The sequence below is a fragment of the Aspergillus nidulans genome, chromosome VII (assembly GCF_000011425.1).
Source record: "Aspergillus nidulans FGSC A4 chromosome VII".
Lineage (NCBI taxonomy): Eukaryota > Fungi > Ascomycota > Eurotiomycetes > Eurotiales > Aspergillaceae > Aspergillus > Aspergillus nidulans.
The window spans coordinates 4,063,493-4,292,194 of NC_066263.1; the positions used below are offsets into that span (position 1 = coordinate 4,063,493).

The following is a 228,702-nucleotide window of genomic DNA, read 5'->3' on the forward strand; positions in this document are numbered from 1 at the left end:
CATCGCACCTCGTCACGATAATTGAAGAAAGCTAACGGTCAAAATTTAGATACACCCTTTCCCGCCCAAAACCACAGTCAAAGCGACGAGCTGGCATCCCGGCGCCTGTTTCCTTCGAGAGGAGACCTCAGGCAGCCAGGTAAATTTTAATTCCGTGTGATGCCATGCTATGCCAAACCAGTTGTTGAAGCCTGGCGCCTTTGACCCGACCTCGTAATTTTTGGCGTTCTGAATTGCAATTCTTTTATACATCCATGCATACATATGATACTCATTGAAAGGTCGATACACTATTTGCGTGTTTGCGCTTGCGCCTCTTCTGTTTGATGATGTTGGGGTGCTGGGTTGGATGTTGATGCTGACGTTGATGTTGATGATCTTTGCTCTCCATTAATATTCCGAATTGGTTTATGGAGTTAAAGTTAGGGTTATGGGTCGGTTACTAGGTTAGAGTTTAGGGATATTTATCAAACCAACCAAAACAAGGTATATTGTTTATTTTCGGGCATTTAACAAAAAGGCATTTCTGCTATTACTCGGAGTCTGTTTGAAGGCCACGGCTTTATAACTAGTATTATCATTGTAGGCTGGTTGAAAATAGAGCTGCACAGGCTGTCGTGGGCATGCTACTAGGAACGATGACAGCATCAGGCAGATGGTCGACAATCTAAGTACGCCAAAGCGAACTGACGGCGAAACAAGGACATAAAGTACTATGAACGCAGTGCAATCATTTCGAGGTAGCTAGCTAGCTGGAATGCACAAAAAAGATGGAGTGAAGAGAGGTGAGAAACACATAAGGCCAGCCTCATACCAATTTCCAACCACGAGCTGTCGAACCGAATCAGATATCATCAAACGCCCAACCATCCCTTGATTCAATGCGCTCTTGAAAGCCTGCAAAGAACAGAAGTAAAAGACAAAATGTCATTGCACCGTGTCCACCAGTTTTCCGCCATGCTAGGTATTTGTGATAACAGATTGCGTCGAGATGATAAGTCGCATGTAAGGTACATTCAATGCATTGCTCCAAGGCGAATGGTAGTTCTGTAGAACTGGATACGTAGCGTTCGTACAGTAGCACACCTTAGAAATATCTCGACCGGCATCAACGACGGGATTGATGTCATGAGTGCCGACTGGACGCACTCAACCCGTTTGGTTTTTTCTGTCAACGACAGGTACAAACACGTTATCTGGCAGCGTAGGAAATATAATTTAACGGTTCAGTCATCGGTGACACGTCTCTTTGGTTGAGGCGGTTTGCGCAAGCTCTTCATGCGACTGATGAAACCACCTCCACCTGCGTTCTTGTTTTCATCAACCCCATTAGATCGATCATCAGTATGCCGTCGTTCTAATGAAGAAACCGTTTGCTTAGGACTGCTGGATGAGCGGACCCGGCCAGTTTCCGGAACAGCACGTGGTTCTTCCGAGTTAATGCGAGCACCTTTCTTATCCCAAGCATCATCATAATCCTGAAAGAATGGGTTCTTCTCATTGCGTGGGGAGGTGGAAGCGTGAGGTGACCCGTATGCAGCCTGCGGAGATGTGACCCGAGGGTTGGGGCGGTTGATACCACCACGGATTCTCTGTGCAAGACTCTTTTTCCGCTGCAAGCCGCCCGAGCCATTAAGAGCGTTCTGTTCATTCTGATTCTCACGGATTGCCGCACGACTGGCAGGAGCTCCGTCTAAGAAGGTACTGGTGCCTAAGCCCATCGTCACTGCGCCGTGAATTGGTTCGATGCGCGACGTGGGATCAAATGACCCGCCTTCCGTTTTGCTTCGATCTATGCCAGTAGAAGCAAAGTCATTGTATCCTTCCTCCATTCTGCCATGGAAACGATCAAGATCTATTTTGTCGTTATTCGGACCGGCACCACCGAGAGCCATGTTTGTCGAGTTTTCTGGGAATGCCTGCATAGGGGCAGCGCGCTGGCCTTTGCGGTTGCGGTTGGGGTTACACGCATCGAATGGTCCATCATGATGGAACACTAGAGTCCCTGTCAGTGCCTAAGTTCCAAAAGGAGATAAGTGTTGCGTTCTTACTCCCAGTCCCGTAGATACTAGTGACATCCAGTTTATCAATGATATCGAGCTGGTAGTTGCCCCTTCGCGAACTAGACTTGCCATCCTTATGGCGACCCTCGCGTTCTCGCTCCCGTCGGCGCCTTTCGCGTCGTCGTCGCTCATCATCGTCATCGATTAGCTTTGGCCTCCGTTCCATGATGGATGATTCAGAGTTTCGACGAGGTCGTCTCTCTCTATCTCGAGATCGAGATCCGGATCCACTAGGCTTAGGTCTGGACGGGGGATCTGCGAAGATGTTAAAGGGGTCATCCGATGCGCCTTCAGAGCGTTCCCTCGTGGGGCGGGGTGGCCGACTTTTCAACGGCCCATTTTGCGACGGTTTCTCAGGCCGCGGGGGTGCTGGTCGCATTCCATTGGTTTTCGGAGCCGGGTTCAGCGAAAGGTTCTCCTATTATCCGAGGACAATCGGTCAGGTCTGCTTTGGTTCGGACACCGCGGGGAACTTACGAAAAGGTCGCGCGTATTCTGCGTCATGTCTTGTTGGTCAATCAGGGAATTGCTTGGAGCTGATTGAGGGGAAATAGGTTCTGTATCATCAAGGAAAGGATTTGTCGACTTCGGTCGTTCAGGTCGGCCTCCTGAGGTGATAGAGCTAGAGGGAGACAGAGTACGGGTGCGAAAGGGGTTGTTGGAGCCTAGATTGACAGGAAACTGCTGGCGAGAAGGAGAGGGAGAGGCTAGACAGACGATTAAAGTCAGTATGCCAGAACAAACCCCGACAGACGTGGCGATGGATCCAGCCTAATACACCACAGATGAAAGGGATCAAAGCCGTCGCAACGGCGTGTCAGGACAACACCGCCCCCCGACATGAAACAGATCGCTGGTGGCGATAATGGATAACACTGGATGGTGCAAGATGACAAGAACAAGAAAAAGTAAGTAGATGACGCACCTTGCGGGCCCAGCGAGACGCCCGGTGGATAGTACGAAAGAGTCGTTTGTTGAGGTGCGCTCATTTTGCCAGCAATGCGCAAGGCAGCGACGATTCACAACCGGACTGGGCGGGTTGATTGGAGATGGAGAAGATCTTATCAAGGAAAAAAAACGATAGAAACAAAGGAGGTCGAGAAAGGGCCACCGAATAATAGGAGGTCAACGGGCGATGACAAGAGAGAGCGCAAGACGTCCCGCCTGAAACAGCGATGCCGCGGGAGTCGGTCAGGGGTGATTCGTTTATTGGAGGGGTGCGATTTAAGCACGAATGGCCAGAGTGGGGTTTTAGCTTCGAAGAGTCGAGACCAAGGGAAATTTGCTGCCTTTCTCTTAGAATATCTTCGATGAAGAAAAGAAAGAGAGTGTAGTACGTAGTAAGGAGAGACAGGAGAGACAGGAGTACGGAAGAGAAGAGAAGGAGGGAAAGAGGCGAAGGCGAGAAGAACCGAGAGAGTTCGGAAGATGGATGGAGCAGCCCCTTGAAGATTGACAGAAGAAGCAGTGGCCAGGACGGAGTCCTCTGAGTAGTGATCGTCGGGGATGCGGATTGCCTCGTGATTATTAATTTCAGTGGCAGTTTTAACTTGGGTTAACTTGAGTTAACTTGAGTTAGTTACTAGTAAACTACATATTTCTGAAGACGGTTTTTAGACTCTGTCCTTGAACGTTCCCTGCAGCTTACCTTACTCTTGCAGAATACTAGGCACACCCAGAGTCCCATACCCCTGGGACTCCCGGTGCTGGCCTGGCTATGTGACTACGTCAGCTCTGCCCAGGTACATTCCTCTCACGATGATATCACCCCCCATCAATTCAGGTACGTTTGTATATAGATAAGCAGGCAGGAATGCGAGCACCCATTGACGCAAACATGGCATCCTGAGATATCAGCGACAGTTACGTATCCTGATTCTTGTGCCACCCTCTGCCATCGCCTGTGCTGCCAGGCTCCCGTCATTTGGCCCAGCCCAGTCCAGCCCAGCCATCGATCGGCATCGCCCAAGCCCAATCCAGGGGATTGTCGCTACATTTTTCCACCTTGAAAGATTGTGCTCATCCCCGTACCGCCTTGCGTGGAAGTCCCTCGACAGCTTGATGCTGGCCCAAGGTTTCGTCCGCTCTGGAATGCTGGGCTTCTTGGCGGGTTGCGGCCGGGTTGCGGCGGGTTGTGGGCGACGGTTGTGTTATGATCGAGTATCTCTTTTGACAAGCTATGAAGGTGCAACAAGGTGCTTACGTTACGTCCTTTATTGATAGTGTAGGATGTTACTTCGCTATCTGAGCATGCAGTTGTCCGAAACATTTGTTATCCGATGGCTGTTCGAAAAGGAGAACGAGGTGAGACAATATGAACGTTTGATTGTTACCAATATGTATATTGAAGATAATGTACAGTCCCGACAGTCTGCCAGAAGTAATGCGGTGAATGAAGCATAGTCATGAAACCAGTCGCTATTGCTTGGAATTGCGGTGACCCCCGCCGCCGTTGCTCTTTCCACGCTTGGTCTCAGCCAGGCCCAGGCATTCGGCGATGTTGAAGAAGATGTCGATAGAGTTGATGGTACCGCCGAAGAGCTCCTGGCAAGGGCCACGAGCATAAACGGGGACGTCGGTCAAGGAGTGAACGCCCTGGTCGGCATCGAGAGCAAGCGTTCCGTTAATCAGGAAGCCGCTGACGGCGTCCTTGTAGCTGGCGTAAACAGTGCCGTCACCGCCCTCCTCCGCGGGAGTGCGAGGGCCGTCCTTGTGCACCTTGTAGTTCTCGCGGTGGTCGGGGAAAGCGACGGTGCCTGCGTGGATAGCGTAGCGGGGATCCCAGCGGGCGGGGAAGTGAACGCCTTCTGAGTATCGAAGAGCATTAGAACCACCAATAGTGTACTGCGAAAGGCCGGAATTCTGGTAGACACCGACGGCCCGGCGCTTATCACGGTCATCCTCCTGTTGCTCAAGGTAGACGGTGTCGACGGAGCCAGTGACATCAAATCCATGGCCGTGGTCAGCAGTGACAAGGACGAGGGTGTCTTCAAGAATACCGAGCTTGTCCAGCCTTTCGATGGTAGCGCGGACTGTGTCGTCAAGCTCAAGGAGCTCACCAAGTGAGCGGTCGTAATCGAGACTGTGCATCTGCTTGTCAATGCTGGCGGCTTCAGCCATCAAGAACCAGCCCTCTTTGCTGTGACGGGTGTCCAGAATGTCGATGGCCTTGACGGTCATATCCTTGAGTCCAGGAAGATCCTCGGCATCACGTCCCGAGCCATCGGGATGATTGGCCAGCTCCTTGAGATTGTCCTGGTACACATTGCGGTCAAGCCAAGTGGGCAAGTTAGAGAGAGAGAAAACTCCAAGGGCCCTGTCCTCGTTGGACACAGATTCGAGCGAAGTCTTGTTCAGGCTCAGGCTGTAACCCTTTTCGGTGAATAACTTGTAGTAGTCACGAGGGGCATCCTCACTTGTGAGGAAGTTCTCAGCACCAGCACCGAAGAGAACGTCGGGGCCATCGAACTCAGTCCAAGTGTGGTTGGTAATACCCTCGAGGAAGGTGCTGATAACGTGGTCGTATTCACTACGGAGACGGGTGTGGGACGTCATAGCACCAGGGGTGGCATCAGCAAGGAAAGCAGTAGAGACAATGCCAATACCACCGTTATGCTGGCGACGGAAGATCTCAGGAAGAAGCTCGAACTTGGGATCATCGAAGGGGTCCTCGGACGAGTCCGCATAGACGCCGAGACAATTGACGGTGGTCTTGTGGCCGCCGTACAAAGCAGCGGCGGAGTTTGCAGAGTCGGTGATGAAGGAGTCCATGGAATGGGTCATCTGGTGACCGAGGACAGGGAACTTGTCTAATTGCAGCTTGGTCTGGTATTTGCCGTTAATGCTCTTGTGTGCAATCAGGCGAGCAGCAGTAATCATGTTGGTGGTCATCCCATCGCCAACAAAGAGGACAACGTTCTTAGCGCGGCGCTTCTTCGGGATATCACGAACGAGCCAATTCGCAACGGTCTGTTCCTTGCCATAGTAAGTCAGGATAGCCTCATACTCGCCCGGTTCGTATAAGGCGAGGTTTCTGTAGGCCTTCGAGGTGACGTTGACAACAGAGGGTGTCTCAGCATCCTGAGCAAACAGATCTGCAGTCAATTAGTGCCTGGAACAGCAACAGGCCGTGCGGGAAGCGTGTCCGTACCTTCGTACCAGCTGAACTGCCAGTTCTCAAGCTCAGCATCCTCGATGTCAAAGAACTCGGTTACCGGGACACCTTCTTGACCCTTCTTCCCAACGGTGAACTTGAAGTTGGTGTCGGGAACACCATCGCGTGCCTCAGATCCGTTGACAGGAGAGTGAACCTCCAAACGAATATCGAAGTGTTGCCCCGGGAGGAAATCGGCCCTAAAAGCTCAATTGTCAATGTTGTCGCAATTGCGAAACATGCAGGAGGAGCTCACTGGTCAGGAGGGAAGACACAACCCAGGGAAGGGCAGCCTCCGAGACGCTGGAAGTACTGGCCGAAAGCGCCAGAAGCAAATAAAGCCACACCGGCAAAAGAAGTAGGCTTCATTCTGATCGTGAAGCACTGTCAACAGATTCAGACCGGCAGTGGTGGTACAGATCTCAATCAGGGGGACGGTCTCCTCTATTTATTATGACCGAGCGAACCAAGAGGCGGGCGAGTCCGACAGATTGTGCTCGCATGGCAGCTGCGGGCTGTCTCCTGGAGAGGAAATTTCCATAATTCACCTGCAGGCGCAAGCACTGACAGTGATGACAAACACATCTCCGGACCCTGTCTAGCAGGACTTGGCATTGCGACGCATTGTGAGGTCTGGTCAGGCAACACGAATGAAAAGGGAAGACGACATCCACGTGCGGTAGCTAAAGGTTGCCATGAAGCTTGGGTTGGGGTCACGGTCCGGCGGGCTGCTTGGCGCCAAGTATCCCTGCGCAGGTATACCCCTACACGTGCTTCCATTCCCTGCCTTTGTTCCTCGTACGTCTCTCCAACGCATTTGGAGAATGACTCGGGGCAATCTGCCACGAGTGGAGTCGATACATGGAAGGTTGGATCAGGAATCCTTTGGCACAATACTCGACCTCCAACATCTGATGGAATCTCACATCAGGCGATGCAGCTCATGGTACTCCACCAATCTGGATGGCTTGATTCAGCATGCTCTGTCCAGTCCAGGAGTAACGGGATTTTGGAAATGAAGTCGGTCCTTTGGTAGGATTTATATCCGCTTTGGGCTCACCTTATGGATGCATCATCCTTTACTGGCCATGATTTGGCCGTCTGAAGTCGGTGGCAGTGCGTTGGATATGAGGGATATTCATTGACGGTTATCGCATTTGCTTAGCACACTACTTTGCGCTTTTGATTTAGCTGATGCCAAGCGTCGTAGTAATGCATGCCCTAATTTAATTGTGACTTGCAGAGGTACAGTTGCAGTCGGCATGCTCTCCTGTCTTGACATAGTATCCAGGTGAACGGGCACCCTCCTCACTGGCAACTACTAAAGCTAACGCGAACGCTAGTCTACATTCATATCTCTGAGCTCTGTTCAACTTACCCGAAGTGCAGCAGATATCCCAATTCACCCGCCGAGCAAACATGATTCGGGGATTGGCAGGCTCACTCGGATACTAAGGCATGCGTTCCTGTTCCTTGTCTTCTGCAGTATTTTTCTAGAAGGCTTCTGCATGAACAGCTGCAGAGTCCCCACTCACCCCTGCTGATCCTCCGTATGTTGCTGTGGTGTTCACTTTGGCCTGCCCTCATACTTGAGGAAGAGCTAATGCCATATACTCGGCTCGATTATTTCTATCCCTGGCCCTAAGACAAAACTACAACGTCTGCATTGGAGTACTTGTTCGCCGGATCGAAAGCTTGTTGAACAAGCTTATCTAGCCCCTGTCGATCTCCACAAGGTCCTCGACAGTGTTGTATCCCCAAATTGTTCTGCAGCGCGTACCTTGGGGACAAGGAATTGTTGCAAATATGGCAAGGACAGAACTCGCCATTATGGGCCTGTCTTTGATGACATAATCGCTTTGAGCCCAGGATACCTCTAGATAGGGCCGAGTCAATGCGTACCAATTCCGACAGTGATGTGTGCTATTACAACTACTCCGTCAGAATCATAGTTTGCTGTCTGCAGTGCCTACTGAATTAGCCTGCTTGAGCCTCTGTAGTGCCTTTGGTTTGCGATAAGCCATTCGGGTATTCAATTAGAATAGTCGGCCTTCCATCGCCATACCTCTAGTAAAGTAACAAACTCGAGCGAAGAAAGATAGCTGAACCTTGGGAGAATTCTCGGTTCTAGAGGAACGTTGATTTTCTTAAAATACTGTCTGTAGCAATATATGTCCGGGTGAATAGATTGCTTGACCCAATATCAATTGTGTAGGTGGATAGCTATCGCGGTCCAATATATAACAGAAGTATATCAGTTTTCGGTAACCCTACTACGTAACAGTCACAAACCCGTTTATGCAATATCGAACCTAGACTGACCAATGAACCATAATACTAGTCTTAAACCAGAGGTCGCTTTTAATCTCTTTGCCTTTTGCCCCATAGTCTCAATCCCAAGTTAATCTCCGAGTCAGATCTGGCCCCGGCAAGCTCCGAACTCCAGAAAAAGCAGTTTGGGGCCAAACTCGCAAGGCCGGGTGACTCCTTGGATTCTGGCGGGGTTGATTGATAAGCGATTATCCCCCCAATTCCTATATATATAGCTCCATTGCTTATCGCTAAGGAAGTCTAGAGCTGGGTGAACCTTTCCGACGTTGCAATCCGTTTCTATGCTATCGGCTTGGCAGAAAATTCAGTTTTCGTTGTAGTTAGGTACGATATTGCGCGGGGTCTCTTAACTACGGCTTTTTGAAGCAACACGGCATCATCAATATATTAGCGGCGATTTCAGCATGGCACAAGGTATTATTGAAAACCACCTCTCCAAGAGGAGTGCATTACTCGAGCAGGAAAAGACGAGCAGACATGATTACGCCTTCAAGCAGAGCATGTCGCCGGTCGCGAAAACAGCCGCGAAAGTACTTGCAGACATTCGCAAGAAGGAACTGAAGTCGATCTGGAGTCCTACAACTACGAGCAATGAGAAGCGCGATCTTAAGGATGTCACATTCCCGGGAATGTCCTTTACGCTCTCCAGGGACCGGATGCAGAAGACTGCGCTGTGGAAGATTGTTAGTGCCATGCCGAAGGGTTGCCTGCTGCATGCTCACATGGAAGCTATGATTGATATCGACTGGATGATTGAGCAGGCGATTGAACTGCCTGGGTATTATATCTCGAGTCCAGTGCCGCTGTGTCCGAGAACGGGGTCTGCAGGGAAGTGGTCGGAGCCATTTCAGTTTTCGTACCGGCCCAGACTTGGATCTGGTGCAAATGCGCGGAATGGGAGTGAGCCTGAGATCAGTATCTGGCAGGCGGGATATACTCCGGGTCGACTGGTACCGGTTGCTGCCGCTGCTAAGATGTATCCTGGGGGAGTGGAAGCCTTTAAAGCGTGGGCTGTCTCGAGGATGACTATCAATGAAGAAGAGGCTTTGGAGCATCATCATGGCATTGATGATGTGTGGGATAAATTTCGCTCATGCTTTCTTGCCATCGGTGGGTTGTTCTTTACGGAGCCGATTTTTCGACGGTGTATACCGAGGCTCTTACAGCAGCTTCACGACGACGGCATCAAATATGTTGAGTTGCGTCTAGCTCCCAACCCTTTTTACCGAGAAGGTTCGAACGAGGCCGAGCCCGATTTCTTGTACTTCTTGCAATGCTTCCAGGAAGAAGTGGATGCCTATATGTCTTCTCCGACAGGGAGGGGTTTCTGGGGCGCAAAGATTATCTGGACGGCCATACGAAGTTTCCCTGATGATTTAATCAAAGAGTCCATGATTCATTGCTTGAATTCAAAAAAAGCATACCCCTCTGTCATCACGGGCTTTGACTTTGTCGGACAGGAAGATGCAGGCCGTCCACTGGTTGATCTTCTCCCGCTCTGCAAATGGTTTCAACAACAATGCGCCGATGAACAGCTCCAAATACCCTTCTTCCTCCACGCCGGTGAGTGCCTAGGCGATGGCAATGATACCGACAGCAATCTGGTGGACGCCATATTGCTGAACTCCCGGAGAATTGGGCACGCCTTTTCGCTATACAAACACCCCCTCCTGATCGACCTCGTCAAGGACAAGAACATCCTTATTGAGATGTGCCCCATATCTCATGAAGTACTCCGCCTAACTTCGAATATACTGATGCACCCGATGCCTGCATTACAGGCGCGCGGTGTGGCTGTTTCGCTGAACAACGACGACCCCGCCGTCCTTGGGCACGGGAAGAATGGGCTGAGTCATGACTTCTACCAGGTTACAGCTGCCTTCGAGAACACAGGGCTTGCAGGGCTTGCAACGATGGCAGAGGATAGCATTCGATGGGCAGCCTTTGAGGACGAGACGGATTCTGAGTGGCTCCAGGGAATCGATGGTAAAGGAAATGGTCTGAAGGCTTCTCGGTTAGCTGAATGGAGGACTGCATTTGACGAATGGTGTGCGTGGGTAGTCCAAGAGTTCGGGGCGGAATCCCAAATTTGATATGAGATGCTTAAGAGTATAAAATTATGTCATTCCAGGAATAAAAAACGAATGAACAATATACATCGGCTCCACCTGGGAGGTTCCATAAAATGCATATACTGTATGTAATATGTGGTTGCGGAGCAAAATGCCGAGTTAAGGGAACCTTCGGCCAATTTGGCCATATTCGGTCTTGGCGAGCTAGTGTAGCTCTTCACTGCAGCTTCACATTTCCCCCGCGACAATACCCTATGCTCAGCAACTTGAAGAAGTTCAAAGACCTCCGCTAGCTCACGCCAATCCTTCTCGCTTTTGATAAAGAATAACTCTCCCCAACTTCCTCATGGCTCAACCACAAAACGACCAAGCGCAGCCACCACCGGCGACTCTCACCAATCCTCGATTCACGCTCGAACTTGAATTCGTATCCTCTCTCGCAAACCCGTACTACCTGTCTCATCTTGCAGTGAATTATCCAAGCCTGCTAGGAATTTCCAAATCTGGTAACGAGAACGAAGTCAATGACGACAACTCAGACCCGGACGCCGAGGCGTTTGCAGCGTACCTCGCCTATCTCTACTCTTACTGGAAGACGCCCGAATACTCGCAATTTTTGACACATCCCGGAGCGACCCTCCGCGCGCTACGGCTTCTACAAGAGGAAAAATTTCGTCGTGATATCATCCGTCCGCAGGTGATTGAAAGGTTGGCGGGCGTGGACCTCAACGGCGAGCAGAGCGCTGCGGAAGCAGGAGAACAGAATACGGAGCAAAACAAAGGGGACAGAGGAAATGTTGAGAATCAACATGGAAAGACCTGATTACTTGATTGCACTCGCCATGGCAAGGGCTTGACGGATTCCGCGCTCTCGCTCTATGGCCATTCGGGGCTGCTGGCTGGACTGTGTGGCCGGAGATCGGATGGACTCCCCGCAAGTGGGAGAGATCTATAGGTCCCAGAAAGTGTCGGCCGAGCATGATCTTCTTAGGCTTGAACCATGTACTCCGCATGTTGTGGATATGTGGTGCTTGTCGCAAAGACGATTTTGTGCACTGACACTCCGCTCGGGCTTTTGGTGCATCATGTGTGACCGAGGTATCTCTCCTGTGATCGTCGACGGCGCCGGTAATCTTTGAGGACGTCGAACGCCCAGTCGTCCGCGTACGAGCATGCCCATCAAGCTCCCAGCAATCGCCAAAGTATCAGAGCTCCGAGTCTCCGAGGTGCGCATCTGTGCTTGTTTCCCAATCAAGAAGTGAATAGTGCGGGGGAGCATGGGACGCGGAGGCATATGGCCGTACGCTCCATCCTTGCCCTTGAAAACATATTGACAAACGCACTAGTTGACGGCTAAACATGAGAGTTAGGCAAACGAAAGAAGTGCGAATTGGGAAAATTGCTGTGGGTTTCCATCAGAAATATGTGATTTGTACGCTCTCTGGTAACACCGACCAAACAGAGAAGGAACCAGGGCAGGCGGGGCGGTACATCAATCCACAATGCTTAATAGCATAAATAAGAGTATGCATAGAACCCGAAAGTATTAGCATATATCCTTCCAGGAAGACTGCTTGACAGTCCTTAGATTAAACGGCCTTTTAAGAGACTTGATCGTCACGTTGGTCCGCGGACAAGGTGAAACTGCCGACTCCCCGACCCAACCACGTTAATTTTGGCTGTCCCCCATCGGGCCTCCCTCATCTCCCAAACGACAGGTTGTCGTCTTTCAATAGCGTCGCCCTACGTGCAGATTGACCGCACTTGGGTTTTCGCTGCAGATGGACCTTCTCTCTCTTCTTAAAGATCCCGCAGTATCCGCCTCGACTGCGAACTCCTCTCGCCAAGCAATCTCACCAATCTCCGCTCATCACAGCTGCGAAGTGACATCAAGCTCTCCTGAAGCCCCGATGGTTTAACGACGACCTTATCGAAATCGCCCTCTCGATCTCATTCGTTACGCCTGGATATCTTTGGACTTCAATATTTGATCCATTTGAAATCAGTTATCGTGGAACCGGCACCGTTATCGCTGGAGAAATCGCTACGGACGCCCTCTCAACATGCCGATGGAAACTGTACGCCAGACATGCCGGCCAAAGCACCAGATACTGGTACTCAAGTGTTACCCTCAATATCAAAAAGGAGTTCAAGAGGTCAAGCCGAATTCCAGCGAACTCTCATACCTTCTTTACTACGTGAGCACGCGCCGCAGCAAGCTCCCCAAGGTCAGCGCTTTCCTAGAGAAAAGAGCCGCCCGAGATGTCTGGCGCCGTAAAATCGGGTGAGTTATGGGAGGCCATGATTCAGGAGATGACTACTTGTTGCTATTCTTTGACTGCTGAATTTCGCTGACTCTGACTTTCTTCGTTAGAAATGTCCAAGTCACACTTCAAATACTGAGCGCGCTCATTGAAAAGGTTCCCCGTGATCTACCAATATTCGCGCGGTCTGTCTTGACCATCATCGAAACCGTACTTCGGTCTCGCGATATCTCTATGGTAGAGGATTCGATTGCGACGTTTGAGACCTTCTGCCGACACCAAGACATGGCTGCGCTATCCGCTGAGCAGGATTTTGCGAATCAATACCGGGATGTTATACAGATATACGCTGGCTTTGCTCATGAAGAACAGCAACATCCGTCGAAGATCTCTAGCCTTCCGCAGACGATACGGTGGAAGAATGCAGGACTGCGAGCTATCAAGGGAGCAGTCAGCTCTGAAGCTGGCTTGGCAGCAGATGGCGGTGATTTGCTGCGAATAATACTCCCCGTCATTATGGAAAATCTGTACAATGGGGAAGATTCGTTTATTGAGTCTCTTGAACACAAACTCCATGAAGCGGAGCGGAATGTGCCGGACCCTGCGTCTCGACGGAGGTATAGCGCTGTTACCGTCCAAACCGTTGACACTGCGGAAGGGGATCCGGCATTGGCTGCCCAGAACATTGCGGATGTTGACAGGAAAGCTGAGTTAGACATGAGGCTGCTTGCTCTTCGCTGTCTAGATCAGGTCATTGTCAACGGTAGCAGCCGTGGTCAGATTCGCCTCACTACTAGACTCGTGCTCGATTTCATTTTGCGAAAAGGACAATCGAATAACACATACTTGTCGCTGGATACTGATGAAAACAATTGGGCTACGTCATTGATTGAAGTCGTAGCCAAATGGTGTCCAGTTCAGGCTCGTTTCATTATCTCAAGTGCTGCTATGGAAGTTCTGTTCGAGATCCCACCGAAGGAAGACACACTTGACGAAGCATTCACAGTCATATATATCATTGACTACCTTTTGAAATCCTCAGTGAATATGATCGGACTTAGCGTGATCGATGTTCTGCTGGGATTGATGCGCTATATGGCAATGTTAGTATCACCAGCATCGGCTAAAGGGACTGATGAACAGCCTGACTCCAGCGAGAAGCCAGGCTACGACGACGGCACGAACCTATCTCAGAAGAAGAAGGACCTGCTTGTACTCCTCCAAAAGTGCATCGGTGATCTTACTACGCATATCTACTACGGGGATCAAGTTGTTGATATGCTCAGGGCAATCTTAACTCGAATCAAACCGCCGCATGGTCAAGATCAAGTTTCAGCAGTAATACCTGAACAGCTAGACGGGCATTTATCGGAAGCAAACCCAACATCTTTTTTCTCAACCAGTGCGAAAGTCTGTGCTCTCAGGGCTATCAAAAACATCCTACTAGTGGCTAATTCTCAACGGCCTATGACATCAGCTGGTGTCGAATCGCGAAACCCTGTTGGAATCCACGTCTGGGAAGGAACCCACTGGCTCCTTCAAGATCCGCAGAAGGAGGTCCGATATGCGTACGTTGATGCACTCCTATACTGGCTGAAATTGGAGACGAATAAAAACGACCTAAAGTTGAAGGATCGATCTACCACGACTGCTTTAATATCAGCGAGGCGTGATTTCTCCAATACTTCTGAGAGGGCTGCTAAACGTGCAACGGGAACTCATCATAGAGAGAAGGCCCTGGTCGTGGCTCAGTCTAACTTCCTCCGTCTACTGCATTTGACAATCTATGACGTTGCTCTGCAGAGTTCAACACAAGAGAAGGAGATCAGGATACTCCATTTACTTTTAGCCAGCCTCGTTGAGAACCTCGGCATAAATGCGGCTAGGTTTGGACTGCCAATGATCCTGAAGCTACAAGATGACATGACCACTTTAGAAAATTCAAATACACAAGCAGCTAAAGTTAATATTGGCAGCCTGGTGCATGGATACCTCTGGGTATTGTCCGAGACTTTCGGCCTGGACACCCATAGGGCCGGACAGGAGATCTACACCGAAATTGAGAAGCGCAAATCCCGCAGCATTTGGCTGGATAGCATTGGATTCTCTTTGGAAAGCTTCGAAAGTATCATCAAGGATGATCGACATGCTCTCAGCCATAATACTAGAGAGACGGATAAAATGACTCTTTTCAAAGATGGCGTCGAGGAGTTTGTCCGTCGGATCGAGGAGTCCTACAACCGGACCGTGCCTGCTCATGATCCGCCAACCTCCCCGGGGCGCAATCTGGGGAAGCCGGTAATAGGAGGATATCTACCACCCGCAAACCAACAACTAAGCGACCTTCTTCCACCAGTAGTTAGGGAACAAATGTTGTCCCCCTGGTCCAAACAGAGCGCCTTGGAAGCTGCTGAGCGAGAGAAAGCTGAAGCTCTCTCTCTCAACGGTTCGAGGACAGGGACCTTACCTGTGCGTGGCCATGCGCACGCCAATGGTACCGGCAGTTCCATCTCTACAAACTCACCTTCTACAGCCCATGTTGCCACAGCGGGTCTTCAGACTTCTCGTCGCATGAGTATGCCGGACAAAACGGTGACACCAAACCATAACTCGAGCAGAGACTCTCCTGTTCGCGTGAACGAGCTGAGGCGTGTTCTCTCTGTCCAGGCTCCCGATAGGGACCGCCGACTAAGCCCATTGCGGGGCCGGCTGGATGCCTCTAATGGCAGCATCATCTCTTCTAGTAGTGAGAGTATGGTTAGCGGGTTCTCCAATTCTGAGTTCGAAGGGGATGGTGGGTCAATCCTACTGCCCACGAGGGATGGACAAGAGCCGCTTGATGGCGATGGTATGGAAACACCGAGACCTCTGAGCAATGGGAATAACTACGGGTACCTACAAACCGCGTTTCGGGCTTCGTCCTCCTCCATACCCCCAGTCCCACCAATTCCGCATGGCATATCTATCCCGGGCGGGTTTCCCAACGACTCTCAGCGTTCGCTGCCTACACCTGACCGCCCTTCAACTGCTTCATCACGCAAACAGAGCTTGATCAACGGAAAGTTCGGCATCGCAGCCCCTGCGGATGACAAGACTCTGCATAGGCAGAAATCTCGGACTGGTGTCGGGTTAGTGAACGGCGCCGAAGTTCCTGAGGTAGCGATCAACGGTAAATCCACAGGAACTCACTCGTACGGCTTGCAGGAAGTAGAAGAGACTTCCCAGCGACGCGACGTACAGAAACTCTTAGAAGGAGTTTTATCATCATCAGAACCAGCTTCTACTCTTCAACCGAGAGTTGCTTCCAACTACAGTGGCCGACGTAGTGTGACTGGTGGCATTGGCCGCCCACCTTACTAGTCGACTTGTCTTTACCTTCTCTTTTACATTTCATTCCTTCCAACTGCAGCCTTTAATGGCTCCTGACTACTTCAACCACATCATGTTCTTTTGTTTGGGACGCTTGCACATATTCTACCTGTTTCTCCGTCCTTGCCTATTGGAAGGCTCGGTATCCATTCCTTCTGCACATTGCACCCCTCTAGATTTCCTTTTATACTATATCCCTGTTATATGAGTTCTTTGTCATGGTACATTGTACGGAAATTTATAGTTTGTACGTATATATATATATTTAGCTTGATTCTAATTTTCATGGTCAGTGATGTTAAGGATATGTTCCAGTCTGGTCTGCGTACATGGATTTATTAAACAAGATTGTGCTGTTGAGCTTCGTCCGATTAGAACCCGAAGCTCCCATGTAGCAGTATCGATGCTCTCGGAGTAATGATTCTGGACCTTCAAAATCTGGTTAATGTATACTTCCGTGATTCACTGCTGTGTCAGATCACATGTGGGGACTCGGAAGCTTCTCCGCACTTGTGTCTCCATATCTAACCCAACATTCTTAGGCTCTCTCATTTCCTCACATCTTTTGCTACGTTTTACGCTTTGCTTCACCAACTTCCAATATGAGACCCCTAGCATATACCTCTCTCGTCGCCTTACCTTTACTCACTGCCGCCTTTCCTGCATCCCCGGCCTCCTCCGAATTCACTCCTCTCCCGCTTGTGATCTGGCACGGGCTTGGCGACGACTACACCCGCTCAGGCCTTAGACAAGTTGCATCGCTCGCAGAATCAACCAACCCAGGAACATATGTACATATAATCCATATTGGGGACTCCGCATCTAGTGATCGTCAAGCCACATTTTTAGGGAACGTCACAGAGCAACTATCCACCGTCTGTGCCCAGCTTGCCGCCGAACCAATTCTCTCCACTGCGCCCGCAATCAATGCTTTAGGCTTCTCACAGGGCGGACAGTTTCTACGCGCATACGTCGAGCGATGCAATAACCCTCCAGTCCGCAACCTCGTCACCTTTGGCAGCCAGCATAACGGGATTTTTGAGTTCCAGGCGTGCAGCTGGGGCGACTTTGTCTGCCGGGGAGCCGAGGCCCTTCTGCGTGTCGGACGGTGGTCGAATCTTGTGCAATCGCGCTTCGTCCCGGCGCAGTACTTCCGAGATCCCGCGGAGCTAGGCGAGTACTTGGAGAATAGCAACTTCCTGGCGGATGTGAATAACGAGCGGGTGCTGAAGAATGCGACTTACAAGAAGAACTTGAGCACCTTGAATCGCTTTGCCATGTTCATGTTTGAGGATGATACTATTGTGCATCCAAAGGAGAGCTCCTGGTTTGCCGAGGTGAACACGACTACCGGGGAAGTGACGCCCTTGCGGGAGAGGGACATCTACAAGGAGGATTGGCTGGGGCTGAGAGTGTTGGACGAGAAGGGAGCATTGGATTTCAAGACGCTGTCGGGGGAACATATGCAGTTGGCTGAGGAGGACTTGGTTGAGGTGTTTGAGAAGTATTTTGGGCCCGTGGAGGTCGATCTTCCGCCTGCGCAGTTTCACCTAGTGAACCAGGAGGGGTACTAGATACAGAGATATAGTGCTTCGGTTGGTCTTGATGAGAGCCCATTTCTACATACTTGAACAGATGAGGACTTTCTGTATACTATCAGCGATAGAACGATGAAGTTTACTATAATTTAGCAACTCAGTATAGAACAAAGGCATTTTTTCACTGTTGATCTTAATGATATGGCAAGTCGATAAGACGTTGTGATATACTAAACAGTAATCCCAGCGCCAATTCCTCGCAGTTGATGCTGCTGGGTGGGAATCATTTGGCTCGAACATCAGGATCAATAGTGAGAACACGCCCACTAGGTACGGAGAGTGTCTTGAAGCCTGGGAGATCATCCCTTTGATCGTCGTTGAAGACAGGCTCTGGCGTCAGTGACCGCAGCCAGCGGTTCAAGGATGTTCGGTCTGTTTTTCCAGCACCACGAACACTTTATTTCGCAGTTCGGCTAGTTGCACCAACCGATTTGACATTTTAGAGACATCCAGACAGCTGTTTCTCGATGCTGCAAACCCAGGACGGCACAAACGCAGCTTGAATAGTACAGAAAGAATCGACCGTCTCCAGTGACGGTATTGGGCAACTTCTCCTATTGTGATGCATATCCTATGTGTTTAGTTTCTCATCAGGCTGTTCAATTCATCTACCGGCTCTTTTTTTTTTTTTATACCGGAAATGATGATTTGACTCCCAAGATACCAGCTGCTGGCTGAACTGAACGTCCTGCCTAATAACTTCCAAAGACACAGAGAACTTAGCCACATTTGAGGCTGCATCGGGTGCTATTCTGTGACTAAGCTTATTCACGTGACTCGCTTCCACATTTTCGTCCACAAAATCCACTTTTTGACGCCAAACAACCTTCTTCTCTGTCAATTCTGGTGAGATGTCGACTCAAACGCCAGCTGAAGGTTGAAGCCATCTCATGAGGACAATCCTCGAGGCTGAAGCGTTCCGATCAGCAATTGGCCCTGTCTTAGGCGCCCCGGTTGCATGATTTGCCCAGGGAAGCTGATGGATAAAAGATGAAAGCCAGCTAGCCAACACTGGTCAGCCTTTTGGTTTTCCTCAAATACTGACCTTTTTTCACTCAAGGTAAGCAAACTTTGATTCTCCTTTTTAGCAACGCTTCTTGGATCCATTCCTATTATGATGAGCACCATACCAAAAAGCATAGTTCACCTGAAAAATCATGAACGACAACAGTACCATCACCGTATATATCTGATACTGCTCTTTCGTCTTTATTTTGACCCTGCTTGATGCTTGTCCTATGAGCTGACGAATGAATGCAAGTCTAGGTCTCTCAGATAGTTGTCACTGGTAGAAAATGAAGAATATCATCTTGGTTCCTGAGTCGAAATCTCCGAAATTTTTCAAATTAGTGGTGCTAAGGATGCATTGCTGCCCAACATGTCCGTGCTTCTCTCTTCAGCACTCTCGTAAGTTAATCAGAACGATTAAGTCGATGCATCATCACCTTCAACAACGTACTTTTTGCTCGACTTTGGAACCCCCGGTTTGATGCGTGATGGGCTTGCAGCGCGGGGTCTGCTCTGACACGGTGACATCTTGACCGTGAGATTTCAGCCTGCGCTCCTGCAGTTCCGCGCGTTGACGTGGATGGCCTTTCAACCAGAGGATGAAGGGTATCACAGGGCAGGCGGGGCCGGGGGGACTGCTAGTTGTGCTGCTGACTGGCTCAGGGTTGACCCGGCCGCTTCCCATAGTTTCAAGCTAGCCTCATTTCGCCGTGAGACTGCATCATCCGGTCGGGACTACTCGCCAATGATAGTTAATAGGGGCAAGACTGCTTCACCGCTCCCTCGACCAAGGAAACCGAATCGGGACGTGCCGTTCCCTCTGAACCAGTCATTCTCACTCTCAGGGCCACGTCAAGCCCGCTGGAGAGTCCTGATTGGGGTGAAAAAGGACTGAGAGTGAGGCTGCCTCCACTTCCCTGGTTGCTAATGCTCGCTCTGCCGCTGTGCGTGCCCTCTGTCATCTCATGTGCTCGTCGCTACTATAAGGCTGCCCAACCCCCCCTCACTCTCGACTTTTCCTTTTTACCTCAACTCCCTTTTTAACCAGAACCTGATCGACCATTGTCACCTTACCTTGCCTTCTACTTCCAAGGACTCGATACATTGATACCACTTGATACCTTCCTCTTTCTCGCACCTTTATATATACTCTTCTCTACACAGATTTGTCACAGTCAAATCTTCCACTTGCTCTGCTCTGAAGGACCGTCTTGTTTTCTCGGCAGTCTCGCCCGTGGATATCTTGGACACAGTTAAAGCCTCGGAGATTTTCCCATTGGATTTCAATCCGTGCCCTGGATAGGATTTTGTTTCTGTTTCTTTCATTTTTATCTACTCCCAGGCTTCTTGTCTGAGCAGTTCGACACAACAGGTAGTCCCCTCGATCATTTCTTACTCCCATTGTTTTGTGCTTTTATTTCATTGCAACATGCGCGCCACTCCAATGGACCACCCTGAGGACCATCGTCGACCATACATAGCAACAATTGCCTGGATCTCTTGAACATCTCCTTTTGCCTCTACCTGGATCTTCGGTGCCGCATCGCGGTTACCCAGAATCTTGATGACAATGATGGCCATGACCATTTGTCTGCGGCAGCCGCTGCGAGACTGGACACTACGAGTGTTGTTTAATGTTGGCACACTCGCTTCGACAACTGGACTATCTTTCTACTCTCTGGATTTAATCACCTCTCACTCAAAGCCTGGAGTGGAGGATTTGGACATTGCCTTATATGAACCGCTGGTTGCCTGATCTGTGACTTGATGACCTGATGTGATTACCTGGAATAAACCGAACTCCGGCCGGAGTTGGAGCCACACATGGACCTTGAAAGAACTACAGAATATGAACCAGATTTCTCATTTCCCTGGACTTCAAGCTGCTCTGATTGCCATGGTATCCTTGACCAATCTCGACAGAAGGATTATTCAGCGTGCATCTAATGTTGTTGCACTTCCGTTGACCCAGTCTAAACCGTAAACCGTGGATATCCGGCTGCATGGAAACAGTCTCAGCCTTGGAGTGACCTCAGCTTCCAGGAATGAAAGTCGACGTGTGACCCAGGATTCGATCACAGAACGCAGGCTGTTTCTGTTTCTTTTTATCCTCGCCGATTCGACCAGGATCCCGGATGACTTCGCCCCGTATGGACCAGTGGTGCAATCCTTGTCGACTTAGACGACCTGATGACTTAATAACCTGGCGACCTGAGGATTATCCTTTGTGGCTTCAACCAAATGGTTAGTGTTCCTGCGCCTCTGCCCTGCGGAAGTTGAAACTAATAAACATTTAGGAATCTTGATATGGACCCTGAGCGCTACCTCGGACGCATGATTTCTTGTTCTTTCTGTCGTTTTGCGCTTTTGATGTAGATTTACTGACTCGGCATTCGTTCTAGTCGCTGCATTTCTCCCAGCACACTGGATCACAAACTTACAATGGCCTCAGGCGCCAAGACCGACTCGGAGCACCTTTCTCTATCCCAAACAATGCTTCACATGGACCACTCACAATCAAGGCATATCCAAGGACATTTGGCCTCAAGATCCCAGGATGATGAACTTTTGAGCCAGGATAGCTTCTCCTTGTGTTCAAGTACTGCCCAAAGCGACAAGCCGTGGTCGATGAATGATGTGGACTGCCTTGATAGCAACTCTATTGCGTCAAGCAAACCCGACTCTCCAGCAGTCCAGATGCTTTCTTTTTCATTATCACAACATGCCCTGCTCCACTCCGGGGTAGGCGCCAGCGACATCATGTACTCGGCCGGTTCCGAATTTCATGGTCTGCCTGACGTTGGCGAACAAGCCGAAATGGATTTCTCCAAGCAGGATTTTAACCCTTACAATTCCCTGTTTGATTTTTCTGCCTTTGAGAATGATGTCAACGGCCAGAATGGGACTCATCCATCATGCACTCCTGATCACGGCTCTCCTGCCGGAGACAACTGGAACCCTATTGTCTCGGACAGCCGATATAACCAGGGATCCATGGAACATTTCTCTGGCAATGTTTTTAACATGCCTGTTTCCCCTCCACTGACGGAAGCGAGCAATGATATCGCCGTTACCTCTTCCTGCTCCCAATCTGGATACCCCGCTTTTATGTCGCATGAGGATGCCATGTTGAAAGACATCACGACGACCCCAGTTGGAACCCACGGGATAAACCTAGGAGACCCGATTTTCCCGTTGACACCGCCTCTCAATGAGCAGGACCCCAACAGGTTAGTTACACTCGGCAGCCTAGGTCGTCCAAGCTACATTCTGACCTGCAGCAGGACAATCCGCCCTTCGAAAGGTGCACGCAGGCCAGCACTGCAGGTGTCCCCAACCCGACCACAGGTTAAACAGGATGCCGAGTTTTTCCCACCTCTTCCCGTCAAAGAGCCACTCAGATCGAGGTCCAAGGATGGTAGTGAATCGCGCAACCCGCGTGACCACCCATACTACTCTCTGCCACCGCACTCTGATTCAAAATATTACTGCCCATTTGCCACTGGAGACAAGCCGTGCAATCACCCTCCCACTACTCAGAAGTGTGCTTACCAGTGAGTCAAACATGGCCCGGCATATCTGAATCTAAACTAATATCACCAGCAAATACCTGGATTCCCACTTGAAGCCATATCGTTGCCGGGTCCCCAGCTGCATGGATGCCCAGCTTCACTTCTCCTCAAATGCATGCCTATTCCGTCATGAGCGCGAAGCCCACGGTCTCCATGGCCACGGAGACAACCCCCACCTTTGTCTCTTTGAAGGATGTGACCGTTCCATCCCAGGATATGGATTCCCCCGTCGCTGGAACCTCTTTGACCACATGAGGCGGGTCCACGACTACGCCTCGTCTGAGCGCCCTAGCTCACCGGATGCTTCCCCCACCAACCAGCCCAAGAAGAAGGAATCCACTGGACGCAAACGCAGAGTTCCTGGCGTTAGCGGCGCTCAAACCATGAAGCGCACCCGCTCCACACAGTCCCAGACAAACCCATTGAAGGCTGCTGTCCAGCAGACATCCGTCCACAACGGCCAGAACATCCAGGCCGCTGAACGGAACTACTATAATTGCCACCGGCGTCTCCTTGAGCAACTCAACAACATCACACCCCAGGACTCCGCCATGCATGACAAGGTCAACGCAAGTCTCCAAGAACTCATTACCCTTGGAATTACATACCGCCAGGCCCAAGCCAGCCAGGCCGTTGCTCAAATCGGCAATGGAATTCCCGCTTGAATCAGCATGGCCATGAGCAAAGCAAGATAATTTTTGCATTTGCTGCCAATTTGTTTTCTCCTTCACAAGGATGCCCACTAGATCAGGACTGCTTGGCATATTCCATGGAGCTTGGAGGCGTTTCTAAATCCCAGCTACGGGGGCACTGTGCCTCCTTTTATGAATGCTGAATGAAACGGCCTACAACAAATTATTTTCAGACTGCCAGGAATAATTTGCATTGCACCTGTGTCTAATTCCAAGGGTTCAACCATGACCCAGGTCTGGTAAGAAGCGCACCATGTTCAATCGCGGAAGGACCCCGTTTGGACTGGACGGGCTGGTCTTGTCCTGGCTATCCAGGCAGGCAAAAACCAACTTCATTACAGGTCGAAGTCGAGTTCCGGTGCGGGACTCTAGCGCCCTTGCGCTACCCATTATTCTTTCTCACATTATCTCCGAGAATGCTTTTTATCTTTGCTTCTAGTTTTCGACCCTTCTTTGCGCTATCGCCCAGTTTGCGAAGGCTTGATTCTTTATATCATTTCGTATTCTGCTTTCCTATATTTCTGGTGGATTTTGCAAATTACTTGCTTGCTTCTCTTCCTGAATTTCTCCTCCACCGAGAATCCATTGGGGAAGACGAAAAAAGAATCACAAAAAAAGGGTTGATTCAATTCGGTTCGACTGAGATTTGTATACAGCGACGGACAGCGCAGCGCTTTAGCGACCGACAAAAACAAACAGGACGGAATGGAAGGAACTCATTTCGGGATATTATAGCTTCTATATGCGAGTTTATGTGTTATTTTTAATTGTTTTTGGATTGGTTTTTGTGGAAATACTTCTGATACTTCTTGTGCGATGCAGTCGGGGTGCAGTTGATCTGCACTTCATGAGCTTTCTGTGCTCTTGACGATGGGCCTGCCCTGTCTACTTTCGGGTTATCTATATAGTGATGATTTCGTAAAATCAGGTTTATATAAACTTCACTCTCTTCTAGTAAAAAGGTGTTCTTAACGCTTTCCAAAGTTTGATGCTTCGCTATATGCAGTTTCTCTAGACAAGATAAGCAACCCTATTAAACAGCCCAAATTCGCCAAACAATTCCGACAGGTAATGAACTACTGAACGGGCTTCCTACCGCTCCTCAACCTCATCGGCGAAATCCGCATTCAAAAACCTCACAAACGCATCCCCTATTTCCCCCTCTCTTAACCCACCTCCTCCCTTGACAGCCGCGTGTGGCCCCGCAATGTACGCGCGATTCAGCGAAATCCACTGCCTGCGTAGCCTCTGTAACCGGGGGAGTGCAAGGATCCCGCCCGCGGCGGCGAGATCATCGGTAACGCTGCCCGAGGCGATGTGTGCCGGTACGAATACCGGCGTTGAGGAGTCTGGAACGGGGATGCAGATTCCTTCTTCTTGGCGGGTGAAATCTTCGTTGTCAAGGGCGGAGGCCTGTTGTGTTTTGGAGGAGGCGAGGGCAGCTTTTGCGGAGGGGTTGGCGAGCGTAAAGGAACGGATTGCTTGAACGATTGCTGACGTGCGTTTTTCCATATTGTAGAGGGCTGAGGAGTCCGCTGTTGCGGGGGCGACGGTGGCCTGGTGCGGCTTTATCGCGACGCGCGGTCTACTGGAGAGTCCGCCTCGTGACGCCCCTGGGGTTGTCGTTGTTGTACTGGCGGCGGAGGAAGGGGAGATTGTTGTTGAGGTTAGGGAGGCTGCGAGTTCTGATATTGTGTTTTCTTTCTCCTGTGTTTCTGGGTGCGGGATGCCGGTCAGCGCGGTCCAGATTTCGGCGATTGGTGGCTCAGCGTCGGTGTAGGGGACCGTGAAGAGAGGCTTGTCCCAACGACTGTTCATGGAAGGTTCTTCGTAGCGGAAGATGAGGTTGTTGAGGAGGTCCGGAGGGTAGGGGTCGCTTTCATCTTTGCTTTCTGTGGATGAGGTGGAGTCGGGTGAGGATGAAGGGTTAGTGGCTGGCTTTGGGTTCTCGTCTCTACTCTCTTTCGCGGAGCCGTCCGGTCGGGAGGCGTTCTTTTTCCGCAGTCGCGCTTCGTTGATCGCAATACATTGATCAACCGGCGTCCCAACGTGGACCTAGCAAGAAGCCGTCAGCACTTTGACCAACCTCATATCGAAATTGGGAAAAGCGGGAGCATACAACACAGCACGTTGTACCCAACGCCTTTGCCTCACACCAAAGTTGGTATCGGTACCCCTTGATATAGTTCATTCCATCTAGAATCACAAAACTATCTCTTCCCAACATGCGTTTAGCCTTTGTATATGCAACTCCGCGCGCCTCCTTCTCTGTGCGCGCGGTGTCGTATACTGTCCGCGGGTAGTTGACATTATCGTGCGTTGAGACAATGTGGATCTTGTATTTCGATTTCGAAGGAGGGATTATGCCGTTGGCGACTAGTTGGGATTGGATTTCTTCAAGGCGCGTTGCAAGTTGTTGGGCGCGGTAGCTGAGGCCCGAGCAGGGGTAGCCGGTTAAAACTATGAGCTGAGAAAAAAAGGCACTTTGTTAGTATTGATGAGTGTGGATCTTATTGGGTTGCGACGTACTGGCATGATTGCTGATGAATATTTTGAATGAGGGGCTGGGATATTTTGCTGTAACTTTTGAGCGGGGATGGCGGAGTTTTGATGTTTGACCGCCTTCCGTGTGATTTATAGAGGCTCTTGGACTTTGCCAACTGAACTGGCAGAGATTTGAATAATATGAGGTCATTCCTTCTATCTATCTGATGTCTAATCTGCGCACGTGGTTTATCCGTGACATATTTAACGACACTTCGAAATGGTCAAGTCAGACGGGAGGGAATATTTATGTAATTGACGATGTCTATCCAGCCAAGCGAATCTAAGGTATCATGTCTATCGTAATTCATCCTTCCATCGAAGCTCGTAACCAAAGACTGTTCTTCGCAATCTCTCATCCTTCAGCCTGTTAGCAATATGCTCTTTCAATAGTCAATAGACACATACCCCAGGATCATTCTCAAACAAGAGCTTCTCCGTCAGCTTCTCAAACACCTTCGTCACCGTGAATCCACCCTGCTCAGCGAGAGGAAAGAACCTCTCGGTCTGCGGCAGCAGCCAAGGCTCATACGGCGTGAAAATGACCAGTGCAACAGCGTCCTTTTGTCGCTTCAGTGTCTCCTGCATCGTTTTTACCAAATTCCCGTGTTCGCGATGGCTGTACACGACGTCCGCCATGATGAGCACATCAAACCCATCGGCCCTCGACTCCTCAGGTAAATACGCTTTGAGCGGCTCAACATCACTGCCCCATTTGTAACCTGTGACGTGAAGCGACGACGGCGGGTCGGTAGGTATCATCGACGCCGAGGCATCGGCGTTCTGGCGCATGTTATCGACGAGATCCGGATCGGGGTAGTCGGTCATCACAGTGGTCCGGGCGCCCATAATTGCGCTGACAATGCTGGGCACTCCCGCCGCAGCGCCGATTTCGAGGACGTCCTTTCCAGCGATGAGTGTGGGGGCGTGCGTCTCGATATATTCTGAACTTATGCGGCCGGCATTCCAGAGCATATTTCCCTCCATAGAGATGTTAGTGCCAAAAACCATGAGCCAATTCGGGAATAGCTACATATAGAGGATGGCTGCCAACCAGGCGCACGCGGACTACCTGGCCTGAGAGCATCCTGTGCTCTGCAAAAGTAGGTTCTTTTTCAGGCGGATAGAAGCCCTCTGGGTCCTTGAACATATCCCCTGTATCAAAGTCGTCTGCCATTGTGTCTGATATTATCTTTATCGGCAGACAACAATTTGATATACCAAGTGACTGATGCAAATGAATTCGATATGTATCAACCTCAAATCGAAATCAGCTGAATTCTCCTCATGGTGGGGCTGCCCCTCGTTCATCACGTACAGATCGGGCTTGGTGTCCGTCTGCAGGCACATGATATCACGTGGCTTTTCCCCAGATCCGACCCGGAGTCAGCGCCGAGATTTGTCCGTTCCGATGGAAACACGGAGTCAGATTGACAACCGCTTGTCCTTATCCATGTTCCGGATAAAAAGAAAATGGAGGTTTGTTCACTCAAGGCTCGAGAAGATCCAGGAAGCTTAGTACCAGGTCGCGAGAGTGGGATTGCATGTATAAGAGCCCCGCAGGTGAAGAAGCCAGTGAACACCTGGGTAACTGGGTTAAGGTAGAGAGCGCCGGTCGAATGGGCTCCGAATACCGGAATTTATCCGGCGTTCAACGCGGTTGAATGGTAACGTCAAGCCCCAAAATTGCGCAAGGTTCCGAGTCTTGAACCGCTCTTCGATGAAGTGCAGCCGAGCACGAACCCTTGGGCATCCTCGGATTGGAGGAAAATCAGAAGTCGTCGATCAGTGCAGCGCTTAGAATCTCACCGTCTCACGAGCCAAACCCCTAATCTTGCATCAACGCCGCGGCAAATCACCCTATCCAAAGTACTGTCTAGTTCGGGGTTTGCACAAAAGGCTGAACTCCATAGTAACTCTTCACCTTATCATCATTATCACATTGACCACTGGGCTCGGCGAAAACTGGCCAGAGTGCCGAACGTCATACCGCGGTATACCCGAGTGCGCCCCACGTGGAGCCCATCGAGTCTCTGATCAACCATCAACCCACCCTCACTTTTCTCTTCTTTCGCTGCTCTGTTTCCGACGCCTCATTTGAACTTCACGCTCAGCGTCCAAATCATCCTCCACAACTCCCTCCTCCTCTCCGCACTCACGTCTCAGCCTAGCTTACAGCGTACAACTGTACTCCGCCTAGTTCTGGCCTACGAACAGTTTCAACACAAGGAACCCCCGCCTCAGTCTTCGCATCCCAAGCCCCGCACCAACACCATGAACAACCCAGCAGGTGCAACCCTCACATTTTCCTCAAATCCCCAGCCCTCGACTTCGAACACCCTAGGCACGCCCGCGGCCATGCAAATGCAAATGCAAGCTCAGAGCCAGTCCCAACCGGTGACCAGCCAGCAGCCGCAACAAGTTCCAGTCCATCAGGACACGCAGACATCACACCCGGCGCAATATCCGCACCAAATTCATGGAAATGGCGGGCCTACTGCCACAGCACCCTTCCTGCGAGACTTTAGTTTAGTCGCCGAGGCTGCGAAACGGGCGCAGATAGCCATTGTGACCAGAGACCTCGAGGGAGTTTCATTATAAGCACTCGCCTTATCGAAAGACCTACAATGGTCCAGTTAACGAGCAGCTTTCACTTTCATGAATGAGGGGGTCGATATAACGAATCTCTGCGGAGTCGTACAGAGTGCACCTGCAGCAACACTGTCCATGTCCTTACACTGCGGGGTTGGGTTCGGCTGGCTGGCTAGCTGACTAGCTGACTTGTTGGACAGTCGTGTCTTCCTCTTCGCCTCCACATCGATCTTCCCAGCCCATGGGGAGGGAGTTCGGAGTTTTACGATAGAAACGTCTTATTATACCTATTAGCATTTCATTTACCAGTCTATCGCGTTGTCGTCGACATCATGATTTATTTCGGGCAAGTCACAAATATCTAGTTTACAGGGTGTTTAGAGCAGCAACCTAGACACGAGCAGGGAATATCAGGCGCACGAATACAAGAAAGGAACCACTATAAATCGATCTAATACACATACATACTTGAGGTCCTATAATTTTATTCTAATATATCTCGATTGTTCTTTGAAGCAATCCTTGCCTTGTAACCGGTCGACGTATCGGAACGTGTGTATGAGATGCGATAGGATAGGGTAGGCTAAGGTAGATCGATCGATATCAAGAGGGAGAAACCGGGGAGAGAAAGATTGGAACCCGTCCGTCTCGACCGGTTTCTGGCGACTTTCAACTCCGCTCCGGCGGATGAGACATTATTGTATATCCAAATCATCTGGGTAGACTGGTATTGTTATGATATACTAAAAAAAAATTCGCGCAGTATATCGGGTCCACCGTACAGACGGGACTAATTTTTGGGGAAGGATTCATATATGGGTCTGATACTCGCGCCCAGCATGTTGCTACTGTACGCTCAGAAGACTATTGATAATTAGGCCGCAAGGTTTCCAAGCGTGATCCATATGTAGATACTTGACCGTCAAGGTTAAGAAGTACACCAGGTGGCCCGAGCCCCGAACGAAGTCCGCAAGGCTCCACTATAAGCCAGCGCGCGGTTTACCCTAGTCAGGGAGATCAGTTATATCAAGTGTTAGAACCATGGAATGTTTGATTTCGAGGTACCATCAGACTGTCGAATATCAATGTCATTGACCAGAACGAAAACATGACCTCTAGATGATAATGTAAACCCAACTGTACATATAAACTAGAAGCGAGAACAGATACATCCATGCCTCGAGAGCAAGGTTGGTTAGTTGAAATATACAAAGATAGAGGCTAACCAAGAGCGGTCATTACTGGTGCTGTTGGATGACAGCACAGGACGGATAGTATGAAAGAATATTGTCGGACACTGGAGGAAGATATGGACGAGCGAACAATATCCAACTGAAGGAGTGAGTAGGTTCTTGGAGGAAAGAGCCAAAAGAAAGCCGAAGATGCCAACGCCAGAGATGCAGCTAAATCGCAAGTAAAGAAATGGCTGGAGCAAGGACAAGAGTAGGAAATGTACTCCACGCTGAGGACTGAGTACCGAATTTTGAGTGAAATGCAGTTCTTTTGATGACGGATAGATGCAAATGGATGAGTACTGAAAATTGTCAAGAGCGCAAGGACTGGAGTTAGGGGTCCAAATGGAGAAAGAGATATTAAGGTGGCGCGCGCTCTCGCCGAGGATTATCGGTAAGTGGTGAAGTGGTTGTGGAAGTGGTTGGGTTGCGTCGAGAGAAGACATGATCCGTCAATTCTATGTATATCTTAGAGAACGGACGGCTGGGTTTGAGCATTATTGTTTTGGTAGTCGGCTTGACTCCACGGATGTAAGGGGAGTCAGCACCCCTGCATAAGTCAGGTCAGGTCCGCAGTGGGAGGCTTGGGGCGAGCTGGGCGCTAGAGCTGGTTACTGCTCCCGATCAGATTTGGCTGGGAGATGCTGGCACTCCCAGCGCGGTAGCTGGCCCTGCGTTGAGAAAAGCTCAGGCGCGAAAGCCGGCGGCTTAGCCGCCTCCCTAGGGTCGGACGCTGTGTCGAGCTCTCGGGGATTGGCGGCGGCGGCGGAAACGGCCGAGCACCTGCAGAGCTAGCACTGTCACTATCCGGGCTGATCGAGCCGGCTCCCGACGCAACGCTAGCGCCCGACGAATGGAAAACGCTTGCCGAAGCGGACGCTGGACCGACGCTGCTCAGTGTAGGGTTTGAATTGTTGTCGAAAAAGAAGGACGAGAACGTAGACTGACGGCGGGCGCGGATGGCCTCGGCGGTGTTACGCGGGTTCGGTTGCGAGGTGAAATCTTCTTTGATATCGTCGAGGGCGCGGGAGAAGCGGAGGAAGCGGCGAGGCCGTTCGGCAATCGAGGGCTCGCGTTCTTCGAGGCCGTAGATATTCAGCGGTGTTGAGTCGGGGTGGTCTTGGTCTAGCGGCGTTGAGTAGAAGCGTGGGAATTTGGGCAGCTCTCTGCGGCGTGGCATGGACGGGACGGGAGCCGGGAACCAGGCATGTTGCTGAGGCGGATACTGGCTGATGGGGCTGTCGAAAGAGGACTGCGACGAGTTCGATGAGGCCGAGGGCAGCATTTTCTGTTATAACGACATGTAGGATCGGCAGTAGAAGGAGTAGAGTAGAGCAGTAGAAGAAGTATAGTAGAGTAGAGCAGCAGAGTAGAGAGTAAAAATCAAGAAAGTCAGAGAAGTCAGAGTAGGAGTCAGGAACAGTATGTTTCAAAAAGTGGTAATGTAAGGTCAACGCGCAGCACTGACGGAAAAGCAGAACAGTAGGGGATCGCCGGGGGGGGATACAAAATAATTATAGCATTCGACGAGGGAAAGAAAGGAAAACAGGACCAAGGGGAGGGTGTGGAACTTGCGATTCCATCCAGCCCACAGTTCTCACTGGCGGGCCTGCCCAGTGCCCTCCCTCACTTGCTCAGGATCTCGGTTCGCCTTGCATGGATACGGAGAAGTGGTACAAAAGATCGGATCCTGCTCGTCGCTGCATCATTCTATCATTCCTCTACTCTACAGCGGGATCCCAACCAGCAGGCCCGCCACCAGCCGCCCATAACACCTGAATCGATGATATCCATCTTAATCATCAAGCGCGTCACGGTTGACCTGATGCAGAGTTTGCCTCAAAACCCGTTGGATGACATTGTCTCAGCGGTACTCGGAATGTGTCTGGCAGTGTCTGAGTCTGACTCGGATCGAAATAGCAGCATAGCAGCAATGCCACAATGAAAACGTTGACATTACGCGGCTGAGCATCAGGCTACCAGCTAGCCGGCGTCGTGGTTGATGGTCACTGCGTCTCAACCTCAGACGTCGTCGACATAAGACCGTAGCTAAACGTAGCTAAAGCACGGCATACGTACTCGGTATGTACCGGCGTAGACTCATTACTCCGTACCCGTCCAAAAGCCGTCCAAACCATCGAGAAAACTACTCTTGACTATCCAGAGACTGCGAGCGTGGAACCACGGCGGACCCGGCGGAGTCGCTAACAATAACATGCCCAGCAGATGGTGATCATCAGCATTCCAGTCCACTTGGCAGTATCATTTTGCGTCGTCCAAATTCTTCTTCTAGCAAACAACCTTTTCGAACAAAACGAAGCGCGTATCCCTGTCTGATCCCAAAAAAGAAATTAGGAAATCCATTTAACCATTCACCACCGCCAAGTGCTGCCAGCACGCCAGCGCCAATGCCAATAGGCATGGCGTGGCGCTCCCAGCAGAGATTTAGACTGTGGGGAGTCGTCCTAGAGCTGCTGCCTATAAAACGCGTTGAATCTCTGACACCCCCACCCGCAGCTCATCTCCCGTCATTTTTCTCACAATCGGCTCATCTCCTCTCGGGTTTCCGGAATGCGATTGATTGCGATGGAGTGCGTGCTCGGAAAACGCCCCTTATTGGCTCATTGGCTCATTTTTCGGCAACAATAGTGTAATAGTGTCCGAGTCTGAGATTCAGCGCTGAGACCACGTCGCCTACATGTTCCGACCCGGGAGGCCACTGAAACATGACGGTCGTCAGTGAAACGGCGGCTCCTATCGGGACCTACTGTGACTTGGAGACGGGAGACTGGAGACTGGAGACTGGAGACTGGAGGCTGGAGCTAGTATACGGGGTACATAACCGCACAGTGCACCTGGTGTTTGATCGCCATATACCGGAGCATTACCTCAACAGTTCCCCTCTCGGTCTGTTCGCATTGCAGATATGCGCTGTCCGTGCTACGTGCTTTGTCTGTATTTTGAATCAGGCTGGTTCTCCGAGTCGGCATCGCCGTACCACTGCAGGTGAATGAACAAGACTCGAGATCGCATGACATGGCCGCAATGCCACCTCATGAACTCTGTGGTCTCGCCGTGGTTCGCCGTGGCCGTGTTGTGGCCTTGCCGTGGCCTCGCCGTTGCCTCGTCGAGTGTCGGTGCTCGGTGGATTTGGCCATGTCTTTTCAGCATTCTGAATCCCTTGTCCATTGGGGAACCCCGTATTCTCCATGCTACAAGTCAAAGGCAGTCAAGATCGACCGATCATCGGTACCTCCTTGATCTGACGTCACAATCAAGTGTTATGGCATTTGAATGTCGATATTCTGACGAGTGTGTAGCCGGCGACTACCTGTGCAAAAGCTATGTGCAGTTTTTGGTTATTTTTTATTTTTATTTTTTTATTTACCTTTTCCTTGCATGATCCCTGGGTCGCTGTTGTGTATCTCCGTGGTTCCAGCCAGTTCACCAACGGGTTTGGCTGCAAATGGCTGCGCCTGCAAGGCCGGATCGAGATCACCGACTAGATCCAGACTCTTCCACGAATCTCGGTCGGCGTTCCATGGATGAGTTGTGTTATTTCTAGAAGGGCTCGTGAGCGAATCATGCTCGCCTGAGAAAATGAAGAAACGGGCATTGGGATCGAGGCAAACGAGTTATGGATGTATATGACCGCGTTCAAGAGCGGTGTACCTGCGACAGTGATGCTAAACCAGGATCGGATATAAGATCCGTTAACTGGATGCCGGCTATTTTTATCTTGCATCGACTTTCCTAGGCACATCTAAAGCTTATTCTCGATCTAAAGGACTAGGATATGTCTTATGGAATGGCCCTGAATCACCCCCTCAGGACGCGCAATTACACACGTATTCTCGAATATTCGAGGTCAAGTGAAACCCGACGCATCCAGAGTCCCATTTGAGAGATCCAGGTCCAAGCCTAGCCACCGCTCGAGGCCACGCTAACCACACCCGTCCTTTACCGCACTTACATCACGAACAATAAATTGGTATCTAACAGAATCGTTGGATTAGATGTGGAGTCTCCTCGTCGGAACCCAGCATGGGAACTTACCTAACGGATGACTGCAACTCAATTGCGGCTTCTGCGTATACTTCCCTTCCAGCTCCGCTCGGATCAGATTCAGCAGTTGCACATAGCTCAGGTGCGGATGCCGCTGCAGCACCTTGATAAATGCCCAGCTTAAGGCCCCCCGTGCTTCGCCGTCCTGGAATGTGTCGGCACTGTACAATGTCAGCATTTGCTACCGTTGTCTCTTCCGTCTGAATATTGATAGATGACGGACGGACGTACGATGTCTGTGAGTCCTTCGACCCTGAAAACATGACTACATCGGCCGGTGAGGTCTTTGTGCGCACAGTCCGGCGCCGCGCCGAGTCACCTATCGCGGCCTTCTTGAAGAACCCAATGGCGGTTTGCGCGACGCCGCTCAAGTCACCGCGGCCGTAGGAGGTGATCGCGGAGAACAGGTCGGATGCAGCTTCTTTGGCGAGGTTCGGCTCTTTGAGGATGCCCTGCCGTACGCTTGTCAGTGATGCTATCTTGCGAATTGGCGAGGAGGAATGGAAGACAGACCTGGGTGGAGTAGACGTAGGGGAGGTCGAGGGCTGTTCCGGAGTGGCAGGAGTCGAAGACCGCCGTCAGGCGGACTCCAGGCTGAAGGGGCCGAACCCTGCTGGCATTAGTAGATGGTAGTTGTGAACGTAAAAAGAGTGGACGAACATAATATCGTGCATTTCATCGTCAACGATGTGCCCGGCCACCCGGTAGTCCACCGGGTAGATCACGTCGTCGAAGCCTAGACACCCATGTCAAAGTCTGGTCCGCTTTGCCACTGACAGCCATGTCGTGACAATACAGTAAAGAGAATACGGAGTACGACTAACCATCATCCTCATCCCCATCAAGATCGGGTGTCCGACCACCATGTCCTGAGTCCGTTAAATTGAATTCCACACGACTGAACGCGGCGGCTAAACATACCAGAAAAATGGATAAAAAGACTGTCGTTCGCAACGGCCCCGTTAACAAGCCACTGCATCGCGCGAAGGATATTTGCTTTCGTTGGCAAACTCTTCGGGTTCTGCTGGTCGTCTGTGAGGATCACCATGTCCTCTCGCCGATACCCATACCGCTCCGCTAGGAATGTCGAGACGTTCGTCACGTCGTTGATACATCCCTGCAATTGGTTCGGCTGGCCAAAGTAGTTTATCCCAATTAAGAGGGCGCGCCGCCGGCCGGTACAGCTGGAGTACTGGAAGTGGTAGTTTGATGGCGCGCCATGGCCAAAGGGTTGGAAACCTGAGGGGGGCCGGGGTGGGAGCGGTTGACCCCCGGAGGGCGGGGACGCTGGTAGAGTTAGAAAGAGGGTAGACGAATGGATGGGGGTTTGGCAAAGGTGGCGCACTTGGGTACGAGCGTAAGCTAGGCGAGTGAGACTGAGATTCCGAGGATGGGCGGGGTGGAAGCGGCGGTGTGCCGTAGGGTGAAGGTGAGTATCGAGGGTCCCTGGGTGCATAGGGTGCTGAAGCTGGAGGGTAATTTGGTGGCGGATATCGGTAGGAACTTGGCGGGGGGTATGGCGGGGGTGCATATTGGGGACTGTCCAGCATGGTCAACATGTATAGATATATGGTGTGGGAGGGAAAAAGGTACCTGTATGGCTGCGGAGGGCCCCATTGCTGGCCGTGGCCGTTCCAACTCGACGGGCGAGGCGGCGTTGGGGGAGGGGGGTGGTGATAGTACATATATTCGTCTGGAGTCGTAAGAAGCAGTTGATGGCGTGGTATATGTTATATTGGTGTCGGAATCAATTCATAGGTGCACTTGAGCCTCGTGGATTATAACGCTGCTTACTGTTCTCGGGGATTCCTCGGCTAGGCGCAACAAGGTCAAACACTGTAATCCAGCGCACCTCCAATGACTGTAAAGACAAGAGGTTAGGAATACTGCAGGAGGAAAGAAACTCGAGTCACTAAGATCGCTCACCGTTCGAACTTGGAGATCAACGGGGCGTTGGACAGGGCTGGCTGATGCCTACACCAAGCGGGGCAGTGATTCGCTGGACTGTTCCTGGGCGGGGACGTCTTTGTCGGTCAACCACTCCATTGGAGAGCAGCTCGCTGAGTCTCCATCCGTAGGGCAGAACACATGGCTTGTTCCATGATTTGAAGATGCATGGTAGGCAGTAGCATTGACTATCTCGGAAGTCGGCATCAATTCGGATTTCAGTCACCGTTGAGAACGCATGTTGTTGGGCACGGGATGTGGGACATTCTCGGATAGTCTTTCTAAATGAGGATGCCGTGAGCCGACGACAACATCATTTAGGTCAGCTTAAGGCCACCACCGAAATCTATCATCAATGGGAAAAATACCAAGAAATGGGAGAGCTGTCGGTGATTTTGCTTGCGGCTGAAACATTGGGCTCAGGGTTCATTGCCGTTCAGTCCTATCGGTATCATCGTGCAAAGTGGTTAAGGCGATCTCGATAAGGTCAGCTCTGCAATGCAATAGACATCTGGTGCCTTTTGTACTTGGAGGGTATGTCATGTTCACCCGAGCCAGTTTGGGGGAGTTAAGTAAGCGAAGTGTTCAAGAGGGTGATGGGCTTGAAACTACGACATAGTTATGTCCTGTCATTAATGTAGTATTTATGCACCTGAATAAGCATGCACAAGATTGCTGGATCAACAATAGTAACTTCTTGACAGCGGAGTCTCGAAACAATCATCCTTCTCACTGGCGCCGCTTTGATCATCTACAGGATTATCGCTTTGACCTCAAAAGCGTGATTGAAGCTCATCGTCATCAGCGAGAAGCTGCATTTTGAACCCGCGCTGGAGTGATTTAGTACACCTCTGGTAGCTGTGTTCCGCCATGTGCTTCCTCCCATGAGCTTGACCAACCCGGGTGCTGCTGTGAAGATGCGTGCCATGCCACTGCAGTCGTCAGTCACGGTCAATTGAGCCGCGAGGAGGCACTCAGGGGACATACTGTCCGTTATGGCCAGCGCAAAGCCACTGCCCCGGCAGCCCGGGCAACTCTCCTACCCACGGCACTCCGTCGGCGCTCTATCCATCGATTAGCTTCTTGCTACATATAAAGTGAGGAATATATTCCCTAGCAATGATGCCACTCCAGCTGTCATTGTTGAACTCGGCCTTCCACCCGATGATCTGGGACTGGGCGAAGGCTCGGACGGCTTCGGTCACGGGCCTGAACCCCTGCAAGCTATCGTCTATCCCCCTTTCCGGGTGAGCTTCGAGCCATCGTTCGAACGCAGGCTGACCGGGGTTGCTGCCTCCGATGAAAGCCGAACCTTCTGTCGTATTCCGCGGGTTGATACTGAACAGATCCCCATTTGCGAGAAGGACACCGTACGAGTTGGTGAGCGCCTCGGATTCTTCAAATGCCACTGGGGGGATAATGCGGTCGCACATGTGAGGCTGGGGATATATGAGGCCGCGCAGAGATGGCGCCAGGGCAGAGCTATACGCGTTTGTTGCATGAATGGCCTGGGAGCACTCAATGTCGCCGCGGTCGCTCTTCACGATCCAATTTCCTAGTACTTTTGAAGACTTAACAACCCGGGTTACTTTGGTGCGAGTCTGAAGATTGACTCCTTTCTGTAAATTGTCGCGCATGATATGAGCGGTGAGTTTCCAGGGGCAAAGCGTTGACGCTGACCAGGAATAGCACGCCTGGGCATCTTTGATGCGTGATATCTATATGTGCCGTTAGCGATGCTTTGTGGCTAAGATGCTACAAACCTTGAATGCTTCCATGGGATCATGGGTGACTTTGATATGGTCAACTTTGCCACCAGCGGCCTGGAAATGCTCGAAATTCCTCCTTGCAATAGCTGCGACGTCTGGGGTCGTTGGGACATCCAGGGTGTCACCAACCCATAGATCGCAGTCGACATTATTCTGCCGTACATATTCCACCAGTGCTAACCACGTCTGCTGCTCGTTATCGAGAATCTGATGAGGCGTCAACGGAACTTATTTTGGCCAGGTATCTCATGTTCGCCCACCTTAAGAGCCTGTTCAGTCCCAAACTTCTTCTCATATTCGCTAAACCCGCGCCATTGGTCTGGCTTACAGTGTCCGGCATTCCGACCAGTAGCACCTGAGCAGAACTTACGGGCTTCAAGAACAACGATGCTTTTCTCGGCCCATGCTCCTTTGCAGTGTTTGGCTGCTAGTGTTCCGGTTATCTCTCACGCTCATTTTAGCACCGGTCATAAAAGCATGATTGCGACTGGCTGGGCACCTACACCAGACCCGATTATCACGATATCAGCCGATGTGGGCAGGTCGGGCGTCGTTCGATGATTCAGCAGAGGGTCTCCTTGTACGCCTTGGAGCCAGTACGATAGTGAATAGCGGCCCGATTTCGGGAAGCCGAAACGCGTAGATCGTGCCGCATTTCCTGGAGGGGATTCTTTGACGCTCGAGATTGTTGGCCTTGCAATAGCTTTCCAAGCTGGCCTACGGCATTCTGTAGGCTTCTGCGACAACATGACAGTGACGATATATCTCCTTTGCTTACCACAACCCAACTCAGACTAAGGTGGCATCGTGTGCGAAGTGCATGGTCGGCAGACAATCGGCGGCTCTGTCAAAGGCCCCTCAAGCAACTTGTGATTTGTAGACCATCCGAAGCAGGTAGAGCAGAATCTATGAGCCCAAACGCAGCCTATGATGTTATGTCGTTTATGTCGTTTCAGCTATTTTCACCCACTTGAATCCTACGGATAGGGCTTTCTTTAGCTTGGAGAGAGATCTGTATTTGGTTGTTGTTTGCTGTTGAGCTGGCTCTTTAATGTTAGCGTTATCGCAGTGGAAAGTCTGACTGTTCCGCGCAGAGGATGGATTCTTATAGGGAGTTGACTTCCCCAGCATAGTTGCTACAGAGCACTTGAAAAATTCATATAGCAACAGGAAATTAATGAGTTAGAACTTGAGCTTTGCCCGCCAGGTGTAGTTCTCGCCCACAAGACCCTCCAGCGCCGCATTTACTATCGTGCTTCACCCTGGGAGGATGCAGTGTCTCGAACATGCTACTGCCGCAGTAAAGCTTATTGCGTGCGAGGGCTCCGTCCGGGTTTCACATTTAATACGCCGCAGGAAGATGTCAGGGAGCGTAGGCGGAGAGGTACTGGGGGTTTACTGGAGGCAGCACTGGGAAGCTTAGGGATTCCTAGATAGTAGTAAGCTACCAGTATAGTCCTCTTAATGGAAAACAGCAAGACGCCGAACCTCAGCTGGAATCAATTACGGGTGGAACAAAGGACTGGTTGAATCTCAGTTGAAGAACATACCCAAGAAGAGAAATCTAAGGTGAACGATAAAGCCCCTATATGGTATAGTCTCTCAATCATCCTCAATACCTTCTCTTGCTGCTTAAATGCTGGGCAGTTATCTATCAGAGTACGTTCCATGATATAAGATATAAGCACTTGCAAGATATGGATCAGTCTTATTCACCTCAACCAACTCAAAATAGACTTCTCTCTGTTACGACCGTCAATCTAATATAAGTATAAATGTGCATAGCAATATACAGTACCATATGCAGTTTTCATATGCCAGTCTTACTATCTGTGCCGGGCGTGATGCTGCCGCGATACAGCGAAATCCACATACTAAGAACAACATTCTATTAGAATCGGCTATAGGACTAGTGATACTCGCGAACAGTAAACCCATCATTTTTGTAAGCCACTTGAATAAGTAGAGGATTGTCACAAATAGAAATACCTGTTGAGTAGCGTTGGCTGTAAGAATAAGAGTAATGCAAGTAAGTCCTACAGACACCACTGTATTTGATAACTGCTCCGTGCCTGGAGGCATCCTAGTAATCTTGAAGGATTTGTCTTACCCAGATTTATAATTACCCACCTAAAACCGGAAGAATCATCGACGGCAGTGCTCATTGAGAGCCAGGCGGCATCCAGTCAATCACCCAATTGGAGAGGGAAACGACCCTGCATTTTTGTGCAGACTTGAGATTTCAAGACCTGCAAGGGAAGTCTGTCCAGGCCAGAGGGAGTACAAAGTCTTTTTCTCAGAGGAGTTTTGTCAATGATGGGAGACTTCTTGTTATCGAAAATTTGTAAATCTTCCCAGCTGCTAGTGAATACGGCATGCATAAGATTTGGTTCAGAGTAGCCTATTTGCTTGTTAATTGGTAACAACGCAGGGGGTTGCTTGAGCTTACAATAAGTAGGCATAGAGGTTGCACAGTTGTTATTGATCCAGTTACTGATCATACCATCTTTTATCCAGGAGTGGTAACGGCCCCCCTCCTGGAAACGTGATATATGTTCATGGACCCGATCCTCCTCTTAGAAAGTTCAACTGCCCACTTCTTTTCTGGAATCCAAAAATCAACTCGACCTTCTTTTGTCCTTGACCATTCCGAACAGGTCGGAACCCCTCTGCCGGCGACTACGTTGAAACAGCGGTAAACCCCATCTTGATACGCTGCTTCAAGAGGCTTATGTAGAGCCGCGCTAGTGAGAATCTTTCCAGTAGCGTGTGACGCAGAGTGGCAGCAGAAAATGCTTTCAAGATGTCCACACATAATCATCGTAAGCTGTTGTACTTCGGATCCAAGCATATATTCTGCTTGTTGAGGATCCATTCAACCCACCTGGAATAGATTAGCATGATACACCCAAAATATTTAGTGGATACTTAGGGAGACTTGCTTCTCGTGCAGACGTGCAGACGAGGTGGAAATGTATATATCTCCTTGCGTGCTTTGTCCATAGGTACCAAGGTTTGTGTAACCATCCTCTACATAACACGTTTCCTTAGTCTCTTCCAGATCCGTATTGCTATCATCAGCCACAGTGATATCATCCTGCTTGTCAACAGGTATACTCCCTTGCTCTAGGACATGACGAAGAACCTTTGCAACTCGAATACTCAGTGAAGGACCTGTTGCAAATGAACGATAACTGGTGTAGTCTCTAGAAACCTCCAAACTCGTTCATCATCTTGCAAGCTGTCGATAACATGAGATTTTGTGATTGGTGATATCTTGCCGTGCTTGATTGTATCCCGGTAATGCTAATATATTGTCAGCTAATCGAGCTTATCTAGAGAGATGCAATTTAGCTCAAGAGGTAGAAAAACGGACATAATAGAACTAGTTTAATAACGACTTGACACCGCCAGGGTGGCCACTTGTCAAGGAAAACAGATAGTCTCCGGCATCAGTATCGAGCATAAAACCTGCCTCAAACTTCGTATATGCGCAAATTTGCTGAACGGCGTCCTTGAACTCATCTGCTGTGAAAAAAAGCCCTACTGATGGTAGGGAAGAAGGTTCAATTGGTGGTGATGATGATGATTCTGGGGTGAATGCAACGCGCTGACATGGTTTCAAGATAGCTGGAGTAAACGTGTCAGTTTGCCCGTCGACACCAGTCAATGGACTGCCAAACGAGCAAAAAAGACAGAATCTGATATCTTTACCCTGGCTGTAGATCGGTTCCTTGATCACGAGACTCCAGAATTCCGTATCCAAGTAGGTCCTTTTGGCTTCGTCTACGATGATGACAGCTCCTGGAGATAGCTTTCGAGCACGGCCTAAGTTTGAAGCGACTGCAGATAGTCTGTGTCAACTTCTGCCATGGCTCGCCCTCGCCTTCAGTGGGGTAATCCTCGAGATTCTTCCAAATGCTGATGAAATAAACGACCCTCTTCTGCTCTCTATAATACTGCTGAAGGAGACGGGCAAGTGTTGTTTTGCCGCATGCCGGAGATCCCCGCACATAGACAACATTTTCGCGGTCAACAAGCTCAGCGAGTAGTCTTACTGTGTCTGTGCGATGACTGACGAAACAAAGCTCGTGGACTGTTTGCCATTATGTATCATTCCATTGTAGATCATATATGCCATGAAGCAATTGAGCGAAACCTAACCTTTCTCTTTGTGGTACGCCGTTTCCTGGGCAATTTCTGTACCAGCACCGTGTTCAGTCGCGAGAGGTGAAGACACCTCTCCTTGATCAGAGGATGGATGATGGCAACGAGAGCTTTCAGTACTTGGAAGCTTTTCTGCGGTAGTTCTCGAAATAGAGCATCAAATCCCGTACAAGTGCAAAAGAGAAAGCCGCAACTCCATGCGCATTTGCCTGCTATGATGCGGAGGTTGGGATTTCAGCTGGACGGACACGAACCGCTGCCAGCGTAATAGCGCTGGAATGCCCAGTAACCATGTTTAATCTCACATTGATGATCAACCTGAAGAGACGTTAAACAAACACGGGGAAACTAAGACGGGAAAGGCGAATCACAGCGGTCTGTAGAGAGCAATCTGTCCGCATCGAGACCAATTCCTATTCAGTCCGCCAGTCCCGGGGAAGAGATTTAAGCGTTTAGATGCATCTTGCCCTCATGCAAGAGCATGCACGAAGTTTGCTTTGAGTGGAATCACCCTGCCGGCGAACCATCATCCACCTGCATTGTCTGTTATTCTCTCCGCCGTGTAAGAGCTGTTTTCCCGCCAATATTTACTTATCTTAGACTATTATACTATGTACCTCAGGGTAGGAAAATGTTTCCGAGACCCAGCGCTACTGTGGTGTAAGGGGCAATAATTCGTGTATACTAGCTATAGCCAGACCTACAGAGAAACCAATTCGGTCTGTGCTGAGATATGTATACTTATAATTCGAAGCTCGTAAAGAAACAGATCAAATGACCTCTACTGCTGAGCTTGATCATTCATATACTTTATTCAGCTATTCCAGAAGAGCAGACAACAACTATAACTCCTGTATCTGGAAGGCTTCTTCTATGTATTCCGAGGATATATCTGTCACAGCCGTTAATAAGGATCCAAAGCATGAAATTGTAAGTAGCTGCACCTAAAAAGTGAAACACGAGCTTTTCTGTCATAGTTTGAACGAAGGCTAAATCGTCTCTCTCCAGACTGCGAGATGACATCTCAGAATCCTGTCAGGGCAGCATTATCTTGAACGTAGCTAAACCCTTGCCACATCAATTTACCACTCATTTCAACTGCCAGACGGAAGGTATGTGGTTTCTGTTCGAGTTGTCACTTAGCTGGGAATAATGGACACTATCACTAGTGTCGGCCGCATGTATCATTCGTATGAGGCCGAGGATCGGTCCATCGGCACTCTATTCAGACACTGTGTCTTCTCAACCAGGAGGATCATCGGATCCTCAACATCTCTATGGGAGTTTCCTGGATCGAGTATTGCCTGTGAGTAAGCGCTTGATGCGCCCTCACAATCTAAATAAGTGAGGGAGTGGGTGAGGGGTTATTGATCTAGTCAATATCAACACATAGCCCTGTCCTAGTCAGCCGAGAAGCAACGAACGAGGACTGAGACTTTGAACCGAATACAATCCCCACAAATCTCTTTGGAGCAAGCTTCCCTCTCTGTTCGAGTAATCCTCGCTTCTAGTACAGCCGCAGGAAGATAAATAACATCGAATCCCCACCGCCGCAAAATCACCATATCCAAATTACGGAGACACATTTACTCAGGATCCGCCCACGGTTTCAGACGCAATAAGATAGAACAGTCACTTACCTACCGTTCTCTGGAAGGATCATATTATTTTTCACCAAGGATATGAGGAGCAACGATTTTCAAGGGCTACAGCGTTGAACTTCCAGATAACTACTTTGCAACAATACCTTCTAATTCCCATAAATTTCGAGCCGGTACGCAAGAGTTCCAGTCAGAATTGATCAAGGGACATCAAAGTTTCTTTCGAGGTTGATTTGATTGCGAATTCCATGTCGACGTGAAAAGATATCTCACCTCGCCTATCTATTCACTTTACTTATCATAATGTGCTTCACTACTCATCTGCCTAAACACCGTTGTGTTATGCTCTATTATCAGTGATCAGTTACCAGTTCAATGCTTGATAAATTTAATAGGAGTCGTCAATCCCAAACTCAGATCAGACGCACCAATACGTGCCAGACCTACATTTCTCCCTAAGCAATTATGCACCGCGACGTCTATACCATCAGGACCTCGAAGAGCTAGAGCTTGGGACCGGGCACGACGAGCTGCCGGTTCCATACAGAGACAGAGAAATCCCACACCCATCCCGCGTCTACCGTCCTGAACCAAAGCTAGCAGGCGCCGTACACCGGCCGGTCGGTATATGTATGCATTGATTACATCAATCGTATTTCGCTGCCATACTATGTCATGCTATCTATATCCATGACCAACCCCAAGACGAACCAATGTCTTAAAGACAGATTATTGTGAAGGCCTTCTTCTTTTCCTTGCCTTTCTTTTTCCGATTTTTCTCTTCTTTTCTTTATTTTCTAAACACGGTATAGATAGGAGATATTGTATAGCACATTGAATAGCAGAAACCAGAGATACAACTAAGGGTTAGCTCTGTCCTCTATATATTGAATCTCTGACGGTGTAGCGATGCAACAGGCGAGTAGACGATCGTATTTGCTCTACTGACGCCACCCCCACGTTCTTTGCTGCGGTCTGCAGTGTCCATGTCATCAGACATTACTTTGGGATAGCACTGTTGCGCCGCCGGCCAGGAAATGAAGGCTTGACCTTGTTCGATTATACTAGCGGTTGCGGCGGCAGAGGCGCGAACTCATACCGTTTGACCACGTTCATGAACCTAGATCTCGTTGGTGAACTCTATCGCGCAGCATCTTCACCTCTTACGAACCTAGGAAGGTCTTATTATGGTTTTGGGTCCCCGGTGAGAGAAGAGTCGCGAAACAGACAGGGAGGTCGGTGGCTTGAGATTCGTGGCAAAGCAGTGTAGTAAAATGTTGGAATGATCGACGCTTGCATCAAAATGCCGACATTCTGACCTACATGAGTCGAAGCTTGTTTTGGAATGTATATGCTTAATAAGGGGTGTTTGAACCCTCGCGTATACGGGCCGGTCGCCGATACCGCCAGCAGGTTCCTACCTAAAAGGCTGCGACATTCCCAAGAGATCTGCGGCTTCTAGAAGGAAGATTTTATTCTAGAATATTTCTCGAACTATTCCCGAATCCTTCTAGAATCGTTCTCGAACACTTCCATGCTGAGCATTGCTCATGGGGTCGAAATTCCGGGGGGAAAAAATCCAGAAACGAACCCAATACAGAAGAGGGGAAGCAATTCACCCGGGTTAAAGCTAATGCATGAGCTGTGGGCAACGGGCGGTTGATGAAAGTACCCAGGACAATCCTGGCGGTTAGAATAGCCAGCTAATAGTAAGTCGGGCTCCTCACATTACAACTGTGCGTTGCTCTGCCAATCTTCCGCGCCAAGTCACACAACGGCAAGGCTGTGAAGCATATACCCCTCTTGCTTAACGGCATGGGCCAATCTAGAAGGAAGAGATGCCTGCGCTGCCTGCGCTGCCTGCGCGGCCTGCACATGCCACCATGTTTGGTGGTCCTAGTCTTCGGTCTCGTCTAGAATTGCGCCGAGTATTTTCGTCTCTGGGTGAAGCAAACAAGGAAAACCTCATGCGATCGTACTAGAGCCTGCGAACACATGTAGAAGCAGCAAGGATGATCGAAGAGTCTTTGCAAGCCCCGCATGGACATCTTCTTTAAACCTTCTCTAGGGTCATGCGGTCTAACAGATCACGGTAACTGAAGTTATTCATCACTGATAATCACTGATGATCACTGATGATCACTGATGAGTGATGATTACTGTTGTTGCAGTCAATGTTTGAGCTATATTACGTTATCTTGTGTGATTGGCTGCGGGGCGGCAGGTAGATGCTGTTTCCTGGAAAACCGAATGCAAATGTAGACTATCCAGAAAAGGAAAGGTATCTGCAGGTTTCTTTATACATAGATAAGAGCAAGGACTTGTGATACCAAATGCAGGCCTTTCTCTTCAAACCTTGTCAAACCTTGTAAAACCAGCACTGCCCCATGAGCATTGAGAAACACGACCGTGCCACCGTAAGCAATCGTCACAAGACCGCGGCCTACGGCCGCCAGCAGACAGATGGCAAAGTAAACTTTTTGAATTCCAAATCGGAAACAAGATGCAGCTAAGGTACAGAGCAGCGATCAGAAAGTCGCGCAAGTGTACAGATGTCGTCAGGCACACAGCCTGTTTTGGGATGCCAACCTGGACGCCAGCCTGGACGCCAGCCTGGGATCCTTCTTTGAGCAGGCTTGAAGTGCAGAGACCATAGCTGAGGTTATGTAGGTCGAAAATAGCAACAGCAGTGACGATGTTTGCCATCGATGCGATGGTGGTGGCCTGAGGCCAGCATCATTCCAGCGGCAATCGCCACCGATGTACTGGTGGCTGGGATATGGCAGCTGGGGAATTCATACCGTAAGCTGGTAATAAAGATGGGGGATAAAAAGTGCGGCTCTAAGAAAGGAGGAGAATTGGAACGAATTGGAAGCAAAATGGGAAACCTTCAGTCGAGAAGATCGGTAATTTAATATATTTAGACAAGGCTGAAGACAATGACGAGAATGTATGCTGGGCTGACAGGAGAGAAGGGGGGAGGCCAAGCGCGGATTCGGCTAGGAAATTGAGGCTCTGTGTCTCATTTTCTCAATGCGAAAATCACATTCGGTGTGGAGCCAGGAGTTTGCCAACTCTAGATGATTCATTTTCTTGTTAGCCGATCCTGTTGAGCCTCAATTTAGTGACTTAAAGGCTCATGCACACGGCGCATACTCATTCTCCACAACACCGGCCTGGGACAGTGTTACTCCAATGTCTGACGCGCCCTGACGGCTCCGGTACGTCTCTCCCTTAGCTCGTAGGCCGTCTCGTCCGCTTTTTTGGTCAGAGAAAATGACCAGGAACCTGGACTCCATCCCCTACGATGTCTTCTATCAAGTGGCCTCCAAGCTTGATTGTCATGACTTCATCCATCTCAGCAGAGTCAATCGCGCACTCCATGAGTTGACAAATAGCGACTCTATTGCTCGGAACACAGTTAGAGTATGCCACATTGGCCCCCGTTTCCTCTGGCAAAATACTGATTCGATAGTAGAGCGATCTACTTCATACAAGAGAAGGGAAAGAGGCCGACCGGGCCAAAGCTGGTTACCGCAAAGCCATCGGGCGTCTGTACGACGTCAAGGAATCCTTTGCCACTGCTCAACCCTACTCGGCATCGATTCTGGCATACGGGAGCTCGTTCCTCTACGCGGGCGGCTCGCTTTGTTATATCTATAATGACGAGATTCGCGCTCTGGACGTGCGTGGTGCCAGCCGCGTGGAACAAGTCCTGAATCTCCCCAATGTCCTACGCCGTGCAGTCCCTGAGTGCAATCCGGAGACTGGGATGGCCCATATCTCCCTCTTGAACTATAGCAACTGGGTCGTTGCATTCTTGGTGGCGACCCCCGAGATTCCGGGAGGCTGGATCCTCGCGGTCGACCTCCAGCGCCGGTCGACGTATGGAAAGAGCGGTCGTCTCAGGCTGAAAGTACATATTGAGTCAACAAACCGGCTGTTTATACGACATAACAGGTCGTATCTCTACTATGGGACTCATTCGGCAATGGGGACTCGCGGGTACAATCAATGGGAAGTGAATTGTGCAGACCTCAATACGGGCAAAGTCGCAAAGCCAAACATGATCGTTTTGGATAACTTTGCTGGTAACGAAATTGGCCAGACGGTATGCTTTGAAGTCTATCAGGATCATCTATACGCCATTTCCACGTTGGTGGATTTTGAAGAGGAGGAAGTGGATTGGACCTCATACTACGTCTGGATCTGCCTGGACCCTAGCCTCAAGTTATCCAAGGAAGGTATCAAGACTCATCGAACTTGGCGTCGGCAGCATCGTGAAGGTCCAATCAATGATACCTGGTCGGATCTCTCGCTCAGGGAAGACGAAGCAACGGGGCAACTTATGATCCTTGAATGCCGCCGGGAATGGCGAGACGGTGGCAGCGAGAATTGTAGGACATACTACGTCCAGCCTCTACCTGCCCCGGCCGACGTGGACAAACAACAGCCGCCAGCAGATTATTACTTGAAAACGCCTCTACCTGACGAGCCCCTCACCAAAACTCTGGACCCGTCATCCAAGCCTAACTATGAGCCTCCACGGAAACGACTCCGCAGACACTATCACTCAGAGTACGACGGAGGTGTTGAACCGAAACCGAGGCGCGATTTCATACTAGCCAAAACGAAATTCCGTTCATACAATATCTCCGCATCCAGCTATATTGACCTCGTAAATGACCCGCTCCCCAGAAGCGTTGGCGGCGGCGGCCTTGTACCTCGGGATCGAATAAGGGTACGCGTGGTATCTCGGAAGCGAAAGTGTCCCATCGACGAGGAAGGTCTTGAGGAGAAACCGGGGCTCCTGTTCAAGCGTGAACTCAGCGAACCAGACGGACGCTTAGTAGAGAACAGCGAAGAGCGCTTTGAAACTCGAGGCATCCATCTCTGGCCCCCGGATGACGCTCCACAAGAGCTGAACCACTTACTCTGTCCTTCGAAACGGACCGGCCAGGTTCACGCCTATGCTGACGATCGTTCAATTGTATATTCTGTCAACCAGGATGATCGCAATTCCACTGACCAAGCGATTGTCCTCATCAACTTTGACCCTACCCTGCGGCTCCCGGGCCTCAAGCGGTTGAATCTTGGCAGGCAATCTGACACCCCTGAAAAGGCGGAGGCAGTTGGTATGGAAAGGCCTCAGGCCAGCGATATCGGACAGCAAGACCGGGCATCCATGCACACACCTATTGCGGGAAAGCGAGCGAGCCAAACCTTGCCAGCTGTCCGAGAAGAGCGAGCGATGTACCTTGAAATTGCCCGTGGTTTCTGGCTCCGTTAGACTACCAGGCCTGCACTTGCGGACAGAGCCGCTGGCCGCAGGGAGTGAAGACTTGGAAGTGGAAATGCACAGCCACCAGGCAGCAGGATTGGACTACGGTACGAGTAGCGTATAGCAGATGGTAATCCTAACTAAATTAAGTACAGGCGTACGAGCCACATCAGTTTACATCAGTTTCCTTCATACAGTCAATGACACGCAATGAAACGCATATGCCCTTCCTAGTCGATGCAGAACACCAGCCAATGCCAGCCAGGCAAACAAAGCCAAAGTACACAAATCACCTCCTCGCCCAGCCAAGTTATCCGTCTGAATAATATCCTGCGTACAGATGGTGTGGGTAGCGGGTCCTGACGGACTGGACTCAGCCTCGTTTAGAGGCTAAGTCTAATAAGGTAAGCCTATTCGGAGTGAATATGGCAGAATGCACCTTTTGGCTCATAGACGGGTTCGTGACTGACCATATAATTTTACTCGGGCCCATTTGCCGTATCCATCGAACAGTCATATGCAACGACTGTAACGGCACTGCAGAGCAGACAAATGCAGATCGAAGGCCTCTTGGTTGAAGGTCTATCCCTTCAATCAGCGGCGGCCTGGCACAGACTTCAGTCTCAGCGTGGCGAACTCCAGTCACGCCACAAATAGGAATACTTTTGTGGCACCGACCTCGCTCTCTTACGGCCACCCTGCATATCACGCCGATAGTTGCCGTTCTGGTTTTCGAGATAGGAGTGTTGACGTTCGGAGCTGCACAAATGTCATCAACTCCACTTTTAATTTACACAACATGCGCCATCGGTCTACTCTGAGTATATACGGCCTTCCGTCAGCGAATCCCCGAACCTCGCCGCTGCCACTTGAGCCGCTTCTCCAAGTCCCAACCACCGATTGAACTCTCATCTTCGCCTTATAAAAGTTGGCGCTAGCAGTTGAGGCTGAGACTCAGACTCAGAACCAGGACAAGACCAGACGAACCATTGGGGCACTTGAGTCTTGTCTTGTCAGTGACTGTCATCAAGCATCTTCCGTAAGCAGACGCCAACGCAGAGAAGAATCAAAACAGGCGGTCAGGGTATGATCATGTGCGGTGTATGTAGACCCCATCCTACAGAAAATAACGCAATCTATGTGAGAACGCGCAGTCCTCTACCTCTGCTTTGTATCAGTGATGAGCAAATCCCAGAGATTTCTCGTTTTCTTCCCCGCTTCGACGGCATCTTCAGCATGGCTAACGAATACGAGCCCTGGCGGCCCTATGGAGAAGGTTACGTGGAGTATCGGCCATGCTACCGGCTTAGGCTCCTTCATGCAAGCCAGTTACGGTCCTACACTTGAACGGGCAAGCTAGCCTTCCAAAAGATCCAGTGAGTTGCTTGCTATGGTTAAGCCTAGACCGAATCTTTGGCTTAGGCTCGGGCATGGCTCGTACACTGTCCCGTTTGGCTCCATCACGGGAGAGCCTCAGTGAGGCTACTGATCGTTCGACATACTATGATTGGCTGATTTCAACGGGATGCCAACGTCAATGCACATCTTGAGGATTCCATACCAGTCTGTTCCGTCTTGGTCAATCTCGGCTGCGGACTGTAGTGGATTGGCTAACCCAACGAGGCTTATCGACGTCTTAACCATGCCAAATCGTCAGGTTTCACCGCTGACACACCAAGTATTGTGGCGTTCGAGTTCTTGCCCGACTATAAACAGATTTCCGGCTGAAGTGGATAACGAGCTTTACCAGTGCCGCTGGTCAGATTAGGTAGTTGGATGCATATCGACGTAGATCTTTCGCACTCCAAGGAAAATGCTCACCTGTCGTGTCAGAAACTGCACTTGATCAAATTAGAATGTTTCACATCAATGGTCCCTCGGTTCAGCGTCTGTGCCTTTTGGGCCCCCAACTATGTGCTTCCATTGCACTGCTGAGGCGTGATATGAAACATAACACAAAACAGTTAATTGACCAGTCACTTGTTACAAGATGTTGTTTGTTCAAAGTTGTGAGACGAATTTTTGCTAGCCTCTCTGCATTTGAAAAGGATGGCAAGATGCAGCGAAGAGCAGATCTGTCACATCACTTTCAGAGCACGATACTGAGGAAACCGCATGCATCTTACAAGCCACTGCTGCGCATACATTCTGAAGTCTGTTGCGTACCAATCGGACTAGTCCTTCATACGGCATTCTCTTGGTTATCAGGATTTTTGATGGTCCGGACCCTCAACTGTACGAAGTACAAAAGCCTCAAATCCACGACGGTCCCCAAGAGACTCATGAATGACCCTCAGAATCCTTTTGGCTCTCGAGAAACCAGTATCTACAGATCCTATTGGTATGGCCGTCCAGCACGGACCCGACATCTGGCGTCAGAGTGGGCATGGTAATACGATACTACACTCTGGAATGTTAGATTTGATTATCCTTATTCCCGAGCATCTACTTTCATTGAATAATACAGTTTACCTTCTCATGCACATATCTTTAGGTGCAGGACCTTATGACTCGGATTATCTGCACTTTGACCTCATACCACGCAGAGCACAGACAGAGACACCTAGACAGAGTTAATCAATCCGACGGATCTCTGCCATACCACTTGATAGACATCCACAAACTGGACTCAAGTAACCCGAAAGAGAGTCTAGACCAGGAATTTCATGGCATGACACGGCACGACCTGCCACAAAAAGTAATCTAGCTGGTACCAAACCCTTTGGAAGGGTTCAGGACAGGCTCAAGCTCAAAATAGATGAAGAACTTGACCCGTTTGGACTAGCCTAACAGATTTACCAAGTTACTCCTTGATTAACGACAGATATAACCTACCATAACAAACGTGATAGGTAGGTACAGTAGCAGCAGCAATAGTGGTAATGGATGGAATGAATACGTAGGGTTAAGGATTATATTACACTATCAAGTTGAATAGGAGAGTCCACCCTCGCTTCGACGCTCCTCACGCCCGTTCGGTATTGCTTCCTTCAGCTTACGTGGCCATAAAGGTTTCGGCAAGATTCCAGCAGGCTGTATCTACAATTATCCCAGTGCGGTTGACGTCGAGTTCCCCCTTCACCTTCAACCTTCCGTCAAACAGCCAGAAACATCTTCAATTGTCCAGTGATATGGTAAGAAAAGTCTATCACAGCTATCTGTACAGGTAAACTCGGAGAGCGCTCTTAGCGACTCGTGTCATAGTACTTGAGGCGCGGCTTTGCATTTCTCGTCCATGCTATGTTGCCAACGGAGCCAGTTGCGTTCCAGCAGCTCAACGGCTGGTGGGAAGTGGTATGCCTAGCCAGCAGGGAATGGGGGCGAGTGGAGAGACAGCCGGATACGAGACTTTAGCTGAAGCTTCCTGTTGTTTCTTGTATCTGCTATTGCTGCTCTATTCTAGAGCGTGGCCATTAAGATGGGCTGAACAATTCGAGAACGGACTTGGCTCCTATTTCCTGAGTGAAGATGGGTGGTTTGTCTATAGTACAAGAAGGTCAGGTAAGGAGTATACCAGTTCCTTACTCGGTTTTTTACTGAGCATGTGTTTCTTGCAGAGCGATATTTGGAAGGAGACGGGGGTTTTCTACTTACAATAATTGCTTCTTATGCTGCCATAGCCTCCAACAGTCTCGTCACTACCAGCACGAAGGATGGTGGAAGTCCACTGTTTCTGAGCCACCAGACGGCCCCTGAGAGGCACCTTTGGCTAAGACTTTGCGAGCTTTTCTTCTTGCACGCGCATGATTGTTGATTGGGAATAAAGGCAAGTCCAGACTGTGGACCTGAAAGAGAAAGTGGGTGAGTAGCGAGAAGGGAGATGAAAGAATCGTGTTAAAGAGGAGGAATAAAAAAAAAAAGAGGATGAGAAGGCGCCAAAGAGAGGATAAAGTTGAGTGGATAACACAATGATAGCATGTTTTTCAATGACTTTGACACAAGAAAGGTCCAAAACTACCACGCATACACCATCGCAATTAGGATAGTCGACGTTTGGAACTGGGTCACAATTGCTTGCATGTTCAATTCGCTTCTATAGTTTGTAATCAGGACCGTTGTCAATATCGAATGGGGATGCTCCTTGCCGTTTGGTCTACTGCAACCCATGAGCATCAATTTCTTCCTTGACCACTGTGACCGTCATTTCTTATGGAGCTTTTACCGACCAACAGTACGGACACGAGTTGATCCGCCAGCGCGTTTATATATATGTCGGCCTGTTACGAAAGCAAAGTTCCTTTCTAGACAGTCGTGCCGGCTCTCGGAAGAGTGCATAGGCCTTCTTACTTCTATTCGTACGATGATCAAGCTTAAGTTGCTAGCAATACTGCAGGAACATACGAAAGGCCTATACATTGTACCACGAGACCTCCTGCCGTGAGGACATGCGCCGCATTACCAACCTCAACATCCAGCAGCTTCGACTGCCATTCTTTAAACTTGCTGTCATTCAAGTTTTTCGTATGTTTTCTTAATCGACTGGAAAAGAACGAAAGAGACGAAGGACCTGTACAGACTTTTGGAGTATTTCCCGGCAGACACCTCGTTGAATTGCGGCCTTTTAAGCACGATTCTAAGAGAGCCACAAGGAGATTTGAAAAAATACCCGGGAGACAGATGGCAGAAGATTGCGATTCTCCCTGCAAGTTGAACCCTCGCAACGAACGGGTCTAATGGCTGCACAAAGAAGACCTTCAGTTCAAAAGTGTGCTCTAGTTATTGAAGAATGCAGGTTGAATCATGATCCGGCTGGTTCATAGTATGCTAATGCGAAAATAACATACAGAGTATTCTATCCAAATGATTCTTGTGTTTCCTGCAGATTGCTTCAGCTCAGCCAAATAGGACGAGTGCGTCAGACAATGCAGCTCGGCCGGGAGCAACTAGCTGTCCTTGAATGTCTTGTTGAGATACGGCAGGAAGCCGTACGCTTTCCCCTAAAGCCATCTCCGTTCTCTCTTGATCAGGACCTTCTTTTGGCTTGTCCAAAACGCGAAACGTCTTCGAGAGACTAAATGACTCCGGATTGATTCCTCCTCAATTACCAGTTCCATGAGGTAGCCAGCCTCGACGCTCCAATAACTGCGCCTCATGTCCACATGCGTACCCCGGAAAACATCGCTGCTTTCATGTATCAGACGGCCGTAGACATCTCAACGTGTCGAGTCTCTTGTCGGCTGGCGAGTGGCCTGGCCCCGCCCAACTCTCTGTATGGCTTGATGTTGTGGATGTGCGGATCGCAGATGGGCATGTAAGTTCTTGTCAGTTGGTAAATGGTCTTCCATTATATGGTGCTCCAATGCCGATATGGAGTGTTTAATGGCCCCAGAGCTGATATACGAAGCATAGGCTCATTATCGAGCGGTTCAATCTACGCCAATATGCTCCCACTATGGAGAAAACCAAGAGGTTTCTGTACCGCATTCCCTGCAAGGAGATGCTACAGACATTCGTGGCACGCTCTGAGAGGCCAATTGTGTTCGCAATATTGCAGTTCTATTACTTGGATTGTAAAAGCGTCAAATGGCCTTCCTAATCCGTATCGGAAACGCCTGCCCCATCTGACAGTGACAGGGTTCAAAATGCTGATAAGCGAATCCTCCATTTCGATATTACACTGAAGCTGCAAATTCCGCTTACTCTAGAAAGACAAAAGGCACGTTTGAATATTTATCTCTATAATGCGGGTTTTTCTGTGAGTTCGCCAGCAATATTGTTCTACTACCCGGCCCTGACTGGTGCAGTCTTGGCGCTACAGGCTATATTGGAGGCGAAGTCCTTCACGCACTAGACAATACTCACCCCGAGTATGAAATCGCAGCGTTGATCCGAAACACGGAGAAGGCGAGTAAGGTCGTCGCAGCTTATCCTCGAGTCAAGGTGATCAGTGGCAACCTGGACGATACTTCTGTCATCGAGGAAGAAGCCAAGAAGAGTGACATTGTTATTCGTGCGTTTGTGCTTTGCTTTACACGTCTTGCTGTGATTCTGACAAGCAAGTTAGATGCCGCAAGTAATAAGCACATTGCTAGTGTGGAGGCCATTGCCAGAGCGTTGAAAGACCGACGTGACGGTAAGCCTCTGCTTTTACTCCTTCCCACAACGAATAGCTAAAGAATAAATGCAGCATACTACGTCCAGGTCACAGGTGCCAGTGTCCTTGGAGGCCCCGAGATCGACTCCAATGCCTATGGCGAGCTATCAGACAGAGTCTACGATGACCTCGGCGGAATCCAAGCCGTCCGCGACTTGATTCGCATATACCCGGACCGCCGTGCTGTCGACAACTTCATCCTTGGTCTTGCCGGAAGCGGTCCCAGAACGGCAATAATATTCCCGCCGATTATCTTCGGCACCGGCAGTGGACCGGTGAACCAGCGGAGCATTCAAGTTCCTTCAATAGCTAAAAACGCGCTACAGGAAAAGCAAGCTGTTTATGTTGGCCAGGGTCTGAGCCGGTGGGGCGCAATCCATATCGCGGACCTTGCACAGCTGTTTGTAAAACTTGTTGAGAAGGCTGTTAACGGTGGAAATGATGATTTCTGGGATGAAAACGGACTATACTTTGCCGAGTCTGGGGAAGAGGTATGCTCTCATGTACAGGCATCGGTTCCAACCGTACGCTGACCACCAATAGGCTTTCAAAAATATAGCTGGCCTTGTCGCTGAGGAAATCTACAAGCTGGGATACACCGACAAGCCGTGCTCAGTTCGCTCTATCACACCGCAGGAGTGCGACAGTTTGTTCTTTGCCCATGGGGCTGTGGTCCTAGGTACCAATGCGCGTGGCAGAGCTCTACGTGCTCGGAAGCTGTTGGGATGGGAGCCAGTCAAGGGGACATTAGGAGACTATATTGCTGAGACTGTTGCTGCTGAAGCCAGGACACTTTAATATGAAGATTTTTAGCAGTTCTACGATATAGCATATAGACCAGATGATGTTTCGGAGTTCCACTATTTTTTTTATCCTGGTATGGCTGGTACATGTCGAGATACGTATCTTATTGACAATCGGGTGTCTTGCTAGCTCAATTTGGACTCTTTCGCTAGAAAAATAAGTAACGAGCCACTACTGAGTAAGGCGGCGTCAAGCGCTGAGAGTCTAGGTAGTTGAATCCCAGTTTACTGAGTCAGTGGTTGCGTGAACGTTGGAGTCGTATCTTCCCGTCTTGTCAAACAGGAAAGCGAGTCCGATGCCCAGGCGCCCGCTGACCCGCCAATTCTAGGGCTATTAACATATGTCTCTGAAATTTCATATAAGGATGCTTGTTGGGTACATTTTACTAGAGAAGGAGACATCCTGTTGCAGGGCTAGCTATGTCAAGACGTGCATGGCAAGACGTGCAAGGATACTCCCTAGCCTGACGAACCCTAAGCGCACTATGTATATATATTCCATAAAACGGAATAAACCTATATACATTATGACAGGCAAAGAATCAGCCGTCTACTATAATAATACTTCAACTTGAACTTTAAAAATAATTCAAGTATCTCTGGTCAGACTAGGAATACTGTCCAGCAAATATTCCAGAGCCGTCTAGATCACTCTTCCCCCAACCCTTCTCAGGTGGTCCCATATTAAGCCCTTAATACTGATAATAGCCCTTGGGCAGGTTAGCTAGGGTTTTAGGACATAACTTTACTAGGTAGCTGGCGAGGGCTGATGGGATTATAGAGATGATTTCGTTCCCTTGAGTGAAACATACCGGAGAGGATGGTTTGGGCTTGCTTTTCTCAAACAGAACGTCTATGCTATCTTCAGAACAGGCGGTCATTCCTACCTCTTTGACAGAGTTTTTGGTGTCGTCGTTCCCGCCACTCATGTATTGTTTGTGTCGTTGCTTGTTTCTATCCGCGCCAGTATCTGCCGTGAAAGCTGTAGCATTGTGCGCGCTGTTGCTTCTGCTGTTACTCGTCGCATACTTCATATCACTGCTTACATTTTTGTTTGTAGCATTGTTCATAGCTTCATCAGTCTGTTGTTGCCAGTGCCGGGATTTTCACCATTATCTGTGCTGTTAGTAATGTTGGTCTGCTGGGAGTCCGGAGCCTCTTCTGCAGTCTCTAAGCCTCTTAAGCTCGTATAGCTCCCGCCGGGTTTCTGAAAGTTCCTGTTCGAGCCTCATCTTTTCGATTGCGAGGTTTCGTGATTCTGGAAGCTGCCCAGGCTGTAGTGGGACCCTCGCTCGACCGCTAAGCCAGCCAAGCTCTACATGACGAGCCTGGATCTGGATATCAAGTTCGAACCTGTGCAGTGGCAGCAGGCTAGCAACATTTCTCTCGGAAACTGGCATTGATGGCGGTGCGTTTTCCTCTCCCTTGTCCTTCTCGGCAATTACCGCATAGACCTGGAATGCTTTTGGGTCATGCTGCTGTTTGCTACTAACAAGCTTCCAAAGGTTGTTGTAAGTAACTGGTGGCTTGTCGTCGTCAAGAAATGCCCACCGTCCGGTGCCGATTTCTCTCACGCCGACGGTATAATGTCCGGCTGTCAGGCTAGGACCTTGGTGGAAGATGACTGCCTTCACATTGTACTTGATCGAAGCCTGACCCTCTGGTAACACGGAAGAGAGAACTTCAAACTCGTCCTCGAGCTTGAATGCACGGAGTGACTTCTGATTCTGGACCGTTCGCTCAATTTGGAACATGAGCACCTCGGGGGCAAGTTCCAATCGTCGTTTGCGGACGGCTCTCTTTTCCAGATCACCGCATTCGCAGAAGTTGTCAGATATGATATCCTGATTCCAGGCCCAATTAATCATGTCTTGGAACTTGGGCACGAATGTAGTCCTAGGTGGTAGCGGCAAACCGACATACATGTAGTAATCCGCGGCACCCAAGTTCCTATATCTGGGGCAGTTTTTGCATTGCTCGAGGTCTTGTATCCTGCTGACAAAGAGACCCATGGGTTGCCCCATGTCGGGGCCCGCAATAGGGTGCGCTGGCAGATGCTGTACCAACCTGTGAAGGGCCTTGATCAGTCTCTCCAGCAGCTCAAAGACATCCTGCTGAGACCCCGATGTTGCCCAGTTCCCGTCTCTCGTCTTCCGGTATCGTCGCCAAAGAGCGTCCATTGCCCAGTTGTGGAAGCCTTTCACTGTCACCGACGTGCCCTCAACCTGCTTATAAATATAGCAATCCTTATCACGGTTGCCAGAATGGTACCAAGTAAACAGCGTATAAATATTGCAAAGAAGACATCCACTCTTGTTCTCGTTGGGAGACAGCACTTCATCCAGTGGGATCGTGGGACCTTTGCAAGTTGGGTGGTGAGGATATAGGGGGTTATAGCGTAGATGAGTTCCCATGGCCCATGTTCTGAAGGCTGGCGTATGAAGGAGCGCAAGGAGGGCGGCGTTTCGATAGCAGAGATTGTCGCCTCTTGGATTTGCGAACCCCTCGCTTATATTCTGCTTACGCTGCGGAAGCGGAGGAGCTGGGGCAACAGGGTAAACAGCAGGGAATGTATCTGGAGCAAAACTAGTGCCAGCACCAATTGCGGCAAGAAGATCGGGCGTTGCGGCATCAAAAGCAACAGGAGCTAAGTCGAGGCCAGGGCCAGATTGACCGTTGGGATCCTGGTTTACACTCTGTTGATATTAGCCACAAAATACCTCACACCTGTCTTAGTAAAGAATATCTTACCATGTTGAATACTACAGCTTATCAGACACTCAGATTTCGGAATAGCAAATGTATGGAAGCTCGTCGAGCAAGTCGAACGCAAACTCGGCATATCTTTATCTCGTTTGTAGTTTACATTAATTACTGGGTTGAGAGGGAGCTAGCTATATTAATACTAACTGTTATTTCTCGTTATTCTTTGACGAGGACCTTTGAAACCTTGAAGTTATTGGAGATAATGACTGATCGTAGCGGATATTACCATTATTCGATCGAAGATGTACAGCCCTAATTTTAGGTGAGGCGGAGGGAACAAAGGCTTTTCAATGTGACCAACAACACTCTGGTGATTTCGTAGACATTACTGGTTCTATACCTTCTATCATTCTTGTTTACTGGTCATATGCAAATAGATGAGACCAAATTTGTTTCAGCAATAGGGATAATGGACTTTCGGGATGTCTATCAGAGCACCTACTGCAGTCACCAAATTGGTCTTTACTAAATACCTATGTGCAGATATTTCCTACCCTTCTAACAGCTGTCACGACTTAAGGCTTGCCATATTCAGTGCTGTGAAGGAGTGTAATGGTCTACTTATCCGCTCTGTATGATCTAATGTCAGGATACCTAACCACCTCGGGATAATAGGGCATGAGCGAGTTAAAATTGCTAGGACTTTGACTGTAGGTGCATCTAGCCATGTTTTTGAATAAATATACGCATTGAGACTATCCGAGTTTTTGGGCTCTGTTGCTTTACCAATCTGCTTAAAATGCTCTGATCCTATCGTATTGTCTTGTTGCATTACTGTCGCTCCATTGCCACGTTTCAAAGTCAGTCCTCGAAAACTGAATGAGCACCGAATAATCCATTTTCGCTTATAGAGAGGATAGCGGTACAGGGGACTACGCAGCAAAGAGGATTTTCTTGTAAACCCTGTGTCCAGACTGCGATGGCATGATTTCGCCAATTATCTTTTTACCTCTACAAAGAATGTCATTGTTTTTCATCGGCACGTGGATGAGATATAAAGAGTAGGCTCCGCTAGAGTCCCATGTCCCTCTAAAGCCTCGGCAAGATCGAGGACGGGCATCACTGAGAGTTTCGTGGGGTATATCGAAATATGGCCAGGTCTTAATAATCATTTGCAGTTCTCCTTAGGTGTTCATTCATGTCGTCGAGAAATACCTGATTTCTGAGTGCACTTAGAGAACTAGAATAGACTTGTGGCTTATCGGCGCCTATATGTTAGGTGCTGATCAAACACGAGCCATACGTACGTCTTAAATATTTTTTATGTCCATGTTCGGACTCTGTGCTCATTTACTTCAAGGCAGTGATGAAATCGGTCCAGAAATGGTGTCTGTTTCATAAGGGTCAGGATGTAAGAGAGTAGCAAATCCGTGGCTCAACCCAGTCCACTACCTGTCAAAACGACCTCTATATAATGCCCATATAGCGACCAAATATAAGATACAAATTTACATGCCGACGTTAGACCTTAGATATAGATGAAGTGAGGTGAAATGGGAATGCCAGAGATTGGGCTATACTGGAAGTCCGGGGTTCGGGGTCGGGGTCGGACATACTGATCGGGGGTAGCGGCTTGGCATGATATAACCGCCGAGAGCGTTCCCGACTTTTTTCCCACGTCACAGTCAGCGCCTCTTGCCTTCTCACACTCCTCCTCACACCTTGCTGACTCTTTTATGTGGAGGCTATAAACTGCTTTCCATCATGTCTAGTGTGGCTCCTTTTGCCTTGAAACAGGCCTCAAGAGCCTATGCCCGCCGGCTGACGGCGGCACAGCACGCCCTTCCCTGGAGGGCGCTCGCCACCCCTAGCTATAGGACCTTCGTCTCGGAGACCAAGGCTGGAAATGCCCAAGTCTCAGTCGACACGGCCATCAAGCAGGAACAGAAGGATTTTTTGAAGCAGACTGGCGTCCAGCCGCAAAATGCTGAACTTCCCGCCTCCGGTATTACGGGCGATACCGCTATGAGCCCGGCTGCCGGCATCCTCAAGCAGGCTACGATCATGGACCAAGGAACACGACCGATCTATCTTGATGCGCAAGCTACCACCCCGACCGACCCCCGCGTTCTCGACGCTATGCTTCCGTACCTCACCGGTATCTACGGCAACCCGCATTCACGGACGCACGCATACGGATGGGAGTCTGAAAAGGCCGTGGAGCAGGCCCGTGGATATGTTGCGAACTTGATTGGGGCTGATGCGAAGGAAATCATCTTCACGAGTGGTGCGACCGAGAGCAACAACATGAGTATCAAGGGTGTGGCGCGGTTCTTTGGCCGATCCGGAAAGAAGAAGCATATCATCACCAGTCAGACTGAGCACAAATGTGTTCTTGACAGCTGCCGACACCTTCAGGATGAGGGCTTCGATGTGACCTACCTTCCTGTTCAAAGTAACGGTCTGATTAAGCTTGAAGATCTGGAGGCTGCCATGCGTCCGGACACTGCTCTTGTCAGTATCATGGCTGTCAACAATGAGATTGGCGTTGTTCAACCGCTAGAGGAGATCGGAAAGCTTTGCCGCTCCAAGAAGATCTTCTTCCACACCGATGCCGCTCAGGCCGTGGGCAAGATTCCGATCGATGTTAACAAGATGAACATCGATCTCCTGTCCGTCTCTAGCCACAAGATTTACGGCCCGAAGGGAATCGGCGCTTGTTACGTTCGTCGTCGACCCAGGGTTCGTCTCGAACCGATCATCTCCGGTGGTGGACAGGAACGAGGTCTGCGCAGCGGTACTCTGGCTCCCCACCTGGTAGTTGGATTCGGTGAGGCTTGTCGTGTGGCCGCTCAGGATATGGAGGTAAGCTGCCCTGAGCGATAGTTGCATTTGACGATGATTATTTGCTTTTGATTTTGGTCTCAAGAAGTCATGGGGGTAGCTACACGCTCCGCGTGTCCCTTGACGGATGAAGAATACAGCAGGGGTGATGAGTCGTATTTTTGCGGATTTTGATTACACATTTGATTTGAGCGTGGCTGACGAGACGTTTAGTATGACTCCAAGTACATTTCGCGGCTATCCAAGCGCCTGACAGACGGTCTCTTGGCCATGGAGCACACCTCTCTCAACGGTGACCCCGAACGCCGCTACCCCGGATGTGTCAACGTCTCGTTTGCCTACGTTGAGGGAGAGTCCCTGCTGATGGCCCTGAAAGACATTGCACTGTCCTCCGGTAGCGCATGTACCTCAGCGTCCTTAGAGCCTAGCTACGTCCTTCGGGCGCTTGGCAGCAGCGACGAGAGCGCCCACAGCAGTATCCGATTCGGAATCGGGCGGTTCACGACAGAGGCTGAGATCGACTATGTGCTGAAGGCGGTGCAGGAGCGGGTGCACTTCTTGCGGGAATTGAGTCCGTTGTGGGAGCTGGTGCAAGAGGGGATTGATCTGAACACAATTGAGTGGAGTGGACATTGATATCAAAACCAGCCGGTTGTCTTTTAGTATATGGCGTTGGATGTAACATATTGTACAGAATGATTCCAATGATACGATCATTAATCCGTTTGAAATTAGGCTGTCTGATCGCTTAACTGCTTTACCGGTTGTTAGTCCATGACTTGTGAATCCATCCATGTCCACTTGGGTAGATTCCAGACTCCCTTAGCCACCTCGTCACGTGAACGGCCGTAGATCAGGAACTCCGGATTTCCACTGCAGACCCGATCCAACCATGGCTAGTGTGAGGCGACCTCCACCTGGCCGAGCTCACCGCAGGCCGCAACGGGGTGGCGTGGGTGGCAGCGAGACGGGCTAGCGCTCGCTTAAGGCTCGGTAGACGAATTCTGCACCCACAGCGCGCCTTCCGGTTCATTCTCTAGCACTTACGCTACCACTCAATCTAAGTTGACCCCTTTCGCTTCCACCCAACGCCTTGCTGGTGCCTCATGCATCTTGACGGACTATATCTATAACGGGCTCTGGAGAAGCTTCGTCTGGAGTAGCTATACAACTATACAACTGGGAACCAGCAAACTTGACTTCCATCTTCCAATTCATCAACAACTTGCTTCTGATTTCCATTCTCGCCCACCTTCCAGACGCTCTTACCCTGGACAAGGCATTCCGTTCAGTAGCCGTCACCCCTCTAAAACTACTCTGTACCATGGAGGCAAATATAATGATCCCGTGCTCGCCTTCCTACTTGGCCCACATGGTTCTCGCAACTGTTCCGACCTGAACCATTCCCTCAGCTATTAACCGCACTTATTAATCACTTCTGATCTTTCTGATGCCGCTCTTTTATCCCGGGACGCCCGAGGTTTCTTTTTCTGTACTCATCTTCACTCTTTCTCCTGGGTTCTGGGACTCCCTTCTCTTCCTCTCAGCCAGGAGCTCGCAGCGTTGACTTAACCTTGAGCTTATCATCGTGCATCGCTCCGTCTTTCTAGGAACAGCCTCTTGTCGTACTCTGTCCTACCTTGTTCTGCATCTGCATCGGGGATATTTCCACGTCCCCGAGGTCCCCCTCAGTCTGGCGGATCTACCCCCGTTGACACCCGGGCTTGACAAATCAGGCCATACGCGTCATATTCCCTCCAGTCTGGACTGGCAGGATTCTTGATTTAACCTCCGGCCACTCGCTACTGTGGTCGTCTTTGCATCGCTTGGCTCTCTTCATTGTCTTACCTCCAGCTGCCAGACTCCTTCCGATGAGCCGTTTATGGTAATTTTGGTAGCTTTGACCTGCTGAGACTATTGTCTACGACTTGTGTTCATGAGTTCCTGGCCCAATTTGTCTACTGCAAGTTGAGGTCTCACCTTCAACGAACACGTGAACTTTCTGTCCTCTGTCCATATTTATACCCCGATTGCTCGCTTCCACCCACTCAAACTCCGCATCCACTACTTTTCGCCATGCTTCCTCCGATTCCCATCCCGGCAGAGTATGGTATCTCGCCAGACACCGGCTTCCTTCCTTCGGAGCCCCCTCTGGAGCATTTACCTGATCCATATTACGCCAAATGGGAATGGATTGTGGCAAACATTCAGGCCCTCCTGCTCAGCAGGAGAATGAGGAGAGTAGTTGACAACATGCCAATTCTATCAACCTCATATCTTCAAGCTGAGCCCGAATGGAGGAGGGCCTATTCGATTTTAGGGTTTATCCTTCATGGCTATGTATGGGGGGGATCTACGCCGGCGGAAGTAAGTGGCCCAACCCCGATGATGATCCATGCTTGGCATTGGCAGTCCCTGCTTGACGGTCCGTGCTAACCATACCAGAGGATACCACCTCAGTTGACTGTTCCTCTCTTCGAAGTATGCGACCATCTTGACCTACCTCCAGTCGCCACTTACGCTGGCTTGGTTCTTTGGAACTTTAAGCCGATTTTTTCTGACGAGCCTATGGATGACCTGGATAACCTCGCCTGTATCAACACCATAACCGGGACCCTGGACGAACAATGGTTCTACCTCGTGTCCGTCGCCATCGAAGCCCGCGGTGGCCCGGCGATATCACTCGTACTCCAAGCCATTGCCGCTGCGCGGGTCGGAAACACCGCCGTCGTTATAGAATACTTGCAAGCTCTTGCAGAGATGATTGATGAGATCGGAGCCGTACTGGAAAGGATGTATGAGCATAACGACCCTTACGTTTTCTACAATAAGATCAGGCCTTACTTGGCAGGAAGTAAGAACATGGCCGATGCGGGCTTGCCGAATGGCCTACTCTATGATGATGGCAAGAAGCCGGAGTACCGTCAGTACGGAGGAGGGAGTAATGCTCAGAGTTCGTTGATTCAGTTCCTCGACATTGCTCTAGGAATCGAACATCGACCCACTGGAGAGACTCGCCCTAGCTCGTCAGAGAATGGTGGCGTCGCTGCAGGCCCACGTCACGGTTTCATCCAGGAGATGCGTTCCTACATGCCAGGTCCTCATCGGAAGTTCCTAGAACACATGGGCGCGGTCGCCAACATCCGAGAGTACGTGGAGGCCCGGCGCTCCAATAAACCTCTCAGCCTTGCCTACGACGCATGTTTGTCAATGCTGCAATCAATGCGGACTAAGCACATCCAAATGGTGTCGCGATACATCATCACTCCGTCGCAAAAGGCACGCGAGAAGCCCTCGCGCCCGGCGAGCTTGAATCTTGCCACCGCTCGCCACAGCGAGAAGCCCGATGGCAGCAAACTACGGGGCACAGGCGGCACTGCATTGATCCCGTTCCTCAAGCAGGCTCGAAACGAGACGGGCGAGCCGATGATTGACTCCTGGGCACGACGTCTGCTGACAACCGGCTCCGTGGAACCCAGCTGGGCCTCGCTGAGCAAACTTGGTGAGCAACCTGATGGAGACCTGAAAGTAGTGGGCCTGGCTGGTACATGGACTGCGGCTGACAGTGAAGGGGGGATTTGCCATTGGTAGACTTAGACTCAACGATACCCGAGCGCGATGCCAGATTTGTTTTCACTTTCACCTTGACTTCACTTTGGGCGTTTTTTGTATGGTTTGTACGTATTATTACATATTCTGCAGTTTAATCGTGAGCGTGTTTGACAAGTTCGAGAGCCTTCTGCCTTGGCTGGGCTCCACGCCTTGTGCGCCATGGGGTACAGCTCATCAGCTGCGGACTAGTAATCAGAGCTCCTCCAACAATCAATCGCATCTAGTCCTGCAATCCCGGTCAAAACTTCCGAAGTTATCCTGTCCCCGCAGAAGGAACTGGGTTGACATTCGAAAAAGCAATGAGAGTCATCCGACCGACTAGTCCCTACTCCGGAGCCGATATTATGTATAAGGATCCTCTAGTTTGCTTGCCCTACATAACCGACCCTTCACGGCCCCTGCCGCTTCGGCACAATATTCCTGGGCCCCGTCCTATATCTGAGGCTAGCCTTCCTGTTTGGACGCCAGGTCGCTCGCGCGATTGCCTCCAATTCCTGTTCCAAGTGTCGTCACAGATAACTCGTGAGCCCCAGACATCAGGATTCAAGTTTGGGACGTTCGCCCAGCTTACCCTCCCAACCCGTCAGACTCCAGACGCACCATGAGTATGCAGATGTAGGTTCGTGTGCAAGTGCAGCCTTGCCACCTGGCGCATGCATCTTCTATTTCTGCACACGTCAAATTCTTGCTTGGCTCTTGCCTATGTCACTCCTATCCTTGCTTCCATACTCTTCTTCGCCTCGCGTTGCTCCGCTTGAGGGATTCCAAACAAGCCCAATTAAGCAGGACCATTGAATTGGTTTTTCTTTTTTCTTTTTTTCTTTTTCGGTAAATCTTATTGTTCGGTATTTCCAGAGCAGTGGCCTGCACGATGCTGGAAAAGTATGTTAGAGCGGGCAATTAGATAATGGCTGATAGACAATAGACAATAGACAATAGACTGGACAATCGACAATGGATAATCGACTAGACAATAGACACCGAGTCATGGAGCTAGCCCAGTGAATCCATGATCCTTGTTACTGTGTCTCCACACAAGCTTTAGAAAGAAACGAAAAGGGCACGGACGCGTGTCTGACCTGGGCATTCTAGGCTGACCTATTGTGCCAGGGTCTAGGGTAGGAACCAGGCAGGTACAACTCATATGTATGCATTGTCCCCCTCAACCTGGTATTTCCACGGCCTTCTGTGTGAGGCTAGGTCAGACCCGTACCCGATCTACCTCCCTGCTAAAGTAGGCCAAGCCCAGGGTAGACCTTCTACTTTTGAATTTGTGTGCAACTACCGCTGTGAAATTCTTCACGGCACCCAGAGTGCATGAATAAACCTAAATAAAGAAGAGGAGACTATGATCAAATGAAGTATGGCCATCTTGAACGAGGCTTGAACGTCAACTTTCCACTACCCATGGAGAGCTACACCCCGTTATAAGGTGCGATAGCGCGCGTTCCAGTGCTGAACAAGATAGTGCTCTTGTTCAAACACGAGGGTTATCTGAGTGCGTACTTTTCGTGACGCAAACGATCTCCGTGGCCGATGTCGGGCTAGAGGGACAAAGTTCAATAGTTCTGTTGCTGTTTGCGATCCTGCGAGGTGACAATTGTGGTCGTAGGAATCCTCCTTCAGCACGGTTGGGGACAGAGACACATCTTCAAATTCAAGCTGACATCAACCATTTGCACGAAGCTGATGGTTTCACCCGCCCCTTGAGGCTGGTTAAGCTGAACCTCCATGAAGACTCACGGCTCACCTCGGTAAATGAAGCAGAGCCACCCGTATCACGCACAGGTGCCAGGCTACAATTGATATATTAGCTAAATGTGGCGCTGATGAAATCAGCGCCAAGGTAGCTGAATAGATAGATCAAGATAGATTCAAAGATTGGGCGAGATCTCATCATGAAGCAGCAGCTCGGTTTCCTATTCGTTGATGGCAGTTGTATAACTGTTGTTGATAGCTACGTCCCAGCAAGAATGGCATTTGGAGTACAGTGGATGCAGACCGTAACTTAGGGCTGAACTCGAAGAAGTGATTGACTCGCAAACAGCCTGGATTCGGCTACTGCTTTTTCTGAAAATTATGTTTTTCCTAGATTATTGATTCATCCATTTCCTTAAAAAAAAATACGCCAAGTATGTTTTTAAGTTATTATATAAATTCTTAATATTTATATAGTTACCTAAGGATTTCCTCGAGTTTATGAACACCAGAGGCTATAGGAAGCCTTGACTTTTTAAACATATTTGAGTGATAACTACATCCCAAAACAAGATACTACACGGTTATGTTTCTCTCTAGCTTTCAGAGTTGATACTGGTCTAGTGGCGCGAAGATCCAACAACTAGGACATCTATAATGTTGGACAAGATCACGTAGATGTTAGTGGGCGTATCTGGGATTTGAAGAAGCAGATGTATAGAGAAAAGGAGTACTATATAACCGATAGCCTCCGTTTGCAGTAGCAGTTGCTTATATCACAGGCTGGCGAACAGGCGGCAACTAAAATGGTATAACTAGCACAGTACCGTAGTGGAGTCCATGGACGGGAACCAATCGGTAGATCATTAGCTGGATTTAACCTCCAAAACAACCTTCCTTCAACCAGCTCAACAGACAATCCCAGCATCAGAATAACAATGCAGATGCCTAACCACCTCATAATTGTCTGCTGCCACGCAATTTACCTCGGTGGGCCGAGTAAAGGTCGCGACGAGGAGGAATGGTCAGTACCGGACCATAATTGGACGGACGCCCATTTTGCAGATGAACAGGCAATCTACGGGAAACGCGTATAGCTAACAAGTCATCGTCAGGCTAATCGAGCGGTTTCAACATGGGGAAACACCGACATTCACAGAGCATGTCAAGGCTGGGATTCGGCTTTTGGCAGGGGATGAGGGGGCGTTGCTTGTTTTTTCTGGGTATGTCTAAGTTACTATCAGGTTTCATTCATTTGTTAGGCCAAATGATTCTTTGTTAAGCACTGCGGCAAGGCTGAAGGTGAAAACGAGAAAGCTGACAATATGCATGGGTGTAGAGGCGCAACGAAACGGCCTGCGACTGAACTGGCGGAAGGGGAGTCGTATTTGGTATGATCGCCCAGCTGAGAAATCTTATAAGCCGGGATGCTACGATGAGAAACGTGAATTCAACTGATCGGTCGCAGAACCTCGCAAGAGATAATGAATTTTTTGGTTACGCATCAAGTATAGACTCAAGCAGGGTAGCAGTTGAAATGCACGCCACGGATTCGTACCAGAACGTGCTCTTCTCGATTCTCCGCTTCCGCCTACACACGGGCAGATACCCAGACCAGGTAACAGTAGTGACGCACGAGTTCAAGCGGGAGCGGTTTATGAGTTGCCATTTTCCTGCTGTGGGGCTGGACAAGCCCGGGAGTGGGAATGTTATTGGGATTAACCCGCCGGAGGAGGTAACACCATTGAAAGAGCTGCTGGACGGGGAGGAAAAAAGAGGACTTGGGTTGTGGAAGCGTGATACGTATGGTGTTGGGGCTGAGTTGAAGGAAAAGAGGATGAAGCGGGGGTGGGTTGACGGCTTGGAGAAGGGGCTGTGGGTTGGTGTAGGGTTGGAGCCCGTGGTGGAGGAGTTGGTCCATTGGAATGGGGGAAGTACAGGGAACGAGTTGTTTCCTAATATAATGGAATTGCCATGGTGCAGAAACATGAAGTACTGATGATAAGTCATTATGCATGAGACAAAGATCTGTCATATACCCGTAAATAGCGTAGAGAATGATAAGAAAAACTCCAAACTCCTGTCTTGATACCATGCCACATCTAATCAGCTAGGCGGTAGCTGACCATGGTTTCCACACGATGGTTATTTGTGCTGAAACTCCTGAGCTGGACTTTCTCAGGGTTCTTGATGTCTTTGGCGTCACTGTCACCCCATTCAACAGGAACATCGGAGTCTGCATCCGCATAAACCAAGACGTTAAATGTGCAGTCTCCATCCAAGACAGGAAGGAACGTGACGGAAGCAGTGATTTGGCGGAAAATGGCTTGGATCTCTTCTTGAATCTGCTTTTCGGTTTTCTCCACTGTTTCGGGCTGGCCGACATCCCTTAAAAAAGAGGTCAGCGAGTGTATCAATTGCGTATCTGATACGACCTACCCCGGCGTATCGTTCTCTTTATCGCCCGACTTCCGGGTTGATTGACTCTTTTGCTTCCCGAATATTTGCACATCAAACTGCCACCGTTCCACATGCTCCCCAGTTTCCTTGTCTGTAATAACCACAACCAACTTGGAAATTTTGCCGCCCAGCATCCACTTGTTCAATTGAGACATAATCTTCTTGATGTACGCTTTCACCTGGTCATCGGCGGTAACTAGACCGGTCAATGAGTGTTCTTGGAACAGGGAGGTCGACTAACCGAGCATGTTCAATCCATATTTCTTGACACTGCGAGAAGTTAGCACAAGTACCGAGTCAAGCGCAAGGACTTACGTTGTGAAATCCTCAGGAGGATACACCCCTCGTTGGAAACTGGAATTGAAGGTCAACACTTGATCGGCGTCGAAATTGCTGAATTGAGCTTACAGAATTGAGTTGATCGAGTATTCAAACTAAAAGACTTAGCATTCATCATGGTACTAGCAGTGTTGCACTCACGAATTCAGCCACAAGCTTCGAAGATCCTATTGCTGGTGAGTTTTTGAAAATGCGGGGACAGAAGAACACTCACCTTTGATGGAGAGCTTGTGGACCTTGTCCTTGGATTTGTCTTTTGAGGTTGACATTTTGTTCGTATATGCTGGATGAGATTAAACACAATATGGGCGTCTGCGTTTCTGTTGCTGAAGGAAGATGAATGAAAGAAGTTGCAGCTTTGTTTACTCGTGATAGTCACCGCAGCAATCTAGCCGACCGCCCGCCCAAGTTGACTGATCATCTCTCCGCAGTCAACTTTTTTGCCGATCAATCTCCGGCTGCGTCTCCTGTCACGATTCACGACCCATCCCACTCTTGTCAAGCTTGGAAGTCATTCCCATGCTACTGCAGCAATCCCAATGCGAGGATGCCTGCAATTAGCCAGATGGCTGAGCGCGGCTCCAAATTGGCCTGCGTCCAGCCTTCTTAAGGCGCCCGGATCTTCCTTCGCGACTCGTCTTTTCACCACCACTTCCTCCTACAAAGCAAAGGGACCGTCAAAGGTGCCAATGACAGATCTTGAAGCAAGGATATCTGCGATTCCGATTGAACGATACCGCAACTTCTGTATTGTCGCGCACGTTGATCATGGAAAGAGCACGCTCTCCGACCGACTTTTGGAGCTCACCGGCACGATTAAACCGGGCATGAACAAGCAGGTTTTGGACAAGCTCGATGTCGAACGCGAACGAGGTATTACAGTAAAGGCACAGACATGTACCATGATATACAACCATAAGGGGGAGGACTATCTCCTGCATCTTGTTGATACCCCGGGCCACGTCGACTTCCGCGCGGAGGTGTCGCGAAGTTATGCAAGCTGTGGTGGAGCGCTGCTTCTGGTCGATGCTAGTCAAGGTATTCAAGCGCAGACTGTTGCAAACTTCTACCTCGCCTTTTCGCAAGGCCTGGAATTGATTCCCGTCATCAACAAGGTGGATCTCCCGTCAGCCGAACCGGAACGGGCTCTAGAACAATTGGAACAGTCCTTTGAACTTGACACAGAGGATGCAGTTCTGGTCTCAGCCAAGACTGGTTTGAATGTTGAACAGCTGCTTCCTACGGTGGTAGAGAAGATTCCCGCGTATGTCTTGGGTTCCTTAGAGGTCCGTTTTGAAATACTGACAACTGAGTAGGCCGATCGGCGACTGTAAGAGACCTCTCCGTATGCTACTCGTTGATTCTTGGTATGATTCCTACAAAGGCGTGATATGTTTGGTCCGTGTCTTCGACGGTGAGGTTCGGGCTGGCCAGCAAGTCGTTTCTTTCGCAACTGGCATTAAGTACTACGTTGGCGAAGTTGGTATCCAATATCCGCTTGAAACGCCGCAAACAGTTCTCCGTGCTGGCCAAGTTGGATACATCTTCTTTAATCCGGGTATGAAACGAAGCAAAGAGGCCAAGATTGGTGATACTTTCACAACAGTCGGGTCCGAGAAGGCCGTGCAGCCGCTGCCTGGTTTCGAGGAGCCGAAGGCAATGGTCTTTGTCGCTGCATATCCCGTAGATGCGGACCATTTCGAACACTTGGAGGACAGTATTAATCAACTTGTTCTCAATGACCGGAGTATCACCGTGCAGAAAGAGTCTTCGGAAGCGCTCGGAGCCGGTTTCAGACTGGGATTCTTGGGTACTTTGCACTGCTCGGTGTTCGAGGACCGTCTTCGTCAGGAGCATGGGGCCAGTATTATCATAACCCCACCGTCAGTTCCGGTCAAGGTTGTTTGGAAGGACGGGAAGGAAGACATTATCACAAACCCCAATCGCTTCCCCGACGAGGACGACGTGCGCATGAAGGTTGCGGAACTGCAAGAGCCGTACGTTATGGCCACCCTGACCTTCCCGGATGAATATCTGGGAACAGTCATCGAACTTTGCGAAGCGAACCGCGGAGAGCAGAAAAGCCTTGAATACTTCACCCCGACGCAAGTCATTCTCAAGTATGAACTGCCTTTAGCGCAGTTAGTCGACGATTTCTTTGGCAAGCTCAAGGGAGGGACGAAAGGATACGCATCTCTGGACTACGAGGAGTCCGGCTGGAAGCCTAGTAACATCGTCAAGCTGCAACTCCTTGTCAACAAAGCTCCGGTTGATGCTGTCGCCCGGCTCGTACATTACAGCCAGACCGACAGACTGGGAAGGCAATGGGTGACCAAGTTCAAAGAGCACGTCGACCGACAGCTGTTTGAGATTATCATCCAGGCTGCAGTGGGCAAAAAAATCGTTGCGCGTGAGACTGTCAAGCCGTACCGAAAAGACGTGTTGGCGAAACTCCATGCCAGCGATGTCAGTAGACGAAGAAAGTTGCTGGAGAAGCAAAAAGAAGGTCGCAAGAGGCTTCGAGCCGTCGGAAATGTGGTGATTGAGCATAAGGCTTTCCAAGCGTTCTTAGCAAAGTAGCGGCTTTAGCAGTGTACAATATATAGAGACCCCAAATACAATAATTATGAATTTCGTATAGCAATTTAACATTATGACCATGCAATCTACTTAGAACCGAAGGCTGGTATAGTTACGCTGTCGCTGATTGGCTAGATTGGAGTGAGCTCTCCTCGCCGCGAAAAAAGTTTCGTCGCCAACCCCGCCGTTAAACTGGACTTGCAGCCTCCCCTCTTTCACCTTTTCGGCATTCACGGTCCGCTCTCAGGGATTCGCAAGGCTTCTCAACGGCACTACTGGCCTGTAGACAGATCTAAACTATTCTGTCGTTCGCGTCGTCTTCGAAGCGACTTCGAGCCTCCAGTCCCCAACCCGTTGAGTCATTCCGCCTTGCCATGGTCATTCCTTGATAGCGCGATGCAGCCTCTGGAGGGTGTGCAGGCGGACCTGGGCAAGGCCCAGGTCATCGACCGTGTCCCCAAAGTGATCAAGGAACTCAAATTTGGTGTACTGTGAGTGCCCGCTTGACAGAAGTTTTCTCCGAAGCCGCCAGCGACAGGCTAACGCTTCGGCTTCTCCGCAGGTCCAACGACGACATTGTCAGCCAAGGCGTAGTCGAAGTGTCCGACAGGAAATTCTTCAACCTCGAAAATGACCGTTCTATTGTTCCAAATGGCCCGCTCGACGCGCGCATGGGTATCTCGAATAAGACTTCAACCTGCCAGACATGCGGCGGCGCACTGCAGGTTTGCAACGGCCACTTCGGTCATGTGCGGCTTGTTTTGCCCGCTTTTCATGTGGGTTATTTCAAGCGTGTGATTAGTATTCTGCAGGAAATTTGCAAGGAGTGCTCCCATATTCTGCTCCCCGAAGCAGAACGCCGCGCCTTTCTCCGTGAGATGCGCCGCCCGCGACTGGATAACCTGCGACGGATGCAGATCGCCAAACGAGTCAACGACCGCTGCCGCAAGACCCGAACCTGCGAAAACTGTGGTGCTGTTAATGGGGTGGTGAAGAAGACAGGTACTAGCTCTCTTAAGATCACGCATGACAAATTCCGTGCGTTTAATGCCTCGACATCGGCAAAGAAGATCCCGCCACCTAGCAAGATCGTCTTCGATAGGTCACTAGAGGAAGCTAGAAGTTCTAATCCGGAGGTCGAGAAACATCACAAAAAAGCTCAGGACGATTTGAATGCGCTGCGGGTGTTGAATCTGTTCAAGCGCATCTCGGACAGTGATTGTGAATTATTAGGACTGGACCCTAAGGAAGCAAGGCCGGAGATGTTCCTCTGGCAGTTTATCCCTGCGCCGCCAGTGTGTATTCGTCCGTCCGTCGGTCAAGATGCTTCATCGACTGAGGATGATCTGACGGCTAAGCTGGGAGATATCGTCCAGAGTAACATCAACCTCAAAAATGCTTTGCTAAAAGGAGCTCCAGTGCAGACGATCATGGAGTGCTGGGACTATATGCAGCTTCAGATTGCCGTCTACATCAACAGCGATGTCCCCGGTCTGAACAAGGCAGACCTCGGGAAGCCTATTCGAGGTTTCGTGCAGCGTCTGAAGGGTAAACAGGGTCGATTCCGTGGTAACCTGTCTGGAAAGCGTGTTGATTTCTCTGGTCGAACTGTTATCTCGCCCGATCCCAACCTTCGCGTCGATGAGGTTGCTGTCCCGGAATTGGTGGCAAAGAACATGACATATCCCGAAGTGGTCAACAGGTACAATAAAGAAAAGCTACAGCAATGCGTTCGAAATGGACAGAAGAAGTGGCCGGGTGCCAACTATATCATCAAAAAGGGCAACCCCCTAAAGACCATGCTTAAGTATGGTAATCTGAAATTTATTGCCGATCAGCTGCAGGAAGGAGATATCGTCGAGCGTCATATCGAAGACGGTGATATCGTCCTCTTCAACCGTCAGCCTTCTCTCCACAAACTCAGTATCCTTTCCCATTTTGCCAAAGTTCGCCCTCACCGGACATTCCGACTAAATGAGTGTGTATGTAACCCATACAATGCGGATTTCGACGGAGACGAAATGAATCTTCACGTTCCTCAGACGGAGGAGGCGAGAGCTGAAGCCATGGAGTTGATGGGTGTGAAAAACAACCTGGCGACACCCAAGAACGGAGAGCCTATCATTGGAGCCATTCAAGATTTCATTAGTGCTGCCTATTTGCTTAGCAGCAAGGATAATTTCTTCGACCGGCGTAGTTTTACCCAGATCTGCTTATACATGCTTGGTCCGCAAACGCGTTTCGATCTTCCGCCACCCGCAGTGTTTAAGCCACAGATGCTCTGGACGGGAAAGCAGGTCTTCAATATTCTGATGCGGCCTAATAAGGATGACCCGGTTTTGGTCAATCTCGACGCCGCGTGCAAACAGTTTAAGCCGCCAAAGGGGAATCAACCAAGAGACCTGGACCCCAACGATTCGTGGCTCGTCGTTCGAAATTCCGAGGTCATGTGTGGTGTGATGGACAAATCTACTGTCGGTTCCGGAAAGAAGGACAATGTCTTCTATATCATGCTTCGTGATTTTGGCCCTGCTGCTGCTGCTGAGGGAATGAACCGTTTGTCGAAACTGTCAGCCCGTTGGTTCTCAAACATGGGCTTTTCTATCGGTATCACAGATGTCTATCCAAGCGATAGACTAGTACAATCGAAAAACGACCTCGTTGAAGCAGCGTACGCACAGTGTGATGAAGTTATTGCCAAGTACAAAGCTGGAACCCTTGAAAAGTATCCTGGATGTGACGAACTGCAGACAATGGAAAACCAACTATCTGGTATTCTAAGTAAAGTCCGTCAGCAGGCCGGTGACGAATGTATTGCTCAGCTGAGCAAATACAACTCCCCCCTGATTATGGCTACGTCCGGATCGAAAGGTTCTAGTATCAACGTGTCTCAGATGGTCGCTCTCGTCGGTCAACAAATTATTGGTGGTCAGCGTGTGCAGGACGGTTTCCAGGACCGGACTCTACCTCATTTCCCCAAAAACGCCCGACAGCCCCCTTCCAAGGGTTTCGTGCGGAACAGTTTCTTTTCGGGTCTCCTTCCTTACGAATTCATCTTCCACGCCATGTCCGGTCGTGAAGGTTTGGTCGATACTGCGGTCAAAACTGCTGAAACCGGATACATGTCGCGTCGTCTGATGAAATCTTTAGAAGATCTTTCTACTGGTTATGATGACACTGTTCGAAATTCTTCTCAGGGCATCGTCCAATTCCAGTACGGTGACGATAAATTAGACCCCGTCGATATGGAGGGCAAAGCCAAGCCGGTCCACTTCGATCGAACTTTCATCCACGCTGAAACGACAACGTATAAGAACGAGGAACGAAGCTTGTCCCCTGCCGAGATCATGGAAGTATGTGAGGAGATGCTCTCAAAAGAACGCGCCAAGCTAGCGCGATATGATCTAATGGGTGCTGAACTCGACTATATGGATCGAAGCGACCATGGAGTTGACCAGTTCGAGAGCGCTCGGGATTTCCTTGATTCAATTCAACAATACGTCCAAACCAAGGCGGACAAACTGATCTCTCGAGGTGGTGACAGCGACCCATCTGACGAGAGGACCATCAAGGGTCTAAACCATACTGGAAAGCTGACGGAGAGGACGCTTCGGACGTTCATTGCTGAGTGTTTGATGAAGTATAAGAAAGCTCAAGTTGAGCCAGGACACGCTGTGGGTGCCGTTGGTGCGCAGTCCATTGGAGAGCCGGGTACGCAAATGACACTGAAGACTTTCCACTTTGCTGGTGTCGCCGGTATGAGTATCACACAGGGTGTTCCCCGTATCAAGGAAATCATCAACGCCTCCAAGGAGATCAGTACTCCTGTTATTTCCTGCGAGCTTGTCGAGAAGCGCAACATCGTCGCGGCTCGCATGGCGAAGGGACGCATCGAAAAGACCTTCCTACGCGATATCATCCACTACGTTCGCGAAACTTGGACTGGAAAAGAGGCATACCTGACAGTTAAAATTAACTGGGACACAATCAGCGCCCTTGAACTCGATCTGACGGTGGGAAAAATACGTCAGGCCATTGAGAACCACCGACGATTCAAGTCAGAAGACTTGAAGCTGCGGTCAACCCGCTCCCACATTCACATCCATATTGACCTGGATCCCGCCAGCAAAGAGAAGCTGTCAAAGACTGAAATTGCCGCTACCAGCTCAGACCCCTTCCTCCGCCTCAAGGCTCTTAAACGCCTGCTTCCAGACATCCAAGTTCTCGGCCACCCGCAAGCTAACCGTGCCATCATTCGTACCGACGACAAATCGGATACTAACACCCTCCTCGTCGAAGGTTACGGTCTCCGCCAGTGCATGAACACAGTCGGTATCGACGGCCTACGCACCAGATCCAACAACGTCATGGAAACTCGTGAGGTACTGGGTATTGAGGCAGCGCGGTCAACAATCATTCAGGAAATCAGCGAGGTCATGAAGGACATGGACATCGATCCGCGTCATATGCAGCTCCTTGCCGACGTCATGACTTACAAGGGTGAAGTTCTCGGTATCACGCGATTTGGTCTCGCAAAAATGCGGGATTCTGTTCTGCAACTTGCTTCTTTCGAGAAGACTGCGGACCACCTCTTCGATGCTGGTGGAGCTGGCCGCACCGATCTTATCGAGGGCGTCTCGGAGTGTATCATCATGGGGAAGACGGTGTCGCTTGGTACCGGTGCGATGGAGGTAGTCCGCAAGATGAACTTCTTCGAGGGCCAGATCGGGCCGAAGAAGACGATCTTTGAGGATGCATGGAATGATGTCCATGGCGAGCGAAAGACGAAAAAGAGGAAGATGTAGATCTATTCTCTGTTAGAAAAGTACAGTAGCATTATGGGCGTTTAGCGTTGCTTTGTACGATTGATGGATGGTTTATACGGTGGTTATATCATTTGATTTCCCGTCAGAATAGATATATACAATGAAATTCTATAATGACGAAAACTGTTGCCAACCGAATCTCAAGTCCTTCATAGATATGGGATATGGTGGTCTTAAGATAAAGTTCCCCACCACAAATTTATCTGAATCCGAGCTTCTTCCCCTCCTCTCTTCTTCTCTCTTCACTTACCTCACTATCACCGCTCTCTCAAACAAACTGCTCTCTTTTCTTCGAGGAGAAACGAACTCTTGCCTTAATTCAAGCTGAAATCTACGAGATCACACAGCTCAAAATAGACCAGATCAGCCCCCGCGACCACAATGCCACCAACGAACCGCCCCCCACCATTTTCCACCATTCTTTCTTCCGCGTCCCTTCCTTCTTACTCTTCAACAGATGAATTAACACCAATATATCAAGGCGCTGAAGCGCACCTCTACAAAACTACGTTCCTCTCACCGTCCCAGCCCGCCGCGCTCAAAATCCGCCCGTCAAAACCCTACCGGCACCCGATCCTCGATCGCCGCCTAACCCGCGCCCGCATATTACAAGAAGCGCGTTGTCTCCAGAAGTTAGTGAAAGAGGGTGTATCGGTCCCCGCATTATTGGGTGTGGATTGGGAGCCGAGTGCTGGAGATGGGAGCTCTTGGCTTGTTATGGAATGGATTGAGGGTGAGCCTGTCAGGGTTATTCTGGAGGAATGGGAGGCATATTTGAAAGGCATTGAGAGGGAAAAGAGGCTGGGCTTGGGAGAGGGTGTGCAAGGGAGCGAGGAGGAGAAGGTTCGCGGGCTTATGCGGAGGATTGGGAGGGCTGTTGGGGGGTTGCATAGAGCGGGTGTTATACATGGGGACTTGACAACGAGCAATCTTATGCTGCGCCCTTTGGGCTCTGCAGATACGACTGAAACCATAGAGGAGAGGGATCAGTCACCCTCTATGGCAGGTGAAGTTGTCATGATTGACTTCGGACTCGCGATGCAGAGCTCCCAGGATGAGGACCGCGCGGTGGATCTCTATGTCCTAGAACGGGCTTTTGGGAGCTCGCATCCACGAACGGAAAGGTTTTTCGAGGAAGTTCTTGTTGGGTATAGAGAAAGTTATAAGGGTGCGGTCTCGGCTCTGAAGAGACTGGAAGATGTGAGGATGAGAGGAAGGAAGAGGAGCATGATTGGGTAGTTACCTATATAACAGGTATCGAATGGTTGCATTGAATGACAGGACAAATGACAACGCCGCGCTCTTAGATGCAAAAGAAAAGGAATATTCTTAATCAGAAATAGGCCAGGCAGCCCAGTCAAGCCTCAACGCAGCTCCCAACATCCGCAAGCGCAAAGTAGCCCTTGTTCTCAACAACCCCTCGGTCCTTCACCACAGCCGTATACTTAACCACCCATTGCGTCTCAATATCCCCCTTGACCAAACCACCATCCTTGCCATCCAACTCCGGCGTTGGAGCCAGGATCCCGGCCCCCCGCTCCCCAGGCCCCAGCAACTCCCTAATCGTCCCCTTGGGCAAGATATCGTTACAATCATTATGCGTTAACAAATCGATCTTCTGCTCCTTCGCATACAGAATCAAACTCTTCGGAACAACACAGCAGTCCTTCAAATTGATCTGGTTTACTGCGGGCTTAACGCGCGTGTGCTCCAGAAATCGGGCTAACCGCTCGCTTCCAAATTCCGCAACGCCAAGCTGCAGTATCTTCCCCTGCTCATGTAAGGATTCAAGACATTTCCACGTCTGCACGAGGCTATCGAAGTCGTCTTCATGTTCGAAGCTGCTCCCGCCGTCAACCGAGATACTTTCTTCTTCCTCACTGTCGTCTTCCGCATCAAAATGGATCCCCGGAAATGATACAATAAGTAAATCAATCGAGTCGACGTGTAGCTCTTTCAGGACAAGATCGATCGCTTGCTTTGTGTGTGCACAACGTCGCGAAACGGGGATCCCCGGGAGGTAGAATAGTTTGACAGTGATGTCGTACTGTGAGCGTTCTTCGGCGAGCCCACGCTGGGAGAAATCTACAGCGGGAATGTAGAGCGTATCGTCTTCTTGTTTTGTCCAGGCGGCGCTGTCTGCTGTGCTGGGTTCGGAAGGGATGGATTGCTGTGCGGCTTGGAAATTTGCGCGAAGTGAGTTGATTAGTTCGACATTTGACTTGAATGTTGACGGCTGCCGGATTACGGACGGACCTCCGGAGGTCATTATATTCCTGTTGAGAGGGAGAACAATGAGTTTGGATAGATTCGGCTTGGAGGTTTGAGCTGAGGGGTTTAAAGATGGGATGGCGGGGTAGGAACGTACGAGGTCGAGAGTACCAACTTCATTGTGCTTGGGTAGGCTGTATTTGAGGGAGGATTGTTGTTGTATGGTAGTCTAATTGCCTGTTCACAGCACGCAGGTCTGGGTGAGTTGCGCCTTGAAGGAGTGAGCGTGGTGGGGTTGGACTTTGAAGATCCAAAATGATCGATTGCTAAGCAGCGGGACCGATCTACTGTTCTTATCGAGTAATCAATTTGATTACCTCCCACTATACGTATACACTACATCTCTCAACTAATCATAATCAAGAGTAGGATCCCAGTCTGTTGGCGAATACTCCCCTGTATGCAAGGACTTCATATCCTCCTCGTCCAATTCAAAGTCGAACACCTCGGTATTTTCCTGGATGCGACTAGGAGTGACTGACTTGGGAAGAGGAACAAAGCCCTGGAACAGTCAGTATCAAGACAGTCTTCTATGGAGCTAAACGAATTCGAGAGCAGAGGACACTAACCTTCTGCAATCCCCATCGAATCATAATCTGCGCTGGCGATTTTCCATACTTGTACCCCAACTTCTTCAACAATGGCTCTCGCATCCTCGTCCCATGCGCTAGCGGTGAATAAGCCTGGACAATAATATTTCTTTTCTGCAACCACTCGACAATTTCCGACCGATCGAGCCATGGATGTAACTCATACTGCCCAACATCAATCTTACTTTCTCTCACACCGTCATCGCCACTGGACTGGATGTATGCTTCAAGCTCGTCGAGATGGTGGATACCATAGTTAGACACACCAATTGACTTTGTCTTTCCGGCTCTCTGGGCCTCAACAAGCGCTTTCCATGAGCCCCGTCGGGCTTCTTTGCCGCCGTAAGGGGCGTGAAGGAGGATTCTACATGCCTATTAGCTGAGGGGATTCTTTGAGTTAGGTCGGCGCAACCCACAGGTCGAAGTATTCCTGCTCTGCAGTCCGTAGACTCGAGTCGATAGCCCGTTTCGTGGCATTATACCCCATCGAGTCTGGCGGAATCTTGGTAGTGAAAAATATCTGTGAGCGATCAATCCCCGAGGCAGCAATTGCGCGCCCACAGGCTTTCTCATTGCCGTACATGATGGCCGAGTCGACCTGTATTGCTGGTTAGACATTTGCATCGAGCAGGCTGAAGAATGGACTGTTGTACATGGCGGTATCCTACGCGCAATGCTTCCCGGGTTGTCTGTTCGGTTTTGGACGGCGGGCTGGAGCATGTGAGCTTAGTGTTTGTTTATGAGTGATGGCGAAGGGTTATGTACATTAGATAGACCTAGGTTTTGTTAATGGCCTATCGGGTATTATTGGTGGAATAGATGTTACTCACGCCGTAACCTAGGACCGGGATCTCATGCCCCGAGTTCATGCGATATGTGGAACGCAGACTCTGAAGGGCGGCCATGGTTGCTCGGGGTGCTAGGAATTGAGATGGTGTGCCTGAGGGGATGGGGGAGTTGGGGTATTTATAAACATGAGATCATCGACTGTTGGTAGTGGGGCTGCTATCAATCTTAAGCCTCACTCAGTCACGGATGATAAACCGATATTATTGACGGATAATCTAGAATTAGATATCTTGGCACGAGTCCAAGCTATTTGTTCATCTTTGTACACAACGTCAAGAACATTCGAGGATAGGTATCAGGTCAAGAATCAACGCCGCTGGCAAAGCACAGCAGCTCGTGAATCATTGCTCGAACCCCAAGGTATATATATACACGGCGACAGTTAATGCCACCTGGACACAGCAGTGCAGAGCGATGAACGAGTAACAATTCTTTATGCGAGTAAAGCCTGATGAGACTCCAAGCGAACATATAATTTGCAGAGAATAGAATTAAAGCCGCTAAGATATCACTGATCCTCACTAATTCAACTGGACGTAGTTCGCTGTGAGACATTAGCATAGTCCAGAGACATCCTCTGGGCATTGCTTACCTGGAAACTGCCCTTCTCGTCCGTCAACACGGCCTGTCCACCACTCGTTTTGGTTATCGGTCCTTTGCACAATCTCGATGACGTCTCCGGCCGAGAAGCTCAAATCACCGTGGGCCTGTGCTTCGTAATCATACAACGCCGTAACTGTCTCGACGGGCGCACGGAACTGCGATGGCTTGGGCTTTGGAGGTGGGGGTGCCGGCTTTTTGGCTGCGGCTGCTGCGAGGGCGCTTCCACTGGCGCCAGGAGAGTACGGAGGCGGCGGGTTTTCGACAACATCGGGGTCACTGGGCCGTGATCCGAAGCGGCCTTTGTGCTCCGCAGCTAGTTTATCTTTGCCAGTGAGCTTTGAGCCCGGCCGACGACCACCTGTGGTCTTGAAGTGAACAATGGTGAGTTCTTCAGCGCGCTCTTTGACGTCCCCGCGCTTCTCCTCATACGCTTCTTCGATGTCGCGTGTCAGATCAAAGTAACCAATGTTGATGCCTTGCATCTTCTCGTGCAATGTGTAAAAGACATTCAGCTGCATGTAATAGAAGGATTGGAAAAGCGGCCGGATGAATTCTGCTTCGAGGGCGAAGAGTTTCGGCAGCTCATCCTTCAGCAAATCATTGTATAGGTTGTACTCCTGAGTAGCCTGTTCTACGTCCCCCTCGGCTTTGTAAAGGGCCTTCTCATCCTTCAGCGACTTGTCCTTCTTATCTTGGAGCTTCTTCAGAGTGTTCCTGTGGCGGTCGTAGTCGAGCTTCTTGTGGTCTCGCTTCACAGCAACCTTGCGGATGGCCTTAATCACCTCTAAGAGCTGTTGCGCGGGGCTGACGACACGAGAATCAATCATCTCAAGCTCCGGTGCTAGTGCTTCCTTCAGATCCTGCACAATCACTTCATACTCCTCACAAGCCCGAATGCCTTCGGGGTTTCCTTCAATCGTATAAGTGCTCGGGTCGGAGGCACGGCCGGAAATTGGTTTATAAAGCTCTGTCATAGCCTTGGAGAACTCAATCTGGTGATCCAGCATCCCTAAGCGGGGTATTAGCCGGAGTGGAGACGGAAGGTGTCCGGACGAAACCTACCATTAACGGCGTCGAAGTACTTCTTAGACTCATCGTGGAGTTTCTTTGTCTCTTTTTCGAGTTCCTGAAATCGGCGCTCGGCATCAGTGTAGACAGGATCCTTGGTGTTGTCGCCAATGTTGAACCTGGCCTTGAACGTTTGCGGGGCGCGGACAATGCTCTTCTGGAAGCCCTTTAAACTCATCTCGCACCTTCTGGCTCGGAGGCGGCGGAACTCTCAAATACGAGTGAAGCAGTCGTAGGAATAACCGGGGATAATGGTGTCTAGGGCTTAGGAGGAAAGGGGAGAGGAAAGTGTGTTGGAGGAAGTAAGTGGGGAGAGAGTAAGAATCGCCCAGTTTGCTGGTGCCTTGACTACTCTAAGAACCCAAAGTCCAAGCCCAAGAACCGCTGACGCTCAGTTAGCCTTGCTGTGGCTTGGCCTACCGGGTATGACATAAGAAGGTCACAGTGTGGCTGTGCCATGGCCCGTGACTGGCCGATGATGGCCTGCCAAGCACTTGCGTTCCCATCAAACAAATGCTCTTTTACTCTGCCGGAGTGGGATATCTTTGTTGATGCACATAGCGGGTCTGCTTCTAATCATTCTGTTGCCATCCGATACTTCTGAGTACATTTCCCCCTCTTGATACTATTGATCCTAATCTATTCTGTACTTTGAAACCTTGTGAGGGCCAAAACAGAGCACGCATACTGACTTTACCCATAGTGGTACAGATGCGAATTCCATATGATGTGAGATGGAACTGTCTTCTCATACTTACCTAGTGCTCCTGCAAGGGTTAGCATATTTCCACCTGAAATATGACCAGCAAATTGAGTCGGGTTCAAAACAAACCAACCGTGGCATCTTTGAAATATTCGAGCTTGACTACTGCCCAGTTACCTAGTACTTAGCTACATCCAATACATACATGGCGGCGGAAGGAGCGGACGAAAACAACAACATTTAGTCTCAGCAAGATATCTACCCTGTCTTACTAAATGCCTAATGTACAATGCTCGCTCTGCCGAAATATACGGCTGGCCGGCTGAGGCCGGATGCAAGGAACAGAAACAGGATATGGCGCCGGATGGCCGCTGTAAATACTGAGCATGCATGTTCCACCCACAAAATCAGATAGATCACAGCCCGAACTCCACAGAGGAAACCAATAATGCCGGTGATGTATGATGGAAAATATGCTGGTGAAATAAAGATGCTAGAATGTAAAAAGAAAAAGCGTAAGAAGCGAGTCACAACGCCGAACACCGTCAGAGTAACTGAATCTAGTCCGGTTAAGGGACCAATAGTTGTAAGTATAGACGTGATGCAAAGTGCATAGGCAGACAGAAGAGAACGAAACAATGCGACGGGGTATCAAAGGGCTTTGTCAGGAGTACAATGTTATCACGGAAAGTCATGGTGAAAGTGGATCGTGGCGAAATGTACAATCCTGGCCCTTGAGGCATCTTCCCTCGGCCCAGTATCGGCATGGGACGGATCCGGCTTTGGGATGTTTTTTGTTTGGAGCATTCATTTTGTTCCGCTTCCATTTATCATCGTCATCATAGCCTCCGGTTTCGCGCATGCGTTTACGATCCGGGTTCTCGTAATGGCCTGAGGTCTGAGGGGCCTCAGTAGCTGCCGGCTGCTGATTCTGCGTTTGATTCTGATTACCAAACTGAGCTATAATTGCAGCGAGGTATGGTGGAATGACGCCAGGCTGATTCTGGGCCGGTGGCTGGGCCTGTGCCTGCGGTTGCAGTTGGGTCTGCGGTTGTTGACCGTAGAGAATAGCCAAAAGCCGCTGATCAATCGCTGGTGGTTGAGGAATTTGAGGAACCTGAGGCACTTGTGGTTGCGGCTGTGGGTTTTGCTGGCGGAGCATGTTGATAGTTTGCTCCAGGTTGAAGGCGGGAGCTTGAGCTGACTGAGTAACTTGAGGAGGGGGCGTCGACTGTTGCTGGCCTGGATTCTGTATCGACTTAAGCAGATTGAAGACGAATTGGTTATTCTGTGTACTAGGCTGGCTCTGGGGCGGTTGCTGGGGCGGTTGCTGGGGCCTAATCATCGCATAATACCGCTCTTGTCGATCCTGAATTTACCATTAGACCATATTTTGTACCAAGACAAATACACAACATACCTTGACGTGGTCCGGCGGCTCTCCGAATGACAGGACTTCCGGTGCCGCTTCGCTGCTGTCTGGTGGGGGTGGCTCCTTAGCTGATGGTGGCACGTCCGCAGGTGAAGTATGGAAAACCATAAGCGTGGTAGCCTCTCGCTGTTCTTGAGCCTTCGCCTCGGGGCTGATAGGCTGCTGTGCGCCCCCTCGTTTGAAATAGTTCGCAGCTCGAGTTTCAGCTGAAGTTTCACTATCGTCGATTTCTATGCAAGTTAGACTAAGAACACCAAAAATGGACAATAAAAGGGTCCTTACGAGAGGGAGCATAATAGTCGAAAAGCTGCTCTTCACGCACACTACTGTCGTCATCCTCCTCCAATTCGTCAAGGTTTTTATGAAGTTTGAGGACACTCCCTTCACCTTTCACATCGCCTACTTGTCGTGTACGATCACCCGGACCAAGTTCCTCGTCAGGGTCGTGAGTGAAGTAACGAATGTCAGTTAGCGAATCGTCAGGCTTCCAAGTAACGCGCAACTTCTTTCGCGCCTCCTTGCGGAGCCTCTTTGTCCGCTCCTCTTCCGTTTCTGGAGTTTTACTCTCCGACGATTCCTGTGGGGAAGGTTCCTTCTGCTTGTTGAGGTCTGCCATTATATCTCCAAAAGAGAATGCTGGTCGCGGTGCTTCTTTCTTTTCGGAACTGCTATCATGTCAGCACAAAAGATCAACAAACTGTTCAGCAGGTGGGTCTTATTACCTCGTCTTGGCGGCAGCAGCGGCAGCAGCTCTCTCTGCATTCGAAGTTCCTGGCTTCTTGGACGCTGAGGTCAAAGTTCCAAAAAGATTCGTGGGTTTGGGAGCGATGATGTTGGCCTTCGGGCGTGATGCAGCCGACGCGGTACTTCCTGTGGGCTTGCTCTCTTGACCAGTCTCTTGCGTGCGTTTGACGGAGCCATTGGTAGAGGCGCCGCTGGGTTTCGGACCGGGTTTAGGATTGGACGTCACTACTACTTTCCTTGGAGCCGTCTGTCCGTTGGCCTCTCCATCTCGTGGTCGTTTAGAGCCAGAGGTATCCCTACGAGCCCCATTTACGACTGCGGCACCTGACACCGGAGGTTTAGCTGGCGAGCCTTCTTTTGAGCCCGGCTTCCCGTTCTCCTGCTTGCGCTTGGTGGATGCAGCGGCGTTGGCCTGTATAGTTTGTGCGAGGGCTTTTACTTCCGCACTTCCCTTTTTCGCGAACCTTGGAAGCACCTTGGCGACATTTGTTTTAGTGAGGGTGTCGTCATCCATGGTGACGAACCGAGCAAGTAGCTTGAGATTATAATTAGCTAAAGTTGTGAATCGGCGAAAAAAGATGCGACTACTTACCTTCAATATGTTCACAGTTAAGGATCCGTTGAAATCTAGAGCTTGATGCCGATCCAGAAGAAACGAATAAATGGCTGCGACTGCCATCGGATGCTCACCGAGCCTAGGATTTCCGTCAGCTTCCAATTTAATTCGAAATAGCATTGGCAGCAAAACGGCGTTATATAGAATCCAGAGATTTGAATGAACAAGCCTTTGTTCTGCTGGTAACTTTGCCATTTATCTGTGGCAGCCACCGCTGTTTCTCGAGGGAGAAGCAGGAAGAGACACCACATCTCATTCTTTGCTCCTCTCTTCTATACAGCTACCGAGGACAGTAGTCGCTCAGCGCAAAGTCAAGCTCACTCTTCCTCTATAAGATTCTTTAAGACATGATGGCAACCATATTAGGGAGATTACGTGAGAGATTCTCTCAATTCGTTTCTGACTTCTATGGCCATGGCGACAATATGCCAGGTACGCAAAACCAAGGAGAAGGGGAATAACATACTTTTCGACAATCATGGGGTGGCCCTTCTCAAGGGTCGCAATCACAGCCACCTCCATAAGACGTCGTTGATGAGCAACTTGTTTTCTTAGTTGAGCCGTATCGCTGGATTCACCCTTATTTTCCGCCGCTTTTAGAGCTTGAGCAGTCTCTTTCCACGAATCCCTAAGGTTTTTAACAACGTCTTTGAATGCAACTAATGCAGCCTTAACCTTGTCGACCTTGGGCCGTCTATTACGCGGAGACCACACAGCCTGTAGGACATCGTACTGTGCGGCAGCTTCGGGCTCAGCAGGACGAGTAGGAGGCAGAGGTGATGGCTCCTCTGGTTCCTGAATTTCAAGATCCGAGTCAGACTCGTAGCTATCTGAGCTGGAAGAGGCCGAGCCCTTCCCATCTGCCTTTTTGGCAGGTGCTTTCTTAGTCACAGGCTGCTTCTTGATCCCCGCTTGTTTTGTTTTTGAAGGCGCCGGTTTAGCCGGCGCAATTGCTGGTACGGATTTGATACCTGCCCTGGTTAATAGCTTACGGGGTGAGGATTGGCAAAGACATACCATTAATGGCAGGACTTCCAACCGTCGAAATATGATCAGAAGCGAGGGAATTATTCACTTCAGGTTGGGGTAAAATCGGCTGCAGATGTACATTATCCGGGAAATAACTGAACATTCTAGGGGAACCCATCAGTTTGAGGCTCAGAAAGTAAGTAACTAGGGAAAGCGCGCACTTTGGATCCTCAGCAGGATTTACGTAAACAAACTGGTTTTGGTTGTTGAGCGAGGAGCTCTGATTCATGGGCTGCGGGGTACTGATGAACTGTGGGTTGATTGTCTGCTCCGGAGCACGTTGAGGCTGTGTAAATTCATTTGGAAAGCTGAGCGAGGGATGCTGAAACTGTCAGTAAAAAAAAATAATAATAAAAAGAAGAGAAAATCAAGAACTGATGTAGCCTGGATGATGCTTACTGTGGGGTCGTCAGGGAATCCGGGGGTGATCGTATATTGCGATAACGAGTTCTGATGGAGCTGCTGTGGCTGATATGAAGCAGGTCGAGACGACTGCTGAGAGGGCTGTGGTGAGTGTGTTTGTGGGAATGCATCCGGGATAGGTATGTGTTGTGGAGTATAGAAGTTGGGGGAGAACGAGTAGGACTGATAGTGAGCATTATCCGGCGCGGCGACCGCCCGGGAGTCAAAAGTCACTTGTCCCTGAGCATATTGCGGAACCTGGCGATACTGAGAAGATATCCCAAGGTCCTGCGGTGTTGGGGGGACCATGGGTTGGTGATGCAACGGATTCTGCTGCCATGACTGCGGTGTTGCTGACTGATACAGTCCATGGGCCGAATCACGGTGAGAAGATTGCGAATGCAGAGCAGGATGGTCCCAACTAATTCCCAGGGGCTGATGTTGTGGTTGTTGGGGTGTCGACTGTTGCTGAGGAGGATGTGAATGATGGTGTTGGGAAGAATCTGGGTTCGTATACGGATCCAAACTGCTCCAGAACTCAGGCGGCAACGAGGCCGGGTTTACTGGGTCCATGATGTCGCCGCTTCTTCGCTCCTCCGCCAGCCCAGATTGGCTTAGAAGGGTAATTTGTAGTGAAATCCAAGTTAAGATACTATCTAGTCCGTGATGTAGTTGAAGTCTGAAGGATAACCTGGATCACAGTTGAATGTATCGTGCTGCTGTTCCCAGTTAGGAAAGGACCCAGTGCCGCGTTAAGCGGCTGGAAGATCGGAAGGCTTTGCGCGATTTGATTGGCCACAACCGGAAGACGGCGGCAGCAGCAGCAGCAACGGTGGTGCAGGCTGCAGAGCTCAGCTGGTTCCAAGGACTGGGGGCGAGTTGATTTTCCTGTGCGGAAGGGGGGGGACTTCAAAGGCTCAGATGGTGTGATTCAATCCTTAAGGTACGAATCGAAAATACCTGTCCGTGAACTGTGGACGACTGGTAGAATCCTGCGAGTCACGTTTCACGAAGGTGCTGCACCCTTTCCTTCCCCTTTTTCTTATTTAATAGAAAAACCAGAACAAAAAGGGCTCTTCGTGATGCACAAGCTGGAAGTACTGTCCGTCCAAGTAGATAGACGTATGATAATTCGATAATTCTGGTCCCGTTCCTCTGGGACTGTCTCTTTCTCCTTCAGTTCTTCGCTTCCAAAAATACCCTTAAATTTGGCCTCTCACTCTCAGCCTTGACTCCTTTTTCTCTGCTCGTACGACTCACTCGTAGCCACTCTTATTTTTGATGTTTCCTTAGAAAGTGGAAAGAAATGGTCCCGGTCACAAGAACCGCTCCGAGCTGCAGTTAAACAACATAATTTTGTGCTTTACGGGGATTGTTGATGAGTTAGGGGAGGGATAGGGGAGGGGGAGTGGTGACGATGGGATGGCTGGAAGAGACTGGGACGGAGGAACCTTGCCAGCAGAACAGGACAAAAAAGCACGTGATGGTTTGTCCTGTTTGTCGCCTCTCAGAAAATGGCTTAGCCTCCCAATTATGTCAGCAGCTTTTTCCCGCGGCCCTCAGAGTGAGGCCAGGTGGAGTGTAGATGTACTCCGTAGATTAGTCCTATCTAGATCTTTCGATTCCCTCGGCTGGAGTCCTCATTTACTATCTGATCTCTTGCGCTTCAAGCTCGTGGCTGCGATCACGTTGCGGTGTTTTACTCTCCCCTTGGTTGCTTGTTCTAGCGGCATCGGTAACTTCATGCCATGAGCGTTAGAGCTACATAAACAGTTAGAACGCGCAATGGCATCACAACCAATGTCTCTCCGAGACCGTCAGGTCGGTAGGTCTCATAATCTATCGAATATATTTATTCGCTTATAATTGACAATATTTAGCTTCTATTCAAAAGATCCTCAATTTAAACCACGACCCGCGCCCCGCAGAGGATGCCACCCATGAGGCTTCGGCGCAAGGCCTCATCTCGACCCCTATACTTAACGAGGATGGCGACCCGATCTGGAAAATCTTGGTGTTTGACAACCTCGGTCGGGACGTTATCAGCAGCGTGCTACGGGTCAATGATCTTAGAGCTTGGGGGGTCACCATCCATCTGTACACGCCTCTCTCCTTTCGACGTCACCGCAGCTGACCAAGTCTCCATAGGAATATCAATTCTACTAGATACCCTATCCCCGATGTTCCCGTTGTCTACCTCGTCGAGCCCACTGCTTCCAATATTCAGTTAATCGCGAATGATCTCCAGCGCGGCCTTTACTCCCCAGCCTACGTCAATTTCCTATCCTCCATCCCTCGGCCTCTCCTCGAAGACTTCGCATCCCAAATAGCAACCACTGGAACCGCAGAACATATCGCCCAGGTATACGATCAGTATTTGAATTTCATTGTCGCCGAACCAGATCTGTTTAGCCTAGGTCTCGGAAATGATGCCTACTGGAGGATCAACAGCGCAAAGACCAGCGACGCCGATCTAGATGAAATTGTCGATAAGATTGTCAGTGGTTTATTCAGCGTCAGCGTTACAATGGGTGCGTAATTACTGAATGGCTGGGTGACATTCTTACTGATTGGACCAGGTGCCATACCGATCATACGCTGTCCAAAAGGAGGTGCAGCTGAGCTTATCGCGACAAAGCTAGATCGTAAATTACGCGATCACATTCTCAATTCCAAAGACAACTTATTCTCAGCTAACAAAAAGTCCACCCCCGGTGTTCCTTCATCACGGCCGGTTCTCATCATCGTTGACCGCAACGTTGATTTGGTTCCCATGCTCTCACACTCGTGGACCTATCAATCGCTTGTGCAAGATGTGCTGCAGATGCGACTCAACCGTATCACGGTAGAAACACCTGTGGATGAGTCAAATCCTGCCGCTGGCACAACAAAGAAGGCCTATGATCTCGGCAGTAATGACTTCTTCTGGAAGCGTAACGCCGGTGCCCCGTTCCCGCACGTGGCAGAGGATATCGACGCCGAGTTAACACGATATAAAGAGGATGCGACCGAAATCACTAGGAAGACCGGAGCCTCCTCGATCGAGGACCTTCAAGCAGATACGAGTGCCTCTGCGCAGCACCTCAAAGCCGCCATTACTCTTCTACCCGAGCTACGAGAGCGGAAATCGATTCTCGACATGCACATGAACATCGCCACCGCTCTGCTTAAGGGTATCAAAGACCGCCAACTAGATAACTTCTTCGAGCTTGAAGAGAATATCACCAAACAATCTAAAGCACAGATTCTCGAGTTAATTAGTGACCCTACCAAGGGCACTAACCCCACAGACAAACTCCGGATATTCCTCATCTGGTTCCTGAGCACAGAAACTGAACTCTCCCGTGCAGACATCAGCCAATTCGAAGAAGCTCTTACCCGCACGGGAGTCCAGGACATCAGCCCCATCGCTTACGTCAAGCAAGTCCGCGAGCTCACCCGCATGACAATGATGACGACGGCCACTGCAGCTCCACAGCAGCAATCCTCGGACCTCTTCCGCGGCTTCTCCTCCCTCTCCAATCGCCTCACAGACCGCATCACTTCCGCGCCCTAGGCGCAAACTTCGACTCCCTCATCTCTGGAGTCAAGAACTTCCTTCCCGCCAACAAAGACCTCACCCTCACTAAAATTACCGAATCAATCATGGACCCCGCCTCCGCGTCTAGCTCTGCAATTGCCCTTTAGAGCACACTGCTAGCGGACTCCCCGGATACCGAAAATGCACGCGGAACCATCCCTCCTGCATCTGCTGCCCGCAACACTCAGCAAGGCGCATCATCAAGCGGCTCAGGTATACAGGCTAGCTTTGGGCAGCGCCGCCAGGCCTTTAATGAAGCGATTGTCTTCACTGTTGGCGGTGGCAGCATGGACGAGTACGGCAATTTGCAGGACTGGGTGCAACGCACGAGCGGGCAGCAGGGCCATGAGGGGGCAGGTAACGGCCGCACTGGGCATGAACCTCTTGGTGGTCCGAGACGGCGGGTTGTCTACGGTAGTACTGACTTGATGAACGCCAATGAATTCTTGACCGAGTCGTTAGCGAAATTAGGGAGGGAAGGTTAGCTCTTAAGTTGTTCTTTTCTTTCTCCCTACTAAAAATCGTTAATAACTCTTTGTTCTTCCTAAACCTCTGTTAATTAATACCTAGATAGGCTAGCCTTATGAAAAGGATGGGCTAAACTTTACCCTTCTGCTTGTCACATTAGTTTAGAGCCAACCTTTTTTTTTCTTTGGAATGATGTAGCGTAAAGAAGGCATTGACTTCATATATGATGTATCTGTCTGGGCTAGTACCGCCTAGGGACGAATGAGAACAACCATTGCAAGTTGGGAACCACCTGCCTAAGAAGGACTAGATAACAGAAAGATAATAACCTCGAGCAAAGAGGTCGGGGAATCTGAAACAGTTAGAGAATGAAGGGAGTGACGGAAAAAAAAACAGAAGATGAAGCAGTTCAAAGGCCAATGGTCTCGCTATGCATAATGCATCCATGACTACCTGCCCAGTGTTCACCTATACTATGTAGGCAATCGCCCGGTGTGGTAGGTCACTAACGGTTGATCCAGGAATAAATATGTTCATGACGATGGGCTGTAATTTGATATGTATGTATCTTTGAAGAAAAAGAGAACCGAAAGAAATGAGAACGAAAAAAAGAGGCCTAGCATATCAGACGTCAAAAGATTCCCTTCTCGCACTGCGAACCGAGATGTCATGTTCAACGGCAATCCCATACTGCGACGAAGACTTTGAAGATGTGTCATTGTTTCTCCCGCTTTCCTTCTCCGTCAACAGCCGCGACTCGGAATAGCAGTGGGTGCATTGCTTCGCGTTGGTTGTGGCCGTGGTTGTCGTGGCAATGTAGGTCGACTGCTTAGGCCTGTATCCTGAGAAAGAGAGAATCTGCCACAGATTGCGAACGTTTGAGTGGGTTACGGGTTTGTCGATAGTTGTGCCAGCCCAGATAGAGGAAAGCGGGAGGGAGAGGGCAACGATGGTCAAGACGTTAGTTTGGAGCTCTGGGACATCGCTAACGTAGTGGGTGATCGAGACAATGACTGGTGGAATTAATGAGCTGAGTGTTCGTTTTCCTGCAGTCTGAGTAGAAAGGTAGCATAGCAGGACATACCTGGAATGACCAGGGTCTGGCAGCCCATAATGAAGACAACTTTCATCGGGCCGAGCTCGCTCAAACCGAGTTTGCGGCGCAGTCGAATGGCAAATCCGAGCTTGGTCACGAAGATTACGCAGAAATAGCAGATGCTTATAGTGAGGGCCACGGTGGCTAAGCTTTCCAGCCAGTTGTAGGTCGTCGGGTCGCTGAATTCGAGAATGGCCCGTATGTTCACGGCCAACAGCGAGTATCGAATGGCGATGGTTGCCGTTGCAACAACAGCTGATACACAAAGAAGAGCTCGTCGGTAGATACGTCTGAGATTTGAACAGACAACTTGTACTTGAAGGACTAGCGAGATCTCGATCGTTGTCAAGAGTAGAGCTGTCATTATAGCACCCACGATGGAGGTTGCAAGATCGGACGCGGTGACCCGGGATTCGTCTGCGGAGATGAGCGTGTAAATTCTTACGAAGTTGCCCGTAAAGAAGAGCACGTCACATAGCAGTCTGGCAAAGTTAAGGAGTAGTGCTAGGCTGTTAAGCCAGAATAAGCAAGAAGCACGTTTTTCGGCTCTAGTTAGAAGAACCAGTATGACGAAGAGGATAACAGACGCTCCGAGCTGCGCAGCATAGTTGACACAGGCTCGAATAGAATACTGGAGAATCCCATCGAGATAGTCAACACTGATATCGAATGGAGTCCCGTCCTCGAGACGGAAGGTAATAGTCTGATTCCAGGGATCAAAATTCGAAGCCATGATAGTCAACGTAGAGTGAAGATGATATGAAGCGGGTTCGGCGGTCGGTTCTTCCACGGCCCTGTATTTCTTTCTAAAGCAGAGACTTATCGGAAGAATTTTGCAGGTTGAGGTTTGGCATCGAAAGGAAGGTCCGTAGAAGAACTTTAAGCACACATATCACCCCTTACTGTGTGGTGAATACCTCTGGATATGACCATTGACACTGGTCGCTGATTTGGTTATGTGTGGCCATGGCTGCTCGTTCTCGTGTAACGCCCGAGACAAACAATATGAAGAACAGACCAGATAGAGATCCAACAATGCCAGGTTTTGCTGCAGGCCAAGCTAAGCCGTGACGATCATGATTGCCAACCCAATCCATTGTCTGGACTGATTGTTGTCGGGAGCGGAGTTCGAGACAGACAATAGCAGCCCCGTTTGCCAGAACAATATGTAACAACGCCTCAATCATCCAACAGTCGCAGTCATGACGCAGTCAGTATAAGTGTCTCCCATGGTCCATCCTGATTGTAACTCTTTCAGATCGTCTCTCTGGGAGGCCAGTCAGTAATGAAGACCCCCAACACAACCTAAAAGCTGGATCCGCCACATTCCAGCACGCCCGTCTCATTCTGAAGAGATAACAGTGTCTCGAGGTCTAAATTATCGGTTTCAACTTCCTTTTGGGAGCGCGGTTTGTCCAAAGAGTTGTTGTCGCAGACTTCTCGGTTTGGGGGCGGTTTCTGTGGCCTGGAGGGGAATAAGAACGGTCCTGACAAGAACATGCAGCTTGCCCACACCTCAACTATTCCCTACCCTTGCAAAAGGCCTCATATTTGAATAGCAGTTTTCGAGCCTTCTCCAGTCGCCAGTGTATTCACAACGGTCTAATGCATAGAGACTGCAAGCACCCTCGTCAAGGCAGCCACTGTAGACTATTTTTCGCTCATCTGGCCTGCGTAAGATGGTCATAGTGGCAAGCAAAGCCGGCTGGTCTGTGTAATGCCCCATCAGAAAAAACTTGCGTGCTCGCAATGTTGATTGTACTCGAATTGCATTGGAATAGTCAATCATTTGGAAATGTAGATAGAAAGGTTGGTTGACTCCATAGCTATGGGTGGAGAGCACTGACTAATGGCCAAGACTGCGGGGATGCGATGCTCTGCCTTCGTGCTGCGGTATCGCTGTCGGACTCATTCTCCCCTACTTCTACTCCAGAGCTCCCTCGATATGGCGTCAGTCCCACAGAGGACGCTGAACTGGCTGTACAGCGTTCTGATCAGGGTGAGATTTCGGAATTGTCATTTGCGGATATTCGTGCTAACTTTACCAGGATCACTACGACCCCAAGCAAACATATCAGGACCCCAACCGGACTTACTACGACGTAGCAAATGTCCTGGCCAAATTTCCCACACTTGCCCCTGAAACCGCAGTCTACAGTGAGTGCTGGTTATCCTGGGATCTCTCAAGCTGGCCACTGACGTATCGCATTTCTAGCCTACGAGAACGGATTCTCTGCGTTGCTCCTGCAACTCTCGGGCACATTACCCGTCACTTTTCGCGGGACAGTGTACAAATTCCCTATCGCGTTATGGATTCCCAACACATACCCTCGTGAACCTCCCATCGTCTACGTGAAACCCACTCAGGATATGGTCGTTCGGGTAGGCCAGCATGTGACCTTGGAAGGGAGGGTTTACCACCATTATCTGGCGCATTGGGGCGGGGCTTGGGAGGTGAGTACAATTGCGAACAGCCGGGTTATATCGCTTACCGACTTCTGACTCTCCTGTACAGCGCTCTTCCCTCCTTGACCTTCTGTCGATTCTTCAAGACGTATTCGCGAAAGAACCTCCCGTCAAGTACAAACAACAGCATCCTGTACCGCAACAAGCGCAACCTGTTCAGACACCTCCCCCTCGTCCCCCATTACCCCCGGAACTCTCCAATACATTTAGCTACACACCTTCACCTCAGTTATCCTCACTTCGCCCTCCTCAGCCCGCATCGCGGACTCCTCCACCACCTCCTCCCAAGCCTGGCCAGTTATCGAGCCCTACAGGGCTGCAGCAACAGATTGCTCCAGCACAGCACAACACTCCGCCACCGCTACCTCCATTACCACCGAAGGAGCAGAGTTCTCGACAGCACATATCTCCAGCACAAGCCTCTATAAGCAATAACAAACCAGAGATCCTCACTGTTTACCTCATCATATTCCTGGGGGCGCATATCCTCCGCCACAACAGCTCCCACAGCAGCGCAACGGTCCTCATCCAGGGCCCGCATTCGCTCCAGCACCACCTGCTCACTATCAGGCTGCGAATGAGACTCATGGTATACCTCTACAACACCAGCCCCCTCAATTCCAGGGTCCAACACATGCGGCTCCTCACCCAGCATATCACCGACAACCTCCACCAGCTCAAGTGCATCTCCAATTACCACATCACGGACCAACTCAAGCTGCTCCAACCAGCCAACCGCCAGCCCCGCGACCAAAGCCCGAAACCGAAGATCTACTCACATCCCCCTTCGAGCTCGAGCTCCCGTCTTTCACACCCACGGGCCCCGCGCCTCCAATCCCGCCAAACCCTGAAAAAGATGCCCTTCTCCAGGCCGTCTCCAAAGCTCTCACCGAAACACTTCATGCAAACAATGCCCACTCCGAGTCCGCTGCGCACTCTCTAGCATCCCAGTCCCACTCCCTCCACGCCACCATTGCAACGCTGCAAGCCGAAATATCCTCTCTGAAAAACTTGAACTCAACTCTCGAATCCAACACCTCAATCCTCACGCAATCTCTCCACCGCGCTGACGCCGTCATTGCAGACGCTCAATCCCGTGTCTCAACCGCTCAGTCATCCTCCAGCTCAGATTCCTCATCCTCCTCAGGCCTTCCACCCATCGACGACATTCTTGTCGCGCCCACAGTCGTTGGCAAACAACTCTACGACCTTGTCGCCGAAGAACGCGGCATTCAACAAGCTCTCTATGCTCTCCAGGCTGCCCTCGTTAAAGGTGTTATCGGCGTCGATACTTGGTCTCGTCATACACGCGGTCTAGCACGCGAGGCTTTCTTGAAGCGTGCCCTGATCCGGAAGATAGGCAAGGGTATGGGCCTAGAGGAATACTAGCCGTGCTTTTGTTCGCATTGATCTATAGACTTTACTTACGGCGATATGAAAGCGTATATACTTCTCTTGTAGCCATTCTCAAGTTATTTCTTTCTCTATAGACCTTCTCGAAGGAAAAGCCGGGCTACTTCCCCGCTAGAATTAGTAGTGGTAGCTGATCACAGCTAGATCATGATCATGATATTACAGCAAGCAAGACATTAACGAATCGTCTCTTTGGGTCGACGCCATACATAATCTTAATATCTGAACGAGCTTCCGGAAATCCAGCGCGAGAAAATAGCCCTGTCATCTGCGTAAGCACCAGTTGGAAGCTGAGCATATACCGTTTAGCTCTCGCTGAATCACTTTCACAGCTCGACAAGTTCACTTTAGACTACGGAACAGTGTATAACTAAGAGGCTACGGTGCCCTCCATTACAACTCAGCAGTAGGAATAATGAGCGGGTTGGTAAAGAGGAAGAGAGAGAAAAGAAGGATAGATTTGCTCACAGCCCACAAAAGGCCGGGCCTTGATATGCAAAAGAAAAAGGAGGCGTAGCCGATCATATACAAGAAGGGTGGCAAACTATATGCCAAAAAAAAAAAATGGTAAAGGGCAACATCGCATCTATAGTTGATAAAAATGTTCAAAAGATGAGTATATTGTGAAACCTCCACCCTCGTGCGCCACGCCAAACAAAAATGTGATGAACAACCCAGAGAAATCACAAACCAAAAATCAGACGTCGTGATTGGGGGAAAAGAGAACGGGGTGATTTATGAGCCTATTAAAGCTCGTTTGAATCTGCGAAGGGGCTCTCGACTCGTGGAGGCGGCGCACCGCTGTGTCGCTTTGAGCTTATACTAGCCCCTTCTAAGAATGCTGAGTTGCGCCTGTCTGTTTCCACTTCTGTTGGTGTTTGGTCGCTGAAGGGGCTCTGGACGATTGCTGGTGAGTCTTCAATCACCGTCGGGGCTTGAGATCTCCTGGCTGATATTGGTGTCTCAGCGGGTGTGGATGTGCGATTGTTGGCGGCAGCGGGGGCATCGTTTCCGTCGTTCGACGAGATGCTGGGAGCTTTGGCGGGCTCTTGGCTGGGAGCTGAGGGCTCGGCATTGGATTCTGGCTGCTCCGCTATAGGCTGGACGGGAGATTTGGCCGTGTTGTTCTTCTTCCCAATAGTCTTCACCATCACAGGTTTCGCGGTGACGGTACGAGCCACAATTGAGCTGTTGTTGTTTGCGTCAGTGACACCCGCCTTGGCGAGCTGCGAAGGAGTGATAGCCGGGACAGCCGGTGTGTCAGGGCTCAGGTGCTGTGAGGATGACGGGGTGTTTGGTCCATTGTGAATACTGACTACAGCAGCACGGGTGCGAGTCACCTGCTGTGCCGGCATGGGGCTGACAATGGCATCGTTCCGGTAAATAGTTGTAGCGACACTGCTACGTAGAGTGTTGGCCATGGAACGTCGGTCCGACATGTCAGACCAAGATGAATCGCGTAGATCTCCAGGCATGAAGAAATGTTGGTCGGCTGAGGCACCAGGAAGAGGTGGAACTGGCGGGACGAGGGGGGTGTCTGGTGGGGATCGGTTCGTTACGCCAGGAATATAAGCGATTTGGATGACATTTGAGGCGCGAGTCAAGACAGTCGATGCAATGGAGTGGGTAGATTTCCTCGATTGTGCAGCGCTGGAAGCCGGGGCCCGAGCGGCGTACGAGCTGGCTTTTTCCGATTCTTCTGCTCGCTGCTGGTTGCGCTTCTTACGAATGACAAACCACCAGATGAGGAAGACGATGATTCCTACCGCCGCAAGTCCTCCGATAACTCCACCCGCTATAGCGCCCGCGTTGGTTCCTCCACCACCCGACGAACTGTCCTCTGAATCTGACGAGCTGCTAGTGGATGTTTTGACACATTGTATAGTTGCACATTCGGTGCAGGATTGGGCGGTCATCACACATTTCGTACCCGACGGGCAGTCGCATGAAGGCGATTCTTGCGGACATTGTTTACACTCGGCGCGAGCGAACAAGGCTGCGTTTTGTTAGTTTCGCTTGTAGTAAGCGGTTGATGGACAATCAGTACGCACCGTGCGGGGAGAGTGGGTCGAGATTGTGAGGCGACATGTTTGAATGTTATAAACAGAGATGGATGAAGAACAAAAGCAATTGTCGTGACAAGGATAAGGCTTCGATGGGTATGAGATAAACAAGTTAAAGGATAAAAGAGCGGCTGCCGATCAACGGCGTAGAGAGCGTGATCTTAGTGGTATAAACGAGTGTGATAATACTCCAGACGTCAAGTCGTGAGTTATAATCGGTTCATGAAGCAGTCAATGTTCAGTGGCAGGAAATGAGCGTATATCTCGAGGGCTGGCAGACTAGAGCAGGAGACTATAAGCAGCGATAGTCATAGTGCGGCGTCTATTGGATGCGGGATATTCAATATATCGAGATTCGAGGCCGGACCCTCCCACTTAAAGCGTTTTGTTGCGTGATACGGCCTTGAGGATCGCCGTCAAGAGGTTGACGTCGTGGACACGCGTTACGGTAGTTAAGTACGAGCGCAAGTTATGGATCAGGGGAAATAGAGCGGCCTATGAAAAATAACCCCCCTGGATGCGAAGAATGGAGGACGAAGAAATTGAGCAAGTCGGAGGGTTGGAAGGGAGAAATGAAGGAAAGAATAATGGCAATAATATGAGGCAGAGAAGGAGGTGAAAGAGAAAAGGTCCAGTGTCTTTCAACTGGGGGGTTGGCGGTTGGGTGGAGTTGAGAGGAGATAGTAATCAAAGGCACCTGGCACAGCCCAAAGGTTGCGCATTATGCCCACCCACTTCGACTATCGCCACGGACGCTCCACAAACGTATCACAAATGTACTCTGAGTATGTACTTACATTTCCAACGAATATGTCGTGATTTCCTTGAGTTTATCTTCTACACTAAGTATTGAAGCTGAGAACTGGAAGCTGAGAACCGTCCTTGACAGAATTCAAATGGCTACAAAATTCATTGTCAACTGGGGAGAGAAACCTTGAACCGTACGAAGCCAACTTGAAATAGTATAGAGCCAACACTGACAATGATTTTCCCCTAGCTTCTCTATAGTGAGTTCAATGTGCTACAACATTTCTAGCATGAGCGAGAGACGATCACACAACGCAATAGCCATTTCGCCCCGTCCAGGCAAATCCAGGCCCCTAGCATGATGTTTCGCCAGCCCGTTGTCTCATCCGTCTGTTGTCCTTACTGATTCCGGCTGGGAAAGCCGTGTGCGAGAAGACATCGAGGCCGTGTCCGAAGGCTGGTTCAAGTGGTTCTGGACCATCCCACGTTCCCTCCGGCAGCTTAGGGAGATTACACGGAGACGCCTGGTCGAATCAGATCGTCTCTTAGCCTCAGGCACGGACGGCAAGTAATCAAAGAAGGCGGCGGCGCTCACGCCAACGTTTTCAGTCATCTCCGATCTTTCCTCCTTCTGTCTTGTGGCAGCCGCGGGAAAAGAAATCCAGATCATGGTGGTGGAGTTGGAGGCCGATTGATCAAGGACTCTTCAACTCCTTCGTTTCACTCGCTTTGCTTCCTACCTCAGTGCAGAGGGTTTGTCCAGTCCAGAACAAAAGCTCCTAGGGTTAAACGAATCCGCATCCTGTCGCCTTTCCAAGGGTCGCCTTCGGGGCGTAATAGACTTCTGTCGCTCATGGTTAGTCAGTGTTGGCTTGGATCTGGTTGTGGGAGGTAGGCTGAGCATACACGTTTCCCTGCATTTGTAGTCAGCAGTGCGAGAGATGAATGCACGGGTGAAGGCTCGTCATGCACGATGCCATCATGGCATTGAGTACCGGGTCTGGCCAATATATGCAGGGCTGTTGCCCAGCATCAGGCGTCCAGCTCGATCTGTCAAAGCGTCCGGAATAATACATGAATGTAACCCAGTGGGGCTTCTGCTCTGATCCTTAGTTGTTGGCTGTTGACTGGGAAAGAGAAGTTGCTCCGTGCAGTGTGAGTTGTAAGATAAATATCTCCACATTCGCCGGCCCTCAAAAGCTAAGTACGTTGGATTGCACCATATCTAATATTGTATATATATATATCTTCCGTAAACAAACGCATCTGTCTCTCGAAAAAAAAGATCAGTTATTCTGCCTTGCAAAAAGGCCTTTCGGCTAGAGAATAGATGCATCGATCAATTATCTTAGTACTTGGAGTGCCGAATATGTGAAGCCTCGAAACTCAGTAGGCTACATCTCGTTGTTTACTAGGTCTACATATTCGCAGATCTGGACCTCGCTTTCAGATGCCACGACTGCACTTGCATTAGGTAATAGACAATCCGTGGAAGAAGCACAAATAGGTGGATGTACATACGCTATAAAATCACGTGTATCAGTGCTGAGGTTAGGAATCAAGACAGTGACCCGCTACATACGGGGACAAAAAGCTTGCTTTGATCTTCTCTGCTGGAGAACAACGACCAGTTGAAATACATATATGATGTCCTGCCAGAATTGTGCGTTGTGCCCTAGCTCGCTGTGGCCAACGACCAAAGTACATCATAGACAAACATTCCTTGACGAGGAAATGTGCCCTGGAGTAAAACCCTAGTTATTCCAGGTATCCAGCAAGCATTGAGTAATTATATGGAGTCGTATTTCTAGGGACTATCGTGATAACTAAAAGGATACCTAAGTCTCCGGAATACTGTGCATTCATAGATAAAATGTAGTAAAACAGGGCAACATAACTTGAGACTTCAGCCCAAGGCTACCGGGATTTCAGCTCCCCTTCAGCTCCAATTTCCGAAGGTAAAGGTGCGGGCTGTTCCGGGGGATGCTACCCTGACATTCAGTAGTCGACTAACCACAGTAGATCCAGGGCAGCCGCTCCTTCGGAGAACCCGTAGTTGCAGACACTGTTGTTAGAGATTAGTACATAGTTCATGATGGTAGTAGAGATATATCTCAGCTTCAGCAGTCAAAGCTGCGGCTCTGCAGTATAGAACTGTCCTGATTCAGGATTGTGATGCCTGCTTATCCAATTTTGAGCAATGCTCGCGCTAAATTTTCTAAGAATAGGAACAAAGACCGCTAGAAGACGGTTAGGCCGGCTGCTCAGCCACTGGTGGAATCTGAGAGCGTACCAGGGAAACGACACGTATGCAAATTTCAGATAATACCGTATAGAGGAAATTAAGTGGTGGGTGCCTCAGCCCAACACCTGGTGTTTTGAAACGGAGGTGGGACAATCCAAAGTCCACTAAGCCAGGCAGATCCTTTTAAGAGCTCCGCCACAAAATGCCACGATTTCTCTGATTGGAGAAATAAGATCTTTAGGGATCATGATAGCGTCTCATTTGTGGCACTCTGATATGTATTGACCAATAGCAGAGAAACACAATTGAGTCTGTCAATGGCCACAGCTATATTTGGTTGCCAGTGGGATCTAAGCCTTTTCAGGAGCGTCGGATGACCCCGCCCCCTGAAATATTTCTCTGTTTGTCCTCGTACTGTAACCTCAAACTGACAGTACAAGTACAGGTCAACTCACACTACTATGGGAAACACCGAAGCTTCACAATATACCAATGAGTGTGCACTCCAAGGGAAGACCTAACTTATGACGGAGGCCAGCAAGGTAGCATTTGAGAATGGCATGCCTGCCACATACTTGGTTTTGTCGGAAGTGCAGCCCGGTCAACGATGCTGGCTAGGGATAGGAATGCAGCCTCTCAGGAAGACCAAGAGAACCAAGACAGTTCAACATTTGCTGGCTGCAGAATTTCGTATGAAGTAGATGGATGGCATATCCCCAAATCGTAATAATGGAGTCAATGGGCAAAGGCAGCTCAGGGGTCAACAAATGAGAAGAGCGCGCAGAGTTTTATACTCCCTAAGAACAACGGTGAGTGAAAGTCGGAAGGCATGAGCTCTCTGAGCGGGACTCGGGTGGCAGAACGGGAAAGAACTAAATTACCGCCAGGCCGCTTGGTGCTCAATAAGATTGGCTGGGGGGAAGTGGGCTCTGAAATTTTGCACCTCAGTTTTTGTACCCCTGGCGGTGAGGCAGCCAATTTTTGTCTGTATACTCTGTACAGGTATAGTGTAGGGAGCATCGATTTCAGGATTCAGGAATCAAAATTCAGGAACAGTTGTAGATGAGGAATGAATTGGCGAAGTGTGTTGAATTAGATAGACCTGATGATAGATTTGATAGATTTGAAAAAAAAGGACAACCTCAGATGATGAGTGAAAAGCCAAAAAGACGAGTCTTCACGGAGTTTGCAGTAGTCTACCAGTAAGCTGTAGCCAGGCCAGGCCAGTGGTAAGGAATCCTGGCCATCCCTCTTCAGTCCTCCCTCCTCACCAAGTCACCACCAAAAGAACTTGGTTTTTGGTAAAAAAAAAAAGGGTGGCACTTTTCTTGACTTCACCTAAACCCCGGTTTCTTTTCTCTCCTCTCTCATCCTGCGCCTCCGCTCCCTCTTAACCACGGATAAAGACTGCACTTAGTCGCACCTAAAGATACTGGAGCCACTTCTCTAGTTCAAGTTCAACGGTGTCTCACCTGCTGTTTTTGCGAATTCGGGGCCGCTCCTCCCTCAGCCCTGGCGGCTTTTTCCACGTTCCTGCTCGACCTGCGCCTCTCCCTCTTCAGCTTTGGACCCTCACGCTTCCTCCCGCTGGTTTTTATTTCTGATTGCTTTCTCTCGCTTTCATCTCGCCTTTTCATCACTTCACTTTAGCCCATCTTTATTTTTTTATTTTCCTGACCGTGCCGCGTGGTCCTATAACGCGTGCTCAGGTGTTTGACCTTCCTAAGTCGGGACAAAACCTCGTTCTCGTTTCTTTGATACCCCTTCCTTCACGTCCTTGCGTTCTGCTTCCAGTTGTATTTGCTTGACCTCCGACCAAGCCCAGTTCGCAGATACTGCCGTCTATTCGCACATACTACCAGTTTAACCATGGCCTACCACGGCTCTGGTCCCCAGTCGCCTGGCGAGCATACTTATGATGACGGCCATCAGCTCCGCGACCTCTCACACTCTAATACCTCTGTGGGATTTCCTCGCAGTTCCTGTTCGTTAGATTCTAGCTAACGTGATGCTCGCTTGTTAGTACGAAGAAGAAGCCTCTCATGGATTGTTATCCAGCCAACAAAGCCCTTTCGCTGGCCCCTTCGATGACCCCCATCAGCAGCGTGGCCTTACCGCTTCACCCGTACAGCGTCCGACGTCTGGATACAGTTTGACTGAGTCTTACGCTCCCGACGCCGCATACCATGATCCGTACAGCGCCAACCAATCGGTCTACTCCGGCCACTCAGAGAACCCTGCAGCCGCTTTTGGCGTTCCTGGACGTGTAGCATCGCCTTACGCTCGTAGTGAAACTTCGTCTACAGAAGCGTGGCGGCAGCGACAGGCCGGCGCTGCCGGCGGTGGAAACGGGCTTCGTCGTTATGCCACAAGGAAGGTTAAGCTGGTTCAGGGCTCTGTCCTGAGTGTGGACTACCCAGTTCCTAGCGCCATTCAAAATGCAATTCAAGCCAAGTATCGGAATGACCTTGAGGGCGGAAGTGAGGAATTTACGCATATGCGATGTAAGCTCATCCTCCAACGGCCTTGGCAGCTGGAATCGAAACTAAAAGCATTTGACTAGATACGGCGGCGACTTGTGATCCCAACGAGTTTACGCTCCACAACGGTTACAACTTGCGTCCAGCAATGTATAACAGACATACTGAGTTATTGATCGCCATCACGTATTACAACGAAGATAAAACGCTTACCGCTCGTACCCTGCACGGTGTTATGCAAAACATTCGCGATATTGTCAACCTGAAGAAGTCGGAATTTTGGAACAAGGGTGGCCCTGCCTGGCAGAAGATCGTCGTCTGTCTAGTCTTTGACGGCATCGACCCTTGCGACAAGGACACATTGGATGTTCTCGCCACCGTTGGTATCTATCAAGACGGTGTCATGAAGCGTGACGTTGATGGAAAGGAAACCGTGGCTCATATCGTATGCACATTTTTGCGACCGTTTCCCCCTGAAGCCCCCAGCTAATAATCATTAGTTCGAGTATACCACCCAACTTTCTGTCACTCCAAACCAGCAACTCATTCGGCCGACGGATGACGGACCTAGCACCCTTCCTCCCGTGCAGATGATGTTCTGTTTAAAGCAGAAAAATAGTAAGAAGATCAATTCCCATCGATGGCTGTTCAACGCTTTCGGTCGTATCCTTAATCCCGAGGTCTGCATTCTCCTCGATGCTGGTACCAAGCCTGGGCCTAAGTCTCTGCTTTACCTGTGGGAGGCTTTCTACAACGACAAGGATCTCGGAGGTGCTTGTGGTGAAATCCACGCCATGTTGGGCAAGGGCTGGAAGAAATTGCTCAATCCCTTGGTTGCCGCGCAGAACTTCGAGTACAAGATTAGTAACATTCTTGACAAGCCTTTGGAGAGTTCCTTTGGATATGTCAGTGTGTTGCCTGGTGCCTTCTCGGCTTACCGATTCCGTGCCATCATGGGCCGTCCTTTGGAGCAATATTTCCATGGTGATCACACTCTTTCAAAGCAGCTGGGCAAGAAAGGTATCGAGGGCATGAACATTTTCAAGAAGAACATGTTCTTGGCCGAAGATCGTATCCTTTGTTTCGAGCTTGTCGCCAAAGCGGGTTCTAAATGGCATCTTTCGTACGTCAAGGCCTCGAAGGGTGAAACTGATGTGCCGGAAGGTGCTCCTGAATTCATCTCCCAACGTCGTCGTTGGCTGAACGGTTCGTTTGCCGCCGGTATCTATTCGCTCATGCACTTCGGTCGTATGTATAAGAGCGGACACAACATCGTCCGCATGTTCTTCCTCCATCTCCAAATGTTGTACAACTGGTTCTCGACTTTCCTAACTTGGTTTTCTCTTGGTAAGTCATGCAGCTGCCTACTCACTTGTTGCGAAATTCTGACATTGGCTACAGCGTCTTACTGGCTTACGACTTCGGTCATCATGGATCTGGTAGGAACTCCCAGTTCCAGCAACGGTTACACTGCTTTCCCATTCGGTAAAACGGCGACTCCAATCATCAATACCTTGGTGAAATACATCTACCTTGCGTTCCTGCTCTTGCAGTTTATCCTTGCGCTCGGAAACCGTCCCAAGGGATCCAAGTTGTCATACCTCGCATCTTTCGTCGCCTTTGGTATTATCCAGCTTTATGTAGTCGTCGATGCTCTGTATCTCGTCGTCCGCGCTTTCACTGGAGGGGCTCCCATGGATTTCAATACTGATGATGGTATCGGTGCGTTCCTGAGCTCATTCTTCGGATCTAGTGGAGCTGGTATCATTATCATTGCTCTTGCTGCAACATTCGGTCTTTACTTTGTTGCGTCATTCATGTATCTTGATCCTTGGCACATGTTCACGTCTTTCCCCGCATACATGGCCGTCCAGTCGTCTTACATCAACATCTTGAACGTTTACGCCTTCAGCAACTGGCATGATGTGTCATGGGGTACCAAAGGTTCTGACAAGGCGGATGCCCTTCCTTCTGCCAAGACTACAGGAGGCAAAGGAGAAGAAGCTGTTATCGAGGAAATTGATAAGCCGCAGGCTGATATCGATAGTCAATTTGAGGCAACGGTCAAGCGAGCCCTGACTCCGTATGTGCCACCCGAGGAGAAGGAAGAGAAGAGTCTGGACGACTCGTACAAGAGTTTCCGTACGAGACTGGTTACGCTCTGGCTCTTCAGTAACGGTCTTCTCGCTGTCTGCATTACTAGTGAGGGTTTGGATAAGTTCGGATTTACGGTATGTTTTGGCTGCGCCCTATCTATTATTCGAAGTGAAACTGACAGGATTCAACAGAACACCTCTACTGAGCGTACTTCACGTTTCTTCCAAGCCCTTTTGTGGTCTAATGCGGTTGTCGCTCTTATTCGCTTTATCGGAGCCACATGGTTCCTTGGAAAGACAGGTCTTCTCTGCTGCTTCGCCCGTCGGTAAGAGCATGCTTTGCCTAATGGAAAGTCAAGCACGGGAGGCCTTGCAATTGTATGTATTGCATGGGTCCGAGGAGTTATTCTTGGCACATTTTGTTTTGATATTGTACTCTACATATGATGCTCAAACTCTGTTTCTTCGTTAGCCAGTACGCCCGCTCAAATCCTTAGGATAGGGGCACAATTCTCGCTATTATGTAGACTTTTGTAGTTAGATTCAATGGGACCTGAAGCGTGATCGCACCTGCATAGCAATTTAGTATCTCCCTTTACTCTAATCCCGTACTGTAGAGGCGATGGCTTGTGTACAAGGAGTCAGGCTACGGCTCCAACTATTTGCTCAGCTATGTCCGTATGCAAGGTCCAGGGTGCTTTTATATTTGTGGCTTTGCGTTTCATCTACTTTCTTAAATCCTGAACTCACTCCTGCCAGCGAAGGTCTTCGTTGTCAAAGGTGATTGTTGACCCAGCCTTAAGTGGCAAGGAAACTAGTAATCGCGCCGAACCCCACCCAACCTTCACTTCCCCTCGTAGAGCCTCAGCATCCAACTTCTCCTCCGCAGCAACCCCAGTTTTCTCTCTTGATTTCGGTCCTGGTGGCAGCACCTTCGTCGGTCAATATTCACCATGCTAAAAATCTGGTCTATGGTATGCACTCTCCCCTTCTGCAACCTAGACTGGATGCCAGTCAACCCAGCAAACGACGTCTAACCGCTTCGCCTCGCAACAGAAACAACAGCAGCAGCAAGCTGAAAATGCTGAAGGCGCTGCAGGAAAGAAGAAGAAGAAGGTTACAGCTGCTCAGCTGCGTGTTCAGCGAGGTATGTCTGCATCTGCACCTGCATGCGCTTCTATCCTGTCCACCCCGCAAGTGCTTACACGACTTTACCACGCCTAGACCTTCAAGAACTCACCCTCGGAAGCACAATGAAAATGGCGTTTCCAAACCCTGACGACATCTTGAATTTCACACTGACCATTGAGCCGGACGAGGGCATGTACAAGGGTGGCTCATTCATCTTCACCTTCGCCGTCAACCAGAACTTCCCGCATGACCCGCCGAAAGTCAAGTGCACGCAAAAGATTTACCATCCAAATATTGACCTGGAGGGGAATGTTTGTCTGAATATTCTGCGTGAAGACTGGAAACCCGTGCTGAATCTGAATGCAGTCATCGTGGGCATGCAGGTTAGTTAACGTCCTCCATGACTTTCGTCTTCTACGCGGCGCTTGGCTGCTTGGGAAGCTTACTTTAATCATGATACTGACATACTTTGGATGGCCGGCAGTTCCTTTTCCTTGAGCCGAACGCTTCCGATCCGTTAAATAAAGAGGCTGCTGAGGACCTGCGACAGAACCGCGACCTATTTAAGCGCAACGTCCGCAATTCAATGGCTGGTGGAAACGTTCGTGGTGTTACATTTGATAGGGTTCTACGATGATGCGGCGGGTGTGCGGCAGCCATATAAGAAAACGCTGTCTTGCCGGCTCTTCCTCTCTTCTAGGCCGGATGGAGATAAGTCTGGGACTCTGTGATGTGAGAAAGGATTAACATCGACTAAGACCTGCAAGTCAACAGCCTGTGGTATTGGCACTGGTGGCGGTGATGCAGTATGATTTTGAAGAGCAACACCATGATTAAAAATCTAAGCCACGTATGGAACGAACACTGGAAGAGGGCCGACTTGATTTTGTTTTCGTGACACGGACTCTCTATGACTACCTGATGAACTACTTTTAGCGACTGGATAGATTCCCTGATGAATATGAACTCTTTGACTTCTTTAAGTTATTGTTTTCTGATCCGATGATCCATCACTTCTCTATTGAGTATACGTTTCACCCTACGCCATGACCATCGAACTCTTCTTTTCTACGCTATGGGTTCTAAGACGGAAGCATACAACCCCTTAGGTTCTTAGCACAAGTATATATACAACGCGCAAACGGAGAACAAAAGTGAAAGATAGATGAATAGATAAATAGTCTAGCATTCTTTCTTTCTCTCAAGCCCGTCATATCACAATGTATCAATCTTTCTCTCTCAGACGGCCGCCCTCTGTTGGAAACATTTGTGAAAAGAGAAAAATTGAAAGACAACAGAGGAGGACGGATGGATCCGGGTATATGTCCTAGCATCTGCTCCCTTTGCTCCTTCTGGGCAGGGCTCATTGACTTTCAGAGGATGTAGAAATGGGATCTGAAAACGTGTATGGATATCTGCATCGGGGAAAGTGTCGACCGGCTAATCGAGAGATTGATTATTGCGAAAAGAGCCGCTTACGCCTGGCCGGCGGCGCGCTCTTGCTCGAGGCGGTTGTAGTACTCATCACGAGCGCGGACGCGAGGGAGGTGGTAGCCTGATTCACGATATTATATTAGTAACACATTTTCAAAACGCTACGTAATTCAACTAATTTTAACTTACCGTACCACCAGAGGTAGCCAAAGGTGGTGCCGAAACCTATAAACGGAAGAGCGATTAGTCGCAGTCAAGCTTTGCTAGCAGGTCGCGGAGGTCGGAATTTTCGAGGATGAAGCAATTGATCAAGCACATATGATGCATGGATAATGCAGCTTGGAACACGGGCAATCCGGCATCCTATAATCCCAATACAAGATTTCTTTCCCACAGGCGGTGCCGAGTTTCGTTTCGAGTGGGCTGATGCGAAGGGGTCGAGAGACTCACCAAAAGCGGTGCTCAGGTCAAGAACGAGACCACGGCGGAGCATCTATATGCAAACAAGTAAGCTAAGTGATCAAGCGACTTCCCCTATGTCAAGGGTGAATGCGGAAGTGCCGTAGGAAAGGAAGTCCAGTGGGGAGAGTAACTTACGCCGGTGATAGGAGCGATAGCGGTAGCCATTGCGACGAGTTCTTTATAGAGGTTAGGAGAAGATTCTATCCTAAAGAAAACAGCAGAGAAATACCTGCTTTGGTTGGTGGTGGTGAGGTAAGAGTGGAGGGAGAAGTGAGTGGTGATGTTGGACGTTGAGCCGAGTGAAGCTTTCCGTTCCGGCGCGGTACAGTAAGCGACCGCTCTCAGTGGCCTGATGCGCTGCGACTCCAAGAACTACACCCAGTGATCTTCATGACACTTCAACAAAGCATTGGGCAACTATTTAGATAGTGCTCACGTATAATATCATGAACCAAATCATCTTGGGTGTTTATTTGCCTGTATTGAGATAATATACTCCGAGACAGTCGTTTCGTGATGCCTCAGGCATAGATCACGTGCTGTAAGGATCCTGCTGCTCGGCTTCTTCATCGCAACCGCCTTGAAAAGCCACTCACTCTTTCCTTATTAGACTCCGCTATGGCGCCCTCTTCGCCGGCCGTCAAACGGTCGCTTTCATCATTCTCTGAACAGCAGACTGTTCCCGACACTAAGCGAATCAAGCGCCATTACCATCACCACCATCGTCTACGTGAACCGGTTACCCCATGCTTGCCGGAGCCTGCTATCGCCGATGATGCCTACGTCGACCGGGCCATGGGACGCGTTATAGGGCAATCGCTACGAAACTGCGGGTTCGACATCGCTGACCCACTGGCGGTGGAGAGTTTCCGCGATGCAGCGGAGGAGTGTATGCTATACGTTGGATATTGTTAAGGAGCCTTATTGACATACTTTGTTAGATCTTCTGCGGCTTGCCTCATATGTGCGCACATCTATGCTTTCAAGCAGACGCCTCCAACCTATCCCTCACGACTTCGAATATGCTCTGAAACGTCACCATTTGCCTGTCGGCTCCCTTATCCCGCACCTACAGCCTACCCCAAAAGTCGAACCCACCCCTACCCTACTACCTAGCCCTCCGCCAGAAGAGGATGACTTCAAGATCTTACCTTCTCTCGAACCAGAGTTAAGTGGTGAGGACGACCGCGCCAGGAGCACATACATCCCGAAACACTTTCCCGAGTTCCCGAGCAAACATACCTACCGTCACACACCAGTCTATACCGAGCGAGAACGAGATCCTCGTAAGATCCGTGAGCGAGCAGCCGACGATGGTCGGCATGGAGAGGAAGCGTTGCGAAAGCTCGCTCGAGCGGCGTTCAAAGACAATCAGGCCGGATCTGGTGGTCGTGCTAAGAAACGGTGGGGTGGGAAGACGGAGAGCTTCGAGAGCATGTTTGACAAGACGGTCAAGGGGTTAACCAAAAAGGTGACAAATAATGAAGCCGCAGGCCCCACAGGCAGTTCAAACGCGATGGAAATCGATTCCGGCATCACCCCGGTCACTGAACGAAAGCCCGCCGTATTTAAAGGCTTAACTAGCATTGAATTACCACCCATCATAAATTGCGAACGGGGCTTTTGGCGGCGAACCGCGGCGCCAGGGAGACAAAGGCCGGAGGAGAATCCAAGCGCAAAGCATAATCCAGAACTGTCAAGAGTTGAGAGTTGGGTAAGCACATAAGAGACGCGGGCAGTTGTGGGAGCGAGAAGCATCGTAGCGGCGTCGGGCGTTTCGCATTTGTCCTTTTTTATAGCATTATTCGAAGATACCCATGTGAATTATATTTGTAATTGCCACGAGAATCGCTATCCTGCACTGTACCGGCGTATAATGCAAAATCCAACTAAACTCCGTAAATGCGACATTGTATTCCGTGCTCTTGCTGATATCAAGCCTTTGATTTATTCCGAGCCTCGCTTTCTCGCGTCGTATCTCGTTCCGCTTGTCGCAAAGGTTCCCACGAGGTCGTCTCAACGGTCAACCCATCCGCACATCTATTACAGAGCCAAGTCAGCTTATTCGCACGCCATTGCACATCAATCCGTCAACCGCTTACTTTCTGAAAAGCCGCACAACTTGATTGCAGACAACAACCCCCGGCCCAGGAGGTTTTGGCGGAGGATTGCACGAGTATTGTACCATTTCCATAAGCTTGCATTTCTCAAGGTCCACTGCGCCGCCCTTGCGCCGCTTTTCTTGATGGAAGTTCTTGGTTACAATGTTGACGTGTTCCGGGAGCTTTTCCACGTCGAAAAGGGGGACGAGGGGTGCCATTGATGCCGTTCGAAGTTTGTGAAGTTGATATACAGTGTCAGCGTGGTACAGAGCTGAGTGGTGTCTTTTGTAGAGAAAAGCATAGGGGAAGTTGATGAAGTGGGTGTCCGGGTGCGGAATCAAAACCGTCGGAGTTAGATGGACTATTACATCCGCCGATGCTGTATCATCAACCGATCGCCTCTCACCTTCCAGACTACACGCTCCTTATTCGCAACTGTCTTTGAGTCAATTGAGTATAGCTATCATTGAATGAATTGCCACATGCTGCTGAGTTGACATGTAGTTAATGATATCTGAATACTAAACTTCTTCCAAATGTCCGCCAGTTTCGGAGAAAAACTGCTCCAAGAAGTTCATGAAGAAAGTTTAGAAGAGGTACTTCTTTTCTCTCTTGCTTCAAGTTAGTTTAAAGTTAAAGTGATGGTACATCAGCTGTGCTAACCTTGACTCAGTTGCTACATGACTTGAAAGTGCTACATCGAGAGCATTCGGGGACCACCAAAACCCGCCTTGGTGTCTCGCCCATTGATGAGCTTCTAGAGCTTTTTGGGACGTATTCTCAGCCACTGCATGGCCTACCCGGGACAAGGGAGGATATTGTTGCTGATCCGGATGGCGATACCGTCGCTGGAGAAAACCACGAGCCGGCACATCTTGAAGTGCCCGTTCATCCGGCATTTCCTAGTCGGCCTTATACCATCCTAGAGATATCTAGCACATGCTCTGCGGCTGGCAAGTCCCAGGTATTATATTATCTAGCTGCTCTGGCAGTGCTACCGTCCAGATTCAACGGAATCCCGCTCAATGGATCCAATTCCGCCGTAGTCTTTATTGACACTGACGGCCGTTTCGATGCTGAGCGTCTACGCACTGTCGCCCGCGGGATTGTTCTGGACAAACTTGAAAACACAAGTGATGCTGATACTGAAAACCACGGAGCTGTTGAAGCTATGACTTTTGCGTCTCTACAGCACATCCACGTTTTTCGGCCGCAGTCGTCTTTGGCATTACTCGCTACATTGCAATCCCTGGACGCATATCTGCTTGACCTTTCCCGTCATGCTTCAGGTAACCGGGCCCTTCGGGCTATAATGATCGACAGTGCAACTGCCTTCCTCTGGCAAGACAAGCTGCAAGATGAGATCGCGCGCACTGAGGATATTGGCCGGTCAGCGGCGGAAATAGAACGCGAGCGTCTCCAGAGAGAGAAATTTTACCTCGCAGATATATACGCGGACTTGGTCACAAGTTTGAAACAGCTGCAGAGCACATTTGATTGCGATGTCATATATACTGCTACCTCTTTTGGTGGTAGATCAACGGAGAATCCATCTATGCCGTATGGCTCGTATAACCCGCTAGATACTGCACTCCAGACACCGTCTTTTCGTTCTCCGTTACCCTCTCCTTGGGGATTGTTTCCTACACTCCGGCTGGTGCTGCAACGAAAAGTGCTTCGTCCGTTCCCACCCGGTGCGACTGTCCAAGAGGCGGAGAGGGATGCGCCTATGCGGCAGAAGGTGGCTATGCGAGGGGAGTTCTTGGGGTTTGTGAATGGGTGGGGACGAGAGGATTGGCCACGAAGGAGATTGGAAGAGCTGAAGAGGCGAGGAGCACAGTTCACGTTCAATGTTGGGCAAAACAGCGTCACATTGAACTGAGCTGCCGTCTACCGAAAATCCCATCAATAAGTGCTATTTTCCGGTTCCTAGAGTAATCCTGAGAAGCGGAAGGGGTTATATTATGTAGGCATTTAATATGCTGTATATCTGGATATTTCAGCTACGCTGCTAGAATGACTGTATGTTCAATCGTATATACCGCAGTTCGTTCTCAGACCAAATCAACCAAACAATTTCCCAATCGCCTCAACCGTCGTATTCCCACCACTAAACACAATTCCTACATCCCAGCCGGCTGGCGCCTCGCGTTCGACAAGCCGTCGAAACTCCTCATTATACAGACAAACAGCCAATCCCACAACAGCGCTTGGTTCAACAACCACCTTCATTCGTTCCAGAACAAGCCTCATTGCAGCCTTGATCTGCTCCTCAGTGACGGAAAACACACCCGCCACTTTGCTCTTGTCTGAAATAACCTCCCAATTCAACACGCCCACCGGCGTTCTTAACCCATCCGCAATCGTCAGAGTCTTCACGCTCTCAACCCTCTGTCCAGCGTCAAGCCCACGCCGACAATCGTCCGCGCCCTCGAAGCTCGGTTCCGCGCCAAAGACTTTCGTCGTCTTATCCGAGAAGAAAGTTGCAACCCCGGAATTGAGACCGCCTCCTCCAATCGGCGTAATCACCGCATCTAGACCTTCCCTAGCGGACGGAGACTCGGACTCATGTACACTCAACTCAGGCTTCTCGCGCACAGCATCAAGATACTGTGCATGCATCTCTAGTCCCGTCGTCCCCTGGCCGCAAATAATATGGTAATCGTCATACGGTGGGACAAGAATCGCCCCTGTGCGCGCTTGGACGTCCGCAACTACCGCTTCCCGCTCTACACTCGTTGAGCCGCTGAAAATCACTTCTGCGCCGTGAGACTGCGTCCCTGCGATCTTGGAGGGAGTGCTGATTTTCGGCATGACAATATACGCGGGAATCCCGAGAGTTGAGGAGGCGAGCGCAAGGGCCTGTGCATGATTTCCTAGTAGAAGAACAGTCAGCTCTTATCCATTCACCACCCGTAAGACGGTAGTTAGAAGGGGCCAAACCAGAACTATGCGTAACTACCCCCCTCCTTCGCACATTCTCCTCGCCCTCACGCTCAATCAGCCTCAGCAGCGCGTGAAATGCGCCGCGGGCCTTGAACGCGCCGATGCGTTGAAAGTTCTCGCATTTGAAGAAGAAGTTTATCTTGGGGTGCGCTGGGGTCGAGCCTTCGAAAGGTGTTCCGCGTAGCGCATCGGGTGACTGCCGGGCTGAAGCAATGGCGTTGAGGGTGCGATTTGTAAGGAGCGGGGTGCGGTGGATGTACGGGGTTATGAGGGTGTAAGCTTCTTGTATAGAATTTGGGGTCGGGAGTTGAGGAGCCATTTTGGGTCTGTCTGGATATATTGAGTTTTTCTGTTAAGTTTGAACAGGTAATAGAGGGGAAGTGAGCCCTGGTGGGGTTATGCGGAGTTGGAGAGTGATCTATTTGGAGTCGCGAGCCATCCCGGCGGAATATTGCGAAGTCGGAATATGTGAGTCATGGGCGCTTCGAGATTTGCTGAGTTTACGATTCTAGAACAATGACGAAAGAAATCAATTGAACTTGGTAACCAGTCAATGCTTTAGTGGTATTATTATAAGAACAAAAAATGAAGTCATGGTACATTCGTAACTTTTCCCAACCCAGGTTTATACATCGCATTAAGTTATTTCTGGTTCTCGGGACGGAGGGAGCGGACGGCCTTTCCGGCGCGCCAGATCTCGAGATCACGGATCTCCTGCATCTCCTTCTCGTACTTCTCGCGGTAGTCCTTCTGGGAGTTGTAGTCCAGAGAGCGCTGGGTCTCTGTGCCGTCGCGAACGCTATCGTAGAGCTCGTTGAAGAGGGGCTTCAGGTTGTCCTTGAAGCGGCTGGACCAGTCGATGGCACCACGGCGGGCGGTCGTGGAGCAAGCGGCGTACATCCAGTCCATACCGTTGGCGCCGATCAGAGGGTACAGAGACTGGGTAGCCTCCTCGACGGTCTCGTTGAAAGCCTCGGAGGGGCTGTGACCACGCTCACGGAGGACTTCGTACTGAGCAAGGAACATACCGTGGATACCGCCCATGAGGCAGCCACGCTCACCGTAGAGGTCAGAGTAGACCTCCTTCTCAAAGGTAGTCTCGTAGAGGTAGCCGGAACCGACAGCAACACCCATGGCGATAGCCTTCTCCTTAGCATTGCCAGTAACATCCTGGAAGACGGCAATGGAGGAGTTGATACCACGGCCCTCACGGAAGAGAGTGCGAACGGTACGGCCGGAACCCTTGGGGGCGACGAGGATGACATCGACGTCAGAGGGAACATCGACCTTGGTCTTCTCCTTGAAAACGGGGGAGAAACCATGGGAGAAGTAGAGAGTCTTGCCCTTGGTGATGAGGGGCTTGAGAGTGGGCCAGGTCTCAGACTGAGCAGCATCGGAGAGGAGGTTCATGACAATGGTACCCTTCTGGACAGCCTCGGTAACCTCGAACAGGTTCTTGCCGGGAACCCAGCCGTCCTGGATGGCCTCCTTCCAGGAAGCACCATCCTTGCGGACACCAACAATGACGTTAAGACCCTGGTCACGCAGGTTCAGACCCTGGCCGTGACCCTGAGAACCGTAACCGATCAGGGCAAGAGTGTCGTTCTTGAAGTATTCCTGCAGCTTCTCACGGGGCCAGTCGGCACGCTCGTAGACGGTCTCCTGGGAGTCGGCAAAGGAGATGGTCTTGACACCACGGACGGGGACGACGGGAGCGGCCACACGGGGGACGGCATTGGCAGCAATCTTAGCGAGAGAGGGCCGGGGAAGGGCGGCGGAAACGACTGATCGGGGGGCGGCGACACGAGCCACACGGAGGGCACGGGGAAGACCACGGGAAGCCATTGTGTGAGGATTGAGGAAGAGGAGGGGAGATTGAAGGGATTGAGGAGTAATGAAGATGGGAAAGATGATAGGAGAGAAAAAAAAGAGTCACTGAGGACGGGCAAGCCACAGCTTATAAAGTGGTTGCTGGGGGAGAGGCAAATTCCTGGGGCCGCACGTGATCCGGAGTCGAGCTTATCCTCCCCGGCGAATGGGGCAGATCGTCCCGATGTCGGTCCGCCTTTTCGGAGTCATCGTCCACATCCGACGAGGCCGGAGCATCATTATTCACAGGCCAGGACCAGATCCAGGGACCTCGATGTTCTTTATCGAGTGAGGATTAACCTCGCATGTTTCTCTCCATGGCCGCTCCGCATTCTGTGTGTTTTAAAGTTTAGACACCCTGTGCTAATACAAGCAAGTTGCTAGCGGACGCTCCGTAGGAGCTCCGACTAGCGGCACCCCGCGTTGTGGATGCCTGATGCGTGCTTTTAATGCCTGTGGCTAGTGCCTGAGATTCAAGGTGTCGATTCGATAAAGTACTCTGGGACTGCGTATTACTCTGCATATCATGATCAGGGCGTCAAAAGTACGCCTTCAAGTGTACGTTTCAGGTATGTGTCGCGATTAGCTTGCGTCTCACAGAATGTTCTACTGGCGGTTGTCTTGGGAGTTCACTATTTTGCAGCTTCGCCTGTCTCCCCTCGCAATCTTTTTCCGACAGCTAATCCACCTCAACTCGAGCCGCTTGGGCTAGCTCACCAGTATATTCTTTATTCGTATTTCCCTCTGTGTGTGTCTTCCTCTGGCCATGTGCAGCTAAGATGAATTTTCTTTCCGCCCTCGGGAATCTGCCAACCCGACAAGCACTCCTCCTTCTCGACTTCCAAAACGACTTTGTTCGTCCAAATGGAGCTCTTCATGTGCCGAATACGGCAGATATTATCGAGATTATTCCACCACTTGCCAATGCATTCCGTCGCACGGGCTATGTTGTCTGGGGCCGCTCGTATCATGAGTCACGCCAACCGCTGCTCAACGCTGACGGCCAAGATCTGGTAGTTATAAGCCGCGCCGAGGACTCGGTCAAAAAACGAACAGCAGACTTTGAGCTGAAAGGCCCTCTTCATGAAGAGGCCTTTCTTTCGACCGAAACTCCTCAGTGCTGTCTTCCTCAAAGCGCTGGAGCCCAATTCCCCGCCCCGCTACTCGCGGCTATCGATTCCGAGTCCGATATCCTAATAGAGAAATCAGAGTATTCTGCTTTGTCTCCGGCGCTTGTTCTTTCCCTGCGCACTCGTTTTGTGACCGAAATCTATCTCTGCGGTTCCCTCTCCAACGCCTCGGTCTACGCGACTGCGCTTGACGCCGTCCGTCACGGGTTCTCGCTTTTCTTAATCGAGGACTGTCTAGGTTACCGGAGTTTTTCTCGCCACGAGGAGACTATGCGACGCATGGCCGATGTTCTTGGAGCAAACGGCATTACCTCTCAGGAGCTCCTAGAACAGCTGGACCGCGAAGAGACCGATCAGATCGCACGCAGTGCGCCCCGCCTGGCACGGCCTTTACCCCCGGCTGGCATTGAAGGTGATCTGGAGGATCTGGACGTAAAGCTCAACACCACAAACACCAAAGAAGATAGCCCTGAGCCTCCTTTGAGACGCCGGAGGCTAGAAGATATCTTGGCTGAAATGTCTGATGACGAGCATGGCCATCTCCGGGAACTGGCAGAACTGAGTCGTGGGCAGGTCCGCTCTTATCGCGTTGAGCGAGACGGACAATCTCATGGACCAGAGTCAGTAGATAATTCGGCGAGAAACACCCGCCGAAAGCGACCCGACCAAAGCGAGTCTCGCTCCTCTCGAACTGAACGTCACCGAGTCAGGAGATTGAAGCCAGCAACGAACGTCTGTCGCCCAGGGGATGTTATCGGAGAGGGTGATTCCCGGATTGTCTATGAACTTGATTTGCCAGAGAATGCTTTTGAACGCATCCGTGACGAAGTGGCTTGGCAGAAGATGTACCACATGTCCGGACAGGTACCCCGTCTCGTTGCTGTTCAAGGGAAGCGCTCGTCGGATGGTTCCATACCGATCTACCGTCATCCTGCAGACGAATCACCTCCACTTGAACCATTTTCCCCTACTGTCGACCAGGTACGTGTCCTTGTGGAACGTATTCTAGGACACCCTCTGAATCATGTCCTCATCCAACTCTATCGTGACGGGCAAGACCGAATCTCTGAGCATTCAGATAAGACCCTCGACATTGTCCGTGGTTCTTCTATCTGCAATGTCAGCCTTGGCGCCCAACGAGTCATGATACTCCGGCAGAAGGGCTCGACGAACGAGGAAGGCACAGCTAGAGTCACACAACGAATACCGATGCCCCACGAGTCTCTCTTCGTATTGGGCGAAAGGACAAATGCAGCCTGGGTTCATGGCATTAAGGCCGATAAGCGGCAAGAGTCCGAGAAATCGGTGGAGGAGCGCGCTTACGGAGGTCAAAGGATCTCGCTTACTTTCCGACATATTGGCACCTTCTTAGACCCTATCATTGACACTATCTGGGGTCAAGGTGCCGTCGCTAAATGCCAGGGTGAAGCGCGCCCCGTAATCCATGCCAACGCAGAAGAAACCGAGCGGCTGGTGCGCGCTTTTGGAGAAGAAAACAGGTCTATTGATTTTGACTGGGACGCCGCTTATGGCGAAGGCTTCGATGTTGTCAATTTTGTCACAGCCACCAGTACCAAACTGGTCCTTGGTGAGGACGAGGTAGTCAACTTGCGGGTTCAACTTGGCCTAGGCGAGAATAGTATTAGATATGACACCACCCCGCATCAGACCTTACAAGCAGGTAGTGAGGCCAAGCTGCCCTTGTACATCGACTCGGACGGTACGAAGGTCGCTGGTGATCAGGCGATACTGAGATACCTAGCGCAGCGCGCTCCCGATCCAGAACGACAAGGCGTGGAGGTGTTGCGCGGTGGCGATAAGTTATCCGACATCGACGGCCTTCTCGCGAAATGGCGAGAATCCTACAATAGCAGCGAGCCAGATTTTGATACATTGACCCCGTGGGAACAAGTTTTAACCGGGCAGCACTACCTTGGCGGGAACACTTTGGCAATTGATGACTGCGCATTTTGGCCAGTTCTAAGGGAGTTTGTCCAAAAGACCGGACCGCTCTCAGACAAGGCGTATCCTAATTTAGCCCAGTACTATACACGAGTTGGCAAACGTGGCATTGTCAGGGCAGTCCTCGAAGAAATGAAATGATTGCGGCGTCAACACCTGGCTGGACTAGATTCCTGCCTACGACGGAATGAGATTTACGATCATCTTGTGTCATAGACAAACTTAACGACCTTCTAAGTTAACTGTGTAGCTTCTGTTTCAGTCGTAACCATATACGACATACTTGTTGTTGCAACGTTGTTTGTTATTTTGTTGCCCAGATACGGGCCACTATACCCATCAATTGATTACAAGCATTCACCGTCGAAATCAGTTCTTGTCAAGACATCGTTCAACGCAACCCCGCTGCACACAACGGCCTTGAGGAAAGCATCAGCAACAACACTGGAGCCCTCGGCGTTAGTATGCGTATGGTCATTCGGGTAGAACGAGTTGACCGTGTCTGCGCCGAGCGCCTCAAAGATGCTCGCTGTATAAGCTCCATGATCCACATAGTCTACTCCTGCCCTTTGAGCCGCCAACTCGGCATACCCGACAAATCGGTTCGGCGTGTAGGAGAATGTTCCGCTCTCCCATGGGTTGTTGGGCGTCTGGCTGGAGATCAGGACGTTGGCACCCTTCTCCAGAAACAGCAGCGCCGCATTTTCGATGTACGCTGGGAAGGTGAGGACAGTTTCGGCCACCCCGTTGTACACGGTCTCACAGGTCTCATCGCCATCGCCAGGGCAGTCAGTACGGCCGTTATCGTTGGAGAGAGAGCCGCCGTCGTTGTGTCCAAACTCGATAACAACATAGTCGCCTGCTTGAAGGACGTCGGCGATGGCCTGGAAGCGGCCCTCGCGGGTGTAGGAGCGCGCGCTACGACCACCAATGGCCTGGTTAGAGATTTCAACCGAGACGCTGTCGGCAATGTAGTCACCCCATCCTAGTAAAGTCAGCCAGTCAGCATGATGCTCTTAAGGTCAATCAAAAGCCACACTTACCAGGAGTACTGGACGCCATGGTGGAGTCACCAGCCAAGTAAATTGTCTGCGCCAGCGCGGACGGGAGGAGAGAAAGAGAGGTAAGAGCGATGGATTTCATTTTTGCAGTAGACGATTGCGTCTTGGTTCGAGACTTTGGCTTGCTTCTGTTGAATGTAGATACAAACCTACCGCCAACGAACCTATGCCTCTTTTATATACCCGCCAACCTCTAGCTCCTTAGACAGCCCTCAATCCAGACACCACCAGTTTCCTTCAGCACGGTAGAACGTCCTATACGTGGAACATGTTGGCAGCCTCGGCGTTTGAGCCCCCGACGCAGGGTTTACCTGTCAAACTGTCGAATATTTTCCCGATCCCCACATCAACTCCGGGGGAGGAAGTGTGAAACTCGGCCCAGCGGAGACCTGTTTCATGACGTCTGTCATGACTAGTAGGATAGCTCCAGAGTTGCAACAGTCAGCCTTGTCGTTTTGGGGCCAGAACTCTTCGAATTGCTCCGTGTCGGTTTCGTATGCGGTCTCCTCTCCTTCACAACGGGTAAGCCTCGGTCAAGCAGGATACCAAAACCTTTGCTCTGTTAGAACCAGTAGATTGTCAGTACATCAACCTACAAGATGAACAGAACGAGGGAAAGGAAGAGGTAGGCCTCGCACAGACCGCTCAGCAGCAACAGCGAAACGCCGAGCACGACATAAGGGTCTCATACTCTGTGGACTGCACGTCATGCAGAATTTGTCAGCCGCCTGTTCCCCGCGTCGAATCTATCCAGCTGAAGAAGATCGGCCGACCCGGTGAAACCACCAAGACCCTTTCTCCACCTATCAGAAACCCCGTCCACTATACGTTATTCACTGTGGGTGCATGAGGATGAGCGGAGCACCCCGTTTGCTATTCTGCATGACTCTTCAATAAGGCTATAGTTCGGAGGAGTACCCATGTGCAGGTTGGTTTCGGGTTATAGACAAGCGAAGTGATCATGCCGGGAAAGGAAAGATCAATTTCTTGTTTGTTGCTTGCATTCTTGGAAGACTCGCTCCTTGTGGAGTTGTCCTTGGTACCATATTAGGATATCTCTGAGTGAGGTTTCCCTGTGATTAGTAGAGAGTGCGTTGTAGTACTGACTAGTGGGAGTGGGGATGCTCGCGTGGTTGGAAATAGCTCCTCAGACATCATTCTTCAGACAATAGCGTCAAACGATAGCATTCGGTGTCAATAGTATAAAGTATTTTTCAAACTCATGTAACATACAATTCACCGCCTAGTAAAGTAATTTGGCAGGATGGCCGAGCGGTTAAGGCGTTAGATTAGAAATCTAATCCCTTCGGGGTCCAGAGTTCGAATCTCTGTCCTGTCGAACTTTTTTGTTGTTGATATTCTCACTCCCCATCTACTTGTTGACATCTACCTATCAATCATTACTCTATATAAAGTGATAATTTACCAGCATAATCGTTCCTTCCGCTTTTGTATTCTCAATTTCTCAACGCTTTACCATGCTGACTTTGAGAGCTTCTGAATCGCGAATGGCACTGTTGTTGCCTGATTTGCGGTGTAGGTGACCGCCATCTGAACAAGGCAAAGTAGGCCTAATGAATATGTTACCCTGCCTCTGTATCTATGGCGCATTCCAATTACTGACCATAAGCTTGCTGGATGGGAACCTGCTTGCTATCTGCAGCCGAGGCACGTGAAGCCGATGACCGAAATAGTTTCAGCTCCCCACATGCTGCTCCCATCTCCGCATGTTGTGATTATACTCTGGCCTGGCTGTTAATGCGATCAAATATTATTCTCGTGCTATATTTAGGGTTCTATTGCGAGCGAGATATAGTCTAACCCATTTCCTATCTGATATAAAGAACAACTGGCCTGCTTAATCATCGCTCCGCGTTGCATTCAATTTTAGCCGAGGTTGTGCAACTAGCCCTTTTGGATATATATTGAGACCACTTGCATATCACATCGAAGGCCCAGCAACACAACAGCCACACATAGCGAGCATAAAATACACACCATGGCCTCAAACTACTCGCCCAAATACTTTAATATCAATTTCCCACAAGAATATGTCGCCCACGTCGAGATCAACCGGCCGAACCAGCTAAATGCGTTCTTCGAGGCGTATGTCCGCAATACAAGCTACCCCTCCCGTCCCTCATAACCTTACGGAGCAACGATGAGCTAACGTTTATATGAGTTTGTAGCATGTGGCTCGAACTCGGCCAACTCTTCGCCCAGCTCTCTACTGACCCCGCCGTTCGCGCAATAGTCATCTCCGGCGCTGGCACTAAAGCATTCACAGCCGGCCTCGATGTAAAAGCCGCGTCGCAGGGCCTCCTATCATCAGACTCCAAGGCCAGTGACCCCGCGCGCAAGGCTGTGCACCTCCGCCGCGAAGTCGGCTCGTTCCAAGATTGCGTCTCATCCATTGAGAAATGCGAGAAGCCCGTCATCGTCGCCATGCATGGTTTCTCACTCGGTCTGGCGATTGACCTCTCCTCTGCTGCGGATGTGCGCTTCTGTGCGAAAGATACGCGCTTCGCGGTTAAAGAAGTGGATATTGGGCTTGCGGCGGACGTGGGTACACTAAGCCGACTGCCCAAGATCGTGGGTAACTATGGCTGGGTAAAGGATGTTGCGCTGTCAGCGAGGTTGTTCGGGGCAGAGGAGGCACTGAGCGTTGGCTTTGTTAGTCGTGTATTTGAAACGAAGGAGGAGGCTGTTAAGGGGGCGATTGAGCTTGCGGCTCTTATTGCAAGTAAGAGCCCTGTGGCGGTGCAAGGGACGAAAGAGCTGTTGAATTGGTCGAGGGATCATACGGTGCAGGATGGTAAGTTCAGATTCCCGTCTTCTCCTCCTCCTCCGGAGCGTTCGCTAGGGGTTAAAGAGGATGCCATTCGATACCAAGTTCTCAGTTCGTACTGATAGCCACATTTCAGGTCTCCGATACACAGCGGTATGGAACAGTGCCGCGCTGCAGACCAGCGACGTCCAATCGGCATTACTGTCGGGTATCCAAAAACGGAAGCCAACTTTTGAGAAACTGTAGTTTCGAACATGACAATCATCTGAAAAACTGTCTATTACACATATATAATACTAGCTGGATCTAAGGCCAATATATATTTGAGAAAAAATTGAAAAAAATAGGTATAATATAGAAAAAGGGGAAAAAATAATCGACAGGACAGAGATTCGAACTCTGGACCCCGAAGGGATTAGATTTCTAATCTAACGCCTTAACCGCTCGGCCATCCTGCCGGATTGATGAAGTAGATTTACTTTAAACAACCTATATGCTAAAAGACCAAAAATATATTATATGCGGAGGTAATTGCTTAATGCATTCAACAAATTCCTTACCTCTGCTCTTAGTTATCCTTTTCTTATTTCTTTTTTCTTTCTTGTTTTCTTTCCTTTTCTTCCCTCTTCGTCTTTTATCTTGTTTACGCTGTCTTACCTCCCATGTTTCACGTTTTATTGATGTAATGGGACGTATTTAGGTGGATCTTCCTATCTAGACGTGCCGTACGTACAAGAAGGAGTCGCTGGAAAGGAGAAAGGAAAAAGGGATTGCTGTCATGAGGAAGTCTTACAGGTGACTCTCCGCCTTCAAGACAACGTAGGCCTTGGCCGAGTCACTAAGGTCTAAGGTCCTTGTATGGGTAAGGACCCATAACAATCGACTACGATTTCAAGCTGTACTAGCGGATAGAAAGTTGAAAAAAAATATTATAGTTGTATTTCTTTATCATTCATTATTGTACTAATGTACACAAGGTAGGGACAGTGCAGATATTAGAGACTTCAGCACAGTAGAGACAGAAAGGTAAAAGTTCGAACAGCAAATCCCCATGAACTATGCTATCATTGCAACTCAGTGAAAGTTGGAAAGTTGGATTGTTGAATGTTCGGAATAGCCTAGACATCCAGATCGAAAGGCGAAAAAAGGTCGGCGAAAAAGTCGGAAAGTCGTAACGTCGTATCAGACAATCGTGTTGATTGTTCAGCTCAGGACGGCCTGTGGTCGGCTCGTGCTGCATTCAAACCACCTTACTGAATGGTGATCTTTTTAGCAGTCGGAGGCACAGCCTTGGGCACCACAAGAGAAAGAATACCGTCCTTTAAGCTGGCCTTCACATCGTCCTGATTGACACGAGTTGGGAAGGTGAAGGTGCGCTGGAATTCGCCGACAGAGCGCTCGCTGACCCAGTAGCGAGACTTGTTGGCAGCCTTCTTGGTGGATACCTGCTTCTCGCCGGTCTTTGCAACTTCGCTGCTTTCACCCCGGGCCTGGTTCTCTGTATCGGCCTGATCATTTTTGTTGTCGTCGCTGGAGGAGTGGTACTCGCGCTCGGAGCGGCCCTTGATCACCAGGGTCTGTGGGTCGGTGAACTCAATGTCGATATTGCTCTGAGGAATACCAGGGAGTTCGCCGTCAAGATGGTAGGCCTCGTTGGATTCGCGGACGTCGAAGCGAGGCGCAAAAGACTGCACTGAGGCGTGACCGCGGGCGGAGCGGTGGTTGTCGTAGTCATCCAGGAGACGGAAGAGAGGAGCAAAGTCTCCGGGGGTAGGAATGGTTCTGAACAGAGACATTGTGATAGTATTAAGAAGTGAAGTGTTTGTGTTGTGGTTCCGGATTGTTGGCTTTGTTATGTTCTTGAGTTGATACTTAGATGATTGCTTGCTCTGCTTGATGATGGTCGAGCTAGATGAGGAGTCCAGGGGCAATTTATGTCCTCGGGTGGCATAAGAGACGTCTTGATGACGCCAGATATCGTTGTTCTCGATATAGGGCGATACTTCTGGATGGACCGTGATGTTTCAAGAAGCGCCAAGACGCCTATAGATAAAGCCTCTCGGAAGCTCCCGATAATTCTGGGTCCTTCGACCAATCACGTGACAACAAAGAAGCTCGCCACAACAGAGCTGATCGAAGGATAGGGAAAGGATGAGGAAAATGAACACTGATCTCCTCATTGATGATTAAACAAATGATTACTTCAATGTTTTTCTGACATTTGGGCACATGCATGGAAAAGCATGAACATTTCCAGGCAAGCAGGTTCTGGCTGAGCACCAGCTCCAAGTGCATATCCGTAGATGAAGACGCCTACTCAGCCAGTAGCAGAGACTTCTAAACTGGTCTATCGCTCGAAAAACCAGAAATCTATAGCCTGATCCAGGCGTGCTGATGCCACAAGCCGGCCTGCAGTAGAGATTCTTGATGTAACTACATCAGCCAGGCCTGGGCTCGCCAGTCGTTTTGAATGTCACCATCAGGTGGCCTCAAACCTGTTTCCCTCCGCATCTCCTCCAGTAGGCTGTACATGTCCAGCCAGTTGTTCAATAATCGTATGCGGCAAGGAGTCATCCGGAAGCGAAGGCTTGAATTCGAGTAAGGAGAACCCAGTAGTGGAGCGTATGTGGTGTATGGATGATTTACTCCGAATCCTCTTCCTCAGGTTGCATAACTTTCTCGTCAAGTTCCTGGTGAGTAACACCCGTTAGCGACCGCAATCCCATTATGACGATGCAACCCTCCTCACCCTTCCTAGGCGCAATTTTAGATTCTGCAGTTGACTCTCCTTGATGACAAGATGGCGGTCATCGTCCAGATCCTCGACAATGTAATCATGTCGCTCTTCATCGTACTTTAGAATGATGGCTTTTACTGACGGATCGCATTCGATGAGGACTCCTGCTCAGCTGTTAGTGCGATCGGCCGGGCAGAGACGGGGTTATGGTACCTCGGACAGCGCGTGGCATATCGAGTATGTGTTCTTATAAACTTTGATATGCGAATATGGTGTAGAAAAGTTCGACAATGTTGTAAACCAAGCTTGGTAGGTTTTGTTGAAAGTCAAGACATACAGAAGCGATTAACGCTACCTGGACTGATCACGTGTCACAACTTCCGCTCACAACCTGAAGATTAAGGCGTGAAATTTCGGGTAATTAAGTTAATACTTCAATCCCTGGATCTCGAGTACGACATCACATTGTGTTCCGGTGACCTCTTAGCCGTATCAGCCAGTAAACGTGATGTACCTTTCGAGATTCTGGTTAAAACAATAACAGTTCCCATATACTGCAGTGACAAGTGGTCTGAAGACTGCTTAATTTTGTGTAGGGGCCAAGGCTGAACACCTAGCTCGCAAATGGATACTTCTTAACAAGGCTAAGAAAGGGGCAATATTGTTCCTATAACAGATTTGGCTTTTAAACTAGCATACTGATTGCTATAATTTTAGGCTTCCGTTCCAGGTTGTCTCCGCAAGCGCGGATTCTGCCAAGAGGATGCGAATTCTTTACTGTATAATTGTAATACCACGTGACAGAATAAAAATAATTCTGAATCCACATAGTATCTGAATGACGCTATATTTTTAGCAAATTGGCAGGATGGCCGAGCGGTTAAGGCGTTAGATTAGAAATCTAATCCCTTCGGGGTCCAGAGTTCGAATCTCTGTCCTGTCGAATCTTTTTTTTTTGTGTATTTTTTTTTTGCTGTATAGCCATGCGTATATACATGGTTTCGCTTTTTGGCCGTTGCTGTAAGGGTGTGCAAGTTTTTGCAGCTGTAGATAGATTGTACTAAGCGCGAATGTGCGCGGCGAGCACGTTAGCACAGTACCCATGAATCCATTTAGAGAAAGATTAAACTATGAAATCTATGTCGGTCTTTCTGTTTAACATTTCTTGCCATCAACCAGATGTAAACGCTCTAGTCCCTATTCGAATTATCTACCCCCAACGCACTGGGTTCTTCGGACAATGATGGAGCCGGCGCCGTCCGGCCCGTCCCTGCTTGAGCAATTGACGCAACAATCATGATACCGAAGCCACCCAGAAGAAGCATCTTGATGGCGTATTCGTAGCTCTGCATGGCAACTTCCTTCTCTGCACCAGTGAGTGACCCAACTAGCGCGGGGCTGCCGAGAAGCTTGTGAATCAGCCCCTCCTCCCCGGACAACCCGTGCCTCGCAAACCCATCTTCCAGCCCTGCCTTGAGTTCACGCTGGAAAAATCCTCCCCCCATCGCTGAGCCGAAACTGCCAGCGAAGCCGCGGGACATTCCCACGAGAGCGGTTACGATGTAGTGGACTTCTGGCTTGGTCAAGTACAGGATGTGGGCGAAGGTGTAGTTCATGGATGCGCCGATTGCGAAGCCGTCGACGAACATGGCGATTATGTACACGGCTGTGTGAGAGGTTTGGGTGGAGAGGCTGTAGAGAAGAAGGTTTGCGACGGCGAAACACAGATATACAATGATGTTTGACCTGCGTTGTTGTTAATGAGAGCGCGGGAGACAGCCATACGGTAACCTCACCAGTAGTAACTCTCTCCATGGCGAATATGCAGCCATCCCACCAATAATCCTCCAAAACCAAAACCTATGTTCGTAGGCGTTAAAATCAGTCCTGCCGAGGCTGGAGACCAGCCTCGAACCACCATTGCGTATACGGGGGTGTAAAATAGGACTGCCCAGCGGGCAGTCATGGCTAACAATGCAGCCAGGCATGTGAGTGAGACGCTGCGCGCCTTTAGTACTTCCGTTGGAACAATGGGTTCAGCCGCGAATCTCGACTCGATGATCCAAAATGCAGCGAAGACAACGAAGGACAAAATGATCGGTGTAACCGGTATTTTAGGGGAAGCGAGACTGAATAATAGAAGGAAGATAGACACTGCCTAAGAGTAGTTAATAGCCACCCGCATTTTGAGGTGCAGATGCTCAGGGCTTACCAAGGTCAATCCCCCCGCATAATCTATATTCTTTAGCCTCTGCACTAAAGATGCTGATTTTGTTTTTCCAGATCCGACTTCTGGATGTGACGGAATGGCGAAAAACAAGATAAGACCTAGCACCAAGCCCGTTGGCGCCTGGACCCAGAATATAACTCGCTGAATGGCACTATGTTAGGCTCGGGCCTCAATTGTAAAGTGCGAAAAGCTTACCCATCCAAGTTTCGGGACTATTAACCCGGCGAGGACTGCTCCCAAAGAGACTCCAATAGTCATTCCAAAGTTAACTATGCCAATGAATACGCCGCGTCGCTTCTTGTTCACCAGATCCAATGTCAATATGATGCCGGTGACCATAAGACCACCTGCGCCGGTACCACTAACAGCCCGGCCCAAGAGAAAGACGGATAGCTTCGGCGCTGCAGCAGTGATAAATAGACCAATCGCTAGTAGAACGCAAGAGAAGAGAACGTAGTTGCGGGGTGTGAATATCTGCGCCAGGCGTCCAGCGACTGGAGTCATACTTGACGCGGCGATCTTGAAACGGTCAGGACTTAAAGATCACTGAATTGTGGAGCTGATCAAATACCATAAACGCCGAATTGAACCAGGTTGTGTCCGCGAAAGCATTCAGATCCGTCGCGATCTCGGATTGCGCCGTCGTCATCATCGTCATATTCATGGCTAGGCCATATTTCAGTTCTTGGTGACTTTTGCATGAATTCCTCAATCAAATACCCTGAATGAATATCAATGCTCCCATGGCGAGACATATCAACAAGCCTCGTTTGTGCGATACCGAGTACGGCGGTGCCGCTGACCTTTCGGAATCGCGTTCGAGTAGAGGCGTCTGCTCATCGTGTGCAGCCTCCTCGGAAACAGGCTCGGCCTCGAAATCATGGCGTGCAGTCATTGCGGACGTATGAATTTTCAAATATTCAATAATCTGGAGAAATCGCCCATTGGACGAATGGACGTTGACGCCGGAGATTTTTTCTTTTGAAGGATTGAGAAGGAAAGGAGGTCTGAGCTGGCACTTAAGACTGTAAGCAACAGTCTGTGTTCTTGGCTGACTCGCTGGCCGATTGGGATTTCTAAGCAACCGTAGTTGGGTTCATTCCTTGGATTCATCAGATAAGCCCGACTTGACGCGACCAATGACTTGGAGAATTTCATACATTGTTCAAGTTTCCATGCAACGAACCGACAACCTAGACTGCTTATGTGCCGCCGATGCCGTCATCATCACCAACCGGCCCCTCGACTCTGGCCTTGGATTCGCTCATCCACGGCTTGGGAGTGACAGCATAACACGAAATAATCCGCACTTCCGTGAAGCCTAATGGCAGCATTAGGCTTTATGTTATCTCATACGGGGACCAAATTGTAGCAAAAGAGATTGTACTCCATTGATGATGATTGAATCTGAGGACAATAGCTCTGAGCGTGTCAGATATATATAAATGGAGGCGGGCGTGAAATCGGGCGGTCTGGAAATTCGCTGCAGTAATCGACGAGTCGTACCATTGTAGGTAAGAGACAGACATTAAACTCCGTACAACGTACATATATTCCTAGATCATACGAGGGTCTTCAGCCTATCTTCCTTCCCACCGAATAAATTTTACGTGGTTTGGAGTCTTTCTAGTCTTCCTCAACGATGGTTTCGACTTTGTCTTGAATGATACCTCACAAAGGTTCCCAAGTTCGTTATCGAGCGGCGATAGCTTATCAGCACTAAATTATCAATATCGATGGGCTGATATAGCCATGAGCTTTAAACTGTATCCAGCAAGTCCAGCCGACTTCTGAAGCTCCCCTCAAGCTTTAGTGCGGAGCTCGGAAAGTTCCGCGTGTATTCCGAGCATTCCGAGAGGGGTCGGATGGGCCGTTGCCAAAGTACCTGAATGATTTACTACAAAGCGACTGCTTCCCTCGTTGTAGATTCTTTCAATAATTCTTTTCACAACTGAAACTATGGCCCCTCAACCCCATCCCCTCGCCATCCTCTCTGAGGATGAAATTAACCTTGCTCGCGACATCGTGATTGCGCAGCACCCCAACACCGTTATCGACTTCCGTGAGATCTACCTTCAGGAACCCCCAAAAGGCCAGCTGCTTGAGTTCCTTGCTCTTGAACATGCCGGTCGTCTGAGCCCAACAACGCCTCGTCCTCCGCGGTTGGCTCTGTGCCAGTACGATGTTATCGGAGCGGATCGAGTGCCCTCGTACGAAGAGTCACTCGTAGATGTTGTGGCATCCAAGTGTGTTAAGCATACGGTCGTTGGAAAACAGCATCATGCTGCTCTGACTCTGTAAGCCAATCCTCCAGGGACATGTGACCTGCCCCGCTAACAGGTTCATAGGAGCGAATTCGATGTGCTTGTGGAACGTTGTTTTGCTTCGCCACTGTTTAAGGAAGCCCTCGCCGAGTTCGACCTACCGCCGGGCTTCGAGGTCGTTATTGAACCCTGGCCGTACGGTGGCCTGGATCTAGCTGAGCCAAACAGACGGTTCTTCCAAGGATTGTGCTTCGCCCAAGATGCTACGAAGAAGAACCCCGACGCCAACTTCTACTCCTACCCTCTACCGCTCATTCCCGTCATGGACGCGCATACACAAGAGATCATCCGAGTCGACCGTCCGGCTACGGGTGGTAAAGGAGACGGGTTGCGGGAACAGACCTTCAAACGTGACATTATCGGACATTGCAAGGGGTCGGACTATGTGCCTGAACTGCTTCCTGAAGGCACTCGGAAGGATCTCAAGCCACTGAACGTCGTTCAGCCCGAGGGTCCCTCATTCCGCATCACAGATGAGTCGCTAGTCGAGTGGCAGAAGTGGCGTTTCCGCGTTGCCTTCAATCCTAGGGAAGGCGCGACTATCCATGACGTGTGGTACGACGGCCGCAGTGTGATGCACCGCTTGAGTATTAGTGAGATGGTGAGTCGCTTCGACAGACCATAAGAACGAGCTAATTGCTCGGTTGCCTAGACTGTTCCATATGCCGATCCTCGGCCCCCCTACCACCGTAAGCAGGCTTTCGACTTCGGTGACGGCGGCGGCGGTAACATGGCAAACAATTTGTCTATCGGGTGTGACTGTCTTGGAGTCATCAAGTATTTCGACGCCATCATCACAGGTGCCGACGGTACTGCCAAGAAACTCCCTAATGCCATTTGTCTGCACGAGCAAGATAATGGCATTGGCTGGAAGCATTCTAACTGGAGGACGGGTCGTGCCGTGGTTACAAGACATCGTGAGTTGGTGGTTCAGTTTATCATTACTCTTGCAAACTACGAGTACGTATTCGCCTACAAGTTCGACCAGTCCGCCGGCATCACCGTGGAGGCGCGCGCGACGGGAATTTTGAACGTCGTCAACATTGACGCTGGGAAGGTCAGCGACTACGGTAATGTGGTCAGTGGAGGTGTCCTGGCCCAGAACCACCAGCACATCTTCTGTGTTCGCATAGACCCGGCCATTGATGGAGCGAAGAACTCGGTCCAGATTGAAGAATCGCACCCAGTCCCGATGAATGAGGCTACTAATCCCAACGGAAACTTTTACAAAGTCGACACCAAGACCGTGGAAAGAGCGTGCTACTTTGATGCCGCTCCAGATCTGAACCGAACCGTCAAGATGATCAACCCTCACAAGATTAACCCTATCAGCCAGAAGCCTATTGGGTACAAGTTCATCCCTCTGGCCACTCAGAAGCTGTTGGCAGACCCCAATTCCACCCAGGCCAAACGAGCGCAATTCGCGCAGCACCACGTCTGGGTGACGCAGCACCGGGATGGCGAGCTGTATGCAGGCGGTCGCTACACGCTTCAGAGTCAGAGCGAGGTTGATGGTGTATCAGACGCCGTCAAGCGTGGTGATGTGGTCGTCGACACGGATGTAGTCGTCTGGAGTACGTTTGGCATAACTCACAACCCTCGCATCGAGGATTGGCCCGTCATGTAAGCATTCCCCTTCTAGTACGGAGTTCAGCGCTGACAATAGGTTAGGCCTGTGGAAATCTTCCAGCTCATGATCAAACCGGCTGACTTCTTCACGGCGAATCCGTCATTGGATGTGCCCTCATTGAAGAACGAGGCGTCAAGGACTGTAGGTAAATCCGAGTGCTGTCGAACTGCCCAACTTTAAGGCGGATTAAAGTAGATATCTTGTTGTATGATAACGATGCGATGTATATGCATGAATCAAAATATAGTAGTGCTCTTTTCTGAAAACTCTATCCTAGATTTATGCACATGACGATGAATGCATAAGCATCCTTGTAATTCCGCACTAACCGTGGGTCTCGGAATGCAAACCGACCTCTTCTGTTCAATTTCCGAACACCAGCCATGGTAGACACTTCCCGCCCTGAGGTCTTAAGGATCATACTCATATGAAGGTGGGGATAGCTTCTAGAAATAGCGGTTGCCTGGGCTCGCTTTCCATCGCATGATGGAGAGCTCATCCAAAAGATCGAGCCCTTCGGAACTGCCTCGGAGCAGAAAACGAGCCAAGTACACGCAGCTGGCCTGGTACGTTCCTCCTCACAGCAACTTGTTGTGCTTTCCTAACTGCCGAAAGTAACGAGTGTAAACGGCGCAAGCTAAAGTGCGACGGTTTACCAGTATGCTCGCGATGTGTTCGCCAGAAAGCTCAATGCATCTACACCCCTAGCAGCCACGCCTCGACTAATATCCCCACAACGCCGACGGTTGAGAATGGAAATGGCGGGTGAGTTAATCCATTTGGAATCGTATCATACAATCTCTGACAGGCTAAGCTCACGTTCATTGGGTGACATTAGACTCTCGAATAAGTTTAGGACAGTCGATCAGCAGATCCAGTCCCTGCGCCGTGAGATGCAGGCCATGTCCGCGCGAATGCGTGAGCTGGAATCGGCATCCGCCATGCCGAGCGCCAGTCACAATGCTTCTGTCTCATCGTCTTCGGTCAGCACTGGGCTACAGCGGCTCATGAACCGGCCGGGCTCTCCAGACTACGTGGGCCCTACGAGTGCGGAGTTTGGAATCACCCCGCGGCAGAGGCCTGTGGCCACAGCGGATGAGAGTGATGTTGAGGAATCTGATTCAACATCTGCAACAAGCCCTGCTGTTATGTCGGACGTCGAGGCGATGTCTAATGATCCTCTTGGGTGTCTAGGGAAGGAAGAAGCGCTCCGGCTGGTCACGGTGTACGAGAACAATGTGGGTGTGATGTACCCGTGTATCGACCTTGATAGCGTGCGGAGTTATGTGCATGATTACTATAAAGATGGAAAAGGACTAGGGCCGACGCCGCCGGTGATAACGGACCAAGAGTGGTTCTTCGCTAGAGATGTGGAGGTGCTGAAGATACTGCTGGCCACGGCGCTGCTGGCTGAATCCCATGGCCGGAGTGAACGGGCTGCGTTCCTGGCTGATAGTGTAGAGGACCGATTCGCGACGCGTGTGAAAATACCAGAAGTTGATATGAAGGAACTTCTCATCCTGACCCTGCTGGTATGTTTCTCCGTATCATACAGATTTTGGCATACTAATATTAACATGCAGTCTATCTTCCACTCCTACCGCGACGACGAAGTCATTTCCTGGCGCCTCATCGGGATGGCAGTGCGAGGCTCCATGCAACTTGGCCTACATCGACAAGAAACTTGGCTCCGAACAGGGGGCGTCTTCCCCGGCGAACTGCAATGGACTTTCGCTAGCCGCCTCTTCTGGTGTATCTACGTGCTCGACCGTAAATGGTCATTCGGGACAGGCCTCCCCTTTGCAATCCAAGACTCAGATATGGACACAAACCTTCCTGAACCCGGCACCACAACCCCATACCTCACCTGCATGATCAACTACGCTCGACTGAGCACAAAAATTTGGAGTCTCGTCATGGGATGGCGCAGCAGACCCAAGGCCGCAACGTCCGATTACTGCTCTTACCTCGACTTTCAAGTTCAGCAATGGATCCAATCTATCCCCAGTCAACTGCGCTTCAGCCCAGACCCTCCTACTACTCCTGGAACGGGGGAGAATACAGACACAGCACACTCAGACTCAACTGGCCGTACCAACAACACCATGCTACAAGTCCTCCTCGCCCTGCAAGCAAACCAACTCCGTATCCTGGTCTACCGTCAAAACCTCCTGTCTACAGAAAGCATAGAAATGAACGCCTCCGGTGCACTGATCGCAGTCGAAGCCGCAAAGTCAACCGTCCACATGCTTGACTACTTCTCTCGTGTCTCAGACATCTACTTCCAGCGGCCAGAACCATTCAATTATTTTCTTCTCTCTGCCTTGGCAGCATTATTCCTCGCGGTCCTACATGCCCCCGCGCGGTTTAGCCAGGCCTGCAGGAACGAGTTCTATGCGGCTGTTGATATGGTCAGACGCTCGAGTACCAGGGCACGTACGAGTCGTCGGCTGCAGAAAATAATTCGGAGTCTAAAACTCATCCGATTGGGGCTGGATGTACCGGCGAGGAGATCGCAGCAGCAGACACCCAGGCCTTCTCGCGTTGGTCCCCGCTCAGGGAGCCCTGAGATCGAACATCGCTCCGGGTCGGTTCCCAAAACCCGGAATGGCAGCGTAGCTACGCCTGCTATTAATAACACTACCCCTTATGCTCTTTCCGGCCATGCTCAGTGCCATGGCGGCTATTCCCGCCAGTACCAACGTCATCCATACTCAACGCCAACTATACTCACGCCGCAGCCTGCAAACTCTTACTCACACTCCAACTCATTCTGGCCCCTATCGTCGCCCCAGACATCCACCTGGACAGACGAAAATAGCTGCGAGGACCTAACAAGTTTCTTCGAGATGGCTGGCGGGCTCTATTTCGATCCGAGAATTGAGCCAACGCTCGATGCCCGGACTGATTCTGCGACTACGACTGGTGATGGAAATGAGAGGCTCTCGCAGGGTGCGCTCACCGATGCACTTGGGGCGTTCGAGGCGGAGGATGAAGCGCTGACGAGGGTCATGGCGGGGTTGTTATGAAGTTTGCATTGTGGACTTATTTTACTATATTTTACGAAATAGTGATACGACTATGCGCGACTTGATAGATATCTCGGAATGGATTCGCCAGTTCTAGCGGTCTGTATCGCGCAGTATTTTGTATAGTTGTCTTTCGCTGCGACAGAAGTACAACATAAGCTAAGTAAGCTAAGCAGGCTCTCCCGACGGACCCTCCAACACTGTACCAAGTGCAAGAGCCACGCCGAGATTTGGAGTTCCGTCTTCATTCCAATCAACCCGCTGCGCCGCTGTGTACCGGTTCCCATCGCATGCGCCTTCCGCAATCGCAGTGGCGTGATAGATATTCCAAATCTCCGTACCGTCAGGGCTGGTGAAGAAGCTGTGCTTGGTTAGTGCCGCCATTCAAGTTTATACTCAGTCGATAGATGGTGAAAGGAAGAGCGTACCCGTTGTGTCCCGTCCCATAGTTTCCATCCGCAGAGACAAACACTGGACCATCCGACTTCGTCCAAGACGCTTGATCTAGCGGATCTCCAGACCCATCGTACGCAAGCAGTGCAAGCGAGTAGTTCGCCGTCCAGCAGTAGCTGGCCGAGTACGCAACCCAGATCTTTCCGTCGTGGTAGAGCGGCGCCGGGCCCTCGTTCACAGGTGCGCCTACAGTTTCCCAGTCCTCGAGGGGTTGGGAAAGTATGTGCGTCTCGCCGATCGTCGAGGGGGTATTGAGGGTTGCAATGCAGTTGCTTTGGATGCTGTTGGCGATGCAGGACCAGATGAGGTAGTTCTGGTCGTTGACGGTCAGAACTGTTGCGTCAATGCCCCATTCGGGTGTTATCTGGGCGAGATAGGTGTATGAGTCCCAGGGAGAAGAGCCGCCTAGATATACCAAGTTAACGGTGAATAGTGGTCGTCAAGAGGTCACTGGCTATGGTGATGGTAGCCTACCCTGGAGAACATGCACGTGCTGGTTATCGACACTGTCACCGCTCGTACCGGCAGTATAGTACAAGTACCACCTAACACAAATCAGTATCAACACTCGCTATATCTACGAGGAGTTACACATACGTGCCGTCAATCTGGTGGAATTCTGGCGCCCACATGTGGCAGCATCGGCTGGATTCACTGTCACTCCAAACAACCTTGGACTCTCCCGTCTTTAATCCCTCTAACGTCGTGGCCCGGGTGAGCTGGACGTCCGACCAGGTGGTCGTCGTCAGGTAGTAGTATCCATCCACGTACACCATATATGGGTCACTGCCATTGGGGTCTTTGAGCGGATTGGAAAAAGAGGCAGCATTGGCCCCAAGAACAAGAAGGCCGCTTCCGAGGAAGCGGAGGACGTTGTGAAGAGAGGGTATCATCTTGTCCTAGATGGATTTACTGTTCGTCTACCGCTGAGTCTTGAAAGGTCAAGGGGTAATGTCCGGTACATGGTTGCTCTTATACTCTCAAATTGCCGCCGCAACGATCTGTCGATGGCACGATTGGTGGAAATGAAGCCTGCAGTGGCAGGTAGATGTCATTCCTCATCAGGCTCGATTCCGCAAAGCCAAGACGTCCTGTTGACTATGCAAAATCTTGGATGTACTTGCTACGTCCATCTTCCGGCGGTTTCTGCCTCGGTTAAGTGGTGAGTGGTGTGACTGATGCTGCCTAATTAACCGACGCTCTCCATCTGGTGCCTTCTTCAGCACCCCGCATTTTCTCCGCGATCGACGCGGTGGCGGTCGATTCGGCACTTATCCCTGCTCCAGCTGGCTTCAGGTGGGAGGAAGCTATCCTCCGAATCTCGATTATAGAGCAATGGATGCGGTCACCCGTTCGTAATCCAGCCAAGGAGTTCTGGATATCCGGGTGGAGATGAGTGAGCGACGTGAAACACCCGCCGTCGGCATGTCTTATACCAAGAATCCAGACTCACGAGGGTCTCGCTGAAAGGAGATTAACGCAGGTTTCAGGAGTGGCGTTGTCAGCCGGCTCTCCTGAAGCGAAGCGTATTACCTCTCATGCTCAGGAGTCTTGGGTGTCAGGTACACAACTAGGCCCACCGGAGTTGTTCTCGGTATGGAGCGGAGATCCGCTTCGCCATTATCTTCAAGCTGTTATTGTTTGACTACGCAAGAAATGATCCTGTGGGGGCTTCTTCCACAAATAGCTTCACCCCTGGGCTTGCTGGGTTGCGTATAAAACCAGTGTTCTGCTGCGAGAATGGGGATTGTATGACCCTTATCTAAGTCGCAGTGAAAGCCTCGTCGACCCTCATCCGGAATTCTTGTCGCTATGTATCTGCCCACTCTTGCAGCTTCGGCGTCTCTCCTCGTAGGCGTGGCGCATGGCTATGCGTCGCCCGGGGCGTGCTCGGGTGCGTGCAACATTCACGACCCGGCTTTGATCCGCCGTGAGTCTGATGGCAAGTATTTCCGCTTCTCAACCGGTAACAAGATCTCTTATGCGTCTGCTTCCTCCATTGAGGGCCCATGGACAGCGATTGGGTCCGTCTTGCCGGGCGGTTCGTCGATCGATCTGGATGGAAATGACGATCTCTGGGTAAGTACCGGAGGATCGGCAGTTCGGCCTATTTGGGCGAAATAAGTGCTAATGCATACTCTCGCAGGCTCCCGATGTCCAGCTCGTCAATGGCGTATACTATGTTCTCTATTCAGTTTCGACCTTTGGGTCCCAGAATTCCGCGATTGGGCTCGCGACTTCTGACACGATGGACCTCAACACCTGGACGGACCACGGCTCGACGGGCATCCGGTCTGACTCCTCCAAGCCATACAATGCCATTGATGGCAACCTTTTCCAGGATGATAGCGGGACCTGGTACATGAACTTTGGGTCGTTCTGGAATGACATCTACCAAGCACAGATGAAATCTCCTCCCACAGCCGTCGCATCGTCCTCGTACCAGATCGCATACCAGCCGGCTGGCGAGCACGCGGTTGAGGGCGCGTACTTGTACAAGTACGGCAACTACTACTACCTCTTCTTCTCCGAGGGCAAATGCTGCGGCTATGACTCTTCTAGGCCGGCTACTGGGGAAGAATACAAGATCAAAGTGTGCCGTTCGACCACGGCCACTGGTAACTTTGTAAGCTCTCCGCCTCGATAATGGATCGTGTTTTGGACCCGCCTAATTAGCCCAGGTTGATGCAAATGGTGTTTCCTGCACTTCCGGCGGTGGAACAATCGTCTTGGAAAGCCACGACAATGTCTACGGACCTGGAGGACAGTATGCCTCCCCAATCCCACGAACTTTGGCAGAAATGACTAATGTAAAACAGGGGTGTCTTCACCGACCCGACGCTCGGCCCTGTGCTGTACTACCACTATGTTGATACCACTATTGGCTACGCTGATAGCCAGAAGCTCTTTGGATGGAACGTTCTTGACTTCTCCAGCGGGTGGCCTGTTGTGTAAGACTCGATCGAGTATGCTCGAATCGCGGCGAAACTGTGTGTATTTAGTGGCTATGAAGGTAACTGCAGGTGTCCTATGATCCTGACTCAGCGTCCGCCAAGTAGACGATCGTTCTCTATGTACGTGGTTGTAAGTGCTGCTCTGGCGTGTGTGATGAGACCACTGTAGACGGACACGGTATAATGGGCACTGGGAGTCGTATAAAGTTTGTGTCTGCAAACCCTAATATAGCCCCTGGTTACAGCGCGGCCAGAAGAAAAGAGAAAATAGGTTTGCTCGCTGCTCTGTAGGTGATTATGGTAAGCGTGACCATTAGGGCAGGGGCAACGGTGATGTCACCGTTCTAATGCTCTTTGCCCCGGCCACTCCGGCTTTATTTGTTGACTAGGACAATCGCTGTGTATGACCTGTCTTGAGAACGGATGTCCGCTTTTTCAAGGTTGCGAGAATAGTGACAATATCACATTGCTGGCATGTCCCGTCTAGGGCTGTCGGAGTCGATTACACGGATTGATTGTAGCGCTTTCGAAGTCTTGTGTCTTTACCGCTACTGACAATATATTACTGAAAAGTCGTATCGAAGAAGATTACCTTTTTCAAGCTTGCGGCAATGGATATATTATGATCAGTCTATCTAGAATTTTGCTTGGAGAGAATAGTGCTGATTTGCAATCGATGACTTTGGTTTGAGACAAGCACAATATGACCATGATACAAGCCGGCCAACTGATCCTCTACAGAAAAATGACGATCAAGAAAAACAGTAGAGTTACTAGGTAGGTCGAAAGGGGACGTTGACGAGACGTATCAACGACAGGGTGACACGGCTGCGGCCGCTGTAGGTGACTCTATCGAAAAACGCAATTACCTATCAAAAACTAGTTCTCTATGGTTTGATGCTGGAATTACCTATCAAAAACTAGTTTACTATTATTTGATACTGGAAAGGGAACCGTATTTCAGTTATGTAGAGAAGAGACAGACGTGGAGAAACGGGAGGAACTTGCTTGAAGAGATGAAGAGTTCAGAAGCGCTCAAAGAGGAAGGATCAAATACTGGCCGCACCTGATCATCAATAGACATAGTCAATCTAGGTAGAGTCATAGGATTGCTCTGTGTAGTGTATTGGATAAAGAAAGACCGTACTACGCATTAATTACAAGATGTCTAGTGCAGTCATGCACCAGGGAATACATCATATAAGAGGTCATATCACATCACTTCAAGATTTTCAGTTTAATGAGCTCCGGGCAGATTATGCCTGGTATGAGTTAGCAGACTGCTTCTCAGCATTCAAACATATCGACATACCCAGTCATGTCATGAAATTTGCCCTTGACCTTGTCGCCGATCTTCTTGTTGACAGGCTTCACCTTTTCGGCATCGTAGTACTTGCCACCATATTTCTGCTCGGCATCGTTGAGACCTGCGTTCATTAGCCAGCGGCCTTTGATATTAGTCTGTGACCAGATACCTTTGTCGAGATAGTCTGTCTGGCCAGCGGACCCAGTCCTGCCGCCGCTGGCGCCGGTCTGCTGGCCCTGATGTTGGTCAGAGAGGTGGGAGCCGAACTGTGCGAAGTTGTTCATCTTGATAGATATTTCTCAAATTTGTTGATCAAATATGGTGAATTCAAATACTTTCGAGTCCGATATAGTTCACAGGCCTGTCTTATAAGACGGCTTTGAGCGGGTTAGTCATCCGCACACACTGCCAGTGACGCAACGTAATAGTTGGCGATAGCATGATGTCACGGCCATCATCGACCGGAGGTGCCTTTATGGGCAGTCTGATTCGACAAGATTTGTTCAATAATGACTTCCATGGTTCTACCAATGGCTTTCTTCGGTATGTTAAAATTTGGTAGGTAATAGTTCCCGATCAGAGTGATGTGCAACCAGATGGGACAACGAACGGTGTTCCCTCTCTCAGAGCTTGGGAAGGATAACAACGCTAACCTTGAGCCGATTCAACTACTTTGACCGAGTAAACTGTTTCAATTTATTCTCTCTTGATGCTGAGGTTTCAGGGGCATCGTGAGCCCTATAGGGCGAAGCAATGCTGACATGGCTTAGCCCCGCCAATGTCTACGCAAAGTATGCATGACGTGCCTCCGTTGCTTGGTATATTGAATTCTCTCCGATCGCACATTGACTGACGCGAGTAGAAACGACCATCAACCGCGCGAGATAACGAAATAACGAGGATAATCTGTGAACAATCCGTGAAGAGACAGTGGAAGCTAAGATATTTTTGTTAACGGCCATTTCCGTCAAGACAGCTCAAGGCTAGTCCAGGCTACCTAGCCTTGGTCTAGCCTTGGTCTAGCCTTGGTGATCCTATCTCCTTCAACTTCACGATCAGCATGGAATGCGGCTAAGACAGGGCGGTGCTTCATTCGTTCATCCTGCGCCTTCCCTACGGCCCAGGGGTCCACAGAGGGTGTCAATGATTGTGTGGCAGTGTCGCTGGAGCCTGAGTGGAGGAAGGCAAGCGTACCAGACTCCTCGATGCACTTTGACCGTCCGTACCTTATGATCCACAAATCCAGGGACCGTTTCTCTCGGCTCGGGTCTCCTTCCAATCCGAGCATCAATCATCTGCGACAACTCAGTCGCCCGGCGCTAGACTTGATTGACTACCCCCGCATATGGGCGGCCGACCGTCATTTCCCAGAAGCTAGGGTTATACCGCACACCGTGACGGACTCCAATGGGCCCGAAGATATATTGCAGTGCGCTGTCGCGATCATTGCGCTGGCGCAGAACCGCGCAGAGCTCACGCCGTCGAATCGTTTCAGCTTCGTTCCAGGGGCCATCGTGCCTCTCATATCCGTCCCGACGTCGCGGCTGAACTAGCCCCCAACTTGGCGCTGAATAGATTTGCGCCTCTAGACATGATCGGTTCCGTCGATCGTAATGGGGTTTGTCTGGATGCCTCTCTGGATTCGTTGGTTATCATTCGATCTCCGCAACACAGCCGAGAAAGGGTTGCAGCATTGACTCGAAGCGTCTGAACCGGGAGACAATGCTCCAGTTGCTCCAGGGCCTCAGCCACTCAAACTCCGAAGTTTACTGTTAGCTCGAGCCCCCTTTGAGCCTCGAATGACTCGTTCATTTAAAATTGAGTCCCTTACGGCAGAGACCGAGTCTATATAATAGTCTCTCTCCCCTTCACTTTCACTTCTCAACATCAAGTCCAATAACTCCTACATCTTTACTATTCTCATCAAGCCCAAGAACTTCTCTACCATCCGCATTCTCAACCGCCGGATATCCACAAAATGCGCTTCCTTGTCCCGCTTGCTCTCCTCGGTGCCACTGCCACCACTGTGGTAGCCGAAACCCCTCAGGACCTGATTCAAAACTCGATTCCCGCATGCATGCAATCCTGCTTTACCGACGCGATTGAGAAACTGACCGGCTGCGACTTGTCTGACACGGACTGTGTCTGCAAAGCCGGCATACCGGACTCGGAGACTATCAGTACATCCAGAGACAGCTTGACCTCGTGTGTTAAGGACTCTAACTGCACCGCTTCCGAGGCTCAGCAGATCGCTGACCTGGACGTCAATTCACTTATGAGCCAGAGCAGCGACGTTTGCAGTAAGTTTTCGCAACAGTTGATTTGAAAGAGTGTTTCCTGACAGTGCAATAGGTGGTGCGGTCACCGTTTCTGCTAATGTCGTTCTCGCTGCTGGTGCGATGGCGTTCGCCTTTCTCTTCTAAAACAGTGCGCTTCAACCAATGACGATGACTGACGGAGCAGCTTTCTCTTGCTCTTCTTTCTGTTATCCTTATTCTGGCTTTATAATGTTGTGGATTTTTTTTTTACATAATACCAACGCATACTGTACATATACTCAGAGTACATAAAGATAACAGATGCTACTTACCGCGTCACTACTGAAATAGCGTGAGTTGCGCAAAGTCTGGGGACGATGGCGAATCGGCTGTCTTAGAAGCTCTTAATTAGCAGTTGATCGATTTCTGGCCCCGCTAAACACCACACGATTCTTGTTTCTCAACTTTCAACTTCCATCCTCATCCCATAGAAATTATCATCAATATGGCCAAAATGACCAACCAATCCGATTCCTTCACGGTGATCCCTGTCCTGGACTATTCGCTGTCGATGTCCAGCAAATCAGCCTTCCTGGCCGACCTCCGCTACGCGCTGGTCAACGTGGGGTTCTTTTATCTCGTGAACGCTCCCATCAAACCGCAAATCAGACAAGACCTCGTGAAAAAGTGCAGGGCAATCTTTGACCTTCCTCTGGAGAAGAAGCTCGAGATCGAAATGGTTAACAGCAAGCACTTTCTCGGCTACTCTCGACTTGGGGCCGAAATCACTGCACGGAAGCAGGACTACCGAGAACAGTTCGATGTGCGCATATCCACAAGATCTCCCCGTATAAGATCCAAAATCAGGCGATATACTGATTGCGATATAGTTTGCGACGGAGTTACCTGCTCCTGCACCGGACGAGCCCCTATATAGGAACATTAGGGGCCCCAACCAGGTACTGGATTCCCACCCCGCATTATACTTTGGCCTTAATCTGATCTTAATTAGTGGCCCGATGAGAATGCAATCCCAGGCTTCCGCCAATCCGTCGAAGCATACCTGGCGGAACTGAGCCCGGTGGCGGAGAATTTCCAGGTCCTCATCGCCGAGGCCCTGGATCTGCCCCCAAACGCGCTGAAACAATTCTTTGATAAGCCGGTGCAGCAGAAGATGAAACTAATCAAATACCCTCCGCCACCCAGCGACGCCGAATCCCAAGGTGTTGGACCCCATAAAGACTCGGAGTTCTTGACATTCCTCCTGCAAGCTACTCCGCATCACGGACTCGAAGTGCAGAATAAATCCGGGGTTTGGATCTCGGCTCCACCAATCGAGGGGTCGCTGGTCGTTAATATCGGGCGCGCCTTGGAAGCAATCACCGGTGGTGTGTGTACGGCAACGACACACCGCGTGAGTCTTGCGCCATCGAATTATGTCGATGCGGAGGGGACGCCGCTGGGGCCCCGGTTCTCAATACCGGTCTTTCAGGGGATGAGTCTGGATCTGTCGGCTGAGGATATCTCGTTGGAGTTTCCGGACCATATCAAGATGTTGGCTGGCGATGAGAAGGCACGGTCGGATGCTGAGGCTACCTTTAATAAGATATTTCGCGGCCGCACTGGCGAAGGAACGCTCATCCACCGGATCATCAGTCACCAGGATGTCGGCCGGAGATGGTACCCTGAGCTGCTTGCGCGAGCGCTGGGGGAGTATGAGAAACAGGGTCGGGGCCTTAATTCTTCACAGTGAGCCAAGATGATGATTGACGTGCGAGCCTAAATCAAAATGAAACGCTGGCGGCCCTTGCAGGCTTGGCCGAGCACGAATATCCCGCGTAATCAAGCTGATTTTCCCAACAATGGGAGACAATGCCGTGTGTCTTTTCAGGCATAAGTATCGGACTCATCCCAAAACAAGTCCTCAAGCCCACAGGTCCATCGCATCATGATGGGGAAATCGGTCTGGGTCTTTGCCGCTTTGTTTCCCGCAGTTCTTGCGGCGGACATATATGTTTCACCTGATGGCTCGGACGATGCTGCCGGTACGATCGATGCACCGCTCCAGTCCATCCAGCTAGCTGTCGACCAAGCTACTGCGGGATCTACGATTTACTTGCGCGGCGGAACATACACCCCGACAAGTAATATCCAGATCACCAAAAGCGGCACGGCCTCGGCACCATACGTTCTCCGCGCGTATGAAGGAGAGTCGGTAATTATCGACGGCGAAGAGCTACCAGGGTGAGTACAGAGACCTAGATAATGGAGCGCTGCTGATCAATTCAGGACCCCCGCCGACCTAGATGCGTCGCTCGACAATGCGGATCGAGGTATCCTCCATATCCAGGATGCAGAATACTGGGAGTTCTACGACCTCGAACTGATCAACGGACCGTATGGTGTCTATGCGCGCGATGCGTCGAACAATCACTACGAGCGCATCACTACACGGAACAACTACGAAACAGGTCCGTACACTCCTGTTTATAGCCTCACGTACTGATTGGTACAGGCTTCCAGCTTCAGGGCGAGTCGTCAAACAACGTCGTCCTGTATCTCGACTCATATGGGAACCGTGACCCGCGAAAGAACGGCGAGAGCGCCGATGGATTCGCGTGCAAGGAGGGGTCAGGCGAGGGCAACATCCTCCGCGGTGCACGGCTGTGGAATAACGTCGACGATGGATTGGACCTTTGGTATGCCGTAAACCCAGTCCATCCCCGTATCTCCGCTAACACAAGCAGGGAATTCAAATCTGCCGTGACGATTGAAGACACAATCGCGTGGGGTAACGGCTTTAACCGGTAAGCCCTGGCCCGTTTTCTGTTCTTACCAACTCACCTCTGACAATATTATAGATGGGACTTCACCCCGTTCGAAGGCGACGGCAACGGCTTCAAACTTGGCGGCGGCGACGATACCGATATCGGCCCAGCCGACCACATTATCACCAACTGCATCGCCTTCTCTAACGCAAAGGACGGGTTCACCGATAACTCGCAGCCAGGAAACTTCGTCCTCACAAGAAACACAGCATGGGATAATACGGCAGTAGGCTTTAAATTCGGTACGGCCGTCGCGACTCTGACAGGGAATATTGCGGCGTCAAATGGGGAGGCTCCCACCTCATTGAGCGATGAGCAGATCTCGGATGGGAACTCGTGGGATGGGGATGAGGATTGGGATGATGGGAGTTTTGTGAGTGTTGATGTGTCTCTGGTGCAAGGAGAGCGTAACGCAGATGGCACGATCGAGCCGAGTGGATTTTTGTTGCCGGCTGATGGGGAGGAGATTGGCGCGACAACGGATTGGAGTGCTTAGGACTGTAGGACATCTCCTGGGCTGCGTTAGATTGCTATTTTTTTTTTTCTCTCCAAGTCCCAAACGCGTTGTTATTACTTGTCTATATAGAGTTCAGTCCCCGCTGCGGGTTCGGTTACTCAGGAGAAATCCTGCAGTCATTATAGCTACCACATGCGAGCCGTGGGAAAGGAAGGCTCAAAGCGACATCGTTATGCCTTATAAACTTCACCTAGCGGCGATTTGAGAACAGTGTCACCGCATGCACATCTTCATCGGACTCTGTTGGTACTCGAGCTTATACCTATGGAGTAAGTTAGTCCTCCGCGACCACCACATCTGACTCTGACACGTTCCTCACAAGTACGCGGTAGTGTGAGTGCCAAATTTATTGGTCTTAGCCTCTTTCAGATTAACCGTGGCCGGGACCCATGGTTCGCTTCTTGTTGGGTTCAGGTCGGTGTATACGAGCCAGCGCTGATCCCTCGTATACAGACCTACCCTATGTTCGTCAACAATTCCGAATGCGTTCAGGTCACTGCAGACCCTTGCCTTGAACCTGATGTCAGAAACACCTTTGTCACATCTATGATTATAGCTCCAGGAATATCTGTGGCGGCCTCACATTTGCGCTAGTGTGCAGAATCCTCACGGATGGCTGATCAAGCCCTCGTCCATGAATTTGCACCTGAGCGTCGGTGAGGTGGATTGCAGCGCACGTTCTTCTCTCAGCTGCGATGATCCTTCCGATCCTGAGTACCCGTTGCTTTCCGCTATACGAGGTTGTACCCTGCCCTGAACAACGCATCGGGTTCGGAGCTGATCACTTGAACCCTAGACTGAAAGGCCGATCTAGAGATCTCCGTTTAGGCTGCTGGAAGGTGATGTTCGCTTGCTCGTCACCTGCCAAAACTGATCGGGCTCGCGGGCTGGAGGTACAGACGGGTGGTTGTGCTATCGCTCAACTGCAGTCTGCCCGTTCCTGGTTGCCAGCTGAATGGATCCCAGGAAACCTGGCGCTTGGGGAAATGACAGGAACATTGTGGCGCACATTTGACCTGCAGGAGTTATGCCAGGTCATGGAGCAGAGGCAAGAGGCTATTCAAGATCCTGAATGTCTCGGAAATTATGGAAAGGCTGGAAGATGCACACAGTGACCCAGCCTTGTCCCCAAAACAAAGGTTGAATACGATGGCAAAGCCACTAGCAAGTAAAAACTGGTCACGCTGCTTCTGATTGCTCGGCGTGTAGTGTTGATAATGAAACGACCATAAATACACCTCGTATTGCTGTGCTGGAGCCGCAATATCGTCGTCTTTGACCAACCACAGACGAGAGATCGTCGCGAAAAAATGCTGGGATACGAGGACCCTCGCTGAGGCTTGCATGCGCTGAGAGTTTACCAGAGGCCCCCTTGAGGGTACAAATGGGGGTTCTCAATGTACCAGAGTCATTCAGTCCCTTTTGTCCCTCTTGACTGCGTTTTGCTTGCCGTTTCTTCGCTGCCATCGCTGTCTCTGAAGTAGCCCACCATGTCCTCCTTTTCGCTGGACGACTACCTCGACGACCTGTCGGACTACGGCTTCGATTACTCCGACTTTGGTCTTGACGATGAGGACTTCGACTACTCCGACTACCTGAACGATGATGACTTCGACTACTCCGACTATGGCCTCGACGACGAAGACTTTGATTTTGACTACTCCGACTATCTCCCCTCATCGACCAGCTCGGCTTCATACCCTACCTCGACCAGCTACGATTGGCTGTCCGGTGGTGACAGCGGTGATGATGGCGACATCACGACCCCCAGCTCATCTGACTACGACATGAACCTGGACGGGACCCCTCCTAACGGAGAGGGCAGCACCAACGGCCTGCCCTCAAGCTTGGGCGGCGCGTTCGGGTCTGACTTCTCCAACCAGCAGGTCAGCGACTCGTGCGTCTCGGAGGTCGCATTCAAGACCACAGCGCCAAAGGTAGATCTCGCATTTGACGTGATCTTCCTTGTTCTCTTTATCGCACTCGCTGTCTTTACTGTAATCCGCCTCTTCAAGATCAAGAGGAACGGTGGCGGCATGGTGAATTGGGTTCTGTTTCCGATCTCTCTATTCTTCACTATCCTGTAAGGCCCTATTTCAGAGTCAAAAAGAGGAACATGACTGATTTATACGGTATAGGTACCTCTTCCTCGACACGATAACTCTCATCCTCTCAGAATGCGTCATGATGCGCGGCGACAAATACTGGGATGCCCAAACAGCTGTTCAGTGGTTCAGCAGGCTCGCCATCTTCCTGCTGATTGTCATCATCATGCTCCCCATCTGCCGCAAGCTCCAACAAGGAGGCGGCATATTCGCCACTCTGACCCTGGTTCTTCACTCTCTCTGGATAGCCCTCACAGGCATCTTCCTCATCGTCAGCCTAGCACTCACCACCCGCGTCCGTGTCGGCGACCGAGACGGCTTCAAATTGGAAAAGGCCTCCAATGGCGTGACAATGGCGTACTCCGTTTTCTTGTTTATTGCTGCGTTGCTGGCCCTGGTGAACATGGGCATTGCGCTAGTGAAGAAGGCGAATCTTCGGAAGGGAGTATGTTTCCTCCCCTCTTTTGGACAATAAACCATAGTACATGAGCTAATCCGCTTCGCGCTACAGCTTACCCTCATTACCATTCCAGTTCTCGCCCTCTCAACCTTGATCCTTACCCTGATTCTGATGGGCGGGTTCGCGGACAATGTCTACGGTAGTAAGAACCGCTCCGCCAAATACTTCCAACAATCTGGTGATGCACAGACCTTCCTCGCGAGACTTTTCTATGCCGTTTCTTTCGTCAGTGCACTTTTCGTTGCCGGTGCGAATACCGCAAATGATGACGCTGCCCAATCGGCGCCTTCTATGACCCAGACCCCCAAGCCAGCAGAGTATTATCAGCCTCAGCCTCAACCTGTAACGACCGCTCCGGTGCCAGCACCGGCACAGCACTAGAAACACCTGCTTTAATCCTGGACAATACGCATCGCCCGCGGTGGCATAATTGACGGGAATGACAGCGCCAGACTTCTCCAGTCATCACTCACACTCATTGACCTATTCATACAATACACTCACCGAGTCTATTTCCTTTTTATTCTAATCAGCGCTTCCCTTGGGAATAAAGTCGAGTCGAGTTCACTTAGCTCGAGACTCAAAGCTCAAGGAAGACTACCCGTGACTTTCTCTTTCTGTTCTTTCAAATTCCATTCTGCCCCCTATGATTGGGTCTTTTCCCTATCTTACTGCGTCTCTTTGAATTCACCATTTATGTATACCCATTTACTCTCCAAGTATAATATTACCAATACCAGGTCTAATTCCAGTCCAACCTGGGTCTGTCTCGGTAGAAACAATAAGGAGCGCATTCCCAAGCTCTCCAGATAGTTCTTCCCATCTACGCTGGGTATCGAGCTCTGAGCCTTGCTGCTTACTTCCATATTTCATAATCACAGAGAGGGCCTCGTCAGATGGATATCATGCAATCAGGTGTCTAAGGACTGCTATATACTTCGCATATATGCAAATACTCACTCTTGCAGGCCCAAACAGGTTCCATTCACCCTCGCCATACTCTCCCATGTCGGCCTATAAAGTTACAGCTGCCTCACTCTCAACCGCATCCGCCATCTCCCCCAAAGTCTCAAACTTCCAGTCAAAGACATTCTCCTCCACATTCCCCATAATAGCACCAGGCCTCACAATCCAGACACTCTTAATCCCAACCTTCTTCGCCGGTTGATGGTCATGGAACTGGCTCTGCGCCGTTTGCAGCACTTGATCCTTCTCAACTCCAAACTTCTTCTTTACAGCCGACAGCATGTACTCGAAGTTCCTGAGATCTGGCTTATAAGATCCGATATCCTGCGCCGTGAGAACCAGATCGAACTCGAACCCTTCCAGACTTCCGGCGTTCGTCTTCGCAAAGGACTCCTTGTCTACATTGCTCAAAACAACGAGCTTGTATTTCTTCTTGAGGCGGCGTAGTGCGGCAACGGTGTCTGGGAAGGCGGGCCAGAAGCCGATTGACTCGCCAAAGGCTTTTGATTCCTGTTCCGTTGGAGGTGGAAGGTCAAGATCTCTGCAGAGGGGTGCATGAATCGTAGCCAGGACCTCGTGGTACAGCATAGAAGGTGTCTTGGACTGCTGGTCTTTCTCGAGGACGTGGTAGGCATGAAGGATCTGTGAGCGCGTGGGGTTGTTGGCGGGGTTCTTTTGCAGGGAGGGTTGGAGAGCTGCGATGATGCCGGACTCCCAGTCGACGAGGGTGCCGTAGACGTCGAAGGTTAGGAGGCGATATGAGCTTAATGACATTTTGAGAGCCGAATCTATTCAATTGTTTGTGGTGTTGTTGACAGGAGAGCAGAGTGTGGAGTTGGAGATGAATTGGGGAAGCGATGTGAGATGAGGGGCACAAGATAAGAGGCGGGACGCCTTCTGACAACATCAACAACGCCTTCTCAAGACATTCACTGCGCCCTGCGACATTTCTGGTGCGATATAGATAACGATATCCTGCCATTTTGATTTCATAAATCTCCAATCCTGCTGATATTCTCGCTAAAGGTCAGTCAAGGTTGCTTGGAGTGGATCGTGTCTGGTGACCTATACCTGTTAGAGCTGTTGTTGACCATACCTAAGCAGTAAACATAAGGCCCACAGCCATTCTCTGACGGTCCCCAGGTGCATCGTCACAGATCTACAAAGAAGTATCATCATACTAGCCCAGATGATGTCGCAATACGCCAGGAACCCTGGTGGAAACGCGACGGGGACCTTGGGGCTGCATGTCTCCTTCAAGATGGCCGCTTTCCGCATCGAGAGTCTCAAAATCCTAGAAACTGCATGACCCTTCAGAAGTCAGAGAGATTTGCCGATAATTGTGCTGTCTCTTCCATTGTCGTGGAGCTCTGGTCTGCACCAATACGATATACCAGGAACTTGCGTTGGTGGCACTGACCTCGAAAGGCGGCCACGGAATCTCAAACCCTTGACCGTTGATTGATCATAGGCAAGAAGCCGAGGAGTTTATAAGCGAGACTAGCCCTGGAGCCAGTGGATGTGCATGTTCTGGGGTAGCAAATCATTCGCATTCCATATATCAGGGTACGTTGCGAGCCCAACCAAGTATGCTGCTCAGAACTAGAACTAAAGCCGAAATGATCTCAGATTGATGAGAGATCAAAGACGAATATAGTCTGATAGCCTGGACGCCGCAATGGCGCTCAACACGGTCCCAGAAGAGATCCTAGCCCTAATCCTTCAAAACTGCTCCTCCTTCTCCGAACTCCACGCCCTGATCCTCACATCAAAGACCCTCTACACCGTTTGGCGAAACAACCAACGGACAATTCTCTGGCACGTCGGCCAGTCGGCCATACCCGGATTCAGCGACGCCCTTATCGCGGTATGTCTCTCCCGAAGAGTAAGCATATGCGTCTCTTACTGACAGCTGCAGGTTCGCGCAACAGACCTAGCTAAAGCGTCCGTCCTCCGCGGCGAGCTCCCACCAACGCCCTTCCCAATCAAAACGCTAAGCGGCGACGACGTAAAGCCGACCCTATCTGAAACACAACGGGTTCTGTCCTTTGCCTGCATAGCCAGGTACCTCGAAACGCGCACGCGCAGTGCCAAAGACAAAAGGAAAGACTTCCTCCCGCACAGGTGGTATTTTGATAGCCTTGCCTGGTCACAACAAATATGGGATCTCTGGCGTGAGGGATACCATAGAGCGGTATATCGCTATTTTACTGCGGGTGCAGTCCTATGTCGAGCTTACTATGAGCCGCTTGTCTGTGAGAAGAGGCCAGCGGGCTTTCTTTCTTCTCTGCTCTCGATATTAGAGGGGAAGCTGCCTCGCAGCGCTAACAGTAGAGACTCATTTCCGGGGTGGTTCAATGAGGAGGAGAAGAGGTATATATCCAAGATCCCGTTGTATGATAGCCAGAGATATGAAGAGTGGGAAGAAGCGTTCAAGCCGCTCGAAATGATCTTCTTGCAGGAGAGCAGGAAGCACTCGATCCCTTTCTCATCAGACCGAGAAAAGCGACCAGCACCACACTCGCCAGAGGCAGAGAATTCAGATCGTTCTCTGTGCCGCACATTCGGCACCCAGTCCAAGAACCTGCACTCCCTCGACAATACCCATCATCAAACACTCTTTGCCCACCTCCTCCACTTCCTCTACTTAGTCGACGGCGATATTCGCTACTTCATCTCCTTGCCCGGCGACACGCCAGCCGAAAGCCTTGACGACCCAATAGCCCACTCTGTTCCGGGTGTGTTTCTCTTCGGCTCATTCACGCTCATGGATATCAACATCCGACGGAAAGCAGAGGGTTCATGCGTGGCCTACGCAAATACCGTCCTGCCGAAACTCACTAGCGAGATTATCCTCTCCACACCAAATCCCCATGCGAAAACGTACCTTGGTCTTCCGAACATGCACAACTATCTCAAGAAGATCTGGGACATTTCCGGGATCCCAAACTGCTACGATCAGAACCCTGTGCGCAAGACGCTTCCACTGGTGAGCTTCTTTGTGGAGTACATGCTGCGGCGGTTCTTTGGGTTAAGGTTCTCGAGTAGGATGTTTGATGCAACCCTCGAGGTGAGGTGTGCGTGGTGTGCATTTCATCAGTTCGGGGGTGTCTTCACAGGGTCAACGCCCGGTCAGGAGAGATACGTAGGCAGGGATCTGTTAGAAAGTGTCGAAGACGAGCGGCCAGTTGTCGTGTTTGATGAGTACGCGTGGTACTATTAACATTTCTCTCTCTTTGTAAATAGACGTACGCAAGCGATTTACTTAGTGATTATCAAGTATCACTTTCTCTGTCTAGTGTCCCCTACTTGAAAACAACCACCAAAACCGCCACCCCCCAGGGTGGCATATGCACCGTATACCCCTCCTTCCCAGCTCTAATGTTTCTCGAGACCGGCACAATCTTGATATCCCCCGGCAGATTACTCGCATCCTTAGGACCAGAGATCATCTCCAGCACTCCCCTCCCCACGCCGGGAACCCGGATATTGACGGTCTGGTTTGCGGCGCCGTAGTTGGCCAATTTGACCTGATAGGCAGTCTCGTTGGACGTGGCGACCCAGTATAGAGGCCCAAACCCGGCTGTTGAGTGCACCTTGTGCACGGTCGAGCCTTGATTCGTGCTGAACATGCGGTTGACGTAGTAGCTTGTTGACAGGGTTAGGCTGTTGGGGCGCGATTCAAAGCCGAATAGTGTTGGCTGTTCCTCACCACGATCAGCAGGGTGTATCCCTAGATAGGCTAGGGAGGCAGAGGGAGTACACACCGACCACTGTGTATATCCGAAATGCTGCAGTAAGGGCGCATAAGCAGCCATCATAACAACATCGCTGTTCCTTTCCAGCCCAATCATATGCACCGCCTCTGCACAAGACCCTTGCATGAAGCTCCAAAACACGCCGTCGGGGTTGCTGTCATTGCGACACCCGTACTCACCCACCAATACTCTGTCCCCGCGGTCGTGGTTATCCCAGTAATTGAACATGGCGACGAGGTCGTCAGCAGACCGGTAGTAGTGGTAGTCGTGCCAGAGTCCCGGCAGAGGGATCTCTGGTAGACAGTTCTCGTCCATGTTGTTTGCGATTAAGGTGAGGTTTGGGTACGACGCGTGGATCGTGTCGTAGATCTGGACGAGACGGTCTGGGTAGGTGTCACAACCACCGCTGTAGTCGTCTTCGTTGCCAATCTCAATATACTGGATCGGCCAGGGGTCTGGGTGGCCGTTGCGTGCCCGCAAGGCGCCGAAGGGCGTTGATGGGGGCCCGAGGAGGTACTGCTCATTAGTATTGGGGGTTAGATAGGCTCGGAGAGGGTGAGAAAGAAGAGTAAGGGGAAGGGTTACCTCGAGTTCGTCCTTTATATCATCGAGATAAGGCTGCAGCTCCTCGCCTGAGACGATCCCCCCGTAAGACTTGCCGTCCCAGACGCTCAGCACGGGAACCATATCCATGTCTTCGCACCACCAGAGATACTCGTCCAGACCGAGGGCGTCGGTGTTTGGGTAGTGCCAGTCGCCTGGCCGGTCAGCTTGTCTGGTTCTCACAGGAGACCAAGGATTGGGTCATATACTGACTCTCTCGTCCTGGCCGGTTGATCAGTGGCCCTATGGTCTCGTTCCACTTCCAGCGTGAGTCGATATCGAGTCCCTCACTGCATCATTAGCCTGATCCATACGTTCTTAACAGACTCGCCGCGCACATATTATTGCCTCCCGGAAAGCGTAAGAACTTTGGCTTGAGGTCTGCGATTGGCCGCGCAATGTCGTTTCGCAGTCCGTTAGTCCTAGTTTAGATCATATCAGTTATCCCTATTTTGCATTCTTCATTCCTAGAGAAATGAACCAACCTGTTCTTATACGTCGGCGGAAACAACTGCACGAGCCCAAAATGCAAAGGATGTCCCTTTGCAGTGGCCGCATCAAACAGCAACTGCCACTCATTCTCCGCGACATAGCTTTCGTTTGCCTCGAAGGTCGTCTCATACTGCGTCCATTTCCCACCGGTACTTTTCACCGAGAGATTCCGACTCCCGTACACAGTTCCGCTGTCTGTCCCCGTAAGCCTCAGTAAAACGGTCCCGCTGTACTCGCCCTTCATGTAGAAACTGGTCCAGTACGTCTGCTTCAGCACGGTGATCCCGTTGTACCCAGTGTTTGCGAACCCGACGAGCCCCTTTGCGTCCGCACGCACGGAGACAGACAGAGACGACTTTATCGCCGCCGACAAGGGCATGCTAGGGCTTTGTTTGATTTGGACACTCCCAATGGCTTTATAGCCAGTCAGCCCCGGGTCGTCGCCTTGAAAACCGTTGTTTATAAGGAGGTTTCCATGGAGGCCGCCGTCGCCTGTTGGCCGTCACTATCATGCCGAGTCCGGGCAGCTAAAAGAAAGGTGGCATATCAGAAGACAGGTGGATGGGTGCCAAACCTGAATGGTCCATTTCCTGGTGTCCAGCGTAAGTCAAAGCTACGTCTACAGCCTGCAGAGCTCTCACGGGGTGTAACAATTGTCGGTGGGGGTAGGTACCTCGAACATGATCCCATGTAGTAGCGGACTCGACTTATTCCCGCCATCGCGCAAGATAGTCAGGTTGACTGGGACGAGCGGCGGCGGTCCAGGCTGAGCCTGTTTCCAGTTCCCCAACCAGGTGAGACTGGGAAAGCTTGCGAGGATCCGGGTTGCAACGTTGATCTTCATCCTCTAGGCTCGCGTCTTTGGTGTCTGCCGGCCGAGTGTTGACCACGACATCTCCCAAGAAGGTCTCCATGGGTTAAAAACTAACTTGAGCCGTTCAATTGTCAAAATACAGAATGAGACGCTGACATCATACAGTCACCCGTCAGGGCCGGTGATGGCCGTGTTCGCTGCATTGGGAAGGTTGGCGTGATGTCATTCAGAGGCTTGGAAGTTATCCCCGGGAACGGCTTAAGGTTGAGTTTGCGGTGGACCCAAGCAGGTACAGTGGTTTATCTCATTCATAGCCATTCATAGCCAAGCGAGTACAGCTGCTGGCTGTAATCGCGCATTGATTTTTTATGCATTGATCTATCTTGTCGGTCGCGGAAGCGGGATGCAGATTTTGGGATACTATGCTCGAGAAAGAGACACCAGGGGGAGGCCCACAGAAAATCAGGATCATGGTAGGACAGAGAGTACTGATATAAGAGGGAATGGCAAGCTCTCCGGTGACTGGATGGTGATAGAGATGGCCGCCGTCCATGAGACAGGACCAGCAGAGTGAAGGATTCGGCAAGCAATCGCTGCTCTCCCAACATTGCCAAATTTGCAGAGGATCTATTGATAAGATTATATTAGTTTATACATTAGACAAGACTTATCTTATGTCCCAGTGTTGCTCCAAACATTGGGCATCTCGCTCAAGGGAAGGTTAGGGGGCAGGGGGAGGGGAAACCACAAAGGAAGAATCGAACTCTATGCTCGTCACTGCTGTCACAGTCCACTGACTGAGAGGAGCAGAAAGCCATTCAAGAGGTGTGGGTAGAAGCTAGCGCACAGGACTGCTGAAGTAGGGTTATGCGTTCCTAGTCTGTCACTGGCCACTGCGCTTGGTCACTCTTCGAGACCGAGCCGTGGTTTCGCCCTAACCAATATCGAAAACGAAACTGTCAGCTGTTGGTTTCTGCCTAGTACTTTGTAGTCTTTGAGCTGTGTGATAGAAGGGAAGGACTTTAGCGCCAGTTCAAAATGTAAGGCAAATTCCTTGTCCTGGATTATGGGATCAGGATTCTGTAGGGGATGCTGTCTCCATTAAGTCTATGGTGCGGGCCTGTTTCTAGGCTGTATACTATGGTTCTGAATGGGATTGTCGTCTAGTCGGATACGCATGGTCTGGGCTCGGCAGGTATAAGGCGATAGCGAGGCGTCGTAGAGCAATCTGTACAGTGACCTTCAGTACAAGCACCAACATTACAGAAAATCAGCTGCGAATGGGTATCACATATGAAAGTTGCCCCCTCTCTAAGTATTCAACGATATATAATCTGGCCATGTGCATTATATCCGTCCTGATCGACCGAATCGGAATCTTATATTCTCAACAAAATTCACCTTAATGATCCCAGCTACAACCCTTTGCCGTCTTTGCAACGACCATCAAGTGCACCCTATAACGGTGGATAGCCCAGGCCATTATTGTCTAAGGACCTTTACAATAATTGGTGCGATTATCAAGCAGCTGGCCCGACTGGACCAAGTACTAAGGATGTAGTGACGGAAAATTTTCAAAGCTGCAATCAATGCGAGATCTGTACCGTCTGCTCTTATGCCGATCTTAAGAATTGCACTTACCTGGCATCTCATACCTACTATTGCTGTATACAAGTGAATAGATGAGTCAGTGAGGTCGAGGGCCGTTTACTGGTTAAGGGGTTGTGTTGTTGAGGCGAGGAACCGGACAGATTGGCTAGCAGAGCAAAGCAGTCGTAGCAGTCGAGAAGCTCAAAATGGATGAACATGAACAGATCCCAGCTTTTCCACGTCCCCTAACTCATTCTCTTTGCATCTTTTGCATAGGAGGCTAATGCGTGTAGAGTATACTGCACGATAACGGCTAAAGTGTAGACTGCGACTGCGGGATGAAACGGAACGATCATGATTTACGTTTGTCTGACATTCGCAACACCGGGATAATTACTGAAGTATTCTTTGAAACTGGTCCTCATACTTTGAGCAAGACGAGGTCACTGAGATGCTGTCCCGTGTAGTATGTTCCAAGGACATCATTGGTGGCACACAAAGCGTTCTCGACGGGCGAGAATCACCTCCTCGAATAAGTTCCGTATAGGCCTGGGCCCGATACATGACTCGAGGCGTGGTCTGGCCTGACTTGGACCGGATCTGTACTATGGAGCGACCGGTTAGAGATTGATGGAGCTGTGAGTTTTTGATATTTTGATCGGCATCCGTGTCGGCTTCACTTCGGAGTTTTACAGAGGACAAGCTTAACTTTTTTACGCCTGCGGTCAACGACTTGATATCTTCTTCTATCTCAGATATGTATGTTCGCATTCTGGAAGTCATGTCTGAGTCTCAAATAGACAGCACGGCACTTAACTCTAATACAGCAGAAGTTAGGGTTGGCCGGACCGCTGACGTGGGGAGTGACGATTAGCCCCAGGAAGCCTGGACTAAACTGACTGATAACGCAATCCCCCAAGCTATTAGACACAGATTAAAGCACCTGATTTGTTGCCGTAGTCGAGGCCAATCTACTGGAGACAGAACCCTGCCGGCACAGCCACGGGGAAGGCCCACAACGGCTCATGCTCATATTCAGGGTCTTTGCCCTCATTCCGCACGATACGAAGTATCCTCGTATCTCTAAGATCGAGCTGATTGTCCTATGTACCATTTAGAATAGAGCAGAACTACGCACGAGTCTTTGTCAGATACCTTCACAAGCCAGTAAAGCCCTGCTGCTCGAGTCTCGCTTCTCGAGTCCTGTTTCTCAAGTCCTGCTTCTCTTCGTGGTAGATTTGCGTATCACTGCAGCTGTTCAGAATAGATAGTCCGTCGAGACAGACGATATCGTTCTCCACGCGGCAAGGATCAGACAATCTAGTCCATCCGAACCGAGACAACCGACCAGTCTAGTTGTGGGCCGTACGCCGAAAATGGATAGCAACACGACTATCAAGCAAACGGATGGTGCCAAGAGGGCTTGGTGTTTGATACTGACTTCCACCCTTCCAAGCTTTTCCTGCCAAGCCGATTAGCAGGGGAAGCGAAGGGAAGATTGGGGTGGAAGCACACTACGAATCATGGCACAACGTGCTCCAGAACGCGCTCCAGTTCCTGCTAATCTGTTTCAACACGATTAATGCGGGAAATGCATTGAAACCGCCAAGCATTTGCTAGACTTTAGACTCTGGGAAGAGGGAGCAGGTATAAAAGAGGGAGCATTGAACCTCGAGATGTGGAAGGCCAGCATCAAACTCAGCCTATACACTCGTTGGTCCGGTATCAACACCTCCTTTCCTTTCGCACACACACTCTTTCCAGTTCGTTATCTGTACAATAAACTACAATGTTTTTTAAGCAGCTTGCCGTCCTCTCTTTTGCCACCAGCGCGCTGGCCGCGCATGGCGTCCGCAATCCCGGCACCAACAGCCTCAACTTCAACCGCATCGACAAGCGCTTCACCTTCCCGATCCCCGAGTCGCAGGGCAGCCAGACCTTTGAGGCGACCTACACGATCTCTGGCAACGAGACCTTTGACGGCGGCATGAAGACCTATGGTCGGGGTGTCGACTGCTCCGGCCAGGCCGAGGGAGGCGACTCGGATGCCGTGTTCATAGTGAAGGACGGTGGCACTCTTAAAAACGCCATCATCGGTGCTGATCAGATTGAGGGTGTCCACTGCGAGGGATCCTGCACGATCGAGAATGTCTGGTGGGAGGCCGTCTGCGAGGACGCTCTGTCTCTCAAGACCGGTGATGGCCCTTTCACCGTCATCGGCGGTGGTGCGCAGAACGCCGACGACAAGGTACCTACCTCTCCTGCTGAGGTCTCGAGTAAGTGAAATGCTGGTGCTAAAAGAGGAGAATAGGTCATCCAGCACAACGGCGGCGGCACGGTCAGCATCTCCGGCTTCACGGCCTACAACTTCGGCAAGCTGTACCGGTCGTGCGGCAACTGCGACGAGATGTACGAGCGCCATGTTACGCTGGAGTCGGTCACTGCTGTGTCTGGCTCTGCGTCGCTGGTTGGTATCAACAGCAACTACGGCGACACTGCGACCATCAAGAGCGACACTTGCGTGACCGACGTGGACACTGTCTGCACGGAGTACGAGGGCACTGACAACAACGACGAGGAGGTACGTATCTCCAAGTGAGGCGTGATGAAAGTGCAGTATGCTAACGATATGCGATGCGGACAGCCCCAGGAGATCAGCACCGGCCCCAGCAACGCTTGCCAGTACACCGACCCCCTTCCTTCGTGCTAAATTGCCTCTGGTATCGGGCAGTGCTCTAGTCTGAGTCTAGGGGCCATGGATGGCAATTGATTGTTGGATTCTAGTGCCCATAGCCGTGGCTGTGTGAACGTCTAGAACAGCTGCAGCCAATAAACCGTTTTGATGCTCGAATCAGGCCCTGTAGCTTGCCCTGTAGCCTGCCCACTAGAGTAAAGAAGTAGTGATAACAGGAATAGTAGCAGAGTATCGTTCAGTCCCCTTCCGTTCACCTCAGCTCCTGGCTCTCTTGCTCAGCCCTCCCTAATAAACTACCATTCAGACACTACTAGATAGTATTCATTATCGAAGACGCCAGGAAAATTTACCTACTGGACGTCCCTTAGAGTTAGAACTGGGCTCAATGTCTGGAAGATCTCGAATTCAGCATCTGCTTCATTGCCGTCATGACTAAAGACGCCTTCTCTAGCCTTCCTCACCCTAACCCTCGGCACCATCATCTCAAATGTCTCAGTCATGTTGGTGCCCTCCGAGTCCTTGATGAAATCTGCAATCAAGGCCATTGGCCAGCTGAAACGGACCACATCCCGACGTGGCAGCAGCCTCTTCGAGCCCCTCCTCGCTGACGGTGCCGGCTCGGACACTTCTTTCCTGGCTCGTCTGCTATAGAGGCCGGAATCTGGTATACATAGGTGCAGAAGTGACATAGCTCCTACCTGCCCTCCGCAAACTACATACTCGACCTCCATGTTAGAACGGTCGATGCAGCGACTGTGAGTACGTGGCAGACGGGGCAGTTAGCTCCGCTTGCGACATTGCACCTAACAGAAGCTACATCTCCAGCTCAGCCGGCATGCCTAACGATGCAAATCTCCGCCGATATTGACAGCTGCGGGTGCTCTGGGCCGCTTGCCCCCGGAAGAATCTGGCCCCTCGATCCATCAATTAGGAAGAAGACTGTTGAGCTTTATAAGATGAGTGTGTTTCAGCTATTTCGATGCAAATGAGCAGGGGATTTCGGCGGGAGGAGTAATGGGATGAAGGGGAAGAGTTTCACATATGAGTTGGCTATTTCACGTATGAGTCGGCTAGATGGCATCAGACGATCAGAAGGTATTGTGCATCACAGGTCCGCAATTCCAAGTAGCCAACTGAATCGGGAGAAAGGTCTATTTTTGCACTCAAACTACACACTTTTTAGTTACGGGTTAGAAGTTCCACGGCTTCATTCCCGTCCAGCTTCCATAACCATATATTACCAATCAACAACATAGCCATGGCTGGTTTACTCAGTTCCAACTGCTGTCTGAGGCTGATAATCTGCCTTGAGTGGATATATTACCTCCTGAGACCCCAAGTTCCCCTTTGTTCCCACCATGTGTCTGAACCACTCACGACACGTATATATCACGCTTCGTCCCTCTTTCGAGAATTAAAGGCAACGCACCTTGACGCTTGCTTGATCTAAGCAAAGTCAAGTCAAGAGGAAGCGTGATTTTTATTCTCGGGGTGAGGGTCGGGCGCGTGATATGGTTTCTAGTGACAGGGACGTAGAACAACGCAAATGCAGACAGATAGCTTGTGCTTTCAATTCAACCGGCCGACAACATAAGAAATTAACACTCCCGTCTTCTCTTTGACGAAGTCTAGCGATTCGATACCCCTGTCGCATCATGGTTCAGAGCTCCAGCTTTTGGAGGAGGACATCGTGGGTATAGGTTTGTGCTGTTCGCGTTACAAGAATAGGGCTAGGCACCGGTCTGAATAGAAATTCTACCTTATTCATAGCCACTTTCTGTGACTCTGGTACTCGGCTACATTATTAAACGGCCATATATAGCTATAGTCTTCATATGGCTTCACGTCTCTGCCTGCAATTTGAGATTCAAGCAGATAGCCGGTAATTGCCCGCAAGAAGCACTCTTTTGACAGCTTAAGCAAACACATAACGACCCTGCGTTAGTGGATGCTTCAACCTATTACTGGCTGTCTATATTATATTCTGCTTTATTTTTCTTTTCTCATCACCGAATGGTGTCAGGGCTAGCATGTTTGCCGGTTCTGACGCACTCCTTTCAATACCTTGTGCAGCTGTTCAGTTACCAGTGTGGTGGTTGATGAGCATTACATTGCTACCTCAGCTTGTAAAATATGAAAAACACAGATAGACATTCCAACCCTAACAACCTGGCAAAGTCGCTAATGAGCGGCTACTGACCGACATACTGAATATTCGGGCTCGCAGGAGTCTCCATATCATGCCCGAGAAAGTAGTCAATGCTGTGCGACTGCATGTATCCCTTCAGCGTCATCGAGTTGCGGTAGGCTGGGTTATGCGCCAGAGTGTACAGCCGCACATCAGTATACTGGTCCGTCGTAAAGATGATCAGCTCCGAATGATCCCCATTCACCGTGATAATCTCCTCCCGCCAGTCCCCCATGATATCGCCCAGGAAGGCCGGGTTATAGTTATTGGGATTTTGAGCGCCATAGTTGCCAATCGTCAGGATCCGAGGCAGACTCCTGCTGTCAGTGGGATTCTCCCAGTCCCATTTCTCCAGCTTGCCGTCGTTGTACAGCTCCGTCAGAGTGTCGTTGTCCCACCAGATGCTCATCTGTGGCCAGGGGGCTAGTGAGGTGTCGGATGTTGTTGTTTCGTTCGTGGCGGCGTTGTAGATCCCCTGGAAGGACCAGACCTCGTACCCTGCGTAGGTTGGGTCGATATCTGCTGCTAGGCCGCGTCCGACGTCGCCGACTTCACTGCCATAGTGCGTCCAAAGGAATGAGCCGTCCGCGGCGTCGTAGTAATATTCCATCAGCAGCTCCTCGTTGTCCTGCTGGATCCCGTAGCCCTGCAGTCCCTCTCGCTCGGGATCAAACTTGCCGATGTAGTACCTGTCCCCATGTACGATGGGTTCGGGCATACTGTAAAGCAACGAGCCGTCCTCGCCATTCAGCACGAAGCCAATCTCCACGACATCGTCCTTCCCGTCGCCGTTCACATCCAAGATGCGCGTGTTGTGTCCGTCTGCGCCAACGAGAGCATCGCCAAGTGAGATCCATTCTTCAATCAAGTCCGTTCCATCGAACGTCCAAGCGCCAATCACCCGATTGAAGTCGCCCCCATCCTGTCTGTTCTTCATGAACGCAACCAGATGAGGCCTCTTCCCGTCGAGATAGCCGACCCCGAACCGCGCAGCCAGCGGCCCGTCCTCGATAAAGTCTGTCGGCAGCTTACTGCTCCCCTTAAGAGCGCCGGTCTGCCCATCTACAATGCCAACCCACTGCTCATCGTCAGAGGTGCCCTCACTGAATTCCTCCCCATCGCCAAAGACGACCCCGTTCGCCAGCCTCACTGCCACATCTGCAAGCCCATCTCCGTCAAAGTCATACACCGTCACGCCGTCCCAGTTTCCTACACTGATCGCTGTGCTCCCCGGTTCGATGTTATTCTGGTTCTCACTGTTGGGGCCCAGACTGATCTCCCAGAGAAATGTTCCGTTGCGCGTGTACGCTTCGATACTCTGTTGCGTGTTGGTGCGGTCCAGGACAAAATCATATTCGCCGTCGCCTGTGAGATCGCCGACCCAGACGTACTTGATCTGCCCACTTTCACGGATCGGGATCCGAATGAGCGGTTCGACCTCATTGTCACCAGGAAGGGTAAAACTGCCACTAGCGTCCCCTTCTTCCCTGTCGAGAACAGGACGGACAAAGTAGGTGTTGTCGTCTGCGGGATCGGCAGTTGTGTCTAGGAAGTTCGTGCCTGTATCTGCGCCCAGGACCTCGTCGTTCAGTTTCTCGGCCTCTCCGGAGCCGACAGCGCGGTAGACGTTGAATCCTATATCGGAATTGTCGAGGCCCAGCAGGCGCCAGGTGACGAGGACGGAGTCTGTGCTTGCGCGCACGGCGACGACGCCGCGGCCGAGGTTCTCCATAGGCCGGGGGTCTTGTGCTGATGCCCCCTCACACAAGAAGGACGAGAAATATGCGGCCGCTGCCGCTTGGACTAGGGTCTTCATAAGCCTCATATTGTTTGTTTGTCGCTACGAGGCGTCGGCTGTAGAATTGCAATGGATGTTAGTTTTGAAGACGGGATGTTCTTGGTCTTAAATACCAGTCTCATTACGGATAGAACCATCTACTCGAGATCATTTCGCCGAGTAGGGAAATCCCAGTATAGTTTACCCGTGAGAAAATCCGTTTGAAGAAACTGATCGTCACTTGGGTACCCCCAGAAACGTCGGGGTCGGGCTCGGTCTCTCGGGGCATGGAGTGTCTGCCCTAACTGCTTGGCGCAGTCTGGGGTTGAGAGAACGACCAAGCACATAAAATAACAGATCCAAGCATTATGGTGTCAAGACATTCTATATATCACCATCATTTCCCATGGCTGTCAGATACAACACAGTTTACTTCCTCCCAGAACCGGTGTCTGTGCCATACTGTGCGGAGAAAGCAGCCAGTCGGACTGACAACAGCGCGAAGCCCGCTTGAACTCCGCCGAGAGCCGGCTTCAAGATACTGTAAAGACAGTCGATAAACACATTCAGACGTAATCTGCGCCTCGTGGTTTCACCGATCTAATATGCCGATGACTAACTAGACAGAAACGGGGCGGAAATGTCCTTACATCATTAGTGCTTGGGATTATGCTTGGTTTCACCAGAAAAGAGACTGTCTTATAAGATATTGCGAGAGAAGCGTTGCGGTTCCAGCGGTGTAAAGCTGCAGAGTGAGAGGAGGGGTGTGAGATAGGACGGTCTTGGAATTAGGGCAGGCTCTCAACGATGTTTACCCTTGTCTCCTGGTCAATTGTCACCATCCAATGAAGCATCCACGAGTTCTGTTATAATACCTTGGAGTATTCTTCCCTAAGCTGTAGCTTCTGTATGCAGCAGCGAACTCGGATACTGGAAGATCAAGCGCAGAAGGATTCACCCAAGACTCCTTTATTGTTTCAGACGTGTGTCCGTTCAAATTAGTAGGGATGTGGCTGAGAGTCTGGAGTTTATTCGACAGCCAGGGTTTCATTACGTACACAGAGTGTGCCAGAGGGCCCTAGGGATATTGCGTGAAAGCATCCGTCAATGAAGGTCAGAGAGAATGATATCTACTCTGCAAATCCCATCTATAAGGACCATGTACCAGCGGGTTTACGCCACGAGCATCATGGCTTTAGGCCCGGCCTTTGTTGTCTCATTGCGCTGCATATTCCTTATTCACGATTATTCTTACAATTGCCCTTCTTGCGATTTCAGCCTTTTGGTTGGATAGACACGCTCATCGAGGCGCCTTGAAGATCAATATATTCCGGATTTCAGCACTTTAGAGTCGATGTTTGTCTTGGGCCTGTCCGTCGAAAGGAATTGAAGCAGACACTAAGCAGTGGCTTCTACTCTGGACAGTGTTCAATCCTTCAAATACCTAAATACCTAACGACGCCAGAAATTCAAAGATATTACCATATCGAAGCAGCGCCGCCGGCCTTAATAAGTCACCAATCTTGCATCAGTATAACCAGTATCTAACGTCAGCCTATAGCTTCCGCATAAAGGGAGTCTAGTCCGGCATTGATGCTAAGATACGCATGATGCTGCCATATCATATTTAACAAGAGACAGACCTAGGAAGTTGTAGCGGGGTTCGATTGAAGTAAATGATTTTTGCCGGGCCTGTATTGGCAATTTCAATTCGACAAAGAAGAGTGCTTGGGCAGTACGAGGATTTGTTTCATACTATTTCTGTGATATCGAACTCGTAATATCCTTCCTATGTGCCTCCGCTTGAACGGCGCGAATAGTGATGGCATCAAGCAGTCCTTATGCAGCTGTATTTGAGCGATATCTGAATACCAGTGGGAAAAACTGCGGATGCTTCAATTGTCTGTGTAGATTGTGCCAGCGCACCGTGTTTACTTGTCCAGCATCAATTGTGCGCCTGCGACTAACAGCAAGCCTAAGGCGACTGCAGGCGATGAGCATTCTGTGGCTGAATTGACAGGCTGTTCACCAGATAAACTGATATCTCTTTATTCAGATAATAATTGATTGCTTTGGATTGGTTTATACCTGGCCTCGCTTCTGCTTGTGTAGAGCTCAGAGTCCATTCCTTCTGGAAATATATTCTGCGGAGTGTAGATCTCACACTCCCTTACAGTCTTCTTGGGACTGTACAGAATCCATTGGTCATTTCAGCTCCTGACCCTAATTGCAGCCCGTGAGAGATCACAGATTTCTCGAACATTGACTCACGTATTCTAACCATTACCAGCTTTCTCTTCTTCTTTTCTTTTCTTCTCGTCTGTTCAATAATGGTTGATAGCTACCCCACAACTCCATACCGTAAGCCTTGCCTTGGCCTATTTCTTATCCCTGCCAATATCACCAAGACATAAGACGTTTTGCCCTAGCGCAGAGCCGCAGGACGCAGTCCAGCTCGTCAAGAGCTGCGGGTACTTTTTGCGACCACTAGACGCGACGGAGCTGAATCAGTTTGCAGCCTTATTGGGAAAGAATCTTGAACGTGTTTACTAGCGTGCATAACAGTCTTGCCCACGCCAAATATACCCATATACGTACAGTACCATGCATCAGAACCGGCCAGTAGCCGCCTTCCATAGGTGATATCCTACCCAAATTGCCCTTGACTCCTCCATCCATATACCCTATCCTTTTACTATCCCCTGCCGACGACCCCTCAATGGCGGCTAGAGTCTGTCTCTTTGACGTCATCGAAAGACCCCTACCTAGACGATTTTACTTTACCTCGGGCAAAAATACGAATGCCGACCCTGCTTTGCACGTATCACCAATAGGTGAGTCTGTCTACTACGGCTTGAGCATTCTGGGGCGGCTTTAGGCGCAGCTATCGTGGCCATACACTGCATCTCTGATAGTAGCTAAACGCCGATCATAACTATCATCTCCGCCATGTCTTCAGAGCCCTCAGATCTCCACCGACCTCGTCAGAGCCATGCGCTTCAGCATGGCTCTGTCAGGTGATGCGAGGACGAAAGGCGTAACCCTACCCCCTGCCCCCGCCCGTTGGAGTACGTGTAGATGCGTAGATCAAGGGCGATCCTGGCGTATCTGGAGCTTCCCCGCATTTCATCAAGGTTTAATCCCCCCGCTCCTGCTTTTGCTCTACAGCCGAGGGCCGTGCTATTCCATAGGGGATGCAGGTCTGCACAGATAAGCGTTCGGTTTGGCTCTGGGGAAATATGCGGGGTAGACAAGAGATGGGCCCGAGTAGCCGGGGCTGGACGAAGATCAAGTAAGTACGTCACGCATGTATCTATATCTGAGATGCCCTATAAACGATTGACGAGCCTTTAATATTGGCTGGCTTTGCCTTTAATCTCCAAGGTACACAACTGTGCATCCGCAATCCAGCCGCTACAACGACCATCACCATGCCCATCCTCCCTCACCTCACGGTGAACACCTACAACCTCACCGTTGTAATCCTCGTGGCCATAGGCACAATCTCGACAGCGTATGGCCTCGCCGTCATTGGGTCCACCGTCGGCCAACCGAATTTCTACACCTTCTTCGACCTAGAGGCCGACACCACCGATCCCGACTACAAGCACACGACGAATATGATCGGCGCCTTGAATGGCGTCAACTCCGCCGGCGCCTTCATGGGTTGTATCCTGCAAGCCTGGAGCTCTGACGCATATGGGCGCAAGACCACCATCCGCTTGGGCGCGGCGGTGCTGATTGTAGGTGGCGCGCTGTGCGCTGGGGCCGTGCATATGGCCATGTTTCTGGTCGGCCGATTTGTCGCTGGTCTAGGAGCTGGCATTCTAGCGTGTAGTGTGCCGATCTATCAGGCAGAAGTGTCGACGGCAGAGACGAGGGGTGCCATGGTCTGCGTGACGGGCGTCATGTATGCGGTCGGCTATAGCCTTGCCGGATGGTTAGGGTACGCCTGCTGGTTCATGGAGGCGACGAGCCCAGCGGCGCAGTTTGCATGGCGGTTTCCGCTGGCCTTCCAGGTGCTTTTCCCGCTGTGCGTGCTCGTCGGTGCGCCGTTTATTCCAGAGTCACCGCGGTGGCTGTTGGCAAAAGGTAAAGGGGTTGAAGCTCTAAGCGTGCTGCAGAAACTGCACTCGACCAACGGGCATAGCAACGGCGACAACACCAAAGCGCGGGAAGAGTTCAGCCTGATGGAGAAACAGCTCGAACTCGACCAGTCGCGTATCGTGAAATCCAGGTGGCCAGCGCTAGCACTCTTCTCTACGCCCGCAAACCGTAAACGCTCACTCATTGCGACGATTCTCATGATCGGAAACCAGTTCCTGGGCACCTTCGTGCTGACCAACTACGGAGTCCTTATCTACGCCTCCCTTGGTCTAACAGGGTCTATCCCGTTGCTTCTGAATGCCTGCTGGACATCATTCACGCTTATCGGAAACACCTGGACAGCACTGTACATCGACCGCTTCGGGCGCCGTCGTTTCCTGCTCGCCGGCGCAACAGGCTGCACACTGTGCATGGTCTTCTTGTGCGCACTGACGGCATCTTTCCTGAATACAGACAACACCCCCGGACTGCGGGCTGCCGTCTTCTTCATCTTCTTCTATATCTTCTGGTGGTGTTTCTTCGTGGACGCGACGCAGTTTGCCTACATTGCTGAGATCTTCCCCAACCATCTACGCAGTCAGGGAGTTGCGCTGGGACTGGGCTGGTTTTATCTCTCAAGTGAAGTGACCCTTGTTGCAGCGCCGGTAGGGTTGGATCGTGTTGGGTGGAGGTTCTATCTTGTGCTTATTGTGCCGAGTGTGCTGTATGTCGGGTGCATTTATTTCTTGTTTCCCGAGACGAAAGGGCGAACACTAGAGGAGATGGGGCGGGTCTTTGGAGAGGAGCACATTTACAGGCAGGAGGCTGAGAGCGATACTGTGACTGAGAAGGGGGTAGAGACACAAAGAATTGAGGATGTTTCCACGGTATAACGGGGGCCTGCTTCTACAGGGGTTTGGTTGATGTATTTAAAGTGGACACCGTTGGGGAAATATTGACATTGTTAATAAACAAGCAAACAATATAGCTACTGCGGAACAGATAAAACGAAAAACATGAAAAGTACAGAAATCAGACACCAGACAGACTAAGGCCTCGGTCAACAACTTCATCAACAGTTACTTCATGACCTCTCTTCTGGAGTTCAAAGGCAACAAGACTGGCATCAACCAGATCGCCTTCAAACTTTGGAGCTTCATTCACTCCTTGAGCATTTAGCTCAGACACACAATCAACAGTAGGTAGCTCAGCATCCAGAGCCCCGTTCATAAACGCATCAACAGTCTCGCACAGTTGACTGAGTAGCTTCTCCGCAACCTCGACAGTAACCCCATCTTCGAGGTAAGCCATGGCAATCTCAACATAGTCTGTACTAGCAGTCGATGTAACCGACACATCAGAGACATCACCCGCACCTTCAGTCTTCGCAACAGAGACATTGTATTTCCCATCATCAAGGTCAAGCGTCCACTCGGATGCTTGGTCCAGATGGTTCAGGAGCGAGGTGAAGACTGTACCAACTGGCATATCCGTACAGTTGCGCATCAAGTCGCGGAATCCGAGGGATTCGTGCGGCAGGCGGGAAACAAGCTGTTGCTGCACAGATCTGAGGAGGTCATGTGTGGTCCAGGCTGGGTGGATAGTAGCGCGCACAGGAACGAGATTTGCGCAGCATCCGGCTGCTCTTTCGGCAATGGGGTCGCCGTTGCGGCCTGAGACGACCTCCCCAAAGAGTACGTCTGGGTTCCCTACGTGTTGGCCTAGGGTCAGAGCCCACGCCGATCGCACGATCGTTGAGAGAGTGATGCCTGCTGGAAGGGTTTTGAAACTAACACGGCGAGAATCGTGGTAGACCTGTCTAGATGGTAGACGTCTGGGTTGCGAGGATGAGCTGATGGCCGGCATTGTACAGCCTTTGAGGAGCGAGCGCCAGTACTCACGACTAGACCAGGTGTCCTGGTTCGCGAGGCTGGAAATATACTGGGGGAAGCCAACGTACTCCGTGGTGGACTGGCGCTGGTAGATCTCTCTCAATGAGTTGACAAAGTACGATAATGATATCGCATCGTACTCGGCGTGGCTTAGTCGGAAAAGGACGCGATGCCGGTTGGCGACGGGAGAGCAGATGATGGCAAACTCAAGGAAGGGGTAACCCAGTTGGGGTGGTCGATGCATGTCATGCGCGATGAACTCTTTGGTGAATTCTTCGATAGACTGATCTGTCTGATAGTGGGTTACAGCAGGGGCGTAATCTCGAAGAACAACCTGAAGGAGTTGATTTTTGTACACGACATAAGCCGTTCGAAGGATATCGTGCTTCTTGACTACCTCCAAGCAAGACGCTCTCCATCGGGCAAAATTAGGGCTGCCAATTCCATCAATACTAACGTACGCCATTAGGTCACGAGAGGGTCGCAACGATGTGGCAATCGAAAGAGACTGGAGGTCCGTGGTAGGCGCAACGTCAATTATCTCGCTGGGTACTGAGAGGAGAGGCTTGATGGAGTCGCGGATGGCATAATCATCAGTCATTGTAGAGAACGGGCAATATGCTGGCTTTGTCACAGTTGTTTTTCGATCTATCAGTGTGGCCATGTCGGATAGTATTGGATGACGGAAGACATCCGCCACCTTCAACGAAATATGAGCGTCCTCACGGGCGCTGGCAACAAGTCGCATAGCCGAGATAGAGTCTCCACCAGAGCGGAAAAAGTCGTCTTTTGCGCCTATGGAAGAGGCAGGAACCTTGAGGACCGTCGCCCATAGACTTTGCAAAAGGCGTTCGGTGACAGTAGCGGGCTCTGCCTTAATATCATCCACCAGGAAATACTGCGACCATGACCCGCAACTGTGAATCATTTCCCACGTTGCTCGACGATTGAGTTTGCCGGAATCTGTAAGTGGTAGTTTGGCGAATGGCAGGTATAGTTGGGGGACCATGTACGAAGGTACAACAGTAAGGAGGTTGCGGCGGAGTTCGCCAAATGCTTCGCGAAGTTCGTCGGACAGTGATAGCAAGCCGGACGATTCAACAGAGCTTGATGGCACTTCCATCGCAACAGCCAGGAGGGGCTCATCCTCTTCGTAAATAGGTTTAAACAGGCCTGCCACAACTTCACGTACATCTGGGAGTTTGTTCTTCACCCAGAACTCAATTTCTCCAATCTCAACACGTTGCCCATGAATCTTGACTTGGGTATCCCGTCTACCAATGTAAATGAAAGAGCCGTCCAACTTCTGCTGAACAAGATCTCCAGTCCTGTAGAATCTTCTCCCGGAAACGGGGCCTAGATCGTATTGCTGTAGCCAGGCTGGGTCGGTCACAAACGCCTCGGCAGTTTTCTTCGCATCCCCAAGATATTCCCGAGCTAACAGAGGTCCTTCGATAAGCAGCTCGCCGACCATGCCAACGGGAAGCAGATTGTGGTAATTGGACGGATCAACGACGAACAGGTTACTATGTGCCAAGGGAAAGCCGATATTGGGTGCTTGAACTGGGTCCCTAATGCGCTGGCTGAAAGTCGTCAGGATGCTTGACTCTGCAGGCCCATACGCGTTGTGAAGTTCGACGTGACTGGAGCTCCATGGCTCAGCAACTTCAGGGCGAAGAGCTTCGCCCACAAGTAGCAATCTTCTGAGAGAAGGCACCTGTTCAGGTTTGAGAAGACTAGCAACTGTAGGTGTGAGGATGGCGAAGTTGACAGCAGCCTCCTCCATTGCCTCCGCGAGGCGACTGACACGATCATCTTCTGAAATAACGCATACACAGCCACCAAAGGAAAGAGTCGTGAATATCTCGGCGATACTGATATCGAAGTTCAAGGCGGAGAACTGTATCGCTCGAGTGTCGGGGCTTGCGTAGAGTGAGCCGTGGCCTTGTACCATGCTCGAAACAATGGCACCGTGTTGAAGCACCACGGCTTTGCTGGTCCCTGTCGAACCAGAAGTGAAAATGATAAAGGCGGAGTCTGTAGCTTGTACAACTGGGTGAGGGTTGTCGGAATCAGGAAGCTGCGTGAAAAAGTCTTGATCGACCTTTAGAACAGGACCAGTGACAAGACCTTGGAGGCGTCCAGGGTCTTGTGAGGTCAAGATGACTCGAGTACCGATGCTCTGCACCAAAGCCTGCATACGCTGCTTGGGATGCTGATGATTGACTGGCACTATTGTTCCTCCTGCTTTTAGTACGGCCAAGTAGGTGACCACCACCCATTTGGTTTTTTCGAAAATAGTAGCGACCGGCACTTGGGGACCTACGCCTAGACCTTCAAGATGGTAGGCAAGTCGGGTGGCAAGACGATGGAGTTCTCGGTATGTCAAATGTCCGTCGAAGGCATGGACAGCCTGCGCATCGGGGCAAGAAAGTAGTTGGTGATGAACGAGATCGTGGATACAGCCATCAGCCATGGTCATTCTTTCATCGAAATGGTTCCATTTCTGGATCCGACCCAGGTCCTCCGGCGTCATGAAGATAACGTCGCTTACCAGGACCTCGCATGTCGCTTCATTTGCAGCGCTCTGGAGCTGTCCAAATACGTGGGTAAAGCGTTCCAAGATCGTTGTTGCCTTCTCCACAGAGAGGACAGCAGGGTCGAATTGAAGTTGCAAATCAACAGCACTGTCAGTATCGGTCATGTTAGTGCTGCACTCTATTACAAGAGGATAATTGTGGAATCCATATGTCTCAAACGGCACAGGCGTAAGTCCTTGGAAGCCGGAGTTTGCCTGGTCGAGACGGTCAACTGCGGGCTGGACGACAAAAAGATGCTGGAAGTTGAGAGGCAACGACGTCATCCGGCTAATGTTGTGAAGACCAGCATGCTCAAACGGTAGCATTTCTGTGGCTTGTTGCTGGATTGAGGCCAAGTACGCCGAGAGGCTCTGGGCAGGGTCAACAGAAACGCGAATAGGCACAGTGGTAATGGTAGGCCCCAAGACGTCCAGAATCCCATCCACTGGAGCAGTGCGACCTGAAAGCGCTGTTGGGAAGCCTACGATTTGGCTTCCAGTTTCCTGGGACAGGATTAGTGCCCATGTAGCTCTCAGGAGCGTGGAGAGAGTAAAGTCATTGCTGTTATTGGCGGGAATGCGGCAACTTTGAATTCTGAGCTTCCTGGGAGAACCGTTCTTCGGAGACCCGGGGAAGCTAGGGCCTATGCCACCCTCGAGTTGAGACTTCCAGTAGTCGCGGGTCTCCTCGGCAGAGTTTGACTGCAGATACTGCACAAAGCGAGTGAATGGATGGAAAGACGGCGCGGGATTATTGGAGTAGAGTGCAAAAGCAGCCTCCATCAACTTTCGGGCTGTCCATCCGTCATACGTGCTATGGTGGGCAGTCCAAACGAAGAATCGCGCCTGTCTGCTGGTTACAACTGCCAAACGCACCAACGGATCTCCGAAGCCCATGGGCTTTGCAGAGTCCTCTGCGATATAAGACGGCAGCTCGGACAGGACGTTATTCCATGTTATTTGCTGCTGAAGAACCACTTGCATTCCACCAGCCTTGGGATCTTGTATAATGCGAGTACGTAAAATTGGATTAAGTTCAACCAACGTTCTCCAAGCTTGGCAAAAGCGAGACTCATCGATGGTGTCTTCCAAACGGAAGACCCACCGACTGATATATGCCTGAGGGTGTTGAGCTGTGATTGCCATGAGACCTTGCTGCAAAGGTGTGCACGGGTAAGCATCTTCAATGACGTCGACTTCAACTTTGCACTGCGAGGCAATCTCCTGGAGACGTGCCTGTCTCTCATGTTGAGGGTAGGGCAACAGCAAAAACGGTGGCACATCGTTGTCATATTGACAGTTCTCAGTGGATTCTGAATTAGCAATTGTATTGGCCATGTCCGAGAGAACGGGATGCTTGAATACGTCACTGACAGATAACAGGATAGGAGGCTGTGCGGTTCGAGCTAAAGCGACTAGGCGCATAGCAGTGACCGAGTCACCACCAACGCGGAAGAAATGAGCGTTGGCGCCGAATTCTTTTGAGGTGTTGAGAGCGGCTACCCAGACTCTGGCCAAACGGCGTTCGGTCTCAGTCGAAAGCGCGACATTGCCACCATCAGCCAGGCTGTACTGTGCAAGCTGCTCCTCTTTTAGGCCCCCTATCAAGGTTCGAAGTGCTCTTCTGTCTAGCTTACCAGAGGCTGTATTTGGCATGTTCTTGATGGGAATGTACTTCGAGGGTACCATGTATGAGGGTAATGCTTTGAGAAGGGCCGCCTGCAGCTGTAGGAATGATTCTCTGAGCTGATGGTTGACGTCCAGGAAGACACATTCGTTGCTGGAACGATCCTTGCGCAACTCGATAGCAGCCACTAAGGCTACGTCGCCTGTGCTTGCACCAATAACGTCAACAGCGACAGTTTGGGTGTCGAAGTGTTGCCGAAGCCAGTACTCAATCTCACCGACCTCGACACGTTGACCGCGTATCTTGATCTGACCATCCGCTCGGCCGACAAACATGATTGAACCATCAGTCGGATCTTGCCTGACCAGATCACCAGTCTTGTAGATTCGCTTTCCAGCCCAGGAATGGAAGCCGTATTTAGAAACAAAGGCAGGATCCGTGATGAAGGATTGTGAAGTTCGCTCGGTGTCATTTAGATAGCCACGTGCAACTAGCGGCCCTGAGATGAGAAGCTCACCAACTACGCCCAATGGAACGAGACGGTTGTGATCTTGTGTGTCAACCACCCAGATAGCGCCAGCAAGGGCCGTGCCAACACTAGAAGCTTGCTCTTTCTCAATAATCGGGCCGTTGGTAGTCGCAAGAATGGTAGATTCTGCTGGTCCATACCCATTAAAGAGGGTGACATGACTTGCCCAGGTTTCGACGGCGCTGTGTGGAACAACTTCTCCGGCTAAAACTAAGGTCGACAGCGTCGGTACTGTCCGAGGGTCAATAAGACTGGCGACTGTGGGCGTGAGGACTGCAAAGTTCACGGCCATAGCCTCCATCTTTGTAGTAAGACTGTTGGTATCAACACGATCTTCCTCCGAGACGACGCAGACACAACCGCCGAAGCGAAGAGTAGACAGGATATCGAGAAGGCTGAGGTCGAAAACATAAGCGGAGTATTGTAATGCTCTAGTATTTGGACCCATTTGAAGTTTTGGCCCATGGCTTTCTATACTTGTGCAGATTGTCCCATGTGTGAGGACAACACCCTTGGGTGTACCGGTTGAACCTGAGGTGTATATGACCACAGCCGCACTTTCAGATGTCAGACTACTCTCGCTGGGGGGATGACAAGGGTTGGGTAGTGTTGCTATAAATCCACCATCAATAGTTAGGACGTTGGCAGAGGTAATATCCCTGAGTTTGGAGGCATGTTTGTCCATGGTCAGAACAACTGGGGCTGTGATCTCGTTCAGGATATGCTGCAGACGCTGGACAGGCATCTGAACCCCAAGAGGCACAATTACACCACCAGATTTGAGAACAGCGATCATGGACACAATGGTCCACATGGACTTATCAAAACAAAGCCCCACCATCACTTCCTCACGCACCCCTAAGTTTCGTAAGTGATGAGCAAGCCGGTCGGACATGCCTGTAAGCTCAGCGTAAGTCAGCTCCCCGTCCCAGCCGCACACTGCCTGGGCCCCTGGCTGAGAAAGAGCCTGCTCATGAATCTTGTCGTGTATACTGCCGGGAACAGTCTCTCCGACGGTTGAGTTCCAGATATGAAGCACTTCAACGTCACCAGTTGGTATCACATCAATCTCATCGATGTTTGCGTCGGGGTTTGCGGCAATAGAAGATAATGCGCGGCCGAAGCTACCCAACAGGCGTCGGGCTGACGGTTCGTCGATAAAAGTGGTGGCGTATTCAAGGTCTAGTGATAGACTTTTATCGTCACTCACAATTTTAACCTGTACATCATATTCGGTAGGATCTTCGCCGGCGAGGCTTTCAATCACCAGACTTCGCTTTTCGTGAGTATCCATCATCGGCTTGGGCTTGTAGATCATGGTTGTATTGAAGAGGCCGCGCTCAGATAGATGAAGAGCGTGCTGGATATCGCTAAGAGAGGTTCGCTGGTGATTGAAGGCATCTAAGAAATTGTGCTGAACCTGCTTCGCGGCTTCAGCCACGGTAGTGCCGGGGTGTGCGAGTTGAACTCTAGACACCATTAAGTTAATCATGGGCCCGCACATCTCGTGTATCCCGTCGATTGGAGCATCCCTGCCATTTGAAATATAGCCAAAGCTGACATCGCGGGAACCAAGATACCGAGATAAAACCGTGGCCCAGGCGAGCTGTGTGATGTTTGCAATCGTAACTCCATGCGTGTCTCTGAAATCTTGCAGAGGTTTTATGTTATCTACTTCGAGAGAAACCGTTCTCAAGGAGCGCTTTCCGGAGTCTAGATTAGAAGAGGCAGGAAGGCATGACGGCTCTGCACCAGCAAGGTGATTCGTCCAGTAGTTCAGGGAGTCGAAAGCGAAGGTCTGTTGCAGGAACGAGACATAGATGCCATATGATGGAGCAGGCGAGTCTGGAAGCATATTATCATATGCCAGAATGAGATCATTGAGAATTAGATCCATGGATGAGGCGTCCATTAGAACGTGGTTGACATCAACCTGGGCGTAAACTTGCCCTGTAGAAGCTTGGGCTAGGGTGAGCTGGTAAGGCGGCTGCCCGGGGGCGTACTCCGGACGTTCGAGTCCTTCGAATTGAGCAAGGAAATCATCACTACTGCAAGACTGCAGCACTGGTATTGTTGGAGTGTATCTTTTGAGTACAACTTGATAGAAGAGTTCCCGTCCCGATGGACTAGGGACAAAGAATGTACGTAGAATAGCATGTCGCTGCACAACCAACTGCCACGCGCGTAGGAGTCGGTTCATGTCGACCGGTGAAGAATCAGCGGCACGAATCTCTCCGGCCTGGCGCACTTGATATGTTGTGTGGTCCTTGATCTGGCTCATCAAGATGCCTTGTTGGATAGGGGAGCAATAGTAAATGCTCTCAATTGCAGAAAGGTTCTCGACGCCGGTCCGCGGAAGCACGTCGGTCTCAAGCTTAGACAAGTCGCTGGCGTTGATATCAAAGGCCGTTGGTGCGCTTGTAGCGGCTGGAGCTTGATCGATTGAAGAGGTAGAGAGCTGAGTGTCAGTGTTGGGACTCGTGGTCTTAATCACAGCCTTCTTCGCCAGTTGAGAGATTGATTCGCATTGCAGCACATCGCGAACAGTAACATAGATGGAATATTGGCTGCGACACTTTGACACGACTTGCATAGCAGTAACTGAGTCACCACCCACAGCCAAGAACGGGCGACTCATAGGGACCTTTCCAATCGAAGCGTGGAGTACATCGGCCCAGACAGCTTGGATGTTTTTTTCTTCGGATGTGCTTGGAGTTGTCGTACCCTCCGTGTAGCTTTGCGTGAGGATTTTAAAATGTTCCACCTCCATGGTCTCCAGCCATTGCGTGAGTCGGCGACGATCAATCTTGTCGGAACTGTTGTGCGGCATTGCTGCAAGTGATATCCAGGAGTTGGGAACCATATACTCGGGAATACAAGAGTGTAGGTGATCACGGACGGATGAAGCTTGCTGCAGGGCATGGGGAAGCTGGTCGAGGGGCGTGGTTTGGATTCCCTCATCTGCGTCAGAAGAAATGAATCCATGCAATGTCAATATCCCAACGAGCTGCAACTGGGCTGGGCCACAGTGAGGGTAAACTATCACATTCTCTACCACAGAAGGATGCTCGGTGACATGGTGCTCAATTTCCCCGATTTCGACTCGTTGGCCGCGAATTTTGACTTGACCATCGCGTCGTCCGACATAGATAAGTGATCCGTCTTCCATCTGACGTACCAGATCACCAGTGCGATACATGCGCCGCTCGCGGCGCTGTGAACAATGGTCGTGTTCAGAGTACCGGGAGATCCAGGCAGGATTGCAAATAAATGCATTGGCTGTCTTAATAGGGTCGTTCAAGTAGCCTCGAGCGAGTAGAGGACCCTCGATCAGAAGCTCACCCACTGCCCCAAGAGGTAGAAGTCGGTTGTAGTTGTTCTCATCCACCACCCAGAGGCCACCTGCTATCGCACGGCCGATATTCGGCACATCCGCTTTATTGGCAACCTCATTGCAGGTGGCGGCGATACTACATTCCGCGGGGCCGTAGGCATTGAATACACGAACACCATTTAGCCAGGGTTCCAGGTATTCTGGTTGCACCGCTTCACCACCTACCACTAAGGTCTTGAGGCCCGGCACGTCAGACGGCTTGATGGTATGTATAACACGTGGAGGAAGGAACGAGTAGTTAACTCCCATACGATTCATTGCATCGGCCATGTTATTTACTCGCTCTCTTTCTGATGGCATGCAAACACAGCCGCCGAATTGCAGCGTTGATATAATGTCATGGAGCGAGATGTCGAACGTAAAGTGGGCGAAATTGAAGGCGCGGGTCTCTGAGTTCATGCCGAACTTCTTGCCATGTGCCTGCATGCTGGTTGACATAGCGCCATGCTCAACGACGACACCCTTGGGGTTTCCAGTCGACCCGGAAGTGAAGATGACGAACGCAGCATTGGAAGGTGTAACGGTTGAGATGGGCTGCGTGACAGGGCTTGGGAGCGACTGGATCAGATCATCGCCTATAGTTATTACATTAGGCACTAAACCTTCAAGCGCCGAGGCAAAGCCCTCAGAGGCGAGGATCGTTGTAATGCCAGTCTGTTGCAAGATGTTTTGCACACGCTGAATGGGATCAGCTCGAATAGGGACAACCGCGCCCCCAGCCTTCAAAACAGCGAGGTTTGCGACCAAAGCCCATTTTGATTTTTCAAAACAAAGAGCAACCATGGTCTCTGGTATTACCCCAAGCGTAGTGAGGTATAGAGCTAGCTTGTTTGCTAGGCGGTCTAGCTCTTCACGCGTAAGATCACCATCCCAAGCACATACCGCAGGGGCATAAGGGTTGGTTGAAACATGCTGAGAAACTAGTTCATGAACCAAAGCTTGCTTGACCGGGGGAATACCTTGGTTGAACTGGAAGAGTCGTCTGGCCTCGTCCTTGCTCAATAAATCAAGATACTTTAGTTGCGTTTGATCTCTGCCGTTAGTAACAAGCTGAGTGACAATGTGACTAAAGCGGCTGAGCAGATCATTCGTCTGGGAAGCTGAAATCATTCTTTCATCAAAGTGCGCCTCAATCGTAACTGGGATATCGGATATATCACTAGTAACGCACTCGACGGTAAGGGCATAACCGTCGAGGTTGAGCTCTGGAACATGACCATGCTCGTACGCTAGGAGCTTACCATGTACAGAACTCTCACGTTCTTGCGCTGGTTGCACGGCGAAAAGATGTGGAAGATCGATCTGGCCAACGAAGCGGCGAATGTTCTGCAAGCCTGTGTGCTCGAACGGTATCATGTCGACGCTTTGCTTGTGAACCATGGTGAGATATTGATTGATCGTTTGTTCCGGGTTGATATGCACATGAACTGGGACAGTTGTAATTGTTGGTGCCGCCATGTCCAGAATGCCGGGAACTGGCGCAGAGCGCCCAGAGAGTGCAACTCCAAACAAGACATCATTGCCACCGTAGGCGGAGATTGCCAGTGCCCAAGCAGCCCTTAGAGAAGAAGCTAGCGTATTGGGCCCTCCAACTGGGCGAATTTCGACGCTCGAGCTCAACTTCTGAGTAGGCTGTGGCCGGTACGAAAGCTTGTGAAGAGAGGGGAACGGTGCCCCAACTTTTCTCTTGATCTGAGACTGCCAGAACGACTTAGCGGCCTTTAGATCTTGTTGACCTATGTACGAGATGAATCTTGAGAATGCAGGAGTTGGAGCGAGCTCTTTTCCATCATAGAGGAGTGCCACCGCGTCAAACAGCTTTCTTAAACTGTACCCGTCGTATACACTGTGGTGAGCTGTGAGTACGAAGTATCGCTTGTTGCCGCTGTAAATTAAGGCTTGTCGCACCAAGGGCTGGCCGTAACCGAAAGATTGTTGTAGGTCTTTATCCAAGTACTGCTTGAGGTTCAGGTCTCCACCCCACGCGACAGACTCACGGACTACCACTTGAAGTCCACCTGACTGACTGGGCGCAATGCGCGTACGCAGGATTGGTGCCTTTTGGGTCAGTGATGACCATGCCCGTTTAAATGCGTTAGTATCAACAGCTTCTTGGATTCGGAAAACCCAGCGGCCAATATAAGACCCTGGTTGCTGAGTGGTGATAGCCATGAGACCTTCTTGGAGGGGTGTACATGGATACACATCCTCAATATCGTGGACTGCAACATCACATAACTTTGCAACACGGAGAAGTTCCCTCTCACTGACAGAAGCCTCTGTCTGTTGGGCTTCCTTCCAAAGCCCAAACCGAGGAATATCCTGTACGTCCCGGCGGCGCCCCATCTGAGCTTCAAGATGAGCGGCCATCTCCTGCAACTTAGGATACCGGAAGACGTCGGCAACGCTTATCGGGATGTCTTTGGCATTTGCCAGGGAAACGAGGCGCATCGCGGTGAATGAGTCGCCCCCGCAGTGAAGGAAGTGGTCTTGGACACCTACATGGTCCTGGTCTACGTTAAGCACAGTGGCCCATAGCGACTGTAACTTCTTCTCCATAAAGGTGGATGGTGCAACACTCAAACTGGTTGAAAGGGAGTACTGGAAGAGGACATCACCCGGCAGGTTCTCCAGCATCTGCTTGATCGTGCGACGGTCGAGTTTGCTAGACGTTGTCTGAGGGAGGTGCACTACCGGAACGAAAAGCCGTGGCACCATGTACGAGGGTAGGACCTCTAGTAGAGAGGCATGAAGCTGAGAAAATGCATCTCGCAGGTGAGGGGCGTTGGGGAGGAATATTTCGTGAAATGGGGCGGATAACAAATGCCTCTGAAGGAAATCATCGCTGAGTTCCATCGCAACAGAAATCATTATGTTGGGGGAATTGCCACCAGGGGTGATAAGGCTTGCCACAAGACTCTTCACAGCTGGCAATAACTTCTTAACGCGGTACTCAATCTCCCCTATTTCAACGCGCTGGCCACGGACCTTAACCTGGGAGTCCTTTCGAGCTTGGTAGATCAAGTCGCCGTTTGGAGACTGACGAACGAGATCGCCGGTGTTATAGAATCGATGACCTTCAAGTCTGATTGCCTTCGCCCACTTAGGGTTCGTGACAAAAGCTGCCTTCGTCTTCTTCGGATCGTTGTGATACCCGCGAGCCAGTAACGGGCCTTCAACCCAGAGTTCGCCGACAGCGCCAATGGGACAAATGGATTCGCCGTTGGCAATTACCCAGACGCTCCCCACAAGCGGTCGGCCGATGTTGAGTGCCTGTTTCTTTTGGACGAGAGCTGCACTGCAGGTCGTGTAAATCGAGCACTCACTCGGACCATATCCGTTCAAAACCTTGACTCTTCCCGCTGCCTTGGCGTGCTCCTCAATCATGGCCTCCCTGACGGCCTCTCCCCCGAGAATTAGTGTGGTAAGACACTTGATGTTCGCAATATCCAGCAAGCTAGCCACAGTTGGAGTAACCTGTGCGTGAGTAGCACCATAAGCCTCAATAACGCCCTGAAGGTTGTTCATGCGCTCCTCTTCTGATATGACACAGACGCACCCCCCATGCGACATAGTGCCCCAGATATCACTAATGCTGGCATCGAACGTGTAGGCAGCGAATTGGAGTGAACGAGTACTGGGAGACATTTCGTAAATCTTGCCATGAGCGCGGAAGCTGGAACATAGAGAAAGATGGGTTAAAATGACACCTTTTGGCATACCGGTACTGCCACTTGTGTAGATAATGAAGGCAGCGTTGTTGGGGGTAACATTCGTACTTGGAGGCTGGGGTTGTGAAGAAAGGGCAGAAAATAGTGTCTCGTCCATGTGCAGAATATGCGGGACAAGGTTCCTGAACTGAGATGAATACTGATGCGACGTCAGCATCACCTTTGCGTTTATATCTTTGAGGACGAGTTCCAGGCGCTGCGTTGGGTGCTTTGGATTGATTGACACAACGACGCCAGCTGCCTTGAGGACACTGAGCTGAGCAATGATGGCGAATTTAGATTTATCCAGACACAGCGCTACCATTACTTCGGGACCAATTCCCAAGGTCACTAGGTGGTGAGCCAGCGCATTGCTCATCTCGTCCAGTTGTTGGTATGTTAAGTCGCCATCCCAGGCACAGACGGCTGTTGCGTTAGGTCGGAGTAGCCGCTGTTCATTGAATAAGTCATGGATAAGACAATATCCATCAACGGCAGGAATCTTGTCATTCCAAGCACGGACTTGCAGGATATCCTTCGGCGTTACGGTGTTTAGCTGTCCGACATGGGTATCTCCGTTAGTAACGAGGGATTGGATTCCCTGCCGGACACAGCCGAGCAACCTGTTCGCGCTATCGTAGGAAAGAAAATCTGGCGAGTACTGCAGAGAAGCGGATATCTTTTCTGGCGATGCGAACACACTGACCGTCACATCATACTCTGTGGGATCCTCACCGGTGATCTGCTCTAGCGCGAGACTGAGCTGATGTTTTTCTGCTGAAACAATATGGCGATAGGAAAGCGCTGTGTTGAACAAGCTTCTGCCCTGGAGCTGAAGGGCGTGCCAAATCTCAACCAAGGGTGCTCTCTGGTAGTTGAAGCTCTCAAAGAAGTTCTCTTGTATTTGCTTGAGTGTGTTCTGAGCACTGGCCTCCATGTCTAGTTTGATATGAGTGACCATCATGTTAATTAGGGGGCCTACCATGGTCTCAACATCTTTGACAGGGACGTCGCGACCACTTGATAGATAGCCAAAGGACACATTAGGCGAGCCGGTGTACTGGGCTAAAACCATGGCCCAGACGAGCTGGAACACGTTGGCAATTGTGACACCATAGGTTTCGGTGAAGCTATGTAGCTTTTCAATGCAGTTGATGTCAATTGATACTGTTTGCATGGGCCTCCTTGGTGTGGAGTCATCAGCAGTAGCTGGCTGCATTCCATCCTCTGTCATGCCTCGAAGGTAGCATGGCTCTGCGTCAGCAAGGCGCTTGGCCCAGTAATCCAACGCCTGATCCGCGGGTATCTTCTGCAGATGCGAAATATATTCGCTATAAGCAGCGCCGATGGTGTCAGGCGCCAGCTTGCCATCATATGCCTGGGCAAGCTCGGCCTGTATGATCATGAGAGATGAGGCGTCTACGAGTGCGTGGCTGATAATGATATTGCCGAACGTCCGGTTGGAAGAGGTCGAATAAATCGTAAGCTTATGACCGATGCGCTTGTCAATATGTCGTTCATCTAGAGTAGCTTTGACGGCAAGGTTTCTGAAAAGATCGTCGTCTGTGCACTCGACATGCTCAGCTTCGGCCTTGCACGACTTGAGGACCACCTGATCAAACAAACGCTCGCTTGATCCGGATGCCGAACGGACGAATCGTGTTCGAAGCATGGGGTGGCGGTTTATCAAGACCTGCCAGGCAGCAAGAAGACGAGTATGGTCAAGTTTGCCAGAGGAAGTGGTCGGTATGATCTCAAAAGATTGCTGGATATAATATTCGGATGGTGATTTCACTTGGCTGATAAGTATGCCTTGTTGGATTGGAGAACATGGGTAGATGTCTTCAACATCAGAGCAGTTCAAGCCGGCGTCAGGCAAAATTTCATCTTGAAGAACCCTGAGGCTCTCAGATGTTAAATGCAGCAGTGGGAAATCAGTCACAGTTAGAGTCGGCGACGCTCCTGACAACTCAGTACCAAGGGCACTGATGGCATTGGCATAGGAGTCAGCCCAATCCCGGATCTTCTCCTGGTACTTCATGTTGCGATTGAACTTGAAGCGAATACGCAACTTATCGGGGTACGCAATGACGTTGACATTAAACACACATCCACGACGGGTACTCTTGCCAACTGGAGATGTCCCAGGTCCAGTGAGATCTACTGTCTCGAAAATAGTTTCGCTTGCGAGTCCTTCGGAATATTGAAAGAGCACTTCAACCCATCGGTCAGTGAAAGCTTGTTGACCGTCCGATAGAACCCTTCCGAAGGCGCTGCGTCTTGCGTCCTTAGTCTGTCTTACAATATCCAAGCCGTTGTGTGGCTCATCGAGAAAGATGTGTATAGGTGTCATACATTCGAAGTTGCCAACTGTGTTTGAGAAGTCAAGTCCACTATCACCTACGTTTCGGCCATCGTTAATTTCAAAAACGGCTGGGAGTCGGCGATTTGGGAAAGTTTTCTGGAAGGACTTCAACAGTGCAGCAAGAAGAATCTCCACACGTTCTGTACGTAAGGCTCTGTTTGCGTCCCTAAAGTATGCATTCGTGTCGTGGCTGTTGAAGATCACTTCTTCGACCGTTTCGTCCTCGTAGGTATTGCCATCGTTCAAGCCCCAGTACTTAAAGTCAGCAGGTGGCAGATCAGATCTGAAAACTATTCCCTCAAGGTTCTGGCTCCGTTGGGCTTGTAGTTTGATCCAGGTCTGGAATGATAGCGGGTTAGAAGTTGGAAACTGCTGTCCTTCCAGAAGCACACTTATATCTCGGCGAATGATGTCCCAGGACACTTCGTCGACTACCAGGCGATGGGCTGTCATGAATAGAAGATCTGTATTTCGAGCGTCTTCCACTTGGATATACTCAACGAAGAATACGGGACCTTGCTCTAGGTCTAAACTGCCCTGAGCCTCCACAATAAGGGCCTCCGCCTCCTCGCTGGTAGATACAGTGTAATGCCTCAACGCAAACGGTTGATCACCATCACTGTGTAGACTCTGTTGCCACCCAGCGACGTTATGACGCTGAAATCTGGAACGTAAAATAGGATGTCTGTCGACAAGCGCACCCACGGCTTGAGCTAGTTCTGAATATTCAAAAAGTTTGCGAGGTACCAAGCAGATATTGGAATTGTATCTGTGGGCACCACTGGACTTCAGAGGCAACTCAGGATCGGCAATGGACTCGAAATACCACTTCTGCATAGGCGACAGAAGAGATTGGTGGCCTTCCGTCTTCTCATCCTTTACTTCTGCGGTTTGCGCCAACTGAGCCACGGACTTGCTTTCAAGCACATCTCGCACCGCTACCGTAATCCCCCGCACCCGCAGCCAGGACACGACATGCATGGCAGTGATGGAGTCTCCCCCAACACTTAGGAATGACTTGTGCTCTATAGGAATTTGAGTAGGCGGCAAACGCAACACATCGGCCCATGCTTGTTGGACTTGGCGTTCTAGAAGCGTTTCGGGCTCTCGACTCTCAGAGCCAGCGTCAGAAGACTTGGTGAGAGCTTCCAGGAACGCTGTATCAATAGCCTCAAGCCACACCCCCAATTTTTTGCGGTCCAATTTTGATGAGTCGTTTTGTGGCATCATGCTTTCCAAAGGAATCCAGATCTTTGGGACCATATGCTCAGGAACATGATTTGAGAGCTCTTCCGATGCAGCAGCCAGTTGACTTTTTGTGTGAGAAAGTTTTCCACTTGGTATAGGTATTATGTCTTGTCCTGGACGTTTTCCGCAAAAGAAATCGCGCAAGGTGAGAAGGCCGACCAATCGATCTTTGCAGGGTCCTTGTTTAGGGTAGATTATCGCTGCATCGAGAACTGCGTCTTGTTGTAGGAGGTGGTGCTCGATCTCACCAACCTCAACCCGTTGTCCCCTCACTTTAATCTGTGTATCACGGCGGCCAATGTACGTGATGGAACCATCTGGGTTCTGCTGTACGAGGTCTCCAGTCCGGTAGAGGCGTCGGCCGGATCCAAACCCGTTCTTTATCATCCATGCCGCGTCTACGACGAACGCTGCTGCGGTTTTCTCGGGAGAGTTGAGATACCCACGAGCTTGCAATGGCCCTTCAATGAGTAATTCTCCTGGTGCTCCGATTGGGACAAGGCGATTGTAGTCATTGGGGTCAACAACCCAAAGAGCCCCCGCAAACGCCCAGCCGATGTTTAGTGCATTGCAACCAGGTGTCAATCGGTTGATACTGGCTTGCATCGAACATTCTGACGGCCCATACGCGTTGTAGACCTCTACGTGACCAATCCATTGATCTACGACCGCTTGCTTGACGGCTTCCCCGAGTAGGACCAACTTCTTCAGGGTTGGCACATCTTGCGGGAATATCGTTCCAGCCACCGTTGAAGTTAGCCCCGCACAATTAACCTGATATTTCACCATTTCCGGTGCTAGATTGCTGATACGATCCTCTTCTGAGAGAATGATCAGGCAGCCGCCGTAGTGCCACGTGGTATATATATCTTGAATGGAAATATCAAAGGTATATGCCGAAAACTGCACTGTGCGAGTATCTGGACTAAGCTTGAATCTAGCACCCATATGCTCAAGACTCGTACAGAGACTTGCATGAGGGAGCACAACACCCTTCGGAACACCAGTGGATCCACTGGTATAGATGATAAAGGCGGCGTTATCGACTGTTGCAAGGCAGGGGACCATTTCGGAAGGTGGTAGTTCGGCCATGAACGCTTCATCAATGACCACTGTATGGGTCACGAGGTCCATGAAGCGGGAGGCAAATTTCCCTGACGTTAGGATGATTGTGGCTTGTAGGTCCTTTAGGATTAGCCTGGTTCTCGATGCTGGTTGTGTCGTTCCAAGAGGAACAACGCATCCACCAGCCTTGAGGATCGCTAGTTGTGATATCACTGCCCATTTCGATTTTTCGAAGCAGATTGGGATCTTAGTCTCGGGCTGCACGCCTAAGCGAATGAGGTAGGATGCCAGCTGGTTAGCCGTGTCGTCCAGCTGCTGATATGTTAAGTCGCCGTCCCAGCCCTGAACAGCCCAAGCATCGGGTCGGCGGAGTCGCTGTTCATACACTTTGTCGTGGATACGATAGTCTGCCTTTGGTGGGATCTCCTTGGCCCATTCACGAAGCTGATTGATTTCTTGAGTGGTACTAATATCAATCTCTCCCAGCACGGCATCTTCTTCTTTGACGATGTTCAGGAGCGCCTGCCGGAAGGATTGTGCCACACTCTCCACCGTGCGCTGGCCAATCCGTGAGTTCCAGTAATCAATCATTACTTCCAATCCCTCATGCCCTACTTGGATGTTTATGGACATGTCATACTTGCGCACTTGTTAGCGTCGAATGGACTGTAAGGGATATAATCACTACTTACTTCATTGGGGTTGGCAGCATCAACAAGCTCAAAAGCAAGCCCAGATCCCGCTAATTCAGTTGCAGCTTTTCGTTGGCATGACATTAATGTGTTGCTCTTGAAACGGGCAAAGTCCCCAGATTGCGCATCATCCAAGGCTAAGTAGTACTGATGTGAGAGGCTTTCCACGAAGTCGTTCCTAGCTTTCACCAAAGCCTGCGGAACTGTTGCAGTAGGCGGCAGCTTGATGCGACAGACCACTGCGTTTAGGAAGGCTCCAACCGTATTGTTGATTCCTTTAAGAGGAACATCCCGCCCCGACGTTGCATACGAGAAACACACATCTTCCAACCCGGTGTAGGACCTGAGCACTAGTGCCCATGCTACCTGGCAAATATTAGCAGGCGTGATGTTGAACTTACCACAGAATTCCCCTAGGACATCAGAGCCCAGCTGAATGTTTGATCTGACGGTACGAAGGTCTTCGCGACTCAACTGGTCTCCGTACAATGGGAAATGGGATGGCTGGGCTCCTGCAAGGTAGTTGGACCAGTAAGTCATGGATTCTTGCATAGGCAGCCGTGATTGGTAGTTGACAAAGTCTTGGTAGGCCATGACACGACTGGCCAGCTTCTGTTTGCTATAGAGTTGAAAAAGGTCCCGCATCAGGACCAGAGCGGAAAGCCCATCAACAACGGCGTGTGACATATCAAGACGGAGGTAGACAGAGGATGGTGAGATTCTGCAAAATGTCACTTGATGAGTTTGGCCGTAGCTCTTGAAAGTTACTGGACGGCGACACGCGAGACGGCGAGCTGCCTCTTCACCCTCGTTCTCTAAGAAAGTGATGGAGCTAATGCCCTGCTTCATTACCACCTGGTCGAAGTGCCCTTGGCGATTTGGGCTTTCAATGAACACGGTCCGAAGAGCTGGATGGCGTGCCACGAGGCGAACCCAGGCGTCTCGAAGACGCCCGCAGTCTAGTTCGACATTCAGATCCTCGGAGCTCAATTTAATTACAAAGGAACACTGGTACAGATCGGGGTAAACAGCTTGAGCCACCAAGAAGGCTTCCTGTCGCGGCCCACAGGGGAATACTGCTTCCACGTCGCGGAAAGGGTCGCCCGTTACAGCCTTGAGCCGAGATGAAACAAGGTTGTCCAGCTCTGAGTATGTCAGTTTGAGGAAAGGAAAGTCGCTTAGTGTTCCTTGCACTTCGCTCATCTCACACTCAGCAATCAGTTCCTTCAGGGCAGCGCGAAACAAGCCAGCAAGCTGACCTAGTTTTTCCCGCCCTAGCTCTGCAGACCTGGACCGAAGACGAAGCTTTAGCTGCTGTTGCTCCAAGAAAGGTTCAACAAATGCTAGGCACCCGTGAGGAAGTATGGAGAAGTCATCCTGGTGGAAAAGCTCATGGAGGGTATCAGCTATTGGCGCTGTCGTTCTCCCCAGTTGCCCCATATGTAACAGAACATATCGACTGCGATCCTCGACTCCTGATATGCGAGAGACATTAAAGAAGCCCATCCGTGTATCCTTGACTTTCCGTAGGAATCCAAGTCCACCGTCCTCTTCTGCTCTTTCCACGGACCGGCGGATGATATTGTCGAAGCACCCTACTGTAGCTGACAGCTTAGGACCGCCACTGTGCCTGCCGTTTGAGATTATACCAAAGCTCAACGTCTCCTCCGACCTGGTTACTCCTTTAAGTGCGATATGTAGTGCGGCAACGATAAAATCCTCTGGCTGAGTGCGAAGCACAGAGTGGATGCTTTCATCCTCCAGCTTCGCCAGACCAGCTGCATCTGTTTCCAGGATAACCACATCAGCCAACTCGATTTTGCCATCATTTTGGTGTCTATTGTGTTGTCTTTCATTTGTGTTCCGCTCATCGTTTGTGCTTTCGACCGGCGTCGAGCGTCTGAATGTAAAGTCGCTTAGGTTGTGAGTGGAAGCCCAGGAGTCAAACGAAGTCTCTGGATACCCGCGAGCAAGCGGCTTTCCGAGTACTGCATGGTCCAAATCGCGCTGAAGGATATCCCAAGACGAGACATCGATGATGGCCCGGTGAAAGTCGAGCCGAAGATAGCGGGCGAGGCACGTGCCGTGGTCACGGTCTTTTTGCACAAATACCGTGGCGGCGAAGAGTCCATCCTCTCTCTTCCCGTCCGCTTCCCAGCCCACGGTCAGGTATCCCTGCTCTGCTTGCGTTGAGATCGTCGGAATCTCGATTCTTCGATGGGCGAAGGCGTCGATCGTATCATTGTATGTGAGTCCCAAGTCATTATTTTCAAGTGTTGTAAAGTTCGCTCGGAGGATGGGGTGGTGGCTGACGAGCAATTTCAGTGCCGCATAAAGCGTCGATTCTGCGATTCCACCTTCTAACTTGAAAACTTTGGCATCCCAAGCCTTCGTCGAGGCATACAACTTCTGTGCCTCTGTTAATGGCTTCGTCCGTATCTCGGCAGGCTGCGCAGGCCCGTCCAGCACCGGGCCTGAGCTGAGCTTCCCTGGCGCGCTGCTCCCCTCTGCTAGTTTTACAGACTGGCATAACTCTCGGATACTCGTCGCTTGGAGCATATCGTTGATGGTGATTGTATACCCCGCCTCCCCGCAGCGCGCCATCAGCTTGATTGCGAGCAAAGAGTCCCCTCCTTGCGCGATGAAGGACTTGTCCAACTTGATCTTTCCCACCGGGCGGCGCAGCACCTCTGCGCAAATCTCCCTGATGTCCTTCTCAACAACCTCATTATTCGTAACTGTTCGGTTTGGCGAACCGGCTGTCGCAAACGTACTTTGCTCCATTGCAAACGATTATTATGATTATGATTAGAGGCCGCTATCAAAGGCGAAGAAGAAAGTTACTGCCGTTCCAAGCTGGTCTCAGTCTCCGCGAAGATAAAGCCAGCAACAACGTGATTATCGCAGAACGATATATCCAGGAGTATTACTGAGCTGAGTCAAAGTATGAAAGCCGTGAGCGGTACATACGCTTTGGACCTACGCGAAGACAGCTGATCAACAATGCCGCTACTCCAGACCACCGTATACTCCAATTCGCCGAAGTTCTAGCTCCGTATCCTTCGTCCTTATCCACCAAAGTGTCGATCACGCTGTTCCACACCTCTCGAACGAGATCTGTGCCTTCGGCCCACTTGACCTTCCTCGTCTTGGCACGACATTTCTGGTATCCGCAGCAAAGCGGGCCGGGTTTGGAAAAGTTGGAATTAAGAGGAACCTTAAAGGAAGCTGATGCCGCTTTCATGATCCAAGTACCCGTACGTATTGAACCTTTCAGGCAATATCCACGAATTCGATCCGGAGTCTGAACTGAATAAAGAAAATGCTCGTGACGTATCATTTTCCCAGCGCAGGGAGCAGGAAACCATGTTCCTCGTGAGGTTCATAGGAGTCAAGTGGGATTCGATAGTCGGAAACCTTCACCTCCCGACCATCTACATACTTGCTTTTCCCTTAGGAAAATCGGGTATGACTACAGCGGCTTCATCATCACTATGTCAAAAGCAAAGCACACTCTGGCTTACATCGATTTTGTTTTTTACATCGACATTGTTCGCAATCATACTCAAGGTATACTTAACGTACGATTGGTGGATATATTCCATTGGTGCTCAACAACAACCACAAGAAGCATTGAATCCAATCATGCTGATCATGAGAGACGCCCTCCGATACTGGTTCGCACGCGAGCGATCCCGCGAGCTAGTACATTAAGCTCGGGACAGCCCTTGACCATTCAATCATTTTCGCTCTGATATTCAAGAGTTTTCTCAGTCTGAACCGGACTGATGGAAACCGATCTAATCGGCGGACGTGCCCCTGATGCAATAATGACTTTTGCTTTTGCTTCTTATCCAGGTCTATTTTATGTATCTTACGTATTAGTTTTTATCCTTTTTTATTTGCGTTTTCCTTTTTTGTCTTTTTTTTTTTTTTTTTCAAACCGAGAAGGACGGGACGCCTAGATCATTTGGCAGGTACCAGAACCACATTATTCATGATGCGACGAGTCCAATATTGTCGGAGCAGCGACGATCAACAAGGCAGGGCTGGCAAAGATCAGGATCCCGACTTTAAGCCTGCTAGCTGCTGGTGGCGGGGAGAGGCAGAGCTGCAAGTTCCAGAAGCGAGATACTCCGAGGGCTTGTTTACTTTTTTTCCCCGATTGCGTCAACTCCTGCACAAGAACAAGCCGGACCAATGGTCTATTCCCACGCATGGCCGTGGCACTATCGACCCTAAATGCAGTGGCTCTAATGGTGTGCCGACGTGTCCAAAGTACAGATCCCTGGGCCTCAGGTACCCAGTCGCGAATCTGAGCCTCGTTCGCAAGCTTGTATTGATCGTCGAATCCAAGACATACTGGTTCCACTGAGCTGCTATCCGGTCGCTAGCACCCCCAAACGCCACCAGTATTCAAATATATTTTCTCATCGGACACTGCACGGTAAATTACAGCGCTGTGGGCCAGATTGATGGGGAAGTCTTCTGCCATGCTGAGTCTATGATTCAACTCAGCTGAGCCATGTTTGGTGTCGCGTTGACTTGGCTCGCCGCGATTGTTGGCAGCTTCGTATCCGAATGCTACTCTCCTAGATCACTGTAATCAGCTCGAGAGTCAGACGCAGTCTGCGTGCCTGTCCCAGTCACAGTGTTCCGCTGCAACACTTCTCCTGTGCCTCCGTGCCGCTTCGCCGAGTTTCTTGGTCTTGCTCTCTCGTACCTTCTCCTGGATGTTTCTACGTTCACCACTTGCATTCTCAAACGCTGGTAAATCACCTCTAGATCATTCTGTCGAAATCTAGCCTTGAAACGCGACACTCGGTTTCTTTCTGTTCGCGCTGAGCTTTGCGTCAATAATGGCGACCTTCGACAACCCATTTTATAGTTTTCCCACCTCGCCTTTCACAGAAACATTCTGGACGAGTTGGAACTTGGATGATTTCCCCGTTTTACCCCAGAATGACGAATTGAAGACAGATGCAAGCTGGCAGTCTGCCATCTCGATGCCGGATTATTCTTGTCTGCCCCTCAATAACTTCTCAAGCTTGGTCCCTACTGGCGATTCAATCTATATCCCACAAATTCCAGATAGCCAATTTGATCCCCCAGGTTGGGTACCGCCAGCCGACACTTTTGGGGCTCCAGTGTTACCAGCGGCTTCCACAGCTTTTCCATGCGCCCATAATTTCACAACCGACTGCAATCCGTTCCAAGACTCGTCGCACCCGCCGTCCGGCGTATCAACCCCAACCGATCGCTCCTCTCCATCTGAGTCTAGCAGCAGCCGTCCCTCGCCCACGCCCTCTGCCGTTACCAGGACCAAGCCTAACCGCGACATAAAAGGCCCTATCCGATGCTGGGAGCACAGCTGCGGCGGTCGGGCTTTCTCTTCTCTTGGAAACTATGAGCGACACCTACGCGAGAAAAGTGGACGAGCTAAGAGCTTTACCTGCGAGCAGTGCGGCCAGCGCTTCACCCGATCGACTGCGAAGAACAAACACATAAAGCACGGCCGGTGCCGAGCGCAACAGGCCTGATAAACTACCAACCAAGGACATCATCACTTACACTTTATACCCGATTTCTTTTGCGAATGCACATATATACATATATTGAGCTGGGATTTGGAGCGACGGCAAAAATTTTTCTTTTACCCTTGGAATGAGATAGGAGTTGATACAGCACGCAAGCGCTGTGGCTGGCATGGACTGGCAGGATACTAATTGGACCACAAGCATCTGTAGGGTATTCCACCTAAATAAGTAAATATGTAAATAATGCAACCTGTTGCGATATTGTTGCTGCGATTTGGTACAGTTTAATTTAAGGGGCTCGACTAAATTAAGCTTACTTCAGCGGTGCGAACATGGTTCGGATAGCCGATGCTAGTTCCGATCTCATGAACGCCCTAAAGGTGACGCTATTTAAACTACCCTTATTGCAACAGATAATTTTCTCCAGATAGGAGAGGCAGAGCTATATAGATCTAAAGCATATAGGATACCAGTAGCATTGAAGGTGATTACTTCAGACATGGGCACGTTCGATTCGAAAGTGCGCTCAATGATATTAAGATCGTCCAATTTCCCCATAGCGTGAATATAAGGTCGCTGACTGCTGATAACAGATATCCTGGAGAAAGAAATAGCACCCTTGATTTATTAGGCTCTAACACTCTACGAAGAATAGCAAGCTTGCTAAGATGTTCTTGATTTCAAGACTCCACAAACTGATGTACTATATTGAGGATTCGAGGTATGGAGCTGTGCTATGCTAGTACCTGGTCAGTCACTTATGCGCTTTTCCTATAACCTACCGCAGCCGAATCCATCATTTTGAAAGAACACATGTGTGAGCATCCAAGAGATAAACATTAATATCTAAGAATAGTAGTTATATATAAACGCGTAGACACATTAGAGGTAGCACAGGATATATCCCGAAGAATATTGTCGCAAATTAGTCTGTCACAAAGTGTATCAAGAGAACACAAAATGTGGTTAGATTTAACCATCTTGATCAATTAATCAATGAAAAAAAGACATATTGAGTTAATATGAGCAAGATTAGAGCTTGACAACCCTCGACTCCTTCGCCACAATTGCCGCCAGTTGCGAGATGCTCCCTGTCCCGCGAATAACCATAAGCTGGACATTCGCATGCAAGTACGCCCCGATCCAGTTTCGCAATTCAACAGCAACAAGCGAGTCGACGCCGTAACTGTCAAGACTCTGCGCAGGTGAAAGCATCTCCACAGGCGTGACTATAAGCTTGCTTAGCTGGTTGAGAATCGCGTTTGTGACGATATGGACAGCTTCGTCGAGTTGTGTTGCCGCTGATAGGAGAGTGATTGCGTCGAGAGCCTCACCGGCGCTCTTCTGCTTACTGCCGTTGTGCTTGACGAGTTGAGAAAAGCGACGGTCCGTCATGAGGAAATCGCGTCCGTTCTCGGATTCGTCGTCGGAGGCGATGAGCCCGATTGATGCAACGCAGGTGCTTGGGTTGGCACCGCGAGCGTTCAAGATGGCGTGGTTCAGAACGATGAGGACGTCAGACACACCGATTGACCCGAGCCCGTTGCGGCGGAGGGCCTCTGCGACTTCCGGGTTCTCCGAGACATATCCGACGTCGCGGATGGGGCCGATATTGATGGAGAATGCGGGCTCGCCTTGCTGTACCATGTGGCGGACAAACGTGTCCTGGAAGCTGCACGCCGCGCTGTAATTTGACTGGCCGTAGTTGCCGCGCACAGCGACGATAGAAGACATCATGACGAAGAAGTCAAGCGATTTAAATGTTGTGTGCAGATTCTGCGATCCGCGAACCTTGGAGGCGAGAGCAGTGCGCCAGTCGTCTTCTGTCATGTTGTCGAAGAGAGTGTCGCGGAGGACCATGGCCGAATTGATAACTCCGCGCACAGGCGGTAATTCTGAGCGCTTCAGCTCTTGAGCCAACGCAACCACGGCGTCAGCGCAGACGACGTCACAAGGTGGTGCAATCAGATTTACTCCGCGGCCACGGATGTTACTGATGAATGTGCGGCTGTCTGCATCCTTTGCACCCGAGCGTGAGAGGGCGACAATGTGCTTTGCGCCATGATCAGCTAACCAGGTGGTAAGCCAGCGTCCTAGACCACCCAAGCCACCGACAACTATGTACGATGCATCTTCGTGAAGCCTGGCCTGCTTTGGCATAGACGGGACAGCCTAGACAGATGAGCAAGTTATATTCACGTGTAGGAAGTATTTGGGACTTACCGGTACTTCTTGGTTCTCTTCCACCGTGAGGACAATCTTCCCAGTATGCTTGCCAGCCTGGATTTGACGGAAGGCGATCTCAATATCAGAAATCGGCATTGTGGTCAGAGTCACTGGTCGAATAGAACCAGATGCTGCAAGATCCGCAATGTCATGGAGCAACCTTCTCGCCAAGGGTTTCCTTTGCTCAATAATAGCCGTCAAGTCAACATAAGAAAAAGTGATGTTGCGTAGGAGGAACTCCATTGGCATCAAAGCATCATCCATTAGATCCTTACGCCCAATCTCAACGAAACGACCGAAGGAGGCCATCAAATTGCATGATTCGCGGAACATTTCGCCGCTCAGAGAGTTCAGAACAACATCCACACCATAACCGCCTGTGGATTTCATGATCTCCCCGTAGAAAGCTGTCGTACGGCTCGAGAAGATATGGTCGTAGGGAACACCGTATTTAGCGTGAAGAAGATCGCGCTTTGCCTCGCTTCCAACTGTGGCGAAGACCTCGGCTCCGAGATGCTGGGCAAGCATGATCGCGGCTTGTCCAACAGCACCTGCGGCGGAATGGATAAGAATCTTCTCACCCTTGGACAGGGAGCCCTTATCAACAAGTCCATAGTAGACCGTAGCCCAAACAATCGGAAGCGATGCGCCCTCTGCGAAGGACAGAGAGTCGGGTATGACCTGACAGCAGTCTCCGTGAACAAGAGGATAGTTGGTGTAGGAGCGGGAATAAAGTGCGCAGACCCGATCTCCGGGCTTGAAGCGGTGCTTCATGTTTTCGCCCACTTCGACGACGACACCGCTGCAGTCGTTTCTCATCTCCGTGATGCCCTCAAGCTGGCCAGCAGCGATAAGAACATCTTTGAAGTTGATACTAGCTCCACGTAGTTCGAAGCGAACATCATCAGGTCCGAGAGGTGGGCATTCAATATCGTCCTTCCAGCGAATGGTCTCAAGTAGACCCGGAACTCCTAGCTCAGCAGTCAAAATTCTGCCCGTACTGACGAATGGAACCGGTTCTGAAGCTGCTTGTCGACTAGTCAAATCCACATCTCTACTGATATCAGGTCTGTATGCGTAGCGTGATACAAACAGCTGCCCATCCTTTTCCGTGAACTCATTCTCAACTTCACTACTGAGACAGTCAAGGTCAAAGCTCGAACTGTTAAGGATTATCGGGAGAACTTCTTTAAGTTTGCTCATGACTGGCACGTTGGGAGTCTGGATGTCCAATACAACCTGGCGCAGATTTGGATATTCCAGACGCATTGTTCGGGCGAAGCCAGCCCACAAGCCGGTTTCTGCATGAGAAGAATCCGCCATGGTGCAGTTGCTGACCAAGAGCACGGCCCGCGATTTCAAGATCCAGTTTTTGAAAGAATTCCAGACATTCACATCTGGTTCAGCGCATAACAGCTTGGCAATTTCTGGAAGCAAGATGGCAACTCCCCCATGCTGACATGGATGAGTAATGGGCAATAGAGCTACCGACGTCTGACAGGCCTGCTGAATCTCTTGCGCCTGCTCTTCTGTGGCGTTGGATGCATTTGAATCTGTGAGGAGATGGATCGGAAGCGATTCATTCCTCCTCGGGAAAGGCGCAGTAGATATGAAGACGCTGAGACTGCCGCCATTTTCATGGGGGTAATCAACAAAGGCCTTTTCAATATGAGCAAAGCCAGCCTTTTCCAATCGCTGACACCACTCAGAGTCCGTAAGAAGGGGGGAGCGCGTGCGACCTTCATCATAGCCAAGCCACCAACCTTCAAATAGGCCAAAAACTATGTTAAAATAAAGGGTATAACGAGAGATCTCCATTAGCATAAACTTGCCTCCGGGCTTCAACAAGGGTCTGATGTTGCGGAGGGTCTCATCAATCCGCGGCGTCGCGTGGATGACGTTGCATGCGACGATGAGGTCGTATGCGCCTTCCTCAAATCCCTGCTCTTGGGCATTGCGCCCCGCATCCAAGACGCGAAACTCGACCACGTTGGCAAGATCACCTAGCCGCTCCTTAGCAGGCTCGAAGAAGCCGGGTGAGATATCTGTGAAATCATAACGCTGGATAAATCGGCCGCTGCAATCGTTCAGGGCCTTCAGAATCGGCAGTGTGGCTGAACCAGTACCGGCGCCAATCTCAAGAACCTTCAGTTGCGGGTTGAAACGACCTAGCTCGTGACAATACGCGCTCATCTGCGGGTATAGTCTTGATGAGCACCATTCAGTATAGACACGGGACAACAAGTTGTTTTTCGTCAATAATGACAACGCAGACGTCTTGCCCTTGAGGATATCCACTAGATGCGGTCCCAGAATAGCTATTGCCTCACCGATAACTCCAAGGTCTTCGGGTTTGTTCTCGAGTAGTATATTGTCGTAAGTTTCGTCTGCAAGAGTACCCATCCACTGGAAATAGCGCTGGAGATGGGTTTCCTGAATGTCATTCAGCGAGATTTCACGTATAGCGTTTTGCGCAAAGTGGATGGTTATTGCATCCAGGGCACGGTTGGTCTCCATTAGAGAGCCTAACTCAATTGTAGCCCTGCAGACCTGATCTCGATGTTCTGTTGTCCAAGCATCAACATATGGAACAAGCGTCTGAGTGTGGCACGCCTCCCTTTTCGAGACTCCTGCTGCAACGTCACCTCCCAAGCTAGTGACACGGATACCCTGCGCGACAACAGCCATTTGGTTAATCTCATCCTTGGTGTGAAGGTCAAAGACTAATGGCTCATTCCGGCGAATCGTGGAGCAAGTCAAATAGCTCCCTGGAGCCACATGACGATTCGCAACCCAAAGCTGTTTTATGAAGGTGGGCACGTATGCGGATGAGCGGCCATCTTCCAAGTAGATCACAGTAGACAGACCGTGGAAGAGGGCAGAGTCAAGCACGGCCGGGTGGAGCAAATCCTCCATTCCGCCTGATGGCATCTCGTACTCGGGAACGCGAGCAGTGGCAACGCACGAATGCTTGCTGCTACGAATTTGGTGCAAGTTGTTGAAAGGGTGCTGCCAATCAAGGCCGTTTCGTTTGCCAACGGCATAGAACTTTTGTGGTATGGTGCCATGAGTGCACTCTGAGTCGATACGAGAAATATCAGCAGGCGTGAATATACTCCTGAAACCTTCAACAGAGTCAACCTCTGCCTGGACGAGACCGCGACAGTGCTCCGTCCATTTCTGGTCGGGTGTCACGGTGAAGATACGGAACTCGTTCCAGATACCTGATGACTCGCGAGCGGTTCTCGCTTGTGGACGCAGAGATAGCGAGATCTCGACTTCGGCGTTCTCATCAGGTAGCACGAGGCCTTTCCCAAAGCTAACATCACGGAGACGAATAAATTGAATTGTAGAAGCTGGATTGGCTGTGTGCATATGCTGGCGAATGGCCTGGATTGCCATTGTGATATAACCTGCCGCAGGGAATGTGATGAGCCCTTGTATAATGTGGTTACGGAGCCAAGGGGTTTCCTTGAGGCTGACGAACCGCCGCCAGCGGGGCTCTAGTTTGTTAACATCTGCAGAAAGGGTTCCAAGGAGTTCATGCGGGAGATGTTCTCGGTGTCTATAGTCCCTAGACAGGCGGGTTTCGTGCCAAAAGCTACGGTCATGGTCGAAGGAGTAAGGCGGCAAATCAGCCAGTGGCTGGATGTCGCTATCCTTGGAATCCTTGTTGAGATCACAGAGACGAACCGAGCCGTTCTTGATGGCCAAAAATCCCAGGCATCGGAGAAGAGCGGTTTCTGCGTCATCGCCACGCTTCAACGTGTTGGTGTAGGAGGCTTGGCCATGGGGCCCTGGAATTGTCTTGAGGATCTGGTTCACTGGACCACTGAGTTGAGAATGTGGGCCAACCTCGATGAGCGTGTCAATGGGCAAACCATTGTAGTCCTGCTCACACATGGTTCGTAGTGCCTGCGAGAAGAGGACTGGACTGACCAGGTTCTGCGCCCAGTATCCACCGTCAAGAACAGTCGATTCGTCCAGCTCCTTGCTTGTGACGGAACTAAACATGCGGATAGATGAACTAACGGGCTTGGCTTTCAGACCCTTGAGCGCTGCAATGTACTTGTCCTCTATTAATTTCATTTGGTGAGAGTGATAGGCAGCACCGTGGGTAATCAGCTTGCGATTGAAAAGCCCTTCCGTATCCAAAACCTCCTTTATACGGTCAATAGCCGCTACGTCACCTGATACAGTGACACTGGATGGGCTATTGAAGCAAGCAATGCGCATGCGTCCAACATCAGTACCTAGCTTGTTGATATGCTGCTCGGCAATATCGGGCGGTGCACCAACGGCTATCATAGCTCCTGGGGATTGGTTCTCAGCAAGGAGTTCACTGGCCAGCTTCCCACGGTAGTATGATACACTTATGGCATCTCTGAAGGAAAGAGCGCCTGCAGCATATGCTGCCCCGATTTCGCCGCTAGAATGGCCTAGTACAGCCGAAGGCGATACCCCAAATTCGTTCAGAAGGTCGACCAGGGCCAGTTGGATAGCCGTGCACATTGGCTGAGAGAAAGCTGGCTCGTTCACCCGAGAGTCCGCTTTGGGCCGGCAGAGTTCGCTGAGAAGATCCCACGTACAGCCCAGCCTTGACAGCTGTTGACGTGCACGCTCAAGAGAGCGAACGAAAGAGGGATAGCTTTTGAGTAGATCGCGGCCCATCTCGGCATATTGCGCGCCCTGACCGCTAAATATAAGGGCAATGCGATGTTGCCCGAATTTCTCTCGTCTAGTAATAGTAGAATGTGAGGCAGTGATTAGCTGTTTGATTAATTCGTCAAGTTCTGATGCGACAAAAATGACGCGATAAGCATGAATAGACTGTTTAGCTAGGGTATGGGCTAGACGAGCGAGCAGGGCATCAGGGTTAATGGAGTTTCGGTGATTGACGACAAGATACCTAGCCAGCCTGGCACACACCCTCTGGCAAGCTTTTTCGCTTGCGCCGCTCACCATGAAGACTCGCGGTTTCTCGGAGTGATACGATAACTGCAGGTGTCTGCTTAAAGACAACCGCCCAAATGCAGAGATGGCCTCATGAGCTGCATCTATAATTACGTGGGCATTTGTCCCGCCATATCCAAAACTATTCGCCGTTAGTACATTTTGAGTAGTTAACTCTGAATCGCTAGCATACCTATTAAGAGAGATGCGACGCAGTGTTTGCCTCTCAAGTTTTGTGGGGATCTGGTAGAGTCAGTGTTGTCATGTTTTCGACAGAATTCTTACGTACTCGTAAATTCCACTCCTCCAGATGGATGTCAGGGTTCGTTGTCTCATAGTTCACCTGAGGCGGAATCATACCGTTCTCAAGCATAAGAACGGACTTGATCAGCCCAGCGAGACCGGCGGCACTTTCCGTGTGGCCAATATTTCCCTTGATGGATCCAATGGGCAGAGGCCGGGAAGGCGACCTCCTTTGCGTTAGGGCCGCTGCAATAGCGCTCGTCTCGATTGGATCGCCAACCTTGGTTCCGGTGCCATGGGCTTCCACATAGTCAGCATACAAATCCAGCTTTGCCTGTCTGTAGGCCCTTATGATGGCTTCTTTCTGGGCAACAGCGCTCGGCACACTGATACCAGGTGTCCGGCCGTCCTGGTTCAGGACAGAGTTTCTAATAACAGCCCGAACAGGGTCACCATCTCGCAGGGCAACTGATAATGGTTTGAGAACAACACCCGTGACACCTTCACCTCGTCCATATCCATTAGCACGAGCATCAAATGGAAAAGATCGACCGTCTTTAGAAAACATTTTAAGCCGGCTCTGGTAGTGAAAGCGTTGTGGGTCAAGAAGTAGGTTAACGCCTCCAACAAAGCACTGCGTGGTTTCCCGGTTCCGCAAGCTGAGGACCGCTTGATGTAACGCCACTAAACTTGACGAACATCCAGTATCCACTGTGAAGCTGGGCCCGCGCAAATTGAAGACATATGAGACCCGATTGCTTGTGATTGCAGGCCCGGTGCCTGTCACAAGGTATAGAGGTGGTCTCTCAATATCACGAGTAGCTATCTCGTGGTAATCCGAAGCCCACTGACCGACGTATACACCGGTATTGGATCCCCACAATGCATCCATCGTGATACCGGCGTTTTCAAAGGCTTCGTAGGCTACTTCGAGCATCAGGCGTTGCTGGGGATCCATTGCCTAATTGCAGAGGCGAAGCGTTAGAATCGCATTCGATCGCTAATTTGAGACAAAGGCCTGCGCCATGCATATTTTATACATACCTGTGCCTCGACAGGGTTGATCCCGAAAAATGTAGCATCAAACTTTGATATATCTTCTCGAATGAAGTGTCCTCCTGTGGCATTTGTCTGAAAAGAAATGAATCAATTTAGCACATACTCTTCTTGAACCATCAAGCGCCGCTTACTGTTCCAGACCTGGTCCCTGTCGGGTCTTGGAAGGCCTTCATGTTGAACCGTGTCCCAGGCCCTGGTGTCCATCCCGAGCGACCAGATTTCAGCATATCCCAAAGCCCAGAAACGTCTGTTGCGCTTCCTGATAGTCGACATCCTATACCAATAACTGCGATTGGCTCCAGTGAGCCGGGGCCAGCCCTTGTGCTGCGCTCATCAGATGTATTGCTATCATTGTCGCTGAGTATAGACCACGGCGAGGAAGAAAGCCTCTCACTGTCTGACTCGCTATCAGCGATCTCAACACGGGACCTGGATGCAGGACTCATGGCTGTAGAAATTAGGAGGTACGGCTAATCGTTGACCGTCTGAATAGCATGGGGTATCGTGATCAAGATACGGGATGTTTGAAGAAAGATACAAGGCCAGCGTTAAGTACAGCACGCAATACCAGGGAACGAATCCTCGGTTCTAATCCGTCATGTCAGGTCCACCCAGGGCATGCCCAGAAATCGAGTTACCATTTTCATTACGTGCCATGATCGGGGTCGTTGCTAGGGCTTTTCCACCAAGGGAACTATTCTCCCTCCACGGAATCACTGACGGACAGATTATCTCGGTGGCGAAACTTTCATTTCCTGCAGCGCCCGAAGTATGCTATATCCGAGATACCCTTGGACGTGTTCGTTGCAGAGTGGTCATGGGGAATCACGGGCCAATCACTACCGAAGAGAACAGGGTTAGCCCACTATGACGAGACGAAGGAAATAAAAGGAAGGTAGGTTACTCCGTAACTCCAGAAGAGTCAAGACAGATCTGCGATGCCCAGGCCATAGGACCGGCCGAACTACTTGCAGACGATCGACCCGCCATTTGACGCGAAGGAATCACAGATCGACAGGCCTAATCTAGGCGAAGGAAAGCAGAGTGGGCTCTGCTGCCATGCGATCCTATTCCCAAGAATGGTTGAGCGCTAAGCTGCTGGATCTGCATTGATACTCGGTTACGTAGGATGTTGTCAGTATGTGACTGTAGGGGTGTAGTGGAGAGAAGAGGAACCTGAGAGGAACCTGGGAGAATCGATATTTGGCGATTAGGCTTGGCGTTGCATTAGGCCGGAACAGTGCGTCGCGTTATGTCCTGCTCCAAGCTTCGCGCTCCATATATGCTCTTGTTTACCTATACAACTCTTTTTTTGCAATGCAAAGAACCCGGTCAATCAAGCATCTATACAAGCTCTATCTTGACTTTGGGACTGTGACCAAATCTCAGGGTTTTACTCACAATGGAAGAAACAAACGTCAAGCTCAGCGTACCTCTAAGCGAGGACGTGATCAAGCTCTCGGCTCTAGATCAACAGATAATGCGATTCTATGCAAAGGCCGTCTTTATCTTTGAGCGCGATTCCTCAAAAACCTCGATTGACATTGTTCACCACCTGAAGCAAGGCCTCGCCGTGACCTTGAGCGAGATACCTGACCTCGCCGCGACCATTGCTCCAGTCCCGAATTCTCACCGCAAGGACCTGGAGCTACGCATCGGGCCCAATTCGGGCGTCCCTTTCAAGGTCGTGGATCAAACAAAGCAGGAATCTTGGGTATATGGCACCTACCCTGATCTGGCTGCGAAACACTTCCCCACCAGTGATATTCCTCACGATATCCTCTTCATCCCACAGCCGCAACCAAGCGCGGACGGACTGCCTGCTGCGTTTCTGCAGGTCAATATTATTGATGGCGGAGTTATCATCGCGATCTCATGGCACCATTCAGTATGTGATGCGAGAGGCATCAGTATCCTGATCGATGCCTGGGCCAGGCATACAGCGACGTCGCTAGCAAACGGCAAACCCGATCTGCCTGCGACACCAGCAGAGGGCAGCCGTGATCGGTGGCGATTAGATCACGGCCTGCGAGAGGTTACTATTGACCAACTTCCCGAATACACGATTGATAGCTCTGCCCGCGAAGACCCAAGCGGTTCCTACCTGCTCGACCGCGAAAACCCCGTCACAGTACCTTATTCTGTAAGCACCTGGTATTTCAGCGCATCATCGCTCAAAGCCCTCCGCGATGCTCTCGCACAAGTCGAAAACGACGAATCCACCCAGTTCACTAAAGTCGAGGCCGTCTCAGCCCTCGTTTGGAAACACATGAGCATCGCGCGCCAACTGGACAGATCCAACCCGGACGGTTCCTCGCTCTTCACCACACGCCTGGACTTCCGCGCAAGAACAAAGCCACCCTTTCCTGATACCTTCATTGGAAACATCAACGAGCCCACAGCCCGCGTACGCTTGCCCATAGCTGAGATCTGCCGCGCCTCCACCCCAGAATCCCTGACGACCCTAGCTGAAGCTGTGCGCGCCGCCACCGAAAACACTACCGAGCAAAGCATGCGCACGCTCATCGGTCTAGTCAACGACGCGCCTGCGGTCACCGATGTTGCTTGGAAATATAACTACTTTCCCGGCCCTGACCTGGGTGTAACTGATATCTCGAATATCGATGCCATGAAGAAGAACTGGGGCGCTGGCTTGGGAACCCCAACTTGTGTTAGGTCTTATTCTAGAGAAACGGGTCTACTTTACCTGTTTCCGCAGGATGATGATGGAGGCTTTGAAATTCAGGTTCAGTGTGAGGTGGAGGCTGTGGAGAGACTGAAGGCTGATGAGACTTTCACAAGATATTGTGAGTTCAAGAGGGCTTCCGCGTATAATGCGTGAATTGGTACAACTGTAAAGATAGGCTCTTTTTTTATATTTTCTTTCGATATTTATTTTTTATTTCGGACTTTGATATACATTTTATCGTTAGTAAATTATGAGCTTTAATTGAAACTAATGTTGAGTAATCAAAATATATATATTCTTACTGCATGTTGCGAGCATAGGGCATTGACCTTAGGAAATGGACCTGTATGTGCATCAAAGCGACCCTGCAAACATCACTTGGAGGTAGATAACCTAGTCCACTAGCAAACAGGTAAGTCCATATCGTGCTCTCATCTACTTGACATATACTCTTAGCACTATGTAAACTACGAACAGTGAACAACCGCTATCGGCGGAGATTCTGAGCTAGCCGAAGTTAACCAGTTCAGCATTCCACTAGGCTACGCTGGCTCCATAAAAGCTGTACCATAGAGCACGACAGGCAGTCCTTAGATATAATCTTTATCATTCATTTAGTGAGCATGTATCTACCCAATTAAGATTAAAAAGTATAGATATTCCTCCTACGGGATGGGTTTAGTTCATGGCCTTCAAATCCTTCTTCAACACTTTCCCACTCTCACTCTTTGGCAACTTCTCCAGGAACACAATTCGATCGTGAAGCCAGTGCGATTCATGCAGCTTTCCCTGCACAAATTCGTCAATCTCGTCAGCCAGATCATCCTCGTCCAGATCTTCCATCACGGTCTTCGAGCGCACGATGTACGCTTTCGCACGCTCGCCAGAGAGCTCGTCCGGAACGCCGATAACAGCTGCATCGATTACGGCTGGGTGCGAAAGAAGGACGGACTCGATGTCCCGTGGGAGGACTTGTTCGCCCTGTTTTGTATTCATTAAGTTGACCTTGCTCATATATTTAAAATTCCATTCAAGAAACGACGTACCTTGACTTTGATCATATCCTTGATGCGTTCGAGAATGAACAGGTGAGCGTGTCCGTTAGGCGATTTGCGAAAAACACCGATGTCTCCGGACTTAAGCCACCCCTTTTCGTCGAAGGTGTTCTTGTTGGACTCGTCGTCGCCGACGTACCCGAGGAAACAACTGGGGGAGTTGAAGTGGACTTCGCCGGGCTCGTCGAGGCCCTCTGCGTCTGTACCGTCGGGCTTGACGAGTCGGATCTCGAAACTTGGAAGGAGGGAACCAGAGGAGCCGTGCCAGACATCGTGTGGGCTTGTGAGAGTTGCTACCACACCGGTTTCGGTGAGGCCTATTTGTCTCATATTAGCCGTTAGCTAGCGCTAGGGTTATTGACAATACCGTATGCATGGTTGATTTTCCACGTGGGTCGCAGTTTATTCAGTTTCGCGGCGATACTACGATCGAGTGCTGCAGCACCAGTGACGGTCGCTTGGACGGATGAGAGGTCGTGGAGGTCAAGAAGGAAGGGGTTCGCTGCTAATGCCGCAAGGATTGGGGGAACCTGCGCAATTAGTTTGGCTTGCATTCCTAGGCCTGAGAATACAAACCACGTATAGTCTTTCGACGCGGAAACGCTCAATTGTCTTGAGCATCAACTGCATATCGAACCGGGGGCAGATAACGTAGGTGTCTCCGCGGTAGACCATGATGTGCCCAATGTTCAGTCCATATCCATGGGTCAACGGAATCGCGCCGAATGCGATCTCGTTACGGCCATTCTTAGCATAGCTCTCGTGCATGCACACTTGCATGACATTGGCAATGAAGTTGTAGTGTGTGATTTTGGCCAGTTTCTACAATTGCCCGTCAGCCATCATCTCCATTCCCGAGAAGAGCCACCGACCTGCTTCCCTGATGTTCCACTGGTAGCGCAGTAGTATGCGACCTGTATTTTTGCGCGGCCTTTCTCCCACTGTAATGGTGGAAGTCGCTGCAACTTCTCACCCTCAGCAATCAGTTGATCTACCGACTTGAACTGGTCAATCGGCTCGGGATTCTGAAGATACGCTTCGGGTAATGCCGTGGTATAGATCTTGTCTCCGGGAATAGACAGCTCCCTGGCAGCTTCCAAAGTGTTTGCAACAAGAGACTGACAGGTGAATATGACTCTACATTTTGCTCTTTTCATGTGCGCTACGACCTCGGGGACGATACTAAACGGATGGAGCGGGAGACAGATCCCATTGAGACGATGGACGGCCCAGCAGAGAGCAAAAAAGTCAAGCTATTTTTTTTTCTTCATCAGCTTATAGCAAAGGAAGAGCAATGCAAACGAGTGTCACCGACCGTATTCCAGCTGTAGATACCGACAACTTTATCCTCCGGCTCCCCCTCGTTCGGCGACCATCCCAGCTCTTGCGCAAGTGACCGCGACAAGAACTCTACTCGATCAACCAGTACCTTAGTCGAGTATGACTTTCCGGTAATTGCGCAGACAAACGGAGGCCGTCCGCCGCATTGCGGGGGAAGACTGGTGTTTCCTTCCAACGCAAACTGGCCTACAGGAATAGAGTCTGGGATTTCGCAGGGGATCCGTGGCACCCAGGAGGGAGAAGAGAAGACCATAATGATAGAATGTAAACAAGGGACTTTGACAAAGAACGTAGAAGTTAACTCTCTCGATGGCTGCCGTGGTGTTCTAGAATGAGAACCGCCCTGAGATGATCAACACTATCGCCGACCGGTGCGTTCAGTGAGAATTCATTGATTGCCGAACGGTTCCATAGCCGAAGGAAGCCAGCTTGAAGCTAGCTCTGGCTCCGCGATACGTCACATCTGACTAGATTGAAAGAGTATGAGTTGGAGCTGTGATCTGCAAGGCGAGTTGTAGAAGGGGAACGTACCGTCTGCTGACTGAGCGCGGATAGGGGCGTGCCCGTAAGGCCTTGGCTTTGGCCATAACAAGCTTTCATTGTAGTCAGCCACGTCAAGGAGATATTATCCGTAACACTTTGTGGGCCTTGCCTACCAGCCACATCTTACAGGTTCGGTCTTCCAGACTCTGCGCGCTTCAACCCTATCGGCTTTTCTACGTGTCATACTGAGCTGCTCTCTAGCTTAGAGCCGAATCCAAGTCATTAGGGGACAAAGGTTAGTTGTTTTCAGGTACATAGACCAATGAAGTGAGGAAGCAGCATGGTTAAGTTTCCAGACTGACATTTGACGGTCAATAGTGTCCGTGAGAACTCCAAAAACTTCTTGGTTCGGCAATAAGCATCCCATAAGAAAGTGTTTCTCTTTACCGCCGTATTTCAATATGACAATATTACAATACCATCGTCCCGGTTTGAAGAACATTGGCTTTGCTGCGCCAATCGATCGTCGGGCGGCTCGCCGCGTCGGAAACCCCAGCAAGCCCAGTTCCGATTCGTAACCGAAGCTAACGGATCTCGCCTGATCGACTTCAGCTCTCTACAGAATTACCTGTCCTGTAAACACTTGCGAGGCGCATCTACTCCGTACCTACAGCGGGATGGCTGAAGCCACAACGCCAAATCACAACTAGCAGGAAGGTGCATAGTGCATGCAGCAGCAGTGGAATCAGCAGGACTAGAACGCCAGGCAGTCTTCGGATTCCGCCAGCCGTGACCTCCCGTGAGGCGTCTCTGACGAACCATGCACGCCAATTGTTGGAACCGGTTCGTTTGCGCGTGAAATAAATCCTGATGCCAAGGGTGGACTCTAGTGCCTGTGCGCTGGAACAATATGAACCAGTCGAGATTGCAAGCAAGGGATGTTTCCGACGTGGAGACCGACTGCTGCCCAGTGTAGCACCCACTTATCCGGTTTAAAGAGCTGAGACCACACTGCTGAGTATATGGTCAAGCTCCACGGTGTGATTGTGGACTCTATTGTGGATTAACCAGCCTCCCGGCACAGATGATCCAGTTTCCCGTGCGGGCTCTGGGCTACCTTGCCCACACATTATGTGCGATCTTTGCCTGATAACCGGGCCTGATCTACTCCTGAATGGTGCCTGTCCTGACCCAAAAGCTGAAAAATGGACCGTCCCACACCGGCTAGATCTGGGTCTGTGCCGGGGCCCACAGTTTCCAGGCTAGCGTTTGATGTCACGGTGACGTGAACCTTAATTCTGGATATGATCTTGGTCGCTTATTTTCCCTTTACGGGAATTGCGAGACTGCCTATCGAGGATATACCCCCGCTGTGTTACTGTGATCCTCTTGATGTGTCGATCTCGCCCCATAAGTTTGGCGGGAGTGAATCTCACCATGAATCGAAGCAGCCCGCATGCTTGTTTAGGAAAAGCTGGAGGAAATGGATGAAGTTATGTCGAGATAGCATCATGGGATGGAGCGGGATGTGCCGTGCTGCTAGAACTGACGAAAGGTCATCGAAGCCTTACAAGCTGAAATCCCCGAAATTTAGCCAAAATAGCAGAATGAGCGACGGAATAATTTGGACGGAGTAATTTTGGAGGACTAGGTAAGTGAGCACCGAGCCTGCCCGAGTAGAGACTTCGATGTTCCGACTAGGTACGCCAGGCTTCGCTATACAGTGTAGCCATCTAGCTTCCAGTAAAGCGGCACTTCTCTGAATCTTGATTGCCGATATCAGTTCCAGGTTCGAGCTAGCCCGGCAATAAACCTTGTCATAGTAGTGTCAATCTTCAAATATGGTTAGCCAGTATTGTCCAGCAGTCTGGGAGACTTCAATATTGACAGCCAGAATGACTGAGGGTCATGGTATATCATACACAAGTCATTGATCTTATATTATAAATCAAATTAAGAAATATTATTGCTCTCTGGGGCTTTTCACCTGCGCATTTGCCTTCTGGTAGAGGTCTGCTTCGATGCATTGGGAGTACAAAGCATCTAGATGTCTTGCTTCGTAGTTAAAGACAATCCACCAGCCGAAGAGTAATCTGATATCAAGCACTTCACAGGCGAGGACGGTACTAAATATCATTTAAACGGACAATATCTGCTTCGGGCCACTGGATGTACATTCGCCTGGTTTATGTCCCTTGGAGTTAGGGTTACCAGTTCAAAAATAATATTTGTGCGTACTCTTCATAGGTATGCTGCAAGGACGACCTCATGCTTTATATGTTCATCAGCCATCAGCTATCTACCAGAGTAACATTATTTATGTGCGAATGAAGCCACCCATACCGTATCCACGATAGGGTAGCTGGTACTAGTACGTGGATACATGTGCAACATGCTCTCCCCTAACAGCACGTCCTTATGTACGGCGGCCACAGAATGCTATGCGGGTATGCTGGGTCCTACCGTACCGTCAGCTCCGTTATCAAATCTCCGGATCCCGTTTAGAGTCCAGGAGCCCGTCTATCAAGCGTCGGGTATGGAACCATATGTGCAGAGGTGATCCGCACTGAGGACGTTCCGAGTATGCAAGATAGGCGTTATCGGTGCTAGTTATTGATACTTCTGACATAATTGTATATCCAATCGGAGGATTCCTGCAGTGGAGATCTCTGAGAAGTAGAAGATGTTGTGGTTGACTGGGCAGAACTCGGCAAGGGCTGAGGAGAAAATGGGTTTGTCTGGACTCTTAAGGGCGAGGACTTCGTAACATCATCGCTATTCTATCAGCTTTGGAACGGTATAAGTCTTTCAGCGTTATGTGACTTGAGAGCAGTGATTGAGTCTAATAATAGTGTGGTAGATCAAACTTTGATGAAATAAGGGTTGCACTTGCGCTTGCTGAGCCCTAAAACACGCCCCAGGATGAGAATTGAGTCATAACCTTTAAAGAAGGAAAGTCCAAAAGACTATTGGGTAGCATAATATAATCTGTAGGTTTCTTTCCTCTCACTGTGCAGCTTAGGAGGTCCTGCAGTCGTTGTGCTAGTGAGTATTCCCACGAAAATGGCTACCGGGATGAGCCCTATCATTCGTAATAAGATGATAGCTTCAATCCATAGTACACATACCTATCTGAAACCTCCTAAACATCCGCAGTTGCATGATATTGGGCATGCAGCAGTCTCCGTGAGTTGTCGACCCTTTAATAACGCTGGGGTTATTATTTCTGTATGTAAGCAATAATGCAGTCTTAGAGTCTGTATTTGCTACGCCCCGAGAGTCTCAAACAATCTTAATGATAATGTACAGGACATCAGTGGTGAGATTATACTTCCCATCGTCTTACTAGTTCCGGATGATGGTGTCTCGCTCGCCATCAGCGTCAAATCGCAGCTGCTTCAGAGGCTTCCTGAGAGATTGCTTCAAGGTAACATTGATGACCGGCCACCTAATCTCCGCGCAATCTTCGCAGTGTCATCGTCAAGGCTGTGTATGTCTTGCATTAAAATCCCCACATGCAATCCAACTAGGCCAAGTTTAATTGTATTTACCAAGCCACAGGTTGGCACTATTTTCATGCAGCAGTCCTAGAAGGTAGGGGTTTGGCAGCCAAACAGAACAGGCCAAGGCATTACAAAGGTGGGTAGAGCAGAGATATCGACGCCGCTGGCGGTGCAGACCAGGAGCTGCGGTGATATTGAACAGATGATTTTCCACAGTCACGAATTAGCGAATGTAAAGTTGCAAGTTCGCAGATGGTTACCGTTCAGATCTTCGGGGAAGACCCGAACAATACTCTACTCCATAAAACAAGTGGAGATGTAGGCAACCTTACATAGTCTGATGGTAAGCCCTGCCATATATACGCACCCCAGAACTCCAGTGACATCGTACAGAGACTGGGACAGAAATCAAGCGTGGTCGCTCGAGTTATGGGCAACCAAGCTTACTCACTTGCAAATAGACCTCTGCATTCTCCGTGACGTCATCTATCTGGTTCTGTATTAGATGTAGAACATGTCTTGATGACCATGGATGTGCAGTCTGAAAATGAATATTACTAGGGGTGCTGGTGAAAGTTGAAGAAACATCTAAGTCGTGGTCTGCTAGTTCTTGGAGTAAAGCACAAGATAGCCACTTGGTCAAACCTATCGATATACAGAAGGTGTTAGGCCGGCTTTTTTTTTTTTTTTTTTAAAAAAAGCTGTTCGTCGAGACATCTATCCGATCGCCGGTCATTAACTATTGCAAACCTATAACTTCCAACGCTATCCGGTACAAGAGTATATAGACGTCAATCCAGTTGAGGGATAACACGCTGCTATATAGAATATCGAAAGTAACAGGTAAGAGGAACTTGGAATAGCATAACAGACAGCAAAAGACGTGAAAGATAGCAACAACATCAGAAACAAAGTACGCCAAAACAAACCAAAGCAGACTAGCAAAATACAGTGGGACTTCAATGCCTACCAATGCCGGCATCATCATGAGATTAAAGGAGGAATTTTTTAGGTAGGCTAAGAGACGATAGTAGTAGTGGCAACCGAACCGGAGCGTTGGGTAGGGAGCTCTTATCTCCTCCTAAAACGGTTGGGTTACTGATGCTTTTGATAATATTAAACTCACCTTTGGTAAAGGTATTCCGCATGTCTTTATGCAGAGCTGTACATTAGAACCGACGCATTTCGGTGGAAGACGGTTTGAAGAGTAAGCTTTTTTCACGATACTCATCCTGTGTAGATGCGCCTCGTAGCCGTTCCTTCGCTGCAGCCAATTGCAGGCTTGCTAGTAAGAGGCCTGGATCAAAGGGCGTGTCGAAGACATCGAGAACCAGACAGGCTTGAAAACTCTGATAACGACAAGTTTCGAAATCTTCTAGCGTTTCGAGATCAACCGGGTGAGACCGTGTCAACTGAAACGGACGAAAACGGTCATGTCAATATTCTATAGTGAGGGAAAGATTAAGAGCCAGGAATAGCTCAAGCACCTTTAGCATCAAAGCAAGTTACAATGACTTGAGGGCTTCGGTCTCCAGGTGGGCAACGGATACTATTAAGATGAAACACATTAAATGCCATGTATGTGGCTCTCGGTTGCATCACCCGGGGGTATTATTGCCCCTTTGAGTGGTAGAGGTGCATATGCAGGTGTGTTTCGTCTCTTCCAGGCTTTACGCTGTGCTGTGAATTTCCTGAGAAATAGCGGCCTAGAAGTGGGCGCTTGAAAATACGTCTGATATGGATTGAATATCCGTTCTAAGATGCCTTAGATGGTCATGAACGTTAAATATAGACCAGCCATTATTAAAGTATCAACTTGAAAGATTCCTCATCTGGTGATGGCTCTCGCAACGCAATGACAGGGGATGGTTATTTTTGGAATCATGATCTGAATGGGTGAATGGACCCAGGTAATTGATGAAACTAAAAGGAATAGATTGAAATGTCCAATCAAAGCTTGACTCATCGTCGCTGAAGACCTGTCTACTACCATGGCGTGCAGAGTCAGCCCTGTTCCGTTCCACAGAAGAGAACAAAGGGGAGCGGCCCTTTCATCCTGATGGTAAACTTCACCACACATACTCATACTTAACTAGCTCATGATTTTCTCGTTTCCTTTTCTTCTTCAGCCCAGTTGTTTTGCGATCATTCACGTTCATCCTTTATATCCCGCAAACCTTCTTCACAACCCGAGCTTTGGTAGACATGTCACCTCTGGAGTGCGTTGAGCCTGCCATCCAGCGCTCCTCCATTGCTGACTCACCTAGAGATCGTTTAGAACAGTCTCATAGAGAGCCTTCAGAAGCTTTCAGTAACCAGGAGGAAGCAGAGGCTGGTTCATACAGCGGAGAATCCGAGCCCTCAGGAGTCCGACATGTTGGCCCCTGTCACTTGGGACTAGCGCTCAATGGGCTTCTAGAGAGGCATACCGAAGGCCCGTGGGAGTACCTACCGGGAGGCCATCACCCAGTGCACTTGGGCGATCGTATTGGCGACTATAAACAATTCAAGGTCATCCACAAGCTTGGTAGCGGAGGGTTTGGCATCGTCTGGCTCTGTAGCTGGGTTGGCACCGACCCAACGATATACGTGGCAATCAAGATCCTCAAAGCAGAGTGGTCCGGGGAGGATTGCAGGGAGCAGGAGAATATCCGCTGGCTGCAGGGAATAGCGGACCGTGATCCTGACGTCGAGGAATGGTGTCTTCTCCCCTGGCAAGAGTTTACGCTTGACGGTCCGAACGGCACCCACCAATGTTTTGTCTACGAAGTAGCCGCATCAGGGCTGGGAAATATATCTCATGTGGTTGATGATGTCGATGTGTTTTTGCGGAAACTCACGCGCCAGGCAGCTGAGGCTATGTCTGTGCTGCATCGGCATAATATCTGTCATGGTGGTGAGTCTGTCGCAGACACTGCTTTCCTGAAACCTGCTAACTGTAAGCTAGACTTCAGACCTTCAAACATTCTTCTCAGAGTCAACGGTCTGGATGGTAAGTCAGAGAGAGAAGTCATCGACATCTTAGGCGAGCCCGAGGGAGCAGCTGTCGTCGTGTACAAAAACGCTCCTCCGAATGCACATCCCCCGCGCTATATTCTCAACCCAGTCTCGTGGAGGTCAACTTCATCAACACAAGTATGCTGTCACCAGATCCGTATCGCTGATTTTGGGGAGTCCTTTATAGCCGGCAACCCGCCGCCACATGGATCTGGGATTCCCTTCCAGTATGCGGCTCCCGAGGTTGCTCTGGACGAGAAGGCCGGCAAAGAATCCGATATTTTTGCTCTAGCAGCAACAATGTACGAAATCCGCTTTGGCAACAGACTATTCCGCATCCAGGAAGACGGCGTTGAGGCCTATGTCCACTTTATGGTGAAATACTGTGGCAGATTGCCAGAACCCTGGTGGTCTCGATGGAAGGAAACATGGAAAAAGGTGACCGAGCCTGCAAACGAAGATGAACTGCAGGATGAATCGACGGTCAAACTGTGGCATATCCGAAAGGCAGTTTGTGAGCCCATTGGACACCGCGTCAGCACTCCCGAGAGCTGGGCGTATCCTCACAAGTTGCTGGGGAGAAACGGCGTCATCGGTTGCGATGAACTGATACCGGTAAAGGAGAAGATATATCTCGCGGACCTACTTTATCGAATGACTGCACTTGACCCCAGGGAACGAATCACGATCGATGAGGTTCTTGAGCATCGCTGGTTTCGCTACGAAGCCGAGAACGCGGAGCCCGCTCGCCATGACAAATTTGAAGAGCGTAAGGATGACCTGTCTCGAACAGAGAATTCTGATCCTGATGCATCAGGCAACCAAGCGATTGTTGATGAGCTACCGCAAGCCGTTAATCCTGAAAAGCCTCAAAAGGTTGCAGACTACAATTTGCCTCAACTCAAGACTAATCATACCGGTATTCACAATAATTCCCCAACAGCCGAGGCTGAGACGGCCGAAGGATTTGCTATTCAGCCAGCGTTAGTAGAGACCGACAAATCTATGAATATTGACAGGCCTAAACAGTCTGAGCCTGCTGAACATAAGACTCTCCCATCGACCGGAGCCTCTGAACTCCAACTACCAGACGAACAAAAGGCCGAAGTCCTCTCCCTAAATATTCCCCTGACACCTGCTGCCGCCGCGATCAGGCTCCCAGAGTCGGGCAAGCCACAATATGCCGCCGCCGTAACACTGCAGCCAGTGGAAGACGCCAAGCTCATTTACATTCCCACCAACCTATCTCCTGTGCACGAAGTAAGTGAGTCGACGTCAAGTGCAGCGGAAAGCTTCCGCTCTGTAAAGGCTATCAAGTCTATTCCAACTCCTACTGACTCCGCTCAGACGGAACAAGACAGCACCGCTCGATCTGCGGTGGTCGACGGACCGCAACAGGTGGATGAGAAGCCCTTACTAAAAGACAAACAGCGAAGACGGCAGTCCAGGCTGCGTTCAGTCTCGGTGTGGCTTCGTTCTGTTGGCCGCGCGGCGCGGGCCCTATTTGCATAGATACCGGTTGCAATCCGCATTACTTACAGTTTCCTTTATACCTTGCTCTATTTGTTGGACTTATAGCTCCATATATGATACTACTAGAGCCATATAGATTGATGGTATGTCATGACGTGACCACTCACCCATACAAAACAAATAGAGCACATGTCTGCCGCGACACCACGCATAGCATGCTGCCGAGTAGAAGTGGGAATGACACAACAGCATCAAGCGAGACCACTGAGAATTGCCTGCTCAAAAGAGGGTGAAAGGTTTATTAAGCCAGTGTAGCCAGACGTCCGAATGCTCAATACTTGCTGCAAGCACATGCCTCTCTGCTAGGGCTGCAGTCCTGCCTGCCTGAACACCTGAGGCCTCCAACTCCGTACAGTTCCTGGCAGATGATTCACGTGACTAGGACTGTCAGTAAACACTGACGACGACAAACCGTTGCTCCATCCTCCATCCTTGTCCTTAGCCACCTGCATCTACTCGGTCACGACGGTCTCATCTTCCACCTATGTGATAATGAAAATTTATTGAAATGGAGTCTTCATTGCGAGATTCCAGCCCGATGGCCGAGGATAGCCACGAACACGCGGTCCTCCTTCCTCGCGAGCTCCCGGATACCGATCGGGACGAATATGACGGGTTCTCCCGCCAGCGCCGTCACTTAGGCCTGTTATCAACGACCTTTTTAATGTAAGCGTCTAACAAAAAGGAACTAGGGAAGCACATCCTAATGGACTTGTAGAACTAACCGTATGATTGGCACTGCTATCTTCTCTACGCCGTCTGCCATTGCCGCCAGTGTCGGGAGCGCAGGCGCTGCGTTGGCCCTCTGGGTAGTTGGCCTGATTCTAGCATACTGCGGTCTATTTATCTGGATCGAACTGGGATCTCTCATGCCGCGCAGTGGTGGTGAGAAGGTGTACTTGGAGGCTGCGTATCCGAACCCGCCGATGCTTGTAACGACGGTGTTTGCAGTACATATTATCTTTCTTGGGTTTACAGGTCAACATCTATTTATCCGGTATCGCGAATACTACAGCGACTGATATGGACTAGGCATTGGCAGCGTGGTTGTAGCTGAAAATATTTTGCTCGCTTTGAACGGATCCGCAACTGATTGGGTAAAGAGAGGATTGGCGATTGCTGTCCTCGCGATCATTGCCACGATACATATCAGGTTCAGTGCACTGGGGGTGAAGATCATGGTGAGTCATCCTGCAAAAACAGAGAGTTCATCCTGACAATAATAGAATGTGCTCGCTTCGGTCAAGATACTTATCCTGTTTTTGATCATTGTTGCCGGTCTGCGTGCTCTTCGAGGCGATCTCCCCCAGATCCCTGACCCGGCTAGTAGCCTGAAGTCGCCCTTTACAGGCTCTTCATCTTCTGTATCCCGTTACACCAATGCCTTGTTCAAAATCCTGGCCACCTACCAAGGCTGGTCAAATGCCGCATACGTTCTTGACGAGGTGAAGGACCCTCGCAAGGTTCTAAAGATAGCTGGCGTCGTGGGCGTGGGATTGGTAGGGATACTCTATACCCTCACCAATATTTCCTACTTTATTGTCGCTACTCCAGACGAGATCAGCAAGACTGGAGTCACAGTTGTCGCACTCCTGATCGGTAAAGTATTTGGAGATACTATGCTCTGGTTGACAGCTACCCTGGCGGCCTTATCGTCATTCGGGAACCTGATGACAGCATCTTTTACAATGTCGAGAGTAGTTCGGGAATTCGCTAGGGAGGGGATAGTCCCCTATTCTCGGTTCTTTGCCGCTACGACGTCCTCCGGCTCGCCTTCAGCAGCGTTTCTTCTTGTATTCTTGTCATCAGCAGTTATGATTCTATTTATTCCATTTGGTCAGTTTTTATCTCTCCTTGGCCTCAGCGTACTGAAACTGAAATTCTTTTGATAGGGGAAGTATATAATTTCCTCCTAGATGTCAGCCAGTACGCCATCGCCCTAGTCAACGTCCTTGTCGTCATCGCACTTTTCATCATTCGTCGGAAACAACCCCACAGGCGCACTTTCCGAGCTTGGACTCCCGTCATCTATTTATTTCTTGCGTCCCAAGTGTTTTTGCTCGTCACGCCGTTCATTCCTGCAGCGCTAGACACGGGCAGAGCTCTGCCGCCTTGGCTGTACTCCGTGGTTGCGCTTCTAGTCTTTTTCGGCTCTGGAGTCTACTGGTTTATGTCATGGGAAGTTCTTCCCAGGCGCGGCCAGTTTGTTTGGACTGCGCGGGAGTCAGTCCTCGCAGATGGATCTTCAGTTGTCTTGTGGGACAAGGTGAAGATTAACTAAAACATGCCTTCGCGGTGAATAACCTTCTGTATCCCCAAAGGACGCCTAATGTCTTTCCCCTTCCGCTGTTTCGACCATAAACCGTGCTCTCTGGTTCCCATGAGAGTGGAACCAGGTTTCAGCCAGAAAACCTTATGACAGGCCATACTCCAAGACGGAGCTGGTCTAGCCCCGTCATGGTTGAACCTATGGCCACTTACTTGGTTGCATTGACTTCCTCTTCAGCGGATTCATGGGCTCTGGCACCATGCTGGAATAGAATTTCTGGACAGCTGTACGAAGTCGATTCCTCTGCAGGCGTTCTGATATTTCCCAGCTACCCATTAAAGTCAGCCTTATTGCCTTATGAGTATCTCAAACGCCATGTATCTCCTGAAGCCTTGTAGGTGAGAGAGGCTGCGTACTATCTTAGCTGGGAGAGAAAGGTTTCTCCTGGAAGTTGTGTGTGCAGAGCTGCGGATTCGGTATAACCGCAGTCTACGTATTCTCCTCGAAATATACGAACGCATAACTAACGATCTCCATTGTAAAGTGATGTGCCAATTGATAATGAATTCGTCGCTCTCCAAAGCTACTCAGATGGAATTTCCGATTAAATGAGTCAGTCAATGAGCTGTTTTAAGCGTCAGTTGTGGGAACTAGGGTTGTAGGCCTATGGTCCCCCGCATTGGGCATATAAAGCCAGCTGTACCTTATCCCTCCCAAAGGAAGGTAAGCTCAAGAACAACTCGAAGCCAGGTTCGGATCTCGTAGGCGAAAGAGCTGACGACTGCCTATTTCTTCCATGGTCAATCATGGATGTTTTCTAGGCAGTGGTGCTCACCATGGCTTGCCGGGATAGTGAGATAGCCGCCGGGCCGGACCGGGACAGCACTGAGAAGACTTCCGATTCGAAATTCAAGAGCAATGGCTATGTTCCTTTGACCCCTCTGCAAGTGGGGTTGGGTTTCTCCAACGGGCTGCGGGACAGTTGAGGGGTTGATCTGCGCGATTGCGAGGGGGTAACTCAAGTTTTGTATAAATAGAACGGCATAGTGACGCCTGGGATTGACTCAAGGCCAGCAACGGTCCGATTACTGCTCCAGCTTTCCCATCAACGTTCTCCGGGTCTGTATGAGTACCAGGGCCCTTATTAACACTCCCGGCTTCGACTAATATTCAGGCCATTATGGAAAACCCCATTTTTGTATTCATACCGGGCGCATGGCACACTCCGGACACCTTTGATCGCCTGCGTAGCCTCATGGCCGACCAAGGGCTCGAATCAATAGCCATTGCCAACCATTCCCTCAGCACGCAGCATTCGAACAGCGCCCACCCGATCAGCGGTCTCCATCTCGATATCAAGCACACAAAGGCCGCCCTTCAGAAGTTGGTCAACCACGGGCGAGAAGTGGTAGTCGTCATGCATTCCTACGGTGGAGCCGTCGGCGCGAGTGCCATGGAAGGATTGGGGTATGCGCAGCGATTAAAGGCCGGGCTTCGAGGTGGTGTAATAATGGCCGTGTGGATGACAGCCTTCGTCGCGCGCAAGGGACAGTCGATGCTGGATCTTCTCGGAGGGAATTGGGAGTCCTGGATGCGATTCAAGAACGACGACGGCTATGTTTATACCTCGAACGAATCAACCGTGTTCTACAGCGACCTGACTCTGGAAGAACAACAGAAATGCATTGCTTTGCTCAAGCCACAGCCGATGGCGTCCTTCACGGAGCCGGCGCTATATGAGCCTTGGCATGATATTCCTTGCATGTATCTTTTCTGCGACAAGGACCTAGGAATTCCGCTGGCGGCTCAGAAATCGTTTGCAGAAAAACTAGGGACTCCAGTGACTTTTCATATCGATGCCTCCCACTCACCATTCCTGAGTCAGCCTGGCAAGGTGATCGAGGGAATCAGGCTGGCACTGAAGGCCGGTAGAGAGCAGAGTGGATTCGCAAATTGAGGTGGCTTGTGAAATGATAGGGATATTCCATCACACGCTTGCCTTTCATCTTGTGCGGTTGAAGATATTCGTGATTATAGGTGTTCCTGCTAGGTCCCTTGGGATAACGCTGCTGTAAGCTAATGGCAATGGCCATTAACGTCATATTCTCCCGTCGTTCCATTGGGGGATGGGCGGTTTGAACCTCAACATGTGTGATTGCTTTGGAATCTCGCTTATAGAAAGTAAGTATCTCCTCCCAAATGGTACCCTAGGGAACCCCACACGTGATGGCATGTACTTCATTAGGCGCAATACGGAGATATTTCCGCCTCTGGAGCGTAGTTCGTAGACCAAAGTCCACAGTACAGATAGCCAATTCCGCCACCCCGCATGAAAACCTCATATATCGGAATTGAAGAACTTGATTTCGCGGGCTAGAACCAAAAGAACCCCTGGTGTTGGTGGAATTGAGGTCATCACGGATACAGCCGAGGTCTAAACTAATCTGCGAAAACCTCCTCGTAAAGTTGCATCCCCCGCACTTCTAAGGATTTCGTTATAAGATGTGATTAGCTGTAGCCGATTGTCTCATTGAGAGCACCGGGCAGTGTGATCCGTGTCTATTTAGAATGCAAGCGCCTCGACAGCTACTTTCTCCTGCCAAGCACCTTCGTCCCATCCCTGTTAAGGTAAACTATGCGACCCGGCGCCAGCCTGCATAAAAAGATCCCTCGTAAGCAGAGTTAGCCCGTTATATCAGGTTTGAAAGGTATTTGACTACTGACAGCACCTGGATGAATGGTATGCCAAATGATCAGAGTTATGGCTCGCAGAAGAAGAGCGAACGGTATATCTTTGAAGATCCCCAGCCCTACGCAAATCCGTTCTTGAATCCGGTAGGAATCGACATACAATTAGGATTAGACTCTTTGTGAGCCAGAGTAAGTGGACTGATCGTCCACCCCGCCCTTGATCTTCAGTGTAGGGCTCAGCGATACGATATTGCGGGGTATCCCGTGTGGGGAACAGCATCTTATGGTCTGTGATGTGTGATCGGCTGCCCAATAATGGCGCAGCGCCGAGGCCTTCAGGGGTATTGTCCTGGTCGACCATGTATGGTATCGACCACCAACAGTCATGGTGGCGCGCTAGGATTGTGAAGAATGCAAGCCACAGTGCTCATTTTGCGGGGAAATGGACTCGGTGACGATTATAGAAGCATTGGGCCATCTGCATGGCGCAATATTGCCTCACTTCGTCCTACCAACACATGCTCTTCAGCCTCGCTGGTTACATCGAGGTCCTGGAATGTGATTCCGAGGTTGCACTGTTCATAAGGCAGAGATACATTGTCCAGGATGATAAATAGCGGACATGGTCCTCAGTTCTGCGACTCTTCAACCCACAAAGACCGAAAAGACAAGCTCTTCAGATTCTCCAATTATCCAAGCCAATAGCCATCAATACTCGCTGTCTGTCCAATTGTCCACCATGAAGTTCACCACCGGTTTCTTCACTCTCGCCCTGGCTTACAGCGCCTTTGCTGAGCCCATCCCCAAGGCGAAGCGCGCGCTATCCGACTACACCGGTGTCTTCGACGCTATCGGCGCCCAAGTCGCCACTGTTTCATCCACCGTGGCCTCCTACGTGGCGGGCTCGACCTCCGGTTCGGCCGTGCAAGATGCGTCAACCGAGCTTGTGACGATTATCAACGACGGCGCGGCCAGCGTCGCCGGTTTTGACTCTCTGACTTCCCTCGAGGCCCTTCAACTAGTCGCTCCCATCCAGGATCTGACGGGCGACATCAGCGACCTTATTGATGCTGTGATCGCGGCTGAGCCCAACTTCGTGGCAGATGGTCTTGATGGCGATGTTCTTACCTCGCTTCAGGATCAGAAGGCGGCCGCTGAGGGTCTGCGGGATGCGATCACGCCCAAGGTTCCGGCCGCTTTGGAGGATATCGCCAATGAATTGTCCGAGGGGATTGTCGCTGAGATTGACCGGGGCATTGCGGCTTACTCTGACTAAGTCGATGCTTTAACGTGATGATGATTTGGATGACGGGGAAATGGTACTGATGAGGGGACGGAAGACTGTTCGCCCAGGCGACATCGAGCTAGTTCTGTTTGATGAGTGTTGTTAAGAGATGGATCTGCCGACTCTTAAGGCTTTGGTGTTTCTCTGTCAAGTAGCCACCTTTAGAGTAGTGAATGCATGATCAAGTATATCCCCAGTACAGATTTGTAAACGCTGATCCTAGCCTTAGTAATTGCGGCTAAATATTTCCACGTAGACAGAGTCCAGGACAAAGAGAGATTTCCTTTGATAGGCCGCCTGCGTGGTGATTATATCTTCGGCTAACAAGATATGGCAGTAAGTGCTAGCTCAGTCCAATGACCCTGTAAACTCCCAGTCAGGGGACCAACCTCTAAATCCAGCATGTCCTGCCAAGTACTCTGTTGGCGCTGTCCATAAATTTGAGACAAAAGACGGTGGCTTGATGTCGAATCTAGTCTTCCACCTTGTAAATGCTCCTGGGTTGAGGGTGGATTGCTTATCCAGCATGAGGGCAAGTACTAAGCACCATTAACGCTTCACCAAACATAGGGAAGCGTGCCACACTGGTGCTGATTTTTCATTGCTGTGATATCAGGGTTAGATTATAGAATCGGGGGGATGGATATAGGGGCAGGTGCGTACGAGTTGAAGAGAAGATGAGTTCTACTCTAGAATGATCTTGAACGACCTTTGAAGTAGCTGTGTACACCGTAACAAACAGTCAGATATACACATTTTCTCTCATTGGCCTGTTATTAAGCAAAAGTAAAGCGTGACATACCAAAGGACACAGAGTCACTGTTGAATCCAGGCTTAGATCATGCTACTTATAAAAACGCTTCATTTACTGCAATTCACTAGACAGATGATATGACGGCACCGGAAAATATGTATTCCCGAAATTTCTCGATACGGAGAGAGCGCAGCGTCGGGCGTGCCACTATTCTTGCTTCGTCCACACCCCGCTGAAGCTCAACGACGACCTAAATGCAGACTCTGACCACAGAAACCCGGGTTGCTAAGCGACGTCGGCGGCGGATCCCTCTGTCCTGCGAATCCTGCCGCGTCAGGAAGTCTAGATACCCCTAAACCCCATAGAACACGTCAGGTGCTGACAAAACCAGATTGAAATGTAATAGAGAGAAGCCGTGTCAAAATTGTACTGCTCGGGGAGAGGAGTCAGCATGTATCTTTCAGAGATCGACACATGGAGCTCTGTCATCTTCTAGTATAGAACAGAATGGCCACTCGATGCGCGAACGGATTGACCGCTTGGAGGAGATGGTCAAGCGACTTATCAGCTGCAACCAGAGTGACCCGTCAACCGTTGCTCCATCTTCCAATGGCTTCTCCAGTGGCTCTTCAGCACTGAGAGGTGTAGATGCTCGTAGTTCAACTAGCGTAGGCAGGACCTTCTTGGACGGAGAACATTCTGTGTATAAACCAGCGGACGACTGGCAAGATGTGCTGCGAGAAGTTCGTTAACCCGTGCCTCTTGGTTGCCACACTAACTAGCCCAGATTAGCGCACTGAAGGCGGCATGGGATGAGCCCCCGAACGAATCAGTTGTCTCGCATACCTTGACGAACTCGGTTGATGGGACCAGTCTGCTTTTCGGCCATGTTCAGCGGGTAGATATCCTAGAGATCCTGTCGTCCCTGCCGCCGAGAAATGAAATGAGTAAACTCATCCAGTGGTTCTTCGATAGAAAGAACTTTCCCATATCCGTTCCTCGTGAGTTCTTCGCATATTGTTGACAGAACGAGCTCATTGTTTCGTAGCCATCATACATGAACCAACCTTTATTCGGGAGGTATGGCTGCCCTCCACTATTGTGGTACGAATCTGACGTCGTAGTATAACACCCACCTGAACAATCCGTCTCAAAGCAATGTCATCTGGATCGGATTGCTTTTCTCCATCCTTGGAATTATAACTCTCGCCATGCAGCTTGGGGAACAAGGATACCAAAAAGAGGCTGAGGAACGATTCCATCTGTACCGACTACGAACATCACAGTGTCTATTACTTGGTGATATTGCCAAATGCTTGCCATATACGGTCGAGACATTGCGTTTCAATGCGACCGCCGAACTTAACAGGAAGGACGATAATAGCCGGGGCTTGTGGATTATGACAGGAGTTATTGTAAGGGCGGCAGTAAATATGGGGTACCACCGCGACCCTGAACATACTCCTGCTTTCTCGACCATCGAAGGTGAATATAGACGACGGATATGGCTTTCTGTCAAGAGCATGGATGAAGTGGCGTCGTTTCTGTCTGGGTTCCCGCGGATGACTCCAGCAATTAACTCGGACGCAAAGGAACCGCTTAATGTTCACGACTGGGAACTAGGAGAAGATATTAAAAGCCTCCCGCCCCCAAGGCCACTGTCCGAACCAACGGCAGCCTCGTATCTGATTATCAAGGGACGCGTGTTTCACGCTCTGGGCGAGGTTATTGACTTCATTAACGGCCCCTGCCCGGACGACTATACCAAGGTGATTGAGATCGATCAGTTGTTGACCAAGGTGTGGTCGGATGTTCCGATTCATATGAGAGTGGATGCGAATGACGCAAAATACAGCTCACCCCGGACTCCGGCCGACTATTCAAAGTTACAGCTGGCATGCATGTACCACCATGGCATCTGTACCCTGCATCGAAGGTTCATCCGAAAACGTGCAACCTACCAGCCGGGCGACATATCCCGCTCTCGCTGCCTCACATCGTCTCTGGCATTGCTAGAGTACCAAAGACTACTACAGCCGTCCTGGTACGCCTACTCTCGAACACGACAAATGCTGGCGCCTGCGGCCATGACCATCGCTCTTGAATTGGCGATAAGACGAAGAGAGTCGGGTGAGTTTTCAGCAGTCGAATCTGACACTCTGATCCAGGCACTGGAGGTCTCCGTTTCTCTTTGGAAGAACGCATCGGATTCTGGTGATGAAACTTCAAGAGTATACCAAATATTGGACGACATGCTCCGGAGCTACCAAGCTGGCGGTGAACAGGGAGCCACAAAACCAGAGACTTATCACTCTTCCGACCGCGGCGGAAGTTGTGGGTATGACTATGGCCTATTTGATGAATCTGGCATCGACTGGGTGAGTCGTCTTTTCTGTTCTAAGTAGCTTTGTACTGACATAGTGTAGGCCTGGTGGGATGAATGGGCCAAAGATTCTGGGCTGTGGGAAGACCAAGCCATCCTCTTTTGATCAGGATATCAATCAAGGTAAACGCATTAAGGGAATTCACATGTAACTCGCGTTTAAATATTATACACAGTTTTGTTAGATTGATCAGTATAGATTACTTGCCGAGCCTTCATCCCTGCGATTTAGTCATGTTGCTGCCTTATACGTCATAGGTACAGCTGAGGCGGGGTTGGATGCCTGCAGCCTCCTCAATACGCAATAGCACGTTCAAGGACTCGGCTCAATGCGCCGCTTTCAAGTGACATTTCCTCATATCAACATGTCAGAATACCCGCAGTATTACAGCAACGATCTTCAGTTGCCCCATATCGAGAAGGCAACTCTACGCCGGACACTTCAGGTCCTCAGCAGTGCGGTTTGCAACGGCGTCAATGTCATTGAATCTACTGCTCCAGCGAGTAACGAGTATGATGGCCGCGGGGTGTATACCGGAGACCTAGGTATCTTTCCCTTCATTTAAATTTTTAAGGAGCATGGCCTTCAATAGCATAGCAGCCTTTTCATATTTGGTGTCCTAATCGCATTTTATAGGAATTGCTGATGCATACCTTCGTCTAGCACAACAAAAGCGTGTCCTAGAAGATAATGCTAGCTCCCTGCCAGACTTCTTAAGTCTAGCCAGAGCGCGAATCCCAACTCGTGGTCCAGATATTCCTCTGCGGATTGGAGGTCTCTCACCTCTGGCATCTAGATCGCCAATCGCTGCTGTTGTACTGAGGATCCTCCATAAATGCGCCACTGGGAGGGTTGAAACTATCTCCGCTCACGATATTGAGTGCCTTGATAATGCGGTACATTTGGCACTAAGTCATGGTTCCACTGCCTTCTACCATGGCCACGACCTGGGCGCGGATGAGATTCTCTTCGGCCGTGCTGGGCTGCTGTGGGCGCTTCTGAATATCAGGGCAGCGGCGACTGACCTTCCACATGCGCAAATGGAAGTTTTCCAACCAATAATTAGCCAAATTCCTGAAATTGTCCGTTCAATCATTGATGCTGGCAGAGAAGGGGCTGCAAAGTATAAGAGGAGCCATGGCAAAGTCGACGCCCTTCCATTAATGTGGCCATGGAAGCCTGGGTACTATGGAGTTGGATGGTAAGTAGCACGCCGGAAGGGTTAGCCCTCGCTAACAGTGCAATTCTGCAGGGCTCATGGATTGTGTAAGTACTTTTGAGACCTTCGGACTTCAGTTACTGACTGAAGCAGGCGGGATAATACCGGTTCTTCTTGCTTGCAACTTGGACGAACTGGATGACTGTCTGCCGGAGATCGGAGGAACGATCAGCGCGCTATGCAGGATTTGTATCGCGCACAATGGCCATCTACCAACCAAGATCCCACTCCGCTCTTCATCTCGCCAGTCACTGCTGGTCCAGATGTGTCATGGGGCGCCGGCCATCCTGGGCCTTCTTGGTTGCGCCTTGAAGCACACGGAGCTGGTTCTAGAGCACTGGGAACCGAACTGGAACCGCGCCGTATGTCTTGCCACGGATCGCGTGTGGGAGCAGGGTCTTCTCTCGAAAGGCGGAGGTTTGTGTCATGGCATTGCGGGAAATGCATGGCCTCTGCTCCTTCTACATGACGTCTTTGAGGATAGCAGCGCCGTCCTAGACAGAGCCAGACTAAACTACACCACGCGAAAATCAGATCTGGCTGCAACTGAGGGTCTTCTCTCCGGAGACTTTTTTCTCTCTCGGGCAATTGCAATGATGCTCTATGCACGAGAGACCCCACCGTACAACGCGTCTCTGGAGACTGCATCCAATAATTATCGAATGCCTGACAATCCATTTTCTCTCTTCGAGGGCCTGTCGGGCACTGTATGCGCCTGGGCTGAAGCCAGCATCGTAGTCAAAGCACGGCTTCGCAAACTCGAAGTTGGTGATGAGGATATCGACCAAGATCCCATGTTCAGGAGGTGTAGACAGAAGCAATTAGGGTTTCCTTGCTTAGGTGGGAATGGTGCGACTGGGGTTCTTTGATGAGATAGTAGCGGAGGTCAACAATCCTTATAACCTTTCTGCGAAGATTCGTCTCTTGCCAGGTCAATTCCCGTGATGCCAGTACTCGTTGGGTCTCTATTCTTTTGTTTCTCCAACTCCTTTTACCGTAAACCGGGCTCCAGGAAAAAGTGAGCTCTTGTAGTCTCTTGTTAAGCTTATAAAAGCAGTTCCTCAATTCCCATAATCTCAGCCCCCAGCCTTACAGGAAGACTTCCAATAACTACTGGTGTTGAAGGCAGAATAATCTCAACGGTGCGTAGTACGTACCCAGGGGATGTGTATAGAATGAATCTCCGACTAATTTTGCGATGCCCGTCACCACACGATATACAAATGGTGCAGAAGCGTGTCCTCTAGATGTTCTCTAGAGGTTTTTCTTCCCCCACAAGCAATATGTCAAGAATATGCAAGTACGTAATCGGATATCACGCGGCTTAATAAAACTCCCGTGGTTATTTTTTTGTGTACTTATTGCATTTGAGACCTAACACCAGATGATGGTCGTAAAAGATATTCTGCCTCGCTCAGTGCTGTTTCTCTGGCTATCACCTTGAACGCCACGTCTTTCCTCTCAACGTTACCTCGAACGGACAAACATATGTACTCCTGTCCTATTGGTGCAGAATCTTTGAATCGATACAGAAAGGGTGGCTATCATCCAATATTGCTAGGAAGCTCCTTGTCAGACGGGAGATACAAGATAGTCCATAAGCCAGCATAGGGAGGTTACTCAACTATCTGGGCTGCAAGAGATCGAAGGTCACAATCCACTAATTCATCTAGGTTGAATTATGCTAACTCAATTGAGGGAAGGGACTTATATTGCTGTTAAGATCTGCGTTTAAATTCGTAAGCATAGAGGCAAATGTAGAATGACCCCCTGCTCGCAAATATAAATGTTTAGCTCTTCTAGGAAGTGGAACAAGGATTATCCATGACATATGAACAGACTTGGCCCCCGCCATTCCCACAATAATGCAAAACTCTTCTAAGAAAGTTTTGAGAATGAAGGATTTTGCTAACCATGTTAAGTATAGGCTAGGAAAGGTCCTGCAACGGGCATAAGGTGAGCGATTTGATATTGTTGGACACATGGAATTGCAATAAGATGACAGGGAGACCACCCCTTCGCCTAAAAATATCCACTTATCGTGCTGCACTCACCTATATAGGAATTCAAAATGGAAACATAAACAAAGAACTCGAAATATGATACAAATAGATATTCTGTAAATCCGAGTGCGTCCTTGGCTTTTGCTTAGCTCTCTTTTCTGCCCAACTTTCATGCTTCAGTACATCAGGCACTTCACTCTGTTACAGTCCCTGATATTCTTTAACCGTGAACAACCATCTTACCAGAGTATAGCTGCGGTCTAGTGTCTAGTTTCCAAGAACTTCAATCATAAGAGGGCCACATTTCGTGATTGTCCTCCTTATTTGGCAGTGCTGCCATGCGCTGAATATGTAACCATTGAGGCATACCCCTTGACTGTTTGTTTACAACAAACTAGCATGCTTTGACACCGTGAGTTCTTTGCCCAATATCATACTAGAGATTACCTCCATAGTAAACAAAGGACGTCGTGCCATCATGTTGGTTATCTACAATAGGATCATTTGGCAAGGTTAGAGATCGACTAAGCCTCAAGAAACCCCTGCCATTTACCATATAGGGATATTTGTATATCTTACAATACACAACTCAATAAATCAAAGATCTGTGACGAAAGAGGCCCTGAGCTGTCTTGGCATAGGGTCCAGAGACAAATACTCGGAAGAACATCGCTTACAACCAACTCTACCGAGACAGACAGACTCTACAACTTCTCGACCCTCCCCAGCAACCACTCCAGATGCCGATACGCCACGCGCGGCTGATACTCCGGCGTCATATGCCCACTCTGATACGTCTCAGCCCACATGAGCCCGCGCTCATAATGCTGGACTCCCATCGTCCCTTGCGGCTGGTTAACATCCAGCCCGTTTTCTGCGCGGACCTCTGCCCACTCAAGATCCGGCAGGTCCGCACCAAGGTAGATCGGCTCGCTTGGCCGTTCCTGAAAGCCGAGCTTCCCGTTCCAAGTCATGTTCTGGATCGAGAGCAGTGTGCCGTTCGTGATGATGATCATGTCGTAGTCACCGTTGCCGATAAGCACGCGGTTCGTCGCTTCGATCACTTGCGGAAGGACGTGCTCGATCGGATTGGCCGAGATGTCGCCTTCCGACTCGGGGCCAGCATCTCCGCCCATGAAAACGGCGTGGTTTGAGCAGATAGACCATTCGACTGACTGCGGTGCGTGCATGGCCCGCTTCACATCGGGCCGGTCGAAGTAGACCGTCGGCGCCCCGTCGGGCTGGTACGTAAGCTCTGTTGGGAAAGCAAGTACGTCCCATTGCAGGGGACACATGAGATTGACCTCGTAGATGTCGAAGCAGGTATTCGCCGCGAAGGCTTCGTTATTGATCAGGTCGAAGACGTCGCAGGCAAGGTCCGCCTCCGAGCTATAGTTGAAGTACTTAGGTGGTTGGACGCCGGATGGCGGGAAAACGAGGTACTGGTCGATGAAATCAGCGTAGCCGCATGTCTGGTGCATTTCTTCGATCTGCGCCATGAAGGAGCTGTTGAAATTGAAGAGGTTGGCATTCGCTTGGACGAAGGGAACGGCGGGGATCTGCTCTTGCACGACATCGTGCTGCCCGATACAGGGGTCATAGACGAGGGCGCCTGCATTCGTTTCAGCATAATTTCTTCTTTCTGCCTTTTTCAACTGTACAGATGGTGAGACTGACCAGCTAGATCGTAATATTCGGTGTCATTCTGATCGAGCATAGCAGCGCTCACGTAGGGTACGTATCGCCCCGCGTAGCTCTCGCCGGTGACGTAGATCTTGAAATTCTTGATCCCAAACGTCTGTTGGAAGTTCTTGAAGAATTTGACGAAATCCTCAGCGGTCTCCTCCTGTGAAATGGCTGTCGGTTTACCGACCGAGAAGCCCGTCCCGACGGGCTGGTCGACCCTATAACAGCATTCAACATCTTAGCCCTATACTATAATTCTCCAGAACATACACTTGCACGTGAATCCAGGGACAAAAGAGGTGCGTACCACAAAACATTCGTCAGATTCACCCACGAATACGGATTCTCCACCGGCTGGTAGGTGCCCGGCAGCCACAAGAAGCGGCCGTTCTCCTGAAAGAAGCCTTCAAGCGAACTACACCCCGGCCCGCCGTTTAGCCAGATGGTGACTTCGTCAACGGGATCGCCGAGTTTCGGCTGGAAGGCGAAGAACAGAGCGCGCGAATCGTTGCCCTTCTCGATAGGAATCAGCCCCGAATAGAGTTCACCCACGTCGAAGTGCACGTCGGGAAGATGGTCGACGAGAAAGGCTTTGGCATACGTTTAGCACAAAAGTAGTTTTGGAATATTTAGAGGAGACTTATACGTACGCGATGTCTTGTCCGTCAGGAACCGAAAGTCCGATTTAGGGAGTTTTCCAGAGGCAGTAGCATTATGGAGGTGAGAAGCACGCTTCGCCAGATTGACCGAGTCGCGAGCACGCTGGCCAAACCGGCCATGAGGCGATGATGCTGCAACGTAGTCTGTGCATAAAGACACAGCTACAGCAGCAGCATATAGCACATTACCGACCCCCATTGCGAAACCTGTCTTTCGGTCTCGAGCGGAACGAGCGGAAAGAGCGGAAAGTTAATTCTTATTCCTTCCCATCACCAGATCAAGGGGAACAGTCGTTTATAAGCGGTGCAACAGTGGAGAAACGCATGGTAGAAGAGAGCCGGTGACCTATGATCAGCGGTGGACAGATTGAGGTTACCTCCGTGTCCCCGTTCAAGACAGGAACGGGCATGATCTCCAACGGCGATCAGGAGATGAAGCCCAGATGCCAATCATTGCTTCAGGAAGAAGAGAGGTGGGGAGAGGGGGAGATAAGCAATGCTACCTCGCTAGGACAAGGCTTGTCCGCCACTAAGCTTTTGCTTAACCTATACCTACCTAGGTAGGTGAATGAGAGATATCGCCGAGGACCTGCCTGCTTTGTACTAGTCTCATCCATCATCTGCATTATTATCATGGCGACACGATTTCATGCCGAGATTTAGACAAATAAGTCGTCGTTCTTACCCTAGCTTGAGGTCGAGTATATGTATTGCATGCCATTGTACCCGTATACCATTGTTATGCCCTTGATGGATTGCATTGATACACTTGTCAATAGGATTGGAGAAAATCTCAGAACAAACAGAAAAAAAAAAAATAAATATAAAGGAGAAATAAAAAAGGCGTGCTTCGAGAATAATGACCTAATTAACGGTATCAGATACGTCTTAGCGGACCGCAGGGTAGATCAACTTGACACTAATGGCATACCAAGATTTGCCTAAATTAAAGATGATGCCATTGCGCAGCCACGCAATATATAAAGATAGGGTTATATGCCAGGATCGCAGTCTTCTATGTGACGGCTAGTCCGTAAGGTACAGGACAGGATACGTAGCAAACCCGCTCGACATTTGACACTCTGAACCTAATACAAATACCCTA

General features: G+C 50.3%; 74 protein-coding genes across 74 annotated transcripts in view, besides 2 other annotated features; 40 read left to right on the forward strand and 34 right to left on the reverse strand.

Annotated features, from left to right (window-relative positions):
- ANIA_02491 (MCM DNA helicase complex subunit MCM2) overlaps positions 1-497 on the forward strand; it is a 3,318-nt gene extending 2,821 nt beyond the window's left edge. The window contains exon 5 of the mRNA XM_655003.2: positions 50-497. Within this exon, the coding sequence (XP_660095.2) occupies positions 50-143 (94 nt within the window). The 3' untranslated portion in view covers positions 144-497. The remainder of the gene's footprint in view (positions 1-49) is intronic.
- Positions 1-90,308: part of a sequence feature (contig 1.42 328..99573(1)) that runs on past the window's edge.
- On the reverse strand, positions 714-3,404 carry ANIA_02492 (Pal1 family protein). Its single transcript, XM_655004.2, has 4 exons — positions 2,989-3,404; positions 2,541-2,770; positions 2,052-2,481; positions 714-1,996 (listed from the first exon to the last, which is right to left on the reverse strand). The coding sequence occupies exons 1-4, from the start codon at positions 3,050-3,052 to the stop codon at positions 1,227-1,229; spliced, it is 1,494 nt and encodes a 497-aa protein (XP_660096.1). The 5' UTR covers positions 3,053-3,404; the 3' UTR covers positions 714-1,226.
- On the reverse strand, positions 4,482-6,585 carry ANIA_02493 (alkaline phosphatase; the record flags this gene model as incomplete). The annotated part of the gene is made up of 3 exons (XM_655005.1): positions 4,482-6,157; positions 6,214-6,416; positions 6,473-6,585. 3 exons carry the CDS (start codon positions 6,583-6,585, stop codon positions 4,482-4,484), a joined length of 1,992 nt encoding a protein of 663 aa, XP_660097.1.
- Positions 8,952-10,640, forward strand: ANIA_02494 (uncharacterized protein; the record flags this gene model as incomplete). The annotated part of the gene is made up of 1 exon (XM_655006.1): positions 8,952-10,640. One exon carries the CDS (start codon positions 8,952-8,954, stop codon positions 10,638-10,640), a length of 1,689 nt encoding a protein of 562 aa, XP_660098.1.
- Positions 10,966-11,442, forward strand: ANIA_02495 (protein soh1; the record flags this gene model as incomplete). The annotated part of the gene is made up of 1 exon (XM_655007.1): positions 10,966-11,442. The coding sequence occupies one exon, from the start codon at positions 10,966-10,968 to the stop codon at positions 11,440-11,442; it is 477 nt and encodes a 158-aa protein (XP_660099.1).
- On the forward strand, positions 12,683-16,453 carry ANIA_02496 (protein efr3; the record flags this gene model as incomplete). The annotated part of the gene is made up of 2 exons (XM_655008.2): positions 12,683-12,903; positions 12,994-16,453. 2 exons carry the CDS (start codon positions 12,683-12,685, stop codon positions 16,241-16,243), a joined length of 3,471 nt encoding a protein of 1,156 aa, XP_660100.1. The 3' UTR covers positions 16,244-16,453.
- Positions 16,855-17,826, forward strand: ANIA_02497 (palmitoyl-protein thioesterase family protein; the record flags this gene model as incomplete). Its single annotated transcript, XM_655009.1, has 1 exon — positions 16,855-17,826. One exon carries the CDS (start codon positions 16,855-16,857, stop codon positions 17,824-17,826), a length of 972 nt encoding a protein of 323 aa, XP_660101.1.
- On the reverse strand, positions 18,074-18,288 carry ANIA_11345 (uncharacterized protein; the record flags this gene model as incomplete). Its single annotated transcript, XM_050613070.1, has 2 exons — positions 18,074-18,245; positions 18,278-18,288. The coding sequence occupies 2 exons, from the start codon at positions 18,286-18,288 to the stop codon at positions 18,074-18,076; spliced, it is 183 nt and encodes a 60-aa protein (XP_050468912.1).
- Positions 18,906-19,543, reverse strand: ANIA_11346 (uncharacterized protein; the record flags this gene model as incomplete). Its single annotated transcript, XM_050613071.1, has 2 exons — positions 18,906-18,959; positions 19,310-19,543. 2 exons carry the CDS (start codon positions 19,541-19,543, stop codon positions 18,906-18,908), a joined length of 288 nt encoding a protein of 95 aa, XP_050468913.1.
- Positions 21,301-23,095, forward strand: ANIA_02498 (putative C2H2 finger domain protein; the record flags this gene model as incomplete). The annotated part of the gene is made up of 3 exons (XM_655010.1): positions 21,301-22,088; positions 22,143-22,412; positions 22,462-23,095. The coding sequence occupies 3 exons, from the start codon at positions 21,301-21,303 to the stop codon at positions 23,093-23,095; spliced, it is 1,692 nt and encodes a 563-aa protein (XP_660102.1).
- On the reverse strand, positions 23,886-25,657 carry ANIA_02499 (putative RNA polymerase II Elongator complex associated protein Kti12; the record flags this gene model as incomplete). The annotated part of the gene is made up of 4 exons (XM_655011.1): positions 23,886-24,022; positions 24,298-25,177; positions 25,209-25,589; positions 25,652-25,657. 4 exons carry the CDS (start codon positions 25,655-25,657, stop codon positions 23,886-23,888), a joined length of 1,404 nt encoding a protein of 467 aa, XP_660103.1.
- efm7 (S-adenosylmethionine-dependent methyltransferase efm7) lies at positions 25,964-26,843 on the reverse strand (the record flags this gene model as incomplete). The annotated part of the gene is made up of 3 exons (XM_655012.1): positions 25,964-26,026; positions 26,075-26,695; positions 26,739-26,843. 3 exons carry the CDS (start codon positions 26,841-26,843, stop codon positions 25,964-25,966), a joined length of 789 nt encoding a protein of 262 aa, XP_660104.1.
- On the forward strand, positions 27,941-28,267 carry ANIA_02501 (uncharacterized protein; the record flags this gene model as incomplete). Its single annotated transcript, XM_655013.1, has 1 exon — positions 27,941-28,267. One exon carries the CDS (start codon positions 27,941-27,943, stop codon positions 28,265-28,267), a length of 327 nt encoding a protein of 108 aa, XP_660105.1.
- On the reverse strand, positions 30,092-30,948 carry ANIA_02502 (uncharacterized protein; the record flags this gene model as incomplete). The annotated part of the gene is made up of 1 exon (XM_655014.2): positions 30,092-30,948. Exon 1 carries the CDS (start codon positions 30,773-30,775, stop codon positions 30,092-30,094), a length of 684 nt encoding a protein of 227 aa, XP_660106.1. The 5' UTR covers positions 30,776-30,948.
- On the reverse strand, positions 33,503-35,086 carry ANIA_02503 (caspase family protein; the record flags this gene model as incomplete). The annotated part of the gene is made up of 6 exons (XM_655015.2): positions 33,503-33,716; positions 33,787-34,007; positions 34,069-34,165; positions 34,216-34,291; positions 34,380-34,424; positions 34,477-35,086. The coding sequence occupies 6 exons, from the start codon at positions 35,084-35,086 to the stop codon at positions 33,503-33,505; spliced, it is 1,263 nt and encodes a 420-aa protein (XP_660107.2).
- On the reverse strand, positions 36,567-38,020 carry ANIA_02504 (NAD(P)/FAD-dependent oxidoreductase; the record flags this gene model as incomplete). Its single annotated transcript, XM_655016.1, has 4 exons — positions 36,567-37,220; positions 37,266-37,478; positions 37,532-37,714; positions 37,775-38,020. 4 exons carry the CDS (start codon positions 38,018-38,020, stop codon positions 36,567-36,569), a joined length of 1,296 nt encoding a protein of 431 aa, XP_660108.1.
- On the forward strand, positions 46,316-48,329 carry fbx15 (the record flags this gene model as incomplete). Its single annotated transcript, XM_655017.1, has 4 exons — positions 46,316-46,465; positions 46,518-46,955; positions 47,000-47,044; positions 47,172-48,329. The coding sequence occupies 4 exons, from the start codon at positions 46,316-46,318 to the stop codon at positions 48,327-48,329; spliced, it is 1,791 nt and encodes a 596-aa protein (XP_660109.1).
- On the forward strand, positions 53,420-55,212 carry ANIA_02506 (uncharacterized protein; the record flags this gene model as incomplete). The annotated part of the gene is made up of 5 exons (XM_655018.1): positions 53,420-53,571; positions 53,670-53,830; positions 54,079-54,393; positions 54,469-54,905; positions 54,958-55,212. The coding sequence occupies 5 exons, from the start codon at positions 53,420-53,422 to the stop codon at positions 55,210-55,212; spliced, it is 1,320 nt and encodes a 439-aa protein (XP_660110.1).
- Positions 56,342-57,971, reverse strand: ANIA_02507 (ubiquitin carboxyl-terminal hydrolase; the record flags this gene model as incomplete). The annotated part of the gene is made up of 2 exons (XM_655019.1): positions 56,342-57,913; positions 57,969-57,971. 2 exons carry the CDS (start codon positions 57,969-57,971, stop codon positions 56,342-56,344), a joined length of 1,575 nt encoding a protein of 524 aa, XP_660111.1.
- ANIA_02508 (cysteine desulfurase) lies at positions 59,616-61,494 on the forward strand. Its single transcript, XM_655020.2, has 2 exons — positions 59,616-60,788; positions 60,981-61,494. Exons 1-2 carry the CDS (start codon positions 59,688-59,690, stop codon positions 61,401-61,403), a joined length of 1,524 nt encoding a protein of 507 aa, XP_660112.1. The 5' UTR covers positions 59,616-59,687; the 3' UTR covers positions 61,404-61,494.
- ANIA_02509 (indoleamine 2,3-dioxygenase) lies at positions 62,844-64,984 on the forward strand (the record flags this gene model as incomplete). The annotated part of the gene is made up of 4 exons (XM_655021.1): positions 62,844-63,134; positions 63,213-64,354; positions 64,470-64,476; positions 64,604-64,984. The coding sequence occupies 4 exons, from the start codon at positions 62,844-62,846 to the stop codon at positions 64,982-64,984; spliced, it is 1,821 nt and encodes a 606-aa protein (XP_660113.1).
- On the forward strand, positions 67,016-68,076 carry ANIA_02510 (DUF218 domain protein; the record flags this gene model as incomplete). Its single annotated transcript, XM_655022.1, has 4 exons — positions 67,016-67,101; positions 67,193-67,300; positions 67,417-67,468; positions 67,546-68,076. The coding sequence occupies 4 exons, from the start codon at positions 67,016-67,018 to the stop codon at positions 68,074-68,076; spliced, it is 777 nt and encodes a 258-aa protein (XP_660114.1).
- On the reverse strand, positions 68,180-69,199 carry ANIA_02511 (spindle checkpoint protein MAD2; the record flags this gene model as incomplete). Its single annotated transcript, XM_655023.2, has 7 exons — positions 69,091-69,199; positions 69,018-69,043; positions 68,946-68,971; positions 68,853-68,891; positions 68,779-68,807; positions 68,517-68,733; positions 68,180-68,465 (listed from the first exon to the last, which is right to left on the reverse strand). Exons 1-7 carry the CDS (start codon positions 69,143-69,145, stop codon positions 68,180-68,182), a joined length of 678 nt encoding a protein of 225 aa, XP_660115.1. The 5' UTR covers positions 69,146-69,199.
- ANIA_10315 (GTPase GUF1) lies at positions 69,343-71,491 on the forward strand. Its single transcript, XM_655024.2, has 2 exons — positions 69,343-70,140; positions 70,193-71,491. Exons 1-2 carry the CDS (start codon positions 69,416-69,418, stop codon positions 71,454-71,456), a joined length of 1,989 nt encoding a protein of 662 aa, XP_660116.2. The 5' UTR covers positions 69,343-69,415; the 3' UTR covers positions 71,457-71,491.
- ANIA_10316 (DNA-directed RNA polymerase III core subunit RPO31) lies at positions 71,853-76,261 on the forward strand (the record flags this gene model as incomplete). The annotated part of the gene is made up of 2 exons (XM_050613072.1): positions 71,853-71,947; positions 72,019-76,261. The coding sequence occupies 2 exons, from the start codon at positions 71,853-71,855 to the stop codon at positions 76,259-76,261; spliced, it is 4,338 nt and encodes a 1,445-aa protein (XP_050468914.1).
- bud32 (serine/threonine protein kinase BUD32) lies at positions 76,664-77,521 on the forward strand (the record flags this gene model as incomplete). The annotated part of the gene is made up of 1 exon (XM_655025.1): positions 76,664-77,521. The coding sequence occupies one exon, from the start codon at positions 76,664-76,666 to the stop codon at positions 77,519-77,521; it is 858 nt and encodes a 285-aa protein (XP_660117.1).
- ANIA_02514 (putative gamma-cysteine synthetase regulatory subunit) lies at positions 77,640-78,673 on the reverse strand (the record flags this gene model as incomplete). Its single annotated transcript, XM_655026.1, has 2 exons — positions 77,640-78,558; positions 78,651-78,673. The coding sequence occupies 2 exons, from the start codon at positions 78,671-78,673 to the stop codon at positions 77,640-77,642; spliced, it is 942 nt and encodes a 313-aa protein (XP_660118.1).
- ANIA_02515 (aldo/keto reductase family protein) lies at positions 78,903-80,048 on the reverse strand (the record flags this gene model as incomplete). Its single annotated transcript, XM_655027.1, has 4 exons — positions 78,903-79,055; positions 79,123-79,507; positions 79,560-79,741; positions 79,974-80,048. The coding sequence occupies 4 exons, from the start codon at positions 80,046-80,048 to the stop codon at positions 78,903-78,905; spliced, it is 795 nt and encodes a 264-aa protein (XP_660119.1).
- On the reverse strand, positions 80,217-81,841 carry ANIA_02516 (amphiphysin; the record flags this gene model as incomplete). Its single annotated transcript, XM_655028.2, has 3 exons — positions 80,217-80,536; positions 80,585-81,604; positions 81,658-81,841. The coding sequence occupies 3 exons, from the start codon at positions 81,839-81,841 to the stop codon at positions 80,514-80,516; spliced, it is 1,227 nt and encodes a 408-aa protein (XP_660120.1). The 3' UTR covers positions 80,217-80,513.
- Positions 85,459-87,074, reverse strand: ANIA_02517 (uncharacterized protein; the record flags this gene model as incomplete). The annotated part of the gene is made up of 4 exons (XM_655029.2): positions 86,587-87,074; positions 86,349-86,509; positions 86,176-86,291; positions 85,459-86,129 (listed from the first exon to the last, which is right to left on the reverse strand). The coding sequence occupies exons 1-4, from the start codon at positions 86,896-86,898 to the stop codon at positions 85,459-85,461; spliced, it is 1,260 nt and encodes a 419-aa protein (XP_660121.1). The 5' UTR covers positions 86,899-87,074.
- Positions 88,390-90,145, forward strand: sly1 (syntaxin-binding protein; the record flags this gene model as incomplete). The annotated part of the gene is made up of 4 exons (XM_655030.1): positions 88,390-88,414; positions 88,470-88,686; positions 88,756-89,120; positions 89,169-90,145. The coding sequence occupies 4 exons, from the start codon at positions 88,390-88,392 to the stop codon at positions 90,143-90,145; spliced, it is 1,584 nt and encodes a 527-aa protein (XP_660122.1).
- Positions 90,309-228,702: part of a sequence feature (contig 1.43 127..338545(1)) that runs on past the window's edge.
- Positions 91,262-92,701, reverse strand: preB (alpha-factor pheromone receptor STE2; the record flags this gene model as incomplete). The annotated part of the gene is made up of 3 exons (XM_655032.1): positions 91,262-91,683; positions 91,722-92,527; positions 92,637-92,701. The coding sequence occupies 3 exons, from the start codon at positions 92,699-92,701 to the stop codon at positions 91,262-91,264; spliced, it is 1,293 nt and encodes a 430-aa protein (XP_660124.1).
- On the forward strand, positions 93,679-95,986 carry ANIA_02521 (ubiquitin-binding ESCRT-I subunit protein STP22; the record flags this gene model as incomplete). Its single annotated transcript, XM_655033.1, has 7 exons — positions 93,679-93,732; positions 93,782-93,890; positions 93,949-94,187; positions 94,249-94,719; positions 94,809-95,565; positions 95,859-95,884; positions 95,945-95,986. 7 exons carry the CDS (start codon positions 93,679-93,681, stop codon positions 95,984-95,986), a joined length of 1,698 nt encoding a protein of 565 aa, XP_660125.1.
- Positions 96,065-98,267, reverse strand: ANIA_02522 (uncharacterized protein). Its single transcript, XM_655034.2, has 2 exons — positions 97,664-98,267; positions 96,065-97,608 (listed from the first exon to the last, which is right to left on the reverse strand). Exons 1-2 carry the CDS (start codon positions 97,698-97,700, stop codon positions 96,359-96,361), a joined length of 1,287 nt encoding a protein of 428 aa, XP_660126.1. The 5' UTR covers positions 97,701-98,267; the 3' UTR covers positions 96,065-96,358.
- On the forward strand, positions 102,323-105,813 carry chsG (chitin synthase class III). The gene is made up of 6 exons (XM_655035.2): positions 102,323-102,629; positions 102,691-103,171; positions 103,231-103,592; positions 103,648-104,494; positions 104,549-105,378; positions 105,436-105,813. Exons 1-6 carry the CDS (start codon positions 102,537-102,539, stop codon positions 105,571-105,573), a joined length of 2,751 nt encoding a protein of 916 aa, XP_660127.1. The 5' UTR covers positions 102,323-102,536; the 3' UTR covers positions 105,574-105,813.
- ANIA_10324 (NEDD8-conjugating protein UBC12) lies at positions 106,149-107,096 on the forward strand. The gene is made up of 4 exons (XM_050613073.1): positions 106,149-106,217; positions 106,300-106,390; positions 106,468-106,757; positions 106,859-107,096. Exons 1-4 carry the CDS (start codon positions 106,197-106,199, stop codon positions 107,009-107,011), a joined length of 555 nt encoding a protein of 184 aa, XP_050468915.1. The 5' UTR covers positions 106,149-106,196; the 3' UTR covers positions 107,012-107,096.
- On the reverse strand, positions 107,530-108,559 carry ANIA_11347 (cytochrome c oxidase subunit VIIa). Its single transcript, XM_050613074.1, has 5 exons — positions 108,500-108,559; positions 108,406-108,446; positions 108,259-108,301; positions 107,998-108,033; positions 107,530-107,929 (listed from the first exon to the last, which is right to left on the reverse strand). The coding sequence occupies exons 2-5, from the start codon at positions 108,433-108,435 to the stop codon at positions 107,850-107,852; spliced, it is 189 nt and encodes a 62-aa protein (XP_050468916.1). The 5' UTR covers positions 108,436-108,446; positions 108,500-108,559; the 3' UTR covers positions 107,530-107,849.
- ANIA_10317 (TBP-associated factor 8 family protein) lies at positions 108,889-110,116 on the forward strand (the record flags this gene model as incomplete). The annotated part of the gene is made up of 2 exons (XM_655036.2): positions 108,889-109,159; positions 109,212-110,116. 2 exons carry the CDS (start codon positions 108,889-108,891, stop codon positions 109,994-109,996), a joined length of 1,056 nt encoding a protein of 351 aa, XP_660128.2. The 3' UTR covers positions 109,997-110,116.
- On the forward strand, positions 110,909-112,254 carry ANIA_10322 (putative Rad51 family DNA repair protein; the record flags this gene model as incomplete). The annotated part of the gene is made up of 2 exons (XM_050613075.1): positions 110,909-110,968; positions 111,046-112,254. 2 exons carry the CDS (start codon positions 110,909-110,911, stop codon positions 112,252-112,254), a joined length of 1,269 nt encoding a protein of 422 aa, XP_050468917.1.
- ANIA_02525 (threo-3-hydroxy-L-aspartate ammonia-lyase SRY1) lies at positions 112,437-113,637 on the reverse strand (the record flags this gene model as incomplete). The annotated part of the gene is made up of 2 exons (XM_655037.1): positions 112,437-113,234; positions 113,350-113,637. 2 exons carry the CDS (start codon positions 113,635-113,637, stop codon positions 112,437-112,439), a joined length of 1,086 nt encoding a protein of 361 aa, XP_660129.1.
- On the reverse strand, positions 113,856-115,219 carry ANIA_02526 (ketol-acid reductoisomerase). Its single transcript, XM_655038.2, has one exon. The coding sequence runs from the start codon at positions 115,161-115,163 to the stop codon at positions 113,961-113,963; it is 1,203 nt and encodes a 400-aa protein (XP_660130.1). The 5' UTR covers positions 115,164-115,219; the 3' UTR covers positions 113,856-113,960.
- ANIA_02527 (isochorismatase family protein family) lies at positions 115,799-118,420 on the forward strand (the record flags this gene model as incomplete). Its single annotated transcript, XM_655039.2, has 1 exon — positions 115,799-118,420. Exon 1 carries the CDS (start codon positions 115,967-115,969, stop codon positions 118,418-118,420), a length of 2,454 nt encoding a protein of 817 aa, XP_660131.1. The 5' UTR covers positions 115,799-115,966.
- ANIA_02528 (rhamnogalacturonan acetylesterase RgaE) lies at positions 118,627-119,422 on the reverse strand (the record flags this gene model as incomplete). Its single annotated transcript, XM_655040.1, has 2 exons — positions 118,627-119,264; positions 119,323-119,422. 2 exons carry the CDS (start codon positions 119,420-119,422, stop codon positions 118,627-118,629), a joined length of 738 nt encoding a protein of 245 aa, XP_660132.1.
- On the forward strand, positions 121,340-122,374 carry ANIA_02529 (enoyl-CoA hydratase/isomerase family protein; the record flags this gene model as incomplete). Its single annotated transcript, XM_655041.1, has 3 exons — positions 121,340-121,446; positions 121,530-122,155; positions 122,265-122,374. 3 exons carry the CDS (start codon positions 121,340-121,342, stop codon positions 122,372-122,374), a joined length of 843 nt encoding a protein of 280 aa, XP_660133.1.
- On the reverse strand, positions 123,051-124,016 carry ANIA_02530 (small heat-shock protein). The gene has a single exon (XM_655042.2). The coding sequence runs from the start codon at positions 123,922-123,924 to the stop codon at positions 123,379-123,381; it is 546 nt and encodes a 181-aa protein (XP_660134.1). The 5' UTR covers positions 123,925-124,016; the 3' UTR covers positions 123,051-123,378.
- On the reverse strand, positions 126,009-127,990 carry ANIA_02531 (putative MFS multidrug transporter; the record flags this gene model as incomplete). The annotated part of the gene is made up of 6 exons (XM_050613076.1): positions 126,009-126,557; positions 126,662-127,023; positions 127,078-127,236; positions 127,291-127,496; positions 127,667-127,761; positions 127,899-127,990. 6 exons carry the CDS (start codon positions 127,988-127,990, stop codon positions 126,056-126,058), a joined length of 1,416 nt encoding a protein of 471 aa, XP_050468918.1. The 3' UTR covers positions 126,009-126,055.
- Positions 129,055-131,287, forward strand: ANIA_02532 (copper amine oxidase; the record flags this gene model as incomplete). The annotated part of the gene is made up of 4 exons (XM_050613077.1): positions 129,055-129,392; positions 129,444-130,020; positions 130,072-131,042; positions 131,091-131,287. 4 exons carry the CDS (start codon positions 129,055-129,057, stop codon positions 131,227-131,229), a joined length of 2,025 nt encoding a protein of 674 aa, XP_050468919.1. The 3' UTR covers positions 131,230-131,287.
- ANIA_02533 (glycoside hydrolase family 43 protein) lies at positions 134,247-135,444 on the reverse strand (the record flags this gene model as incomplete). Its single annotated transcript, XM_655045.2, has 4 exons — positions 135,129-135,444; positions 135,006-135,076; positions 134,507-134,936; positions 134,247-134,439 (listed from the first exon to the last, which is right to left on the reverse strand). Exons 1-4 carry the CDS (start codon positions 135,422-135,424, stop codon positions 134,247-134,249), a joined length of 990 nt encoding a protein of 329 aa, XP_660137.1. The 5' UTR covers positions 135,425-135,444.
- On the forward strand, positions 136,344-137,874 carry ANIA_02534 (protein abnA; the record flags this gene model as incomplete). The annotated part of the gene is made up of 7 exons (XM_655046.1): positions 136,344-136,610; positions 136,678-137,157; positions 137,213-137,298; positions 137,351-137,482; positions 137,555-137,605; positions 137,718-137,772; positions 137,803-137,874. 7 exons carry the CDS (start codon positions 136,344-136,346, stop codon positions 137,872-137,874), a joined length of 1,143 nt encoding a protein of 380 aa, XP_660138.1.
- Positions 138,597-139,079, reverse strand: ANIA_02535 (uncharacterized protein). Its single transcript, XM_050613078.1, has 3 exons — positions 138,961-139,079; positions 138,798-138,912; positions 138,597-138,747 (listed from the first exon to the last, which is right to left on the reverse strand). Exons 1-3 carry the CDS (start codon positions 139,073-139,075, stop codon positions 138,723-138,725), a joined length of 255 nt encoding a protein of 84 aa, XP_050468920.1. The 5' UTR covers positions 139,076-139,079; the 3' UTR covers positions 138,597-138,722.
- ANIA_10318 (CFEM domain-containing protein) lies at positions 140,695-141,450 on the forward strand. Its single transcript, XM_050613079.1, has 2 exons — positions 140,695-141,091; positions 141,144-141,450. The coding sequence occupies exons 1-2, from the start codon at positions 140,770-140,772 to the stop codon at positions 141,212-141,214; spliced, it is 393 nt and encodes a 130-aa protein (XP_050468921.1). The 5' UTR covers positions 140,695-140,769; the 3' UTR covers positions 141,215-141,450.
- Positions 141,555-142,802, forward strand: ANIA_10323 (isopenicillin N synthase family dioxygenase; the record flags this gene model as incomplete). The annotated part of the gene is made up of 3 exons (XM_655048.2): positions 141,555-141,872; positions 141,940-142,008; positions 142,062-142,802. 3 exons carry the CDS (start codon positions 141,555-141,557, stop codon positions 142,800-142,802), a joined length of 1,128 nt encoding a protein of 375 aa, XP_660140.2.
- Positions 142,998-144,373, forward strand: ANIA_02537 (putative pectate lyase; the record flags this gene model as incomplete). The annotated part of the gene is made up of 4 exons (XM_655049.1): positions 142,998-143,293; positions 143,339-143,520; positions 143,565-143,856; positions 143,911-144,373. The coding sequence occupies 4 exons, from the start codon at positions 142,998-143,000 to the stop codon at positions 144,371-144,373; spliced, it is 1,233 nt and encodes a 410-aa protein (XP_660141.1).
- On the forward strand, positions 145,885-147,340 carry ANIA_02538 (uncharacterized protein; the record flags this gene model as incomplete). The annotated part of the gene is made up of 3 exons (XM_655050.1): positions 145,885-146,477; positions 146,533-146,944; positions 147,011-147,340. 3 exons carry the CDS (start codon positions 145,885-145,887, stop codon positions 147,338-147,340), a joined length of 1,335 nt encoding a protein of 444 aa, XP_660142.1.
- On the reverse strand, positions 147,668-148,699 carry ANIA_02539 (uncharacterized protein; the record flags this gene model as incomplete). The annotated part of the gene is made up of 2 exons (XM_655051.1): positions 147,668-147,847; positions 147,986-148,699. 2 exons carry the CDS (start codon positions 148,697-148,699, stop codon positions 147,668-147,670), a joined length of 894 nt encoding a protein of 297 aa, XP_660143.1.
- On the reverse strand, positions 147,871-148,699 carry ANIA_09518 (uncharacterized protein; the record flags this gene model as incomplete). The annotated part of the gene is made up of 2 exons (XM_863807.1): positions 147,871-147,888; positions 147,986-148,699. 2 exons carry the CDS (start codon positions 148,697-148,699, stop codon positions 147,871-147,873), a joined length of 732 nt encoding a protein of 243 aa, XP_868900.1.
- Positions 149,604-151,148, forward strand: ANIA_02540 (uncharacterized protein; the record flags this gene model as incomplete). The annotated part of the gene is made up of 2 exons (XM_655052.1): positions 149,604-149,792; positions 149,844-151,148. 2 exons carry the CDS (start codon positions 149,604-149,606, stop codon positions 151,146-151,148), a joined length of 1,494 nt encoding a protein of 497 aa, XP_660144.1.
- Positions 151,231-153,157, reverse strand: ANIA_02541 (alpha-L-arabinofuranosidase A; the record flags this gene model as incomplete). Its single annotated transcript, XM_655053.1, has 3 exons — positions 151,231-152,458; positions 152,625-152,708; positions 152,772-153,157. The coding sequence occupies 3 exons, from the start codon at positions 153,155-153,157 to the stop codon at positions 151,231-151,233; spliced, it is 1,698 nt and encodes a 565-aa protein (XP_660145.1).
- ANIA_02542 (protein plyD) lies at positions 156,972-157,892 on the forward strand (the record flags this gene model as incomplete). The annotated part of the gene is made up of 3 exons (XM_655054.1): positions 156,972-157,430; positions 157,494-157,763; positions 157,827-157,892. The coding sequence occupies 3 exons, from the start codon at positions 156,972-156,974 to the stop codon at positions 157,890-157,892; spliced, it is 795 nt and encodes a 264-aa protein (XP_660146.1).
- ANIA_02543 (uncharacterized protein) lies at positions 159,935-161,890 on the reverse strand (the record flags this gene model as incomplete). The annotated part of the gene is made up of 2 exons (XM_655055.1): positions 159,935-159,950; positions 160,086-161,890. The coding sequence occupies 2 exons, from the start codon at positions 161,888-161,890 to the stop codon at positions 159,935-159,937; spliced, it is 1,821 nt and encodes a 606-aa protein (XP_660147.1).
- ANIA_02544 (uncharacterized protein) lies at positions 164,847-166,821 on the forward strand (the record flags this gene model as incomplete). The annotated part of the gene is made up of 2 exons (XM_655056.1): positions 164,847-164,910; positions 165,227-166,821. 2 exons carry the CDS (start codon positions 164,847-164,849, stop codon positions 166,819-166,821), a joined length of 1,659 nt encoding a protein of 552 aa, XP_660148.1.
- Positions 166,961-187,848, reverse strand: ANIA_02545 (protein easA; the record flags this gene model as incomplete). The annotated part of the gene is made up of 3 exons (XM_655057.2): positions 185,430-187,848; positions 185,029-185,390; positions 166,961-184,975 (listed from the first exon to the last, which is right to left on the reverse strand). Exons 1-3 carry the CDS (start codon positions 187,810-187,812, stop codon positions 166,961-166,963), a joined length of 20,760 nt encoding a protein of 6,919 aa, XP_660149.2. The 5' UTR covers positions 187,813-187,848.
- Positions 190,100-190,899, reverse strand: ANIA_02546 (uncharacterized protein; the record flags this gene model as incomplete). The annotated part of the gene is made up of 4 exons (XM_655058.1): positions 190,100-190,356; positions 190,481-190,515; positions 190,600-190,785; positions 190,883-190,899. 4 exons carry the CDS (start codon positions 190,897-190,899, stop codon positions 190,100-190,102), a joined length of 495 nt encoding a protein of 164 aa, XP_660150.1.
- On the reverse strand, positions 191,598-199,492 carry ANIA_02547 (protein easB; the record flags this gene model as incomplete). The annotated part of the gene is made up of 6 exons (XM_655059.1): positions 191,598-192,737; positions 192,789-197,886; positions 197,938-197,987; positions 198,034-198,948; positions 199,032-199,118; positions 199,178-199,492. 6 exons carry the CDS (start codon positions 199,490-199,492, stop codon positions 191,598-191,600), a joined length of 7,605 nt encoding a protein of 2,534 aa, XP_660151.1.
- Positions 200,449-201,941, forward strand: ANIA_02548 (protein easC; the record flags this gene model as incomplete). The annotated part of the gene is made up of 1 exon (XM_655060.2): positions 200,449-201,941. One exon carries the CDS (start codon positions 200,449-200,451, stop codon positions 201,886-201,888), a length of 1,440 nt encoding a protein of 479 aa, XP_660152.2. The 3' UTR covers positions 201,889-201,941.
- Positions 202,414-204,384, reverse strand: ANIA_02549 (protein easD; the record flags this gene model as incomplete). Its single annotated transcript, XM_655061.1, has 6 exons — positions 202,414-202,716; positions 202,782-203,107; positions 203,158-203,320; positions 203,367-203,612; positions 203,663-204,043; positions 204,106-204,384. 6 exons carry the CDS (start codon positions 204,382-204,384, stop codon positions 202,414-202,416), a joined length of 1,698 nt encoding a protein of 565 aa, XP_660153.1.
- On the forward strand, positions 207,678-208,678 carry ANIA_02550 (uncharacterized protein; the record flags this gene model as incomplete). The annotated part of the gene is made up of 4 exons (XM_655062.1): positions 207,678-207,800; positions 207,924-208,104; positions 208,176-208,253; positions 208,623-208,678. The coding sequence occupies 4 exons, from the start codon at positions 207,678-207,680 to the stop codon at positions 208,676-208,678; spliced, it is 438 nt and encodes a 145-aa protein (XP_660154.1).
- Positions 210,323-212,626, forward strand: ANIA_10325 (putative protein kinase; the record flags this gene model as incomplete). The annotated part of the gene is made up of 2 exons (XM_050613080.1): positions 210,323-211,013; positions 211,065-212,626. 2 exons carry the CDS (start codon positions 210,323-210,325, stop codon positions 212,624-212,626), a joined length of 2,253 nt encoding a protein of 750 aa, XP_050468922.1.
- ANIA_10319 (APC family permease) lies at positions 213,156-214,928 on the forward strand (the record flags this gene model as incomplete). The annotated part of the gene is made up of 5 exons (XM_050613081.1): positions 213,156-213,313; positions 213,366-213,625; positions 213,680-213,828; positions 213,895-214,483; positions 214,540-214,928. 5 exons carry the CDS (start codon positions 213,156-213,158, stop codon positions 214,926-214,928), a joined length of 1,545 nt encoding a protein of 514 aa, XP_050468923.1.
- ANIA_10320 (alpha/beta hydrolase) lies at positions 216,097-216,873 on the forward strand (the record flags this gene model as incomplete). The annotated part of the gene is made up of 1 exon (XM_655064.2): positions 216,097-216,873. The coding sequence occupies one exon, from the start codon at positions 216,097-216,099 to the stop codon at positions 216,871-216,873; it is 777 nt and encodes a 258-aa protein (XP_660156.2).
- ANIA_10326 (cell wall mannoprotein 1 family protein) lies at positions 218,347-218,883 on the forward strand (the record flags this gene model as incomplete). Its single annotated transcript, XM_050613082.1, has 1 exon — positions 218,347-218,883. One exon carries the CDS (start codon positions 218,347-218,349, stop codon positions 218,881-218,883), a length of 537 nt encoding a protein of 178 aa, XP_050468924.1.
- Positions 219,901-222,135, forward strand: ANIA_02553 (Zn(II)2Cys6 transcription factor; the record flags this gene model as incomplete). Its single annotated transcript, XM_050613083.1, has 6 exons — positions 219,901-219,986; positions 220,038-220,314; positions 220,434-220,647; positions 220,695-220,726; positions 220,771-222,024; positions 222,073-222,135. 6 exons carry the CDS (start codon positions 219,901-219,903, stop codon positions 222,133-222,135), a joined length of 1,926 nt encoding a protein of 641 aa, XP_050468925.1.
- On the forward strand, positions 222,395-224,118 carry ANIA_02554 (lanthionine synthetase C family protein; the record flags this gene model as incomplete). Its single annotated transcript, XM_655066.1, has 4 exons — positions 222,395-222,575; positions 222,694-223,231; positions 223,283-223,296; positions 223,343-224,118. The coding sequence occupies 4 exons, from the start codon at positions 222,395-222,397 to the stop codon at positions 224,116-224,118; spliced, it is 1,509 nt and encodes a 502-aa protein (XP_660158.1).
- sxa2 (putative pheromone processing carboxypeptidase (Sxa2)) lies at positions 225,957-227,796 on the reverse strand (the record flags this gene model as incomplete). Its single annotated transcript, XM_655067.1, has 4 exons — positions 225,957-226,864; positions 226,930-227,156; positions 227,246-227,528; positions 227,589-227,796. 4 exons carry the CDS (start codon positions 227,794-227,796, stop codon positions 225,957-225,959), a joined length of 1,626 nt encoding a protein of 541 aa, XP_660159.1.

What these genes read in the sequence shown, in the direction of transcription:
- ANIA_02492 (XM_655004.2), bottom strand. Translation starts at nt 3,052, where the DNA reads ATGAGCGCACCTCAACAAACGACTCTTTCGTACTATCCACCGGGCGTC. An exon ending in AGAATACGCGCGACCTTTTC is followed by an intron (nt 2,482 to 2,540) that starts GTAAGTTCCCCG and finishes CTCGGATAATAG; the next exon opens with GAGAACCTTTCGCTGAACCC. An exon ending in TAGTATCTACGGGACTGGGA is followed by an intron (nt 1,997 to 2,051) that starts GTAAGAACGCAA and finishes CAGGGACTCTAG; the next exon opens with TGTTCCATCATGATGGACCA.
- ANIA_02508 (XM_655020.2), top strand. Translation starts at nt 59,688, where the DNA reads ATGTCTAGTGTGGCTCCTTTTGCCTTGAAACAGGCCTCAAGAGCCTAT. An exon ending in TGGCCGCTCAGGATATGGAG is followed by an intron (nt 60,789 to 60,980) that starts GTAAGCTGCCCT and finishes CGAGACGTTTAG; the next exon opens with TATGACTCCAAGTACATTTC.
- ANIA_10315 (XM_655024.2), top strand. Translation starts at nt 69,416, where the DNA reads ATGCGAGGATGCCTGCAATTAGCCAGATGGCTGAGCGCGGCTCCAAAT. An exon ending in GTGGTAGAGAAGATTCCCGC is followed by an intron (nt 70,141 to 70,192) that starts GTATGTCTTGGG and finishes ACAACTGAGTAG; the next exon opens with GCCGATCGGCGACTGTAAGA.
- ANIA_02522 (XM_655034.2), bottom strand. Translation starts at nt 97,700, where the DNA reads ATGTCGCCTCACAATCTCGACCCACTCTCCCCGCACG. An exon ending in CGACCCACTCTCCCCGCACG is followed by an intron (nt 97,609 to 97,663) that starts GTGCGTACTGAT and finishes AACAAAACGCAG; the next exon opens with CCTTGTTCGCTCGCGCCGAG.
- chsG (XM_655035.2), top strand. Translation starts at nt 102,537, where the DNA reads ATGGCCTACCACGGCTCTGGTCCCCAGTCGCCTGGCGAGCATACTTAT. An exon ending in CCTAACTTGGTTTTCTCTTG is followed by an intron (nt 104,495 to 104,548) that starts GTAAGTCATGCA and finishes CATTGGCTACAG; the next exon opens with CGTCTTACTGGCTTACGACT. An exon ending in TGGATAAGTTCGGATTTACG is followed by an intron (nt 105,379 to 105,435) that starts GTATGTTTTGGC and finishes AGGATTCAACAG; the next exon opens with AACACCTCTACTGAGCGTAC.
- ANIA_10324 (XM_050613073.1), top strand. Translation starts at nt 106,197, where the DNA reads ATGCTAAAAATCTGGTCTATG. An exon ending in TCAGCTGCGTGTTCAGCGAG is followed by an intron (nt 106,391 to 106,467) that starts GTATGTCTGCAT and finishes TACCACGCCTAG; the next exon opens with ACCTTCAAGAACTCACCCTC. An exon ending in CAGTCATCGTGGGCATGCAG is followed by an intron (nt 106,758 to 106,858) that starts GTTAGTTAACGT and finishes GATGGCCGGCAG; the next exon opens with TTCCTTTTCCTTGAGCCGAA.
- ANIA_11347 (XM_050613074.1), bottom strand. Translation starts at nt 108,435, where the DNA reads ATGGCTACCGCTATCGCTCCTATCACCGGC. An exon ending in TGACCTGAGCACCGCTTTTG is followed by an intron (nt 108,034 to 108,258) that starts GTGAGTCTCTCG and finishes TTCCGTTTATAG; the next exon opens with GTTTCGGCACCACCTTTGGC. An exon ending in TGGCTACCTCTGGTGGTACG is followed by an intron (nt 107,930 to 107,997) that starts GTAAGTTAAAAT and finishes ATCGTGAATCAG; the next exon opens with GCTACCACCTCCCTCGCGTC.
- ANIA_02526 (XM_655038.2), bottom strand. Translation starts at nt 115,163, where the DNA reads ATGGCTTCCCGTGGTCTTCCCCGTGCCCTCCGTGTGGCTCGTGTCGCC.
- ANIA_02530 (XM_655042.2), bottom strand. Translation starts at nt 123,924, where the DNA reads ATGTCTCTGTTCAGAACCATTCCTACCCCCGGAGACTTTGCTCCTCTC.
- ANIA_02535 (XM_050613078.1), bottom strand. Translation starts at nt 139,075, where the DNA reads ATGAACAACTTCGCACAGTTCGGCTCCCACCTCTCTGACCAACATCAG. An exon ending in GACAGACTATCTCGACAAAG is followed by an intron (nt 138,913 to 138,960) that starts GTATCTGGTCAC and finishes TAATGAACGCAG; the next exon opens with GTCTCAACGATGCCGAGCAG. An exon ending in AAATTTCATGACATGACTGG is followed by an intron (nt 138,748 to 138,797) that starts GTATGTCGATAT and finishes AACTCATACCAG; the next exon opens with GCATAATCTGCCCGGAGCTC.
- ANIA_10318 (XM_050613079.1), top strand. Translation starts at nt 140,770, where the DNA reads ATGCGCTTCCTTGTCCCGCTTGCTCTCCTCGGTGCCACTGCCACCACT. An exon ending in CCAGAGCAGCGACGTTTGCA is followed by an intron (nt 141,092 to 141,143) that starts GTAAGTTTTCGC and finishes ACAGTGCAATAG; the next exon opens with GTGGTGCGGTCACCGTTTCT.